The sequence below is a fragment of the Lactuca virosa genome, chromosome 3 (assembly GCF_052849685.1).
Source record: "Lactuca virosa cultivar CGN04683 chromosome 3, Lactuca_virosa_CGN04683_v6, whole genome shotgun sequence".
NCBI classification, from domain to species: Eukaryota; Viridiplantae; Streptophyta; class Magnoliopsida; order Asterales; family Asteraceae; genus Lactuca; species Lactuca virosa.
This window is the reverse complement of record NC_136428.1, coordinates 369,229,984-369,518,341: the sequence shown is the minus strand read 5'-3', so window position 1 is coordinate 369,518,341 and position 288,358 is coordinate 369,229,984. Positions and strand designations below refer to the sequence as shown.

The 288,358-nt window shown below is 38.6% G+C and overlaps 1 protein-coding gene, 1 long non-coding RNA gene and 1 pseudogene across 2 annotated transcripts; all 3 read left to right on the top strand.

Moving 5' to 3' along the window:
- Nucleotides 1-79,642: 79,642 nt before the first annotated feature.
- On the top strand, nucleotides 79,643-80,715 carry LOC145164929 (pentatricopeptide repeat-containing protein At5g50390, chloroplastic pseudogene; annotated as a pseudogene).
- Nucleotides 80,716-81,013: 298 nt separating this feature from the next.
- On the top strand, nucleotides 81,014-82,330 carry LOC145164928 (protein ALWAYS EARLY 3-like). The gene is made up of 5 exons (XM_079083585.1): nucleotides 81,014-81,118; nucleotides 81,223-81,348; nucleotides 81,430-81,700; nucleotides 81,780-81,854; nucleotides 81,934-82,330. Exons 1-5 carry the CDS (start codon nucleotides 81,014-81,016, stop codon nucleotides 82,050-82,052), a joined length of 696 nt encoding a protein of 231 aa, XP_078939711.1. The 3' UTR covers nucleotides 82,053-82,330.
- Nucleotides 82,331-258,717: 176,387 nt separating this feature from the next.
- On the top strand, nucleotides 258,718-262,794 carry LOC145167638 (uncharacterized). Its single transcript, XR_013741306.1, has 8 exons — nucleotides 258,718-258,869; nucleotides 259,517-259,620; nucleotides 259,697-259,841; nucleotides 259,938-260,079; nucleotides 260,624-260,768; nucleotides 260,854-260,983; nucleotides 261,548-261,659; nucleotides 262,301-262,794. It is a non-coding gene; the product is annotated as an uncharacterized LOC145167638 (long non-coding RNA).
- Nucleotides 262,795-288,358: the final 25,564 nt, after the last annotated feature.

The following is a 288,358-nucleotide window of genomic DNA, read 5'->3' as shown; positions in this document are numbered from 1 at the left end:
AAAGGAAAGAACCTATCTTAAGTTAAGTCTGTCAAGAAGGACCAGGAGTCTCCAATAAGGATCTAATTTGTAACTCGAAGGTTACGATTGAAAGTCCAACATAGTATGAAGAGTAGGTGCAAGATTGAGCACCATCAACAGTCAAGAAGTCCAATAGTTCGATACTCATTCGAAGGAACATAGAAGTTACGATTATTACCTAGGATGATGAGATAACATATGCAGTCATTATACAAGCCCTGTATCGTTGATGATTCCGGGACATAATCATCCTAAGGGGGAGATAATTGTAACGCCCGCAGATTCGGGCTAGTCAATTTAGAGACAATAACCGTCAAAAAATGAGTTTTTGATGGAAGATTATTTAGAATTAATAATCTTAACCAAGTTATATTATATGTCACAAGGGTTCCGTACATACAAAGAACATCGAAATCCGAGTTATAACGAAAAAGTTATGGCTCGTCGAAGCTTTACGGCAAAATCGACACGGCACCGTGTAACGTAAAAAGTGAATTTTTGATAAACTATTTTTTAGCCTTAGATATCTAGATGAAAGTCATAATATACGTTAAACTGAGAGTGTGCATAAAAAGAACGTCAAAATCTGACTTCGTATGAGGAAGTTATGATTTTTCTAAGATTTGACATAGCAGTGTGCAACCCGAAATTCGAATTTTAGATCGGTCGATTTTTGGCTGACGCAACCTAAACGAGAATCAAAGATCTCGTTAATAGTAGCGCAACAGTAAAAATACAGACGAAAATGGACGTCGGATGAAGAAGTTATGAATTTTTAACGGACTTTTCCTGTCCCAGCCTGTTAAAAATATAACTTTAAAAATAAAGTCAAAATTAGCAAACGGAGTCTAAACGAAAGTTGTAGGGTACGGTCCCGCCTAAGCGTGGATATAAAGAACATCAAAAATGGAGTTTGTATGAACGAGTTATAAATTATAATATCATATTTACGTATTAAAATAAAGTATAAATCATATATACGTATACATACATACATACATATATATATATATATATATATATATATATATATATATATACACACACACACACACACACACACACACACAAACACACACACACATAAATGTATATACCATTAGAAAGGTATCGACGATGTGGTCATTATAAGACTAGTGTTGAGTACTTTCGACATTAGTTTAGTATAAATATCGTTAAATCTATTTAAAATAGTATTATTGTCACACCCTCGAACTAGACGGCAGAAATGTCTGGGGGCTTGTGCGTGACTTCATCTTGAAATATCATTAAAATGAATATATATGAAACATAACATCATCATCATCATGCATAAAAGAATAAAACTGCCATTGTTTACATCAAGTATAATATTTTAAATTACGTATCCAAAACATTCAATGTATGATGTTTAACAGTACTATAAACTAAATCCCATATTCTTGTTGTTTCTTCCGCTTAACGAGTTCCTGAGAATACAAGTTATTTTGAAAATGGTCAACATAACAATGTTGGTGAGTTCATAAATGTATTTGAATATAAAGTTTTGTATCGTTAGTAAAACACCAGAAAATCCGATATTTTCTACAAAAGAGTTTGAAAGTGATGTATCAAATAAAGTATTAATGCATGTGTGTTTGTTGCTGTTGGAATGTACAGATAATAAAATTGTAATCCAGATAAAAATCTTGTGTTTTCTGTTGTAAGTAGAAGGTAATGTATAATTGTATTTATCCCAGAAAATCCGATATTTTCTGCTTATAAAAGTAGTCTGGTCTTAAAACCCTAAGACCATGTATGAATGTATGTATGTTTTGTATCGTGACGAGTGTATTAGTATGCCGTAATATTCTAATAGTATTGATCTCTACGTGAGTCATTACAACCATGCTTGATAGTGACTAATTCGCCTGTCTTGGCATCTATCGGAAGCCGGTTTATCGAAGGTAAGGTTTGTCGCGCTAGACTGGCCTAGTCTAGCTGTAGTGAACTGCTGAGGCATGGGGTGTCACCCCGTATAGATCTATACACAAACTTCTGCTCTCCCTCCAGGAGACTCTGGTTATAACTAGGGTGTCAACCGACACGTCTACAGGCTACGATCATTCACTTTAAGGTGTCAACCGACACGTCTCACTAGATCATTAACGAGTATTGTATTGCGTTGAGTATAATATTTTCGTGTACGTTTAGTGTTTGTAAAACCAACAAGTATTTATATGAATGTATAAGGCCCAACAGACATGTAAATGGGCCACTAAGGCCCACTAAACATGTAAGTTATTTTACCGGCTCAATGAGCATGTGAATGGGCCACTAATGCCCAATAAACATGTAATGAATTTATTTGTCCCAATAAACATGTAAATGGACCACCAATGCCCAATAAACATGAACTGAATATACTAGGCCCAATAGACATGTAATCGATGTATTATTTTGTTTGTTCGTTATAACGTCGATCATTTTTATTTCTTACAAAAATAACGTAAGGAGGCCCACTTTTTTCATAATGACATTTTTAGCCCAAATATACATAGAATATTGTTTTTGGCCCATTTTTGTAGAAACTGACATTTTTGACCCATATATTTTCATATATTAGTATTTTCGGCCCATTTTCAAAAAGATTGACATTTTTGGCCCACTTTTGGAAAGAATGACATTTTCAGCCTAAGTTTTATAAAAATGGCATTTTAGGCCCAATTTCGAGTAAAGTGTAAATTTTAGCCCATAAAAACCGTAAGTTTTACATTTTAGCCTCAAACTTGTGTACAATAGCAATTTAATTCATAAAAATCGGAATTTTTACAACTTTGGCCCACTAAAACCGAAAAGCACATTTTTACGGCCCATTATGCAAAAATTTACGTTTTTGGCCCCTTAATCACCAAAAATATCGTAAAAACCCATTTCATTTATAAAAATGACTCCTTTAGTCCTTGTAAAACCGTAAATACCAAGAAAGTCTCATCTTTTTGGTTATTTGTCAAAAATGGCCCTTTTTCAAGATTTTGTTTAGTTTCTTATGAATGTTCACATGTTTAGCACATTTATCCTTATAGTAAGTTGTATAAAGTGTTGTAGTTTCCAAATATTGTCTAGATATATGAAGTTCTTTACACAATCACAACATACACTTAGAAAACACACATAAACATGCATCAATACGTAGATCTAACACATATAAACTTGTATTCTCCCCCCAAAACAAAGTAAAACTCGAAAAAAGGGGGGTATGAACTAACCTTGCTTTGAAGTTCTTGGTTTGATGAAGAGATGGAAAGAGATGATGTGATTCTCGGCCCTAGCAAGCTTCTTGAGATGATTTTTAAACCTAGATCATCCTAGTGAAGTATGATCCACGGTTTGGAGCAAATAAGTAACAAGTTTTAACAAAATTGTGAAGTTAATGCAAACTTCTTAGAAACACCCTCTAAAGGTCACGGAATTTTGAGGAGTAAAGAGGATTTCTTGAGAGAGTATTGAAAGTGTTTGAAAGAAAATGAGAGGGCGTGGGAGGGTGTGTTTCGGCTGAGAGGTAGAAGAAAGAGGGAGAAGAGATAAGGAGTTTTGCATGAAGGGTAATAATCTGCTTGAGGCATGTGATTATCTTGATACATGCTAGGTAATTATGTGTTCTCAAGGTTTAAACAAACCTTCCTCCATTTCATTATTTATATTATTTTTATTGTTTGTTTTGGGCCGAGAATTTGAGCTAGGAAGAGGGAAATGGAATAGTTTGGGCCCATTCTTGGTTTTGCTCGATTTTTATGAAGCTTAATAATATTTTTTGGCCCATTGGGCCCCTTATTAAGGTTCTCGGCCCAATGAAGTCCAATTAGAGAGTTTACGGCCCATTAGGGAAAATGAAATCATTTATGGCCCAACAAGCCCCCCCCCCCCCCCCCCCCCGTTAAAGGGAATTCCGTCCCGAAATTCTTTTGAAAGATAGGTTCACGAATGAGTTCATCTGGTCTTCGTGTTCCCATGTGAATTCCGGTCCACGCTTAGCGTTCCAACGAACCTTCACCATCAGAATGCGACTCTGCTTCGTACGCTTCACTTCCCTATCCAATATCTCGACTGGTTCTTCGATGAACAGGAGATTCTCGTTTATCTCGATCTCTTCCAAAGGAATGACAAGAGTTTCATCTGATAAGCACTTTTTCAAATTCGAGACGTGGAACACGGGGTGTACATTACTGAGCTCCGAAGGTAGCTGCAGCTTATAGGCTACCAGACCAATTCGGGCGAGAATCTCGAATGGTCCAATGTACCGCAGGTTCAATTTTCCCCGTTTCCCAAAGCGGATCATACCTTTCCAGGGAGAGACCTTTAATAACACCCGATCCCCAACATGGAATTCTAAAGGCTTTCATCGTTTGTCAGCATAACTCTTATGTCGGTCTCGTGATGCTCGAAGTCGAGCTTTGATTTGGATTATCTTTTCGGTCGTTTCACGAATGATTTCAGGTCCCGTAAGAATGCTGTCTGGTGATTACCCTTTTGCTAGTTGGGTGTCACCCACCTTAGCCCAACATAGAGGTGATATGCATTTGCGACCATACAGAGCCTCAAAAGGAGCAACCTTGATGCTCGTGTGATAACTGTTGTTGTATGAAAATTCAATCAAGGGAAATGGTATCCCATGACTTGCCAAAATCAATCACACAAGCTCGGATCATGTCTTCGAGTGTTTGAATGGTTCGCTCGCTTTGGCCATCAGTTTGAGGGTGGTAAGCAGTGCTCATATCAATATGCGTTCCCATTGCTTTCTGAAGAGATTGCCAAAATCTTGAAGTGAATCTACTATATCGTTCCGAGATAATAGACACTGGCACTCCATGGAGTCTCACGATCTCTTTTATATAGGTTTCGAGTTACTCTTTCCCTCTTGTATGATTCCTTTATTAGCAGGAAATGGGTAGATTTGGTTAACCTAATGGCGATCATCCTTTTAGTTTCTAATCCAACTTTTGTAATAATAAGCTTCGCCTTATTGACTTTGAGATTTTTATCCATTCCACTCAGTGCTTCCTTCGCGGTATTCTCTGACTTCGATGCCTCCCAAGCCGATTGTAGGTGTTAGCTATGTTTGTTCTTTTTTCGAGAGTAGACGGGTATGTTATCGATGAAAAAAATAATAATAAAAAAAGGTTGACTAGGAATGGGTGAAAAGCTCGGTTCGTCGGGTCCATGAATACCGCGGGGGCATTCATTTGACCGAAGAGCATCACAAAGAATTCGTAATGACCCCATCGAGTTTGGAAAGCAGTTTTTGGAATGCCCTCTTTCCGGACCCGGAGTTGATGATAACCAGATCTTAGATCTATTTTGGAGAAGTAACTAGCTCCTTGAAGCTGGTCAAATAGGTCGTCAATTCGAGGAAGTGGGTATCGATTTTGATAGTGAGCTTGTTCAACTTCCTATAATCGATGCACATTCTGAAGGATCCGTCTTTCTTCTTAACAAACAAGACTAGAGCTCCCAGGGTGAGAAGCTTGGTCTGATGAATCCTTTGTTCAGCAATTCGCTTAGTTAACTGGATAACTCCTACATTTCAGTAGGAGTTAACATGTAGGGTGAATTGAAAATTGTTGTGGCTCCTGGTATTAGGTTGATTCAGAATTTGATCTGCCTTTCTGGGGGTATTCCTGGAAGGTCTTTTGGATATACATCCGGGAAGTCACATGCCACTGGGATGTCTTTAATGACGATTTTTTCTTTGGCTTTATCTACAACATGAGCGAGGAACATATAGTTCTTGTTATGCAGGCACTTTTGTGCCTTGATGCACAAAATGAGACGAAGATTGGCACCAGGTTTATCACCATAGATTATTAGGGTTTCGTGATTGGCGAGGTGAAGGTGAACGAACTTCTCTCGACACATAATATCAGCATGGTGGGGGTTTAACCAATCCATGCCGATTATCATATCAAGACTCTTAATATTTACTGGCATCAAATCTATTTGAAATGAATGGTTGTTTAGCGTTAAGGTCCACCTTACGTAAATATCTTTGGTTGATTTGGTTTTCCCATTAACCATCTCTACCGTGAAGGCTTCGTTTAGCTTCTGGGGTTCTTGTTTTAGTAAGTGTTTGAATTTGTTACTAACGAAGCTTCGCTCAGCTCTACTTTCGAATAAGATGCAAGCGGAAGTGTTGTTAAGTGGGAACGCACTAGCAACAACCGCCGGGTCTTGAACTGTCTCACCTTAACTTAAGGTCAAGATCCTTCCTGATTCCTCCTGCTCCCTGTTTGATAGATTTGGGGCAATTGCGTCTGAAATGGCCGGTTCCTCCACATCTGTAACAAGTGTGATTAACCCCATCATTATTGTTGTTGTTATTGTTGTTGTTGTTGTTGTTGTTGTTGTAGTTTGGCTATTAGTTCTGTTGTGGTTGAGATCTGCAGTATCCGGTAGTGTGTCCTTTCTTGTTGCATCTATTACAATACGGCTTCTGGCAGGCTCCCTTATGATGGAAATTGCACTTGTTGCATTTTGGAAGGCTTCTAGCATATGGTCTCGCTGGTGTTGATGTAGTAGGTGTCATGGTCGTATGGACAACAACAACATGTTGTTTCTTCGAGGACCCTTGAGTTGGCTGTCCCTTTCTCTTACTCCCAGACCCTCGCTTCCTGCTCTTAAGCTTGGGTTTTAGAGTGCCTTGATAAGCTATCACTCGTTGGTTTTTGTGGTCGTTACTTCGGCTGGAGTTGTCGAAGTTATCTCTATCTCTGTTGGTGTTGTTTGCATTGAGTTGTGCCATAGCAGCGGTTACGGCAGCCGTTACAACAGCTTGGAATGTAGCAAAGTCCATCTGCAGGATTGGTGTCTCATGGGTGTGCTTGTTATTTATGTGGGATGACATTTTCTGCTGCATGATGATAAGCAAGACCGTAAGTAATGATGGTCATTTTCGGTTGTACTCTATAACTTCGCGTTTTGTCGTATGATTCACAATGTTTCAATCTACATCCCTATGATGTATTGATGGTAATAGGTAAACGTAGATTTGGCACGAATATTAAGTCTATCCATAAAGTATATAGGTTGTTTTGGTTTCGAGATCCTTGAGTATCTAGCGGTTTTGGTGGTTCGGTTGTATGTGTAAAAGAGTGCATATAATTAGCATGAAATAAAAATAATAGAACAAATAGAAAATAACAATATCAAGAATATATATATATATATATATATATATATATATATATATATATAATATATATATATATATATATATATATATATATATATATATATATATATATATATATATATATATATATATATATATAACTACTTTCACTAGTAATAATCTTTTTGATACATGAAAATTTGCCAATATACAATACATGAAAGAGGTAGAATCTGTCAGCGTGTCGACTCCATGAGTAGTGTAATCATGAAGTCGATAGGTATGTAGAGTAATACATAAAAGGAAATCCTAACAGTGGCGGTGATAGATGAAGTCGGTCCTACGTATAGTAGTACCTATAATAGCAAGCAAAAGAGCAAATCCTATCATTAGTGGTGACGTTGGCACTCAATCGTTGAACTGACGTATCATAAGTTCGGCCATTTTGTTCACTTCTTGGGTGATCACCTCTTCCCTTTTCTCGGCTCGAACGGCCCTAGCTTCGGCCATAAAGAGTTGGCGCTTGAGGTTGGCTATTTCTTCCTCAAGAGAGCGTATATGGTCTGTAGTAATCTTCTGTATTGGGTGTGGACTTGATAGGACTTCCGACGGGTGGGGTTTGCTAGGTGTTTCCTTAATGTCCTCTCCTTCATCTGACTCCTGGTCAAATTCGCCATCTTCGTAGTCCGTTACCACATACTCTTCCGGTCTTACCTCTGGGTTTCCTTCTGGATCTCCTTCTATTCCCTCCTTAATCTCTCCGTGGACTACTAGAGCCTGATGGTAAGGGTCGTATTGCTGCATTTCTGCCATGTTGCCTGTGCGAGAAGTGTGTAAGGAGAGTATATATAGATAGCTTTCCAAATACTCCTATAGTATATTTTTTTAATTGTTTATGCTTGGTTCTATAAGCTCTTTGGATAACTAGATGGTATGTTTTTGATTCATTAACCACGATGTTCAAATCCTCCAAAGACTTTTACTGTTTCTTATCGTTTCGTTAGGTATGTATTTTATTTGTTTTGTTTAGAGTAGTTTTAGTCCCATTGTATTTATAGTTGCATATTTTGTATGATTAGATATGCCAGTTCACTATAAACAATGTTCTGATACTAATCAGTCACACCCCCGAACCAGGCGGCAGAAACGTTGGGGGGCTTGTGCGTGACTTCATCTTGAAATATCATTACAATGAATATATATGAAACATAACACCATCATCATCATGCATAAAATAATTCAACTGCCATTGTTTACGTCAAGTACAATATTTTAAATTACATATCTAAAACATTTAATGTATGATGTTTAATAGTACAACAAAACAAAATCCCATATTCTTGTTGTTTCTTCCGCTTAACGAGTTCCTGAGAATACAAGTTATTTTGAAAATGGTCAACATAAAAATGTTGGTGAGTTCATAAGTGTATTTGAATAAAAAGTTTTGTATCGTTAGTAAAGCACCAAAAAATCCGATATTTTCTACAAAGAGTTTGAAAGTGATGTATCAAATTAAGTATTAATGCATGTGTGTTTGTTGCTGTTGGAATGTATAGATAATAAAATTGTAATCTAGATAAAAATCTTGTGTTTTCTGTTGTAAGTAGTGTTGGAACTTGAAAGTGAACCTCTTGCAATCGCAATCCTTGATACACATTCTGAAGTGTGTTTGGTTCCAAAGGGATAGGTGCTCCGGAAGCTGTCCGGAGCTGAAGAGAAGAGGAGTAGTAGAATGAAGAAAAGGAACACATTCCGGAGTGACCCTCACGTCCGGAATGCACGCTGATCCGGAAGAATGTTGTTTTGTCTTTAGTCATTTATTGTATTTGTATTGATGTAACGTTTCACAGGACTTAGCTTTTTGTGTACTTCTAGACAATCAGAATGTCAGAAATAGTTCTATTGTCCGGTCCTATGTAAGTTACTCGGTTAATTCACTGTAACACTCTCTCCTATATATAGGAGCATTCAATACAAGTAAAATACTGATATTTCACAAAAAAACTTTTGGCATTTACTTTTTTATCAAAATCCTTTTCAAACACTCTTCATCTTCTTCAATTATTAGCTTTACCTTGATCATTTACTTTTATTCTTCATTTAATGTCTTGATTGTTTGTTGAATATTATATCTAAGACTTGACTGGTCTCTCCAGTCTAGACTTGAACCTTTATTAGCAAGCAGACATTGATCTTAAGCATTCATTCAAGGTTTGTATTCTCAAACCTTGTCCCTGTGTAACTGATTAAATTATAGTTCTCACAATTGGTATCAGAGCTTGAGTGGTTGTCCTTTGAATCCACAAGAACAAATTATCGTTGGTTTGAACATACCTTGGCATCTCAACCAATTATGTGTTCAGGATAAAAGTTCTTCTATATACCACTTTTGCTCAATATATCTTAACTTCAATGGCTGCTTCTAATCCTCAACAAATGATTTCAATGCAAATCGCAAATAGTATGGGTGGCCCTACACGTGCCCCATTGCTAATTGTGGATGAATATGATCACTCGAAAGTTAGAATTGAAAGATTTCTTTTAGCCAAAGATAAAGGTGAAGAGATCTGGAGATCCGTGAAAGAAGGTCCTCATGTTCCTGTTAGAACCGTTGTAAGAAATGCTGATGCTCAGTTTATGGGTCAAGATGAAAATCGTCCAGCCCCTCTAACGGCTGATGACATTGAAAAGCTACATGTAGACCAAGTTCCTTTCTCTAAAATGGTGGTTGGTGTTCCTCCTTCACTCTTCGAGCATATCAAGTTATGCAAATCAGCTAAAGAGATTTGGGACACTCTTCAGGACCTAATTGAAGGTTCGGAAAACATGAAAGACAAGCGCCTCATTTCCGTTGTCAATGACTTTGACACCTTCACAACCACTCCTGGTGAATCGGTAGCCTCTGCCTCAAACCGTTACCGAATAGTGGTCAACAACATGACTGCTCATGGTATTGTACAAACTCCCCTGGAGTACAATCTCAAATTCATAAACAGTCTTGGCAAAGGATGGGGAAATGTAAAATCTTGTCTTCAAAGCAATGGTTCCTTGAAAAAGTTAAAGCTTTATTAACACTTTGATGAACTTCAAGGAAACAAGTCAAATGATGCTCAAACTATAAGGGAACTTTCCAGAGGTCCTCTTGCTCTTCTCAATTCCTTCGAATCAACTGTTCCAAACTCTTCTACTTCAGACCCTTTCAAAACCTCTGTTCCACTGATTAACTTAACCACACCCTCTCAAAACTATTCTATTGATGACTCCGAAGCCACGGATTCAAAATTTCGTTTCCAACAAGAGTTCGCTCTTCTTTAAATGAAATACAAAAGTCCTTTTAACCCTTCCTTCAATCCATACCAAAACAGATTCCAAGCTCCTCACCACAATAATCCTCAACCATACTCAACTCCGGAACCTAAACCGACTTCTGAAAATCCTCCTGCATACAAACCCAACCTCTCTAAGCCAAACTTTGTTACTGAATCCCCTCAGAATTCCAGTTCGGACAAACCAAAAATCACATGTCACAAGTGTGGGCATGCAAACCACTTTGCAAAAGATTGTCGAGCTGATGCTGAACCGAAACCAAAAATCTATGATCCTGCCTACTACGTCCGAAGAGCTCAAGAAATGGCTGAAAGTGAAAAAGCTTTTGTAACAACTATGTCAAGAGACGTTGAAGGTTACTGGTCATCCGGAGATGATGATGATGATACCGTGATGGGAAGAAATATGTGCTTAATGGCAAGACAAGATGTTGAATGTGATAATGGCTATTGATCATCTGGATCTGAGAAAGATGAAGAAGATGCTGAGCCCAACTACTGCTACATGGCTACAAATGACCCTCCACGAAGAAGTATCATTCAACAGGTAAAAAGCTTAATTACTGAAAATAATTTTGATTTGTCAATTTGTGAACCATATCTAACTCAGATTCAATCGGACATGAACATCATTTACAAAGCCTATGAGTAAGCCATAGAAGCTAGTGAGAAGAAAGATGTCGAATTGAGTCGTCTTAGATTACGTTTTGAGGATAAGAAGTTAAAAATTGAGTCTTTAGAACGAGAGCTTGTAATGTCAAAAGATGAATGTATCATTTTGAAAGACAAATGTGAAATCACCTACTCTGAAAGAAATGTTTTGATTTCTGATAATAAACGTCTATAAACGTCTCACTGCCAAAATAGATGCTTTACACAACTCTCTTGACGTAATTGAAGCAAATAAACGGATGACACATAATTTTCGTCATCGATGGTCCAAAGCACCTGGTCTCGGAAGCGAGTTTCCAAAGCTTGTTGCTAGTCCTCTGAAGGAATTGCAAAATCTGACTTTTTTGGGAGAGGTTCTGAACATCAAACATTCGGACACCCCTGTTTCTCCCTTGTCACCCCTTCCTGAGACAAATGACCACTTTGCATCCTTGATCCCTGAATTTCAACCTATTGTTGTTAAATGTCCTGATTCCATGCCTCTTCCGCCTCTGATAAACCTGGACCTGAATCGGACCACGGAATTTCATCATAGTGTCTCAAATAGAATAGATTACATTCCGAACAACAATCCTCCGAACAACTGTGTAATTGAGGAAATCACTTCCAATATTACTGAAACCACTTCATCTGAGTGTGTATGGGAATCCTTGGATGATAAGGACGAAACCTCAAGCAATGTCTCCTCTGATTCATATGAATCTGAATCACTTGTTGTGTCGAAAACAACATTGGTTCCCATTGATCCCAAGTTTAGCAATCCATCAATAGGTTAAACCTCAAAGTCAGTATCTCAAACAAAGCAAAAACCAATGCTCAATAGAAAGGATGTCGTAGATCCTACAGTAGAAGCAAGAAATGCTCATAAGAAAGAAGTTAGGTCCAGACAAAACTCTTGATTCCTTCAAAACTCCAAAAAGAGTGTATCTCGGAACCCTAGCTCTTCTACTCCAAGACAAAAATCCTTTGTTCCCACTGAGATACTAAAACAACCATCAAATTCTCCCAGTACTGCACAACGCAAGACATAAGTCAGTGCCACATCACCCAAAGTTCGTGAACATGCTTCACCTGTCCGAAACACTCCCTCTCTGAATGTTTCCTCGGTTTTCATTGCTAAAACTGATGGCACTATTTTCACTTCTTCAAAAACCAGTGTGCCATCTAACAAACCAAAAAGAACAAGCTCTTTAAAATCTCCTAAACAAAATCTTGTGTGGAAAGTCAAAGAAAAAATTACTCCGAAAAAATCAGTAAATACCACCTCTCCGAGAGATCATGTTCCGAGGCAAAATGTTCCGGAAGTTCATGACATTGAGTATGTCTATTGGATTGATGAAAGAACGCTGTCTTACTATATATTTTCTAAAGTATTTCGGAACACTCCCTTTAAACCTTCTGTTTCTCATAAGTCCCTTGATAGGCTATAATTTTGTGCTTTGGGCTAGGCATTCTCATGTATAGGTCTTGGTAGGATGTTAGAGTGTGTTGTGGTGGTTGTAGTATGTTAGTGGATGTGTGCGTCCATACACGTGTGTGCGGCTGTACACGTGTGTGCGGCTGCACATTGGTGTACTGCTTCGTGTGGTATAAATAGGCTGTGTCTGTGTGTCAGAAAAGGTGACGGATGTGTGCGTGTTTTTCAAGGTGTACCTGACATTTATACGATATAGATGTGTGCATGCTTGGTTTAATTCTACTTTTACTCCTTCTACACTCTGCTTGATTGTTTGCAATACATTGATTACTGATTTGGATCTGTAGATCAGGGACTTACAATTGGTATCAGAGCCAATTCAGTGTCAATTTGAAGAATCATAGAGTGTGCGGTTGAAGATAGTTGTAGCTTTTGAAGTGCATTCATACTCTTTGATTGAGAAACTGCTACTAATCATCGTTTTTACTAGTTTGGAATCAAAATTCATTCAAAAATCTAGTATTTTTGGGTGTGCGGTTGAACTTTGAAGGTGTGCGGTTGAACTTTGAAGGTGTACGGTTAGAACTTTGAAGGTGTGCGGTTAGGACTTTGAAGGTTTGCGGTTAGGTCTTTGAAGGTGTGCGGTTGGAGTGTGCGGCCGCACTTATCTTAATTAACGAAATTTTTGTTGTTCAAAAATGGAATCTTAAAGCATGTCTGCTCATCATGAATTGGATGCTATTATGGGTACCACTTCTCGCATTACCCGGTTGTTGTCAGCAGAAGGATTTCCTGAATGGAAATATCGGATTGAGAAATACATCAAAATGAAGGATTTTAAAATTTGGAGAAGTATTCTAAGAGGTCCACTCTGTATCAAAACAACATTGGAAGATGGCACTATAATTGATAAGCAAGTTGAGAACTACACCGATGATGATTTCGAGAGATTCGAGGAATAAGAAAAAGCTCTTGCCACACTCACTATGGCATTATCCACAGAAATTGCTCAAGGTTTCCGTGAGTACACTTCAGCAAAGGCATTATGGGAAGCATTGATCGAAGTATACGAAGGAAATGAACACATGAAACAAAGTTGCCAAGACATGTTGTGACAAAAGTTCAACATGTTTAACTATGTCTTGGGGGAGACTCTTGAGAATCAATTGCAAAGGTTTATCACACTCACAACCGAGATGAGTTCTACTGGTGTTATGGTTACAAAATTTGAGATCAACAAGAAGGTTTTGAATTCTTTACCGAAATCTTGGGATATGAATGTCTCAGTGATAAAGAAGACAAAAGATTTGAACCGTTTGAGTTTGGTTGAAACAATGGCGATCATTAAGGCTTGCGATCTCGATGTTAAGCAAAGAGAGATTAATCATGTTAATTCATACTCCTCTGCAAATCTTGGAATCCAAACCACCAACAACACTGCTTTCTTAAGTTTCTCTACTCCTCAAGTTTCACAAGTATCTCATGTTCCTAAAATTCAACCCTATGTGACTAATCAGCCCACTTCATACGTTTTCCCATTAATGCAAAGCATTCAAGTTTCTCAACCTCAATCTTCACTTCAACAAGCTGTTTCTGTTGTTGGTTCATCCTCAAATGCACCCATTCAGGCTCATGGAAATAATCCTCAATCTTCATCACTGAAAGAAAATGAAGAACATTTGGTCCTCGCCACTGGTCTAGTGAACTGTTACAATGCCTTTGTGGCCGGAGAACTTTCCCCACAATTATCATTTGCTGACCTAGATCAAATCCATCCAGAGGATGTGGAGGAGATGGACGTCACATGGCAAATGGCTATGGCTGTTTTTAGGGCAAAATAATTCTCCAAGAAAACTGGGAAGAAGAACTGGAGTGTGAACTCTGACAAGAAAGTAGAGTTCAACAAAGGAAAGCTGAGGTGTTATAATTGCCATGAACCTGGACACTTTGCCCGAGAATGTACAAAACCAGACCGAAGAGAGGATTCTGAGCGAGCTATGGTTCCGGTGAACAACAACAAGGGGTCCTTTGCAAACAATCAGCCTGCGAACTTGGCTATGGTGGCTCAATCCTTTGATTGGGAAGACCAGATTCAGGCTATGAATATTTCAGGACCTCAAAATGCACATCTTGCCCAGATCAAGGATGGTGTGGAAGTAGAAGCAGAGAAGGATCCTGAAAAGGAAATAATGAATCTTCAATTTGCATTTATGGTGCAAACCACTCCAGAGCCTGCCAAACCCGAGGTCAGTGAAATTGGTTGCTCTCAATCTTGTATGAAAACTGTTAAATTCTTACGTGACCAAATTGAACTAATCAAGAGAGAGAATGAGGACCTTAAGTATGAAGGCTATACACTTAGGAAAAATCAAAAGCCTTTGAGAACTTAATTAGAAAACAAAACAAAAGATTTTAAGAAATTGCAAGAGGATTATAGCAACAAGTGTGAGAATTATGATCATCTCAAAAGAAAACTTGCTGCTGTAACCGCTGAACTTGACGCATTGAAAAACCTATTTGAAAATGCTGAATTAATTTTAAAAAATTCGATGGGTCAAGTGAAGTAGTTGCAAAAATGACCGCAGAACAATTGCAGTGGAAGGACATTACTTGTGGTAACTAGATAAAAGTAGGATTAGGATTTGAGAGTGTCCCTCCTCCTTTCAGTCATAATTACACTGCTATTCCTCTATCTCAAGAAGAAATTGACAGAGAACCTTTCATGGTTTATGGGAAATCAGCTTCTGAACAAGCAACACGGTCTAATGATAAAATTTTGGATACTAACATTTCTACCTCATGTGCAGATATGTCAGTAGTTCAGGGGGAGCAAGAAGTTGAAAAGTCTGAGTCGAATAATTCTGTATCTAAATTTGGTGTTGAATTTTGTGATGAATCTATGTTAAACTCAAACACTAATGTTTTTGTTTTTGGCGGTGTGTTGTTTCAGACTGATAATTTTGAAAATAATGGTGTTGTTTCTGATAAAGTTGCTAAATCTGATTCGAGTGCTTCTACATCTTTTACGTTTGCTACACAATCTAGTACTTGTTCTGGCAAATGTGAAAGTGCTAAAAATGATAATAAAAGGCAGAAATCTGACAAAAGCAGTACCAAGTCCAATGATAATAAACAAATTTGCTTCAATTGTGGTACTGCTGGTCATATTGCCAGAAACTGTTTCAATCGGATGTTTGTGCATTACTTGTCACAAAGAGGAGAGTGTAACAGCCCGGATGTTTGTGCATGGCATGAACTCGCCGAGTTGTTCTTGAGACTCGGCGAGTAGGGTTGGGGTTTCACGTAAAGTGTTCAGCGTGTAGACTCGCCGGGTTGGGGGATGACCTAGTGAGTCAGGGAGAGTCAACAGGGGGATGAGTCAAGCCTGAACTCGCCGAGTTGTTCTTGAGACTCGGCGAGTTGAGTCGTGGTGGCCCCACGATTCATGCCAGGTGGAACTCGTCAAGTTAGGGAAGTACTCGACGTGTCAAGAGGGGATCCGAGGGAGTCAGTGAACACGTATAGACTCGGCGAGTCGCTTTGATGCACTCGCCGAGTCCGGTCAAAGTTGACCGTTAGCCGTTGACCAGAGTTGACCAGTGTTGGCTTGATAGGGTTAGTCAACCTTAGTTGTTAAAGTGTTAATTAGAGATATATTGTATTATAGGAGGATTTTAGCTCGGGGGATCGAGCACGAGTGATTTCAGGGATTTGCGAGTTATCGAGATACACGAGGTGAGTCCTCTCACTATACCTTACCTTGAGTAGGTAACTAGAGTTATGTGATACAGTGTTTGTATGCTATATATGTGTTATGTGTTGCACCGCATTATTCTATGTGATTTATGCTGTGCATGTTTACAGAGTTAGAACCTGAGGGTTCACAGAGCTTGGGTGCACGGACCCACAGAGTTATAGCCTCGAGTGGCTAGTATGTGTTATATGTGGTATTTTGGGGAACTCATTAAGCTTTGTGCTTACAGTGTTTGGTGTTATTTGTTTCAGGTACTAGTGACGACCGTGGGAAGGCGCCGGCTTGATCAGTACACATGCATGGGATTTTATTTTATGAGATCTTGGGATTTTTGTATGACATGGATTAAATTTCAAACATGGGTGTTTTTATTTTATGAATATTAAATGAATTATGTTTTTATAAAATGCGAAAAATTGTTTGAAATTTACGGTGTTACAAGTTGGTATCAGAGCCTTGGTTTGAGGGATTCGGGTACACCTTCGGGAGTATTTGAACTCAAACTGAGGATTTGGAAAATATTTTCAAAAGAGAACCAAATTTTCTAAAAGAAGTAAAAGATTTTTAGAGAAACTCAGAGCAGAAACGTGTGTACGATCAGTCAGCGCCCGAACGGTGATTTCCCAAAATACCCTTATATTATATGTTTATGAGATTGATATGATGTATTCTCTTGCTAGAGTGGGATAGGTATTCCTATTAGGACTAGAGTGCCCTAATTGGTGATGCCTTAGCCTAAGGAGAGGTGAGCTGCTATGAGATGCTTGAGAGTGAATAGGTAGCAGCGAGGAGCTTATGAGAGATTTGTTAGAAAGTGGATTATGCATAATAGAGTACTTGGAACTTGGGACCCGAGGAGGAGGATTTGGGGTGTATACTGAAACGGTGCGGACAGTAGTATTGGGCCCGTACTACTGAAAGCACCGGGGCGGTGTACAGTTCAAGTAAGAATCTTCGGAATACCAAGGATCAAGGAGGGAGGAGTTGTCGAGTGTGAGTATGCTCGAATGGATTCTAATGTATCGTATGATGTATTTCAGAGGTAGATCATGGTGAGGACACGTCTTATGCCAGAGAGCAATGGGGCTAGTGATGAGGAGATCCGCCGGATCATCCACGAGGAGGTGGCTGCGGCCATCAGGGCAGAGATACTAGAGATGTTCGGGTCTATTAAGACCACGCTGATTGAGACTTTCGACGAGCGTTATGCTGCTCTTTCTGAGGCTGCTGTTGCGGCGGCCACCGTAGCTGTTGCTGCTGCGAGGCCGCAAGGTGGTGATACGTTGCTGTTCCGAGAGTTCAGCAACACAAAACCGCCAGAGTTTGATGGGACCCAGGACCCGGTGGCGGCTATAAGATGGATTTCAGATATAGAGGGGTGTTTCTTCACTTGCTCATCTCCTGAGCATTTGAGAGTACGGTTCGTGCTGAACCAGCTTCGCTTGGGAGCGAAGGACTGGTGGAAGTTTGTAACAGCGCACTTTACGCCTACTGAGCTTGCGGCAGTGTCCTGGGAGAGGTTCACTGCCATGTTCCGAGATGAGTACGTTCCCCAGGTGGAGAGGGAGCGTTTGGCCTAGGAGTTTTTGACCCTCAAGCAGGGTACTGAGTCTGTGACGGTGATTACCAGGATGTTCCACGAGAGGGCGATGTTCTGTCCTGAGCACGTATCCACTGAGCAGGCACGTATGAGCCGGTATTTGAGTATCTTGAGGCGAGACATTTGGGAGTTCGTGGCGAACTCCTCGTACCGGACATTTGCCGAGCTTCAGGCAAATGCCCGGAAGAGGGAAATCGAGCTAGAGACTCAGGCTAGAGAGGAGGCTGAGTCTCAGGGGAGGGATCGACGACCGGCACAGTCCCAGCCGGCAGCCAAGCGGGCCAAGCCCGCTGATCCCAAATCTGGGAACCAGAAGGGCCGCACTTGTGGAAAGTGCGGCAAGGGTCATGATGGAGTTTGTAGAGCTGGATCTTGCTACAAGTGTGGCAAGGAGGGGCATATGGCCAAGGACTGCCCCAAGGGGTTTGCAGTATGTTTTCACTGCAACCAGACCGGACACCGGAAGGCGGAGTGTCCGCAGTTGCGGGGATCAGCTCAGGGAGCACCTCAGGGATCTGCCCCTGCCGCCATCAGAGCTACCGAGATTCGGCCAGTGAAGGCCGAGGCACCGAGGGCACGAGGGAGAGCTTTTCAGTTGACCGCGGAGGAGGTCCGTGCAGCGCCCAATGTCGTGGCTGGTATGTATTCTTTCGTGTATATTTTTATGTTGAGATATTATGCTTATATTATGTTATGCGTAGGTACTTTTCATGTGAATTCTGTACCTGCCTTGGTGTTATTTGACTCAGGTGCGAGTCGGTCTTTTGTATCTTTGGCTTTTAGTCAGCATGTCAGTGTTAGTCGTGAGGCGCTGAGTCGGCCTCTGAGAGTTTCCATAGCTGACGAGAGGGTGATATATGCCACGGAGGTGATCCGCGGGTGCGTATTCGAGATTTTCGGTGTTGAGTTCCCGATCGATTTGATTCCTATTGCGATGGGTGATGTATGTGTCATTGTGGGCATGGACTGGTTGAGCAGATTCGGTGCGGTTATCGACTGCGAGCGACAGCTGGTGACCATACGAGACCCTAGTGGGGGAGTTCTTACGGTGTACGGCGAGGGTACACGTTCTGAGTCAGCATTTTGTTCGGCCGCTAGAGCGAGGCAGTGTCTACAGCATGGCTGTAAGGGTTTTATGGCGTATGTGATGGATACGCGGGTTGATTCTGAGAGGCCGAGGACAGTTGAGGAGGTTCCGATAGTGCGTGAGTTCCCGGATGTATTCCCTAAGGAGTTGCCGGGTGTGCCTCCCGTGAGGCAAGTGGAGTTCAGTATCGATTTGGTTCCGGGGGCCGCGCCTATCGCCAAGGTGCCTTATCGCCTTGCACCTCCAGAGATGCAAGAGTTATCCTCGCAGCTTCAGGAGCTGCTGGGAAAGGGATTTATTCGGCCGAGCAGCTCGCCGTGGGGAGCGCCTATCCTTTTTGTCAAGAAGAAAGATGGTTCACACCGAATGTGCATTGATTACCGGGAGTTGAACAAGCTGACGGTCAAGAACCGTTACCCGTTGCCGAGGATCGACGATTTGTTCGATCAGTTGCAGGGAGCATCTTGGTTCTCCAAGATCGATTTGAGGTCTGGATACCATCAGGTGAGGGTGCGAGATGAGGACATCCAGAAGACAGCGTTTAGGACGCGTTATGGGCATTATGAGTTCGTGGTGATGCCTTTCGGGCTCACCAATGCCCCGGCAGTGTTCATGGATCTCATGAACCGGGTGTGTAGGACGATGTTGGATCGGTCGGTGATTATATTCATCGACGACATTTTGGTATATTCGAGATCTAGAGAGCAGCATGAGGAGCATTTGAGGGAGATCCTCGGAGTTCTGAGATCGGTGTACGATATACACGGACCATAAGAGCCTGAAGCATTTGATGGATCAGCCCAACCTAAATATGCGGCAGAGGAGGTGGTTGTACGTGGTTAAGGATTATGATTGTGAGATCCTGTACCATCCGGGCAAGGCTAATGCGGTGGCCGACGCCCTGAGTCGCAGGGCGGAGAGCGCCCCGTTGCGAGATGTATGTTTGCGATTGACCGTGATGGCTCCGGTGTTGGACACCATTCGGGGAGCACATGCTAAGGCAGTGAGATCGGAGAACCAGAAGAGAGAGCGAGTTGTTGGGTTGGTATCGGAGTTCGTTACCGATGGTCGGGGGCTTATGACATTTCAGGGGCGTATTTGGGTACCGTTTGTGGGAGGGACGCATACCATTTTGATGGAAGAGGCTCATCGGTCGAAATTCTCGATCCATCCTGGGGCCACTAAGATGTATTTGGATCTGAGGAGGGAGTATTGGTGGCCCTGTATGAAGAGGGATGTTGTGTGGTTTGTTGAGAGGTGCTTAACCTGCCGTAGGGTTAAGGCCGAGCACCAGAGACCGCATGGTAAGTTGCAGCCGTTGGAGGTTCCCGAATGGAAGTGGGAACAGATTACCATGGATTTTATCACCAAATTGCCAAGGACTGCTAGGGGAGTCGATGCAATTTGGGTGATTGTGGACAGGTTGACGAAGAGCGCCCACTTCCTTGCTATTAGTGAGAGCTCCTCCGCAGAGAAGTTAGTAGAGATATACGTGAGGGAAGTGGTATCTCGGCATGGGGTGCCGATCTCGATTGTCTTAGACCGGGATGTACGTTTCACTTCCAGATTCTGGAAGAAGTTTCATGAGGAGCTGGGTACTAGGCTGCATTTTAGTACCGCATATCACCCCCAGACAGACGGACAGAGTGAGCGGACGATTCAGACGCTCGAGGACATGCTCCGGGCATGTGTGTTGGATTTCGGGGGGAGTTGGGATATGTACTTGCCCTTGGCAGAGTTTTCTTACAACAACAGCCATCATTCGAGCATTGGTATGCCACCCTTTGAGCTGTTGTATGGGAGGAGGTGTCGGACCCCCATTTGCTGGGGAGAAGTCGGACAGCGTGTTATGGGCAGTATTGAGATCGTACTTCAGACGACAGAGCAGATCCAGCAGGTCAGACAGAGGTTGTTGACCGCTCAGAGTCGTCAGAAGAGTTATGCGGACAGACGCCGGTCCGAGCTTGAGTTTCAGGTCGGCGACTTTGTGCTCCTGAAGGTCTCTCCTTGGAAAGGAGTGATTCGATTCAGGAAGAGGGGCAAGTTGGGGCACCGATATATTGGTCCATTTCGGGTGGTCGCGAGGGTAGGCAGGGTAGCCTATCGTTTGGATTTGCCAGCAGAGTTGGGGCAGATTCACGACACTTTCCATGTGTCGCAATTGCGGAAGTGTATAGCCGATGAGTCGGCAGTGTTTCCATTAGAGGATATTCAGGTGGATGCGAGCCTGAATTATGCGGAGAGACCAGTGGCAATCAGAGATCGGAAAATCAAGGTTCTGAGGAACAAGGAGGTACCCTTGGTTTTGGTTCAGTGGCAGCATCGGAAGGGGTCCGAGATGACTTGGGAGACGGAGCGTGAGATGCGCGAGCAGCATCCGGAGTTATTTGCAGAGCGAGACTTTGAGGGCGAAGTCTAGTTCTAGTGGGGGAGAATTGTAACAGCCCGGATTCCCAGGTATTATTCATTCTTATATTTTTGGTATTTTGAGAGGAGACTCGGCGAGTTGGAGCTCAAACTCGCCGAGTAGGATCGCGGTTTTGGACGCGGGTTCACGTCTGGACTCGGCGAGTCCAAGGAGTGGACTCGGCGAGTCCACGCTGTTTAATGAAACCCTAATTCCCCGGGTTTGGAGCCTATTTAAGGGCACTTATAGCCTCCCATTGCGGCTACCAGTCCCTTGAGAGAACCCTAAGAGAGCTAATTCGTTTTGGGAGAGAGGAAGTCACTTTTGGGCCTTTGTATTCCTTGTTTAGCAAGAAGAAGGTGGCAAGAGCAAGGAGGAGGTGAGATTCCAGCAGATCCAGAGTCCAGAAGCTTCATTTTGAGATAATGGTTCGAATCTCCTTCAGTTTTAGGGTTGATCTTTAGAATTAGGGTTTTATAACCCCTTTGGAGAGTGATTATGTGAAGCAAATGGTCCCTCTTCGAGTTTGTGCCTTGGATCTGGACTCAAAGAGGTCCAGAGACCTTAACCCTTGGAGCTTTTTGGGTTATTAGGGAGTTATTGGACCTAGGTGGTCATTTTTGGGACCAAATCACCTTTTGATGCCTTGTGGGGGTTATACAAGCATCAAGTTTCAAACTTTACGTGACATTCATGCTTGGGAAGGCCAGATCTATGGTTTGGGAAAGCAGATCTGACCTCAGAAGGTCTATAGAGTTTGTACATGGCATGAACTCGCCGAGTTGTTCTTGAGACTCGGCGAGTAGGGTTGGGGTTTCACGTAAAGTGTTCAGCGTGTAGGCTTGCCAGGTTGGGGGATGACCCAGTGAGTCAGGGAGAGTCAACAGGGGGATGAGTCAAGCCTGAACTCGCCGAGTTGTTCTTGAGACTCGGCGAGTTGAGTCGTGGTGGCCCCACGATTCATGCCAGGTGGAACTCGTCGAGTTAGGGAAGTACTCAACGTGTCAAGAGGGGATCCGAGGGAGTCAGTGAACACGTATAGACTCGCCGAGTCGCTTTGATGCACTCGCCGAGTCCGGTCAAAGTTGACCGTTGGCCGTTGACCAGAGTTGACCAGTGTTGGCTTGATAGGGTTAGTCAACCTTAGTTGTGAAAGTGTTAATTAGAGATATATTGTATTATAGGTGGATTTTAGCTCGGGGGATCGAGCACGAGTGATTTCAGGGATTTGCGAGTTATCGAGATACACGAGGTGAGTCCTCTCACTATACCTTACCTTGAGTAGGTAACTAGAGTTATGTGATACAGTGTTTGTATGCTATATATGTGTTATGTGTTGCACTGCATTATTCTATGTGATTTATGCTGTGCATGTTTACAGAGTTAGAACCTGAGGGTTCACAGAGCTTGGGTGCACGGACCCACAGAGTTATAGCCTCGAGTGGCTAGTATGTGTTATATGTGGTATTTTGGGGAACTCACTAAGCTTTGTGCTTACAGTGTTTGGTGTTATTTGTTTCAGGTACTAGTGACGACCGTGGGAAGGCGCCGGGTTGATCAGTACACACGCATGGGATTTTATTTTATGAGATCTTGGGATTTTTGTATGACATGGATTAAATTTCAAACATGGGTGTTTTTATTTTACGAATATTAAATGAATTATGTTTTTATAAAATGCGAAAAATTGTTTGAAATTTACGGTGTTACAGAGAGAATGAGTCTAGAGGACGGTCTTTAATTAGAAAGTCCTCAAGAACTCACTCTCGAAAGGATGACTGGAAAGCAAATCAAAAAAAGAAAATGGCAGTTCTTCATAAGAACAAACAGGTTTTTAATAAAAATCCAAACAGTTTGCCAAAATTGATCAAAGCTAAGCCAAAGTCGATTTCGTCAAAATGCAGGCCTGGGTCTTCAACTTCTTCTAGTAGAAAATCCACCTGCTCAAAGTAAACTGAAAAGAAATTTGTTTCAAAACCTAAATTTCAATGGATGCCAAAATTAAAGTCTAATCAGTCATCGTCATCCTCTGTATCTGCTGTAAATGAGAATTCAAATTTAAGAAAATCAAAAGATAAATCAGTGAACGTTAAGGGTCAACCCAGGATTGTAATGACCTGGGTCCCCAAATCTAAATGATTCCGCTCATCGTGCAGGGACAGTTGCGGAGGAATGTCGTCAGACCCTGGTATGTTGACAGCGGCTTCTCCCGACACATGACAGGAGACATCTCCCAATTGAGCAACATTCAATCTTTTAATAGGGGCTATGTTTCCTTTGCAGGCGGAGACGGTGGAAAGATCACTCAGAAAGGAACCGTTTCCAATGGAGTGCTAAGTTTTGAGAACGTTAACTATGCTCCCGAGTTAAAGCATAGCTTGTTGAGTGTTTCTCAAATCTGCGACAAGGGTTATTCGACACACTTCACCAATAAATAATGTCTAATCTTAAAGCCTGACATTGTCATCCCAGAGGAGTGGATTCTCTTCAAATCAAAGCGGGATAGGAATGCCTACATTATTGACATGAATAGCAACATACCCGATGAAGTCACTTGTCTCTTTTCAAAGGTTTCAGAACAAAACGCTATGATGTGGCATCGTCGACTTGGCCATGCAAATGCAAAGAATCTGAACCGTCTTGCCAAAAACGAAATGGTCCGTGGTCTACCCGTTAGAGACTTCATCACTTTTGAAAAATGTGTGTCATGTGATCAAGGAAAACATCATCGAAAGCCACATCTGCCAAAGCAGGTCAACTCCATTAGCCAGGTGCTCCAATTGTTGCACATGGATTTCTTTGGTCCGATCAACGTCCTCAGCATCAACCGAAATTCATACCGTCTCATTGTGATAGATGATTTCTCTCGCTTCACGTGGGTTTTCTTTCTATCCAACAAAGCTGGGATCGCTGACCTTATAAAGAAGTTCATTGTAATGATCGAGAACCAAACCAACCACTGAGTGAAAATGCTACGCACAGATAATGGAACAGAATTCAAGAATGCTGTTCTTGATCATTTTTGCGCTGAGAAGGGTATTGTGCGTCAGTATAAATCTGTTCAGACAGCACAACAAAAATGGTGTTGCTGAGCGGAGGAATCGAACGTTACAAGACGCAGCGAGGACGATGCTATGTGATTCTAAACTTCCAGTTTTCTTTTGGGCAGAGGCGATCAACACTCCTTGCTACGTTCAAAATCGTATCCTGATCAACAAAGCCCAGATGAAAACTCCGTATGAGATTCTATATGGACACAAGACATCTGTCAGCTATTTCAGAGTATTTGGTTGCCCTTGCACCCTTCTTCAATTGGAGTCCAACACAAAATTCAATGAAAAAGCTGATGACTACTATTTCGTCGGATATGCTGCTTGTGCTGCTTACAGGGTATACAATAAGAAGACGAAGCAAATAGTGGAATCTTTTGATGTACGCTGGCTGGAAGAGAATGAAACGGACGCTAGAGTGGGTCCTGATTGGCTGTTTGACTATACATCACTATTCGAATCCTTTAGTGTGTCGTCTGATGACCAAGCTGGGTCTACTTCTGGCTTGAAGAATATCATTGAAGACGATGAGGAAGAGGTTGTTTACAGACCGCCTTTGGTTTCTGCTTCTGATCCCCCGGTGGAGTCATCTATTCCAACCGCTTCTTCAGAGTCCCCAACACAAAAATCTGCTCCAGATGCTGATGATACTCCTCTAACTCCAGTTGAAAGAGAGTTCATGAACCATGATGCTTCTGCTGTCACTCAAAATCTGATGGATCTTCTCTTTCCCGAACAAATCACTGATGAGTTTGTAGCAAACCCACCAATCAACATTATTACATCTACAGTGGATTCTTCAGCAAATGACGGAGCTATTAATATTCATACACTTCCTGTTTCACTCAATGACATCAGTCAATATATACCCTCTCGTATACATCGCGATCATCCGATCGAGAATGTCATTCGCTAGCTGGGCGATGGTGTTAGAACTAGAAGCCAGAGTGGAGACATCAACATATATCTCTATTCTTGCTTTATCTCTCAAATAGAGCCCAAGAATGTAGAAATGGATTTGAATGAGCCCAGCTGGGTGGATGCAATGCATGACGAGCTAAATCAGTTCGAAAAGCTTGGAGTTTGGACGTTGGTGGAATTGCCTAAAGGCAAGAAGTCTCTCGACACAAGATGGGTATTTCGGAATAAGCAGGACGATTTGGGTGTAATTGTAAGAAATAAGGCGAGATTGGTTGTCCGTGGATTCAGACATGTAAAGGGTCTTGATTATACAGAAGTATATGCTCCGGTGGCTCGCTTGGAGGCTATTCGTATGTTCCTAGCTTATGCCTCCTACATGAACTTCACTGTCTATCAAATGGACGTCAAGACGGCTTTCTTGTACGGCAAGGTGAAGGAAGAGATCTATGTTGATCAACCTCCTGGGTTTGTCAGCCTGAAAATTCCCAACCATGTCTACAAGTAAGACAAGGCACTATATGGGATGCATTAAGCTCCTAGAGCATGGTATGCTACTCTCACAGAGCACTTGCTCAATCATGGCTACTCATGCGGCACTATCGATGTTGGGTCAAAATATGGTTTATACTTTACTTTTCTGGGCAATTGTATTTTTTTGTAATATTTATGAGTTTATGGTCATGTTTACGGCTGAGTTTACGGCCGTAAACACCTTACGGCCGTAAACTCATTTACGGCCCATTTGTTTCCGGACCATGTTCCCCTAGTATAAATATAGGTATTAGGGTGTGAGGAATAGATTGATGAACACGTAGAGAGTTTACGGCCAGAGAGAAAGGAACGTTTGTGTGGGTGAATCTTGTGCAAATTAGGGACTTACAATTGGTATCAGAGCCTGGTTGTATCAGTCAAAAGGATTTATTGTTTCATCCAAAAATCGAAGATTCTGTGTTCTCGGTCCAAGCTTACGGACGTAAACACTGAGTTCACGGCCGCAAACCAGTCAAATTCATCAACCGTGAAGTCTAGATTCTTGGGCCGTAAACCCTATTTTGGTGCAAGTTTGTTAATTTGAAGACCGTATTCTAAATCGCTTTGAACCCTGGACCGTGAATTAAATTAATCTCGGGAATTTTTGTTAACAATTGAACTGAAAAATATTAATCGAAAAATTGAAGTTTACGGCCGCAAACTCCTTCCGGCAGTAAACTATATTTTCGGCAGTAAACTATATTTTCCGGCAGTAAACTATATTCAGCAGAAAATCTTGTTTTCAACAGTTAATTTTATTTTATTTTTGAATCATAATTAATTTTAATTAACTCTCAACCGGAAATTTGAGGTTTACGGCCGCAAACTCCGAGTTTACGGCCGCAAACCCCTTTTGGCAGTGAATTCTTTATACGGCAGTAAATCAGATTTTAACTAAATCAGTTTATATTTTAATTTTTTTGTAACTTTTGACCTTAAATTTTAACTTTGACTTCCAAGTTTGACCTTTGATCTTAAACTTTGACTTTTTAGTTTAACTTTTAAATTTTCAAATTTAGTTTTTTGGTTTGACTTTTAAATTTGACTTTTAAGGTCTATAATCAAAGGGTTTGACTTTTAAGTTTGATTTTGGGTCTTATTGTGCCTTTTAATTGATTTTAAGGTCTACGAGGGAGTTGAAAACATGAAAGAGAGTCGTCAGGATATGTTAAGACAAAATTTCAACATTTTCGATTATATCCCTGGAGAAACCCTTGAAACTCAGTTGCAGCGATTTACTACATTCACTACTGAGATGAATATAGTCGGGATCTTCTTGACTAAGTCCGAGATCAACAAAAAGCTGCTAAATTCACTTCCGAAATCGTGGGATATGAACGTGGCTATCATCAAGAAGACAAAAGATCTCAATCATCTTAGTCTTGCTGATGTAATTCAAGAACTTGATGCTTTGAAGTGTAGAGAAACAATGAGTTCTGAAAACATTCCGGTCACTGAAGTTACATGTACTCCAGCATGTGAAGCTACGATTAAATTTCTTCGGGAACAAATTGATTTATTTAAAAGAGAAGTTGAGGACCTGAGATATGAAGGATATCAACTCAGGAAAGGACAGAAACCCCTGAAGGCTGAGTTAGAAGCAAAAACCAAGGACTTTAGGAAGCTTCAGGAAGAGTATAGCAACAAGTGTGAAAATTATGATTATATTAAGAGACAACTTGTTGCTGTAACTGAAGAACTTGACGCTTTAAAAATTAAGTGTGGAAAAACATATGTTAGTTTCAAAAATTATACTGCATCAAGTCAGACAGTCGAGTCCTTATATGAAACCCAATTAAAATTCAAAGAAAATCAAAACAAGGGTCTAGGGTATGATAGTGTTCCTCCTACTTATAATAATAACTACACATCCATCCCTATGACACAGGACGAAACTGACAGGGAGCCACATCTTCAATATGGCAAACGAGCTGGATTTGTGTCAGGAGGAGTTATTAATATTGAAGATACTAATGTTGCTACTTCTTGTGCAGGCAAAGTAACAGAGGATGAGAACAAGGAGAGTTCTTCTGAAAAAACAAACGACCCCTTGAACTCTGAATCTGTTGCTTCTAATCAACCTGCCGTTGAGAAATACAGGCCACCAATTCCAGTGAAACAGAGTGCCTGTTGCAAGTGTGCATGTGGGAACTTGACTTGTTTTCACTGTGGAACACTTGGACACATTGCCAGAAACTGTCCAAATCGCGTATATGTTTATGCACAAGGCTGGCAGAACGCACCAAGAGGGAGATACTCCAAAAGAAACCCCTCAAGGTCACGTTCAGACCATGATGACTGGAATGCGCACAAGGCCAAGCATCCAACTCCCAAGGCCAAGCATCCAACTCCCAAGGCCAAGCATCCAACTCCCAAGAACAAGAAGGGAATGCTGGCCCAGAAGTCTAGTTCAAGAGATGCTCTTGTGAAACCAAGACCGGTTAGGTCAAAGTCATCTAGGCAGACGGCTTCAAGTTCTAAAGTAAGTGCCGAGGCACCCATCGGATCGAATAAGAAATGGGTTAAACCCGAATATAGATGGGTACCAAAGGTGAAAACTCCCAAATCTTTAATGACTCTAATATTTCATTGTCTTCTGTTTGTGATAAGCAGGATATGTCATGGGAGAAAGTATTGTGTGTTGATGACAAAGGTCGACCCAGTTTCAAAATGGACTAGGTTCCAAAGACCAACTGATCCCGCTCTGTGCTGGAGCAGCTACGGAGGCATATCATTAGACTTCGGTTTGTTGGTAGTGGCTGCTCCTGGCATATGATTGGGGACATCTCTCAGCTGTACAACACTCAGAACATTATTTGAGAGTATGTGTCCTTTGCGCGAAGGGAAGAAAGGAAGGGATCACTCATGGGGTTAGTGCTTAATGATATGAAGAATTTTCGGATCTGTTCTGAGATTATGCTTGCTGTTCTCAGACCTTCTGGATGCAAATTCAATCGGTGACTTACGGTTTGCGTTTTCTTCTCTATACTCCTGAGTTTTTCTTAAGCTGATTCGCTTTAAAGACTAATTCTTGTTTTAGGATAGTTTAAATTTGCGCATTTACTTTCATTTCTCACATATGCACAAATTTAGGGGGAGAAATATAAAAAAATATGTTGGTTATGAAATGTACTTGAGGGAGATGTTTTGGGAAGTGATATTATCAAGTGATAACAGGCAACCTGAGTCTGCGTAACGTACCCGAAGTTGAAGGGTCTATGCTCTGGTTTGATGCGTCGGTAGGCATGAAAGATTCTAAATGGACTTGACTAGGGAGAGTTGAATTTAGGAAATTTATAGACTTGACAAATCTTGACCTAGTTAGATCCGTTCAGCCTAACAATACGACGCTCGGATAGGTTGAGTAGGGAGATATATATGGGAATCTACCCGTCACATTAATTGAACCCGTACTTGGAACCGTGGCTTAATTTTTCCTCGATGTGCGGATTCTGTCCTTAATTCTGGTTGGATGGGGCGACTGGTAAATTCCGATAAATTAGGTCTGTAGAAAATTGTTTTCTTTCTTTCTATCTGTTAGTCATATGTTGTCTCCTTTGCGTGACCTCAAATCCGACCTGGTACACAACATATGCAACTTTATTTCTCTGCAAGTTATATATATGAAATTCCTCTTATCTGTTAGCCACATGCTGTCTCCTTTGCGCGACTTCTAATCCGACCTGGTACACAGCATATGCAACCTTCTTCTTCTCAACCCCTCTGAAGTAATAAGTAATAGAATTTTGAATCTATCCTCTCTCTGAATGGTTGTCTGCTCACCCGGTGTAAGGAGTACTCTGGAAGTTCTTGATTGCTGGGGCATATCAGGAAGCGGGAAACACGTTCCAGTACACTTAAAATTGAACTCATACAGATTGTCTATAGATCTCGCTGGTCGATTTAGGTGGACAACAATATCCCTGGTCGTCGTCAGATGAATGGTCCTTAAGATATAGTATTTAAGGAATTATGATCAGATATAAATTTTAGGATTTTAAGTTCACCCTGTCTTGTAACAAATAGTATGTCCTAAATCTGTCATAATTTTTCGTGTTTAAGTGGACCACAATACCGACGATCGACCAGACAAAGATGTGAATATAGAAGGTACCGACAAGTGGACAAAGGTTGTCTAAAAACTTTGATCCCAAATCATTCTTAAAGTTAGATATCATTTTATTTTTGTTAAACTTGTCATAGTTTCTTCTAATTTAAATATTATGGGAGAATTAAAAATTAAAAAAAAATCAGAAAAAATTCAAAAAATCAAAGAAAAATCAGAAAAATTAAAAATCCAAAAATAGTGTTATTTCTGTTTTATTTCTTGTTCAGAAAAATCAAAAATCCAAAAATATTTTTGTTTCTGTTTTAATTTGTGTGCTAAGTTTTCTTTTAGTTTTATTTTGTCTTGAAAAGTGATTTCAGGTATAGATAAGACTCATGGAGTTTGTGTTGAAGATTTCTGAGCCAAAGGCTTCGTCCGTGAGCATCGAAGAATTCTCATTCGAAGGAGCAAGAAATGAAGATTATTTTTTCAAATTCAATCTTTCAACCCCAGAAGCAAGGTGAAGCTGAAATTGAAGAATATGTGACGGATTGCATTGAAGCCTCCTCAATCAGTCTGCTGCTACCGTTGTACCTGTTGAAGTGATCCAAAATATTTGTTCTCTCTGAAGATTCTCAAGCTGAAAGCGCCATCTTTCAAGAATCAGTACGTCAAGCCTCCTCACCCAATGTGCGTTCAATGCCAAATTCTGAAGAAAACCTCAAGTGCTCAAGATGAAGTCATTCATTGAAGATTCATATGTTCATCCTGATGCTGTGAAGAAATCGAAAGTTAAAGCTGAAGCCAAGCTCTCATTGAAGATTGACAAGAAGAGCCAGCTACTTTTTAGGGGGAGCTTGTTGGGTCATTAAGAAAAGAAAGCTATAAACCAAGGGGGAGATTGTTGGGTCAAAATATGGTTTATACTTTACTTTTCTGGGCAATTGTATTTTTCTGTAATATTTATGAGTTTATGGTCATGTTTACGGCTGAGGTTACGGCCGTAAACACCTTACGGCCGTAAACTCATTTACGGCCCATTTGTTTCCGGCCCATGTTCCCCTAGTATAAATATAGGTATTAGGGTGTGAGGAATAGATTGATGAACACGAAGAGAGTTTACGGCCAGAGAGAAAGGAACGTTTGTGTGGGTGAATCTTGTGCAAATTAGGGACTTACAATCGATCAGACCCTATTCATAAAGCATGTCGGCGCAGATCAGATTCTTGTACAAATCTATGTAGACGAAATCATTTTCGGGTCAACGAGTCCACAATTATGCAAGGAATTCAAGAACGTTATGAAAAAGAGATTCAAGATGAGTTCGTTGGGCGAAATGACCATGTTTTTGGGGCTTCAGGTCCAACAACGTTTAGCCGGAATCCTACTCCATCAAGCCAAATACGTGGAGGATATGCTTGAGAAGTTCAGGTTCAGAGACGCCAAACCTGCCTTGACACCCATGGTGGAGAGACCCCTGCCGACCCATGATATTGAAGGCGAATCCGTAGATCAAACATACTACAGATCAATGATCGGTTCGTTGATGTATCTAACTGCAAGTCGCCCAAACATTATGTTTGCGGTCTGTCAATGCGCGCGTTATCAGGCTAAGTCTAAACTTTCTCATCTTACTGCTGTCAAAAGAATTTTTCGGTACCTTAAAGGCAGCCCAAAACTGGGTCTTTGGTACCTAAAAAATTCTGAATTTGATCTGTATGCTTTTGCTGATAGCAATTATGGAGGCTGCAAGCTTGACAGAAAATCGACTTCAGGCGGATGTCAGTTTCTAGGTGATCGGCTGGTGTCCTGGCAGTGCAAGAAACAAATCACTGTCTCAACCTCAACTGTAGAAGCGGAATACGTAGCTGCGTCTGCTTGTTGCTCTCAAGTCATATGGATCCAACATCAGCTGTTGGATTACGGTTTGAATTTTCAAGAAACCCCTATCTTCTATGATAATGAGGTTGCGATCCAAATTGCTAAAAATTTGGTCCAACACTCAAAAACCAAGCACATCGACATCAAAATTCATTTTATCAGAGATTGTTATGAGCGCTCGCTCATTCGGCTAGAACAGGTCCCACTGCTAATAATGTGGCGGATTTGTTCACAAAGCCGTTTAACAAAGCTCGATTCGATGTGCTGGTAAACTTTTTGAAAATGATTTGTTTTGAGGATTAATTTTTGTTTAGGTTAGTTTAAATTTGCGCATTTATATTTCATTCTCACCCATGCAAAAATTTAGAGGGAGAAATAAACAAAAACCGAACAAAAATTAGAAAATTAGAAAAGCCAAAAAAAAAATTTTCTGAGATATTTCTTTTGTGTAAGAAATATATGGGAAGTGATATCAATAAGTGATAACAGGCAATCTGAATCTGTGTAAGGTACCAAAGCTGAATTGTCTAGGCTCTGTGTTTGAAGCGCTAGTAGGTACGAAAAGTTTAATGTACTTGACTAGGTACAAATGAACTTAAGGAATCTAGAGACTTGATCAATCTTGACCTAGATCGTTCCGTTTAGCCTGACAATATGACTCTTGGGTAGGTTGAGCAGGGAGATATACATGAGAATCCTCCAATCACAATAAAGAAACCAATATCTAGAATTGTGGATTATCTTTTCCTCGGTGTACGGATTCTGTCCTTAATTCCTGTATTGATGGAGCGACTGGGGAATTCCGATAAATTAGGTCTGTAGAAAGTTATTTTCTTTCTTTCCTATTGTTAGTCATATGTTTCCTCCTTTGTGTGATTGAAAGATCCGACCTAGACTGTAACGCCCGTGTTTCTAGGCTAGGCATTAATATTGACATAATGGTCTAGGTTAACCATTATAACTCATTTAGAAGAAATGAAAAGGAATTATGTGAATTATGTGTTTCATGCTTAATTATTAGGATTTAATTAATTAAGAATAAAAATGAGCGTCAAAAATTAAATTTTAAATAAAGTCCATATCTATTAAGAAACTTGTAGTGGGTGTGACAAGGATTACGGATATATAAAGAATGCCGAAATCCAAGTTATAACGAAAAAGTTATAACCTGTCGAAGTTTCACGATAAACCGGCACGGTGCCGAATGTCATAAAAAGTGAGTTTTTGATAAACTACTTTTAAGCCTTAGGGATCTAAACGAAACTCGTAGTGTTCGTTAAACCGAGGAGTTCGATAAAAAGAACACCAAAATCTGACTTCTTATGAGGAAGTTATGATTTTTCGAAGTTCCAACTTAGTAGTAGACAACTAAAAACTCGAATTTTAGATCGAGTGAATTTTAGCCGACACAACCTAAACGAGAATCGAAGGTCTTGTCATTTATAACACAATGGTAAAAAGTCTGACGAAAACGGACGTCGGATGAAGAAGTTATGAATTTTTAACGGATTTCCTGTCCCGCTCTGTTAAAAATAATAATATAAAAATTAAATTTAAAACTAGCCGACGAAGTCTAAACGAAAGTTATAGAGCGTAATTTTACCTACGCGTGCATATAAAGAACGTCAAAAACGGAGCCCGTATGAGAAAGTTATGGATTTTACAAGAATGGGCACAATTTTCGAGAAAATTCGCAAGGAATGGTGCTGGCCACGTGATCCTCGCATGCATAGCCCGTGCGCAATACATGTGTCGCTTGCTGATTTGACCGAGGGTGCGGTCCAATGATCTTCCAATGCCTCGCTTCTGACTCATCATCCGAGCCTTGGTGGCCCAATCCGAAGGCGTCGCGTGCCCTTCGTGTGTCCGAACCTCACACCCGCCACCCGTCCTCGCTCCGCGGATGCCACCTGCCTTCGCTGACTCCTCCTTCTCGGCCAAACCCTCGCAGCTCTCCCCTATAAATAGTGGCTTTGCGAGACTTCCCTGGTAATTTTGGTAAATTGCCCATTTTACCCTTTTTTCAATACTTTGGTTATTTTGACCTCCCCCAATGCCCCGAGATCATTTCCAACGCCCGGAACACATCCCAGAGTGCTCGAAGGCCCGTAAAATTTATCTTTTTGGTTTTGAAGCCCGACCTTTCGCAGAAGCCGGTTTCTCAATAAAACTCTTGGTTTTATTAGAAACGATCGTTTTAGGAAACGAATTGCTGCCTGATTTTCATTAAATCAGCTGAGTGTATAGTCACTTTCACCTTACACATAGATATGAAGTATTTACCTTAAAATACGTGTTATGTGTAAATATATTGATTGTTTATTTGAAGTGACTGTTGAACTGATGTTTTATACAAGTTTTAAACTGTATATATATATATATATATATATATATATATATATATATATATATATATATATATATATATATATATATATATATATATATATATATATATTTATCTACAAATATGTTGGGTAAAACATGGGTAGATGAATTAGATGATGTGTGATGAAATAAAAGTGATGAGAGGTATCGATGTTTAAGATGATCAAGTCATCTAGCAGAGTATAGACAACGGCCACAGACTATTTTAGATAGCTCAGTGGAACGTTAGTAGACTTCTAATCTTTATGTATGTTTGAACTATATGTTCATTAAGTATTTTTGAACTATGTGTTCATCCATTAGTTCTTCCTTTTTTACATTATTACGTGTCGGGGTACGGGAGCGTACGGGAGTAATTTATGAGTATTTTCCCTATACTTTTATTTGGTAGAGCTTTGGAGTCCTTGTTATTTTATGAAGTGATCGGACTAGCTTCATGAGTTAGTGATATAGATCATGAGTTGAGCGTGAGTGGTGAAATATGGGAAGAGCTTTTACCCAGATGTTGGTGTGATTGGTGCAATATGAGAAAAGCCCTTACCCAACGTTGACCCCCGTCATTCAGCAGAGTAGGGATGACAACCATGGACTGTTCTAGACGGTCTGCGGAACACTAGCAAGCTCGCAACCTGTAGGTGTTAATGGACTTGAGTGTTCATTCGCTGTACTCTAAGACCCCCGTCATTCAGCAGAGTATGGATGACAACCATGGACTGTTTGACGGTCTGTGGAACACTAGGAGGCTCATAACCTGTAGGTGTTAATGGACTTAAGTGTTCATTCGCTGTACTCTATTACCCTCATGAGTGCCTTTAGGGCAAGTAAGGCTGGGGAAAACCCCTTAGTATGTTTAACAGTTGTACGGAAAAACCCATTGACATGTATTGCGGGGGGGGGGGGGGGGGGGGGAACTCCTGTGGGAAATACCGTCAAGGAATAAGAGCTATGGATTAGCACATGGCGACGATGTGACGTCGTGCCCATTTGACATAAATTGCTAAAGGAAAGCAATGTTGTCACGTTGTTGGTTGTTTTATGTTACGATGTCTTGTTTGACATAACTTGCTGGGGGAAAGCAATGTTGTCACCCTGATGTTTGTTTTATTTGACATAACTTGCTGAGGAACCCCTAAAGCAATGTTGTCACCCCTAGTGATAATCCTTAGGCTAGGTCCCTTGTGATAGTTGTTTTAGGGACGTAAAGTGAGGATAATGGGAATGGGTAATTAGGGTTATTTTGGTTGATGAAATTAATAAATTTATTGATTGAGAACTTAATAAGTATATTGTTTATTGTGGGTTGAAAATCCTATAAGCTCACCAGGCTCCCAAGCCTAACCCACTCAGTTTATTTATATGACAGGTATCGATACGAAGTTGGTTTACACTGAGAGATTAAAAGAGAAGTAGATCACTAGTGTAAATGAATGTAAGTTTTGTTTATGCTTATGTTTTTGTATTGACAATGACATCCCAATGGTTTAAGTGATTAAAATACATTTCTTCATAAATGATTTGATAACATATTTATTATGTTTTTCTGGGAATAAATTCCGCAACACTTTTAATCAAATGATTACTCTGAAATTATTTCAAAAGCATAAATTAAACCGGTCTTTTCTAGCCGTGAATTTGGGGATGTCACAGTTGGTATCAGAGCATTAGTTTAAGCGAACTAAGAAATTGTAGGATTTCTAGACTTAAACTTAGAATGCTAAGTGATGATTGTGAGTTGAGTGTGTCTATTATATTTTAGGTAGTACACCTAAATTGACACGAGCACTAGTTTATTTTAGGAAGGATGCCTAAAATGTTTTTATGTGCTAAATGTTTTGTGTTATAGCTATAATGATGCTATTATTTGTTCGGATCTATGGTCTGTTGCTGACCGGATCTGGAAACCTTATGTGTGTAGGATTCTAAGCGTATGATTACGATATTAGAACTAACATGTAAAAGTTTTGAAGTGATAAGGAGATTTATACGTTTATCGTAAATAAAGCTTTCCTATCTTAAATTCTCGCCTGGTACACCGAACGTTTGCTTGGGTGTACAAAATGTTATGGTGAAGACTCGTAGAGAATTAAGTAGATGGAGGAAATGAAAAGCTTATGATAGTGAATGATACCTATCAGAAGATATCATAAGAATGGTATCTTGTCTTAGAATATGTTTGATAAAATAATGAAACGTTTAGAGGAGTATGGTACGTTTGAAGTACACCTTCGATTGGCAGGATGATGGAACGATTGGTGTAATTCCTGAAGTAGTCCCATCATTTGGAATTTCCATCACCAACCAAGTTGAAGTAGAATTGATGACTGAAGATACGCATGGAAGAAGTCCTTGTAGAGTCTAGGAAAAAAATTCTATGATTAATGTGACACATTCGTATGTGTTAAATTGTTTTGTGATTTTAGGACTTGGGGACTGCGAGACAGTACTTAGGACGAGTATGAGTAGGTGTGAATAGTAGTAGAGATCTATACTACTGGAAGCATAGGACTCACACTTGGATCGGGGAAAGTCACAAGGTTACCAAGGAACTCGTAATTGATCCCGTCTTATTCTAGTCTGTCGTTACCATCGTTTCGGTAATGACTAAGAAGATGATTGTTATTCTGACCCTAGTGGTCATATCAAATTGAGTCCGACTACGATGAGTTTGTTACGTGGTTCAGAGAACCAAGTTTGATGTAGTAGTTGACTTAAGTCAAATCGAAGTAAAGGATGATCAAAGCGATCAATAGAAGTATCGCGTTCATTGTTAAAGAAGTTGGGTTAGGTTGTATTCTAACCCAAAGGGATGAAGTGATAGCGTATGCATTGAGGAAATTAAAGGAGCATGAAAAGAACTACCCCACTCATGATCGGGAGTTGGCAGTGGTAGTATTCGCCCTAAAGATAGGGAAGCACTATCTTTATTGTACTAAATGCAAACTTTTCACTGATTATAAGAGTCTTCAATATCTCTTTAATCAAAAGAAATTGAACATGAGGCAACGACGCTGGCTAGAATTACTCAAGGACTATGACTGTGAGATACTTTACCACCCTGGTAAAGCAAACGTTGTTGCTGATGCTCTCAGTCGGAAGGTAAGTGTTGAAAAGAAAAGGGCCAAGAACGTTGAGAATTAAAGTTGTCTTGACAATTGTGAAAAGTATAAAGAAAGCTCAAGAGGAAGCTTTAGAGAAAAATGACCGAAAGAAAGAACGTTTGGGATAACACGTTGGTGTTTGATACAAACGGTCAAGGACTGAAGGTATTCAAAGATAGGATTTGGGTACCTAGGATGGGAGGAGTAAGAGGTCTTCTGATGGAAGAAGCTCACAAGACCATGTACTCGATTCATCCCGGCAGTACGAAAATGTATAGGGATCTAAAACCCTATTACTGGTAGCCGACGATGAAGCTCGAAGTTGCTAAATTATGTGGCTGAGTGTGTAACTTATGCTAGGGTTAAGGCACAAAATAAGAAACCATATGGGAGTTTAGATCCTTTACCTGTACCCATGGATAAATGGGAAGGTATCACTATGGATTCTGTGACTAAACTGCCCAGAACAAGGAACGGTCACGACATGATTTGAGTGGCCATTGATCGTTTCACTAAGAGTGTGCATTTCATAGTAGCCAACGAGAAATGGACTATGGATAAACTTACGAATTCTTATGTGAAGGAAAGTGTGAGGCTTCACGGTGTTTCGTTAACGATTGTATCCAATCGTGACAGCCGTTTTACCTCAAGGTTTTGGAGGAGTCTATAAGAGGAATTGGGTACCAAGTTGTGTTTGAATACAACTTACCATCCACAAACCGATGGTAAGAGCAAACGAACAATTCAAACATTGGAGGATGTGTTGAGAGCATGTACCCTGGAATTCCAAGGTAACAGGGGTAAACACTTAACTCTAGTAGAATTTTCCTATAATGATAGTTTCCACTCGAACATCTAGATGGCACCTTATCATGCTTTGTATGGAGAAAAGTGTCGAACGCCGTCATGTTGGCTGGAAACTGGGGAAAAGTAGTTTATGGGCCCCGAGATAGTCCATGAGACTGCTGAGAAGTTGAAAGTGATTAGGGAAAAGATGTTAGCTGCTCAAGATCGACAAAAGAGCTATGCTGACAAGAAAAGACGACCGATGACCTTCGAAGTTGGGGATTCGGTTTTACTTAAAGTCTTGTCGTGGAAGGGACTTATAAGGTTTGGTAGAAGGGGAAAGTTGAGTCCAAGGTTTATTGGACCATTTAAAAGTTCTTCAGAGGATCGGGAATCAAGCTTATAAGCTAGAATTACCGGAAGAACTAGAGGTTATTAACAATACCTTTCATGTGTGTTATTTTTGTTAGTTCATGGGAGGTGTGCCCGACATAATTCCCATTTCTAAATTAAGGTTGGATGAGAGCAAGAGGTTAATTGGAGAACCTGAGGCAATTGTTGACCGTAAGACTAAGAAGTTGTAACGTAAGATAGTTGATTTAGTGCTTGTGCATTGGAAACATCTAAATGGGCCAAATCCCACCTGGTAAACGAAGAGTGACATGGTGAGTCGCTACCCGTAGTTGTTTGTCGCTGTGTGATTCCGGGGACAGAATCATCCTAAGGGGGAGAGAGTTGTAACGCCCGTGTTTCTAGGCTAGGCATTAATATTGACATAATGGTCTAGGTTAACCATTGTAACTCATTTAGAAGAAATGAAAAGGAATTATGTGAATTTTATGTGAATTATGTGTTTCATGCTTAATTATTAGGATTTAATTAATTAAGAATAAAAATGAGCGTCAAAAATTAGATTTTAAATAAAGCCTATATCTATTAAGAAACTTGTAGTGGGTGTGACAAGGATTACAGATATATAAAGAATGCCGAAATCCGAGTTATAACGAAAAAGTTATAACCTGTCGAAGTTTCACGATAAACCGGCACGGTGCCGAATGTCGTAAAAAGTGAGTTTTTGATAAACTACTTTTAAGCCTTATGAGGAAGTTATGATTTTTCGAAGTTTCAACTTAGTAGTAGACAACTAAAAACTCGAATTTTAGATCGAGTGAATTTTACCCGACACAACCTAAACGAGAATCGAAGGTCTCGTCATTTATAGCACAATCGTAAAAAGTCTGACGAAAACGGACGTCGGATGAAGAAGTTATGAATTTTTAACGGATTTCCTGTCCCGCTCTGTTAAAAATAATAATATAAAAATTAAAGTCAAAATTAGCCGACGAAGTCTAAACGAAAGTTATAGAGCGTAATTTTACCTACGCGTGCATATAAAGAACGTCAAAAACGGAGCCCGTATGAGAAAGTTATGGATTTTACAAGAATGGGCACAATTTTCGAGAAAATTCGCAACGAATGGTGCTGGCCACGTGATCCTCACATGCATAGCCCGTGCGCAATACACGTGTCGCTTGCTGATTTGACCGAGGGTGCGGTCCAATGATCTTCCGATGCCTCGCTTCTGACTCATCATCCGAGCCTCGCTGGCCCAATCCGAAGGCGACGCGTGCCCTTCGTGTGTCCGAACCTTGCACCCGCCACCTGTCCTCGCTCCACGGATGCCACCTGCCTTCGCTGACTCCTCCTTCTTGGCCAAACCCTCGCAGCTCTCCCCTATAAATAGTGGCTTTGCGAGACTTCCCGGGTAATTTTGGTAAATTGCCCATTTTTACCCCTTTTCAATACTTTGGTTATTTTGACCTCCCCCGATGCCCCGAGATCATTTCCAACGCCCGGAACACTTCCCGGAGTACTCGAAGGCCCGGAAAATTTATCTTTTTGGTTTTGAAGCCCGACCTTTCGCAGAAGCCGGTTTCTCAATAAAACTCCCGATTTTATTAGAAACGATCGTTTTAGGAAACGAATTGCTGCCCGATTTTCATTAAATCAGGTGAGTGTATAGTCACTTTCACCTTACACATAGATATGAAGTATTTACCTTAAAATACGTGCTATGTGTAAATATATTGATTGTTTATTTGAAGTGACTGTTGAACTGATGTTTTATACAAGTTTTAAACTGTATATATATATATATATATATATATATATATATATATATATATATATATATATATATATATATATATATATATATATATATATATATATATATATATATATATTTATCTACAAATATGTTGGGTAAAACATGGGTAGATGAATTAGATGATGTGTGATGAAATAAAAGTGATGAGAGGTATCAATGTTTAAGATGATCTAGTCATCTAGCAGAGTATATACAACGGCCACAGACTATTTTAGATAGCTCGGTGGAACGTTAGTAGACTTGTAATCGGTATGTATGTTTGAACTATATGTTCATTAGGTATTTTTGAACTATGTGTTCATCCATTAGTTCTTCCTATTTGACACTATTACGTGTCGGGGTACGGGAGCGTACGGAAGTACTTTATCAGTATTTTCCCTATACCTTTATTTGGAAGAGCTTTGGAGTCCTTGTTATTTTATGAAGTGATCGGACTAGCTTCATGAGTTAGTGATATAGATCATGAGTTGAGAGTGAGTGGTGAAATATGGGAAGAGCTTTTACCCAGATGTTGGCGTGAGTGGTGCAATATGAGAAAAGCCCTTACCCAACGTTGACCTCCGTCATTCAGTAATGTAGGGATGACAACCATGGACTGTCTAGACGGTCTGTGGAACACTAGCAGTTTCGCAACCTGTAGGTGTTAATGGACTTGAGTGTTCATTCGTTGTACTCTAAGACCCCCGTCATTCAGCAGAGTATGGATGAAAACCATGGACTGTTTTGACGGTCTGTGGAACACTAGCAGGCTCGTAACCTGTAGGTGACAATGGACTTAAGTGTTCATTCGTTGTACTCTATTCCCCTCATGAGTGCCTTTAGGGCAAGTAAGGCTGGGGAAAACCCCTTAGCATGTTCATCAGCTATATGGAAAAACCCATTGACATGTATTGCGGGGGGGGGGGGGAACTCCTGTGGGAAATATCGTCGAGGAATAAGAGCTAGGGATTAGCACATGGCGACGATGTGACTTCGTGCCTATTTGACATAAATTGCTGAAGGAAAGCAATGTTGTTACCTTGTTGGTTGTTTTATGTTAGGATGTCTTGTGCTGGGGGAAAGCAATGTTGTCACCCCGATGTTTGTTTTATTTGACATAACTTGCTGAGGAACCCCCAAAGCAATGTTGTCACCCCTAGTGATATTCCTTAGGCTAGGTCCCTTGTGATAGTTGTTTTAGGGATGTAAAGTGAGGATAATGGGAATGGGTAATTAGGGTTATTTTGGTTGATGAAATTAATAAATTTATTGATTGAGAACTTAATAACTTTATTATTTATTGTGGGTTGAAAACCCTATATGCTCACCAGGCTCCCAAGCCTGACCCATTCAGTTTATTTGTATCACAGGTATCGATACGAAGTTGCTTTACACTGAGAGATTAAAAGAGAAGTAGATCACTAGTGTAAATGAATGTAAGTTTTGTTTATGCTTATGTTTTTGTATTGACAATGACATCCCAATGGTTTAAGTGATGAAAATACATTTCTTCAGAAATGATTTGATAACATATTTATTATGTTTTTCTGGGAATAAATTCCGCAACACTTTTAATCCAATGATTACTCTGAAATTATTTCAAAAGTATAAATTAAACCGGTCTTTTCTGGCCGTGAATTTGGGGATGTCACATGGACTGCCACATATGCAACTCTGTCTCCCTGCATCTTCTATCTATGCTATTCTGTCTGTCTGTTAGTCATATGTTGTCTCCTTTGCGTGATTGATAATCCGACCTGGTACACAACATATGCAACCTTCTACTTCTCAATCCCTCTAAAAACTCTAGTTAGTCATATGTTTCACCCTCTACATGATTGGAAGAGATCCGACCTGGGTGTACAACATATGCATTCTAAATCAATTGTCTCTCTTAATAATTGTCTGCTCACCTAAAGTAAGGAGTATCTCGGAAGTTCTTGATTATTGGGGTATATCAGGAAGCGGGAAACACATTCTAGTACAACTAAAATTGAATAATAGATTGTCTGTAGATCTCGCTGCTCAATTTAGGTGGATAACTATATTCTTGGTCGTCTTCAAATAAATGGTCCTTAGAAATTTTATCTAGTAACTCAGGATCAATCTGTCTTGTCACTGATAGCATACCTAAAATTTGTCACAATTTTTCGTGCTTATGCGGACCACAATACCGGCGATCGACCATATCTATTCATGAAAGGAGAGGTACTGAAAATGGAGAATGATTGTCCAACAACTTTGATCCCACATCTCAAAAGGTTATTAATTTCAGATAAAGGCGAAATTTATGTTAAATTCAAATTTTAGTATCATTTTATTTTATTTTTATTTTTAGTTTTTTATTTTTTATTTTCATTTTAGGGTTGGTAAATCTTAGAAAATATTTTATTTTTATTTTAAATTTTAATTTTATTTTTATTTGTAATTAATCCTCAAAAGGTTTTATTTTTAAATATTTTTGGTTATTGGGCTTTTGTTTTTAAGAGTGGTGAATGGCAGCCCTTTATTAGATTAAGGAAGGTATAAAAAGGGGGGTGTGCGGTCAAACCGTCACTTTTTCCTCCTCTTGAGATCGGCCGCACACTGCTCCCATCTCTCTCTCTCTAAAAACTTCAAGAAAACCCTCATTTTTCGTGAAATTGAAACCTTGTAATCGTAAGATCCATGAAATCGACTGCCATAATGCAGTTTTTAAGCAAAAACGATCTTGAATCGATGGTCAATAGAAGGTTTCGGTATAGACTGTGCGTGTGCGGCCGCACACCCCGTGTGCGGCTGGACTCGTGTGCGGCTGGCACTATGTGCAGTTGGAACCTGTGTACAGTTTTACACTGTGTGTAGTTGCACACATTGTGTGTGGCTGGATCTAGGTGTATGGCTGTACACCTAAAATTGACATAACTTTTGTTTAAAAATCTCTTAACTTTTCTAATGCTTTATTTTATGCTTGTGTTTTTCAGAATATCATGGGAGATCTTGAGTTCGCAAAAGTGCACAATTCAGCCATTTTTCTAGAGGATCCTCCGGCGGCCCACAACGATCTCAAATTCATTGTCGACGGTCTAAGGAAATGTTGCTTGGTCTCTGCTTTCACCACTGGTCCAGTGATTTATCAAAGATTAAATAATTTTGGAGAAGCTCATTTGTGGAAAGAAATGACAACGAAGAGAAATATCTTGAGGCCACTGTGCAAGGAAAGAAAGTCCTGATTACTGAGCAAATCATTCGAGAATCGTTGCAGGTTAATGACAGGCCTGAATTTTCAATGGAGATTGATCTGGAGCAAACCCAAGAAATACTGGATCATATGGGTTATGAAGGAACATTTCCTCCTACTATCAAGAATTTGTTACCTCCTTGCTGGAAGTATCGAGCTCATGTGTTTGTGAGCTGTATTTCCGGGAGGAGATCAGGACCTAATGAGATGTCCCTCTTCAACACTGGAGCGATTGCAGCTTTAGCATCGGGAATTGAGTTCAACTTTTCGAAGTTCATTCTGCATGAATTGATTCTAAAAATTGAGGGAAACAAGCGGGACAAGTTCTTAATGTACCCTAGGTTTCTGCAAATCATCTTTAATGTTATGCACCCCGAGATTGAGAAAGGAAATGAAACTTTGGATCTCAAGTCTATCGGTCCCAGCGCCTTCGGTTTAATGAAACAAAATCGATCTGGAAAATTTGTCTTTGAAGGGAAATTCCCTTTGATAAAATTTGGGATCTTTGCTGATGATAGTGATCAATCAGGATCTGACAATCTCTCTAATCCCACAGAAACCGAGGATGTCGTAATCTCGGTTTCAGAGCATGAGAATGAAGAAGGTCATATTTCTCCAGTGGCAATTTTGGCTGAGGAAGATGACCAACTACATAATGTGGAGGTTGAGGGACATTTTGATCAAGAGGGAGGTGATGAGGATTTCTTAAAAGATTTGGATTTTATTGGTATCAACAACGACGACATTCCTTCGAGTCTTGAACTTAATCTAGATGATGACGATTTTGGTCCATTACCGGGATTCGATGACAGGCACTTTAGAAAGGTCAATGAAGTTGCTCAACCAGCAACTAAGACCGGGGATGATATTAACGCTCTCAAGATTTTGCTTTCTTCTTGAAAACCAATGGAAGATCCTTCAAGACTAAGAGATGTGGTTTCAAGGATTCCTCCCCTTGATGTTAATGTCTCTACTTCTGTTCCATCTCTGAGTGAACCAACACAACCTCAAACCTCCCTGTCTTCTCCAAAAGAAAGGCGATTGAATCCAAGGCAGGGAGTGTTCATTCAAAGCCAAGCACCACCAGTTTCATCTATTGTCAACACCATAACTTTCTCTAAACCACCACTTCCAACTGAAGAAGGTCCAAGCACCGTGTATGAAGCAGGCGGATCGTCTACTATTCCGAAATATTCCCCCACAAGGCCTTCGCTAAATGAAGCTTCTATCAGGCTAGCTAGGCACTTGGCTTAGAACAGTCCAGATTCTTCCTCCCAAGGAAAAGGCATATCTTTTGAGGAAGAACGTTCAGGGGATGATAAGACCTTAGTGTCTAAGCTTCAAGAAGAAATTGGAATTCTGAGACAAGAAGTCATTGAAAAGAACATCTTGCTTGATCAACATGATACCTATATCATTGAGCTTCGAGCAAGAGATGAACTAAAGACAAAACATATTTCTGATCTACAAACCGATCTTGTTTCTTTAACTGTCTTTTATTGTGGATTAAAGAACAAGTTGTTTGAAGTGTTTGGCGATAAGTTCCAGTCTCTTTTTCAACAACCTCATGGGATTGAAGATCCTCCCATGGCTCCCACCCAGTCCTCAGAAGGCGACCTTCCCGTTAATCAACCTCCTCCAAGGACAGATATCATTGTTGATCGTTTTGACAAAGAGCCTGATAATGCCAGATCTCGGATCACGATCAAGCATGGAAAAAGGACCGTCACTGCCAATAAAACTGAAGGATTACTTTTCATGAAGAACTTGAACGAAAATCGCAAAGCAAAAGATCTTGTATTGACAGTGACGGATCATAAAAAGAGAAAGTTTGGTGACGAATATGGTGATCGCTCAAGGATCAAAATGTGGGCCTTTGATCATGAGGTAAACATGTGGGTTGTAAAGAGAAATTCTGGAATTCCTGAATACTACCAGAGCATCCATGACTTCAACTCAGGGACAAAAGTTGATCTTGCCGAACTCTCAAGGGCCCCATTTCACAATCCTTCACAGGATCCCAGTGCACCCAACTTCAAATGATTTCTAGACAGACAGGTCAAGGAAAACTTCTCAAAGATGAAAACTGCAAAAGCCCTGTACAGAAAAGATGCGGATGTTATTGATCCTGAATCTGGTGAGCCAATGAAGATCATACTATGGCCAGCAACAAAACAACTGAAAGAAATTCCTATTCCTCAACACTTTCATGAAAGAGACATTCATACCTTGGCTCGTCACCAAATCATTTGCAGAAAAGAGGTCATGGAGGCTGCTGCCAAGGGATTCACTGGAATGGTCGCCACAAGCATCAATGGAAAGCTATGGTTGGGATCCATGGGAAAATCCGACCTGAAGCTGTTCGAAAATCCTGGAGAATGAAGACCAAGTCTATTCTAGCTTCAAACCAAGGGGGAGATTGATAGGCTATACTTTTGTGGTTTGGGCTAGGCATTCTCATGTATAGGTCTTGGTAGGATGTTAGAGTGTGTTGTGGTGGTTGTAGTATGTTAGTGGATGTGTGCGGCGGCACACGCTGTGTGCGGCTGTACACGTGTGTGCGGCTGCACACTGGTGTGCTGCTTCGTGTGGTATAAATAGGCTGTGTTTGTGTGTTAGAAAAGGTGACGGACGTGTGCGTGTTTTTCAAGGTGTACCTGACATTTATACGATATAGATGTGTGCATGCTTGGTTTAATTCTACTTCTACTCCTTCTACACTCTGCTTGATTGTTTGCAATACATTGATTACTGATTTGGATCTATAGATCAGGGACTTACGTCCCTTTTGAAGGCTAAGACTCGTGTCTTTGTCCCAAAACCTAACTCGGAGCCTAAAAACTCCATCACTTACTAATTTTTGCAGGCACTATGTGCTTCGGAGGAAGAAACAATATGGTATATTGATAGTGCTTGCTCCATGCTGTAACAAACCGTTATTTCAAACTTATGTAATAGTGTAGGTCAAATTGTACTTCTTTTTAATTAAATAAAGAGAAATTTTGGCATACTATGTGTATTTACATAATTGACACTCAAAAATAAATTATTAAATAATCTCAATTGGGTTGAACCAAGTGATAGAGATTGTAACAAGGTTTCCAAAAATATAAAGAACACTAAAATCCGAGTTATAACGAAGAAGTTATGACCAATGGAAAATCCGCGACAAAACCGGCAAAACACTGTTCAGTGTAAAAAATGAATTTTTAATAAAAGGCTTTCTAGCCTTAACAATCTAAATGAAAGTTATAGTTTATGTTAAACCGAGAACTTTCATAAAAAGAACGCCAAAATCTGACTTTGTATGAGAAAGTTATGATTTTTCTAAGTTTCAGTATAGCAGTGTACAGCTAAAAACTCGAAATAAGGATCGAGTGGTTTTTAGCCGACACAACCTAAACGAGAATTGAAGGTCTCGTCATTAGTAGTACAACGGTAAAAAGACAGACAAAAACGAACGTCATATGAAGAAGTTATGAATTTATAACGGATTCACGTCCCGGTCTGTTTAAAATAATAATATTAAAAATAAAGTCAAAATTAGCCGACGAAGTCTAAACGAAAGTCGTAGAGTATAATTTTACCTACGCGTGCATATAAAGAACGTCAAAAACGGAGTTCGTATGCAAAAGTTATGAATTTTACAAGTTTTGGCAAAAAAATAAAGAAAAATACCAAAAACCGGGAATATTCGCATGAACAGTAACTGCCACGTCACCCTCGCATGCGAGCCTCCATGTGGCATCTTCTGATTGGACCGCAGCCTCGTGTGTCACCTCCTGATTCGACCAAGTCTGAGGTCCATTTAGAACCGGACAGCCTCGCATGAGACACACCGGAGACACCCCTCGCACGCCCCTCGCACGCTCCTCGGACACCCCCTTCGCACGTGTCGTCTTTCCATTAGACCGAGGGTTGGTCCAATCCGAGCCAGCCAGCAACGAGCCTCCGGTCCGAAGAACTGCCCTCGCCTCGCCATCTGTCAAACGCGTGTCACCCTTGCATAGCTTCGGGTCCGAGCCTTCGGGCTATATATAGCATGCGAGGGATTCCGAATAATTTCACTTTTTTACCCTAAATTTCACCCTCTTTCACATTTTCCACTCCCTTAAGCTCATATACAACCCCTAAAGCCCCGGTATCAAGACTTGAGCCCGAAGTAAGCCGTGAAGCCCCGAAATTCTCGAGAATTCATCCTCTCTCCTGTCAAAACTCTGCCCGATTTGAGCCGGTTTCTCGACAAATAAACTCCTTTTCGTGAAACGAAACTCTGTCCGAATTACCACCTATCAAGTGAGTTCATACCCCCGTATTTTCATAATTTCTACTGTTTTAAGGGGAGAAATACAAGTATAACACAACAACTTTGTGTTATAAATAAATGATTTCAAATCATGATAAAATGATTTTAAAGCATCAAAAATACTTTAAATATTGAACTCTTTTATAAACTTATATTTTTCCCAAATATACATATTTGTATATATAATTTAATATAAATAAGATTTAAAAGGCTTAGGACTAATAATTCATTCTAGGTCCTTTTCCTTGTTTGGATGTGGACTTATAGTACCAGTTATTTGTCCGAAGGTCGTTCAAATTTTACTTATATATAAAATTGTATATGTATATAAAAATAAAAGTTATTTCATCAGTTTAATCACCCTTGGTAACATGTTGAGCAAAGGATTACATGTAAGAATAGTTATTTACCAATTCATAAAGTACATATAAATTATAATAGGTATAATTTATGATACATAGAGCAATAATTCATATGAATACACTGTTTTACATGCAACAAGGGTTTTAATTCAAAACAAATCAAGGGTTTACACTTATCAAATACATGTTCGGGATACTAAGTCAAGAACATACTGTCAATCATTTATTTCAGAATGATTGGGTTTTCATAACTAATATACATGTAACGTTTATATGCTTTTTATGAGACATTCAATTCATGTTGTTTAATTCATTTTAGACAACCAAGGTAAAGCCCTGGCATTATAACCAGAATCTCCAGTCCGGGGATCGAAACAAGTTGTGTGTAGATCTATATCGGGATTGACAACCCCGCACTCAGGCTGCTAGCTACAGTCAGGCATACACGCCAATGAGTGGCAATTGTTAACAGTTTAAGCGATCATCAGGCGTTTGTTTCAGGCGTTCATGTCTTAGTATGGTTATAATAACTCACTAAAAAGATATTAACAACACGTTAGTGTATAAACAACTAAACGTAAGTATATCTTCAATGTACCAGTTTACAAAATGCAAAGTACAATGGTATACTATAGTTTTCAATAACAGCTGGTGAAGCCAGACACACTCTCAAATACAAGTTTTACAAATACATTGGTTTACAAATAGGACGGTTTTATGGGAATAAAACTACTTTTCACATACCACAGAAAATATGAGATTTTCTAGAAGTGTTTTCATATTCAAAATACAAAGACACCCATTCAAACATAAAGACTTATGTACTCACTCAACTTATTGTTGATACTCTCTTTTCAAATTACTTGTATTATCAGGGAAATAATAACAGGTACTCCCCAAGCTTTTTGAGAAGATGGAGCCATTAGGAGTCTTATCTTCTTCTTTTGTATAACTATTTTGGTTTCAATATAGAATGATTGAACACATGTAAATATTATACTTTTAAATACAATGGTTGTTTGTGCTTTGATTACTATGATACATGTGTTGTGATACTACAAATGAAGTCCTCCACCCCCGGACGTTTCCGCCGTCTGGTTTGGGGGTGTGACAGATTGGTATCATAGCATTGTTTATAGTGAACTCAGTATATCAATCCATAAAAGATATACAAACTATAAATACATTGGGGCTGAGAGCTTTGACTACAAGTATACTTTTAAGAATTCTAAGTATTTTTACAAGAAGTATACTAACCTTCATACCTACAAGTACATAGTCATAAGAAATTAAAAGTATTTGGATGTGGAACATTACAGTTAAACCCGGGCAGTTATGTAATCATATCTAGAATTAATATAGCCTGATCAACTATATTGATTTCAGACATGACCAACATGTGTTTGTGAGTGATCGTAGTGTTGTGACATGTCTAAAACTTACCAACTACCGAAGAAACTCTAAGAACAGAACATAAAATACTATAAGAATATTATAAACATCGATATGCTTTAGTTTTCTTTTCAGGAATTTCTCATAACCTTATTCTCGTACAGACAGAATGGCAGGACATCATCTACCAGGGGACCCTTATTTTCCAAATCAGGTCAATCAAGGATGGATAGTGGAAGATCCGGAGGAAGATCCGGAGGAGGATCCAGAAGAAGACTCAGATGAAGAACCATTTGAGGACAGCGAATCAAACGGTACAGATACAGAGCCACAAGTCTGCAACCCGGGGATACGTCCCCCGAGATAAGAGGAAGCAATACCCATACCCGAGTGGGGCCAATACATAAACCATTGGAGTCGACAAGACGGCCAACGCCCTCCCTACGGAATGGCACGGGGTTTTTATAACGTCTCAGAAGGAGGAACAGCCGACAGAGCTCTTCCAGTTATAGTGAACCAAATTGCCCGACAATTCGATCAATCAAGGATGTCAATCAATCGTATCCTAGAAGTGAATGCGGCTGTGCAGGCTAACGCTGCTGATATCCTTCGTCTTGACGAGATGCAAGATGATACCCAACACCATACTGAAGCCCTTCAAAGGCAACTTAATGCTGCCGAATCAGAAATCAGAGGACTGAGGGAGCATCAAGCTGCGCAAGAAAGGCGCTGGAAATCGCAAGACGAAGCGGAACCCAGTAACCGTCGTAGCAACCGCCGCAAGTAGTGTTACACTACTTTATAGTTTAATATACTTAATGTATAGACTACTTTCAGGATATGTATAAATCAAGTATCAATAAAATAATAAGCACTTTACTTCAACAAGAGTTATTACAATTTACATAAACATTCCATTCCAAAGTTTTGGGATTTTGGATATGTTCCAGTGTTATTTTTCATACTTTTCAAATACGACCGCGAAAATTTTTATTTTCGGTAGGCCGGTTTGATGTCGATACTTTTGCAATATTGTGGTTTATTAAAGACCTACTTTAGGGTTAAGTATCCAAATTACATATACTTAATATACCAATACAATCGACATGTACTTTCATACTCTTTGAAAAATAACCACTTCATTATAATCTATCCAGTTCAAGTTGTACTTACAATGGACATCCATTTTCAATTCCTTACAAGATTCTTGTTGAATTAAGTGTTTAAGTTCAGAGATATCAAATTCATATTCATTCTTGATATCTCACTATCTTTTTATCTATTGACTTTTATAGAAAAAGATGCCTCCTCGTAGGAATCCAAGACGTAACAATGAAACGGAAGCACCGACGCCACCTCCACCACCACCCCCTCAATTCGATGCTGCCATGTTCCAAGCGGCAGTCACGGCAGCTGTAGCGGCTGCCTTATCTCATATCAATACTCCTGGTGCTAGTGGGTCGGGAGCTGGTCCACGTTCTTCTAACCTTGCCGAGGGTCATGAGCACTCGAGAGAGTGCACTTATAAAGACTTCTCGAATGCCAAACCCAGGACCTTTAATGGAACTGGAGGAGTGATGGTTTTAAGGCAGTGGATTGAGAAGATAGAAGCAGTCTTTGAAATCTGCTCCTGTCCAGAGGGTAGCAAAGTTAAATTCGCTGCCTTTACTTTCTTAGATAGGGCCCTAACATGGTGGAATGGCCATGTTAAGTCACTAACTTTGGTAGTGGCTAATACTATATGCTGGGAGAACCTAAAAACCATGTTGATGCGGGAATACTGCCCGCGAGGGGAAATTCAGAAACTGGAACAAGAACTCTGGGGTATTACTATGGCCGGTGCCGACATAACGACTTACACGAATCGATTCTGTGACTTGGCGATTCTGTGTCCGGAGATGGTTGCTCCAGAGAGCAAAAAGATTGAAAGGTATATTTGGGGACTGTTGCCCCAGATACAAGCAAGTGTCATTGCATCTAAACCTGTCACTTTTGACAGTGCCAAGGAACTGGCACAGTCACTTATTGACCACGGAAACCGTCAAAACTCTGTGGTTACTGCCCCAGAACAACCTAGGGAGAACAACAACAACAACAAGAAGAAGGGTTGGAACAAAAGGAAGGGAAAATCTCCTCTAGGACCTTCAAAGAAGCAACAAATAGTGGCAGTCCATGCTACTACTGTGCCTGCTACCATACCTACTACTGCACCTGCTGTTGCCCCTAACTACTCAGCACCAACTAAGCCCTATACCGGTAGCCTCCCTAAATGCAACAAGTGCAATTTTCACCACACCGGAAATTGCCCTGAAATGCAGTGCCGTAACTGCAACAGGAAAGGGCATACTGCCCGATTCTGTAGAACACCACCTCAACCCCTTAACCAAGTACCTGCCGCTGGAGTAAGTCGATCATGCTACCAATGCGGTGATGTGGGGCATTTCAAGAAAGATTGTCCAAAAGCTGGAAATGCCGGTGGGGTTGGGAGAATTCTAGCACTAGGTCACGAAGAAGCGGTGGCAGACCCTTCTGTGGTCACGGGTACGTTCCTTCTCAACAATACTTATGCATGCATTCTTTTTGATTGTGGTGCCGAGAGGAGCTTCGTGAGCCATAACTTTAAACATCTACTAAATCAGAACTCCCAACCACTAAATAAAACCTTCACAGTAGAAATGGCTAACGGGAAATCCGAATCCACCAATGATATATACATAGGATGTACCCTTACCTTAAATGACTTGTCTTTCCCAATAGACCTTATGCAGGTCTCTATCAAAAGTTTTGACATCATAATAGGTATGGATTGGTTGTGCCCCAACCATGCCGACATCCTATGCTATGAAAGAGCTATTCGTTTGAACTTGCCAACTAACGAAACTCTTATTATCTATGGCGACACACCCGGAACGAACCTTCAGATCATTTCATGCATCAAGGCACATAAATACCTTCGCAAGGAGTATTGTGCATTCCTAGCTCATGTGGTAGACAAAAAGCAAGAAGTGAAAGACATCGCAAGCATTCCTGAGGTCTGCAACTTTCCCGATGTATTTCCCGATGATCTTCTAGGGGTGCCTCCCGAGCGACAAGTCGAATTCCGAATCGACTTAATCCCTGGAGCTACCCATGTAGCCAAATCCCCCTATCGTCTTGCACCTTCTGAAATGCAGGAATTATCCAGCCAACTTAACGAACTCCTAAGCAAAGGTTTCATAAGACCAAGCTTCTCACCTTGGGGAGCACCGGTTTTGTTCGTAAAGAAGAAGGATGGATCATTCCGCATGTGTATAGACTACCGCGAGCTGAATAAACTTACCATCAAGAATCGATACCCTCTGCCTCGCATTGACGATCTGTTCGACCAACTTCAAGGGGCGAACTACTTCTCGAAGATAGACTTAAGATCCGGGTATCACCAGTTACGAATTTTGGAGGAAGACGTTCCCAAAACCGCGTTCAGAACTCGTTATGGTCATTACGAGTTTATAGTGATGCCATTCGGATTGACGAATGCACCTGCAGTGTTCATGGACCTAATGAACAGAGTGTGTCGTCCATTCTTGGACAAATTTGTTATAGTCTTCATTGACGATATCCTTATCTACTCAAAGAGCAAAGAGGAACATGGGCAACATCTTTGTCAAATATTACAAACTCTTAGATCGGAGAAGCTCTATGCGAAGTTTTCAAAGTGTGAATTTTGGATCAGGAAGGTAGATTTCCTAGGTTACGTGGCCAGTTCAGAAGGAATACACGTCGACCCTTCCAAAATAAAGGCAATTGAAAACTGGTCAGCACCTAAAACACCTACAGAAATCCGTCAATTCTTTGGTCTTGCTGGCTATTATCGCAGATTCATTCAAAATTTCTCTCGAATAGCTAAGCCTCTTACTACTCTGACCCAAAAGGGTGTAACTTTTAGTTGGGGAGAAAAGCAAGAAACAGCGTTTCAAATGCTGAAGCGAGCCTTATGTAGTGCACCGATCCCGTCTCTCCCTGAAGGGACAGAGGATTTCGTAGTGTACTGTGATGCTTCTAATCAAGGGGTTGGATGTGTTGTTATGCAAAGAGGAAAGGTTATATCCTATGCCTCAAGACAGCTAAAGATACATGAAGTCAACTATACAACACATGACCTTGAACTAGGAGCAGTGGTGTTTGCTCTGAAGATCTGGAGACATTACTTATATGGCACGAAATGCACAATATTCACAGACCATAAAAGTCTCCAACACATCTTCGATCAGAAAGAGCTGAATATGAGACAACGACAATGGGTGGAGCTACTGAACGATTACGAGTGTGAAATTCTTTATCACCCTGGTAAAGCAAACGTAGTAGCTGACGCCCTTAGTAGAAAAGAATACTCGGGATGCCGGGTAAAGTCGTTGACCATGACAATCCATTCGCATGTGTCCACGTAGATCAAGGAAGCTCAACTTGAAGCCTTGAAACCCGAAAACGTAGCAGGTGAAACTCTGAGAGGAAAGGATAAGAACTTTGAAGTCAGGGATGATGGAGTCTATTATTTCATGAACCGGATCTGGACACCAAAGTACGGTGGTTATAGAGATGTGGTTATGAATGAAGCACACAAAATCCGATACTCCATCCACCCAGGTTCAGACAAGATGTATCTGGACCTTAAGAAGCTATATTGGTGGCCTAACATGAAGGCCGAAATCGCTACCTTTGTGGGCAAGGGCCTTACTTGCGCCAAAATTAAGGTAGAGTACCATAAACCTTCAGGCTTATTACAACAACCTGAAATCCCTGAATGGAAGTGGGAGCGGATTACAATGGATTTCATAACCAAGTTACCCAAGACATCAAGTGGTTATGATACTATTTGGGTAATGGTCGATAGATTAACCAAATCCACACACTTCTTACCAATCAAAGAGACTGACAAGATGGAAAAGCTAACCATAACATACCTCAAGGAGATTGTTAGACTACATGGTGTACCAATATCTATTATTTCAGACCGAGATAGTAGATTCACCTCTCATTTTTGGCAGTCTTTACAAAACTCTCTGGGAACTAGGCTAGACATGAGTACAGCCTACCATCCGCAAACCGATGGACAAAGTGAGAGGACGATTTAAACGTTAGAAGATATGTTACGAGCTTGCGTGATAGACTTTGGAAAGGCATGGGATATTCATTTTACCCCTTGTTGAGTTCTCTTATAAAAACAACTATCACACTAGCATAAAAGCTGCTCCATTCGAAGCCCTCTATGGCCGCAAGTGCAGATCCCCTCTGTGCTGGGCTGAAGTGGGTGACACGCAACTAGCTAGAGGTCAAACTCCTGACAGTGCTCTCATTGGTCCATAAATTATTCGAGAAACTACCGAAAAGATCGTACAAATTCGGGAACGACTTAAAGCTTCCAGAGATAGAGAGAAAAGCTACGCAGACAAAAGGAGAAAACCCTTGGAATTCCAGGTTGGCGACCGAGTTTTGCTAAAGGTCTCACCCTGGAAAGGCATGATACGCTTTGGAAAGCGTGACAAACTGAACCCAAGGTATATAGGACCATTCGAGATTCTTGCCCGAATCGGCCCTGTAGCTTACAAACTTCGATTACCCCAAGAACTAAGTAACATTCATCCTACCTTCCACGTTTCGAACTTAAAAAAGTGTCTTTCCGACGAGACTCTTGTGATACCACTCGAGGAAATCGAGTTAAACGAGAGCCTCAATTTTGTGGAAGAACCCGTAGAGATACTAGACAGGGAAGTTAAGAAAACCAAACAAAGTCGTATCCCGATAGTGAAGGTTCGCTGGAATGCAAGGCGGGACCTGAATTCACATGGGAGCGGGAGGATCAAATGCAACAACAATACCCACATCTTTTTCCCTAGTCTATCTGTAAAGTAAATTTCGGGACGAAATTCTCTCTAACGGGGGGATAACGAAATTCTCTCAATTTTGGCATACTATGTATATTTACATAATTTACCCTCAAAAATAAATTATCAAATAATCTCAGTTGGGTTGAACCAAGTGAAAGAGATTGTAACAAGGTTTCCAAAAATATAAAGAACACTAAAATCCGAGTTATAACGAAAAAGTTATGACCAATCGAAAATCCGCGACAAAACCTGCAAAACATTGTTCAGTGTAAAAACTGAATTTTTAATAAAAGGCTTTCTAGCCTTAACAATCTAAATGAAAGTTATAGTTTATGTTAAACCGAGAACTTTCATAAAAAGAACGCCAAAATCTGACTTCGTATGAGGAAGTTATGATTTTTCTAAGTTTCAGTATAGCAGTGTACAGCTAAAAACTCGAAATAAAGATCGAGTGGTTTTTAGCCGACACAACCTAAACGAGAATTGAAGGTCTCGTCATTAGTAGTACAACGGTAAAAAGACAGACAAAAACGGACGTCGTATGACGAAGTTATGAATTTATAACGGATTCACGTCCCGGTCTGTTTAAAATAATAATATTAAAAATAAAAGTCAAAATTAGCCAACGAAGTCTAAATGAAAGTCGTAGAGTATAATTTTACCTACGCGTGCATATAAAGAACGTCAAAAACGGAGTTCGTATGCAAAAGTTATGAATTTTACAAGTTTAGGCAAAAAAATAAAGAAAAATACCAAAAACCGGGAATATTCGCATGAACAGTAACTGCCACGTCACCCTCGCATGCGAGCCTCCACGTGGCATCTTCTGATTGGACCGCAGCCTCGCGTGTCACCTCCTGATTCGACCAAGTCCGAGGTCCACTTAGAACCGGACAGCCTCGCATGAGACACACCGGAGACACCCCTCGCACGTCCCTCGCACGCTCCTCGGACACCCCCTTCGCACGTGTCGTCTTTCCATTGGACCGAGGGTTGGTCCAATCCGAGCCAGCCAGCAGCGAGCCTCCGGTCCGAAGAACTGCCCTCGCCTCGCCATCTGTCAAACGCGTGTCACCCTCGCATAGCTTCGGGTCCGAGCCTTCGGGCTATATATAGCATGCGAGGGCTTCCAAATAATTTCACTTTTTTACGCTAAATTTCACCCTCTTTCACATTTTCCACTCCCTTAAGCTCATATACAACCCCTAAAGCCCCGGTATCAAGACTCGAGCCCGAAGTAAGCCGTGAAGCCCCGAAATTCTCGAGAATTCATCCTCTCTCCTGTCAACACTCTGCCCGATTTGAGCCGGTTTCTCGACAAATAAACTCCTTTTCGTGAAACGAAACTCTGTCCGAATTACCACCTATCAAGTGAGTTCATACCCCCGTATTTTCATAATTTCTACTGTTTTAAGGGGGGAAATACAAGTATAACACAACAACTTTGTGTTATAAATAAATGATTTCAAATCATGATAAAATGATTTTAAAGCATCAAAAATACTTTAAATATTGAACTCTTTTATAAACTTATATTTTTCCCAAATATACATATTTGTATATATAATTTAATATAAATAAGATTTAAAAGGCTTAGGACTAATAATTCATTCTAGGTCCTTTTCCTTGTTTGGATGTGGACTTATAGTACCAGTTATTTGTCCGAAGGTCGTTCAAATTTTACTTATATATAAAATTGTATATGTATATAAAAATAAAAGTTATTTCATCAGTTTAATCACCCTTTGTAACATGTTGAGCAAATGATTACATGCAAAAATAGTTATTTACCAATTCATAAAGTACATATAAATTATAATAGGTATAATTTATGATACATAGAGCAATAATCCATATGAATACACTGTTTTACATGCAACAAGGGTTTTAATTCAAAACAAATCAAGGGTTTACACTTATCAAATACATGTTCGGGGTACTAAGTCAAGAACATACTGACAATCATTTATTTCAGAATGATTGGGTTTTCATAACTAATATACATGTAACGTTTATATGCTTTTTATGAGACATTCAATTCAGGTTGTTTAATTCATTTTAGACAACCAAGGTAAAGCCCTGACATTATAACCAGAATCTCCAGTCCGGGGATCGAAACAAGTTGTGTGTAGATCTATATCGGGATTGACAACCCCGCACTCAGGCTGCTAGCTACAGTCAGGCATACACGCCAATGAGTGGCAATTGTTATAAACAGTTTAAGCGCTCATCAGGCGTTTGTTTCAGGCGTTCATGTCTTAGTATGGTTATAATAACTCATTAAAAAGATATTAACAACACGTTAGTGTATAAACAACTAAACGTAAGTATATCTTCAAAGTACCAGTTTACAAAATGCAAAGTACAATGGTATACTATAGTTTTCAGTAACAGCTGGTGAAGCCAGGCACACTCTAAAATACAAGTTTTACAAATACATTGGTTTACAAATAGGACAGTTTTATGGGAATAAAACTACTTTTCACATACGACAGAAAATATGGGATTTTCTAGAAGTGTTTTCATATTCAAAATACAAAGACACCCATTCAAACATAAAGACTTATGTACTCACTCAACTTATTGTTGATACTCTCTTTTCAAATTACTTGTATTATCAGGGAAATAATAACAGGTACTCCCCAAGCTTTTTGAGAAGATGGAGCCATTAGGAGTCTTATCTTCTTCTTTTGTATAACTATTTTGGTTTCAATATACAATGATTGAACACATGTAAATATTATACTTTTAAATACAATGGTTGTTTGTGCTTTGATTACTATGATACATGTGTTGTGATACTACAAATGAAGTTCTCCACCCCCTGACGTTTCCGCCGTCTGGTTTAGGGGTGTGACACATGCACGTGATGGGGCAGAAGAACTTTCTGCGAGATCTAAAGCTTTCATCAAATGCTGGATATGTAACATAAGGCAACAATTCAAACTCTCAAATCCGAGGTTATGGCATTCTTACCAATGGCAACTTCTCAATCTCAAATATGGCATATGTAGCTGACCTTAAGCACAACTTGATAAGTGTGGCTCAACTCACTGATGCAAATCATCGAGTTGAAGTTTTTTAAGAAACACAGCTTTATAATGACCGAAGACCGAAGCAAATGTGTAATCAAGTCCAATCGCAACAAGAACATGTACCCTCTCGATACCAACATGATCATTGGCAAGCCCCAACTGTGCTTACTCTCCAAAGCCGTTCTTGATGTTAGCTAGTTATGGCATCGATGGCTTGCACACTTAAACTTTAGATACATGAATGATCTTGTATCAGGAGAAATGGTCTGAGGTCTGACACTCCTCAAATTTGAAAATGATCATCTATGTGCTGCGTGCGAATGTGGAAAACGGTTAAAGAGAGGTCATCCTGTCATCATTGAAAAATCAATTTCGGAACCTCTAGAACTTCTACATATTGACTTATGTGGGCCATCAACAGTGGAAAGTCTGCACCACAAAAAGTACATTCTTGTGGTTGTAGATGATTTCACGAGGTTCACTTGGGTCTTCTTCCTCAGGCTAAAGGCAAAAACAGCCTCCGAACTCATCAATTTCATCAAAGGAATAGAAGTTCTCATCAAGCTCCCAGTCAGACGTATCCGAAGTGACAATGGTTCGGAATTCACAAATTCCTCCATTGAAAACTTCCTTTCCGAAAAGGGTATTTACCACAATTTCTCTGCTCCATACACTCCTCAACAAAAAGGTGTTGTTGAACGAAGAAATAGAACTCTTGTTGAAGCTGCTCGATCAATGCTCAATTTCGCAAATCTTCCACTTTATCTCTGGGCTAAAGCCGTATCGACTGCATGTTTCACTCAGAACAGAAGCATCATAAATCATCACCTCAATAAAACACCATACGAAGCTATGAACGGTCGGAAGCCTACAATCTCATTTCTGCATGTCTTTGGATGCAGATGCTTTATCAAGAACAATCATGATCAACTTACTAAGTTTCAACCCAAAGCTGATGAAACAATTTTCCTTGGGTACTCCTCCAAATCAAAGGCCTATCGTGTCCTCAACCGACGTACTCGAGTTATTGAAGAAAGTTTTGATGTTACCTTTGATGACAACTTCGTTCGGAATTCCAGTCCTACTCACGTTACAACTCACATCATGGAGTCTGATGCTCCTTCTTCTGAATGTCCAAACATCCAAGTAATTCATGAATTTGATTTTGATACTCTCTTTGGAAAGACCGAAACAGCTCTTGATTCGGAATCTCGCGCAATACAAAGCTCGATTTCGACTCCCGAAGCTCCAATCTCTCAAAATGTCTCCGGTCCAATTCCAAGCCTTCCTCCATTTGATTCCGAACCGTTTCAATATTCTCAGGTTGATGGGGAGAATGGTCACTCCTCTCTTGAATCAAATGTAGACGGATTTCAAGATGCAGCTGCTGAATTCGATGACTCCAATCCAATCAACATTGATGACAACGAAAAATTCTTTGAGTTCCCTTCCAATGATGATGTTAATCTCTCTGGTTTAGAAGTTCAGGGGGAGCATCATCCTCAAGTTCAAAACATTTAGGGGGAGCAACTCAATCCTATTGTTGATATTGGATCGAACGCTACTCAAGAACTTCCCACATTGCACGTTTGGACCAAGGATCATCCTCCAAACCAGGTGATTGGAAACCTCAATGCTGGTGTACAAACTCGCTCTGCCTCAAGTATCCAAAACGAATGTCATTTCTCAGCCTTCATTTCTATGATCGAACCCAAATCCATTAAGGAAGCATTGGAGCATGCTGATTGGATCACAACCATGGAAGAAGAATTGGCTGAATTTGACCGAAATGAAGTATGAACTCTTGTTCCTCCTCCCCCAAACCACCCTATTGTCGGCATAAGATGGGTATTTCGCAACAAGCTTGATGATGCCAGAGTCATAATCCGAAATAAATCAAGATTGGTAGCCAAAGGCTTTACCCAGATTGAAGGACTCGATTATGATGAGACCTTTGCTCCGGTTGCACGATTTGAAGCTATTAAAATTTTCCTTGCCTATGTTGCTCACAAAAGATTCAAAGTTTACCAAATGGATGTTAAAAGCGCTTTTCTAAATGGTGAACTTGATACTGAAGTATATCTGCAACAGCCCCCCCGGTTTTATCAATCTCTCATTTCCGAACTATTGCTACAAGCTCCGAAAGGCTGTCTATGGCCTCAAGCAAGCTCCTCGCGCATGGTACGAGACCCTCACCGACTTTCTCAAGCGCTCTGGATTTCAAAGAGTAATTCTAGATCCGACTCTATTCCGAAGATCAAATGGAAGACATCTCAGGCTGGTTCAAATTTATGTGGACGACATTATTTTTGGGGCCACATACTCATCCATGGTCGAATACTTTGCTAACTTAATGATCAAACGATTCCAGACGAGCATGAACAGGGAATTAAGTTTCTTTCTTGGTCTTCAAGTCAAACAGACCAACCGAGGGATCTTTATTCATCAAGAGAAGTACATCTCTAGGCTTCTCAAAAAGTACTCTATGGGCACTTGTGCCTCTGCCAAGGTATTAATGGGCTTTGGTCACAAGATCTTTGCTGATCCTTCAGGTGTTGCAGTTGATGAAAACAAGTATAGAGGAATGATTGGATCCCTGCTTTATCTTACAATAAGTCGTCCGGATATCATGTTTTCCACATGCTTATGTGCCCGATTTCAAGTCAATCCCAACATGTCTCATCTTTTGGCTGTTAAGCATATTTTCCGATACCTTAAAGGCACTAAAAGTTTCAGAATCTGGTACCCAGAAAATGAAAGTTTCCTTCTCCAAGCCTACTCAGATTAAAACTACGGTGGACTTCAATTTGATAGGAAAAGTACATCGGGAGGATGTCAATTCCTAGGAGGTCGTTTGGTCAGCTGGTCATCTAAGAAACAGAACTGCATTGCTCTCTCTACAGCCGAAGCTGAATACATTGCTGCTGCCAGCTGTACCTCTCAAGTTCTTTGGATGAAATCTCAACACTTGGATTATGGTTACATATTTTAACGCATTCCTATCTACTGTGATTCTCAAAGTGCTATTGCCATCTCTCACAACCCAATTCAACACTCCATGACGAATCACATTGATATCAGGTACCATTTTATTAAAGATCATATTCTAAATGGCAACATTGAACTTATTTTTGTTCCATCTAACGATGAGATTGCTGATGTCTTTACTAAGGAATTAGACGAAACCAAATTCAACGGTTTTCTGAACAAAATGGGTATGATGATGCCAGATCCTTCGTTCTTTCAAGAGACCTGTTCCCTTTGATTAAAATATTCGGTAGAAAAATCTGTTCCGATGTCAAATTTTCTTTTCGGAACTATTTTTCTTATGAATACAAAGGATCATTTTACTTGTCTTTATTTCTAATTATCTCCTGAGTGTTGAGTCGATCAGTCCACCCTAAGAATTCACTGTGTCAAGTCCATATAGTCCTCCGGATTTCCATTTCGGAACTTACTCCATAATAACATCCCAAAATTCAAATCCAGAAAGGTATCATATTCTGAACTTTGGATTTTCATCACAATTGATTCCGAAAGTTTTCTAAAACTTCTTCTCCGGAATGCTTCCTAAATTCTTTTTCTGAAAACTTCATAAAATTTTGTTCCAAAAGTTTCGCTCCAGATCATTATCTCAGGAACTTCAAAAATTTGGTCCGGAACATAAACTTTTCATCTCCTAAATTTTCGTAATGTCAGCTCCAGAACATTTTAAAATTTTGCTTCGGAATTTCAAAAAGTTCTCTGCTCCGGAATTTTCTAAGGTGTCTACTCCGGAATCTCAATTTTATCTGGACTTTACTTTGCTCCAGAACCACAAACTTGGTCCGAAATATTTCACACTCCGGAACTGCCTCAAAAGAATAAATTCAGAACTCACCATTGAACCTACCGGATCATAGCCATCCCAGATTCACTCATCCGGAAGACCAAAAGGTTTTATGATGAACCGTCAGCAACGACTACTTTTGGGAATCCTTATCCATTCCACCTTGATCCCCTAGCCACAATTTCACTATTCCTAAAAGCAAACGTCGAATCGCCGGTTGCTATTCCCATTCTCCACTTAGATCCATTCAACCTTTCACCTTCCTGTTACCTCAACCCCCAAAAAGCGTAAACTCATTTAATGCGACCCGTTTACGCTCGGATACTCATCATTATCTTTTTCAACCCGACCCATCTTCCCTTACCTATAAATACCTTTTCAAATCCCCTTTTACCTCTTTACGCTCTTTCAACTGCCAATTTCTCAAAAATCTCTCACTGTTCTTCGTGTTCATCAAGCATTCATCACTCTTCAACAATGGAGTCTTCACAAAACCCAACTCAGAGTGCTTCAACTCCGAAGAAATCAATTGCAAGGAAGAAATCATCAAAAGGGTCTAAGGGTTCATCCTCTTCTGCAGATCAAGAACCCTTTCTCAGAGATACAACCCAACTGTTCTCCCTAAACCCTCTAGACTATGATGAATCGATCAAGGTAATGATCGAGTACATTGCTAATCACCCTATCTCCATTCCACTTAGCAAAATCCCTGATCCACCACTACCACTTCATCATCTTCATCGTGCATTCACAAGTATCAAATTTGAAGACGGAGTTCTGGAAACCACCATTATTGGAGATCGCACCATTCCTATCTACAAATCGACCTTTCTCAAGGCGATTGGTGTCAAAACTAATTCCAAAGGTTTCAAAGCAGTTGAACCAACGACTGAAGAGTTCCAGACGTTTCTAAAATACTTTGGCTAAACACATGACTACAAGGCCAAGGATTTCAAGAAAAGCGCTGTTTTTGGGCTCTGGATTATTCTTATGCATCTCATCATCCGTGGGTTATCTGGAAAGCACGGAGGAACTGACACCTTGAGCAAAGACTGGCTGAATGTCGTCTTCAGTATCTACTCCGGACGCGAGAACGCCGTCGATCTTTCGGAAGTATTATGCCAAGACTTCTGCAGGTTCTCCACCAAGGAAAATCCGACCGAAATTTGAAGCCCCGGATTCTGGGCTCAGACGCTTCAACGACTCCTTGCGGAGCTTTCCGAACCAAATCCGGTGAGCGCAATTCCTCCGGAGGTATGTATCTCCTTTAAAACAGTTAAGGCTTATAGGATTCCATACCAATCTTCCTTTGGTCTGGTCAGACGACTTCCGGACTACATGTTGGCCATCATTCCTTCCGACTCTCCTTATTTGAAACAACATCTAGAGACTTCGGTTGTGTTCGACCCAACACAACCTGCCCCGGTCTCTGTTGAACCCACTTCGGAAGAGGCCAACCCTGCCATGTCCGGACCTAAACTCAAAAAATCAGCCAAGAGAAAGGCTTCTCCCACAAAGCCCAAAACCAAAAAGAAAACCAAAGTCAGTGCCCCCTCTGAACAGGTTGGCACTCATGACATTCCGACTGATTCTGGCCTTCTGCACACCCCTCCTGTCCACTCATCTGAGGTACCCCTCAATGTTTCAACATCACAAGCACACACTCATGGGGAGTCTCAACATAATCCACCCTCACCCTCCCAAAAGGGTGATGACAGTGTTGAACAAAGTTCCTTGCCTCCCCCTGGAACACATTCACGTGTCAAAGTTGATATTCCCATTATTTCTTCTACATGCACACACTCAAGAACCGTTGTTCCGGACCCCAAGCATCCGGAAGAAGGAGCAGTCCCTCCAACTTCCGATGCCTCAACTGGTCTGATACCCGGAAGGAGTAAAGGATGACCAGGGGTTAATGATCCTGATTGGGAAGATTATGTTAACAGGGCAGCATCAATACGTCCGGACCTCACTAGAGTTCAAGTGGAATCCACTCTCATTTCCATGAGGAATAGGGCCATTCAGAGCAGCTTGCCCTATGTTCCTCCCACTAACGCGGATGAGGATGTTGAGCTTACCTCCAAGCAACCATGTAACGACGTGAAAATTTAAAACAAAATTTTCATTCTTGAAATGCATACATTTCATAACACTTGTAAAACAATATCAACTGTTCAATTTTTATAACTCTCTATATATAAATAATAATAATAATAATAATAATAATATTAATAATAATAATAATAATAATAATAATAATCCAGGATCCTCAAACATAACTCTTCCTCTAGTGTGTACAATCAAGCTGGTGCCGTCCCGCTAACCTGAAAACCTAAAACACATAACACATAACACTGTAAGCACGAAGCTTAGTGAGTTCCCCAAAATACCACATATAACACATATTAGCCACTCAAGGCTATAACTCTGTGGACCTTCCGGTCCTAACTCTGTGGACCCTCTGGTCCTAACTCTGTAAACCTTCCGGTTCTAACTCTATAAACTCTAGAACATACACGACATGAATCACATAGAAATAATGCAGTGTATCACAATCACATAAATAGCATACAAGATACTCTGTCATATAACTCTAATTACCACTCTAGGTAAAGTATAGTGAGAAGACTCACCTCGGAAGATGAACAGCTCCTATAGACACTGCTGCTACGCATTGGCCTCTAACCCTGTGCCAACCCAACAATTATTTCAATTAGGAGCTAAGTCTAACTTCTCACTTATTAGGTCTAAAGATAGACCACCGACCAGCCCATCACTTCCCTAAACCCATTAGGCCCGCCAAGGCCCAATAATAAATGGGTTTCCCTGATGCCCAAACCTTAATCTGCAAGATGCCTAACACAAGGGTCCAAGGCTTAATTATAATATTCTCTACTCATAGTCTGATCAATTAGACAACCCAAAGATTCTGGCCCAACATCTAAGGCCCACAACAAAGTCTAGCCCAAAAGCCCACAGAAGGGTTACGCGGGGCGTACCCCTTTGGTACGCTTAGCGTACTCCAGCGTGCATGATTCTGATCGGGGACCTCAACCCGGTACGTAGGAAGTACTAAAATTACGCGGGGCTTAGTCTCAGTTTGCTAGATCTGTTTACCCTGGTCTTAACCCGTTAAGACCTTAGCCCATCCCTTGGATCTAGGCTCCCTAACAGTCCTTATTCCATAAAGTCAGAGACTTTTAGCCTTTGCATGGCTGATGTGAACACAACACACCAAAGTACTCCTTCTCTTTACTCATTAAGCTCTCCACTCATGAATGACTTGATCTTAACCTTTAAGATCTCATTTTTATGAAACTACTCCATCAAAAACACTCAAAAGGACGGATAATGGGCTCTGGAGTTTAACAACTCACAAAGCTTCAAGCTTTGGGACCAAAAACCCTATAATGGACCATACTAAGCATAAATCAAAAGGAGTATGAAAGCTCTGAACTTTATACCTTCATTTGATGCTCCAACCCCATAAAAGCTCAGATCCAAAGTTTGAACTCCAACTCTTTTCCCTTCTATGCTCCTTCTTCACTTCAAGGACTTCACAAAGTCATCCTCAAGGGCCCCCATGCACTCATAAACACTCATGGACGAGGATTAATTATTTTGGAAGGTTTATTCTCTGGGTGGGTGGCTAGGAATGAGTCCATCTCATTCTTTATATAGGGTCACTCAAAATATTAGGGTTCCCACTCTGCGCCTAGTACTCCCAGCGTACTAGGTTGCTCTTGCTTAAGGATCACGCGCACATGTACGCTAAGTGTACACATACGTACGCCCATCATACTCCGCTGCAACATTTCTCAACTTAGGGGCTCTTATTGCCAAAACCCCAAACTTCCTTAGCTCCATTGATGCAACCATGATCCCAAAGATTCGCATTCCTATGGAAAGGTAACGAGATGCGCTACGTTTCTAGCAACTCGCCTCAACCCGAGACCTCCTAGGCCCCGACTCGTGGCCCATGAACCTTAATCATGGATAATCCGAAACCGGATGTTACAAACCACCTATCACCACTCATCAAAGTGCATTCCACATTGATCCGGAAGAAGAAATCTCCGAAGAAGTATTGTTGGACGATGAATCCAGGCACATTCCGGAATTCACCTTCAAAGCCTCTGCTCACTTCCAATCCAAGCCATCCGGTTCTAAGTCTCCATATGGCTTCGGATCCTCATCCTCCATCACTCCGGACGGTAGCTCTCACTCAAAACATCAAGAAGATGATGCAACCACCAAAACAGGTCCTTCAACTCATCCTCTCTCTCACAAGTCTCCTCTGCAACACTCCGACTCTGATTCAGAATCCTCTGCTGGTGATTATGTTGATCCCTTTGCTCTCCTGGAGATCCACACTAATGTCTCTGACACTATGGCGAAAGTGTCATCAGTTGAAAACTCTGTCACACAACTGAACTCCAAACTGGATCAAAAAGTCTCCGGACTCGATGCAAAACTTGATGCTATTCTCCAATCTCTCTCCAAATCGTCCGGACCATCCATTGCGGAAAGAAAAGTTCATCTGGATCAATTAATCTCTCTCCGACTAAAGCACACAATGGAAGAAGTCGACTCCAAATACGACGTTCTGGTTGATAACTACCTCAACACCATCACTTCCATGCTCAAAGTCCATGATGACTTGGTGACTGCTACAAATGAACTAATCAAGCAGACTCACATTCACCATGCGAAGCAAATTCAAAGAATGGAGAAGGAGATTAAGCAAAAGGATGAAATGAACATGGTTATTCAACAAGTCCTCATCAAACTTCTTCGTTTAACTTGGAACATCGCTGATGTTCCGAACCAGAAATTTGATGAGATGATTTCTATCCTTCCCACCAAATTCAAGCACCTTTCTGAGAAAGCTCCCACTACTGAAGCCTATGATACTCTCTCTCTTCAACTTACTACAGGTCTTCAGAAGGTCTTCTCAAAGTTTGATGATTTCAAGGACTCTCTGTTGCTTGCACTGGTCCGTAGGATTACCGATGCAAGTGGGGGAGAAGGATCCAGTAAACCATGGAAACCTCCTACTCAGTTCTCTCTCCGAGATGAAGAAGAGTCAGACGACGAATAACTTCAGATTCTCTCTGGTTCTCCTCCCAAAAGTGACAAAGTTGAAGGAAGTGAAGATGAAGGCGAATATGTTCCTGATGACGCTCCTAAGAGCATCCTCGCTCTTCAAGCTCCCAAACTGTCCATTCCGAAGGTCATTTATGAAGAACAAAAGAGGATATGGTCCGCAGTTTCTTGGCCATCCTCTCTTCCGGAAGTTTTTGAGCAAGCTGTTAAAATGGCTAAGGCCAAATCTCTTCTAACCGTCCAAGCTTTCCGGGCTACTTCTTCATTACAACTTCCTATTCCGGAACCCAAAATTGCTCCAATTGATCAGGGCTCTCCACTCCAGACCCCTGATGATATTCTGGAAGAACCACTCCCAAATCCTACTCCGGAATTTACAATTGATGAGAATCTAAAGATGGTTATTTCTGATCTTCATAAAGACAAAGGCAAGACACCAATGACAACTGAACAACCAGCTTTGCACTCCGGACGTCCTATCAAACACAAACATGGATGGTCTCAGGAGGAAATAAATCAAGCCCTTGAAGAAAGCATCCGGATCCAAGCTCTGAAAGATAATGCTGACCCATTATGTGGGATATCTCCTCTTTGCCGTGAAGGCATCCTCCAAGATCACAAAATCATTCCAGTCATATCCTATGACATTCCCACAAGTGACTTTGTGCAACTGGATCTTCCTCTCTCTCCCTACAGCAAATATTACACCAAGTTCGCTCCACTCCATCCCACAGATCCTCCGGAAGTAATCATCCGAACAGAAAGAGAAAGAATTGATACGTTCTACTCTAAGAATGCATTGCCATTCAAGGACGCATGGTCGAAGAAGAGGATCACTCAGGTCACGTGCTTCGGAAGAAAAATCCTGGTGAAGTTTGAACTAAATTGTTCGTTGTTCTGGTTTCACATTCTCCGGAACAGACCTATTACTCGGACACTTACCGTTGCGGATTTCCCCTCCATGAATCCGAACGATATTCTTACACTGGCAGCATACTTCAGAGAAAATCAAAGGGATGACTCAGTATGGGAGCCTATCATGTTGCACTAAGCTTCTTGAAAGATTATGTTGCAGAGTTCAGCCGAAGAGATTATGAACTTGATCACCTCTACGAAATTGAGCAATTTGTTCCTAAAATCGATTTCAACCTTCCGGAAGTTGAACTCCTCGCTGATGGTCCCATTGAAGAGCCTGTTCTAGGGTTTGTCTACACTACAAGAAAAACAAAAAAGAAGGACTGCTTCCAAGTCTTGGACAAACACCTGATCCCTACCAAAGCTCTAAAAAAGTTTATTTGGTGTGCATCCAAGACTGATGCTCCGGAACATGTTAAGGCAAAGTTTGTGAGTCAGTTGGCATGGTACATTGAGGTCCGTGAATGGCTGTTTCGGGCCTACACCTTCATCAAGGAAGAAAAGATCTAAGCTTGTTGGATTGCTGATTTCACTTAGGGGGAGATTGTTGGAACCTGAAAGTGAACCTCTAGCAATGCTTGATACACATTCCGAAGTGTGTTTGGTTCCGAAGGGATATGTGCTCTGGAAGCTGTCCGGAGCTGAAGAGAAGAAGAGGAGTAGAATGAAGAAAAGGAACACATTCCGGAGTGACCCTCACGTCCGGAATGCATGCTGATCCAGAAGAATGTTGTTTTGTCTTTAGTCATTTATTGTATTTGTATTGATGTGACATTTCATAGGACTTAGCTTTTTGTGTACTTCTAGACAATCAGAATGTCAGAAATATTTCTATTGTCCGGTCCTATGTAAGTTACTCGGTTAATTCACTGTAACACTCTCTCCTATATATAGGAGCATTCAATACAAGTCAAATACGGATCTTTCACAAAAAAACTTTTGGCATTTACTTTGTTATCAAAATCCTTTTCAAACACTCTTCCTGTTCTTCAATTACTAGCTTTACCTTGATCATTTACTTTTATTCTTCATTTAATGTCTTGAATATTTGTTGAATATTATATTTAAGACTTGATTGGTCTCTCCAGTCTAGACTTGGACCTTTATTAGCAAGTAGACATTGATCTTAAGCATTCATTCAAGGTTTGTATTCTCAAACCTTGTCCCTGCGCAACTGATTAAATTCTAGTTCTCACAAGCAGAAGGTAATGTATAATTGTATTTAACCCAGCAAATAAGATATTTTATGCTTAAAAAAGTAGTGTGGTCCTAAAACCCTAAGACCATGTATGAGTGAATGTATGTTTTGTATCGTCACGACTGTATTAGTATGCCGTAATGTTCTGATAGTATTGATCTCTATGTGAGTCGGTACAACCATGCTTGATAGTGACTAATTCGCCTGTCTTGGCATCTATCGGAAGCCGGTTTATTAAAGGTAAGGTTTGTCGCCCTAGACTGGCCTAGTCTATCAGTAGCGAATAGCTGAGGCGTGGGGTGTCACCCCGTATGGATCTATACACAAACTCCCGCTCTCCCTCTAGGAGACTCTGGTTATAACTACAGGTTACGATCATAAACTCTAAGGTGTCAACCGACACGTCTCACTAGATCATTAACGAGTATTGTATTGCGTTGAGTATAATATTTTCGTGTACGTTTAGTGTTTTCAAGACCAACAAGTATGTATATGAATGTATAAGGCCCAACAGACATGTAAAAGGGCCACTAAGGCCCACTAAACATGTAAGTTATTTTACCGGCTCAATGAGCATGTGAATGGGCCACTAAGGCCCAATAAACATGTATATGGACCACCAATGCCCAATAAACATGAATTGAATATACTAGGCCCAATAGACATGTAATCGATGTATTATTTTGTTTGTTCGTTATAACATCGATCATTTTTATTTCTTACAAAAATGACGTAAGGAGGCCCACTTTTTTATAATGATATTTTTGGCTCAAATATACATAAAATATTGTTTTTGGCCCATTTTTGTAGAAATTGACATTTTTTACCCATATAGTTTCATATATTTTCGGCCCGTTTTCAAAAAGATTGACATTTTTGGCCCACTTTTGGAATGAATGACATTTTCGGCCCAAGTTTTATAAAAATGGCATTTTAGGCCTAATTTCGAGTAAAGTGTAAAATTTAGCCCATAAAAACCGTAAGTTTTACATTTTAGCCTCAAACTTGTGTAAAATAGCAATTTAATTCAACAAAATCGGAATTTTTACAACTTTGGGCCACTAAAAACTGAAAAGCCCATTTTTAAGGCCCATTATGCAAAAATTTATGTTTTTGGCCCCTTGATCACCAAAAATATCATAAAAACCCATTTCATTTATAAAAATGACTCCTTTAGTCCTTGTAAAACCGTAAATACCAAGAAAGTCTCATCTTTTTGGTTATTTGTCAAAAATGGCCCTTTTTCAAGATTTTGTTTAGTTTCTTATGAATGTTCACATGTTTAGCACATTTATCCTTATAGTAAGTTGTATAAAGTGTTGTAGTTTTCAAATATTGTCTAGATCTATGAAGTTCTTTACATAATCACAACATAGACTTAGAAAACACACATAAACATGCATCAATACGTAGATCTAACACATATCAACTTGTATTCTCCCTCCAAACAAAGTAAAACTCGAAAATATGGGGGGTATGAACTAACCTTGCTTTGAAATTCTTGGTTTGATGAAGAGATGGAAAGAGATGATGTGATTCTCGGCCCTAGCAAGCTTCTTGAGATGATTTTTGAACCTAGATGTTCCTAGTGAAGTATGATCCACACATTAGAGCAAATGAGTAACAAGTTTTAACAAAGTTGTGAGTTTAAACTTGCTTGAGTAAGAGTAGATTACCAATTATGGATGAGAACTTGATGCAAACTTCTTAGAAACACCCTCCAAAGGTCACATAATTTTGAGGAGTAGAGATGAGTTCTTGAGAGAGTATTGAAAATGTTTGAATGAAAACGAGAGGGGGTGGGAGGGTGTGTTTCGGCCGAGAGGTAGAAGAAGAGAGGGAGAAGAGATAAGGAGTTTTGCATGAAGGGTAATAATCTCCTTGAGGCATGTGATTATCTAGATACATGCTAGGTAATTATGTGTTGTCAAGGTTTAAAAAAACCTTCCTCCATTTCATTATTTATATTATTTTTTTCTGTTTGTTTTGGGCCGAGAATTTGGGCTATGAAGAGGGAAATGGAATAGTTTGGGCCCATTCTTGATTTTGCTCGATTTTTATGAAGCTTAATAATATTTTTCGGCCCATTGGGCCCCTTATTAAGGTTCTCGGCCCAATGAAGTTCAATTAGAGAGTTTACGACCCATTAGGGAAAATAAAATCATTTATGGCCCAACAAGGCCCATTAAATATAAGATGTATTATTATAGGTTCACATGGTCCGAAATGCTAAAGTTTCATAAATGTCGGTCCAATTAGATCCCAATTAGGGTTCTTAGGCCTAAAACAGTCAAGTTGAAGGGTTATTGGTCCGTTAGGCCCAATAAGAGAATCCTAGTTCATATTAAATTGGAACCCGAATTTCAAGGGTTTTCAACCCTTAATTGAACATATGAGATGTATTTGAATGAGCTTAGAGTATGATATTCACTTAGAGTACAAGTTATTACAATAAATGAATGTTTACATGAGAATAGAATTTCCTAGCTAAAATGCTAGTTGTGACAATTATGAAGGGGTGTTTAGTCGTTTTTATAACTATAAGGTCATTGAGTAATTATGGAGGGTAGTTTTTGTAAATTCAATTACTATAAATGAGAGCCTCTAGCTCTCATATTTCTTGCACCATTCTCTTGGTTCAAGAGTCTTTCTCTTCTTATCCCCCGAGCATCTCGGTCCCTCATGATTCGACTTCTCATTCTGTAGTTTTAATATAGTTAGGTGAGCGCTGAAGCGCTGCATGAATATTTCTTAGAAAGATTCAACGACGAAGTTCTGCCCCTGCAGAGCTCGGCTCCTAGCTAAAACTCCCTTGTAAGTAAGTTATGCTTAACCTATTTTAAATATAGTTTATATTTAAAATTAGTATTGTTATTATGAACTTATAATAAATATTTGAGCTATTATTATGAATTATATAAGTGTCGTTATAATATATTTTTAACTACTCACGGTATGGGGAATCTGGTTTAAAGGGTCGCATAGGGTTGTTGGATTTCAGATGTGCTATATGCCAAAAAGCCTGATGCCGGGAAGGGCCCGAGGTCGGGCGGGGGCCCAAAATATGTGATTATGTGTATGGTATGTGGTAGCTTGGGGAAATCACTAAGCTTCATGCTTACGACTTTTAGTTTTGGTTTCAGGTATTTCCATTAGCAAAGGGAAGAGCTTGGGATGATTGCATTGCACACACCATGATGTTTAGCATAGGATGTTTACTCTGATGTTTTGATATCGATACTTTGATTTATGAATATGATTGGATATTTGACAAATGTTGTTTATTTAATGATTTAAAAACAAAATTTTTGGGACCATATTTTATAAGTGTTAGAAGTTGGTATCAGAACCTTGGTTTGAGGGATTCTAGCACATTCTCGGGTGTGTCTGAACTCAAACTGAGGACTTGGTATGAAAATTTTCAAAAGAAGATCATTTTTATAAAATGGATTTTAAAAATAGAAAAGGGTGTGGTGCATGCAATCAACCGAGCTCAAGTAAGTTCTCCCAAATTACCCATACATGTCTATATTATGATATGAATTGTGAATATGTGAACTTCATGATAGATTAGGGCTAAGGATCTAGGAATAATGCCTTTTATGCCTACTGTATGAGCTTGTTGAATTGCATGCTAATATTAATTAGTCAGTGATATGATGGCCTGATTAGGATATTCTTGCTTTTGGTTACTCAATGCTCGAATGCTGCTTGCTTTGTGATTTTAGGAGTTATAGTTATCTTTAACTAAATAGTAAACAAATACGCTAAGTTACATATTACGAGGACTAAATAATTTCAGAAGGTTAGGTTTATCCCTATTTCACAGCTCTCGTTTGAGTCTAACCGTTGTAGGGAGAGACCTCTCATTCGAAGAATTATCTGGTCTTAGTAATATGTAATGGTATTCACGAGCTAGTTAGGGAGAGGTAGCAGGGACTTCTTATGTAACTGATGGCAGAGTGTGGATTGGAGATTACCCTAAGGTAAGCCTAGGATCAGATTTGTGCTGGGAGTGGTATTAGTGAAAGGGACTTTGTGGAGTCAAGGAAATTCTTGAGGAAAAGTATGGATAGATGTGGAAGGTAGCCAGAAATCCAATAACTTAATACAATAAGCTGTTTCCATCGAATCTAGGAACTCCAAATCTCAGATCTCCTTCAAAATGATGCCTAGAAGGGTAAAGTTTCCAACTTTACCCTTAGGAACCACCACAATGAGCCCAAACCCGAACCCTAGACTCATTAGAGTGAGGCTTAACCCATTAAGCCCTTAAACTCCAAAGGCATAGAACCAAAAAGCAGATACGGCATCCTAAGGCTAGGAAATCACGTAAAGTTTTCAGCTTTACATCCATGCATGCTAGAAAGAAACTCTAGGGTTCAAGATGGGCTAATCAAGGAATTATTTCGTGAATGGGACCTAGGAATTAGAAAAGCTTGCAACTTTAAGCCAAATGAGGTCATGAAAGGGTCATATCTAACATAATAACCCTTGGAACCCTCAAATTCTTGCACAACCCAACCATGAGAGCCAAATCAATCTAAAACCCCAAATAAAGAGATCTAGAAGATAACAAAGCAAGGATCCTTCCAAAGAATACCAAAAATGAACTCTCAAAGCTCACCACAAGCTCACACACTCAACCTTGGAAGATGATGCACACAATTAGGGTTTCTGGACAGAGGCGGCTGGTAAGGAGGCTAGCCAAGGGACACTCTAACTCGTCGAGTTGGGACACTCTAACTCGCCGAGTTATTCCATTAATATCCGCAGCCAAAACCCTCTTGACATGGGGATTTGAAGCTTCGAACTCGTCGAGTCCCAAAGGAAATTATAAACAATTAGATAAATAAACTTATATCGGAACCAAGGGTTACAAATCTTCCCCACTTGAATCAGACTTCATCCTCGAAGTTAGCTGCCTTGAACAATCCTGGGTAATGCTCCCTCATCTCCTCCTCGTTCTGCCAAGTCCACCCTGAGCCCTTCTGGTGCTGCCACCGCACCTTTACTAGCTTCACTTCTTTGTTCCGTAGGGCTTTTGTATTTTTTTGTCCAGAACCGCAATGGGCTTCTCTACATAATTCAGGCTCCCATCAACCTGAATATCATCCAAAGAAAATGACTACGGCGTCATCAGCAACACACTTCCGAAGTTGGGACACATTGAAGGTGTTATGGATCCGACTCAGGTCATCCAGAAGATCCAATCGATAAGTGACCCTGCCGACTCGAGTAAAAATCCTAAACGGTCCAATAAATCGGGGCCCCAACTTGCTCCTCTTCCAAAACCGAATGACAACCTTCCAAGGTGACACCTTTAGCAAAGCAAAATCTCCCATCTGAAACTCAAGATCCGAACGGTGCTGGTCATCATAACTTTTCTGACGACTCTACGCGACCCGCAGTCTATCAAACACTTGCCGAATCAACTCGGTGGTCTTAGGAACCACCACGGTGCTTCCCACAACTCGATGCCCAACCTCCCCCAACAAACTGGAGTCCTACATCTCCGACCACACAACATCTCAAACGGGGGTCGGTCAATACTAGCATGATAACTATTATTAAAAGAAAACTATGCTAGAGGAAGGTAAGTATCCCAACTCCCTCCGAAATCCAATACCCATGCCCGTAGCATATCCTCAAGCGTTTGGATCATCCGCTCGCTATGACCATCGGTCTAGGGTGGAAAGTAGTGGTGAAATGCAATTGAGTTCCCAACTCCTCATGGAACTTCCTTTAGAACCTGGAGGTGAAACGAACATCACGGTCTGAAACCACAGATACCGGCACTCCGTGCCTAACCACTATCTCCCGCACATAAATATCTGCTAATTTCTCGGTGGAGATACTCTGAGAGATCGAAATAAAATGCTCACTCTTAGTCAACTTTTCCACAATAACTCAAATAGAATCCACTCCGCGCGCGGTCCTGGGAAGCTTCATAATAAAATCCATCATGATGTATTCCCATTTCCAAATAAGAATATCCAACAACTGCATCTTGTTATGATGTCGCTGATGCTCGGCCTTGCCTTTCCTACCAGTCAAGCATCATTCCACAAACCACATAACCTCCCGCTTCATGTAGGGCCACCAATAGCTCAATTTCAGGTCTCGGTACATCTTTGTGGCCCTAGGATGAATTGAAAACTTGGACTTATGCACCTCCTCTAAGATCTTTTGCCTCACACCACTGAATGTCGGAACCCAAACTTTGCCAGACTGTGTCAATAAACCCCGATTATCTTGAACAAGCAACGAAATCTGACCCCTAATCCGCTCAATCTTCCAGTTTTCCCTTTCTAAATCCTCCACCTGAGCCTCCTTGATTATATCCAAAAAAGGTGAAATCACCGTCATCCTCTTGCAGGCATCTCGGATCGGAGCACTTGCCGTCTTACGGCCCAAAGCATCGGCCACCACATTGGCCTTTTCGGGATGATAAAAAATCTTGCAATCATAATATTTTACGACAACCGGCCATCTCCTCTGTCGCATATTCAAATTCTGTGGATTCATCAAATATTTCAAGCTCTTATGGTTGATTCATCACAATCGGTACCCTGCTCATATCAGGCGTGGCCTCCACCCTTGTATCTGAAACATAATCCAAAAACCCAAAGCAACCCTGTTGAAGTAATTTCCTAGCTCTCGCAGCCGAACAGAGAGTTGGCCCATGCGAGGCTCTCTCTCCATGAATAACTAGTTCTCCCCCACTTGGGGTTCAAAATCTCACCAGTTGACGCTCGCAATCTATCATAGCCCCATTGGGCCACAACCAATCCATCCCGATGATCACCTTCAAACCACACAAAGGAATCAGAACCAAGTTGATAGGAAACCTCTCCCCGAACATATTCAGAACACTCTTCCGAAACACCCTCGCAACCCTCACGGTGCGGTCATCCGCAATCTGCACCTCGAGTGGAGAATTCAAAAGTTCTCGGAGCATCTCAGAACTTCTTGCTAAACATAAGAGATACAAATGATCGGGTAGCCCCCGAATCAAACAGAATATGAGCCGACAGACCATTGACCAAAAAGGTCCCTATACAAAATCATAACCATATAAGCATAATCAATAACATAAATAAGACAGGAATAGATTGCAGAACAGTCACAACATTTGGAGCTGCTCGGGTCTCCTCTGAAGTCATCTAAAATGCGCGACTCTTCACCGTAGGAGCTTCCGCCTTGATCGGGCGACCATCAGTAATCCTAATCGTGGCGAGCGCAGGCGCCGCCACCGCTCCTCCTCCTCTATCCAAACTCATATAATCATCCCTTTTATGACCGATCTGGTTGTAGTGGAGACAAATCAAGCCCTTCTTGGGGCAATCCTGACTCATGTGACCTGGCTGCCCACATGCATAACATACCGAGCCTGCTGCTCAACGGGCTCCAATATGCGACTTACCGCACATGGCACACCGGCCACAACCCTGATGGCCCCTAATGGGATGATCGGAGGTCTTAGGCTTCTTGGCCTAACCTACGACTGCCTGAACTTGCTTCGACTTCCACTTAGTCCGGAGCTCCAACTCAATTTCCCGCTCTCGGGCCTTCTCCACTATGTCATTCAGGGTCTTGCACCCTGAAAAGCTCACAAACTCCTGAATGTCATCTCTTAACATGGAATAATACCTCATCTTCTCCATCTCCTCATCCGCAGCGTACCGTAGAACCAATAATTCTCTCTGAAACGTCCCGAAAATACGGTCCAAAAATTTCGTTTTAAATCATTACTAAAAACCATAATTATCATTCATCATATAAAAATCATAAGTCGTAAATCTCAAAAATAACATAACATCTGTCAATGTATCAAAATCACATGTCAATTATCATAGTGAATCATCCTACGCTAAAAGCTATGGTGTGTGCAATGCATTCATGCCGAGCTCTTCCTCTTGCTAGTGGAAATACCTGAAACCAAAACTGAAATTGTAAGCACGAAGCTTAGTGAGTCTCCCCAACTACCACATACCATACATATAATCACATAATAACATACATTGGGCCTTTCCCACTACATTGGGCTCCGCCCAGCATCAGACGAATCCGGCATCGGGCCCCGCCTGGAATCGGACCGAAGTTTGGCATCGGGCCCCGCCCGACATCATACCGAAGTCCATTATACATATAGCATATCAACAAACATATAACATAACACATAACATAAACATATAAACCCTCCTCGGGCTTTCCCATACATCGAAATGAAGCCCGGAACATATAAACATAACTTATAGGTTAAACATTCCTCGGGCTTGCCCCGACATCGAACCGAAGTTTGGAACACATAAAGAAACACATGCAACACGAAGACATCAAGCATACAAACATTCCTCGGGCTTGCCCTGGTATCAGACCGATGTCCAGAAACATATCATCTACATCAGGCTATCCCTGGCACACACTAACATATATAAATGGGCCGACATTGGTACCTTAGACTCGTTCCTACTTTAGGAAAACTCACCTCGTAAGCTAACTCTGAAATCTCGTGTAAGGAATCTCTGATGACTGCTCCAAAGACTCCTCGGCTATTAATTTCACAATAACACTTAGTGAAAACCTGATAATCCTTCTTAGGGTAAAATGACGCTTTTACCCCTGGTCAAAGTCAACATCCTGGTCAAAGTCAAATTCAAAGTCATGGTCAACCCCCAGTTGACTCAACTCGTCGAGTTATCTCCTAACTCATCGAGTTCCTATGCTACTCAGACACGTACTAACCCGAGTCAACTCATCGAGTTCTGTACTCTACAAAATCGGGACAACTCGTCTCATCTCGTCGAGTTCCTCTATAGACTCAGCGAGTTCCCCTGTCTGTTTTGCCATCTTAACGGATTAATCCCTTACACTTCAGATCTAAGCTTCATACTTATCACATATCATGAAAATGTCCTTTTAAGGTTAAAGTTTCCAACTTTACCGGTTAATACCTCTTCTTAATGAGTTTAGCTCAAACCCTAACTCCTTGGGACCTAATTCTTGGTCCCCAAGTCATCTATACTCCAAACTAAAGCTTACAAATAGAGATCTAGACCCTAAACACTACATGGACTCTTAAAGCTTCCACCTTGCACTCGATTCATGGCCTTTTGGAGCTAAAAAGCCAAAAAGACAACTTATAGCTTGCATGGGGCCTCCGTGGACATAAGGTTTGCACCTTTATGCACTACAAGAAAAAGACCCTTTTACAACGCGCAAACAACGACACTCGGAGATTTATGTTACGCAAAAGAGAGTGACGTTAAAAAAGTGTCATCTCTTCAAAAAATATAAGGATTTAGGTCGCGCATTATTGCGTGCCCTTAAATTAGTGTCTCATGTAAAAAAATAGAAAACACGGAGGGCACTTTAGCTAAAAGGTGCGTCGTCTATGAATGTCATTTTATATTTTTTTTTAAGAAACGCGCTTCTCCTTAGAGGGAAAATGAAATCCCCAAATTTTTTAAACCCCCGCCTTCTTCTCCCTTGTTTCCACCCCCAAATCGAAGCTACTAGTTGAACAACCCCTAATTGACACCACCACCTTCTATTCTCTCCTTCTCCACCAGGTTTTCTCTCATCTCTATCCTCCACCTTCTGGATTGTAAAGGCGTCGTTGTATAATTCTTTTACCAAACGCACATCCATTATCCTCAATTACAAAAGGTGTCCAAATCTAGGGCTTTTTTTCCATAATATCTCATTCCACCTTACCTCATACTCACCTTTACACAATCGACCGTCACCACCATTCCTACCATCCGCCGCCGCCCTACCATCTCTTCCATCACCACCACTTTCCGACGTGAGAAAAGGTAGCATCACAGCGAAACCTTAGGCACCAAAACAACTCCGATGTGCAATACAGGTTCAGAAACATTCTGTTGTACGTTGTTAATCCTTATTTTTTTAGATTAAAAAGTTTGAAACTTTGATTAAAACACCCATTGGGTGATTGAAGGTGATACAGCAACAGAAAGACGGAGACTGGAATGGGAGAAAGAGAAATAGAAATCGGGAAATCGACTTTAGGTAGCCACAACTACTTAGTCTTGATCTTAATTTTTCGTAAACCAATTTTTTGTTCAAGTAAGGTTGTCGTTCTTCAAATTACAGTACCTTCTGGTAAGTCTTCTTCTCACTTACTTTTGCCACCCTGATGCGTGCATCTACAGGACTGGAATTGATTTCTCCAGGACAACAATTACACGCTTGTGCTATAAAAATGGGTGTAAGTCAATATATCTTCGTATCATGTGCACTAATCGATATGTACAACAAGATTCTGGATATAGTGAAGAAGCTTTAGATCTCTACTATGAGATGCAAGATTCTGGTGTTAAAATGGAACACTTCACTTTCTCAATGATAGTAAGAGTGTGTACACGATTAGCTTCATTAGAACACGCCAAACAAGCACACACAGGCCTCATCTGCCATGGTTTTGGTCTAGACATAGTTGCCAACACTGCACTTGTTGACTTCCACAGTAAATGGGGAAGAATCGATGATGCACGCAAAGTGTTTGATAAAATGCCTCACAAGAACTTTATATCATGGAACGCGTTAATTATTGGATATGGTAATAAGGGGAGAGGAATTGAAGCGTTAGAGTAATTCAAAAAAATGATTACTGAAAACATGATCCCAAATCATGTTACTTTTCTTGCTGTTCTATCTGCTTGTAGCTATTCAAGTTTATTGGATCAAGGGTGGGACATATTTGAATCAATGGGAACAGATTTCAAGGTAAAACCTAGAGCTATGCATTATGCATGTATGATTGAGTTATTAAGTCGTGAAGGGTTATTAGATGAAGCTTTTTCTTTGATCCAAAATGCTCCATTTAATCCAACAGTAAACATGTGGGCTGCTTTGCTTACAGCTTGTAGGGTCCACAAGAATCTAGAACTTGGAAAGCTTGCAGCTGAAAAAATATACGGTATGGAGCTAGAAAAGCTTAGTAATTATGTTGTTCTTCTAAATATTTACAACAGATGTGGAAAACAAAAATAAGCTGCTTCTATTTTTCAAACTTCAAAAAAGAAAGGTTTGAGGATGTTGCCTGTGTGTAGTTGGATAGATGTGAAGAAACAGCAGCATATGTTTGTTTCAGGTGATAAAAAATCAAAATCCCATGTTCAAATTGTGAATTTTAAGAAATTAATGTTGGAAATTGGAAAATACGGTTATGTTCCAAAGAAAAACTCAGAAAACTAGTTTTCTTTTATTTATTTATTTTTTTTTATCTTCTATAATCTTTATTCGCATCTTTAATTTTTCTGTTTCTGTTTACTTGCGAGTTATAAATTGTAACTTGTAATCACAAAAGTTCAGATTTTGAAATAAATAAATTTGTATTTTGTTATTGTTTACTGGTATTGGTATATCCTAATATAAATGATTGTTTGTTGGAATTTAATATATATATATATATATATATATATATATATATATATATATATATATATGGTTTGGTTAAAGTAATGGTGATTTGTTTTATAAATAAGCAGGCAATATGTTCACTGAAGAACATAATAAACTGGTTGTGTCAGCAGCTGAGATGCTGTATGGCCTGATTCATGTGCGCTACATATTGACCACCCGTGGAATGTCTTCAATGGTACAAATCTGTTCTCTTTTTCTTTTTTGATAAATTTAAAATTTTTATAAAATATATATATGTATATTGAGATTTGTAGTGTTTAAAACATTGTATATATATAGTTGGAAAAGTACAAAAATTACGACTTTGGAAGGTGCCCAAGAGTTTACTGTTTTGGAGGCTCTCCACATGTTTCTCAATCCCCATACCACATGAAGTCCACTCCATTGAAGGGCAGACAAAAAATTGTATGTTTTTTTTTTTTTTTTAATTTTTATTTCTTTGTTAGATGCTTTCTTTAATCTTTACATGTTAAATTCCATTTACAGTTGGATACAGTGAGAACAAAGCGTCATGGTAATTTGATTGATGAAGAAATATTTGAGGGTAGTTCGGGAAGTGGAGGAGCTGAAAATGAAGGGTACCAGAAAGGGAGAAAGTTTTATCGGCAAAAAGACGATAATGACCTTGATGATGGTGGGGAAGCGTGTAGTGGCATAGGAGAAGGACTTGCTGTTGGTGTGGGTGGGAAATTTGATGAAAATATTGAGCACTCATCACAGGGTAAAAGAAAAAAGAACAAGAAACTTCTATTCAGAGGTATTCTTGTTAATGTAATCATGTGAAACAATCTTAAATGTTTAATAGAATCACTAATTCTTTCACCTAATTTGTTCAGATGAAACTTCTGCATTGGATGCACTACAAACATTGGTTGACTTGTCATTAATGATACAATCATCAAAAGGCGATGGTAAACTTGAACATGATAATAGAATGGAATGACCTATTCCATTCCTTTGTGATGATTCTGATTCAAATTCTGTGTGCAGATTCACCTGTATTAAAAGATGATAAGCCAGCAACAGGTACAAATGACAACAATGCCCCTGGAAGACCTGGTTCTACAAGTAACAGGAGACACAAAACCAAAGTGTCAGTTGAGAAATAGAAAGTAGGAAATGAGTTCCCTAGAGGTGAATCTTCTAAATCAGGAAAGTCTAAATCAGGAAGGGAAGTAAAAGTTGATTACAAGGCTTTATCTGAAGGAAAACAGAAAAGAAAAAACAAGTCAACATCTTTTGAGGTTTTCATTGAAGAAGAAAAACCTACAGATAAACTCTTACATTCCATACAGTGCTACACCTGATGAGTATTCGGCTTCAAGCTCCACAAACCATGACTTATCACAAATCTCACATGCAATGCTTAAGTGGGTGGGTTCAGGTTCTAACCTTACACAGGTATGTATGTCCTGAAAATTAATGTGAAAAGTTTATCATGGTCTTAAGATTATTATATCAAAAGAAAGAAAAAAAATTATATTAGTAGATGTTTCAATGTGGCTTTCGTTTCTGTGTTTTTTTTAATTAAATTTTATGAGGTCTAAGAAGTTATATGGAAAATGGTTTATCTTTCTATATGTTACACTTGGTAGTAGAATTAATGTAATGTGATGCTCTGGTCTGGTCTGTACAAGCCAAGGTACTTTCATTGTATTCCTATTTGTTTTGTTTTGAATTTTGATTGTCGTATATTTGTTTTGTCTCCTGCACATAGATGCTTGCTTTATTTTAGTTTATACAAGTTGCATTGCAGCAACACAGTTTGTCTGTGCGTGCTCAAACTCATAATAGTGCATTACAGTTATCTTTTAATTTTTATATTTTTTTAGTAACTAACTCTTCATAAGTCATTGCAGAAAGCATGAAGAATTTGCTCCTAAATTTCCTGGGAGATGAATCCCCAAGGTCACAAAAACTTGTTTCACCAATCACACAGTTTGTGTGTCCTTTTTTAGTGTTGAACAACATGCATTTAATGTTAAAAAAGTGTTGCATGTATCCCAAATATGTATTGAGCTGCCAACTCTCGCTGATAAAGATAAGGAGGTGAAGTTTCACTTTTGTGATTCCATTAGATGTTTCTTATCATATACTCATTTAAGTTGTAAGATTTATGGAAAATTGTAGGTTATTAGCACATGGGGAGTGCGTACCAAGATTTTTGCAAAGATAGAAAATTTTGAGGTCGGATGCCCACATTTTTCAAGCTGTATGTAATCAAATTGTCTCTTGTGTCACATTGGGGAGATTACTTTAATGTCACATTGAAATTTCATCGAATAGTATAGTGATAAATAGAAGAAATAGCAGTGTACTTTCATCTATTATTTGTATGATATTAAATTTTATGTAATGGATTTTATTTTTTTTATATGGTATTTTATTTTCTATTATGAGACATTAAATGCAAATTTAATTTGAAAATTAGTAAAGCCATAAACAATATTTTTTTTAAACATTTAAAATTACGATACGCAAAAATATATGTCATCTTCATTTATGACATGACCTTTCTTGACAGGGGTTTTAATGATACGCATTGCGTGTCATTAACACACGCGTCGTAAGGGTACGACACGCGAATGCGTGTCGTCTTCCTTTATGACAGGGCCTTCCTTGATACGCATTGCGTGTCGTAAACGCGCGTCGTAATTGCGCGTCGTAAATGAGCGTTGTAAAAGCGCGTCGTCTATAGACGACGTGCAAAAGCGCGTCGTCTCTCTTTATGACAGGGCCTTCCTTGACGCGCATTTGCTCGTCGTATGAGCCTTTTACGACGCGCAATGAGCGTCGTAAAAGGCTGTTTTTCTAGTAGTGATGTCATGAGAGACCTTTAAGGTCCTAGATCTAGATGATGGGTTTTGAGCATTCTAACACTTCCTAAGTGTACATGCAACCCTAATAACCTTGAATCTATGTTTTCTCTATATACATGCAAATTTCTTTTTCAAGGTTATTTCCTAACTAGCATGACATGGGGAATAAATAAAATATAAAACTAGTAGAATACATACCTTGTTGTTGCTTGGATTCCTTCAAGACTTTGTGAGCCTAGCACCCCAAATGTTGTACCTCAAATGCTTCACACAACACCATAAAACTTGGAATAACTTGAGAGAATACTTCTTACACTCAAAAATCGGTTATGCCCTCTCTAGTAACACTAGGTACCGATTTTGCTAGCCAAAGGGTCCCTTTTATAGTGGTGTCACAATTAGGGTTTCATTAAGAAGACCCATAATTGTCATGACTCTTCATATCTCATGACCCATGTGTTTGTAACTCCCATGGACTATCCATGGATCTCCAAATGGTTACATCCATAACCCATAAACCATGGATCATTAATCCACCATAAAAGAATTGATGATTGTCATAATCAACCCTATATATTTAATTAGTCTCACTTTGATTACCAAATTAATACTAGATTAATACTTGATCAATACTAATTAAATAATACTATTATTAATATATTAGAACTTATAATATATTAATAATCATAAGTGCCTTATTCTCTCATTTAGTCTATTCAAGTATTGCAATGCCATGCAACCCAAATGGACCATGCCGGGTCGGGTCAAGTACATACCAAATAAAGTTATGGACTTAGACACTATATCCAACAATCTCCCACTTGGATAAGTCTAATAACTATATTTGCAAATATGACTTCAAAATCCGACTAGCAATCGTAGCTCTTTCAAAGTCTCTCGCAACTGAGATGATGATGATACGCCATTTAAGATAAGTGATCATATAATCCTCTGCTCTCATGATATCAGCCGGACAAACACATGGAACATGGTCTTACTTATTGTCCAGCATTTGTTTCTCGATCTCCGATTTGTTTCGACATAGAACTAAATTCAACACATCAATTAGGTTCTGACCGGGCCCGGTACATAGGTCAAAACCAAATCATCGAGGGGCCCAGATATCGCTTCTATTTCTAGAAGGAATAGATAAACTTCGACTGATATGCTTGTACTAACTACTTGTTGAATTATCCACAAAGGCACGTTTTATAACATCGAGTTACCAATGCGTTTTCGTACAATCAATGAATAACCAACTCATAGTCAACAACTCATATCTCTAGGTTTGAAGATTTATATGATATTACCGTCTCACGATCACTCGAGATAAATTCCATGAAGTGATGCAAGTGAGCGTGGGTTGAATCCAATACTCAGCCCTTATGAGTACTCATGAATGTTGTAGCAACCATTGCATTGTCTAAAGCACTTTAGACAAATCATACAAGCCAAATTCATGACAGTCTTAAATCAATACTTACTTCCAAAGTTTGACTGACTGTGGATGGTTTGAATAATAACATGATTATTCTGGAAGTAAAAACATGCAAAATTGAAGCATAGTAAACAATCAACATAAGATAGTAACACCTTACTCATAAATAAATAACAACTTTTATTTATCATCAAATGTCAATTACATTTTACAAGTTTCAGGAATCTAATTATTGAAACTAATATCATCCTTCAGCCCAATGCGCCTCGCATGCTGTAAATGCTTAACCATGCTCAGTCCCTTCGTGAGGGGATCTGCCGGGTTCTCATCTGATGATACCCTCTTTGCCACGAGGAGTCCTTCTTCTATTCTATGTCTGATGAAATGGTATTTTCTGTCAATGTGCCTAGATCTCCCGTGATCTCTTGGTTCTTTAGCCAAAGCAACCGCACTTTCACTGTCACAGAAAATTTCCATTGGCTCCTTTATAGTTGGTACAACTCCAAGGTCTCCGATGAAGTTCTTTAGCCATATCCCCTCTTTTGCTGCCTCGCTTGCTGCTATGTGCTCTGATTCACAAGTTGAATCAGCTACTGTCTCCTGCTTGGAACTTTTTCCAAGTAATCGCTCCTCCATTTAGGATAAAGACCCAGCCTGTCTGAGAGCGGAAATTATCCCTATCAGTTTGAAAGCTAGCATCACTATATCCTTCCACTCTCAAGTCATCACTGCCTCCGAGGGTAAGGACCCAGTCCTTAGTCCTCCGCAAATACTTGAGAATGTTCTTTACCGCTGTCGAGTGTGCCTTGCCAGGGTTCCCTTGATATCTACTGACCATGCTCAAAGCAAAGGCCACATCAGGGTGAGTACAAGTCATAGCATACATGATCGAGCCCACAGCGGAAGCATATGGTATCCGACTCATCTCAGCTATCTCAGCCTCTGTACTCGGACTCTGAGTCTTACTTGGCTTGGCATTACTCTGGATTGGTAATTCTCCTTTCTTGGAATCTTGCATACTGAACCTCTTCAGTACCTTATCCACATAAGTACTTTGACTAAGTCCAATTAGTCTCTTACTCCTATCTCTCAATATCCTTATCCCTAGGATATAGGCAGCTTCCCCAAGGTCCTTCATAGCAAAACACTTCCCAAGCCAGGCCTTAACCTCCTGCAAAGTTGGAAAGTCGTTTCCTATGAGGAGTATGTCATCCACATACAACACCAAGAAGCTAACTATGCTCCCACTAGCCCTGACATACACACAAGACTCATCCTCACTCCTAGAAAAGCCAAACTCTTTGACTTTCTCATCAAAGCAAAGATTCCACCTGCGAGATGCTTGTTTCAATCCATAAATGGATTTTTCAAGCTTACACACTCTATTAGGGTATTTTGGATCGACAAAACCCTCTGGCTGAGCCATGTAAACATCCTCAGCCAACTTCCCATTAAGGAAAGCGGTTTTGACATCCATTTGCCATATTTCATAATCATGAAATGCAGCTATGGCTAACAACACTCTAATAGACTTAATCTTAGCTACTGGTGAGAAGGTCTCATCATAGTCAACTCCCGGAGTTTGAGTAAAGCCCTTCGCAACCAGTCGCGCTTTATAAGTGTGTACTTTCCCATCCATGTCGGTCTTCTTCTTGAAGATCCATTTGCACCCAACTGTCTTACAACCTGGTACATTGTCAACCAAGTTCCAAACTTGATTGTCATACATGGACTGAATCTCGCTGTCCATAGCCTCCTTCCATTTCGCAGACTCAGGGCCTGCCATGGCTTCCTTATAATTATTAGGTTCATCCAAATCAATCAGTGTACTATCACTGATAAATGTATCACCTTCAGTGGTGATATGATAACCATAATAAAAATCAGGTGTGTTCCTCACCCTAGTGGAACGTCTTGGAGGCATAGACTCATCTATCGGCTCAACAGGAGTTTCCTCCTCAGGTTGGCTGACAGCATTTGAGGTTCCTTCACCACTTGACTCTTGAAGTTCTTCAAGGTCAATTTGCCTCCCACTGTCCCCTTGGCTTATGAATTCTCTCTCACGAAAGACTCCTCTTCTTGCTACAAAGACCACATTATCACTGGGTCTGTAGAAGAGGTAACCAAAGGATCTCTGTGGGTAGCCGATGAAAATACACCTCTCGCTTCGGGGTTCAAGCTTGTCATGAGTCTCACGCCTCACAAAAGCTTCACAACCCTAAATCTTGATGTGGTCCAAATTGGGCACTTTCCCAGTCCACATCTCGTGAGGTGTTTTGGCAACCTTTTTAGTAGGGACTAGATTAAGGATATGGGCGGCATTCTCTAAGGCATACCCCCAGAAGGAGATTGGTAACGAAGCTTGACTCATCATGGAACGAACCATATACAACAGGGTTCGATTGCGCCTCTCAGCTACACCATTCAACTGTGGTGTCCTGGGAGGTGTCAGTTGTGAGACAATCCCACATTCCTTAAGATAGTCAAGGAACTCAATGCTAAGATACTCTCCTCCCCGATCGGATCGGAGCATCTTGATGTTCCTGCCCAATTGATTCTCAACTTTCTGCTTAAACTCTTTGAACTTTTCAAAGGTTTCTGACTTATGCTTGATTAAGTAAATATATCCATATCTACTGTAATCATCAGTAAAAGTCACATAATAACGATTAGCATCCCTTGTAGCAACTCTGAAGGGCCCACACACATCCGTGTGTACAAGGTCCAACAAACCTTCACCCCTATCACAAGTACCTGTGAAGGGTGACTTTGTCATTTTTCCAAGTAAACAAGACTCGCAACTATCATCTGACTTGAGGTCAAATGATTCCAAGACTCCAACCTTTTGGAGTTGGCCTATGCGCTTCTTGTTAACATGTTCTAGACGACAATGCCACAAGGATGCTTTGTCCAAGCTATCAGAAGAATCAATATACAACACATTATTTCCTAAATTGTCTACAACATTCACAGCTTCATATACACCATCACAAGGTAATGCTTTAAAGTAAAATACATCATTGTAATAAACATTAATAGCACCATTTTTATTATCAAATGAAAATGTAAAACCTTGTTTGTACAAGCCATGAAAAGAAATAATATTTCTCGCCATTTCGGGCGAGTAACAACACTTATTCAAATCTAACATTAACCTATTATTAAGAAATAAAGAATAAACTCCTATCTTGGTAACAGGTGATGCTTTCCTGTTTCCCATGACTAAGTTTATCTTCCCGTGCTCCACTTGCTCACTTCTTCTTAGTGCCTACAAATCAGTACAAATGTGAATACCACACCCTGTATCAAGCACCTAAGAATTAGCATTAGATGAGTTGTTAGACAATATTGTGTAAATACCTGCATGGGTGGGTTTAACCTTCCCATCCTTTACATCTTGCAGATATTTGGCGCAGCTTCGCTTGAAGTGTCCCTTATCCTGGCAATAGAAGCATTGTGCTTCCTTTGGGTTTGAAGAAGGAGTAATGGGACCTTTCTTTGTCCCACTTGAAGAGGAACCATCAAGAGTCTTACCCTTGGTACCATTCGAAGGGTTTTTCCTCTTCTTACCCTTTCCCTGCCAATAGCCAGAACAAGGGTTGTTAAAGGAGTATAAGTAGCAACCACTTTACCCTTAAGGCAATTTTCAGCTGTCCTTAAGAGTCCTTGACGTTTGCTAAGTGTGACTTCCTCCTTGTTCATATGATAAGTCATACGAAACTGATCATAACTTGGAGGTAAGGAATGGAGAATGATGTCAATCGCCAATTCCTCAGGGAAGTCAACATTGAGCTTTAGCAACCGGTCAACGAACCTCTGCATCTTCTGCAAGTGACCGGTGATGGGTTCACCATCCTTCATCTTTGCGGTTATCATGGAGGAAATGATTTCATACCTCTCTTGACGCGTGCTCTGATGGTACCTTTCCATCAGATCTAGGTGCATCTCATATGGGTAGAAATCTTCATAAGATTTTTGGATTTCCGGAGTCATTGTGGCTATCATGATGCAGGACACCTTGGTGGCATCCTTCTCATGTGAAATGAACTCCGCAAGCTCTTCTGGAGTAGCACTGGCTTCATTAACAACCTTAAGCTCCCTGTCAAGGACATATTCTTTGTCCTCATAGCGGGTAATCATCCTGATGTTTCTGATCCACTCATTAAAGTTGGATCCATCAAAGATGACCTTACCATACAAGTTCATTAGGGAAAAGGAGCCTGTAGGGTTTGAGCCAGCAACGTTATTGGAAGACATCTGGAATAAAAAGAAGATAAGTTTCATTAGATTAAGAGTCCTTAATAAGTCATCCAAATGAAATATTAAGGCTAGGATCCAACAAACTATTTATAGGTGGAAGAGGGATGCCGTAATCCACACTATAAAATATTTGAAGTTAGGTAAATGACGATTTACCAATTTCCACCATAAGAACGAAATATTTTATTATTAGGTTTTATTGGTTTTGAAACTCCTAGATCTTTTGAGATACATTGAACTTTTCAATGGCATGTTTGAATCTCGAATGTGCCCTCTCAAGTTTGTGACTAGGATGCCGAGGATCACAAACAAGGTGTGAATAACCATACAAATTGACTTGGTACCCTTAACAATATTACCTAATCGATGTGCCGGTTAACCACACACACTCCACCAATCTATAATAAAGTCAAGTTACCCTTTGCCACTCTTACTAGTCCATGTTAGTGTGTCGGTTAACCACACACGCTCCACTAACGACTTGGTAAGGTACAAAGTGTAATTTTATGGGCTAGCACCAATTTCACATTTTCCTAAAGTAACTAAGATTGAGAATTTATAATGTATAGTTACTTTATAATTCATTATACTTTTAATGAGAATTTAAAGTCGTATCCTACCCGTTCGGCTAACGACCCTCCACCGATCAAGGAAGCGGTGGGTGAGAGTGGACACCCATTAAGTCACCATTTTATAGGCAAGAACCTTATACCCCCCTTATAGACCGGCTTCGTGAATGAGGCCTACTAACGGTAAGAATGACATATTCTTATACATATCTATATAATAAAATTATAATAGTAGTATAAGTGTTGATTTTTAAACTTTTTAAAAATCTAAGGTTTAATTTGGAATTAAAGTATTAGAGTGTAAGACTTTTCAAATTCCAAAACTTGAGGGCAAGAATTGAAACTATTCCAAGTCTCTTCAATTTGTAACTTATGAGTTTTAATGATTCATAAAAATGAAGACTCTTCATTTTATGAAACCTCTTTAGTTCTTTAATCACAATTTAAAGAAGTGACTTTTGGTTATCCATAACTTGAGGACAAGTTATGGACACCATCATTGCCATTAAGATCATGAATTAAACATACATGGAGGTTACACATAATTCCTATGATCTTCTAAAAACTCATAAGAACACAAATTCATGTCAAGCAATTTCAAGAATCATATAAACATATACAATACTTGAAAATTGATAAAAGTCATGCAAAAATGGGTTAACATAATCATTATCATTTTGAAAAACAGATTTTACAAGTCCAAAACAGATTGGGATAATGATTTTAATCCATTTCTAGCAACAAAACACGAAAAACTGCCCAACACGCTCCTACTCGTCGAGTGCATTATCCTACTCGACGAGTAGGATGAATTTGTTCATGGACTCGGTGAGTCCTCCCCATGAACTCAGCGAGTCCAGTCGTCAGTGAGCAGATTTTTCGTTTTTCAAGCAGTTTTGCATCAAGTATACAGAAAACAATCCTAGGCTCTGATACCACTGATGGGTTTTGAGCATTCTAACACTTCCTAAGTGTACATGCAACCCTAATAACCTTGAATCTATGTTTTCTCTATATACATGCAAATTTCTTTTTCAAGGTTATTTCCTAACTAGCATGGCATGGGGAATAAATAAAATATAAAACTAGTAGAAATACATACCTTGTTGTTGCTTGGATTCCTTCAAGACTTTGTGAGCCTAGCACCCCAAATGTTGTGCCTCAAATGCTTCACACAACACCACAAAACTTGGAATAACTTGAGAGAATACTTCTTACACTCAAAAATCGGTTATGCCCTCTCTAGTAACACTAGGTACCGATTTTGCTAGCCAAAGGGTCCCTTTTATAGTGGTGTCACAATTAGGGTTTCATTAAGAGGACCCATAATTGTCATGACTCTTCGTATCTCATGACCCATGGGTTTGTAACTCCCATGGACTATCCACGGAGCTCCAAATGGTTACATCCATAACCCATAAACCATGGATCATTAATCCACCATAAAAGAATTGATGATTGTCATAATCAACCCTATATATTTAATTAGTCTCACTTTAATCACCAAATTAATACTAGATTAATACTTGATCAATACTAATTAAATAATACTATTATTAATATATTAGAACTTATAATATATTAATAATCATAAGTGCCTTATTCTCTCATTTAGTCTATCCAAGTATTGCAATGCCATGCAACCCAAATGGACCATGCCGGGTCGGGTCAAGTACATACCAAATAAAGTTATGGACTTGGACACTATATCCAACACTAGAGGTATAACCATTTGGGACGTCCATATCCCAAATATCAAGCTTGTTGGACCAAAACTCGGAAAATTTGACCATAAAGAGATCTTAGAAGTTACTAAGCAAGTTAGAGGCTTGATTACCAGAAAATGATGAGAAGGAAAGGAAGTCTCTAGATCTACTATCTTCTTCTTAAATCTTCTAGTTTCTTCTTCTTCCACTAGCTTCAATAACACCCAAAGATCACTCAAAAATGGCTCACAAGCTCACAAATGCATTAGGGTTTCTGAAACTAGGGTTTGGGACTTGGAGGCTGGGAATGAGGCCAGCAAGTGGGGATTAGGATGCTTAAATAAGGTGCAAAACCCCGAAGTTAGGGTTTCATCCTGGCAGCCCTACTCGCCGACTCAAGGATCTCAGCTCGTCAAGTAGTATACTTAAATCCCGCGTCAAATCTGGTTCCTACTCGATGAGTTTGGGGCTCCCAACTCATTGAGTTTCCCTACAAAAGTGCGTAAATTATAATTAAATCCGTACCAGGAACTAGGCATTATAATTCTCCCCCACTTGTCTTAGACTTCGTCCTTGAAGTCTGCTGTGTTGGGAAACAACTTCGGGTAATGTTCCATCATCTCCTCCTCGGGCTCCCAAGTCCACTCTGAACCCTTTTGGTGCTTCCAATGCACCTTCACTAAGTGTACCACCTTGTTCCTCATGGTCTTCGTCTTCTGGTCTAGAATCGCAATGGGTCTCTTGATGTAATTCAAGCGGTCGTCCACTTGAATGTCCTCCAAAGGCACCATTGCGAAATCATCTACCAATCACTTCCGCAGCTGAGAGACATGAAATGTGCTTTGGATCTGACTGAGCTCGGCTTGTAGGTCCAGTCGATACGCAACCCAGGCCACAACCCTAAACGGACCGATGTACCTGGGGCCCAACTTGCCGCGCTGTAACACCTGTTCCAGGTATCATTCAAATTCTCTTAATTTTTAGGGTTTTATGCTAGGACTCGACGAGTTGGGGAGCTCCAACTCGTCGAGTAGAGGTCAATTATGAGGATGTAGGATTTAGATCCTACTCGACGAGGCATAAGGCCCCGACTCGACGAGTAGGCGCTGTAAAGGAAAACCCTAATTTTTAGGGTTTGCACCCTATATAAAGGACTTAATCCGCCTCTTGTGGCCTCCCTTACCAGTTCACTACCTAGAGAAGAGACCATAAACCGTTCATTGTTGTTCCTTGTGCTTGAGAGGCTAATAGAGGGTTTTTGGTGCATTTTGTTGAAGGAGTTTGAAGGTTGAAAATCTTGGAACGGAAAAGAGATTGCAAATCCAACATCTACAACGTTTGGACCCTCATTTGAAGGTAACAAGTTGTTACCTTGATCATTCTAGCATGAGATCCTCTTCTTCTTGGGTTTTAGGCCATTTTTAGTACATTTATGAAGTATTTAGGGTGTTGGGTAAGATCTGGAGTTGCAACTTAAGATCTCGACTCCTCTGAGTCCTTAGTGGCATAAAGTCACTGAATTTTTCAAGCATTGGCCTTTTCTTTGGCTAAAACCCCTCCCTTAGATTGGTTTTGGTACTGAAGAGCTTGCATGCATGTAAACTTTGCAACTTTACGTGGAAACCATGCCTTTGGAGGCTAGATCTGCATTCTGGAGCCTTGGATGGCTTAAAAAGGTTCGAACAAAAAAAGGACAGAAGGAACTCGTCGAGTCCCTTAGCCAACTCGACGAGTAGGGCAGGGTTTACCCCTTTTCGAGATTCAGAATGATTACTGTGAAGAATTGGGGTTTTCGGTTTTCATGAGTTTTCGGTCTTCTGGACATTGAGGAACTCGGCGAGTTAGACATGTAATTCGACGAGTTGGCAACTTACGCAGGTAACTCAACGAGTTGCTGGATGTACTCGACGAGTTGAGGTCAACATGGACTGTTGACGTTGAATTCGACCAGGGTTGACTTTGAGGGCATTTATTTTATTTCGGGATTGTGACAAGTTAATCACATGATGATTATAGGCAGTTGAGTTGGAGCAGTGTGTGGGACCATCTGATCTTATCTTGTCAGTTCAGCATTTACGAGAGGTGAGTCTCCTCACTATACCAATGGGTCTACAGCACCAAGTGTTAGGTTATGAGCATAACATCAATCCTATGGTGTACATGTAACCCTAATGCTTTGGATTTAAGTTTTTCTCTATTGAACATGAAAATACAAACTCCAAAGCATAAACCCTAAGACTAGCATACACAATTCCGAAATTGAGATGAATTAGGGTTAGAAACATTACCTTTTCTTGTTGTTGATTTGATCTTGATCTTGAAGATCTTAGTGCCTCAAATGTTGCACCTCTAATGGAGTCACAAACATCACTAGCAACAAGGAAGAAGAAGAAGAAGAAGAAGAAGAGAGAGAGAGAGAGAGAGAGAGAGAGAGAGAGAGAGAGAGAGAGGGGGAAGCCTCAGAATCGGGCAGGGTTCTCATAAGACTCATAGGGGCAATTTTAGGTACCTTGGGGTTCATTATATAGTTGAACATTAGGGTTTTCAAGTGGAAACCCTAATTCCCCTTGCATAGGCCCTAAGTATCACATGGACCCCCATATGGTAAGCCTTGAACAAAATTCTATGGGCTCCCCATAGATATTCGTCCATCCTATACTAATAGGATCCATTAGCCCAAGCTATAACTATTACTGATTTACATAATCAGTCCCCGTTAATCTAATCAGTCTCTTTTGATCACTAAATTAATTCCAAATTAATTTCTCATCAATACTAATTAAATAATATGATTTCTCAATTAATATATTATTCTTATAATATATTAATAAACCCGTTACCAACCTCTTTCTCTATAATTCATCATATCAGTTGGTATGGTGAAGGCAACCCAAAAGGACCATGCTACCATTGGGTCAAGTACATTTCAATTATAGTTATGGACTTAGACACCTAATCCAACAATCTCCCAGTTAGAGAAGTCTAATAACTATAACTACCAATTCAACTTTATAACTCGATTAGCAATTGTAGCTTTCAAAAGTCGTTGTTGAACTCTAATCATATCAGAAAAGCATCCTTTAGATAAGGGATCATATATTCCCCCATTCTACAAGATATAGTATGGACATGAGACATAGATTATAATCATTCTCTCTGTCTATGTGTTGTTTCCCGATTTTCGATTGATGACGACTGACTACTAACTACAATTGAACACAATAACTATTAGGTTTTGAGCACTATAACACTCCTATGGTGCACATGAACCCTAAATGCTTTGGATCTATGTTTTCTCTAATTATACATGCATTTTGGTTTTCGAAAGCAATCACCCTAGCTAGCATACAACTGAAGCTACATAATATAAAACTTAGTTTGGATGCTTACCTCTTGAGTTTGGTAGAGTTCTTGACCTTTGAAAGCTTGAGCACCTCAAGTGTGATGCCTCTAATGGTTCACAAACACCAAAATGCAAGAGGAGGCTTTAAAAGAATAAGTTACTTATCTCAAAAGATGGTGTCACCGATTTGGGGTCATGAGGGTTCTATTTATATTGTAGCAGATGCTAGGGTTACACTTTGTAAGCCCTAATGCTCCATGACTTTTCACATTCTTATTCTTATGCTCCATGGGTTTAACCTCCATGGACTATCCATGAATTATCTTTTTGGTTTAGCCTATCTAAATAATCATGGATCATTGGCCCACACTATAAGAATCATTGATTTACATAAATCAATCCACATATATTTAATTAGTCTCTTTTGACCATAAAATTAATTCCAAACTAATTCATGATCAATACTAATTAAATATTCTGATTTCATATTAATATATTATACTTGTAATATATTAATAAATCATAAATAACCTTATTCTCAAAAGTCTATCCTATCAAATTGCACTGGTGAAGGCAACCCAATAGGACCATGCTACAATCAGGTCAAGTACATCCCAGTTATAGTTATGGGCTTAGATGTTAAATCCAACAGTATACCACTTGGATAATTCTAATAACTATAACTTTTAATGTACCTCTAGGATCCGACTTAGCAATCGTAAGCTTTCAAAATCCGCTGTCGAACTCTGACCTATTCAGTGACTCGTCCTTTAGATAAGGGATCAAATAATCCTCCGTTCTCAAGATATCAGCTGGACAAATACATGGAACACTGTCATAATTATTTTCCAGCAGGTTGTTTCCCGATTTCCAATTTTTTGGACATAGAACATAACTGAACACATCAATTTAGTTCTGACTGGGCCCGACACATAAGTCAAAACAGAAACATCGAGGGCCGAAGATATCGCTTTTAATCCTCTTAGGATAAAAGGAACAGATAAACTTTGACATTATATGTTTGTACTAACTACTCATGAAATCATGCACAACGATATGTTTTATAAGATCAAGTTACTATTGGATCATTGGCCCACACTATAAGAATCATTGATTTACATAAATCAATCCCCATATATTTAATTAGTCTCTTTTGACCACAAAATTAATTCCAAACTAATTCGTGATCAATACTAATTAAATAATATGATTTCATATTAATATATTATACTTGTAATATATTAATAAATCATAAATAACCTTATTCTCAAAAGTCCATCCTATCAAATTGCACTGGTGAAGGCAACCCAATAGGACCATGCTACAATCAGGTCAAGTACATCCCAGTTTTAGTTATGGGCTTAGACATTAAATCCAACAGTCTCCAACTTGGATCATTCTAATAACTATAACTGCCAATGTACCTCTAGGATCCGACTTAGCAATCGTAAGCTTTCAAAAGCCGCTATCGAACTCTAACTTATTCAGTGACTCGTCCTTTAGATAAGGGATTATATAATCCTATGTTCTCAAGATATCAGGTGGACAAATAGATGGAACACAGTCATACTTATTTTCCAACAGTTTGTTTCCCGATTTCCAATTTGTTTGAAACAGAACATAACTGAAGACATCAATTTATTTCTGACTGGGCCCGACACATAAGTCAAAACAGAATCATCGAGGGGCCCAAGATATCTCTTTTAATCCTCTATGGATAAAGGAACAGATAAAATTTGACATTATATGCTTGTACTAACTACTCATTAAATCATGCACAACGATATGTTTTATAACATTAAGTTACTGATGCGTTTTCGTATCATCAATGCACAACCAACTCGTAGTCAACAACTTATATATCTTGGTTTGAAGACTATATGGTATTATCGTCTCACGATCACTCATGACAAATTCCATGTAGTGATTCAAGGGAGCACGGGTTGAATCCAATGCTCAAATCTTATTTCAGGAGCACTCATGAATGGTGTAGCAAACTTTGCTATGTCTAACACCTTAGACAATCTACAAGCCAACTCATGACAGTCTTCTTTCGTACTTACTTCCAACGTATGATTGACTGTGGATAGTTTGAATAATCTTATTATTCGGGAAGTCAAAACATGCAAAGTGAAACACAAGAATAATACTAATCCTATATGGCCCCAAAACTTTTGAGCGTAAATAAAACACCTTTTATTTAATCACCATATTGATTACTCATTATTTGTTGTATAATGTTTCAAATAATCAACTTGATACTTGAATTAAAACAATAATTATCCCATGCTCTAAGCACGCAAACTATGTTTACATATGGTCCTTACTTTGTGAAATAAATCAATTTAATAACATTTCTAATTAAACTCATTTCACAATTCCAAATCTTTAAGTGTAAGAAAGCCAAATTCATGCCACTATTAGAATGTGTTAGTTCTAAACTATTATGCAAAGATTCCTTTTGTAATGTATAGGTATAAAAAGTCATAGAGACTTGACCAACAATATTACAAAGTATTCCTTTAGAGATTGTTACAATACAATTCCATGAAGCCTCAAATTCAAAGTACATTCCTTTGAACATCCTTCTTTGCAAAAAAGCTTCTAACTTACTCATATATTTTTGATATCCAACTCCCAATATGGAAGTTATTCCATAATTGCCATATAACTATCGATTCTTAACAGAATCCTATCTATTCAGAATTATATCAATATGGTCCATTCATTACTATACTTCCAACTATCTATAAGCAATCAATCCTTAGTGAACCTTAGATTGTCCTTGATCACTTTAGTTATATCTGGTTCTAGTCCTTTTTCCCTCATAATGCCCTAGGCATTTGGAAAATTAGAACACGTGAATATTATAGCATATGCAATTGATCCTATATCCAAAGCATATGGGACACGATTCATAATGTCTTACATAAAGACATGATAGTTGACCAGTCTTTTGCTATAATATTTCCATACATAGAATTTCCTTATGTCAAATCTTTTCAACGTAATATTCATATATATATATATATATATATATATATATATATATATATATATATATATATATATATATATATATCCTTGAATAAATTTGATTAAAATCTCATAATCTAAGCTTTTAGATTTGAAACGAAGTACAAGTTCATCTCCCTTAATTATAGCAAAACAGCTTTTCAAACCTTGCAACTTTGCGAATTGAAACCATTGTTTTCGATAATTAACATTGCTAACTTGCAACACTTGCCATAATTAATTATGCTCCCACTAGCATAACAATTATTTTTGTTACCAACATAACACTTATGCTCCCACTAGCTTTGGCACGTACCTAGAAATCAGATGGATTTCTAGAAATCAGTACTTTATTGAGTTTCTTTACCAAGGGTCAAATTTCTGATACGAGATGATTCGATAAGACTTTATCTAGGCTTCTCAATGTCATACACCTTTCCTTAGATAACTCACATGTGTGTCTTAATAATTTTAGAATTTACAACAATAAGTTCTGAATGTTTAGACCTTTTGCCATTTCTCACAATCCAAACTATGAAGAGGGATGCTGTAATCATAATCGAATTTTGAGAATGCAAATATCACAACTGCTATCTCCATAAACTCTACTTAGTGAAGGCGTTTCCTCACAATCATTTTCATGAATTGGAGAGAAACCTTAAGACACTTAGATTTTATGGTGTATGTGTTCCTATCCATGTGAATTTTTCATAACCATAATCACAAGATAAGGTTAGTGACAAAATCTACCTCATATGGACTGAACTTACTCAATCCTAATTTCTTGACACGTGGTAGCATAAGGGCCAACCATGTCTTCCAAGTTGTTCAGCAGATCACTCTTACTGATCAACGAACTTTCATTGACCAAGGTGCTTTGCCCTATGCAATCAATTGAGAACTCATAGAACTCACATGCATAGTTAACTTTAACTGAAATGGCATAGAAATAACAACATGCCAACACAATAGGTTACAAACCTCAAGTTGTGTGCTAGTGAGTAACAATAGGTTTATTCTTGTTCTTGAAACTTGTCAAGATCTTTAAGAATCCCACTGACCTCTTGACATATAAGATTCTCTTATCAAGATACATTCTTGACAAAAAAAATATTCAAGAGTTAGTGCGGATTCTCATCAAGAATAACACTTCACTCAATTGGTCTTTAGTTGGTCTTTATCCTTACCAAGACATCACAACTTACCAATTTCAAATGTACAATAGTAAGAAAACTTTTACTCTACATTTGATGAGTGTTATGAACTTTCTCAAGATATGTCACTCAAGTCACAATCTCTATGATTTGATTTTGGAACGAAGTATGATTCACCTTAATTGATTTAGCCATTTCAACAATTTCCTGATTCCTCTTCTTATCCATACAAATGTACTAAGGTGTCCTTAGAGAATCAATTGTGATATGGTTTTCATAATCATTAAGATGATCATAAAACACGATACTCAAGTACTCTCCCATCCTTTCAGGTTGGAGAAACTTTTATCTTTCTGCTAATTTGATTTTTTGTTATTCGTTCTGCTATACATTGAAACCTTTCCAATGATTCAAAATTATACTTAAACTTGTAAGCATAACCATATTTACTAAACTTTAGTAAATCATGACGAATAGTCTTATCGTTCTTTGTGGTGGACCTGGACCAGTGCACAATCAAGTGTACGTGATTCCCTTATCCTTCACTTCACTCACATATACATGTGAACAAGGTATTAGTCTTAATTTTTGAAAGATGAAAATTCTCATTCATCATACAATACAAGTTGCATGATTCCAAGTTTCTGTCCAATTGAAACTTGGGTGATGAGAATATTTCCTTATTTGGTAAATTTTGATACTACCACAATCGAAAGAATCAAATCCATTTTCAACATTGCTAACAATACAAACATCGATTTTCACAAATGCCATTGCAAGAAAATATAAAATAAGATAAAATAAAAAAATTTCTTTATTTATAAAACGCGGAAAAACTTTTCCTTACAATACAATTACAAAAGAAAAACTATGTTATTACAAATTACTGAGCAATCTATCATAAGTCTTAAGCAGCAACTCAAAAACCCGATCATCGAACCATGCGATCAAAATCCATCTCTTCGCGATCAGATTCATCATGCTTTTCATTTAAGCTTCCTTTGATCCTACAAAACACCAAAATGTAATCTTATCACATCATATATTAAGAATCTACAAATAGGAACTCAATAGTGTTAGATTGTGAACTTTACCTGAAGCAGAGTCAAATTTTTTTGACTTTACCATCTCTTAGATCTATCTGGTAGTCAGGGCAGCTTCGTTTCAATTGTCCCTTCAAATGACAGTAGAAGCATGTTGACTCTTTAGCATTTGCACATTGAACTATCTCAGAACTAGCTTTTCTGTTATGATCAAAACTTTTGACCATGGCCAATTCCTTTCCTTTAGGAGAATGAATCATTTCTAGGATATCCATGTCATTGCCTATGTCCATGGCAACTTAGGAAGAAGATCTTCTAATCAAATTTTCTTGACCATTGTGCCAAATCATTGTTGATTCAGCAACAATTAGCATATAGGTAAGATCAATTAGGGTCATGTCGTGATCCGTCACATAGTAGTCTTTAACGAACTCACTATATGACTCGGGAAGTGACTGAAGAACCAAGTCAATAGCCAACTTACTTAGGAACACGACACCCAACATTCCCAGCTTGTCAATATGTAGCTTCATGTCCAAGAAATGAACACATATAGACTTTCCATCTTCATGTTTGCTTGCCAATAGGGCTTGGGTGACCTTGAACTTTTCAAGTCTTCGAACATGTAGGTCAGGGAGAATAATTGGAGGGGGTGGAGGAAGTGAAGTGTGATATCGTGGAATATCATCTTCATGTGGAAAGTTTTTTTTCAACAGATTCGGGAAGACCATAGTTGTCTGAACTAAACATCTATAAGGGAGAAATTCAAGTTACTTGATTTAATTCCGTAATATAAGACCCAAAATGAAATATTAAGGCTAGGACCCAACACAATATTCTACAATTGCAAAGAGGGATGCCGTAATCCATTTGTAAAATCTTTGAAGGTAGGTAAATGACGATTTACCAATTTGCACCATGAAAAAGAAATAGATTATTAAGTTTTAATTGGATTGAAATTCCTAGATCCTTTCAGATTCATTTAACTTTTCAATGGCATGTTGAAATCTTGATTGTGCCCTTCAAGTTTGTGACTGGGATGCCGAAGGTCACAAACAAGGTGTGAATAACCATGAAAATTTGCTTGGTACACACGATGTTACAAATTACATAATCAATGTGTTAGTTAACCACACACGCTGTATCGATCTATGATTCACATCAAGCTACCCTTTGACACACATTGTTAGTACCAGATTAGTGTGCCGGTTAACCACACACACTGCACTAATGACTTAACAAGGTGCAAAGTGCAATTTCATGGATTAAGACCATTTTCACATTTTCCTAAAGTAACTAAGATTGGGAATTTAATAAAAGTTTAGTTACTTTATATTTATCATTATACTTTTAATGAAAGGAGAATTAATGTCCTATCCTACCCGTTCGGCTAACGACCCTCCACCAGTCAAGGAAGCGGTGGGTGAGAGTGGACACCAATTAAACTGCCATTTTATAGGCAGTAACCTTATACCCCTTATAGACCGGCTTCGTGAACGAGTCCTAGTAACGGTAAGACTGACTTCTCTAATACATATGTATATATATATATATATATATATATATATATATATATATATATATTAAACTTTTAATATAATAATAGTATAAGGGTTGAATTTGAACTTTTAAAACTCTAGGGTTTGGAATTAAAGTTTCATTAGTGAGACTCTACAAATTACAAAACTTGAGGGCAAGTTTTGAAAGTTTTCAAAACTCTTCACATTCATAACTTATGAGTTAATGTTGGGATTTATGAAAAGACTCTTGATATTCCATAACTTGAGGACAAGTTATGGAGTTCTTTAAGACATTTATGAAAAAGACTTTTCATGTTCCATAACTTGAAGACAAGTTATGGAACTCATCAAAAACATTTAGATCAATTCTAACAAGGAAAAATTATCATATAATATTCTATTGATCTAATCTAACTCATATAGCAAGGCAATTCATATAAAAAATAAAAATAATTAACCATTTATCTTAATAGTTGACAATTGTCCTTTCATTTCCATAACATATGAGTTTAATGTCATTTTAATGTATTAGACTTTTCATTTTCCATAACTTGAGGACAAGTTATGGAGTCCATTAAAGGCATTTAGATCATTATTGTTAATTAACAGAATAATCAAAAAATTCATCCATAATCTGGTTAAACTCATAAGAACAACATAATTCATATAAACAATCTTCAAGAAATTTGCCTAATCATATAAACTAATACAAATCTTGGAATTATGGCAAGTAACTTTAAATTGGATAAGCAAGATCATTACCTTATCAAAAACAGATTTCATGGTTCAAAAAACAGTTTGGGGGTAATGATCTGAATCCAAATCTGGCCATGAACTCAAAATTCTACACATAGGAGCACCAACTCGGCGAGTACATGAACTTGACTCGTCGAGTTGGCCTATTACTGGGTGGACTCATCGAGTTAGCCAGTGGACCCGACGACTTCACGAGTCAGAAGGCAGAAAATCGACTTTTTCAGCTTTGAAAGATTAGCGAGCATTAAATATAGAAAACAATCGTAAGCTCTGATACAACTGTTGGGTTTTGAGCACTATAACACTCCAATGGTGCACAAACAACCCTAAATTCTTTGGATCTATGTTTTCTCTAATTATACATGCATTTTGGTTTTCTAAAGCATTCACCCTATCTAGCATACAATTGAAGCTATATAATATAAAACTTAGTTTGGATGCAATCTCTTGATTAGGGTAGAGTTCTTGACCTTTGAAAGCTTGATCACCTCAAGTGTGATGCCTCTAATGGTTCACTGTTGGATTAATGTCTAAGTCCATAACTATATTTGGTATGTACTTGACTCGACCCGGCATGGTCCATTTGGGTTGCACTTCACCGACACAATTTATATGGATAATCTTTTGAGAATAGTATATTTATGATTAATATTAATATATTATAAGTTCTAATATATTAATATGGAATCATATTATTTAATTAGTATTGATCAAGAATTGATTTAGAATTAATTAAGTGATCAAAATGAACTAATTAAATATGGACTCTTATATATATGGAATGGGCCAAGTTCATTTAGGTTGGGCTAAGCTTTCATGGATAGTCCATGGAGTGTTTAACCCATGGATCATATGAAATGAAAGGTCATGGGTTTAACCCTAGTTTCCATACTATATAAAGATGTCCTTGGTTGGTGAAATCGGCACTAGTGTGGTACACTAAGAAGGGCTAGCCGATTTCACTAGAGAGAACCAAGTATTCATATTCTCTAAAGTCTTCCAAGGTGTTTTGGTGATTTGTGATTCCATTTGAGGCTTCCACACTATTGGGGCTAAGCTCTTAAAGCTTGAAGACATCAAGCTACATCATAAGGTATGTCATCTAACTAGTACTTTGTAGTATAAGAACTTCATAATATGCTAGTTAGGATTAAAGCCTTGGAAAGTTCTTATTTGCATGTATAATAGAGAAAACATAGATCCAAGGTTTATAGGGTTGCATGTACACCATAGGAGTGTTAGAATGCTCAAAACCCATCAGTGGTATCAGAGCCTAGGCTTGTTTTCTTGTTATACTTGCAATAGAAGCTGAAAAATCGAGTTTTGATGCTGTCTGCCCAGCAGACTCGCCGAGTCCATGAATGGACTCGCCGAGTCCAAGGCAAAATGCATCCAACTCGCCGAGTTGGTTCGTGCACTCGACGAGTTGGACCCCCAGACAGCATAAAATCGACTTTTTTGGCTGGAATTGGACTAGGAACATTACCCTAAGATGTTTTTGGACTTATAAACGTGTTGTTGATGTGGTAATGTTCATGCTAATCCAATTTCAAAGATAATTGTCAATAGATTCATGTTTTGTATTAGTTCAAGGTTTAGACTAATTACATGAAAAAGTTTGATTTGAATTATCTTGTTCTTATGAGTTGCTTAGATTAATATAAAAGTTAATTGATTATGTGTTTTCAATCCAAATTAATCTAAGAGTTGATTCTAAAATGTGTTTTGTAACTTGTCCTCAAGTTATATGAAAAGTCATATTTAAGTTTCATAAAACTCATAAAAGTTGGCAAAGGTTACAAAAATGAAGAGTCTTGTCTCATTGAATAGTTTTATGACTCCATAACTTGTCCTCAAATTATGGAAGTTCAAGAGTCACTTCATTAAGTAATAAAATATGTAACCTTAATTAATTCCATAAGTTATAAAATAAAGAAAAGTTAATTCTTTTATTAGTTTAAAGTCTTCCATAACTTGTCCTCAAGTTATGGAACTTGAAGAGTTTTTTAATTAAAACTACTTTAAACACATAAGTTATGGAATAGAAAAGTTTTGAAAGTTACAAAACTTGCCCTCAAGTTTTGGAATTTGAAAAGTTTTCACTAATGAATACTTTAATTCCAAGTTAGCCCTTAGAATTTTAAAAGTTAAAATTCAACCCTTATACTTTATAATATTATAAGTTAATAATATTTATATATATGTATAAGAGCAAGTCAGTCTTACCGTTAGTAGGCCTCATTCACGAAGCCGGTCTATAAGGGGGGTATAAGGTTACTGCCTATAAAATGGCAGTTTAATGGGTGTCCACTCTCACCCACCGCTTCCTTGACCGGTGGAGGGTCGTTAGCCGAACGGGTTTGACAGGACTATAATTCTCCCTTCATTAAAAGTATTAATGATAAATACTAAGTAACTAAACTCTTAATAATACCCAATCTTAGTTACTTAGGAAAATGTGAATAAGGTGCTAATACATGAAATTACACTTTGCACTTTTTTTAAGTTGGTTAGTGGAGCGTGTGTGGTTAACCGGCACACTAACTCGTATTTAACAAGGTAGGCAAAGGGTAACTTAATGTTTATCATAGTATCGATGGAGCGTGTGTGGTTAACCGGCACATCGATTGAGGGGTAAACACTTAAGGGTACCAAGTAATTTGCATGGTTATTCACACCTTGTTTTGTGATCCTCGGCATCCCAGTCACAAAACCTGAAGGGCACACTCGAGATTTAAACATGCCTTTGAACAGTTCAATGAATCTCAAAGATCTAGGAGTTTCAAATCCAATTAAAACCTAATAATACATTTCGTTTATCTTGGTGGAAATTGGTGAATCGTCATTCACCTACCTTCAAATATTTTATAGCTTGGATTACGGCATCCCTCTTCTAAGTTATAAAATAGTTTGTTGGGTCCTAGCCTTAATATTTCATATTGGGTGTCATATTAAGGACTTTAGATCAACTATCTTGAATATCTCCCAAAAGATGTCTGGTTTAGACATTTATGATCTTCCCAAATCTCTTGAAACAAGCTTTCCTAAATGAAGATGATGTCCCATGGAACTCATACTTCTTTCACCTCCTCTAATTATTCTCCCTAACCCACAAGTTCTTGAAAAGTTTAAGGTCACTCAAGCCCTATTGGCAAGGCAAGGTCTAGGTGTGATCACATCTTGGAGATGAAGTCACATGCTCACAAGCCGGGAGAGTTGGGTGTCAAAGTCTTGAGAAAGTTAGCGGTTCAATCACTTTCTAAGTCACATAGTGAATTCCTTTGGGACTCCTATGAAATAGACTATGACAAGACCCTTAATGATCTTATCTATTTGCTTGGTGCTGCTAAATCAGAAATGATTTAGTGTACTAGTAAAGCAAATTTGATTAGGAGATCAACTTCCCAAAACTTTATAGACAAGCACAATAGTGACACAGGAAATCCAGAAATGCATTCTCTTCCCAATGGAAAGGGATTGGCCATAGTCAACTTGGTTGACCAAATGGTAAAGAGAAAGGCTGAGTCTGAGATAGTCCCATGTACTATTACCTAAGGGTCCATATGTTTCTATTGCCAAAGGAAGGGGCTTTGGTTATGAAGCTGCCAAACTTACCTAAGGATGATAAAGTCAATAAGTTTGACTTTATTTCAGGTAAAGTCCATTGTATAACTCTATTAAGTTCCTACTTGGAGATTCTTATTACATGATGTGGCTGGGTCACATGTTGATGTTTTAAGAATAAAAGAAAAGTAAAGAAACTTAAAGGAAGTATATGCTGATTCTGATCGCGAAGATGGATTTCAATCGCATGGTTCGGTGATTAGAATTTTGAGCACGTGCTTAAGAGTTATGATAGATTGCTTAGGAATAGATGACACCAAGTTTTCTTATACATCTGCATTGTAAGGATTAGTTTTTCCGCAAAGTTTTAAAATAAAAGAAAAAATTTTAATTTTATTTATTTTAAATTATCCTTACAATGGCATTTAGGAAAAAAAAGATGTTGTTTATATGATTCCATTGATAGCAATATTGGAAATATGAATTTGATTCTTTCATTTGTGGTAGTGTCTAAATTTACCAAATAAGGAAAGATTCTCATCACCCAAGTTTTCAGTTGGATAGAAACTTGGAATCATGCAAGTTGTATAGTATGATAAATGAGAACTTTCGAGCATTGGAAAATTAAGACTAACTTCTTGTTCACATGGATGTGTGAGTCAAGAGAAGGACTAAGGGATCAAGTACACATTCTTGTGCACTGGTCAAGTCCACCACAAAAGATCGATAAGATTATTCGTCATAATTTACTAAAGCTTAGTAAATATGGTTATACTTACAGGCTAAAGTATAATTCTGAAACATTGGAAAAGTTTCAATGTAAGGTAGAGCGAATAAGAAGAATCAAATTAGGCAGAAGGATAAAAGTTTCTCAAATCTGAAAAGATGGGAGAGTACTTAAGTATCAGTTTTGTGATCATCTTAATGATTAAGAAACCATAGCACAATTAGTTCTCTAAGGAAATCTTAGTGCATTCTTATGACTAAGAAGAGGGATCTTGAATTGTTGAAATGGTTAAATCAAGAAGATGAGTCATACTTCGTTCCAATACAAGTCTTAGAGTCATACTCCAAGATTGTAACTTGAGTGACATGTCTTAAAGAAGGTTTAAAACACTTGTCAAATGTAAGAGTAAAAGTTTTCTACTCTTGTACATTTGAAATTGGTAAGTTGTGATGTTTTGGATAAAACAAAGACCAACTTAGGTCAATTGTGTGAAGTGTTTGTCTTGATTAGAATCCACACTATCTCTTGGATGTTTGACAAGGGAGTCTTATAGGTCAAGAGGACAGTGGGAGTCTTAAAGGTCTTGAAAGTCTCAAGAACTAATCAAGAATAGAACCTGAAGTTCTTCACTAGCACACGACTTTAGGTTTATAACCTATCGTGTTGACATATTCTGTGCCCATTCAGTTAAAGTTGGCTTTGCATATGAGTTCTTAGAGTTCTCAATTTGTTGCACAACAACTTGGAAGCAATGGCAGGCCCTTGAGCTGCCAGGTGGCAAGAAAATTAAGATTAAGTTCGATCCATATGAGTTTGGATTTGTCATTATCCTTGTCTTATGACTATGGTTATGACAATTAACATGGATAAGAACACATACACCATTAAATCTAAGTGTCATAAGGTTTCTCTCCGATTCATGAAAATGATGGTGAGGAAACACTTTCACTAAGTAGATTTTAGCTAAGATAGTAATTGTGATATTTGCATTCTCAAAGTCGTTAGTGGAGCGTGTGTGGTTTACCGGCACACTAACCTGGACTTGTGAGAAGTGGCAAAAAGGTCTAACCATTATGATTACGGCATCCCTCTTCATAATTGTTTAGACACACAAGTGTGCTATCTAAGGGAAGGTGTATGATTTTGATAAAGTTTTATCAAAACAATCTAGTATCAGAAATCTGAACTTTGGTAAGAAAGTCAGCTGATTTCTGAGTACATGTCAAAGCTAGTGGGAGCATAAGTATTATGCTAATAATCATCATGTTAGTGGGAGCATGATAATTATGATAAGTATTGCAAGTTAGCAATGTTAATTATAGAAAACAAAAGGTTTCAATTGGAAAAAAAATTGTTTTGCTATAATTAAGGGAGAGGAAATTATACTTCATCTCAAATCTATAAGCTTAGATCGTGAGGTCTTAATCATTTAGTCAAGGATATATATATGAATTTCATGTTGGAATGGCTCAACATAAGGAAATTCTATATGGGTCCATTATTTGCGTTCTTAAATTCGATTATGATTACGACATCCCTTTTCATAATCTGAATTATGAGAACTTGGCAAATAGAAATGGAAATGTTATAGCAAAAGACTGGTTTAGTCTTTATGTGAGACATCATGGATCGTGTCCCATATGCTTCGGATATAGGATCGATTACATGTGCTATATTCATCCTTTCTAAAAATTTTCCAAATGCCTGGGGCATTAAGAAGGGAAAAGGTCTAGAATTGGATATGACTAAAATGATTAAGCAATTGTTGAGGACAATCTAAGGTTACCAAGGATTGGTTGCTCAAGGACAGTTGGAAGTATAGTGTTGACTTTGGAAGGACCATATTGACATAGTCTGAAAAGAGGCAACTCTTGTTCGGAAGTGATAGTCAAAATGGAATATGGAAATGTTTCAAAGTTAGAAAGTATTCAATCTGTAAGATTAGGCAACTTAATGCAAGAAGGATGGTTCCAAGGAGTTGATCTCCTTTGGAATGCTCTGTAATGGTTGTTGTCAAGTTTTTCTGACTTTGTGCATAATCATTACAAGAGGATCAATGCATATAAGTTTAGAATCTAACAGATTTTAGTAAATGGCACGAATTTGGAATTCTTGCATTTGCAGTAAGAATTTGGGACTGTGAAAGATGATCATTGGAGTTATGTTCAATAGATCTATTTCACAAAGTAAAGATCATAGACAAACATAGTATGCATACTTGGTGTGTGGCATGACTAGTGTTTAGAAAACATAGTGTACATGCTTGGAGCATGGGACAACTATTGTTTTAAATTCAAGAATAAAGTTGATAGCTGAAATAGTATACAATGAATAATGTGTAATCATATGGTGATAAATAAAATGTGTTTTATTTATATTCATAAGTTCTGAGACCATATTGGATTCGATTATTATTGTGTTTCATTTTGCATGTTTTGACTTCCAGAATAAACTAGGTCATTGTTCTGGATGACTAAGTTATTCAAACCATCCACAGTCGGTCATATGTTGGAAGTAGATATGAATTAAGATTGTCATGGGTTAGCTTGTAGAGGTCTAAGGTGTTGGACAAAGGGCTACAACACTCATGAGTGCTCATAAGTTCTGAGTATTGGATTCAACCCGCGCTCATTGGAATCACTTCATGGATTTTATCACGAGTGATCATGAGACGATAATATCTTATATTCTTCAAACCTAGAGATATGAGTTGTTACTATGAGTTGGTTGTACATTGATTGCACGAAAACGCATTCGGTAACTCGGTGTTATAAAACGTGCCTTTGTGTATGATTCAACAAGTAGTAGAACAAGCCATATGAGTCGAAGTTTATCCATTCCTTTTACCTTCGGGATAAAAGCGATATCTGTGGGCCCCTCGATGATTTAATGATGACACATGTGAGTGCTTGGCCAAGCCAGGACTGATTTGATTTGTTCAATCAGTCAGTCGTCATGAATCGGAAATCGGGAAACAACAAATGGACAGAGAGAATGATTATAATCCATGTCTCAGTCCATATGATATCTAGAATGGAGGAATATATGATCCCTTATCTAATGGACAAGTTCGTTGACAAGATCAGAGTTCGACAGCGGCTTTAAGAGCTACGATTGCCAGTTAGGTTTTGAAGTCATACTCAATAATATTTTTAGACTTATCCAAGTGGGAGACTGTTGGATTAATGTCTAAGTCCATAACTATATTTGGTATGTACTTGACCCGACCCGGCATGGTCCATTAGGGTTGCACTTCACCGACACAATTTATATGGATAATCTTTTGAGAATAGTATATTTATGATTAATATTAATATATTATAAGTTCTAATATATTAATATGGAATCATATTATTTAATTAGTATTGATCAATAATTAATTTAGAATTAATTAAGTGATCAAAATGAACTAATTAAATATGGACTCTTATATATATGGAATGGGCCAAGTTCATTTAGGTTGGGCTAAGCTTTCATGGATAGTCCATGGAGTGTTTAACCCATGGATCATATGAAATGAAAGGTCATGGGTTTAACCCTAGTTTCCATACTATATAAAGATGTCCTTGGTTGGTGAAATCGACACTAGTGTGGTACACTAAGAAGGGCTAGCCGATTTCAGTTGAGAGAACCAAGTATTCATATTCTCTAAAGTCTTCCAAGGTGTTTTGGTGATTTGTGATTCCATTTGAGGCTTCCACACTATTGGGGCTAAGCTCTTAAAGCTTGAAGACATCAAGCTACATCATAAGGTATGTCATCTAACTAGTACTTTGTAGTATAAGAACTTCATAATATGCTAGTTAGGATTAAAGCCTTGGAAAGTTCTTATTTGCATGTATAATAGAGAAAACATAGATCCAAGGTTTATAGGGTTGCATGTACACCATAGGAGTGTTAGAATGCTCAAAACCCATCATTCACAAACACCAATATGAAAGAGGAGGCTTTAAGAGAATAGGTTACTTATCTCAAAAGATGGTGTCACCGATTTTGGTTCATGATGGTTCTATTTTTAGTATGGCAAATGCTAGGGTTACACTTTGTAAACCCTAATGTTCCATGACTTTTCACATTCTTATGCTCCATGGGTTTAACCTCCATGGACTATCTTATTGGTTTAGCCCAACTGAATAATCATGGCTCATTGGCTCACACTATAAGAATTGTTGATTTACATAATCAATCCCCATATATTTAATTAGTCTCTTTTGACCACAAAATTAATTCCAAACTAATTCTTGACCACAAAAATAATTCCAAACTAATTCTCAAAAGTCCATCCTATCAACTTGCACTGGTGAAGGAAACCCAAAAGGACCATGCTACAATCGGGTCAAGTACATCCTAGTTATAGTTATGGGCTTAGACATTAAATCCAACATCAACTTAGTCCAGGCTTGGCCAAGCGCTTAGAGTGTCATCACTAAATCATCGAAGGGCGCACATATATCGCTTTTATCCCATTAGGGTAAAAGGAACGGATAAACTTCGAATCATATGCTTGTACTATTTGCTCGTCAAATCATACACAATAATATGTTTTATAACATCAACTTACTGATGTGTTTACGCATTATCAATGTGCAACCAACTCGTAAACAACAACTATATGTGTCCGTTTCAAGAATATAAGATATTATCGTCTCACAATCAGTTGTGATAAAATCAATGAAGTGATTTATATGAGCATGGGTTTAATCCAATACTCAAATCTTATTAGAATAGTACTCATGAATATTGCAGCAAACTTGTGCTATGTCTAAACACTTAGACAATCTATAGACGGATTCATGACAATCTTACCTCATTACTTACTTCCAAAGTATGATTGATTGTGGATATTTGAATGGCCTAGTTATTCGGGAAGTAAAACATATGAAGTGAAACACAATAATAATCTAATCCAATATGGTCTCAAAACTTTTGAATATAAATAAAACACTTACTATTTAATCACCATATTGATTACACATTATTCATTGTATAATGTTTCGACTAATCAACTCAATACCTGAATTAAAAAAATAGTCATCCCATGCTCCAAGAATGCACACTATGTTTATCTATGGTCGTTACTTTGTGAAATATATCAATTGAACACATTTTCATTGATGCTCATTTCACAATTCCTAATCCTTATTATAATGTGTTAGATTCTAAATTATCATGCAATGATCTTTTTGTAATATCAAGGCACCAAAGTCATAAAGACATTGCCAATTATATTACAAAGCATTCAATTGGAGATTGTTACAAGACAATTCCATGGAGATGAAGTCTCACATTTAAAGTACATTCCTTTAAACATCCTTATTGCATAAAGGTTTCTAATCTTACACATTGATTCTTAATATCCATCTCCCTTTATGGAAATATTTCCATAAATACCATATAACAATACATTCTTAATAGATTCCTATATATTCATAATTATGTCAATATGGTCCATCCATTACTATACTTCCAACTGTCCACTAGCAACCAATCCTTAGCGAACCTTGGATTGTCCTTGACTGTTGTTTAACTACTTAATTCACATCCGGTTGTGGTCCTATTTTCCCTCTTAATACCCTAGGCATCTGGAAAATCAGAACAGGCGAATATTATAGCATATGCAATCGATCCTATACCCGAAGCGTATGTGATATGATTCATAATGTCTTACGTAAAGACATGACCCTTGATTAGTCTCTCGCTATATTATTTCCATATATAGAATTTCTAGTGTCGAAACATTCAGCATTATATTCATAGATATCCATGACTAGGTCCTATTAAAATTACAATCTAAAGTTTTAGATTCGAAATGAAGTATGAGTTCCTTTCCCTTAAATACCACTATAGCGAAACAACTTTTCAAACTCTGCAACTTTGCAAATCTAGACTTTGTTTCCTATAAATAGCATTGGTAACTTGCAACATTGTAACACCCAATTCCTAGTACGCATTTAATTCAAAAACTTCATGTTTACTCAGGGACTCGACGATTTGGAGGCCCAACTCGTCGAGTAGACTCTCCATCCTTCGGTAGTTTTAGTGACCTACTCGACGAGTCGGGAGACCGACTCGGCGAGTAGGTGCTGTCTGAGTGAAACCCTAAATTTGAGGGTTTGCACCCTATTTAAACAACTTATCTCCTCACATATCCGCCTCCATCGTCCTTTACACTTCCAGAAGACCTTAAACTGAAACCCTAGCCTTGTTTGAGTGCTCTTAAGCCATTTTTGTGCATTTTTGGTGGTTATGAAGCTTGAGAAGAAGAAAGGAGCTTGGGAGTTCAAGTTGAAGCTAGAAGATCCAGAGGCTTTGTTCCATTTCCAGCTCATTTAAGGTAAAAAGCTTCAATCTTTACTTTCCATGTGTTTAATGAACTTTAGGGCTTGGATTTTGGTATCTTTAGGGCATTTATAAGCCATTTTCGGGTTGTGGGTCTAATATGGAGATATGGCTTCAGATCTTGGACTTTGGAGGGTTCTCATGGCATAAAGGTGCCAACTTTATGGCCATGAGAGCCCCATGCATCTTGTAGATCTCATTTTTGGTCCTTTTGAGTTTGAATACCCATGCACGGACGTAAAGCTCATGACTTTACGTGTTATATCGACCCAAACAGGTTAGATCTACCCTTTGCATGAGATGAGCTCAACAGAAATCGAGTATATGGACAAGGACTTAGTGGAATCGGCGAGTCGGGTAATGGTTCCCCGACCTTTGCTGTATTTGAGGAATCTGGTTGAATCTAGAAGAGGACTCAACAAAGATGGACGTGATTATAGACCTAGAAATCATGGGACTCGACGAGTGTATGAGCACACTTGGCGAGTCCAAGGCAATCTCCCAACCCATGAAGATGGACTCAACGAGTTGTTCATACAAATCGGCGAGTCATAGACTGAACACATTCATATGATGAAGATGAACTCGACGAGTTCGAAGGCGAACTTGGCGAGTCGTTTGAAGATAGGCAGAAGTGTTGTTGAAGGTGAAATCGTCGAGCTCTTTCTAGAATCGACGAGTAGAGACGGTTTTGTACTAATCTATGGTCGTGGGGAGTCGACGAGCTGGTAGACCAACTCGGTGAGTCTGGTCAACCAAAGAGTTGACTTGACCAGGGTTTGACTTGGACTTTGACCGGGACATGAGTGACCCTTGGGAGGGTTATGAGTACGAATTGATAACTTAGAAGAGTTTTCGTGTAGGGATTGAGGATTCAAGGAGAGTTGATTTTCACACCGAGGACAGTATAGACACTACGCGACATTGAGGTGAGTTACCTTCAACTAGAAGTGGGTTTAAGGAAACAAGGACGACCCACAAGTAGATGTTTAGTGAGATGATTGTCTTTGTGATAATTGTCTAGTTTGTTATTGCCTTATATGTTTATATGCTAGAATGATGTGTTATATGTGATAGTATTGGTAGGAGGGGACTAGTCCCCCGATTCGGTCTCTAGGACCGAAAGGTAGGTCAGACACCCCAGCTATGTCTGACAGCATGATTATGATATGATATTATATGCTAGTGGTAGGGGTGAAATAGTTCCTATGTCCGGTTAGGACAGACCGGAGGGTAGGTCGCACCCCAGAATGGCCTGACATAGGTAGGTCAGCACCCTAGAATGGCTTGACATGGGTAGGTCAGCACCCCATAATGGCTTGACACGGGTATGTCGGGCACCCCAGAACTGCCCAACAATATGTTTGTTGTTTAGTATGTGGTATGATGGGGGAACTCACTAAGCTTTGTGCTTACAGTTTCAGTTTTGGAACGCAACCTCTTTCTTACCCCCAGGTGAAGGTTACTCCTTTTTGAGTCAAGGTGGTGAGGGGTTTTGCGATTTTGGAGAAGTTTTGGATGAATCTTCGGTAGTAACCGACGAGTCCCAAAAATTGATGGATTTCTGTGGGTGTTCTTGGCGCTGCCCAGCTTTCGATTGCCTTGGTCTTTGAAGGGTCCACATGTATTCCTTCCTTGATGACTACATGTCTGAGGAAATCCACTTCTCGAATCCAGAACTCGCACTTTGAGAACTTTGTGTACAAATTTTCCGCCCTCAGTGTCTCCAGGACTTGACGTAAATGTTGGTTGTGTTCTTCCTCACTTCGAGAGTAGACTAGTATGTGATCGATGAAAACAATCACGAACTTGTCTAAGTAAGGTCGACACACCTGATTCATCATGTCCATAAACACTGCAGGTGCATTTGTTAAGCCAAAAGGCATCACTACAAACTCGTAGTGACCATAGCGCGTTCTGAAGGCTATCTTGGGAATATTCCCCTCTTGAACTCGTAGTTGATGGTACCCTGATCTAAGGTCAATCTTTGAGAAGAAACTTGCTCCTTGTAACTGGTCGAAGAGGTCATCGATTCGAGGCAAAGGGTATCATTTTTTAATGGTGAGTTTGTTTAATTCACGGTAGTCGATGCACATGCGGAACATCCCATCCTTCTTTTTGACGAACAAGACCGATGCTCCCCAAGGCGAGAAGCTTGGCCTTATGAAGCCTTTGCTTAGCAGTTCGTTCAATTGACTAGACAATTCCTGCATTTCGGCTGGGGCTAGACGATATGGAGATTTGGCTACAGGAGTAGCTCCAGGAATTAGGTCGATTCAGAATTTGACTTGTCTAGTAGGGAGCACTCCTGGAAGGTCTTCCGGGAATACATCAGGGAAGTTACAGACCTCCAGAATGTCTTTTATGTTTTTAGCTTCTTGTTTCTTGTCTACGACGTTGGCTAGGAAGGTGAACGACCTTTTCGTGACATATGATTTCAGCATGGTGAGGGCACAGCCAATCCATGCCAATGATGACATCGAAACTTTTTATGGTGACCGGCATAAGGATGATTTGGAAAGAGTGATTGTTTAAGGTAAGGGTACACCCGGTATAAATGTCGTTAGTGTTCTCTGTTTTTCCGTTGGCCATTTCTACGGTGAATGTGTCTTTTAGTGTTTGTGGTTTTTGTTTAAGCAAGCGTTTAAATTGATGGCTCATGGAGCTTTTCTCTGCGCCACTATAAAAAAGAATGCATGCGTATGTATTGTTGAGGAGAAACGTACCAGTGACCACCATTGGGTCTGCAACTGCTTCCTCATGGCCTATCGCCAGAACTCTGCCCACTTCACCCGGGTTAGGGTTTCTTGCTTTCGGGCAGTTGCATTTGAAGTGCCCTGCCTCACCACAATCATAGCAGGTTCGACTTGCTCCGACATTGGCAGCTTGTGCATTTTGTTGGACTTGAGCTCTACAAAATCGAGCGGTGTGCCCCTTTTTGTTACATTTGGTGCAATGCATTTCACGGCAGGCGCCATTATGGTGAAAGTTGCACTTGTTGCACTTTGGTAGGTTCTGATGGGTTTTGAGCATTCTAACACCCCTAAGTGTACATGCAACCCTAGAAAACCTTGGATCTATGTTTGTCTAAAATACAAGAAAAATATGATTTCCAAGGTTCTTAATCCTATCTAGCATACATGGGGTACATTTAACTTAAATGTAAGATATAATAACATACCTTGTTGTTGCTTTTGATTCCTTGAAACCTTGTGAGCCTAGCACCCCAGGTGTGATGGCTCAAATGCTTCAGACAACACCAAATGCATTTGGAATAACTTTTGAAAGAATGCACACACTTGTAAAATCGGCCTAGCCCTCTTATGTTCTTGTGTAGCCGATTTTGGTAGATAACATGTTCCTTATATAGTGTGACACATCTAGGGTTACACCATGTAAACCCTAATGTGTCATGAATCTTCATTTCCATGACCCATGGGTTTGTAACTCCCATGGAGCATCCTATGGGTTTAACCCAACTTGATAATCCATGGAGCCTTTTACCCCACTATACAAGTTATGGATGATTTACATAATCAACCCATATATTTAATTAGTCGTCTTTTGATCACTTAATTAATTCCAAATTAATTCTTGATCAATACTAATTAAATAATACTGTTAATATATTAGAACTTATAATATATTAATAAACCACAAGTGTTATATCTCTCATTTAGTCTATCCAAATGCATGATGCCATGCAACCCAAATGGACCATGTCGGGTCGGGTCAAGTACATACCAGATGGACTTACACACCTTATCCAACAGTCTCCCACTTGGATAAGTCTAATAACTATAACTGCAAGTATGACTTCAGGAACCGAACAGCAATCGTAGCTCTTTCAAGGTCTCTCAGAACTGAGAAGATGATGATACACCATTTACGATAAGTGATCATATAATCCTCTGTTATAGATATTAGCTGGACAAATACATGGAACAATGTCTTACTTATTGTCCGGCAGTTTGTTTCCTGATTTCTAATTTGTTTGACATACAACTAAAATTGAACACATCAATTCGGTTCTGACCGGGCCCGGTACATAGGTCAAAACAAAATCATCGAGGGGCCCAGATATCAGCTTCTAATCCAAGAAGGAACAGATAAACTTCGACTCGTATGTTTGCTCTACTACTTGTTGAATTATACACAAAAGCACGTTTTATAACATCGAGTTACCAATGCATTTTCGTACAATCAATGCATAACCAACTCATAGGCAACAAATCATATCTCTAGGTTTGAAGACTTATATAATGTTACCGTCTCACGATCACTCGAGATAAATTTCATGAAGTGATTCCAGTGAGCGTGGGTTGATTCCAATGCTCAGAACTTATGAACAATCATGAGTGTTGTAGCTATGTCCAACAACTTAGACCTCTGCAACCAACTCATGACAGTCTTGATTCATACCTACTTCCAACATATGACCGACTGTGTAAATTCGAATAATATGATATACCAAACATAATTATTCTAGAAGTGAAAACATGCAAATGAAATATAGTAAACGATTGACAAGAGATAGCAACACTTTACTCATAAATAAAAACAACTTTTTTTCATCATCAAATGTCAATTACACTTTAAAAATTTCAAATTATCTAACTACTAAAAACTAATATCATCCTTCAGCCCTATGCTCCGAGCATGTTGGAGATGCTTAACCCGAGTCAGTCCCTTTGTGAGGGGATCTGCTGGATTCTCATCTGATGATACCCTCTTTGCCACGAGGAGTCCTTCTTCTATTCGATGTCTGCTGAAATGGTATTTTTTGTCGATGTGTCTGGATCTCCCGTGATCCCTTGGTTCCTTGGCTACGGCAACTGCACTTTCACTATCACAGAAAATTTCCATTGGCTCCTTTATAGATTGTACAACTCCAAGGTCTCCAATGAAGTTCTTCATCCATATCGAATCCTTTTCTGCCTCGCTTGCTGCTATATACTCTGATTCGCAAATTGAATCAACTACTATTTCTTGCTTGGAACACTTCCAAGAAATTGCTCCTCCGTTTAAGGTAAAGTCCCAGCCTGACTGAGAGCGGAAATTATCCCTATCAGTCTGAAAGCTAGCATCACTATACCCTACAACTCTCAAGTCATCACTCCCACCGAGGGTAAGGACCCAGTCCTTAGTCCTCCGTAGGTACTTGAGGATACTCTTTACCGCAGTCTAGTGTGCCTTGCCAGGGTTCCTCTAATATCTACTAACCATGCTTAAAGCAAAGGCTACATCAGGTCTAGTATAAGCCATAGCATAAGGTATTTGACTCATTTATGCTATCTCAGCCTCAGTACTCGGGCTTTGAGTCTTACTCAATCTGGTGTTACTCTGGATGGGTAACTCTCCTTCTTGGAGTCCTGCATGCTGAACCTCTTCAGCACCTTATCCAAGTAGGTACTCTGACTAAGTCTAATTAGTCTTTTACTCCGGTCTCTCAAGATCCTTATCCCTAGAATATATGCAGCTTCTCGTAGGTCCTTCATAGAGAAACACTTCCCAAGCTAGGACTTAACTTCTTGCAGAGTTGGGATGTCAATTCCTATGAGTAGTATGTCATCCACATACAATACCAAAAAGCTAACTATACTCCCACTAGCTTTGACATATACACAAGATTCATCTTCACTCCTAGAAAAGCCAAACTCTTTGACTTTCTCATCAAAGCAAAGATTCCATCTGCGAGGTGCTTACATTAATCCATAAATGGATTTCTCAAGCCTACACACTCTATTAGGGTACTCTGTATTGACAAAACCCTCTGGATGACTCATGTAAACATCCTCACCCAACTTTCCATTAAGGAAAGCGGTTTTGACATCCATTTGCCATATTTCATAGTCATGAAATGCAGCTATGGCTAACATAACCCTAATAGACTTAATCTTGGCTACTGGGGAAAAGGTCTCATCATAATCAACTCCCAGAGTTTGAGAGAAGCCCTTTGCAACCAGTCGTGCCTTATAAGTGTGTAAATTACCATCCATGTCGGTCTTCTTCTTGAAGATCCACTTGCACCCAACTGTCTTACGACCTGGTACATTGTCAACCAAGTTCCAAACTTGATTGTCATACATGGACTGTATCTCGCTGTCTATTGCCTCTTTCCACTTGGTTGACTCAGGGCCTGCCATGGCTTCCACATAAATGTTAGGTTCATCCAGACCTATCAGTGTTTCATCACTAATAAGTGTATCACGTTATGCAGTAATATGGAATCCATAGTAAAGCTCAGGTCCATTCCTAACTCTCGTGGAACACCTCAGAGGTATAGACTTGTCAATTGGCTCAACATGAGTGTCCTCCTCAGATTGAGTGCTAGGGTTTGAAGTTCCTTCACCACTTGACTCTTGAATTTCTTCAAATTCAACTTGCCTCGCACTGTTTCCTAGGTTTATAAACTCTCTCTCTCTCTCTCTCTCTCTCTCTCTCTCTCTCTCTCTCGAAAGACAGCCCTCCTAGCTACAAAGACCACATTTTCACTAGGTCTGTAGAAGAGGTAACCAAAGGATTTCTGTGGATAGACGATGAAAATACACCTCTCACTTCGAGGTTCGAGCTTATCATGAGTCTCGCATCTCACGAAAGCCTCGCGACCCCAAATCTTGATGTGGTCTAGTTTGGGTACTTTACCAGTCCACATCACATGAGGAGATTTTGCAACTTTCTTTGTATCGACAAGATTAAGGATATGTGCGCTAGTCTCTAAGCCATACCCCCAAAATGAGATTGGTAGAGAAGCTCGACTCATCATGGAACGAACCATATCCAACAAGGTTCGATTACGCCTCTCAGCCACAACATTCAACTACGGTGTCAATTGGGAGGTGTCAATTGTGAGAGAATCCCACATTCCCTAAGATAGTCGAGGAACTCTGAACTAAGATACTCACCACCTCGATCGGATCGAAGCATGTTAATGTTCCTTCCCAATTAATTCTCAACTTCTTGTTTAAACTCTTTAAACCTTTCAAAAGTCTCTGACTTATGCTTGATTAAGTAGACATATCCATATCTACTATAATCATCAGTGAAATTCAAATAATAACGATTAGCATCCCTGGTGGCATGTTTGAAGGGTCCAAACACATCCATGTGTACAAGATCCAACAAACCTTCACCCCTTTCACAAGAACCTGCGAAGGGTGACTTTGTCATTTTTCCAAGTAAGCATGATTCGCAACTATCATCTGACTTTAGGTCAAATAATTCCAAGACTCCATCCTTTTGGAGTTGGCCTATGCATTTCTGGCTTATATATCCAAGACGACAATGCCATAATGATGCTTTATCCAAGTTATTATCATTAACAGAATAAATACACAATACATTATTTCCTAAGTTATCAACCACAGATACAGTTTCATACACACCATCACAAGGTAATGCTTTAAAATAAAGAACATTATTAAAGAAAGCATTAATCGAACCAACTTCAGTATCAAATGAAAAGGTAAAACCTTGTTTATACAATGCATGAAAGGAAATAATATTTATTGCCATTTCTGGCAAGTAACAACATTTATTCAAATCTAAACTAAACCCACTACTTAGCGATAAAGTATAAATTCCAATCTTGGTGACAGGTAAAGCTTTCCTATTCCCAATGATTAAGTTTATTCTTCCATGCTCCACATTTTTACTTCTTCTTAGTCCCTACAAATCAGAACAGATATGAATACCGCAACCGGTATCAAGAACCCAAGAGTTAGAATAGGGTGAGTTATTCGATAAGATAGTGTAAATACCTGCATGGTTGGGTTTAACTTTCCCATCCTTCACATCTTGCTGGTACTTTGGGCAGTTCCGCTTCTAGTGCGACTTTTCATGGCAATAGAAGCATTCAGCCTCTTTTGGGTCAGAAAAAGGAGTGATGAAACCTTTCTTGGTTACTCTTGGAGAAGAGCCATCAAGGGTCCTAGCCTTGGTACCCTTCGAAGAGCTCTTCCTCTTCTTCCCTCTTCCTTTCCCGATTGCCAAGACAGGGGCGGAGTTTGGAGTAGGAGTAGGTGTGTTAACAAATGACTTACCTTTAAGACCTGTTTTTGCGGTGTTTAGGAGTCCCTGAAGTTTGCTGAGTGTGACTTCTTCCTTATTCATGTGGTATGTCATGCAGAATTGATCATAGCACGAGGGTAAGGAGTGCAAAATGATATCTATTGCAAGCTCCTCAGGGAAGTTCACATTAAGCTTCAGCAGACTATCCACATATCTTTGCATTTTCTACATGTGGCTCGTGACGGAGTCTCCGTCCTTCATCCTGGTTGTTATCATGGAGCAGATTATTTCATATCGCTGTTGACGGGCACTCTGATGGTATCTTTCCATCATATCTTGGTGCATTTCAAAAGGGTAGAAGTCGTCATAGGACTTTTGGAGTTCTGTTGTCATGGTGGCCATCATGATGCATGCCACTTTGGTGGCATCTCTTTCATGTGTCCGAAATTCAGCAATCTCCTGTGGAGTAGCAGTGGTCTCATCGATCACCTTCAGCTACTTTTCGAGGATATATTCCTTGTCCTCGTAACAAGTCACCATCCTGATGTTCCGGAGCTAATCCATAAAGTTGGAACCATCGAAGATGACCCTCCCACATAGGTTCATGAGGGAAAAGGAGCCGACAGGGTTTGAGACAGAAGCAGTGTTGTTGGAAGACATCTGAAAGAAGAGAACAAGATTAGCTTAGATATTAAGAGAATCCGTAATAAAACACCCAAATGTAATATTAAGGCTAGCATCCCATCACAATATATTATAACTTAGAAGAGGTATGCCGTAATCCAAGGTATAACATATTTGAAAGGTAGGTGAATGACGATTCATCAATTTCCACCATGAAAAACGAAATATAAATATTAGGTTTTTAATTGGTTCTTAGAAATTCTTAGATTCTTTTGAGATTCAATGAACTTTTCAGAGGCATGTTTCAATCTCGAGTGTTCCCTCCAAGTTTTGTGACTGGGATACCGATGATCACAAAACGAGGTGTGAAGTAACTATGCAAATCACTTGGTACGCTTAAAGTTCATCACTCAATCGATGTGCCGTTTAACCACACACGCTCCACCGATACTATGATAAACCTTAAGTCACCCTTTACCTACCTTGTTAAGTCCAAGTTAGTGTGCCGTTTAACCACATACGCTCCACCAACGACTTAAACAAAGTGTAAAGTGTAATTTCATGGATTAGCACCTTATTCAAATTTTTCCTAAAGTAACTAAGATTGGTAATTTAATAAAACATTTAGTTACTTTATAATATTCATCATACTTTTAATGAGAATTTAAAAGTCCTTGTCCTACCTGTTTGGCTAATGACCCTCCACCGATCAAGGAAGCGGTGGGTGAGAGTGGACACCCATTAAGCTGTCATTTTATTGGCAACAACCTTATACCCCCTTGTAGACCGGCTTCGTGAATGAGGCGTACTAGCAGTAAGACGACTTGATCTTATACATACATACATATATATATATATATATATATATATATATATATATATATTATTGACTTATAATATTATAAAGTATAAGGGTTGAATTTTAACTTTTAAAATTCTAAGGGTTGGAACTAAAGTTTATTAAGTGACTTTACATGTTCCAAAACTTGAGGGCAAGTTTTGTAACTTAACAAAACCTTTCACATTCATAACTTATGAGTCATTAAAATGAAGACTCTTCATTTTATAACTTATGAGTTCTTTTAATGGCTTTTAACACAAAGAGACTTTTGGTTATCCATAACTTGAGGACAAGTTATGGACTTCATTAAAACACATAAAGATCATGAATTAATCATATAAACAAGTAACTCCTATGATCAATCAAGAACTCATAAGAACATGAACATTCATATCAAAATTTCAAGAACATATGAACACATATAATCATGAAAAATTGATATTAGCCATTGTAAATGGATTAGAACAACCATTACACCATCTAAAACAAGTTTTATAACACCAAAACAGTTTAGAATAATGTTTCTAGTCCATTTCCAGCAACACAAATCGAATTTCTGCATTCTGCATGGCCAACTCGTCGAGTACATGAACTGACTCGCTGAGTTGGTTGCATTTTCACTTCGGCTCGTCGAGTCCTCCCCATGGACTCGTTGAGTCCCCTGTGCAGACAACAAAAAAAATCGATTTTCAACACTATTTTGCATCAAGTATTCACAAACAAGCCTAGGATCTGATACCACTGATGGATTTTGAGCATTCTAACACCCCTAAGTGTACATGCAATCCTAGAAAACCTTGGATCTATGTTTGTCTAAAATACATGCAAAATATGATTTCCAAGGTTCTTAATCCTATCTAGCATACATGGGGAACATTTAACTAAAATATAAGATAGAATAACATACCTTGTTGTTGCTTTTGATTCCTTGAAACCTTGTGAGCCTAGCACCCCAGGTGTGATGCCTCAAATGCTTCACACAACACCAAATGCTTTTTGGAATGACTTTTGAGAGAATGCACACACTTGTCAAATCGGCCTAGCCCTCTTATGTTTTTTTGTAGCCGATTTTGGTAGATAACATGTTCCTTATATAGTGTGACACATCTAGGGTTACACCATGTAAACCCTAATGTGTCATGACTCTTCATTTCCATGACCCATGGGTTTGTAACTCCCATAGAGCATCCATGGAGCATCCTATGGGTTTAACCCAACTTGATAATCCATGGAGCCTTTTACCCCACTATACAAATTATGGATGATTTACATAATCAACCCATATATTTAATTAGTCATCTTTTGATCACTTAATTAATTCTTGATCAATACTAATTACATAATACTATTAATATATTAGAACTTATAATATATTAATAAACCACAAGTATTATTTCTCTCATTTAGTCTATCCAAATACATGATGCCATGCAACCCAAATGGACCATGCCGGGTCGGGTCAAGTACATACCAGAAATAGTTATGGACTTAGACACCTTATCCAACAGGTTCCCGACGTATTGCCTTATCGGGGTTGGGTTAGCAGTAGTTGTGGCGGCGTTCACAGCAACCACTTGTTGTTTCTTGGCAGGGTATTGAGCAGGTTGACCCTTCTTCTTGTTCAAGAACTTCCTTTTGTTGTTTCCCCCTTTAGCTTGCTCGAAGGTGGTTGTCACAGTGCCATGACTAGCTTTATGGTCAATGAGTTGATGTGTCAGTTCTTTGGCACTGTAAAAGTTAGTTGGCTTTGAGGCCAATAGGTTTCCTTGAAGTTGGGAAGATAGTCCCCAAATGTATCTTTCCACCTTCTTGCTTTCCGACGGACCATCCCTGGACACAGTATAGCTAGATCACTAAACCTTGAGGTATAAGACATGATGTCGGAGCCTGTCATCTTGAGACCCCAAAGTTCATCTTCCAACTTTTGTATCTCGCTCCTTGGGTAGTACTCCTTCATCAACATGGTTTTCAGGTCTTCCCATGTTATCGAGTTAGCCACCGGAAGTGTCAATGTCTTGACTTGGCCATTCCACCAGGTGAGTGCCCTTTCAGAGAATGTGCATGCTGAAAACTTGACCTTGTTTGCTTCAGGGCATGCACATATTTCAAAGACGGATTCGTTCTTCTCGAACCATTGAAGCAATGCTATGACACCTCCGCTCCCATTGAAAGTTTTGGGTTTGGCATTAGTAAATTCTTTGTAAGTACAGTCTCTCGAGCGTCCCTGGCTGTCCCTGTTGTTAGAATTTGTGGCACCATTACTCACACCACCCGCATTGTTGGTGCTTATTTGGGATTTGGCAGCTGCTACTGCGGCTGTTACGACCGCCTGGAACATTACCGGGTCGAACTGAGGAGGTGGTGGCGGTGGTGGCACTGCAGTTCCTGTGGTACCGCCGCGTCTAGGATTTCTACGAGGTGGCATTTTCTGCCATATCAAGAATGAAAAGACAATAAGTCTTTGACAACACTCACAAGTCGAGAGTTAAAAACTAAACATTATTAGTTCTTTAATTGCATCAGGATTTCGAATTGAAGTGTATGAATCCATCCATACTAGAGGTCTATAGATAACGGAATATAGACTTTATGAATTTTGATAGTTTTGATTCTCATGAGATGTTTGTGATGGAATCTATACCGGGCCCGTCGAATAATCATTTGATGTATAATATTTACATATAATTAAGATTAAGTAGACTTTTGAATTCAATGGTTCTGCCCTGGGCCTACAACCAAACAAGGAACAGGATCCAAGACGGAACCAACATTTTCTATGTCGACATGGTCTAAATTATATTTAACCTGGATTCATACATCAAACAATCATAAATCGGACACCAGTAAAATTTTAATCTGAAAATAACCCTTGTTATGAACTTGATGTAATGTTCCCAATAAAACAAATAGCATGTCAATTTCATTGATATAACTTGGTATACAATATTTTGGAAAATTTGACCCTATAAGGGACTTGGCTACATCAATGCATGGAAAAATTTTGACCGCCTAATAGACCCCGGAAGTGTAAACACTTAAATCGCGCGATCAGACATAGAATACTAGAAAATAATAGAAATATTTATCCATAAAACTAGATTAAACTGAAGCGAGCAGTGCAGGCACTACTTGCGGCGGTTGAAGCTCTGAGGATCACGAAGTGAAGACACGAAGTTCCTGGTTTCCCTCATTTTAACTCTAGATTCTACCGCTTGGCACTCTGCTTCTGTCAGACGTTCTTCATAGGTTGCTCGGTGTTCCCGGAGTTCTTGTACTTCGGTTCGGGTCGCGGCCATTTCCCTTCGAAGAACTTCGGTTTGGTCTCGAGTTCGATCATGTTCTTCATCAATCCGGCGGATGCGAATGGTGTTGACTTGGCTGGTTCCACCAATTTCCATGAGGTGGCGGATGTTTATCCAAGTTTGTTCTTCATGGCGTGCGACACAGTGAACCATGATAGGGAGGGCGCTATCGGATGATCCTCCTCTGCTGAGGTCGTAGAAACCTCGTTGCATGCCATAGGGAGGTCGTTGACCTTGCTCTCGACTCCATCTATGTATAGTCTTGGCCCATTGGGGCGTCGGGCCTTGGAAGTGCTGTGGAGGGATAGGGGCAGGGTGTGGATTGTAAACTTTGGGTTCGGAGTCGGTTCCATCTGAGTCTTCTTCCTCTTCACCGTCTACTGACTCTTCCTCTTTTATGGGATCTTCTTTCTCCATGGGTTCCTCATCTTCCATGGGTTCTTCTTCAGAGATTTCCTCTGGGTCTTCCACAATCCAACCGACATTCCCTTGGTTGGGGAAATAGAGGTCACCCGGCAAGTGAAATCTTGCCATTGCACCTGTACGAGAATAGGGATAAGAAGGATGTCGCGACAACTTTGGCATAAGAAGTTATTTATTGCAATTTATAATGTGCTTATTACGGTTTTTGTGTTAAAATACTCCTATAGTATTTTTACGTTTGATTCTCGAGGTTTTTGGTATGTTGAAGACTTGTTGCTCATCATGATCCTTCTTCGGCATACATTGGTCACACCTTGACAAAATATAGTTGATCAGGCTATATTCGTCCAAGATCTGAGTACATACCCCGAAGCTGGATCATGGTTTCCATCTTGTCTCAATACTTTTATGTTATTGCCATTGTGATACTGAACTAGTGAGTGCGATTATACGAATACTTTTAGAAAAATACGATCTTTTATTCTTAAAAGTATTTTTGAAAAGCTACGTCAGAGAATTTTGTCCCATTGTATTTATAGTTTGTATATCTTACGTAGTTCGATCTACTTAGTTCACTGTAAACAAAGCTCTTATACCAATCTGTCACACCCCCAAACGGGAACGGCAGAAACGTTCGGGGGCGGAGGACGTCATGCTCAGTATCATAACCATAGTGAAGAAAGTAAACACAACCATCATGAATGTAATTTAAAAGGTTACATCGTTGCAAAAATACATGTTTCCAAATAAATTACATATGATGTTCAAAATAGTTCAAAAGAAATGTGCACCTTAGCTTCTTTTCTTCAAAATCTTGTGGTTACCTGTATTACTGAATACCTGAGAATACAAGTTGTTTTTGAAAGAGTATCAGCATTAAAGCTAGTGAGTTCATAAGCAATTTATGAATGAAAAATGAATGTTGTTCCTTAAAGTTTGTTTCCAGAAAATCCAATATTTTCTAAAAGGTTTATTGTAGTCTTAACTGAAACAAGACTTAGTATATGTAGGTAAATCATTATCTATAAAGTTATGTTTGTGGGTGCAGTATTATTTGTAGGGTATGTCTTACGATATAAATTCAAGTGTGTACAATTTTATTTGTAGGGTTATTATGCTTTAGGGGTGTGTAATTCCTAATCTTTGTTTATTATGACATGTTTAAATTCTAAAAGGTTGCCAATCTATTTTAATTGTAATATTGAAATCATGATCGGATTATTTTGGTCGGTTAAAACCCATGAAGCTCACAAGTATTTTTGATTTATGTGTTATTTTTAAATGTTTTATTTTCACAAGTTGGACAAGATATACAATCGTGAGGTGGTAGCACGACACGGGGTGCCAGTTTCAGTGATTTCAGATCGAGATGTTCGTTTCAACTCCAAACTTTGAAGAAAATCTATGAGGAGTTGGGTACTCAGTTGCATTTTAGTACAACTTACCATCCCCATAATGACAGACAGAGCGAGTAGACGATTCAAACGCTTAAGGATATGCTTCGAGCATGTGTTTTGTATTTTAGCGAGAATTGGGATTCTTATCTTCCTTTGGCCGAGTTCTCCTACTATAACAGTTACCACACCAGCATTGATCATCCCCTATTTGAGATGATTTATGGGAGGAAATGTAAGACCCTGATTTGTTGGGGCGAGGTCGGGCAACGAGTTATGGGACGTACCGGGGTGGTACTCAAGACTACTTAGCTGATTCAGTAGGTGATTGGTAGGCTTCAGACCGTGCATATCTGTCATAAGAGCTATGCCAACTGACGTCGTTCGGACCTTGACTATCAGGTCAGGGATTTCATACTCCTGAAGGTGTCACCTTGGAAAGGAGTCATCCGGTTCAAGAAGCGGGTAAAGTTGGGCCCCAAGTTCATCGGTCATTCCAGGATCATTGTTGGTTCAAAAATATGGTTTATACTTTGCTTTTCTAGGAAATTGTATTTTATGTAATATCTTATGTGTTTACTGCCGTAAATAGGTTTACGGCCGTAAACCCATTTACGGCCCATGTTTCTCATTTATATATATAGGGGTGAGGGGTCTGAGGAATGATTGATGAACAACCAAGGAGCTTAAGTGTGTGCATTCTAAGGTGTGAGAGAAACTAGAGAGAAGAGTGTGTGTAAACTATGTGTATGGAGCTTCAATCATTTCATTGAATACATCATAGCTTCATCATCTTCTTCTTCTCCTTCTCTTCTATTTGATCTGACATCATCCGTTTGATTGGGATTCCGCACCATCAAACGGATTTGATTGATACACAAGCAGATTAGGGACTTACAATTGGTATCAGAGCTTGGTTTGTATCACTCATCTTTGTCAGATCTGGAGCCGATTTGATCTTATTTGGAAAGATTCTTGCGTTTTTGGATAGATCTCGGAAAATTAGGGGGGGTTTGTTCTTCGCGTTTTTCATAAAAACGAGTTTTTGATCGAGTTTTGGAGCAAAAATGGTGACAAACGTCGTTTTTTTCGCGATCTGAAGCTGTGTTTACGGTCTTTGAAGGGTTTACGGTGCAAAGTTTACGGCCGGAAACGTGTTTACGGTCGCCGGAGTTTACGGCCGGAAACGTGTTCACGGTCGCCGGAGTTTACGGCCCGAAACGTGTTCACGGTCGCCGGAGTTTGCGGTCGCCGTAGTTTGCGGCCTCGGCTCGGTCAGCAGCAGTTTCCGGTTCGGAAGCCTTCTTGGTCAGCAGCATCCACGCACCAGGTCCTCACCTTCGCACTTCGGACTAGCATCTCGCATCGGGTCGTGCCTCGGATCCTCGGCCTCGCTTCATCCTTGCATCGCAGCAGCCTCGCATCAGCGCTTCGCATTAAAAAATATCCACGCGATTTGAGGTTGCCGGGGATCGAACCCAGGACCTCAAAGTGTTCAACCAAGCGCCTAACCATCTCGGCTAGCCAAGCCCTTGTGCATTCCTTTCGAAATTTTAAACTTAACGACTCACTGCCGCTTCCAACTTTCGCATTTTTGTGAATTTCAGCCCAAAAATTGATTTTCCTTTAATTTTAAATTCCTTTTTCAACCAAAAAGTATAGTTTTTAAATTTTGACTTTTATTTTTGACTTTTTACTCAAATTTTTGACTTTGACTTTTAAAATTTGACCTTTGACCTTAAGCTTTGACTTTCTCATTTGACTTTTGAGTATGACTTTTTAAATTTAACTTTTCGGTTTGACTTTTCAAATTTGACTTTTGAGTATGACTTTTTAAATTTAACTTTTAAGTTTGACTTTTCATGTTTGAATTTTGAGTTTGACTTTTTAAATTTGACTTTTCAAGTTTGACTTTTGAGTTTGACTTTTTTAATTTGTCTTTTAAGGTTGACTTTTGAGGTTTATAGTCAAAGGGCTTTTTTTTTCTAGTTGTGCTTTTAATAGTTTTTGAAGTTTTCGAGGGAATTGAAGAGATGAAAGAGAGTCGTCAGGAGATGTTAAGACAAAATTTCAACATGTTCGATTATATCCCTGGAGAAACCCTGGAAGCTCAGTTGCAGCGATTTACCACACTCACTACTGAGATGAATATAGCTAGGATCTTCTTGACCAAATCTGAGATAAACAAAAAGATGCTGAATGCACTTCCGAAATCGTGGGACATGAAGGTGGCTGACATCAAGAAGACAAAAGATATTAATCGTCTTAGTCTTGCTGATATAATTGAAGAAATTGACACTTTGAAGTGTGGAAAAACAATGAGTTCCGCAAACCTTCCGATCAATGAAGTTTCATATTCTCAATCATGTGAAGTTTCATGTTCTCAATCATGTGAAGCTACGATTAAACTTCTTCGTGAACATAATGATTTATTACGTTGGGAAGTTGAGGACCTGAGATATGAAGGATATCAACTCAGGAAAGGAAAAAAACCCCCTGAAGGCCCAGTTAGAAACAAAAATAAAGGATTTTAAGAGAATTCAGACAGAATACAGTGAAAATGCGAACTTTATGACTATACTAAGAGACAACTTGATGTTGTAACCGAAAAACTTGACGCTTTGAAAATTAAGTGTGGAAAAATAGATGGTAGTTTCAAAAATTATACTGCGTCAAGTAAGACAATCGAGTCCTTATTTGAAACTCAATTAAAATTCAAAGATAATCAAAACAAGGGTCTTGGGTATGATAGTGTTCCTCCATGTTTCAATCATAACTACACATCCATCCCTACAACACAGGAAGAAATTGACAGGGAGGCACATCTTCAATATGGCAAACCAGTTGGATTTGTGTCAGGATGTATTCAGGTTGAAAATACTAATGTTTTTGCTTCATGTGAAGGTAAAGTAGCAGAGGCTAAGAACAAGGAGAAAACCATTGAACAAACCAACATCTCCTTGAGCTCTGAATCTGTTGCTTCGAACTCAACTGCTTCTGATCAACCTGCTGTTGAGAAATACAGGCCACTAATTCCAGTGAAACAGAATGCCTCCTGCAATTGTGCTTGTGGGAACAATAAGAAACAAGGCAAAGATACGCCACCAGGGGCAGAAAGAAACAACTTCACAGTGAAGAAAAAGACATGTTTTCACTGTGGAACACCTGGTCATATTGCCCGAAACTGTCCAAATCGCACATACATTCCCTATTACGCACAAGGCTGGCAGAACGCGCCAAGAGGGAGATACTCCAAAAGATACCCCTCGAGATCATAATCAGACATTAACGACGGGAATGCCAAGAAGGCAAAGAATTCAACTCAGAAGGCCAAAACTCAAACCCAAAAGGCCAAGAATCCGAATCCCAAGGGCAAGAAGGGAATGTCGGCCAAGAAGTCCAATCCAAGAGATGCTCCCGTGAAGCCAAAATCAAAGTCATCTCAACGGCCGACATCAATTTCCAAAGCAAGTACTGAGCCACCCATCAGATCGAAAAAGAAATGGGTTAAACCCAACTACAAATGGGTTCCAAAGGCTCACTCTCCTAAATCAACTAATGACTCTAATATTTCTTCATCTTTTGTTTGTGATAAACAGGATATGTCATGGGAGAGTGTACCGTGCAAGGATGACAAAGGTCGACCCAGTTTCAAAATGGACTGGGTTCCAAAGACCAACTGATCCCACTCTGTGTCGGAGTAGCTATGGAGGCATATCATCAGACTTCGGTTTGTTGGTAGTGGTTGTTCCTGGCACTTGATAGGAGACATCTCTCAACTGTACAACACTCAGAACATTGTTTGGGAGAATGTGTCCTTTGCGGGGAGGAAGAAAGGAAGTGATCACTCGTGGGGTTTGTGCTTAATGACATGAAGAATTTTCAGATCTGTTCTGAGTTTACGCATGCTGTTCTCAGATCTTTTGGATGCAAATTCAATCTGTGACTTACAATTTGAGTTTTCTTCTGTATTGTCACACCCCAAAACCGGAACGGCGGAAACGTTCTGGGGTGGATGACGTCGTGTCAAGTATCACAACATATGCAGTATATAAATCAAAGTACAACAACCATTGCATTAATAGTAATAATTTTACATGGTTTACATTTCATAGAGACATTACAGTAATACAAGTAATAATATAGGTGCAGCTTGGTGTTGGATTAATGTCTATGTCCATAACTATAATTGGTAAGACTTGACCCGACCCGGCATGGTCCATTTGGGTTGCATGGCATCATGCATTTGGATAGAATAAAATGAGAGAAATAACACTTAAGGTTTGTTAATATATTATAATTTCTAATATATTAATAAGGTTATTTAATTAGTCTTGATCAAGAATTAATTTGGAATTAATTAAGTGATCAAAAGGAGACTAATTAAATATATGGGTTGATTGTGTAAATCATTCATTCTTATATATGTGGGCTTGTGATCCAAGATTCCTTATGTTGGACTAAGTCCATGGGGTGACCCATGGATGCTCCATGGAGGTTAAAATCCATGGAGCATAAGGAATGGGTAAAGTCATGAGTTACATGGTGTAACCCTAATATCCACCATATAAAAGAATCCCATGGCTCAAAAAATCGAGCACTATGTGTGAGTATGAGGGCTAGACGATTTCAAGGAGTGTTCAAGTTTCTCTCAAGTTATTCCAAGTGTATTTGGTGTTGTGTGAACCATTTGAGGTGTCACACTTGGGGCACTAGGCACTCAAGCTTCATGAAGACTTTCTACATCAAAGAGGTATGTATTCTATCTTGTTATATTCATTGTTTTGTATGCTAGATTAGGATAATACCTTGGAAGTTCATATTTGCATGTATAATAGAGAAAACATAGATCCAAGGTATTTAGGGTTGCATGTACACTTAGGAGTGTTAGAATGCTCAAAACCCAACACTTGGTACTAACTGTCTTCACCAAAAGCTCTTGGGATGTACCTATCTATTGCTGACCTGAGAATACAAGTTATTTTGAAAGCGAGTATCAGCATTTTTGTCACACCCCAAAACCGAGAACGGCGGAAACGTTCAGGGGCGGAGGACGTCATGTAATGTATCACAACAATGCAAAGTAGTAAACAAGCAACAACATCGTCCATTGCATTAATAGTAATAGTTTAATACATCTGAGTTCTTTCATAGTAATAAGACATTACAACAAGTAATCAAAATAAAAGACGAGTCTTGACTGCTCCGTCTTCGCAAAACCTGGCCATCATACCTGTTTACTGGTGACCTGAGAATACAAGTTATTTTGAAAGTATAGGTCAGCATTTAAGCTGGTGAGTTCATAAGTATTTAATGTCATTGTTCGTATAAGTATGATTATAACATTTGAAATCGTTCAATGTAATTGTTTGTATATGTTTTGAAAAAATCCTAGAAAATCCCATATTTTCTACTAGTATAAAAAGTCGTCTTCTACCAAGACCTGAATGTTTTGCTGTAACAAAGATGGTTTTCCCCTTTATGACTACTATTAACAATATATGTAGTCTACTTCATCGTTTACGTGAACGTATCACAAAATAAAAGTAATAGGGAAAATATAGCCATATAAGTATTATCCTTCTTTGCACTAGGATAACCACGACATCGCGACTGCCGAAACGTAATCACCTTGAATATCTGTAGATGTTCATTTTCCTCTGTAGCTAACAGCAGGTGGAAGGAATGGTTAGTCCCGTAAATGTCTCCCTAGTATAAGTATTAACCGTAGACATCCGTAGATGTCCATTTACCTCTGTTGCTAACAGCCGGGTTTAGGAATGGTTAGTCCCTTATTGTTTCTTACCACATAGTATCTATGTAAAAGTATCCCTATAAGTGTATCCATGTAAGAGGAATATCTGTAAGAGTATCCATATAAGTGTATCCATGTAAGAGGAATCTCTGTAAGAGTATCCCTACATATAGCATGTAGTTTAGACTCATGAATGAACTGACTTTGGTGTAATTTCTTGTAATAGGGATAATGTTTTGTATCCCCTAAACTATTCCTATAATAGTTTACTAGAATGTAATTGATGAGTGTCCAAGTAGGTTTGTACACCCTTGCTACCCAAGAGTGTCGGAACTGAATTAACTGATGGATCATTTATGACTATATATGTACACATGATATATAACTAATATTTAAACGACCTTCGGAAGAGTACCCGATATCCCACCAGACCACATCCAAATCGAGGAAAAGGAAACAGGGTGGATAGCCTTCCTAAGTATTTTAAACATTTCTTATATACCTATACATATAGAGGCATGCAATTTATAATATAAAAGCATAAAAGAAGTTTTGTAAAACCTTTGAAAAGTTTAGTAAATAAGAATTTATGACTTGATGTCAGTTTATAAATCGGTTCGAGAGACTGTTTGACAAGACAGTTTAAGTGTGAGAAAACCTTTGTTTGAAGCACAACTATAATAGATTTAAAAAGGAAACTTACAGTTTGTAAGATAGTTTCTAAGAGTGTTTTCAACATGTAAAAAGGTTTGTGAAAACTATTTGAAGTACATATGAAAATGTTCGTTTGTTCTTGTTTATGAATGTATCTCCTTGAAATAGTATTTCTAGTATGTAAAAGTTCATGATGTTCTCGTAAAACTATACCTATTATAGTTTTCTAAAAGTGTGTCTCGTTTGTATAGTAATCCCTAGTGAAACGCTCACTTGTTATGAAAAGTATAATTTTTGTAGTGCCTAAGATGGACACATATACATACAGTATAAGCAGAGTGTTTGATTTATACATATATAACAACACTTTTCATTTCAAAAGATATGATGTTATCGTGATACATTTTGCATATGAAAGTTTCCTTATAATAGTTATAAATCACATATGATTCCGTTCATAAAAAGTGTATAATGAAACTTTATATAACACACGATAGTTATTGTGTGTTTTACTTGTATTCCCCCCCTTAAAAGCATATAAAAACATTTATAAAACATTTAAAAGTGTGGATTATAGGGGTATGAACTCACTTGATAGATTGAAGAAAGCGGGACGAAAACCGAGCAGAACTTCTACTTAAGCAAGCGGATTTCTCGGGATTCTCGGGAATCTCGGGAGTCTCGGGAGTCTCGGGAGTGTAAAACTTCCTTCCCAACTTGGATATGAAAACCGGGCCTTTGGGATGACTCCGAGGGTTGAAACGCAGAGCTTCGGCGCGAGAAAGGGAGGAATTGAGCAAAAATGGTCGGCATCCTCGCATCCGTTTTATAGGGGCTGAAAGCCTCGCGTACGCGGGGCGTACTAACGAGGGTACGTTGGGCGTACGCAACGTCATGGCTTACCGCATCCTCGGACAAAGCATCGAAGCGACGTGGACGGATAAGGCCGAGCATCCGAGTACGCTGGGCCTACGAGGGTACGCTGGGCGTAACTTGGATTGGTCCGATGACTCCTCCTTCGGATAATACCGGATTTTTAATTTAATTTATATTTTAATTATTTAGTAAACTTAAAAAATTCATATCTTCCTCATACGAACTCCGTTTTTGACGTTCTTTATATCCACGCGTAGGTGAGACTACGATCTACAACTTTCGTTTAGACTTCGTCGGAAAATCTTGACTTTACTTTTAATATAATATATTAATAGGTCGGGACAGGAAAAGTCCGTGAAAATTCCATAACTCGTTCATCCGTTGTCTGTTTTCGCCAGACTTTTTTTACCGTTGTAATAACATCGATGAGATGTTCGATTCTCGTTTAGGTCATGTTGGCAAAAATCCGCTCGATCTCGATTTCGAGTTTTTAGCTGTCTACTGCTATGTCTGAAACTTCGAAAAATCATAACTTCCTCATATGAAGTCAGATTTGGGCATTCTTTTTATATATGCTTACGGTTTTGGGATATCTAAAACTTTCATTTAAATACCTAAGGCTAAAAATTATTGTATTGAAACTTCGCGTTTTACGTCTATCAGTGTTGCCGGTTTTGCCGAGAATCTTCGGTTGGACATAACTTCTTTGTTATAACTCGGATTCTAGGGTTCTTTATATGTACGAAAACCTTGATATGATTCCTACTACTTTATTTAACCCAAATAAGATTTTAGGAAAGTTAAATTTTGACGTAAATTTGACTTGTGATCCATCATATTGTCTCGAAATATCGGGTTGTCACATCATCCCCTCGATAGAGGGAATTTCGTCCCGAAATTAGAGTTTAAACAGAATTGATAACCATGCTACGGTTAGAAGGTTTATTTGCTTCTAGTGTTCTTAAGTGAACTCGGTTGCTCGCTTGGCATTCCAGCGAACCTTTCATTATCGGGATACGACTTTGCTTCTTTCGTTTGACTTCACTCGCATGATAACTCTTCTTGGTCGAACGTATGTTGAATGTTTTTGTGGACTGTGAGAATAGTACATCTTGTACCCTACAACTAATGTCTCCAGATCTTCGAAGCAATTACCGCTGCTCCTGACTCAAGATCATGTGTTGTATAGTTAACTTCCTGTGTTTTAAGCTGTCTTGAGGTATAGGCAGTGACCTTTCCTCTTGCATAAGAACACAACCAATTCATACTGATTATCACGTCAGAACCTTGTGGGTGATTAGATGTCGTGAAGATCTAAAAGAAAGTATGATTACTCATGAATTAGGGAAAGGATAGGTATTTCTAAGTTTATTCTCATGGAAGCATGATCACTCGCAGTCTTGGGCAGTCTCCGTCCTGAAGTTCATAGTAGAACCCATATCAGGTTCCTCAATCACAGTCTCGGGTATACGAGCCGTATATAATTAAGATTGAAACTGTGGGTCTTTGGATTGAACTTGACGTACTGCACGAGTGGTACTTCGGAGTTCTGAAGTGATAGCTTCGTTAGAAAGCTGATTTCGGAGAAAGAGATTTACACACGAAACTGGTATTGTGAGGATCAAATAGACTCTGATCGTATGATAAAATCGGAATCACTTGGAAATAAAGGCACTAGATTCGATCATAAAGGCGTTACAGACAAAACATAACAGTGCAACTTTTTAACAAAGTTACAGTACTTTAGAGTAACTACAGGAATACTGCTGCAAACAAAGTATACTACAAAAGGGCAAGTATACGCAGCACGAGGGTCCCTTACCTGGCGGGATCTCGCAAAAGATAAGACTCAAGTTGCACTAGTTTTAAACATGTTTTAAAAAGACATACATAATACTGACGATTGGAAGTGAACCTATACTATAGTAGGGTCCTTCGTTGTCTCTTTCCATTATGAGGTCAAACTCCTCCGGATTCACCGTCGTTCTCCTCTGTTGGACAGTCTCTCTTGAAGTGTCCCATTACGCCACATAGATGGCATTTTTGAGAGATTTCGACATTGGTGGTTGAAGTAATGTGTTGGATCCGAGTCTTGCAGTAACGGCCGGTGTGCCCCTTTTTATTGCAGTTTAAGCATTGCAATTTCCGACAAGGTCCATGATGGTGGTAGTTGCATTTGTTGCACTTTGGGAGATTGCCAGCATACTGTTTGGCCGAGTTAGGGATAATTGGGATACTAGAAGGGATGGTAGTAGGAGGTACAGAAGTCGTGGCTGCGAAGGTTGCCACAGGTTGTTGTCTTTTGCCCGCCCCGTTGGGTGATTTGCCTTTAGCCTTAGCCCAGAACTTTCGTTTGTTATTCTTGGGCTTGGGATTCGGGGTGTCGTGGTAGTTTGTTTCTCGTTGAGGTACTTGACTATTACTTGGATTGGAATTATTGTTAACAATCCCACTAACATTCGCGTTGATAGCGTTAAGGTGGTTCAGAACAGCTGACACGGCAGCCGAGACTGCAGCTTGAAAGGTAGCTGCATCAATCTGAAGAGTTGGTGTTTGGTTGATGGGTTGATCGTTTTTCTTCGGCGACATGATTCTGTTACACGGAAAGAAAAATGAATTTGTGAGCGAGTATGGTTGTACCTAGACGTAGTTCTATTGTTCATGTAAAGAATAGAAGTATGTTCTCGAAGGTCTGACCTACATCCCTATGATGTAGTCCTAGTACGGATTGGATGTATGTTCATGATGGTTTGACCTGCATCCCTATGATGCAGTCCTAGTACAGAGTAGAAGTATGTTTGTAGAATGGTTTTAAGACGTTTGTCGTTCAAACCGAGGTATCGTTGGTTGGTGAATAACATGATCCAACCACTAAAAAGAGGCTTGGAAATGTCTCTGGAGTTAATTTACTATAGTCCAATGACTTGACTAAAGCATGTTTCAGATAGACTCTAATGAAAGTATGATGAGAGTATTTGAACAAGGAGTGACATGAAAGTTAGCTGACTGTCGATATCATTGGTGTCTAAGATTTAATAGGTTTGGGGAAATTGACCTTGTTATAGGTCTTACATCATATTCGGAGTAGAAAAGTCTTCGACATCATAAAGACTTAAATAAAAGTACTTACAGTACAAGGTAATTACATAGAAAGTACTACATAGAACATAGACAGGAACACGGTTCTTTAAAACAAAGAAGGAAGTAAGGTATCTCCTACCGGCGACGGTCACCCCTATGGTGAACCCTTAGTTCGGTTAGTTGACGTTCCATATCAAGCAAGTATCTCTCGTACCCCTGTGGCGTACTTGGAGCTCTATGACTTCGGCTCCGGTTTCAGCTAGTGCTTGAAGCAGGGTCTCATGGTTTCTCTCAGATCTCTCACTTGTTTTCAAGGCGATTGGTGCGAATGGTATGCATTCTTGGATTGGTATTAACCTCTTCGATACGTTGGAGAGCCGTCCTGCCCTGAATTTCGTTTCGGGCAACTCTACGGATTAGGATTGGTAGAACTCTGTCTGATGAGCTCCTTTCGTTTACGTTGTAGAAGCTTCGGTCTCCATTAAACGGCATAGGTTGATCTTGCTCTTGGCTCCATGTTTCCAAGCATTCTACCCAAGGAGGCGTCGGGCCATGAAAAGCCGGACGAGGGTTAGGATTTGGAATGGGAGTTATCGGGGGTAGGTTCACAACCTCGGGTTCGGAGTTATCACCATCCGAAAGGTCTTCAGCATGGTGATCATGCAAAGGGATTGGATGATCATTCTTGGGTTCTTCTATAAACCATCCAGCATTGCCTTCGTTCGGAAGGTACGGGTTGCTGTGGGGATGGAGTCCAGTCATGTTATCTATGCGAGAATTGGGGTAAAGAAATAATTATTAGACGTACTATCTAGATAATTATTAGAAAATCTTCATTAGTTACATCGCTATTTGTAAAGTGCATACCAGTCATATGTAATCAACACAGGATAGGCTTTCGAATAAGTGACCTTAACTCCAATTTCACAAGGAATAGGGGTAAAGCAAAAATTTCACTGATTCTAAGTGTATAACATCCTAGTTACATATAGCCTTAGTGTATCCACTTAGCAACTATCAACTTAGTAAATGAAGATCCTTTTTAGTTCTCAAGTAAGAAATTATGGTAACCAAAAACACCCCTATGGTATTTTAGACTTAGGTTCTATTATAATGTTCTCATTGTGGTAATGTTGGTAAGTTTATAGAATTGTTGCTACATCACAACCATTCTTGGGCATATGCTAATCACTCCTCGGACCAGCATAGTTGATCAGGCTATGCCACTCCCAAGACTGACTATACATCCCCAAGCTTAGTTGTGATATTAAACAATTGTAATACTTTTGTTCTAGTCGTTGTGACACCAATTTTAGTATGAATGCACGCACGTATACTTACTTAAATATTTTATTATTTAGAAGTATAAACTCTAAGCCAGAGTATTTTAATCCCATTGTATTTATAGTTAGTATATCTTTTATGGATTGATATACTCAATTCACTATAAACAATGCTCTGATACCAATCTGTCACACCCCAAAACCGAGAACGGCGGAACGTTCTGGGGCGGAGGACGTCATGTAATGTATCACAACAATGCAAAGTAGTAAACAAGCAACAACATCGTCCATTGCATTAATAGTAATAGTTTAATACATGTGAGTTCTTTCATAGTAATAAGACATTACAACAAGCAATCAAAATAAAAGACGAGTCTTGACTGCTCCGTCTTCGCAAAACCTAGCCATCGTACCTGTTTACTGGTGACCTGAAAATACAAGTTATTTTGAAAGTATAGGTCAGCATTTAAGCTGGTGAGTTCATAAGTATTTAATGTCATTGTTCGTATAAGTTTGATTATAACATTTGAAATCGTTCAATGTAATTGTTTGTATATGTTTTGAAAAAATCCTAGAAAATCCCATATTTTCTACTAGTATAAAAAGTCGTCTTCTACCAAGACCTGAATGTTTTGCTGTAACAAAGATGGTTTTCCCCTTTATGACTACTATTAACAATATATATAGTCTACTTCATCGTTTACGTGAACGTATCACAAAATAAAAGTAATAGGGAAAATATAGCCATATAAGTATTATCCTTCTTCGCACTAGGATAACCACGACATCGCGACTGCCGAAATGTAATCACCTTCAATATCCGTAGATGTTCATTTTCCTCTGTAGCTAACAGCAGGTGGAAGGAATGGTTAGTCCCGTAAATGTCTCCCTAGTATAAGTATTAACCGTAGACATCCGTAGATGTCCATTTACCTCTGTTGCTAACAGCCGGGTTTAGGAATGGTTAGTCCCTTATTGTTTCTTACCACATAGTATCTATGTAAAAGTATCCCTATAAGTGTATCCATGTAAGAGGAATCTCTGTAAGAGTATCCATATAAGTGTATCCATGTAAGAGGAATCTCTGTAAGAGTATCCGTACATATAGCACGTAGTTTAGACTCATGAATGAACTGACTTTGGTGTAATTTCTTGTAATAGGGATAATGTTTTGTATCCCCTAAACTATTCCTATAATAGTTTACTAGAATGTAATTGATGAGTGTCCAAGTAGGTTTGTACACCCTTGCTACCCAAGAGTGTCGGAACTGAATTAACTGATGGATCATTTATGACTATATATGTACACATGATATATAACTAATATTTAAACGACCTTCGGAAGAGTACCCGATATCCCACCAGACCACATCCAAATCGAGGGAAAGGAAACAGGGTGGATAGCCTTCCTAAGTATTTTAAACATTTCTTATATACCTATACATATAGAGGCATGCAATTTATAATATAAAAGCATAAAAGAAGTTTTGTAAAACCTTTGAAAAGTTTAGTAAATAAGAATTTATGACTTGATGTCAGTTTATAAATCGGTTCGAGAGACTGTTTGACAAGACAGTTTAAGTGTGAGAAAACCTTTGTTTGAAGCACAACTATAATAGATTTAAAAAGGAAACTTACAGTTTGTAAGATAGTTTCTAAGAGTGTTTTCAACATGTAAAAAGGTTTGTGAAAACTATTTGAAGTACATATGAAAATGTTCGTTTGTTCTTGTTTATGAATGTATCTCCTTGAAATAGTATTTCTAGTATGTAAAAGTTCATGATGTTCTCGTAAAACTATACCTATTATAGTTTTCTAAAAGTGTGTCTCGTTTGTATAGTAATCCCTAGTGAAATGCTCACTTGTTATGAAAAGTATAATTTTTGTAGTGCCTAAGATGGACACATATACATACAGTATAAGCAGAGTGTTTGATTTATACATATATAACAACACTTTTCATTTCAAAAGATATGATGTTATCGTGATAAATTTTGCATATGAAAGTTTCCTTATAATAGTTATAAATCACATATGATTCCGTTCATAAAAAGTGTATAATGAAACTTTATATAACACACGATAGTTATTGTGTGTTTTACTTGTATTCCCCCCCTTAAAAGCATATAAAAACATTTATAAAACATTTAAAAGTGTGGATTATAGGGGTATGAACTCACTTGATAGATTGAAGAAAGCGGGACGAAAACCGAGCAGAACTTCTACTTAAGCAAGCGGATTTCTCGGGATTCTCGGGAATCTCGGGAGTCTCGGGAGTCTCGGGAGTGTAAAACTTCCTTCCCAACTTGGATATGAAAACCGGGCCTTTGGGATGACTCCGAGGGTTGAAACGCAAAGCTTCGGCGCGAGAAAGGGAGGAATTGAGCAAAAATGGCCGGCATCCTCGCATCCCTTTTATAGGGGCTGAAAGCCTCGCGTACGCGGGGCGTACTAACGAGGGTACGCTGGGCGTACGCAACGTCATGGCTTACCGCATCCTCGGACAAAGCATCGAAGCGACATGGACGGATAAGGCCGAGCATCCGAGTACGCTGGGCGTACGAGGGTACACTGGGCGTAACTTGGATTGGTCCGATGACTCCTCCTTCGGATAATACCGGATTTTTAATTTAATTTATATTTTAATTATTTAGTAAACTTCAAAAATTCATATCTCCCTCATACGAACTCCGTTTTTGACGTTCTTTATATCCATGCGTAGGTGAGACTACGATCTACAACTTTCATTTAGACTTCGTCGGCAAATCTTGATTTTACTTTTAATATAATATATTAATAGGTCGGGACAGGAAAAGTCCGTGAAAATTCCATAACTCCTTCATCCGTTGTCTGTTTTCGCCAGACTTTTTTTACCGTTGTAATACCATCGATGAGATGTTCGATTCTCGCTTAGGTCATGTTGGAAAAAATCCGCTCGATCTCGATTTCGAGTTTTAGCTGTCTACTGCTATGTTTGAAACTTCGAAAAATCATAACTTCCTCATATGAAGTCAGATTTGGGCATTCTTTTTATGTATGCTTACGGTTTTGGGATATCTAAAACTTTCATTTATATACCTAAGGATAAAAATTATTGTGTTGAAACTTCGCGTTTTACGTCTATCAGTGTTTCCGGTTTTGCCGAGAATCTTCGGTTGGTCATAACTACTTCGTTATAACTCGGATTCTAGGGTTCTTTATATGTACGAAAACCTTGATATGATTCCTACTACTTTATTTAACCCAAATAAGATTTTAGGAAAGTTAAATTTTGACGTAAATTTGACTTGTGATCCATTATATTGTCTCGAAATATCGGGTTGTCACAATTTTTATAGATGCTGGTGAGTTCATAAGTATTCAGTGTCATTTGTGTAAGTAAGCATTTTATTCAAAATAACTTTATAAAAGTAGTAGTTTAGAGTCTACAGTGTATTAGAGTCCTTTCCAGAAAATCCTATATTTTCTAATTAAAAGCAGTCTTCTACCCAGACTCGACAGTGTTATGTTTTAAAGAGGAATTTTCCCTGATATACTATCATTACCCAAAATACGGTATTTGACTTTAAAGAAAGTAGGAGAATATCACTCGTAAAATACAAGGAAAATAACATATGCCTCAGCAGAAGATACTGCTGACTAAGGCAATGAAATCATAGACTCCAGGAGAGTATCGAGTGAACGACACGCCTGGCTCAGTCTAACAAAAGGAGACACAGACCCCAGATGGTATCAAATGAAAGATACAGCTAGCAAGGTCTAAAACAAAGAGTAATTCTAAGAGTGTGTTTCCAGCATACAGTGTTAATTATCATTACCTTAAGGCCATGAATTATAAGGTAACATGGAGATACTCGTAACCATACTAATCGACACTAGAGTACTTGACGCCCTGTAAGCGTCGGTGTAAATATGACATTTGTCACCCCTTGGATTGGTAGGCCGTGGACTGTAGCTAGCAGTCAGGGTGCGGGGGTGTCAGTCCCGTATAGATCTATACACACAATGCCCGCTATCCCTACAAGAGACTCTGGTTACCAACTCGACAACGGGGAGATCCGTGTCTTGAGGATGCATCTCGGATTCTGAATTCTATTAGAGGCGCTGGAGAAATGATATAAACTCGCATGTGAACTAACTTTTGTGGAATTCTCGTGCTAGAAAGAGTGAATAAAACTTCCTAACTATTCCTATAATAGTCACTAGTGTCTCTGATCTATGAGTGACGAGTAGGAGGGCGTCCTTGCTACCCAAGGAACATGTATTGACCGATGTAAACCTTTATGTCTATACATGTATACATAATATATAATTAATGATTAAACGACCTTCGGACGGATATCCGATCCCACCAGACCACATCCAAACGAGGAAAAGGAAATAGGGCGAACTAGCCTTCCTAAGTCCTTTAAACATTATTTATATAACTATACAAGCACAGGCATACATTTAACTAAGTAGAAACATTTAATGAAGTAGAAGCGTTAACAAGTCGAAATGTTTCACGAAGTAGAAGCGTTTAACATAGTAGAAGTGTTAACAAGTAGAAGCGTTTAACTAAGTAGGAGCATTAACTAAGTAAAAGCATAACGAAGTAGTTGTATCTAACGAAGTAGGAGTATAAAAACATGGGAGAAAACTTTGATGAAAACTTTGGAAAACCTTTACACTTAAGAAAATCATGACTTGGTATTCTTTTGTAAAATAAGTTTGAAAACCTTTAGAAACCCTTGAAAATCTTTCATAAACAAGTTTTGATCATAACTTTGATAAAACAATATACGTAAAGAAAACCTTTGTTCAAAATACTGCTGTAACTGAATTTGAAGTAAAACATACAGCGCGAGAGATAATTTGAGAAAAGATTTGAACGAGTAAAGACGTTTTGGAAAACCATTTACAGTATCATACTTGGTAAAACAGTTGACAGTGTAATAAATTCTTGTGCATGCGGGTTATCAATCACATGTGATTGATATGATAACTGGCATGTTTTAACTTGTATTCACCCCCATAAAAGCATGTAAGAACATTTAAAAGGTTAATTCAGGGGTATGAACTCACCTGTTGTAAGCGGATCGAACGAAAGTGCCGGTTGGGTGCTCGGTGTCAAGTAAAGACTTGGACACACTTAGTAACCTATTAACATATGATGACATATGTTTACATACAATTAGTAAATATAATACTAATTAAACACGTATACGCATCCTAAAATGTGGAAAACACTTTGGTCAAGTGCTAGGAGTGTCCCGGGTAAATCCTAGGGTGTGTATGGCCTAGATAGGGAGTTTACTCTTCAAGAGTAAACTCTTCATAGAGTTTACGGACCTAAGACCTTATCCCCATGAGTTTACGGCCGTAAACTCATGGATGGTGTGTTCTTTGATGCATTAAGGTCTTATAACACTTGTGGAACTAGGCTAGGTTAAATTCTAGGGCTTATGAAGGGTTTAAGGCTTCAAAATGGATCATTTAAGGAGTTTACGGCCCATGACTACTCCTTGAGGAGTTTACGACCGTAAACACATGAGTTTACGGTAGTAAACTCATGTTGGTCCATTTATTTTGTTGTTTGGTGGTTCTAACTCATGCATGTAAGGTTCTAGTCACTTTTACGAGCTTAGGAAGGTGTTTAGGGCACTTAAACACCTTGGAAAGGTGTTTACGGTCTAAGAAGATGTTCTTGGGGAGTTTACTACCTTAAACACATGAGTTTACGATAGTAAACTCATTTTGTCCATGAATCCTATGTTTTGGTGTATCAAACGAAGGATTACAAGGCTCTAGGCACTCGTGGAAGCTTTTGGAGGTGTTTGAGGGGTAGTTTAACACCTTAAAAGGTGTTTATGGTCCATGAATATGGGTTTACGGTCTAAGGATGTTCTTAGACTGTAAACTCATGTTTACTCCCCATTTGGTCCGATTTTGGTGTTCTAAGTCCTTCGTGTAAGCCTCTAAGTCATTGCTAAGCATTAGAAGTGGTTTGGAAGGGTTTTTGAGCATTAAAACCCTCTTCAAAGGGGTTTACGGTTTTGAGAGGCTCCCAAGACCGTAAACTCATGTTCTTGGGGTTTTAAGATGATTAAGCCACGAATTTGCAAGCTAGATAAGATAAACAACGAGCTAGGAAGGTTAACTTACCAATTTGAAGCTCGAAGGGGCGATTTTTGACCAAAACCCGTTTTGTAGAGAGAGAAAGTAGAGAGAGAGTGTCTAAGGTGGGAAAAAGGTGGGAGTGAAACCCACTCCACCTTTATATAGGGTGGAGTTTATGGCCTGGCTGGTGTTCACCTGACACCAACCGTGAACGGGTTTTTTTTTTCACAACTATTATTAATCACGGCAAATTTTAAAATTATACTGCCTTAATTTTGGTTCGCTAGACGAATATTATTTAAAATATTCTAACGGGTTTAAACCCGGTCAGAAATATTTTCGGGATAAATTTGGCTAATTTTTGACGTTAAAACTAACGGAAATTTTTGGGTTGTCACATCATCCCCCCGTTAGAGGAAATTTCGTCCCAAAATTCAGGTTTAGGCAAGGAAGTAGGTATTGATGACCGAGTAATGAGATGAGGGTACTTCCTATTAGGCTGGTCCTCGCACTCCCAAGTGAACTCTGGTCTTTGCTTGGCATTCAAACAAAACTTCACTTACGGGATGCGGATTCCGTCTCGTGCCGTTAGCGATTCCTACACGTTCGTCTACGAAGTTAGGGTTCCCAATGGTTTCTATCAAGATGAGTGGGATACAAAGAGTGACGTCGGGCAAACACTTATCAAGTCTAAGAAGTGGATTGATCTGGGGTGAAACTTGTGGAATATCCGAAAGTAGTAGTGGTCTGACGAGGGTTGGACCTGTTGGATTAGTGTCTAAGTCCATAACTATTTTGGTATGTACTTGACCCGATGGTGCATGGTCCTTGTGGGTTGCCTTCATCAAAGCAACTTGATAGGATGAATTATGGAGAGAAAGGATTAATTATGATTTATTAATATATTATGAGAATAATATATTAAAGGAGAAATCATATTGTTTAATTAATATTAGTCAAGAATTAATAAGAATTAAGTTTGTGACTAAAAGAGATTAACTAAATTTAAGGGACTGGAATTGTAATTATAAGATAATTGCAATTGGGCTATGGATTACCTTATAATATAAGGTTGGACGGATTCTATGGGGGAAACCCATTAGAAATCGTCCAAGCCTTGTTAATGAAGGGTTCATGGGTTGCTTAGGGCCTAAGCATCCAAATTAGGGTTTCCTAGTTGAAAACCCTAATAGCCTACATGTATAAATAGTACCCTTAAGCCTCAAAAACGTGGTGAACTGGTTCTCTAGGGTTTCCACACGTTTTTGGGCAGCTCCTTCTCTTCTCTTCTTCATCCTCTTGCTCTTGGTGTTTGTGAGCCATTAGAGGAGTGATATTTGTGACTCTAAGCTTTCTAAAGTCAATACAAGAAGGAATTGAGATTGTTATTACTATATAACAATCAAGGTATGATCTAAACTCTTTATTCATATGTTATATTGATTAGATCTAGGGTTTTAAGTCTTGGATTAAAAGCATGTACAATAGAGAAACCTAGATCCAAGCTTTAGGGTTTGCATGAGCACATAGGATGTCTTTTGGCTAAAACCCATCAGTGGTATTAGAGCCTAGATTGGTTTCTATTGTATTGATGCATATTTGATCGAAATCAGCACTGAAAATCGAAATTTTTGGGTTCTGAGTGTTTGACTCGCCGAGTCACTTGGTGCACTCGCCGAGTCAGGTGTACTCGACGAGTCCAAGTCCAGACTCGACGAGTCGAAACGTCTGACAACTAGTTTTCACGATTTTCTTCCTGTTTTGGGTTTGGATAATTACCTTAAATATGTTTTTGTTATAAAATCCGAATTTTATCCATATTTGGTGATTATCCTTACCTAAATAGAAGATAATTGTCAAAATTTAGATAATCACTTGTTTTATTAGATAAAATTTGATTATTTGTAATTTAGATTTGAATTATCTTGTGAAAAGTTTCAATTTTTCCCTTTTAGGTTTTATAGTTTAAATTTGAACTTAATAGTTTTGTTTTGAAATTTAAATAGTTAAAACCCTAATGTTTTGAATAGTTTCAAAACTTGCCCTCAAGTTTTGGAATTTAAATTTTTATTAAAAAGTTTGATTTTGAAATATTTAAATTCTAAACCCTAATGTTTTGAAATGTTTCAAAACTTGCCCTCAAGTTTTGGAATTTAAAAGTTGATTAAAAGTTTAATTTAGAAATGTTAAATTCTAAAACCCTAGTATTGTTTTGAAAAGTTCAAATCACACCCTTATGTTTTATTAATTAATTAAGGTGTATAATTAAAAGAGATTTAATAAATCCATAAGTTTTGGTGTACAATTAAATTAAAAGTATAATTATTAAACTAGACCACCTAGTATTTTAAAGGTATAAAATACACCCTATACTATATATAACATTAAAAGTCTAACATTATATATATGTATGAGTAAAAGTCAGTCTTACCGTTAGTAGGCCTCATTCACGAAGCTAGTCTATAAGGGGTGTTTAAGGAAATTGCCTATAAAATGGCGATTGAATGGGTATCCACTCTTACCCACCGCACTCTTGACTAGTGGAGGGTCGTTAGCCGAATGGGTAGGATAGGACAGAAACCTTCCATTATAAGTATAATGAAGTATAAAAGTTACTAAATGCTTTCATAAAATTCCCAATCTTAGTTACTTTAGGCAAAAGTGAATTGATGCAATTCCATGAAATTACACTTTGTGCCCTTGCTAAGACGTTAGTGGAGCGTGTGTGGTTAACCGGCACACTAAATGGTTCTAAGCAAAGGTAACAAAGGGTGACTCAATGTTTGTCATAGTTCGGTGGAGCGTGTGTGGTTTACCGGCACATCGAATAGGTGAATGTAACATGTGGGGGCACCATGTAAGTTTGCATGGTTATTCACACCCGCTTTGTGATCCTCGGCATCCCAGTCACAAACTAGAGGGGCATATCGAGATTTAAACATGCCATTGAAAAGTTCAATGAATCTCATAGGATCTAGGAGTTTTTCAATACATTTAAAACTTAAGATTTTTTTCCGTTTTTAATAGTGGAAAATTAGTGAATCGTCATTCACTTACCTTCAAATGTTCTGCAATTAGGGTTACGACATCCCTCTCCCGAGTTGTAGAATATTGTGTTGGGTCCTAGCTTTAGTATATCATTTGGGTGATTTACTAAGGACTCAATCAATCAACTAACTTGAATTTGTTTTCTCCCGTTTTGTAGATGTCAAAGTACGACAACTATGGTCTTCCCAAATCCCGTGGAACAAGCATTCCACATGAAGATGATATTCCACGATTCGATCGAGGAACAAGAAATCATGCTTCACTTCCTCCTCCTCCTCCCGTTGTTCTCCCTAACCCACAAGATCGAAGAATTGAAAGGTTCAATGTCACTAAAGCCCTATTGGATATGAAACATGAAGATGGTATACCCATGTGTGCCCACGTTCTAGGAATGAAATCACACATCGATAGGTTGATAATGTTGGGTGCATCTTTCGCTGATCAGTTGGCTATAGGCTGGGTTCTGCAGTCACTCCCTGAATCATATAATGAGTTCAAAAGAAAGTATTATATGATGGATCATGATGCAAACCTCATTGACCTAACTTACATGCTCATTGCTGTTGAATCAGAAATGATTTGGCAAAGCAATGGAGCGTATTTGTTGGGAAAGTCAACCAGCCATGCTTCCGAGGACGTTCTAGGAGAACCGACCTGCGTTTGCTGCCAAGTGAAAGGGCGTTGGATACAAGTCTGCCCTAAGAGCCTGAAGAGTCCAGAAGATGGGAGAGTCAAAGAGTATGGTTGTGCTTCAGGTAAAATCCACTATCTAACTCCATTAAGTTCCTATTCATTGATTCTTAATGCATAATGTGATAAGATTGCATTTGAATGTTTTGCAGGATCAGTGAAAAGAGAGGAAGCTTGATGAAAGAGCAAAGTGAGTCTAATCACAAAGAAATGGATCTCGATCGCATGGATTCGAAGATTAGATTTTGAGCTTAGAAAGTTATGATAGAGTTGTTAGGGATATTTATTACATAGTTTTTCAGTTGATTTTGCATTGTAAGGACAAATGTTTTCCGCTGCTGTTATGAATAAAAATAAATTTTGTTTGGCTCATTTCCTTGCAATGAAATCGTTATGAAAAATTGATGTTCGCATATTTCTACAACGAATGGATGTGATTCTTAATTATGTTAATTGTGGAAAGGTCAAGAATTTACCAAATAGGGAAAGTTTCTCATCGCCCAAGTTTCAATTGGATAGAGACTTGGAATCATACAACAAGTGTTGCATGATGAATGAGAAGTTTCATATTTGGAAATTAGACTAATTCGTTGACAAAGTGTCAAGTGAAGGAATAGGAGATCAAGTACACAAGGTTGTGTGTTGATCAAGTCCACCGCAAGAGTAACAAAGATATTCGTCATGATTTACTAAGGTTAAGTAAATATGATTACACTTATGAGATTAAGTGCAATTCTTAGTTGATTAAAAAAGGTTTAAATCAATAGCAGAACGAATAAGAAGAATCAAGTAGGCAGAAAGATAAAAGTTTCTCCATTCTATGAAGAAGGGAGAGTACCTTTTATTATGTTTTATGATAGGTCTTAATGATTAAGAACCATATCTAAATTGATCCTCTAAGTGAGTCTTAGTGCAATTGTATGTCTAAGAAGAGGAATCGAGAATTGAAGAAATGGTTAAATCAAGAAGCCAATCATACTTCGTTCCAAAACAAGTCTTAGAGTTAAGATTGTGACATTGAGTGACAAATATTAGGAAGGTTTATAGCATTCATCAAATATGGAAAGTTGTGGTGTCTTGATAAGACAAAGACCAACTAGGACCAAATTTTATGAAGTGTTTTGATAAAAGCTACACTAACTCTTGAATATTCGTTTGTCAAGAAATGTTTATTGACAAGAGAATCTTATATGTCAAGGAGTCAGTGGGAGTCTTAATGATCTTGAAAGGTTTCAAGAACTAATCAAGAATAAACCTTATCGATCATCACTAGCACACGACTTGAGGTTTACAACCTATCGTGTTGACATTATCTTGTTTCTATGCAATTCCAATTGAGTTAATTATGCATGTGAGTTCTATGAGTTCTCATTTGAATGCATAAATGGCAAGGACCTTGATCAATGTAAAGTACATTGATAAGAAAAGGGTGAGCTGCTTAACTACTTGGAAGACATGGTGGGCAGCCGTGTTACCATAAGGCAAGAAATCAAGATTAAGAAAGTTCGGTCCATATGAGTTTGAATTTGTCGTAAACTTTGTTTTTGACAAATTCACATGGATAGGAACACATACACCATTAAAATCTAAGTGTCATAAGATTTTCTCCTTCATGAAAATGACTGTGAGAAAATGCTTTCACTAAGAGAGATTTTAAGAAGATAGCAATTGTAAAATTGCATTCTCAAATTTGATTATGGTTACGGTATCCCTCTCCATGATTCGAATTGTGAGATTTGGCAATTAGTCTTAATTGTTTAAGACACATATGAGCTATCTTGGATAAAGGTGTATGAGATTAAGAAGCCTTGATAAAGGATTATCAAAGTATTAAGTATTAGAAACATGAACTTAAGAAATTCAATAGGTATTGTTTTTCTGTAAGTTAAGCTGTTTTCTGAATACATGTCAAAGCTAGTGGGAGCATAAGTGTTATGTTTATAATAATCATCATGATAGTGGGAGCATAAATGTTATGATTGTATGATTATTAAGGCAAGTATTGCAAGTTAGCAATATTAATTATAGAAAACAAGAGTTATACTTTGCAAAGTAGTAAGGATGTAAAGTTGTTTTGCTATAATTAAGGGAGAGAATATTGTACTTCGTTTCAAAATCTAAAGCTAAGATTAAGAAATTTTAATAAATTTAGTCAAAGGATACATAGTGCGTTCTTAAATTTCGATTATGATTACGGCATCCCTCTTCATATTTCGAATTATGAGAACGTAGCACATAAAATATTATGGCAGAAGATTGATAAAGTATTAAATCTTCATGTAAGACATTATGCATCGTGTCCAATACGCTTCGGGTATAGGATCGATTGCAAATGCTATAATATTTGACCATTCTAAAATTTTCCAAATGTCTAACGCATTTAGAGGGAAAAAAGGAAAAGAATCGGTTTTGGCTAAGATAATTAAACAACTATCAAAGGACAATCCAAAGTTCGCCGAGGATTGGTCGCTTGTGAGTAGTTGGAAGTATGATATTGGATGGAGCATATCGACATTGTTATGAATAGATAAGATTCTATTGAGAATGAGTTGTCATATGGTAAGTATGGAAAGGTTTCCATATTGGGAGTTAGAAAATGAGAATCTATGTCTAGATTAGAAACTTTTATGAAAAAGGATGTTCAAAGGAATGTACTTTGAGTAAGAGACATCACACCTATGGAATTGTCTTGTAACAATTTCCGATAGAGAGTTCTGTAATTCATTGGCAAAAGGCATTGTGACGTTAGTGCAGTGACATTACAAAAGGATCATTGCATAAAATGTTAGAATCTAACATATTCTATAAGTGGCAAGAATTTGATATTCTTACACTTGTGATAGGAATTAGGAGTTGTGAAATGAGTATGATTGGTAATGTGTTCATTTGATCTATTTCACAAAGTAAGAACCATAGGTAAACATTGTGTGCATGCTAAGAGCATGGGACAAGTATGGTAATAATTCAAGTAAGAAGTTGATTACCCGAAACAACAAATAATGAGTAATCGATATGGTGATAAATAAAAGGTGTTTTATTTATACTCAAAGGTTTGAGATCATATGGGATTAGTATTATTCTTGTGTTTCACTTTGCATGTTTTGACTTCCTGAATAATTTAATTGGTTCTGAACAGTTAAATTATTCGAACGGACCACAGTCGTTCATATGTTGGAAGTAGGTATGAATGAAGACTGTCATGAATTGGTGTGTGGATTGTCTTAAGTGTATTAGACATAAGCAAATGTTTGCTGCAACGTTCATGAGTGCTTATGAATATGATTTGAGCATTGGATTAAACCCACGCTCACTTGGATCACTTCATGGATTTTATCACGAGTGATTGGTGAGACGATAACATCTTATATTCTTGAAACCAAGATGTGTGAGTTGTATCTTGCGAGTCGGTTGCACATTGATAATATGTAAACGCACCAGTAACTTGGTGTTATAAAACATATTGTTGTGTGTGATTTGGTGAGTAAGTGCAAGCGAGCATTGAGTCAAAGTTTATCCGTTCCTTTTATCCAAAGTAGGATAAAAGCAATATCTGTGGGCCCCTCGATGATTTAGTGATGGCACCTAAGCGCTTGGCCAAGCCGGGACTAAATTGATGTGTTCAATTGTAGTCTGTTGTCAGTCATCATAAATCTGAATTCGGGAAACAGCACATAGACAGAGAGAATGATTTAGATCCATGTCTCAGTCTATACGACAATATCTAGAATGGAGGAATATATGATCCCTTATCTAAAGGACACGCGTATCTGATAAGATCAGAGTTGACAGCGGCTTTAGAAAGCTATGATTGCAGATCAGGATCTGAAGTCATATGCAGAATAGTTATTAGACTTATCCAAGTGGGAGACTGTTGGATTAGTGTCTAAGTCCATAACTATTTTGGTATGTACTTGACCCGATGGTGCATGGTCCTTTTGGGTTGCCTTCATCAAAGCAACTTGATAGGATGAATTATGGAGAGAAAGGATTGATTATGATTTATTAATATATTATGAGAATAACTTATTAAAGGAGAAATCATATTGTTTAATTAATATTAGTCAAGAATTAATAAGAATTAAGTTTGTGACCAAAAGAGATTAATTAAATTTAAGGGACTGGAATTGTAATTATAAGATAATTGCAATTGGGCTATGGATTACCTTATAATATAAGGTTGGACGGATTCTATGGGGGAAACCCATTAGAAATCGTCCAAGGCTTGTTAATGAAGGGTTCATGGGTTGCTTAGGGCCTAAGCATCCAAATTAGGGTTTCCTAGTTGAAAACCCTAATAGCCTACAGGTATAAATAGTACCCTTAAGCCTCAAAAACGTGGTGAACTGGTTCTCTAGGGTTTCCACACATTTTTGGGCAACTCCTTCTCTTCTCTTCTTCATCCTCTTGCTCTTGGTGTTTGTGAGCCATTAGAGGAGTGACATTTGTGACTCTAAGATTTCTAAAGTCAATACAAGAAGGAATTGAGATTGTTATTACTATATAACAATCAAGGTATGATCTAAACCCTTTATTCATATGTTATATTGATTAGATCTAGGGTTTTAAGTCTTGGATTAAAAGCATGTACAATAGAGAAACCTAGATCCAAGCTTTAGGGTTTGCATGAGCACATAGGATGTCTTTTGGCTAAAACCCATTAGAACCAACCTCCATAAAGAATCTCGGATGGTCCTAAGCTCTCGGAAGGGTAGAGCTTTTCAGTACTTAGAACATAGTGTACTTCTATGGCGAGATCATCACTGGCGTGATCGCCATCCCGAAGTTCCAACCGTTCTCTCATACTGGGAGTGTAGTCCTTCAGGTTGGTTCTTAGAAAGCTCGGGTTGTCCTTGGATTTGTGTTTCTACTGCTTGTCTTTCAGAGGTTTTCTGGATCATCGGATGGATTGCATGTCTACGGGTATCTGTTTGCTGCAGAGTGTCTATCTCAATCCTGTGCAAAGTGAACCTGCACTTCTGATTCTTGAGATATTTCTAACAGAAACCCTTAGGGTCGGGGAGATAGGGTTTCACCAGACGTGTGTTGGACTATCTCGGGAGATGGTTCTGCTATTTCTGTGCGAGATAGTATTCGTGGAACACCTAGCAGTCCAATGAATCTCTAAGGCATGCCCTATTCTCTAAGGCGTTGGTTTATTTTAGTTGCAAAAAGCGTGTGCTCTTGTATAATCCCATCGACTAACACCTAGATTGGTGTCAAGTCTATAATCTCTTCGGGATCTGGGTTATAAGGCTTAACACAACCTACTTTCGCACTTTATTCAAGTATTCTTGGCTGCGGAGGTTATCCTGTGGTTCTTGGTATTCTAGTATTCACTTTGGAGAATGTAGTCTATCGTCTACAGGGCGACGGTGACTTCTTCCACGTAAGGGGGCGAAGTGTCCTAGGCACTACTTGTCGGTAACGGGGTGGACGAAGTGCCTGAGTAGTGTGAACATCTTCTGCAACTACTCTTTCTAAGGTTATGAGTTTTCTCGATCTAGGTCAAATCTAGTGAGTATAGGGTTCCATCACTCGGAACTTTAATCTCCTCATCCACTCTTCTCAGAGTTTAACTTATCGTAGCTTCCAGGGTTCCGGGATATTCGCTGAGATGCTTAATTCGTGGGATTAAGCGTGAGTGGATGGTCGTACTCAATGTCCTTGACTCTTACGACTCAGATTTCCTTACCCACCGAGGGTGTTAGCTACTATGTTGGCTTAACCGGGATGACAACAAATTTTGGATTTGTGGTCATTATAGTAGCCCAACCCACCATGGTTCTCTTGACTCTAGCTCCCATTCCGTGGGATAGGATGAAGGGTTTTACTATGAGGTTCATGGTAGAGCTCATACTTGGCTTAACCACTAATACTTGGTGTATGCAAGCCGTATATAATTGAGTTCGGCAGGATGTTCAGTTGTGCGAGTCCACCCCAGACCCACAACCCAACGAGGAACAGGGAGTAGGGAGGAAGCACACATCTTAAATCTTTTTGATCTCAATTATATACCACTCTTATGCATATACTCAGTTATAGTGGTCAGTCCCATGAGTTCTATCCTCTTGATTCACAAACCTGATTGCGAGGTGCGAAGGGTCTTTCTGGGGGATCTACGGAGTATGCTTCGGGTGGTTATCGTCTTCTGGAATACCTGCAGTGTCTTTCGCTTCGGTTTCTATCTGTCTAAGAAGGGTTGGTTAATAGCGCGCGGTACCCTTCTCCTGGGTACTTCGGAAGGTTTGAAATAAGAGTGATGACTGACGGATCGCATTAGTCTTTATTATTTTTATTTTGTTTAGGTTCGGAAGAACCTTTATCTGCCGAAATGGCTACGGTGAAAGTTCTTTTTACACAGCACTAAGGATTTACACATGGTTGCACGAAGTCGAACCATGATTGATAGAGGCGTCGAAGTTGGCATACTTCGACATGATATAGAATGAGGATCGATAGGGTCATGTGCTGAACGGGCACACAAGTTCTAGGTGTCTCGGGTTTCGTCCTGTGTATCACTGTCGCGGATACTTGGACCGATAGAGTTGACGCGAAACTATAGAGGGTCCTAAGTGTTCCTGAGTAGAGTACCTTTCATGAATGGATTCTCACGAGGCCTTTCTATAATCGCCTAACATATACTAGTCATGTATAATTAAGGTGGGGAGGACTGTTGACTGAGCGACTCCGCCCTAAATCCACAACCAAACGAGGAACAGGAAAGGAGGCGGCATTCACTCACTCTAGGTCTATCCATCTCAATTATACATGGCCGTAACGTATATATCTAGCCATTATAGTTTTACCTGATGAAATTTTTAAGTTTTATAACAGTGCTGCGACTTTCGCCTTAATGGGAGAGTAATTACATTTAGAATTAGCCTTTTAATGTTTTCGGTTAGTTATCTGAGATTAAGAGACGTACCAAAATTTACCGGTTTCCTTGATGCTTCTCCTTAGGCATTAGAGTCAGACTCCTCCTGTGTCCTTGTCTTTTCTTTCAGTTGGGCAATCTCACTTTAGGTGCCCAATCTCACCACATAGGCGGCAGACTGTACTGGTCGCCACATTGGTGGTTGATGTAATAAACTCAACCGGGGTTTTGCAGACGCGAGCAGTATGCCCCTTCATGTTGCACCTAGCACAAAAGAGTTCCTTACATATGCCATGATGATGGTAGCTACACTTGCTGCAGTGGGGAAGGTTTCCTAGGTATGGTCTTCTTGAAGTTAGGATGGAAAGGCTGGCAGGGGTATTGACTGTCTCAGCTCGTTGCCCTTCGGAAGGTCCTTGAGCCGAGGTACTTCCCTCCTCGATCTTGAACTTTCTCTTCAGTGGATTTGGTTGAGGTTCTTGGGTGGCTGGGTATGCAGGTGTTGGTTGCTACTGTCCATTGCTAGGATCGGAACTTCCGATATGGCTCTTGCTAACATTAGCGTTGTTAGCATTCAGTTGAGCCATGACAGCTGCTACGACTGCCGAGACTGCAGCTTGGAACGTAGCTTCATCGAATAGGAGAGTCGGTTTCTTGCCATCGGATGGGTTACGCTTCTTCGGAGGCATGGTTTTTCCCTACACGGAAAGGAACACAAGCTGATGAGAGACGATGGTTAACCCTGGACGTATCAATCCTTACTATATTAGGCATCAATTTTTCCCATGCTTCGGATATTGGTTGTCTGAGTGTCGACCTACATCCCTCATGAAGGCTTATGGCTAAACACCCTCAACAGAGGTGTGGGGATCCGCTCTAATCGTATTACTTGCAACGGGAAAAAGGCGATTTACCTAACACATAGCGTGAGTAGTGTAATCACTAACTCGCTAAATTGTATTATTTTATGGGTGTATTAGCATGACGAACACGAGGAATAGGCACTTCTCGGGTTCCATGTACTGGCTCCCTCTGTCTACCTCGTATCTTTGACCGGGACCGGCATTGGTTTCCTTCGGGTAGTTACCTAGTGTTCTGTTCTCCTATAGACATATTGAATTTCTACTCCGCCTTACTTCCGAATCCGACTCTGGGTGTCATCACTTCATGATGGATGACTGGAAATCTCGGAAGTTTAGGCGAATTTCTCACCGATGTCCCTAAAAAGATATAAGCACTTGGTGATTTCAATAGCCTAGACCTAGTTCATTTATTTCCGACTGGAAATCTTCTCAATGAACTTCTTATGGGTCTGAATCACTTCTTCTGCCGAGTATTGAAGTGGATAGGGTTTTCTACAAGTTTCGTGCGAGAATAGAAATGTCTAAAGAATCCTAAGAGATTTTTAACATTTCACTGGGTGATCCATATCGAGTCCTGCTACGATTACGTAGGGTACACAAATCATATATAGCTTAGATCCGATAGGCCTTCGAATATGTGATACTACTCTATATCCACATCCCAACGAGGAAAAGGAAGTAGAGCGAAACCACACATTCTTAGCCTATGAGATCCTTATTATATATAACCTTGGGAGTATACCCTCTGTAATTGTAGGTATATCAATAAGGATCTTTTTAGTTCTTCACACAAGGTTATCTATGGATCCTAAAATACCCCTATGGTATTTTAAATTCTTGTTTGTTTCTTATCTTCTGAATATGATTCTGGGATTAATGTGAGTCTTTTAGTATTCCAAAATACTCCCATAGTATTTTAAACTTTATGTTTGGCTCTAGCATTCCTAGTTGGTAAGTTTCAGACCTGTTGCAACACCACTATCACTCCCAAGCACACGTTCATCGCATCTCGAATAAATGTAGTTGATCAGGTTACATTTATTCCAGCTTACGATTACATAACTGCCCAGATTTGACGGTAAGGCTCAACATCCGAAGACTTTTATTCTTGTTCTTCTTGTGATACTTGTGTTCGAGTGTTTAGATTCTAGATGTTCTTATACTTTGGTAAAATATGGTTATATTTTAAAGTATAATTCTTGGTCAGAGTGCTTTATCCCTATGTATTTATAGGCTGTATATCTTTTATGAATTGATATACTTAGCTCACTATAAACAATGCTCTGATACCAATCTGTCACACCCCAAAACCGGAACGGCGGAAACGTTCTGGGGTGGATGACGTCATGTCAAGTATCACAACATATGCAGTATAGAAATCAAAGTACAACAACCATTGCATTAATAGTAATAATTTTACATGGTTTACATTTCATAGAGACATTACAGTAATACAAGTAATAATATAGGTGCAGCTTGGTACTAACTGTCTTCACCAAAAGCTCCTGGGATGTACATGTCTATTGCTAACCTGAGAATACAAGTTATTTTGAAAGCGAGTATCAGCATTTTTATAAATGCTGGTGAGTTCATAAGTATTCAGTGTCATTTGTGTAAGTAAGCATTTTATTCAAAATAACTTTATAAAAGTAGTAGTTTAGAGTCTACAGTGTATTAGAGTCCTTTCCAGAAAATCCTATATTTTCTAATTAAAAGCAGTCTTCTACAAGACTCGACAGTGTTATGTTTTAAAGAGGAATTTTCCCTGATATACTATCATTACCCAAAATAAGGTATTTGACTTTAAAGAAAGTAGGAGAATATCACTAGTAAAATACAAGGAAAATAACATATGCCTCAGCAGAACATACTGCTGACTAAGGCAAAGAAATCATAGACTCCAGGAGAGTATCGAGTGAACGACACGCCTGGCTCAGTCTAACAAAAGGAGACACATACCCCAGATGGTATCAAATGAAAGATACAGCTAGCAAGGTCTAAAACAAAGAGTAATTCTAAGAGTGTGTTTCCAGCATACAGTGTTAATTATCATTACCTTAAGGCCATGAATTATAAGGTAACATGGAGATACTCGTAACCATACTAATCGACACTAGAGTACTTGACGCCCTGCAAGCGTCGGTGTAAATATGACATTTGTCACCCCTTGGATTGGTAGGCCGTGGACTGTAGCTAGCAGTCAGGGTGCGGGGGTGTCAGTCCCGTATAGATCTATACACACAATGCCCGCTCTCCCTACAGGAGACTTTGGTTACCAACTCGACAACGGGGAGATCCGTGTCTTGAGGATGCATCTCGGATTCTGAATTCTATTAGAGGGGCTGGACAAATGATATAAACTCGCGTGTGAACTGACTTTTGTGGAATTCTCGTGCTAGAAAGAGTGAATAAAACTTCCTAACTATTCCTATAATAGTCACTAGTGTCTCTGATCTATGAGTGACGAGTAGGAGGGCGTCCTTGCTACCCAAGGAACATGTATTGACCGATGTAAACCTTTATGTCTATACATGTATACATAATATATAATTAATGATTAAAGAACCTTCGGACGGATATCCGATCCCACCAGACCACATCCAAACGAGGAAAAGGAAATAGGGCGAACTAGCCTTCCTAAGTCCTTTAAACATTATTTATATAACTATACAAGCACAGGCATACATTTAACTAAGTAGAAACATTTAATGAAGTAGAAGTGTTGACAAAGTAGAAGTGTTAACATGTCGAAGCATTTCACGAAGTAGAAGCGTTTAACAAAGTAGAAGCGTTAACAAGTAGAAGCGTTTAACTAAGTAGGAGCATTAACTAAGTAGAAGCATAACGAAGTAGAAGTATCTAATGAAGTAGGAGTATAAAAACATGGGAGAAAAATTTGATGAAAACTTTGGAAAACCTTTACACTTAAGAAAATCATGACTTGGTATTCTTTTGTAAAATAAGTTTGAAAACCTTTAGAAACCCTTGAAAATCTTTCATAAACAAGTTTTGATCATAACTTTGATAAAACAATATACGTAAAGAAAACCTTTGTTCAAAATACTGCTTTAACTGAATTTGAAGTAAAACATACAGTACGAGAGACAATTTGAGAAAAGATTTGAACGAGTAAATACGTTTTGGAAAACCATTTACAGTATCATACTTGGTAAAAAAGTTGACAGTGTAATAAATTCTTGTGCATGCGGGTTATCAATCACATGTGATTGATATGATAACTGGCATGTTTTAACTTGTATTCCCCCCCCCCCCATAAAAGCATGTAAGAACATTTAAAAGGTTAATTCAGGGGTATAAACTCACCTGTTGTAAGCGGATCGAACGAAAGTGCCGGTTGGGTGCTCGGTGTCAAGTAAAGACTTGGACACACTTAGTGACCTATTAACATATGATGACATATGTTTACATACAATTAGTAAATATAATACTAATTAAACACGTATACGCATCCTAAAATGCGGAAAACACTTTGGTCAAGTGCTAGGAGTGTCCCGGGTAAATCCTAGGGTGTGTATGGCCTAGATAGGGAGTTTACTCTTCAAGAGTAAACTCTTCATAGATTTTACGGCCCTAAGACCTTATCCCCATGAGTTTACGGCCGTAAACTCATGGATGGTGTGTTCTTTGATGCATTAAGGTCTTATAACGCTTGTGGAACTAGGCTAGGTTAAATTCTAGGGCTTATGAAGGGTTTAAGGCTTCAAAATGGATCATTTAAGGAGTTTACGGCCCATGACTACTCCTTGAGGAGTTTACGACCGTAAACACATGAGTTTACGGTAGTAAACTCATGTTGGTCCATTTCTTTTGTTGTTTGGTGGTTCTAACTCATGCATGTAAGGTTCTAGTCACTTTTAGGAGCTTAGGAAGGTGTTTAGGGCACTTAAACACCTTGGAAAGGTGTTTACGGTCTAAGAAGATGTTCATGGGGAGTTTACTACCTTAAACACATGAGTTTATGGTAGTAAACTCATTTTGTCCATGAATCCTATGTTTTGGTGTATCAAACGAAGGATTACAAGGCTCTAGGCACTCGTGGAAGCTTTTGGAGGTGTTTGAGGGGTAGTTTAACACCTTAAAAGGTGTTTATGGTCCATGAATATGGGTTTACGGTCTAAGGATGTTCTTAGACCGTAAACTCATGTTTACTCCCCATTTGGTCCGATTTTGGTGTTCTAAGTCCTTCGTGTAAGCCTCTAAGTCATTGCTAAGCATTAGAAGTGGTTTGGAAGGGTTTTTGAGCATTAAAACCCTCTTCAAAGGGGTTTACGGTTTTGAGAGGCTCCCATGACCGTAAACTCATGTTCTTGGGGTTTTTGGATGATTAAGCCACGAATTTGCAAGCTAGATAAGATAAAACAACGAGCTAGGAAGGTTAACTTACCGATTTGAAGCTCGAAGGGGCGATTTTTGACCAAAACCCGTTTTGTAGAGAGAGAAAGTAGAGAGAGAGTGTCTAAGGTGGGAAAAAGGTGGGAGTGAAACCCACTCCACCTTTATATAGGGTGGAGTTTATGGCCTGGCTGGGGTTCACCTGACACCAACCGCGAACAGGGTTTTTTTTTCACAACTATTATTAATCACGGCAAATTTTAAAATTATACCGCCTTAATTTTGGTTCGCTAGACGAATATTATTTAAAATATTCTAACGGGTTTAAATCCGGTCAAAAATATTTTCGGGATAAATTTGGCTAATTTTTGACGTAATTAATTTCGACGTTAAAACTAATGGAAATTTTTGGGTTGTCACATGTATACTCCTGAGTTTTTCTTAAGCTGATTCGCTTTAAAGACTAATTTTTCTTTTAGGATCGGTTAAATTTGCGCATTTACTTTCGTCTCTGTCATATGCACAAATTTAGGGGGAGAAATAAAAACAAAACACAAATTAGAAAATTTTAAAAAATCCAAAAACATTACAAAATCATAAATCAAAAAAAAAAATATGTTGGTTATGAAATGTGCTTGAGGGAGATGTTTTGGGAAGTGATATTATCAATTGATAACAGGCAATCTAAGTCAGCGTAACGTACCCAAAGTTGAAGGGTCTATACTCTGGGTTTGATGCGTCGGTAGACACGAAAGATTCTAAATGGACATGACTTGGCAGAGTTGAACTTAAGGAATTCATAGACTTGAGAAATCTTAACCTAGTTAGATCCGTTTAGTCTGACAATACGACGTTTGGATAGATTGAGCAGGGAGATATATATATATATATATATATATATATATATATATATATATATATATATATATATATATATATATATATATATATATATATATGGGAATCTACTCGTCACATTAAATGAACCCGTATCTGGATCCATGGTTTAACTTTTCCTCGATGTGCGGATTCTGTCCTTAATTCTGGTATTGATGGGGCGACTGGTAAATTCCGATGAATTAGGTCTGTAGAAAAATTGTTTTCTCTTTCTATCTGTCTATTAGTCATATGTTACCTCCTCTGCGTGACTCAAAATCTGACCTGGACTGTAACATATGGAACTCTATTTCTCTGGATATTATATCTATGAAATTCTTCTTATCTGTTAGACATATGTTGTGTCCTTTGCGTGATTAACAATCCGACCTGGTACACAACATATGCAACCTTCTACTTCTCAATCCCTCTAAAAACTATAATTAATAATAATCTAAATTTATCTTCTCTCTTAATAATTGTCTGCTCACCCGATGTAAGGAGTACTCTAGAAGTCCTTGATTACTGGAGCATATCAGGAAGCGGGAAACATGTTCCAGTACAATTAAAATTAAACACTCAAAGATTGTCTATAGATCTTGCTGCTCAATTTAGGTGGACAACAATATCCCTGGTCGTCGTCAGCTGAATGGTCCTTAAGATATAGTATCTAGGAACTTAGGTTCAGATATTGCATCTAGGAACTTAGGATCACTTTGTCTTATAACTAATAATATGTCCTAATTTTGTCAAATTTTTTAGTTTTTAAGTGGACAACAATACCGGCGATCGACCAGACAAAGACGTGAAGATAGAAGGTACCGACAAGTGGATTAAGGCTGTCTAAAAACTTTGATCCCAAATCATTCTTAAAGTTAGATATCATTTTATTTTTGTTAAGTTTGTTCATAGTGTTCTTCTAATTTAATTATTAGGGGAGAATTAAAAAAAAAAATTCGAAAAACCAAACAAAAATAAAAAAAATTATTAAAAAATATTTATATTTTATTTATTTTTCAGGAAATATGAAAAATAAAAAAATAAAAAAAAATATTGTGTGCTAAAATTTTCTTTTAGTTTTTGTTTTGTCTTGAAAAGTGAATTCAGGTGTAGATGAGACTCACGGAGTTTGTGTCGAAACTTTCTGAGCCAAGGCTTCATCCGTGAGCATCGAAGAATTCGCATTCGAAGGAGCAAGAAATGAAGATTATTCTTTCGACATTCAATCCTTCAACCCCAGAAGCAAGGTGAAGCTGAAATTGAAGAATATGTGACGGATTGCATTGAAGCCTCCTCAATCAGTCTGCTACTATCTTAAACCTACTGAAGTGATCCAGAAGATTTGTTCTCTCTGAAGATTCTGAAGCTGAAAGCGCTATCTTTCAAGAATCAGTACATCAAGCCTCCTCACCCAATGTGCGTTCAATGCCAAAATTTTGAAGAAAAGCCCAACTTCTCAAGATGAAGTCATTCATTGAAGGTAATTGCTGAAGCCAAGCTCTCGATGAAGATTAACAAGAAAAGCCAGCTACTTTTTAGGGGGAGCTTGTTGGGTCAAATAAGAAAAGGAAGTTATAAACCAAGGGGGAAATTGTTGGGTCAAAAATATGGTCTATACTTTGCTTTTCTAGGAAATTGTATTTTATGTAATATCTTATGTGTTTACTGCCGTAAACAGGTTTACGGCCGTAAACCTATTTACGGCCCATGTTTCTCATGTATATATATAGGGGTGAGGGGTGTGAGGAATGATTGATGAACAACCAAGGAGTTTAAGTGTGTGCATTCTAAGGTATGAGAGAAACTAGAGAGAAGAGTGTGTGTGAACTATGTGTATGGAGCTTCAATCATTTCATTGAAAACATCATAGTTTCATCTTCATCTTCTTCTCCTTCTCTTCTATTTGATTTGACATCATCCGTTTGATTGGGATTCCGCACCATCAAACGGATCTGATTGATACACAAGAAGATTAGGGACTTACAATCATCGCCCGGGTATGCGGTTGGATCTACCAGCCAAGCTTAGCCAGATTTCTAGTCGTTATTGATCGAATGTATGAAGTAAAATCAGAGTATGAATCAAACAAGAACACAGAATCATAAATAATATTTGTTTGGCTCAATATTTCTTCTGAAAAGATACAGAGAAATTTTATGGAGTAAGAAATGTAAAACCCCAAACATTACTCTAACTCTAGTACCTATCCCTATTTATAGGAATACAGGAGCATACAAAAAAAATACACAAGGGATTATACAATTACACTTCAAAATTAAGATGTGCTCTTATGCAAAACATATAAGACAGACTTTGATAATTAACAAAGACTAGGGCGCTTCGACACCTCACAACTGATTTTGACCTCAACATTCTCCCCCTTTGTGAGCAAAGTCGGATCCTAAGTCATCAGCATCTTGGCAGCTTGATGTATAACTTTCCTTATCTCCATATACCATACAATAGTCTTCCTTATATCAGCTTTATCTCCATCATTATTCCTTTTGCAGTTGTTCATATGAACCGGAAGTTTCGTATACTGAGAGTTGGTATATCGTTCGACATCACTCACTTGAAACAAGAATTTTGTATTATTCCCTTTCTTGTTCTTCCCAATAAACGCTATCCCCAACGGCTTCACACAAATCTCACCATAAAAAAAATTTAAGACCCCCCTTCTCCTTTTAACACTAACTGAGGCACAGAGACTTGTCGACACATTGCAAGTGCAAGTTCCACATCTGTCATTGCAAGAAAATCAAAGTAATTATCGATGAATAACTTTATGTGTGCAAACCCAAGCAAGAAATCTTCTTTGTTGGTCAGCTGAAGCTTTGAAACATCAGTGCTCTTCATGATCTTTGCAACACTTATGAGATCAGTGTTGTTCATCAAAGGGAAATCAACTACAAAAAAATCGAATGCAACACTGTTGGCTCGAACAGCATGAAATCGGAAATTTTGCAAAACACCTTCGAACAAAACATCCTTTGAGATATTCAAAACTCACTATTTTGACGAAAGACCATATTTCTTCTTCTCTTTTTCCAAGAACAGCATGGAATATGATATTCAACCTCTTAAATTCTTCCTTATCTTCAAACTTATCAGCAATTTGATATTGAGAATAAATGAACGTCATCTCATTGATAGGGAAGTCCAGCTGATTGAAATCTGTGTTTTCGATATCAAAGCTCTTTTTAGGAACTTTATCGAATTTTTGCATTATTCCACTAAAAACAGATGCTTCAATTATTCATAGTAGTAATGTTTTGATGGATCGTCCTTATCAAGACTAGGAGAATCATTCTGTCTATGTCGAAGAATACTCTGAATTTTTCTTTGTTTTTCCATTTCTTGTTCCACAACCAACTTCTTCTTTTCTATAGTTGGTTCAGTCAGGATACCCTTTCCTTTTCCCTTTAATTCTTCTGTTGATGGAGGTGGCTTCGAACTTGATCCACTAGCAGATGAACCAAATACAACACCTTTAGTTAAAGGCATCGAAGTCATTGTTGTTGAAGTAGTTGTTGTAGACATGGGAATTGTGGTATTAATGTGTGTGCTTATGACTTTTCCAACCAATTTGCCTTGATCAGAACTCTTTCATGCACCAGCACCCTTTTCTCCCCCTTGCACCCCTGTGGAATTAGGTGGGGCAGCCATAGGCATCAAATTCACAAGTTTAGAAGAAGATTAAGATCAACCTTCATATGAGATTCCAATGACGAAAACACTTAGGATAAGGATTCTGGAGATATAGAATATGAAGAAGGAACATTAATCTTCGAAACTAATTCTTTCAATCATGCTAATAAACCTTATAGATGAACTAACTCCTTCAAATTAGTCTCAGATTTTGAATCAATCTTAGCAAGAAGAGAATTGTGGTACTCAACAAGTTTCATAACATCCTCATCAACAATATCAACCTTTGTATGGAGATTATAATAGTTCTGATCCACTTTGGCAACCTCCTTCCGTCCTTTGTCATCTCTTGTCTAAGCTCTTCAATTTTAAAATTCACATCCTCCTCGATTTTCTTCACAAATTCAAAAAACAAAAGATGTCGTTCTTCGTCAACTGCTCAAAATTCTTTAACTTCATGATTAAATGTATCAGACTAAGACATCAAATGTAGTTCCATATTCTTGTCAAGTCGATCCATCGTTTCCTGCAACCGAAGTTCCTGAGTTTTCAACATTACATCAACTTCAATTCCAGATATGTTGTTGCAATTACCAGTATCAGTGTGAAGTTGTAACAATTAATTGAGTTTCTAATTCTAAAGCTTGAAAAGTTTTCCAGAAATTAGCGTATGATCTGGAATGTTTTCTTCTTCTAGATCAAATTGTATGTTCGCAAAAGAAACACATACATCATCATCTTTGATAGTATCATCTGGAATAGATGTTGGTCCTTTAGTAGATTGAGAAGGAAATTACGAAGTGACTGGTTGATCCATGATGTTGGCAAAGGTAGGAGAAATTGTAGAAACTGGTAAAGATGTACGAGTGGGAGAAACAAACGGTGGTAGCGAAGTGGATGTATCCATATGTGTGGTTTCGAAGGTAAAGGAAATAATAATCGAAACAGGAACAGTTGTAATAGAAACAATCGAAACATCATGGGGTTCGGAAGTCGACACCCCATCACCCATGTTGACATTTTTGTCCATATTAAATATGTACACAATAATGCCTAAAGTTCGAACCTCCTCCAAATTGGATTTGGCAATCAAAACTTCGGGTGGTATGACCGAAGTCTGCTCTGGGATGGATAAAACAAAATGTTCACCTTGAGTAGTGGTTATGTCCACATGAGATGTTTCTACATTGCCACTAAAACTACCAGTCGCCTCGAAAGTCGACTTGGCTGGTGAGTCCCTCGGAGGTAAATCGATGCCAAAATCACTTTGTAAAATTGGAGAAGCATTACCTTCAAGATCTGTCTTGACTACGACCTCATCCAAATGATCATCTACTTGCTTTCGCTTTGTCTTAATTTTATTCACCGTTGCATGAGCTCTTTTCTTCTTGTAATATGGAGAAATATGAGCATGAATTTCTCTAATAATCACCCCTTTTCAATTGATCTAGGGTTTGTGGATTTTCTTGACCTTAGATGCAAGAATTTCTTTTGGTGAGGAAAGTGATGGCTCTGGTAGGCTGTCTTTCAGGAGAATGACGAGGCCTATGTGCCATCTTCTTTAACCGCTTGAGAACCCCAGACTTCGAAGGCACAACTTCCTTCACAGGTTTTTTAGGAACTTGTACAGAAACAAGAATAGGCTTTGTAGCCATCTTTGGAGTAGGAACTGGATCAGGATTCGATGGACTAGCCATTGTGGCCTTCTTCGAACCCTTACCATGTTTCGAAGGACCGCCTATCCCTTTTGGCAAAAGAACCCCAGTTTCAATAGAACGGGTGATGGTTTTAAGATAAACCACCGGAACTGGATTGGATGGATCAACTTTACGAAGCATTGCATCAGGGATCCATGCAATAATGGGAAATATCTCCGAATCATTTTCCACTGTCTTGGGATGTTGATACAAGACAAAATCTGCATTAGGAACATCATTAGGAACCAGAATACCCTCATTCTCGTAAACCTACCTCAGAATTAAACTCCGGTAACGAGCATAAGAAACTCCATTCATAACACTTGTGTGGCCTATACTATTCCCAAACTCTTGCCATAGTTAAGTGGCATAGTCCACTTGAAGATCATAGTAGATACCAGCAACCATTGCATAAACCTCCTACTTAGATTTATCCAAACCTACACTTCGACCTGTCAAGCATCGAAGGAAAATACCAAAGAGAAAATTCCAAATGCAGGGTAAAGAAGATTTCTTGAAATCACTAATCTTGGTAAGAGGAGGTTGATGTCCCATCTTGTTGAACATATGAACAATTTGTTCATTCGTAACCTCATAGAACGGTTCAGTATTGGGAATTTTCAAGATCTAAGAAAAGTGTTTCTTTGTACTTGTTTTCGTTTGTAAGTTGAAACGTAACCACTTTGGTAGTCTCGTTAAAAACAACAGTTGAACCGGGAAGAGTTAACCAATCCATTGGAACAGAAAAAGAAGATAACATCACAGTAGATAAAACCGAGTGATTCAATGCAACAATAAGTATCTTCAGTTCTTCAGAATACTTGCTAACATCAGGTTGAATGTAACATCCCAAATTTCAAGTCCAAAAATTTCATTTTTGATATAACAATTCATAAAACTATTTATCGAAAACATCATCAAGTTATTTCATTTCATAAAAACCATAGATCGTATGTCTTAAAATGAAGTCATAAGATAGTAAAACTGTCAGAGTACAATCCCAAGAATCTCATAATGCGGAAATCATGTGTTTGATGCGCTGCTACCGTGCCGACTCCTTTCCCTTCGAGTAAGGACCTGAAACGAAAACTGAAAATCGTAAGCACAAAGCTTAGTGATTTCCCCCATCATACCACATACCATATAACAAACATACTGCCAGACAATTCAGGGGTGCCCGACCTACCCTGCCAGGTTTTTCTAGGGTGCCTGAGCTACCCATGTCAAGCATATCTGGGGTGCTCGACCTACCTTGCCAGGCAATTCTTGATGGGTTTTGAGCATTCTAACACTCCTAAGGTGTACATGCAACCCTAGAAACCTTTGATCTATGTTTGACTAAGATACATGCAAACTTGTTTTTCCAAGGTTCATAACCTATCTAGCATACATGGGGAACTTTTAAACAAAAAAGTTAGTAAGAAAACATAGCTTGTAGTACTTTGGATTCCTTGAGAACCTTGTGAGCCTAACACCCCAAGTGTGATGCCTCAAATGTCTCACACAACACCAAATGCACTTGGAATAAACTTGAGAGAATTGTCACACTCTTGAAATCGGCTAGGCCCTCTTGTTTCTTACTAGTGTCTGATTTTGGTGAGCATAAGGATCCTTATATAGTGTGTTACAATTAGGGTTACACCATGTAAACCCTAATGTAACATGGCTCTTCATTTCAATGACCCATGGGTTTAAACCTCCATGGAGCATCCATGGAGCATCCAATGGGTTTTTATCCCAACTTGATAATCCATGAAGCATTTAGCCTACTATACAAGTATGGATGATTTACACCATCAACCCATATATTTAATTACTCATCCTTTAATCACTTAATTAATTACAAATTAATTCTAGATCAATACTAATTAAATACTATTATTAATATATTAGAACTTATAATATATTAATAAACCATAAGTGTTAATTCTCTCATTTTAGTTTATCCAAATGCATGATGCCATGCAACCCAAATGGACCATGCCAAACCGGGTCAAGTACATACCAGAAATAGTTATGGACTTAGACACCTTATCCAACAGTCTCCCACTTGGATAAGTCTAATAACTATAACTGCAAGTATGACTTTAGGAATCGATCAGCAATCGTAGCTCTTTCAAGGTCTCTCGGAACTGAGAAGATGATGATACGCCATTTAAGATAAGTGATCATATAATCGTCTGTTCTAGATATCAGCCGGAAAAATACATGGAACAATGTCTTATTTATTGTCGAGCAGTTTGTTTCCCGATTTCTGATTTGTTTGACAAAGAACTTAATCGAACACATCAATTTAGTTCTGGCCAGGCCCGGTACATAGGTAAAAAAAATCATCGAGGGCCCATATATCGCTTCTAATCCAAGAAGGAACAGATAAACTTCGACTCATATGCTTGTTCTACTACTTGCTGAATCATACACAAAGGCACGTTTTATAACATCGAGTTACCAATGCGTTTTCGTACAATCAATGCATAACCAACTCATAGGCAACAATTCATATCTCTAGGTTTGAAGAATTATATGATATTACCATCTCACGATCACTCGAGATAAATTCCATGAAGTGATTCCAGTGAGCGTGGGTTGAGTCTAATACTCAGAACTTATGAGTACTCATGAAGTGTTGTAACAACACTTTGCAATGTCCAACAACTTAGACATCTACAAGCTAGCCTCATGACAGTCTTGATTCATATCTACTTCCGACATATGACCGACTGGAGAATTTGAATAATATGTAATACATAACATAAATATTCTGTAAGTCAAAACATGCAAAAGAAATAACAGTAGACATGAGACAAAAGATATCAACACTTTACTCATAAATAAACACAACTTTTATTCATCATCAAATGTCAATTACACTTTACAAATTTCAAAGCTATCTAACTACTAAAACTAATATCATCCTTCAGCCCTATGTGCCTCGCATGCTGGACATGCTTAACCCTACTCAGTCCCTTCGTGAGGGGATCTGCTGGGTTCTCATCCGATGATACCCTCTTTGCCACGAGGAGTCCTTCTTTTATCCGATGTCTGATGAAATTGTATTTTCTGTCGATGCGTCTGGATCTCCTGTGATCCCTTGGTTCCTTGGCTAAGGCAACTGCACTTTCACTATCACAGAAAATTTCCATAGGCTCCTTTATAGCTGATACTACGCCAAGGTCTCTAATGAAGTTCTCCAACCATATCGCCTGCTTTGCTGCCTCGCTTGCTGCTATATACTCTCATTCGCAAGTTGAATCAACCACTGTCTCCTGCTTGGAACTTTTCCAAGTAATTGCTCCTCCGTTTAAGGTAAAGACCCAGCCCGAATGAGAGTGGAAATTATCCCAATCAGTCTGGAAGCTAGCATCACTATACCCTACAACTATCAAGTCATTACTCCTACCGAGGGTAAGGACCCATTCCTTAGTCCTCCGCAGGTACTTGAGGATATCCTTTACCGCAGTCCAGTGAGCCTTGCTAGGGTTCCCCTGATATCAGCTAACCATGCTCAAGGCAAAGGCCACATCAGAACGAGTACAAGTCATAGCATACATGATCGAGCCAACAACGGAAGAAAAAGGTACTCAACTCATTTCTGCTATCTCAGCTTCTCTACTCGGGCTTTGAGTCTTACTCAATCTGGCGTTACTCTGGATATGTAACTCTCTTTTCTTGGAATTCTGCTTGTTGAACCTATTCATCACCTTATCCAAGTAGGTACTCTGACTAAGTCCAATTAGTCTTTTACTCCGGTCTCTCAAAATCCTTATCCCTAGAATATAGGCAGCTTCTCCAAGGTCCTTCATAGCGAAACACTTCCCAAGCTAGGACTTCACTTCCTGCAAAGTTGGGATGTCATTTCCTATGAGTAGTATGTCATCCACATACAATACCAAAAACCTAAATATACTCCCACTAGCGTTGATATATAAACAAGATTCATCTTCGCTCCTCGAAAAGCCAAACTCTTTGAGTTTCTCATCGAAACAAAGATTCCATATGTGAGGTGCTTGTTTCAATCCATAGATGGATTTCTCAAGCTTGCACACTCTATTAGGGTATTCTGTACTGACAAAACCCTTTGGCTGATTCATGTAAACATCCTCAGCCAACTTTTCGTTAAGGAAAGTGGTTTTGACATCCATTTGCCATATTTCATAGTCATGAAATGCAGCAATTGCTAACATAACTGTAATAGACTTAATCTTTGCTACTGGTGAAAAGGCTTTTGGGTTTTGAGCATTCTAACACTCCTATGGTGTACATGCAACCCTATAAACCTTGGATCAATGTTTTCTCTATTATACATGCTAACAAGAACTTTCCAAGGCTTTAATCCGAACTAGCATACTATGAGGCAACTATACTACAAAGACTAGTTAGATGACATACCTTTTGGTGTAGCTTGATGTCTTCAAGCTTTAAGAGCTTAGCCCCAATAGTGTGGAAGCGTCAAGTGGAATCACAAATCACCAAAACACCTTGGAAGACTTTGAGAATAAGAATACTTTTTGGTTCTCTCTAGTGAAATCGGCTAGCCCTCTTAGTGTAGCCACACTAGTACCAATTTCACCAACCAAGGACATCTTTATATAGTGTGTCGACTAGGGTTAAACCCATGACCTTTCATTTCATATGATCCATGGGTTAAACACTCCATGCACTATCCATGAAAGCTTAGCCCAACCTAAATGAACTTGGCCCACTACACATATATATCTAAGAGTCCATATTTAATTAGTTCCTTTTGATCACTTAATTAATTATAAATTAATTCTTGATCAATACTAATTAAATAATATGATTCCATATTAATATATTAGAACTTTTAATATATTAATATACTATTCTCAAAAGATTATAGATATAAATTGTGCCGGTGAAGTGCAACCCAAATGGACCATGCCGGGTCGGGTCAAGTACATACCAAATATAGTTATGGACTTAGACATTAATCCAACAGTCTCCCACTTGGATAAGTCTAAAACTATTATTAAGTATTACTTCGAAACCTAACTGGCAATCGTAGCTCTTGAAGCCGCTTTCGAACTCTGAACTTATAAATGATTTGTCCATTAGATAAGGGATCATATATTCCACCATTCTAGATATCATATAGACTGAGAAATTGATTATAATCATTGTCTATGTCCATTTGTTGTTTCCCGATTTCCGATTCATGACGACTGACTGATTGAACAAATCAAATCAGTCCTGGCTTGGCCAAGCACTCACATGTGTCATCATTAAATCATCGAGGGGCCCACAGATATCGCTTTTATCCCGAAGGTAAAAGGAATGGATAAACTTCGACTCATATGGCTTGTTCTGCTACTTGTTGAATCATACACAAAGGCACGTTTTATAACATCGAGTTACCAATGCGTTTTCGTGCAATCAATGTACTATCAACTCATAGTAACAACTCATATCTCTAGGTTTGATGAATATAAGATATTATCGTCTCATGATCACTCGTGCTAAAATCCATGAAGTGATTCAAATGAGCGCGGGTGGAATCCAATACTCAGAACTTATGAGCACTCATGAGTGTTGTAGCACAACTTTGTCCACCAACTTGGACCTCTACAAGCCAACCCATAACAGTCTTGATTCATATCTACTTCCAATATATGACCGACTGTGGATGGTTTGAATAACTTAGTCATTCCGGAAGAATAACCTAGTTATTATGGAAGTCAAAACATGCAAAGTGAAACACAAGAATAAATGAATCTAATATGGTATAAAAACCTATGAATATAAATAAAACACTTACTGTTTATCACCATATTGATTACTCATTATTCATTGTTTCGGTTTTATCAACTTTATACTTGAATTAAAACACTAGGTGTCCCATGCTCCAAGCATGTACACTATGTTTTCTAAACGATAACTTTTCCATACACCAAGTATGAACTCTATGTTTGTCTATTATCCTTTTTCTTTGTGAATTAGATCAATTGAACATAATTTCAATGATTCTCTTTTCACACTCCCAATTCCGTGTCTTAAATGTAAGAATTCCAAATTCCTATCATTTATCGAAATCTGTTTAGATTTTAAACTTATATGCACTATTCCTCTTGTAATGATTATGCACAAAGCCACAAAGGCTTGGCAACAATCATTACAAAGTATCCCAATGGAGAGCAATTCCATGGAAACGATGTCTCAGATTCAATAAGTTTCTTTAACCTTACACAGATTGCTTCCACCTATGAAGACAACTCTATATTCCCATTTTGACTACCACTTCTGAACAAGAGTTGCCTCTTTTCAGACTATGTCAATATGTTGGCCTTATAGTGTTGCGTCATGGGCTCGGTCCTTAGCCAAGTTTTGGTTGCCGGTTAGGGCCTGTCCAACCGTGCATATTTTTATTCTAGGGTTTAGTATTTAAGCTGCATGCATGCAGTCTTTGTAGTTAACGCTTTTCATTTATTTTCTTGTTGAGTTTTTGAAAACCCTAGCTTGCCTCTACAGTGGAAGTTCTTCATCGAGCTCTGCTGAGGCGTGACTACATTTGAATCATAAGCATAAAGTTGATTCTATTATGTGTTCATAATATTATTGTGTTTGTCTTCTTTGATCTTCATCTTTTACCTGTGAAAGATCTAATCGATCTGAGATTTGTTCTCATCAATTGGTATCAGAGCAGGAGACTGTGTAATTCATACACATCTCTTCTGTCGAAGAAGTTATTAGGGTTTTATTCCACATTGAGTGATATTAATTGAGCCGGCATTCAATATTGACGTATCTCATTAATCGTCGATCTTACTCTAATTGATAAAATTACAAGTCTGGTCTTTAAATAGGTAATCGATCAAACGCTATCACAATGTCCATGGATGATTCTCAAACCAATCCAATCAATATCTCTAACAACATTGTTTCAACAACAAGGATTCCAATCTTGTATACTCAGGATTACGAAGTTTGGACGCATCACTTTGAAGATTATGTGATTGGATCGGAAGATAATGGGTACTTGATCTGGGAAGCGATCACCATTGGCCCATTCGCTCACTTAAGCACCTCAAAGATTGTTAAAACTCAGAAGGAGTACAATCAGCTAGTGAATGATGTAAAAGATATTCCTCAAGACAAGAAGGAAAAGTTTCAATGCAACATCAAGGCCTTGAGGATGATTATATTTGCTTTGCAGACAGATACGTTCCATTTAGTGAGTTCTTGCGCTACTGCTAAAGAGATATGGGACAGGCTAAAAGAATTGTATTCCACTGATGAAGATCTGGAACATTCAATTCAAACTCTTTTACTCTCTGAATTTGGTGATTTCAAACAGAATCCAGAAGAGAAATTGGTTCAAGCTTTTGATCGCTTTAATCATCTCTTAAGTAAGATGATAAAGCATGGGATCGAAAGGAAGGTCATTGAACAGAAGGTTACATTTATGAATGGTCTAAGACCTGAATGGATGGCTGTCGTATGCACTGTTAAAGCACATGCACAGTTTAAATCGTATTCTATGGCAAAACTGGTGGGAATTTTAAAATCCCATGAAAGTGACCTGTCTAAGGAAACGAACGTGGTTTCTAGTTTGGGTTCGTTAGCCCTTGTTTCTAAACTGAAAAGTTCTATTGAAGAAGAAGAGGAATTGGATCTTGTCGACTACGATCTAACCGGTGAAGAGTATGCCCTAATGGTGTCCAATCCTAGAAAGTTCATTAAAAGAAAGTTCCCAGCCAACAAGAACCGAAACTCGCAGGGAAGTTACAGCGCCGAAAGGTTAAGGAGGAACCAAAGATAGGGTTGAAGTAAAAAGAGTCCAAGAAAGAAGTGAAAATTGGTGGAGACTCAGGATTTGATTGCCATTACTGTGGAGGCAAGAATCACTTCGCCAAAGCTGTATGCTGAAAAAGAGGGCAGAAAAGACAGATGAAGATGATAAGGAAGCGAGCCTCCTGAGACGACTGGAGGAAATCAAGAAAAGAAAGTTAGCTGCTAACAATAAAACTATGAATGCTTTGATTGTACAGGATACAGGAAAATGTGATGAATTCGGTGGCGTGGAAGTATGGTCCACCGATTCAGAGGATGAAGAAGTAAGAAAACCCACTCATGGCAAGGCGATGCTGGTGAAAGAAGAACCTGCTACAGGAAGGTGTTTGATGGTGACCGAAGGTGTATCTCATATGAGAGGATATACAACCGATGGAGGGATAGAAGGCGAGAAGGAGCAACAGAACAAGTGTTTCGCTGCGAAACCTGTTAGTGCACAGATCAACGAATGTGATGAGTTGATCAAGAAGGTACAAAATATTCTTGCTTCTCTAAATATACCAGTTACTAACTATGAAAAGGAATTGAATAGCTTAAAATCTAAATTTTCAAGTATAAGTAGCAGTCTCACCCAAACCCGTGTCACAAATTCTAACCTGACTGATCAAATTAGCAGGATATCGTCGAAGAGTGAGGAAAGGAGGATGTGGATTCAGCAGAAAGAGAAAGAGTTGATTAGGTCTAAGGATGAATCGATTTATTTGCAACGAGCCAATCTTAAACTTTTAAAACAACGAAATGTGTTTTGTTTGATTGCTAAAAGACTTTATTTAAATATCACTCAGTTGCATCTCGATTGTGAAATAGGAAAGAAGATACATCGCATGATTTTACCCTTCCTTGAGTTAAAGGAGGATGAAATTGATGCTGAAGCTTACAACTGTGAAAGCGTTGTATCTTCTGATGAGGTCTCACCAGCATATAAAATTAGTCTTGACAAAATTCAGTCCTACATAAAGTCCAAAGACCATAAGGACATGCTCAAAAATCTGTTAGATGAAAATGATAGATTGAAGTTAAGAACCGAAACCGTGCAGAAATTTGACTCATTGAATGCCACATTGAGTTCAGAAAATAAGATTGATGTTGAAAATGCATCTGAACTTAATGAGGATGATGATCTGAGTGAAATCTCTGTACAGGATTTGGTTGACTGTTCTGAATTTGTCAAAAGCGAACCTGAAACACGCAAAAATCTGATATCTGAAAATTTTGTTGAGTTCGCTCGCTCATCAACAGACAAGACCAAAATTCTCAAAACAAAAGATGTTGTGTATCAAAAGGTACAAACCACTCCAAATCAAGTCTACACAGTTCCAGGAGTCACTCCACAACAAGCCGCAGAACTGACAGCTATGGTGGAAGAAGATAATGTAGCTGGATGTGATGAGTTCTTTTGGTCAGCACCAATAGACAACGCTGATGAGACGAAAGGCCTATCTCAAAAAACTTCGTGGAGAGTGAAAGGTAGATATGTTCCAGAACCACCAAATGAGCCTAAAAGATATGATGTGCCAAGCACAAGTGGAACCAAAACATCATTGGGCGAATCTGTGCAAACTACCAGTGACACATCTTCAAAAAAGAGCGACAACCATGCTTGTGCCTCAAAGAAAAAGGCTAACATTCACAAAAATCCAATACAGGTGACAGATCGAAAACACCAACGAAATTTGAGATACAAGAAGAATCTCTCAGAAAGAAAACTGTTTTGGAGATCACAAAATCCTAACTATGTCAGGAACGAAAGGAAGCATAAGTCATGAAAGGATAGTTTCGGTCCCTCGACTGAAAGGAACCGAAAGGGTATTTTCGGTCCCTCGACTGAAAGGAACCGAAAGGGTAGTTTCGGTCCCACGACTGAAAGGAACCGAAAGGAGAGTATCGGTCCTCAACCCAATATCAACCGAAAAAGAGGTTTCGGTCCTTAACTCAATATCAACCGAAAGAGCGGTTTCGGTCCTCAACCCTACAAGCTCAATCAGACGAACAGAAGATCCAATGTCACTTCTAAACCCAATTCTTCTTACCCTAATTCTTATCCTTCAAAAGATCTAAGGAGAAAAGGAAAGATCTATCCAGAAGATGACAGACGTCCAAAAGAGATCCAAAAGAATGCTGACGTCAAAACCCCAAAACCCACATCTAATGAACCTAAACCAACCAAAATTAAAGTGTTCACTATAAAAAGAAAAGATGAAACAACTTTGATTAAACGTACTTATATGGTTGACATCTCTCTTACAATTCCCTGTCATGTAAAAGGCTCACAAGGACCCAAGAAACTTTGGGTTCCTAAATCTGCTTAATATTTTGCAGGTTATTCGTGACGAGCAGTTTGACGAAGAATGGTACATTGATAGTGGCTGCTCGCGTCACATGACAGGAAGGAAGGATGAACTGAGGTAGTTTCGGTCTCTTAAGGATGGTGGTATTGTGAAGTATGGCAACAACTCATATGGGACTATCAAAGGCTATGGAATGATTACGAATGGTGATTTCTCGATAAGAAAGGTAGCATATGTTGAAGGACTCCAACACAATTTTATCAGCGTATCACAGCTGGTAGTTGGAACTGGTTTGAAGGTATCGTTTGATGATGAAGGCTTAGAAATAATAGAGAAGAAGTCCAATAACATTCTGCTGAAATCGAAGCGAAAGGGGGAAATGTACCCTTTAAACCTCAACCCAATTCGACGTAAACCAGTAGTTTGCTTACTCACGAAGGCTCACTCAGATGAAAGCTGGTTATGGCATCAAAGATTCTCTCATCCTAATTTCAAGGATATCAACAAGCTGGTTTTAGGAGATCATCTTCGAGGTCTTCCTGTTCTAAAATTCGACAAAGAACATCTATGCGCAGCCTGTGAAATGGGAAAGCAGAGTAGACAAAGTCATCCCTCAATTATCAATACAAATGTGATAAAACCATTAGAGCTATTGCACATCGATCTGTGTGGTCCCTCTTCCATTGAAAGCATTGGAGGAAACAAGTACATTCTGGTCATTGTGGATGATTTCTCTCGATTCACATGGGTGTTCTTCTTGAAGCAAAAATCTGAGGCTACTCCAAAGCTCAAGCTCTTCATAAAACAGGTAGAAATTCAACTGGGGAAAGTTGTTCGTAATGTAAGAAGCGACAACGGTTTGGAGTTCAAGAACAAAGATTTCGAAGATTTTCTTGCTGAGAAGGGAATGACTCGTAATTTCTCAGCCCCGTATACTCCAAAGCAGAATGGTATCATAGAAAAGCGAAACTGATCTCTGTGTGAAGCAGCCAGAACGATGTTATGCTTCGCATCCTTGCCTCTGTATTTCTGGGCTGATGCAATTGCTGCTGCTTGTTATACTCAGAACAGATCATATCTCAACAAGCGATTCTCTATCACTCCTTACGAGATCTTGAACAATCGCAAACCGAATGTGAAATTCTTCCATGTGTTCGGTTCAAGATGCTTCGTCTTCAATTCTAAAGAGAATCGGAACAAGTTTGATTCTAAGGCTGATGAAGGAATATTCTTAGGTTACTCACTGAATTCTAAGGCATATAGAGTTCTAAACAAGCGCTCTAAGAGGATTGAAGAAACATACTATGTCACTTTTGACGATAGCTATGTTAAGAAGATGAAGACAGCCGAAGGTGCTATGCAGGAAATCTTTCCAAAGACTAGTCAGGTTACAACCTCTATTTCAAATCTTTTCAAGCAATATATGCTTCTTTTTGATGAGCCTCAAAAGGCAATTGATTCTGAATCAACGTTGAAAGACAACAAGGTTGATAGTCTAAAGCAAATCATCGATGATGCTGCTCAAAAGATGGCTGCTAATCAACCTAAAGCAACCGAGAGGCCAGACGTAAGAGATCCTTCGAATGATCATCCTAATGTCCAGGGGGAGGGTCCGGCTCTACAACATGATTAAGGCTCTTCATTCTAGGGGGAGAACTTATCGTCACAATCATCAAGCCCTATTGAAAGTCCAAACGAAGGAGAAGATACAAATCCAGATTCTGAACAGGCATCATCCTTCGAGGAGGGAACACCAATGTCAATGACGATGACACTCTATCAGATTTGGAAGAAGAAATCAACGCAGAATTGGATCCCTCTTGTGATCCAAATTACCCACCGCTTATTAAATGGACCAAAGATCACCCACAGAGTCAAATTATTGGGGAATCTTCAGAAAAAGTGTTAACTCGCTCACAGATCAAAGCGAAACAAGCTGCACTCTTTTCTCAAGTAGAGTTTTGCATGTTCAACTCCTTTGTTTCCAAAGTTAAACCGAAGACTGTAAATTCAGCACTTGATCATTCTGACTGGGTTCAAGCCATGCAAGATGAGTCGAATGAGTTTGAAAGAAACAAAGTATGGCGCCTTATTCCAACTCCAAAGGATGCTTCGGTTGTCGGTCTCAAATGGGTATTCAAAAACAAGATGGATAAGGAGGGGAACGTTATTCATAACAAAGCTCGGTTGGTGGTGAAAGGCTACTGTCAGGAAGAAGGTATCGATTATGAAGAGACCTTCGCTCCAGTTGCAAGATTATAGTCTATTCGTATCTTTCTTGCCTATGTTGCACACAAAAACTTTGAAGTCTATCAGATGGACGTCAAGTGTGCCTTTCTCAATGGTGAACTTGAAGAAACTGTGTACATTGAGCAACCGCCAGGTTTCGTGAACAAGAAGTATCCACATCACTGCTACATTCTTGACAAAGCGGTATATGGCCTAAAGCAGGCTCCCAGAGCATGGTATGAAAATCTAACTCGATTCTTAAAAATGTCTAAATTCAAACAAGGTTCGGTTGACCCAACCTTCTTTCGAAAGAGAGAGGATAACCACCTTATGATAGTCCAAATTTATGTTGATGACATCATCTTCGGCTCCACGAATCCTAGCTTAACAGCTTAATTAAGGAAGTTGATTGAAACTAAATTTGAGATGAGCTCAATGGGTCCAATTAACTTTTTCCTTGGCTTAAACATTAGACAGGGACCTGAAGGCATTTTTATCAATCAGGAGGCATACACCAAGACACTGCTAGCTAAGTTTGGTATGATGGGAAACTCCAAAGTTAATGTTCCAATGGCTTTTCGCACAAAGCTTACACCATCATTGGAGAAACCAACCGCTGACATGACGCCCTATCGTCAAATGATTGGGTCTCTATTGTATCTCACAGCTAGAAGACCTGACATCAAATTTTCAGTTTGTTACTGTGCTAGATTCCAAGCTAACCCACGCGAACCTCATTTGCAATATGTGAAAAACATCTTTCGCTATCTGAAGCGAACATCCTCTCTCGGTCTGTGGTATCCAGCCAACTCAGGATTCTTTGTCCAAGCGTTCTAAAACGCTGACTTAGGTGGCTGTGGAATAGATCGTAAAAGCACCACTGGAGGATGCCAATTTCTCGACGGTAAATTGGTTAGCTGGCAATCAAAGAAACAAACTTGTGTTTCTCTCTCCACTACAGAAGCTGAATACATCGCTGCAGCATCATGTACATCTCAAGATGTTTGGATACAAAGTCAGCTTAGAGATTACGGGCTGAACATGAAGAAAATCCCACTATATTGCGACTCTGAAAGTGCAATTAGGATTTGTCACAACCCAGTGCAACACTCGAAGACTAAACATATAGCACTGAGGTATCACTTTATCAAGGACCACGTGGAGGATGGCAACGTGGAAATTCATTTCGTAAGGACGACTGATCAACTCGCAGATATATTCACTAAGGCTTTACCTGAAGCAAGCTTCAACAAGATTTTGCAAGGCCTACGAATGATGGAAGCAGAATCAGTACCAAAATCGCCTTCGCTTCAATAAAGGTAAGAAGCGAAATAAAGCGAACCGAAATGAACCGAACGTTTGGTCTATTTCGGGTTCGGTCTATTTCGGGTGAAGCTCGACCATGAACCGAAATGAACCGAACGTTCGGTCTATTTCGGGTTCGGTTCTTCTGAACTTCTTTGCTTCTTTTTTATCAAGGCATTTTGATTGTACGTACACTCTTTTAAATACTTCCTTTTACATTTATAAAACCCAAAAATATTTTCCTTTTTCGTTCAATTGAACAAGTTTCACAAAATACAAAAATATTTTTCGTTTTTGATCTAATGATTTCTTTTATATAAGTGTTACGCTTGGTTATGAAGATCCAGAAGGTATAATCTCTTTTCTATACACTTTCTACGTGTCCCTAGAAGCATGCTGCTGCATGTTGACTAAAGCCTCGACAGATTTTGAGTGAAGCCTTAATAACATGATACATACAAATCATGTTTTCCCCAGCTAGGCTGCAATATTCACTCTAATCATGAGCTACCTTACTCTACTCACCTTGAGATTAGAGTTTTCTACTTAGCCCTTCTTTTATAGCAGAGGTAGATTTGTTTCTTATACCACCCCCATCATTTTTCTCCATTATATTTCATCTCACCAATATAACCCTTGAGACTCTCGGCATTTACCACTGAGGTTTATGGTTATACAAAAATCTATGTTAATGATCTTAGTTTCGTGTCACTATGTACTAAGTGAAACCCACCATTCAACACCATTAATGAATTGAAGGTACATGAACCATATGTTACAAATGAAATCTCTTTTTATTTTGAGTGATTCTTCTGAAAATTTCTATTACCAAGAATTTTTCTTCCCCAAGGATCCAGTTAATTTTTTTTCGGATTTCTCACCTATCCAACAGTCAATAGATATTTTCCCTACCTACTTGTTCAACAGATCACATTGATCTCACAAGTACTTCGTTCAGTTTTAGTCTTATATCAAGTATCGAAATCATGAATTGAAGTGAAAGCCACCCTTTATAAGCTTTAATTAAAAAGATGCCTTTCAATACTTCTTAACAAGTACTTGATCGTTATTTAATGGGAAGCCACACAAGCACTTTAAAGTCTGTCTTGACTTTGAAGGAAGAGATTCGTGCCCAGAATTAGTTGCTTTATGTCTTTTTAAGACATCACATATTTTCGCAAAAAGTTTGCTTTATTTCTTTATCTTTTACACTCTATGCACGAAATTTTTTGATTTTCCAAAATCTGGTTCTGTTAATGATGCTCTATTTGTTCTAGCTTCGTTTCTTTAAAGTCTTACAGGGTCGATAAAGTTAAAAGGCCATGACGTTTCATGAGAATTATGGGGTGACGATTGGGATAAAGTTAATGTTGACTCAGCAGTTATCCAATCGTCTAGACGATTTGAAAAAGCACTTTTTATGGGATGGCGTGTAAAAAGGAAACGTCCTTTCTCTATCCTGCGTTATCATAGTGTATGACAACTGTTCATCCGTCAAATCAGGTGCAGTTTTCAAATAAATCCAAGATATTAACCATATTTTTCTCTCTCCTACTAGTATGTATAAAAGGATCAGACACGCTTCACTTTACCCTTTTATCACTTACAAAACTCTCTCAAAGAACAAAGGCGATTCATCTTACTGTTCATCTTCTTCTCCAAGCTTCAACAATGGCAGACTCTTATTCAGTTCATGATACCTCTGTTCACCAAACCCTCCTCACCATCAAACCTCAACAAAACCTGATCATCGATCTCACTCCCTTCATCTATGAACCCTACATGATGTATGTTGTCGAGTGTCTCAAATACTCGCCTCTTGTTGACGCTTTATCCAAGTTCGAAGTCGTACAAATGTCCTGCCTCTCACTCATCTACTCCACTGCTTACTATGACAAAGTTGTAGAGAGGATTCACTTTGAAATCCACAACGAGAAGACTTCCATCTCCAAGAACCGCTTCTGTGCCCTAATTGGTTTCTCTCAAGAACCCACTTTGGTAAACCCTGAATCGATCACTACTGGTCAACTATTATCAATGTTTTATCAAATGGGCTACACTGAAACCCTAACCACCATCACCAAATTCAAGGAGTCCTTCCTTCCTCCTCAATGGAATGGCCTATTCACTCTTCTATTCAAAGGACTCTCTGAGCGAAGCGCTGGCTCAGATGGAGCAAGCAAGTCATTCATGACTGTGCTTTATGGGCTCAATCATGGGATCACTTTGGATTATGGATCGATCCTTTGGCAACAACTGGTCCAAAGTTTATACTCTTCCTCAAGACACTCAGAAATTTCGTGTGGCAGGTACTGGTCCATCATCACCAAGTGGGCAATGGATCGTCTTCACGTTCCAATAATGGCGGACTCTCTTCTCTCCTCTATCGCTACTTTTCACTCCACGAAGATAATCGTCACGGATCCCACCAAGTACTCCTTCATTGGATCCATTCCTGACACCATGCTTGCCTGTGTGTTTGTAACAAGCAATATTCTTCAACAATACAGGAAGCTTCCTTCTTCGGGTCCAAGGGAGCTCACGCCAGCCATGGTTCGCTCCATTGAAGAGGATGACAAGCCAGCAAAGGGGGGAAAGAAAGCTGAGACTCAGAAGGAGATGAAGGGTACTAAACCATCTTTGAGCGATTCAGACCTCAACCAGAAGGAGACTCAGAAGGAGATGAAGGGGAAAATCCCTAAGAAGCGCAAGTCTGACAAGGCTGCTCCGTCACAACCTCAACCAAAGAAGCCGAAGAAGCCCGCTAGGAGACTCATACTCCAATCTTCGAGCGATACAGACTCAGAGTATGTTCCTCCGAAACACAAATATGCTCCTTCTTCAGAATCTGAAAGCAAAAGCTCTGAAGATGAGGCTTCAGGTCGTGGTGAATACCCCGCCTCTCTCGCCTACCCCAGAAGTACCAGTTCGCTCTCAACCACCTTCACCTCCACCTGTTTCTGTACCAATATCCATCCCTCTAGTTTTTCCCATCCCCACCTCCTTACCATCAACCTCTATTCCCATCCCTACTCCAATCTTCACAGACACAACCACTACTGCCACTACTACAGGGGCTCATTCTATAGCTCCCACCCCACCTGTTACAACCGAACCACCTGTTACAACCGAACCACCAGTAACAACCGAACCCCCTACCACTACCAAACCCTTATCACCTACCCCATCTACTGACACCACTCCAGTTCTAGGCGGTGAGGACTTGGAATTTGATTCCACTTATTTCAATCCTTACCGTGTGCAAAGTGATGAAGACGACGATGAACCTGTCACCAAGTGTCATCTCAAAGTAGTCAATGATAAACTCGATCAACTGCTTTCCTCCTCTTCATCTGGGGCTTATTCTGATGCTTCTTTAAAGGCTCTGTTCTCCTCGGTAGTACAAGAACACAATGCCTCCCTTACTGCTGCAGCTAAGGCTATAGACGCCTCTACTTCCCAATGCCAGAAAGCCTCCCTTGCTGTTGAGGCTTCCACCAAGGAGTGCAAAGATGTGACCGCAAAAGTCGATAAACTAATTTCTGAAGCTCACTTATTTTTGGATTATTTGCAGGCGGCAGCTCAGAAAAATTCTCAAACAGTGAATGCTTCGGTTGATAACCTTCAGCGTTCTCTTCAAGCTGAACGGTCCAACCTTGAAGCTGCTCGTCAAGCAATCGAAGCAGCCAATGTTACTCTGCACGACAATGTCAATGATCGATTGACTCAATTGAAGGCAGAGTTAGTTGTTGAGAATTGCATCATGGATTAACTCGACAAAAGAACTTCTTAGCTGAAGATGCAGAATATCAAACTTCGTACTGCAAAAGCTGAACTCAATGACTTAAAGTCTGAGAGGGAGGTTATACGAAGCTCTGCTGCCGAAGTTCACTCCATTCTACTTCATCTCCTTGAAGCCCATGATCCCATCATCACCATCACCATCACCATCCGCAGGCATTTGGCTGATAAACTTCGGCCCGCACTGGACATCCTTAGTCGTGTCGAGGGTGTTCCGGTGACTGGTGTCCAACCGAAACAAGGGGGAGAGAAGGTAGCGAAGACTCAACCTACGAAGACTCAACCTCCTCCTGAACCGACACCATCTGCTGAACCGAAGGATAATGAAGCTTCGGTCAGTAAAAGAGATAAGAAGAAAAAGAAGATCGGTGAAGATGACACTGATGAAGAAGGAGATGTTTTTGAAGATAATCCTGAAAAGCCTTTTCAGAAGACAAAATCTTCTGATAAAGGGCTTGAGGAAAGGTTTAAGAAACAAAAGGTTGAGCTGGAGCAGAACCAAAAGGAAAAGGAGCTCCTAGAAAAGAAGAAGTCTATTTTTCCTGAGTGGACTCTTGATTCGCTCCAAAGATGTGCCATCGATGAACCTAGTATGCTTTGCCTTGAGCCTGTGATGTCATTCGCGCTTGAGAACTCCAAGGATGCATAGTTTGACATGCCGATCACGCGAAAGGAATTCATCTTTCAATGCTTCAACTCGACTGCTGCCATCCCATCTCCAGACCCGAAGGTGGATCGGGATCTACTAGAATTCTATCTGGAGTTCGCTAAACCTCAGTACTTGACATGGAGTTCGTAAAAAATCACAACTGTCAAGGTACTGAAGCCCTACTCAGCAGGGAAATTTGTTAACGTAAAGTTCAAAGTCACTCGTGGATCTGAAGGCTTGGTTCATAACTTCACTCTTGCTGATCTACCGAACATCAATCCCCACGATTGGATACTCCTCAACAACATCTTACTGTCAAATCCTTAGGAGTATTAGCCAATCATTGACCATGTCAAGCATATGCTTGTCTGCTACATTCATGAAGTGGCAAAAATGGATCAAGAGATCGCCTCTGCCATAAACAAGGGAACCACGATCAAACTATGGACAGAGCAGGCGATGTAAATACAATGGTCAAGGGCAAGATTGATTCGAAGTCCCACACTGTGATGTTCATCAGAGGAGAAGGTCAGAAATGCTTGTTCGCTCTTGTTGACAAACACCTCTTCTCAACTGCTTGCTTGGAGCACATTTTGGAGATTATTCAGAGGTGTAATCAGAATACAGCATCCGAACAGAAGTTGTTTATTGATATGCTGAGATGGTATATTCAATTTAGGCAGACACTTCTTGCTATCATCCCTCGGTTGTTCAAGGTGGTAAACAATGTGAAACCAACTCAAAGGAAATGATCTCTCACCTCATTTGACGCAAACGGGGAGATTGTTGGGCTTATAGTGTTGCGTCATGGGCTCGGTCCTTAGCCCAGTTTTGGTTTCCGGTTTGCACCTGTCCAACCGTGCATATTTTTATTCTAAGGTTTAGTATTTAAGCTGCATGCATGCAGTCTTTGTAGTTAACGCTTTTCATTAATTTTCTTGTTGAGTTTTTGAAAACCCTAGCTCGCCTCTGCAGGGGAAGCTCTTCATCGAGCTCTGCTGACGCGTGACTACATTTGAATCATAAGCATAAAGTTGATTCTATTCTATGTTCATAATATTATTGTGTTTGTCTTGTTTGATCTTCATCTTTTATCTGTGAAAGATCTAATCGATATGAGATTTTTTCTCATCACAATATGGTCCTTCCAATATTAACAGTATACTTCCCACTATCCTTGAGCAACCAATCTTTGGTAAACCTTAGATTGTACTCGACAATTGCTTAATCACTTTAGTCATATCCAATTCTAGACACTTTCCTCCTTAATGCCCCAAGGCATTTGGAAAATTCAGAAAGGATAAATATTATAGCACATGTAATCGATCTTGTACCCAAAGTAAATGGGACACGATTCATGATGTTTCACATAAAGACATGGTTCTAGACCAGTCTTTTGCCATAATAATTTTTTGTTTGCCATATTCTCAAAATTTGACTATGAAAAGGGATGCCGTATTCATACTCGAATTTTGACAACGTAATATATAGAATTTTCTTAAGTTGAACCAATCCAACATGAAATTCATATATATATATATATATATATATATATATATATATATATATATATATATATATGTTCTTGACTAAAGGTGATTAAAATCTCAATCTAAGCCTTTTAGAATTGAAATAAAGTATAATTTCCTCTCCCTTAATTATAGCAAAACAACTTTTTCAACCCCTGCAACCTCACGAATTGAAACTTTTGTTTTCTATAATTAACATTGCTAACTTGCAATACTTACCATAATTATCATGCTCCCACTAACATGATGATTATTAGCATAACACTTATGCTCCCACTAGCTTTGACATGTACCTAGCAATCAACTGGACTTCTAGAAATCAAAACTTTATTGACTTTCTTACCAAAGTTCAGATTTCCGATACTAGATTGCCTTGATAAGACTTTATCGGCATCATACACCTCTCTTAGATAGCTCACATGTGTGTCTAAACAATTTCAGAACTATGAAAAGGGATGCCGTAATCATATTCTCAGTTGTTTAGACTTTTTGTCATTTCTCATAAGTCAATGTTAGTGTGCCGGTTAACCACGCACGCTCCACTAACGACATTGAGAACTGCAAATATCACAATTGCTATCTACTTAAAATCTACTTAGTGAAAGAATTTCCTCACCATCATTTTCATGAATCAGAGAGAACCCTTATGACACTTAGATTTTTATGGTGTATGTGTTCTTATCAACGTGAATTTTTCAAAACCATAATCACAAGACTAGGTTAGTGACGAATCCTAACTCATATGGATTGAACTTGTGCAATCTTAACTTCTTGCCACCTGGCCGCTCAAAGGTCTGCCATTGCTTCCAAGTAGCTATGCAAACAATTGAGACCATGTAGAACTCAAATGTATAGCCAACTTAACTGGAATGGGCACAGAAATGTCAACACGATAGGTTATAAACCTCTAGTTGTGTGCTAGTGATGAAATACAGGTTTTATTCTTGATTACACCTTGAAACCCTTTCAGGATCTTTTAGACTCCCACTATATCCTGGACCTATAAGACTTTCTTGCCAAATATTCAAGAGATACTGTGGATTCTAATCCAGACAAACACTTAACACAATTGGCCTTAGTTGGTCTTTGTATTATCCAAAACATCACAACTTACCAATTTCAAATGTACAAGAGTAGAAAACTTTTACTCTTACATTTGACAAGTGTTTTAAACCTTCTTTAAGACATGTCACTCAAGTTACAATCTTAGAGTATAACTCTATAAATTATTTTTGGAACAAAGTATGAATCATCTTCTTGATTTAACCACTTCAACAATTCATAACTCCTCTTCTTAACTATCATAATGCACTTAGAGGATGAATTGTGATAAGGTCTCAAAATCATTAAGATGATCTTAAAACATGATACTAAAGTACTCTCCCATCTTTTTAGATTTGAGAAAATTTTATCCTTCTGCCTAATTTGATTCTTCTTATTCGTTCTGTCATACACTGAAAAATTTTCAATGTCTCAGAATTATACTTAAGCTTGTAAGTATAATCCATATACTAAACCTTAGTAAATCATGACGAATAGTCTTATCCATCTTTTGTGGTGGACTTTGACAAGTGCACAAGAAAGTTTACTTGATCCCTTAGTCCATCTCTTGACTCACATATACATGTGAACAAGGAACTAGTCTTAATTTTCCAAAGTTGAAAGTTCTCATTCATCATACTGTACAACTTGTATGATTCCAAGTTTCTATCCAACAGAAAACTTGGGTGATGAGAAGCTTTCCTTATTTGGTAAATTAAGACACTACCACAAATAAAAGAATCAAATTCATATTTCCACTCTTGCTATTAATGGAATCTTATAAGCAACACAATTTTTTCACAAATGCCATTGTAAGGATATTTTAAAATAAATAAAATCAAAATTTTTTCCTTTTATTTTAAAAGCTTTGCAGAAAAACTATCCTTACAGTGCAAAAGCACATGAAAAATTTTTTGTTATCTATTCCTAAGCAATATTACATAACTCCTAAGTAATAGCTCAAAATTCTGATCACCGAACCATGCGATCGAAATCCATCTTCGCGATCAGAATCAACATTTACTTCCTTCTTCACTTTTCCTTTGATTATTAAAACATCAATATGTGACCCAGTCACATCATGTAATAAGAATCTCAGAATAGAAACTTAATAGAGTTTGACAGTGGACTTTACCTGAAGTAGAGTCAAACTTATTGACTTTACCAGCCTTATGATCTTTCAGGTAAATTTGGCAGCTTCGCAACGAATGCCCTTTCCTTTTGGCACTTTAACATATGAACCCTTTCGTAATGGTACATGGGACTATCACAGACTTAATCTTTCTCTTTACCATTTGGTCAACCGAGTTGACTATGGCTGACCCCTTTCCATTGGGAAGAGAATGCTTTTTCTAGCTTTCCAGTGTCACCATTGTCAATGTCCATAAAGTTTTGGGAAGTCGATCTTCTAATCAAATTTGCTTTACTAGCCTTCCAAATCATTGTTGATTCAGCAGCACCAAGCAAATAGATAAGATCATTAAGGGTCTTGTCATAGTCTGTTTCATAGGAGTCCCAAAGGAACTCACTATGTGACATAGAAAGTGATTGAACCACCAACTTTCTCAAGACTTTGACACCCAACTCTCCCGGCTTGTCAATATGTGACTTCATCTCCAAGATGCGACCACACATAGAGCTTTCTTGCCAATAGGGATAGAGTGACCTTGAACTTGTGGGATAGGGAGAATAATTGGAGGAGGTGGAGGAAGTGAAGTTCCAAGAGATTTGGGTAGATCATAGATGTCTGAACTAGACATCTTTTTGGGAGATATTCAAGATAGTTGATTTAAAGTCCTTAATATAACACCCAATATGAAATATTAAGGCTAGGACCCAACACAATATTTTATAACTTGGAAGAGGGATGTCGTAATCCAATCTATAGAATATTTGAAGGTAGGTGAATGACGATTCACCAATTTCCACCATGAAAACGAAATAATTTACTTAGGTTTTACTTGGATTTGAAACTCCTAGATCTTTTGAGATTCATTGAACTGTTCAATGGCATGTTTCAATCTAGAGTGTGCCCTTCAGGTTTTGTGACTGGGATGCCGAGGATCACAAAACAAGGTGTGAAGTAACCATGCAAATTACATGGTACCCTTAAGTGTTTACCCCTCAATCGATGTGCCGGTTAACCACACACGCTCCATCGATACTATGATAAACATTAAGTTACCCTTTGCCTACCTTGTTAAATACGAGTTAGTGTGCCGGTTAACCACACACGCTCCACTAACCGACTTAAACAAAGTGCAAAGTGTAATTTCATGTATTAGCACCTTATTCACATTTTCCTAAGTAACTAAGACTGGGTATTTATAAAAGGTTTAGTTACTTAGTATTTATCATTAATACTTTTAATGATGGGATAATTTATAGTCTTTGTCCTACCCGTTCGGCTAACGACCCTCCACCAGTCAAGGAAGCGGTGGGTGAGAGTGGACACCCGTTAAACTGCCATTTTATAGGCAATAACCTTATACCCCCCCTATAGACCGGCTTCGTGAATGAGGCCTACTAACAGTAAGACTGACTTGCTTTTATACATATATATTATTATTAACTTATAATATTATAAAGTATAAAGGTTTAATTTTAACTTTAAAAATTCTAAGGACTAACTTGGAATTAAAGTATTAATAAGAAAAAACTTTTCAAATTCCAAAACTTATGGGCAAGTTTTGAAACTATTCATAACTATTTAATTCCATAACTTATGTGTTTAAAGTAGTTTTAATTAAAAACTCTTCAAGTTCCATAACTTGAGGACAAGTTATGGAAGACTTTAAACTAATTAAGAAAGAGACTCTTCATAATTCATAACTTATGGAAGCTTTATGAGTTTAACTAAGGTTATACATATTTTATATAATGAAGAGACTATTGAACCTCCACAACTTGAGGACAAGTTATGGAGTCATAAAACCATTTAATGAGAACAAGACTCTTCATTTTTGTAACCTGTGACAATTTTTATGAGTTTTAAGAAACTTAAATATGACTTTTCATGTAACTTGAGGACAAGTTACACAAACACATTTTAGAATCAACTTTTAGATTAAAATGGATTGAAAACAACTATTCAATTAACTTTTCTATTAATCTAAGCAACTCATATGAACAAAGATAATTCACATCATACTTTTCCATGTAATTAGCATTACTCTTTTGAAATTGGATTAGCATGAACATTACCACATCAAAAATAGCTTTATAAGTTCAAAAACAACTTAGGGTAATGTTCCTAGTCCATTTCTAGACAAAACAGTCGAATATATGTTGTCTGGGGTCCGAATCGTCGAGTGCACGAACCAACTCGGCGAGTTGGATGCTTTTTGCCTTGGACTTGGCGAGTCCATCAGTGGACTCGGCGAGTCTGCTGTGCAGACAGCACATAAATTCGATTTATAAGCAGTTTAAGCAAGTATAACAAGAAAACAAGCCTAACACTCCTATGGTGTACATGCAACCCTATAAACCTTGGATCTATGTTTTCTCTATTATACATGCAAATAAGAACTTTCCAAGGCTTTAATTCTGACTAGCATACTATGAGGCAAATATACTACAAAGACTAGTTAGATGACATACCTTTTGGTGTAGCTTGATGTCTTCAAGCTTTAAGAGCTTAGCCCCAATAGTGTGGAAGCCTCAAGTGGAATCACAAATCACCAAAACACCTTGGAAGACTTTGAGAATAAGAATACTTTTTGGTTCTCTCTAGTGAAATCGGCTAGCCCTCTTAGTGTACCCACACTAGTGCCAATTTCACCAACCAAGGACATCTTTATATAGTGTGTCGACTAGGGTTAAACCCATGACCTTTCATTTCATATGATCCATGGGATAAACACTACATGGACTATCCATGAAAGCTTAGCCCAACCTAAATGAACTTGGCCCACTACAAATATATATATCTAAGAGTCCATATTTAATTAGTTCCTTTTGATCACTTAATTAATAATAAATTAATTCTTGATCAATACTAATTAAATAATATGATTCCATCTTAATATATTAGAACTTATAATATATTAATATATTAATATACTATTCTTAAAAGATTATCCATATAAATTGTGTCGGTGAAGTGTAACCCAAATGGACCATGTCGGGTCGGGTCAAGTACATACCAAATATACTTATGGACTTAGATATTAATCCAACAAAGGCCTCATCATAATCAACTCTCAGAGTTTGAGAAAAGCGCTTTGCAACCAACCGAGCCTTATAAGTGTGTACATTACCATCCATGTCAGTCTTCTTCTTGAAGATCCATTTGCACCCAACTATCTTACGACCTGGTACATTGTCAACCAAGTTCCAAACTTGATTGTCATACATGGACTGTATCTCGCTGTCCATTACCTCTTTCCATTTAGCAGACTCAGGGCCTGCCATGGCTTCCGTGTAGCTATTAGGTTCATCCAGACTTACAAGTGTCTCATCACTGACAAGTGTATCACCTTCCGCAGTAATATGGAAACCATAGTAATGCTCAAGTACATTCCTAACTCTCATGGAACGCCTCAGAGATACAGACTCGTCAACTGGATCAACAGGAGTTTCCTCATCAGGTTTACTGCTAGGTTTTGATGTTCCTTCGCCACTTGACTCTCGAATTTCTTCAAGGTCAATCTACCTCCCACTGTTTCCTTGGCTTATGAAATCTCTTTCTCTAAAGACACCCATCCTTGCTAAAAATACCACATTCACACTGGATCTATAGAAGATGTAACCAAAGGATGTATGTGCGTAGCCGATTAAAATACACCTCTCACTTCGAGTTTCGAGCTTATCATGAGTCTCGCATCTCACAAAAGCCTCGCAACCCCAAATCTTGATGTGGCCTAGATTAGGAACTTTTCCAGTCCACATCGCGTGAGGTGTTTTGGCAACCTTATGTGTAGGGACTAGATTAAGGATATGGGCGGCAGTCTCTAAGGCATACCCCCAGAATGAGATTGGTAGCGAAGCTCGACTCATCATGGAATGAACCACATCCAACAAGGTTCGATTACGCCTCTCAGCCACACCATTCAACTGTGGTGTCATGGGAGGTATCAATTGTGAGACAATCCCACATTCCTTAAGATAGTCGAGGAATTCTATACTAAGATACTCACCACCTCGATCTGATCGAAGCATCTTAATGTTCGTGCCCAATTGATTCTCGACTTCCTTTTTAAAATCTTTAAAACCTTTCAAAAGTCTCTAACATATGCTTGATTAAGTAGACATAACCATATCTACTAAAATCACCAGTAAAAGTCAAATAATAATGATTAGTATCCCTTGTGGCAAATTTGAAGGGTCCACAGACATCCGTGTGTACCAGATCTAGCAAACCTTCACCCCTTCACAAGAACCAGTAAAGGGTGACTTTTTCATTTTTCCAAGTAAGCATGATTCACAACTATCATCTGACTTTAGGTCAAATGACTCCAAGACTCCATCCTTTTGGAGTTGGCCTATTATAAGACCCTAATCTGCCTGTGTATCAGTCAGATCCGTTTGATGGTGCGGAATCCCAATCAAACGGATTATGTCAAATAAAATAGAAGAGAAGAAGAAGAGGAATAAGATGAATCTCAATGTATTAATGAATAGAATGATGATCCGGATACAAGAGATTCACACACACACTAACACACAATAGTTCTTCTGTCTCTCTGGCCGTAAACTCTCTAGGGTTCATCATTCAGTTCCTCACACCCTAACACCTATATTTATACAAAGGGAACATGGGCTTGGTGGACATGGGCCGTAAATGGGTTTACGGCTGTAAACCTGTTTACGGCCGTAAACACAGCCGTAAACACCTTACGGCCGTAAACACCAAGTTGTTTACGGTCCAAGATACAAAAATACATTTTTCTAGAAAAGTAAAGTATAAACCATATTTTTGACCCAACAATCTCCCCCTTGGTTTATAGCTTTCTTTTCTTAAATGACCCAACAAGCTCCCCCTAAAAAGTAGTTGGCTTTTCTTGTTAATCTTCAATGGGAGCTTTGGCTTCAGCTTTAATCTTCGATGACTTCACAGCTTCAAGATGAACTTGATGAATCTTCAATGAATCACTTCATCTTGAGCACTTGAGCTTTTCTTCAAGATTTGACTCTGAACGCACATTGGGTGAGGAGGCTTCTTGTACTGATTCTTGAAAGGTGGCGCTTTCAACTTGAGAATCTTCAGAGAGAACATCAGAGAGAAATAAATCTTCTGGATCACTTCAGCAGGTTTAAGATAGTAGCAGACTGATTGAGGAGGTTTCAATGCAATCCGTCACATATTCTTCAATTTTAGCTTCACCTTGCTTCTGGGGTTGAAAGATTGAATTTGAAAGAATAATCTTCATTTCTTGCTCCTTCGAATGAGAATTCTTCGATGCTCACGGACGAAGCTTTTGGCTCAGAAATCTTCGACACAAACTCCATGAGTTTCATCTCCACCTGAAATCACTTTTCAAGACAAAACAAAACTAAAAGAAAACTTAGCACACAAATTAAAACTAAAACAAAAATATTTTTGGATTTTTCATATTTTCTGAAAAAGAAATAAAACATAAATAACACCTTTTTTTTTAATTTTTAATTTTCTGAATTTTTTTATTATTATTTCTCGTCTAATATTTAAATTAGAAGAACACTATGAACAAACTTAACAAAAACCAAATGATATCTAACTTTAAGAGTGATTTGGGATCAAAGTTGGTGGACAGCCTTATTCCACTTGTCGGTACCCTTATCTTCACATCTTTGTCTGATCGATTGCCAGTATTGTGGTCCACTTAAACACGAAAGATTTGTGACAGTTTTGGACATTTTACCAATGACATGATTCAGGCACATATCTAATTGTAAATTTCTGTCATTATGATAACTCCTAAATCTTAAATAAATTTACCTTATGACCGTTTAACTGACTACAACCAGGGATATTGTTGTCCACCTAAATCGAGCAGCGAGATCTACAGACAATCTGTATGAGTTCAATTTTAAGTGTACTGGAACGTGTTTCCCGCTTCCTGATATGCCCCAGCCATCAAGAACTTCCAGAGTACTCCTTACATCCGGTGAGCAGACAACCATTCAGAGAGAAGATAGATTTAGAATTCTATTACTTATTACTTCAGAGGGATTAAGAAGAAGAAGGTTGCATATGTTGTGTACCAGGTCGGATTAGAAGTCACGCAAAAGAGACAACATATGGCTAACAGATGAGAGGAATTTCATATATATATAGCCTGCAGAGAAACAGAGTTGCATATGTTGTGTACCAGGTCGGATTGGAAGTCACGCAAAGGAGACAACATATGGCTAACAGACGGAAAGAAAGAAAATGATATTCTACAGACCTAATTTATCCGAATTTACCAGTCGCCCTATCCAACCGGAATTAAGGACAGAATCCGCAGATCGAGGAAAAGTGAATCCACAGTTCTAGATACGAGTTATTTAATGTGACCGGTAGATTCCCATGTATATCTCCCTGCTCAACCTATCCGAGCGTCGTGAAATCAGGTTAAACGGGTCTAACTAGGTCAAAGTTGTCAAGTCCTTAAATTCATTAGGTTCAACTTTCCCTAGTTAAGTCCATTTAAAATCTTTCATGCCTACCAGCGCATCGAGCACAGAGCGTAGACGATTCAACTTAGGTACGTTATGCCGATTCAGATTGCCCGTTATCACTTGCTAATGTTATTTCCCAAAACATCTCCTTCAAGCACATTCTATTAACACCACATTTTTGATTTTCTGATTTTCTAATGTTTTTGGATTTTTTTTTTTAATTTTCTAATTTTTGTTTTGTTTTTATTTCTCCCCCTAAATTTGTGCATAGGAGAGAAACGAAAGTAAATGCGCAAATTTAAACTATCCTAAAACAAAAATTAGTCTTTAAAGCGAATCAGCTTAAGAAAAACTCAGGTGTATAGAGAAGAAAACGCAAACCGTAATTCACCGATTGAATTTGCATCCAAAAGGTCTGAGAACAGCACGTGTAATCTCAGAACAAATCCGAAAATTCTTCATGTCATTAAGCACTAACCCCATTTGTGATCTCTTCCTTTCTTCCTTTCCCGCAAAAGGACACATACTCTCAAATAATGTTCTGAGTGTTGTACAGTTGAAAGATGTCCCCTATCATGTGCCTGGAACAGCCACTACCAACAAACCGAAGTCTGATGATATGCCTCCATAGCTGCTCCGACACAGAGCAGGATCAGTTGGTCTTTGGAACCCAGTCCATTTTGAAACTGGTTCGACCTTTTTCATCCTTGCACGGTACTTTCTCCCATGACATGTCATGTTTATCACAAACAGAAGATGTAGAAATATTAGAGTTGTTAGTTGATTTGGGAGATTGAACCTTTGGTACCCATTTGTAGTTGGGTTTAACCCATTTCTTTTTCGATCCGATGGGTGCCTCGGCACTTGCTTTGGAACTTGAAGCCGTCTGCCTAGATGACTTTGACCTAACCGGTCTTGGCTTCACAGGAGCATCTCTTGAACTAGACTTCTGGGCCAGCATTCCCTTCTTGTTCTTGGGAGTTGGATGCTTGGCCTTGGGAGTTGAATTCTTCGCCTTCATGGCATTCCAGTCGGCGTTGTCTGAACGTGACCTTGAGGGGTTTCTTTTGAAGTATCTCCCTCTCGGCGCGTTCTGCCAGCCTTGTGCATAGTAGGGAACGTATGCGCGATTAGGACAATTTCTGGCAATGTGTCCAGGTGTTCCATAGTGAAAGCATGTCTTTTTCTTCACTGTAAAGTTATTTCTTCCTGCCCCTGGAGGCGTATCCTTGCCTTGTCTCTTGCTTTTCCCACACGCACACTTGCCACAAGAACTCTGTTGCGTTGGAATTGGTGGCCTGTATTTCACAACGGCAGGTTGTTCAGCAGCAGTTGAGTTCGAAGCAACAGATTCAGAGCTCAAGGAGATGTTGGTTTGTTCAGTGGTGTTCTCCTTGTTCTCTTCTTCTGCTACTTTACCTGCACATGAAGTAGCAACATTAGTATCTTCAATATTAATAACTCCTCCTGACACAAATTCAGCTCGTTTGTCATATCGAAGATGTGGCTCCCTATCAGTTTCGTCCTGTGTCATAGGGATGGATGTGTAGTTATGATTATAAGAAGGAGGTACACTATCATACCCTAGACCCTTGTTTTGATTTTCTTTGAATTTTAATTGGGTTTCATATAAGGACTCGACTGTCTGACTTGACGCAGTATAATTTTTGAAACTGACATCAGTTTTTCCACACTTAATTTTTAAAGTGTCAAGTTCTTCAGTTACAGCAGCAAGTTTTCTCTTAACATAATCATAATTTTCACACTTGTTGCTATACTCTTCCTGAAGTTTCCTAAAGTCCTTGATTTTTGCTTCTAACTCAGCCTTCAGGGGTTTCTGTCCTTTCCTGAGTTGATATCCTTCATATCTCAGGTCCTCAACTTCTCTTTTAAATAAATCAATTTGTTCCCGAAGAAATTTAATTGTAGCTTCACAAGCTGGAGTACATGTAACTTCAGTGACCGGAATGTTTTCAGAACTCATTGTTTTTCTACACTTCAAAGCATCAAGTTCTACAATTACATCAGCAAGACTAAGATGATTGAGATCTTTTGTCTTCTTGATGATAGCCACGTTCATATCCCACGATTTCGGAAGTGAATTCAGTAGCTTTTTGTTTATCTCAGATTTGGTCAAGAAGATCCCAGCTACATTCATCTCAATAGTAAGTGTAGTAAATCGCTGCAACTGAGCTTCCAGGGTTTCTCCAGGGACATAATCGAACATGTTGAAATTTTGTCTTAACATCTCCTGAAGACTCTCTTTCATGTTTTTAATTCCCTCGTAAAGTTCAAAAACTATTAAAAGCACAACTAGAACTTAAAAGTCAAACTTAAATTCAAAAATGCCCTTTGATTATAAACCTCAAAAATCAACCTTAAAAGTCAAATTAAAAAAGTAAAACTCAAAAGTCAAGCTTGAAAAGTCAAACCGAAAAACTAAATTTGAAAATTTAAAAGTTAAACGAAAAAGTCAAAGTTTAAAATCAAAGATCAAACTTGGAAGTCAAAGTCAAAATAAAAAATCAAAAATAAAAGTCAAAAAAAAAAATTATTGTATTATTATTATTATTATTATTTATTTTAATTTTGGATGAAAAAGGAGTTTAAAAATAAAAGAAATTGAGTTTTTGGGTTAAAAGTGTCAAAATTCGAAATTTGGTGCGAAAACTACTCTTTATGAATTAAATTCGGAAGGGAAGTAACAAGGGATCATGTAGCCGAGTTGGATAAGGCGCGAGGTTCTTGATCTGGAGGTCGCGAGTTCGAACCTGGGCACCTGCACCTTCGCTTCATTTTTATTTGACGCTGCTGAGTGCGAGGCTGCTGAACGAGCTGCTGAGTGCGAGGCTGCTGAAGTGCGAGGATGCTGAGCAGTAAACTCCGAGCCGCAAGCTCGGGCCGTAAACGTGCGAGGCCTCGGACGGTAACCTCTGACCGCGAACTCCCCGGACCGCAAACACCTGCCGCAAACACTTCGGAAACCCTAGCTGCTGGCCGCCACCCCCTCGCTGATTATGACCAAAAACACCGATTTTTCGACTTTGAAGCTCCAAAACTCGATCAAAGACCCTTTTTTATGAAAAACACGAAGAACAAACCCCCCTTATTTTTGCGAGATCTATCCAAAAACGCAAAAATATTTCAAAAATAAGATCAAATAATGCTCCAAATCTGACAAAATTGACTTATACAACTAAGCTCTGATACCAATTGTAAGACCCTAATCTGCCTGTGTATCAGTCAGATCCGTTTGATGGTGCGGAATCCCAATCAAACTGATGATGTCAGATAAAATAGAAGAGAAGAAGAAGAGGAATAAGATGAATCTCAATGTATTAATGAATAGAATGATGATCCGGATACAAGAGATTCACACACACACACTAACACACAATAGTTCTTCTGTCTCTCTGGCCGTAAACTCTCTAGGGTTCATCATTCAGTTCCTCACACCCTAACACCTATATTTATACAAAGGGAACATGGGCTTGGTGGACATGGGCCGTAAATGGGTTTACGGCCGTAAACCTGTTTACGGCCGTAAACACAGCCGTAAACACCTTACGGCCGTAAACACCAAGTTGTTTACGGTCCAAGATACAAAAATACATTTTTCTAGAAAAGTTAAGTATAAACCATATTTTTGACCCAACACCTATGCGTTTCTTGCTTATATGTCCAAGACTACAATGCTATAATGATGCTTTATCTAAGTTATTATTATTATAAGAATCAATACACAACATATTATTTCCTAGGTTATCGACAACAGACACAGCTTCATACACACCATCACAAGGTAATGCTTTAAAATAATGAACATTATTAAAAAAACATTTATTCCACCAACTTCATTATCAAAAGAAAAGGTAAACCCTTGTTTGTACAAAGCATGAAACGAAATAATATTTCTTGCCATTTCAGGAGAGTAACAACATTTATTCAAATCTAATATAAACCTACTACTTAGCAACAAAGAATAAACTCCAATCTAGGTGACATGTGAAGCTTTCCTATTCCCCATGATCAAGTTTATCTTTCCATGCTCCACATTCTCACTTCTTCTTAGTCCCTGCAAATCATAACATATATGAATACCACAAATGGTATCAAGGACCTAAGAGTTAGAATAGGGTGAGTTATTAGACAATATAGTGTAAATACCTGCATGGTTGGGTTTCACTTTCCCATCCTTAATATCTTGCTGGTACTTTGGTCAGCTCCGCTTCCAATGCGACTTTTCATGGTAATAGAAGCATTCAGCCTCTTTTAGGTTAGAAGGAGTAACAAAACCTTTCTTGGTTCCACTTGAATAGGAGCCATCAAGGGTCTTACCCTTGGTTCCCTTCGAAGGGGTCTTCCTCTTCTTTCCTTTTCCTTTCCCGATTGCCAAGACAGGGGCGGAGTTTGGAGTAAGAGTAGAAGTGGTAACAACTGACTTACCTTTAAGACCACTTTCGACGGTCTTCAGAAGTCCTTAAAGCTTGCTGAGGGTAACTTCCTCCTCGTTCATGTGGTATGTCATGCGAAATTGATCATAACACGATGTTAAGGAGTGCAAAATGATATCTATTACCTACTCCTCGGGGAAGTTCACATTAATTTTCAGCAAACGGTCCACATACCTTTGCATTTTCTGCATGTGGCCTGTGATGGGTTCTCCATCCTTCATCCTGGTTGTTATCATGGAGGAGATTATCTCATACCGCTCTTGACAAGCACTCTGATGGTATCTTTCCATCAAGTCTTGGTGCATCTCAAAAGTGTAAAAGTCCTCATAGGACTTTTGGAGTTCATCTGTCATAGTAGCCATCAAGATACATGCCACTTTGGTGGCATCTCTTTCATGAGCCCGGACATTAGTGATCTCCTGAGGAGTAGCAGTGGACTCATCAATTTCCTTCAGCTCCTTATCGAGGACATATTCCTTGTCATCGTAGCGAGTGACCATCCTGATGTTCCGGATCCAATCCATAAAGTTTGAACCATCAAATATGACTCTCCCACAAAGGTTCATGAGAGAGAAGGAGCCGGTAGGGTTCGATCCAGAAGCAGCATTGTTGGAAGACATCTGAAAAAGAAGAAAAGACAAGTTTAGATTAGATATAAATATAGTCCTTAATAAAACACCCAAATGTAATATTAAGGCTAGGACATAATCACAATATATTACAACTTAGAAGAGGGATGTTGTCATCTAAGCTATAACATATTTGAAAGGTAGGTGAATGAAGATTCACCAATTTCCACCATGAAAAACGTAATAAATTATTAGGTTTTAATTGGTTTTAGAAACTCCAAGATTCTTTTGAGATTCATTGAATTTTTCAATGGCATGTTTCAATCTCAAGTGTGCGCTTCAGGTTTTGTGACTGGGATACCGAGGATCACAAAACAAGGTGTGAAGTAACCATGCAAATTACTTGGTACCCTTACTGTTTTTCACTCAATCGATGTGCCGGTTAACCACAGGCGCTCCACCGACCTGTGAAAAAAACCTTAAGTCACCCTTTGGCTACCTTGTTAAGTCCAAGTTAGTGTGCCGGTTAACCACACACGCTCCACTAACGAATTAATCAATGTGCAAAGAGTAATTTTGTGGGTTAGCACCTTATCCACATTTTCCTAAAGTAACTAAGATTGGAAATTTATAAAAACATTTATAATAATCATTATACTTTTAATGAGAATTTTAAGTCATTGTCCTACCCGTTCGGCTAACGACCCTCCACCAATCAAGGAGGCGGTGGGTGAGAGTGGACACCCATTAAGCTTCCATTTTATACGCAACAACCTTCTACACCCCTTATAGACCGGCTTCGTGAATGAGGCCTACTAACAGTAAAACGACTTGATCTTATATACATACACATATATATATATATATATATATATATATATATATATATATATATATATATATATATATATATATATTATTAACTTATAATATTATAAAGTATAAGGGTTGAATTTTAACTTTCAAAATTCTATGGGTTGGAACTATAGATTAGTAGATGACTTTACATGTTCCAAAACTTGAGGGCAAGTTTCGTAAGTTTACTAAACTTTTCAATTCATAACTTATGAGTTAAATGGTTCGTTAAAATGAGTGACTTTTCATTTTATGTAACCAATGTGTTTAATAATGGACTTTAAAAGAAAAAACTTTTGGTAATCCATAACTTGAGGACAAATTATGGATTCCATTAACACACATAATAATCAAGAATTAAGTATTAAACAATTTAACAAATAATTCCTATGATCTATCAAGAACTCATAAGAATATGAATATTCATATCAAAATTTCAAGAACATATGAACACCTATAAACATGGAATTTTGATATTAACCAATGTAAAAGGATTAGAACAACCATTACACCACCTAAAACAAGTTTTAAAACACCAAAACAGTTTAGGGTAATGGTTCTAGTCCATTTCCAGCAGCAAAAGTCGAAAATATGCACTCTGCCTGGCCAACTGGTCGAGTGCATGAGCTGACTCGCCGAGTTGGTTGAAGATACGCTTGGACTCATCGAGTCCCCATTGGACTCCGCGAGTCCACTATGTAGATAGTAAGAATTTTGATTTTTTCAGCTATTTTGCATCAAGTATCATACAAACAAGCCTAGTCTCTGGTACCACTGATGGGTTTTGAGCATTCTAACATTCATAAGGTGTACATGCAACCCTAGAAACCTTGGATCTATGTTTGACTAAGATACATGTAAAATTGTTTTTCCAAGGTTTATAACCTATCTAGCCTACATGGGGACCTTTTAAACAAAAAAGTTAGTAAGAAAACATACCTTGTAGTACTTTGGATTCCTTGAGAACCTTGTGAGCCTAGCACCCCAAGTGTGATGCCTCAAATGTCTCACACAACATCAAATGCACTTGGAATAAACTTGAGAGAATTGTCACACTCTTGAAATCGGCTATGCCCTCTTGTTTCTTACTAGTGTCCGATTTTGGTGAGCATAAGGATCCTTATATATTGTATTATAATTAGGGTTACACCATGTAAACCCTAATGTAACATGGATCTTTGTGACAACCCGAAATTTTCATTCGGTCAAACCCTAAAAGTCAATCACTTCATATTATAAGTCAAGTTCACTTTTTCTTGTTTTTGGGAAAAATTAAGTTTGTTTGATTATTTTAATATTATTTTTAAACCAACGGGTGAAAGAAAGTGTCGTCTCGGGTTTTGAATTTTAAAAACCGCAAACACCTCGCGTCTTCGAAGTTCCCGGCCAAACTATTTTGTTTGAGTCGAAAAATCATCCCAAAAATCCGTAAACTCTTGCTTATCCATGAGTTTACTCCCCAAGACTAGCCATTTGTGTTTACTCCTCAAATACCCAAAAGAGTAAACTCCAAAATATCCTTTCAAGTATCATCCTAGATTTTGTTCTACATCTTCAAACTAGTAAGTGTTCTAACCATTTCAAGTTGGTTTAATACTTAATCTAGTGTTTGTGCATCTATTCATCCATTCATTTATGTGTTTTGATTAGATTTCCAAAAACACCAAGAACACACACTAAGTGTTCTTGGACTTTTAGCTAAATCCAAGCTTCCTTATAGTAAGTACTTTCATCCTTGAGTCTTCTTAAGCTTGTATTACATATTAACATCAAATAAAAGTCCCAAGAACACCAATATCAAGGTGTTCACGGTTTTGGGAGGCTCCCAAAACCGTAAACACCATTTATGGTGCAAAATGGTGCCTTAAGGTGCCTAGATGCTTCACCATGCCTGAGGGACTTGTCTAGCTTCATCCTTGATGAGTTTATCACACAAAAAGCACCAAATACTTACATTTTTATGTGTTTACGGTTTGGGGATCTCCTAAAACCGTAAACACCCCAAAAAGTGCATAAAAGACCCATAAAAGTCCAATGGTTATTCCTTATGTCTAAATCTAACCTAGACTATTTCCATGATTGAGCTAAGGACTTGAAAACCCCCAAATACCAAACTTATGGGTTTAAGGTAGTAAACTCATGAGTTTAAGGTAGTAAACCCAAAGACAAATGACCATGAGGCCGTAAACTCCTCAAAGGAGTGTAATGATGCCCTAATCTCTTCCAAAGGCCAAACCACCAAGTAGAAATGCTTCAAAGGACTTGCAAAACCTCAAAACAACTTACGGTCAAAAAGAGAGGAGTTTACGACCTTAAAATCTTGAGTTTACGACCGTAAACTCATTAGGTCAAAGTCATGAAAACCGTAAACTCCAAGGGAGTTTACCCTTGAACCCCAAACACTATAGCAAGGTCCTCTAGCACTTAGATGCAATCCTTATGACTTGTAGCACTTAAATAAGGTGTTTTACATGCCTTAGGATGTCTTAACTTTGTCAATTAGTGGTTTAAAGTCTAATTGGATACATATATGTGTGATTATATGTTAACTAGGATCATTGAGTGTGAACAAGTCTTCACTTATCACCTAGCTATCCTACATCATTCAGTTCATCCAAATCACCATCTACAGGTGAGTTCATACCCCTTAATCAATGTTTTAAATGATTTTAAATGCTTTAAATGGGGGGGAATACAGGTAGAAGACAACATGTTATTAAATCAATCATATGTATTTATAACTGTGTTTTCATTCAGCAGATTTCACATACTACAAAATGTGATGCATGAAATGGTTTTATATCTTAAAAATACCTTGATAGCAAAAGTATTACGTTTGAAATGTTTATTAAAATGACATCAAGTCATTGTTAATTATTGTTCAAAACTATTAGATGTCTTACAAAACCATTTTTACCTTCTTGAACAAAACTATATCTATACACTTATGTTCTTTTATATGTATTGATGTTATAGTTTTCATCCTTCATTCAGTTTCCGACACTCTTGTGTAGCAAGGGTGTATAAACCTATTTGGACAATCAATTACCTTCCAGTTAACTATTATAGGGATAGTTAGGAGATACATAACATTATTCCTATTACAAGGAATTACATCAGAGTCAGTTTATTCATGAGTCTACACTATACATTACATGTTACATGAATACGCTTACATGAATACGCTTACATAGATATGCTTACATGGATACGCTTACATGAATACGCTTACATGAATACACTTACATGAATACCATACATGAGTACCTTTACGTAGATACATTTTCCTGTATACATTTACATGGATACTTGTACCTCGATTCATTAGGATGATTTATTAGTACCTTCTGTGTAAATTGTCCTGCCTATCCCAGTTCAATGGGATATCTAGACGGGACTAACCATTCCGAAACCCAGCTGTTAGCACCAGTGGTTGATGAACATCTACGGATGCCTACGGTTATTACTTATATTAGGAGTACTTTTACGGGACTAACCATTCCTTGGGCCTACTGTTCGCTACAGAGGTTGATGAACATCTACGGATGCCTACGGTTAATACTTATATTAGGAATACTTTTACGGGACTAACCCTTCCTCCCACCTGCTGTAGCTACAGAGGACAATTGAACAATGTACGGATGTTCAAAGGTTATACATTTCGCAAATCGCGATGTCGTGTTAATCCTAATACAAAAGGATAACACTTACATGATTATATTTTTCCTATTACTTTATTTTGTGAAACATTCACATAAACGATGAGTTAGACTAAGTACTGTTTGTAATAGTCAAAAAGAAGGAAAAACTATCATTATCATAGCAAAACATTCGGGTCTTAGTAGAAGACTACATTTCATACTAGTAGGAAATATGGGATTTTCTAGGATTTTTCATACTTATATCAACTGCTTCATTTAAAAGATTTACATGGCATTCATAACAGCTTTCCAAAACAAGACAATGACACTTAAATACTTATGAATTCACCAGCTTTAGACTGATACTCGCTTTCAAAATAACTTGTATTCTCAGGTCACCAGTTAGACAGGTACGATGGCCAGGCTTTGAGAAGACGGAGCACAGACAAGACTCGTCTTATTTTGATTATTCATTTTAGTGTTATACATTATGAAAGAACACACATGTATTAAAACTTTACTTTTAATGCAATGGATGATGTTGTTGCTTGTTTACTACTTTACACTGTTATGATACTTCACATGACGTCCTCCACCCTAGAACGTTTCCGCCGTTCTTGGTTTTGGGGTGTGACAGATTGGTATCAGAGCACTGTTTATAGTGAATTAAGTATATCAACCCATAAAAGATATACTAACTATAAATACATTGGGATTAAAACACTCTGTCTAAGAGTTATACTTTTAAATAATAAATTATTTAAGTAAGTATACGTGCCTGTATTCATACTAAAATCAGTGTCACAATGACAAGAACAAAAGTATTACGATTGTTGAATATCACAAGTAAGCCTGGGGATATATGGTCAGTCTTGGGAATGGCATAGCCTGATCAACTATGCTGGTCCGAGGAGTGATTAGAATATGCCCAAGAATGGTTGTGATATGGCAACAAGTCTAAAAACTTACCAACATTACCACAATGAGAACATTATAATAGAACCTAAGTCTAAAATACCACAGGGGTGTTTTGTGTTACCATAATTACTTACTTGAGAACTAAAAAGGATCTTCATTACTAAGTTGATAATTGCTAAGTGGATACACTAAGGCTATATGTAACTAGGATGTTATAGACTTAGAATCGGTGAAATTTTGCTTTACCCCTATTCCTTGTGAATTTGGAGTTAAGGTCACTTATTCGAAGGCCTATCCTGTGTTGATTACATATAACTGGTATGCACTTTACAAATAGCGATATAACTAATGAAGATTTTTCTAATAATTATCTAGATAGTTCGTCTAATAATTATTTCCTTACCCAAATTCTCGCGTAGATAACATGGCTGGACTCCATCCCCACGGCAACCAGTACCTTCCGAATGAGGTCATTGCTGGATGGTTTGAAGAAGAGCCAGAGAATGATCATCCTATCCCTGTGAATGACCACCATGATGAAGACCTCTCGGACGGTGCTAACTCCGAACCCGAGGTTGAGAATCTATCCCAGGCAGCTCCCTTTCCAGTTCCTAACCCTCGTCCGACTTTTCATGGCCCGACGCCTAAGTGGGTGGAATGTTTGGAAGCATGGAGCCAAGGAAAAGATCAACCCATGCCATTTAATGGTGACCGAAGCTTCTATGACCTGAGCAATGGGAGCTCAGCAGACAGAATCTTGCCAATCTTGGTCCGCAGAGTGGCCCAAAATGAGATTCAAGGCAGGACAGCCCTACATCAGATCACTAAAGTAGTCGCTGATGCGAGAATGCATACCCTCCGTACCATTCGTCTAGAAGATGCTTGTGAGAGATCTGAGAGAAACCATGAAACCCTGCTGCAAGCACTGGCTGAATCACGAGCCGAAGTCATAGAACTTCGAGTACGCCAGAGGGTGTATGAAAGACACCTACTTGATGTGGAACGCCAACTGGCTGAACTGAGAGTTCACCAGAGGGATGACCGTCGCCAATAGTAGATGTTTTACTTTATTTTTCCTTGTTAGAAAGGAATCGTTTTCTGTCTATGCCCGATGTGGCATTTTCTATGAAACTATCTTGTACTGTAAGTACTTTAGTTAGGTCTTTATGCTGTCAAGAACTATCTTCTCTGGATATGATGTAAGACCTTTTTACAAGGTCATTTTCCCGAACTTGTACGTCATGAATATCAAAGATATTGACAGTCGGCTAACTTCTGTGTCATTCTTTATTCAAATACTCTTATCATACTTTCATTAGAGTCTATCTGAAACATGCTTTAGTCAAGTCATTGGACTATAGCAATTTAACTCCGGAGACATCTCCAAGTCTCTTTTAATGGTTAGATCATGTTATTCACCAACCAACGATACCTCGGCTAGAACGACAAACGTCTTGAGACCACTGTATGAGCTTACTTCCACTTTTTCTAGGACTGCATCATAGGGATATAGGTCGAACCTTCGAGAACATGCTTCTATTCTTAAATGAGCGATCGAACTACGTCTAGGTTCAACCATTCTCGCTCACAAATTCATTTTTTCTTTCCGTGTAACAGAATCATGTCGCCAAAGAAAAACAATCAACCCCTCAACCAAACACCAACTCTTCATATTGATGCAGCTACCTTTCAAGCTGCAGTCTCGGCTGCCGTGTCAGCTATTCTGACCCACCTTAACGCTAACAACGCAAATGTTAGCGGGATTGTTAACACAAATTCCAATCCGAGTAACAACCAAGCACCTCAATGAGCAGCAAACTATCACGACACCCTGAGTCCCAAGACCAAGTGTAACAAACGGAAGACTTGGGCTAAATCAAAGGACAAATCACTTCGAAAGGCGAACAGGAAACAACCACCAGTAACAACCTTCACAGGCACGACATCGGTACCTCCTACTACCATCCCTTCGGGTATCCCAATTGTCCCTAACCCAGCCAGACAATATGCTGGAAATATCCCAAAATGCACCCAATGCAGTTATCACCACCATGGACCTTGTGGGGAGATTCAGTGCTCAAACTGCAACAGAAAGGGGCACACCAGGCGTTACTGCAAGAGCCTAACAAGGCCAAACAACCAAGTGCCCAGCACCAGTGTAAACCAGGCTTGCTACGGTTGTGGCAAGGTAGGTCACTACAGAAGGAACTGCCCAGAGGCAGCAAATGCTGGCACAGACGGAAGTATTCTACCGACCACCGCCGAAAGAGAGACTACTCCGGACCCACGTTAATGTAATTAAGGGGTTTCGTTGTAACAGACTTATAAACTATCCAAAACTAGTGCAACCAGAGTCTTATCTTTAGCGAGATCCCGTCCGTTTAGGGATGCTCGTGGTGCGTATACTTGTCTTTTGTAGTATACCTTGTTCGCAGCAATAGTCTTGTAGTAAATCTAAAAGTACAGTAACTCTGTTAGAGATTGCACTGTTGTGTTTTGTCTGTAACACCATATGTTCAAATCTAATGTCTTTAGTTTCCATATGATTCCGACTTTATCATACGACTCGAGTAAATTCGATCCTCGCAATACCAGCTTCATACGTACATCTCTTTCTCAGTAAACGTCTTTTAGCAAAGTCGTCATATCAGAACACCGAAGTACTCATGCATGGAGTACCTTATAGTTCTTTTCCTTTCCGAAGGAATCCCCGCAGCGTCACTCGTACAGTACGTCAAGTTCAATCCAAAGATTCATACGGTTGATCTATCACTGAAGAATGTATACATAGGAGTGATATATAATCAATGTTCTATAGGTTTAGAATTGATGATTCCACTTTAACTTCTTTTCCCTCGATGGGATGTGAGCTTAAGGAAGAATCAGTTATTCGACTACCTTTTCAATCTTAATTATATACGACTCGTATACACGAGATTATGATCGTTGAACCATGTGTGAATTCTAATATGAACTTCAGGACGGAGACTGCCCAAGACATCGAGTAATTGCATTGGCATGTGAACAAACTTAGAACCTAGTATGACTCTTATAACTAGATCGCCTCACAGTCAAAACACCTACGGAGATACAAGAATAGCCCGGACAACACAGCGAACTACTCAACAATAGAATTGGAAGACCAGGCTTCTCACCCTTGAGAGCTCCGGTCTTATTCTTTCAGAAGTCAAGGGACTGCATCATATGTACCCCGACGATCAGGGACTCCGTTAAGATTTCCTTTAGAAATTGTTATCTCTGCCTCGCATAGATGAGTTGATTTAGCAAACGCAGGGAAAGAATTACTTTCAGAAATGGACCTGAGATCCGAATATCACCAGTTCGAGTGTTAGGGAAGGATGTCCTGAAGACTACCCTCCGAACTCGATGCGGACACTTCGAGTCCATAGTGATACCCCTCGGATAGGACAAATACGCCCATAGTATTCATGAGCTAAATGAGTAGAGTACGTCTTTCTTACTGGGATCAGTTCGTCATTCTCCTTGTAATGACTTACTTATCTACCCTCGTAGTAAGAAAGAACCCATAGAAACATTACCTTCATAGGAACTTTCGCGAAGTTCTCTAAGCACGAGTTTTGAAATTGAAGAGTCAGATTCCTAAGACACACTGTTAGTGATGTGGGAATTTTTTAGTACTCTTTCAATTTGTCAAGACCGTTGAGAATTTGTCAACACCAGAGACGCCGACAGAAATTCGCCAAAATTCTAGTTCGTGCAGACCTACTATCGTAGTCCATTCAGAACTCCTCGCAAATTACAGAAACCCTTTTCGACTTTGACCCAGCAGGGGGTGGCCCTTGACTGGGAAGTTAAGCGAGAGAAAGAACCTTTGGAATTCCAAGTGAGAGACCAAATTCTTTAGGAAGTCTCACTCTGGGAATGGCTTAATACGCTTCGTAAAGCGTGGAAAGCCAAATCTAATATAGTTAGGACCTCCGAGATTCTTACCAGAATCGGTCCTGTATCGCACAAACTAGACCTACTCCGCGAACTCAGTAACGTACATTTTTACTCTTCGCGTCTCGATCTTGAAAACGTACCTTTCCGTTAGGACTCTCGTAAGCCCACTCGAAGAGATCGAGATTAACGAGATCCTCGCCTTCGTATTAGAACCGTAGTGACCCTCGACCGAGAGGTCAAGCGGATGAAGCAACGCCGTCGCCCGTTAGTGAAGGTTTGTTGGAATACCAACTGAGGACCCGGATTCACTTATGAGCGCGAGAACCAATCGATTAGGAAGTTTCCACCTCATGACTCGATCATTCATGCCTACCTCCTTACCTAAATTCTAATTTCAGGACGAAATTCCCTTTAACAGGGGGATGATGTGACAACCCGGAATTTTCATTCGGTCAAACCCTAAAAGTCAATCACTTCATATTATAAGTCAAGTTCAATTTTTCTTGTTTTTGGGAAAAATAAAGTTCGTTTGATTATTTTAATATTATTTTTAAACGAACGGGTGAAAGAAAGTGTCGTCTCGGGTTTTGAATTTTAAAAACCGCAAACACCTCGCCTCTTAGAAGTTCCCGGCCAAACTATTTTGTTTGAGTCAAAAAATCATCCCAAAAATCCGTAAACTCATGCTTATCCATGAGTTTACTCCCCAAGACTAGCCATTTGTGTTTACTCCCCAAATACCCAAAAGAGTAAACTCCAAAATATCCTTTCAAGTATCATCCTAGATTTTGTTCTACATCTTCAAACTAGTAAGTGTTCTAACCATTTCAAGTTGGTTTAATACTTAATCTAGTGTTTGTGCATCTATTCATCCATTCATTTATGTGTTTTGATTAGATTTCCAAAAACACCAAGAACACCAAGAACACACACTAAGTGTTCTTGGACTTTTAGCTAAATCCAAGCTTCCTTATAGTAAGTACTTCCATCCTTGAGTCTTCTTAAGCTTGTATTACATATTAACATCAAAGAAAAGTCCCAAGAACACCAAGATCAAGGTGTTCACGGTTTTGGGAGGCTCCCAAAACCGTAAACACCATTTATGGCGCAAAAAGGTGCCTTAAGGTGCCTAGATGCTTCACCATGCCTTAGGGACTTGTCTAGCTTCATCCTTGATGAGTTTATTACACAAAAAGCACCAAATACTTACATTTTTATGTTTTTACGGTTTGGGGATCTCCCAAAACCGTAAACACCCCAAAAAGTGCATAAAAGTCCCCATAAAAGTCCAATGGTTATTCCTTATGTCTAAATCTAACCTTGACTATTGCCATGATTGAGCTAAGGACTTGAAAACCCCCAAATACCAAACTTATGGGTTTAAGGTAGTAAACTCATGAGTTTAAGGTAGTAAACTCATGAGTTTAAGGTAGTAAACCCAAAGAGAAATGACCATGAGGCCGTAAACTCCTCAAAGGAGTGTAATGATGCCCTAATCTCTTCCAAAGGCCAAACCACCAAGTAGAAATGCTTCAAAGGACTTGCAAAACCTCAAAACAACTTATGGTCAAAAAGAGAGGAGTTTATGACTGTAAAATCTTGAGTTTACGATCGTAAAGTCATTAGGTCAAAGTCATGAAAACTGTAAACTCCAAGGGAGTTTTCCCTTGAACCCCAAACACTATAGAAAGGTCCTCTAGCACTTAGATGCAATCCTTATGACTTGTAGCACTTAAATAAGGTGTTTTACAGGCCTTAGGATGTCTTAACTTTGTCAATTAGTGGTTTAAAGTCTAATTGGATACGTATATGTGTGATTATATGTTAACTAGGATCATTGAGTGTGAACAAGTCTTCACTTATCACCTAGTTATCCTACATCATTCAGTTCATCCAAATCACCATCTACAGGTGAGTTCATACCCCTTAATCAACGTTTTAAATGATTTTAAATGCTTTAAATGGGGGGGGGGGGGAAATACAGGTAGAAAAAAACATGTTATTAAATCAATCATATGTATTTATAACTGTGTTTTCATTCAGCAGATTTCACATACTACAAAATGTGATGCATGAAATGGTTTTATATCTTAAAAATACCTTGATAGCAAAAGTATTACGTTTGAAATGTTTATTAAAATGACATAAAGTCATTGTTAATTATTGTTCAAAACTCTTAGATGTCTTACAAAACCATTTTTACCTTCTTGAACAAAACTATATCTATACACTTATGTTCTTTTACATGTATTGATGTTATAGTTTTCATCCTTCATTCAGTTTCCCACACTCTTGTGTAGCAAGGGTGTATAAACCTGTTTGGACAATCAATTACCTTCCAGTTAACTATTATAGGGATAGTTAGGAGATACATAACATTATTCCTATTACAAGGAATTACATCAGAGTCATTTCGTTCATGAGTCTACACTATACATTACATGTTACATGAATACGCTTACATGAATACGCTTACATGAATACGCTTACATGAATACGATTACATGAATACCATACATGAGTACCTTTACGTAGATACATTTTCCTGTATACATTTACATGGATACTTGTACCTCGATTCATTAGGATGATTTATTAGTACCTTCTGTGTAAATTGTCCTGCCTATCCCAGTTCAACGGGATATCTAGACGGGACTAACCATTCCGAAACCCAGCTGTTAGCACCAGTGGTTGATGAACATCTACGGATGCCTATGGTTGTTACTTATATTAGGAGTACTTTTACGGGACTAACCATTCCTTGGGCCTACTATTCGCTACAGAGGTTGATGAACATCTACGGATGTCTACGGTTAATACTTATATTAGGAATACTTTTACGAGACTAACCCTTCCTCTTACCTGCTGTAGCTACAGAGGACAATTGAACAATCTACGGATCAAAGGTTATACATTTCGCAAATCACGATGTCGTGTTAATCCTAATACAAAAGGATAACACTTACATGATTATATTTTTCCTATTACTTTATTTTGTGAAACATTCACATAAACGATGAGTTAGACTAAGTATTGTTTGTAATAGTCAAAAAGAAGGAAAAACTATCATTATCATAGCAAAACATTCGGGTCTTAGTAGAAGACTACATTTCATACTAGTAGGAAATATGGGATTTTCTAGGATTTTTCATGCTTATATCAACTGCTTCATTTAAAAGATTTACATGGCATTCATAACAGCTTTCCAAAACAAGACAATGACACTTAAATACTTATGAATTCACCAGCTTTAGGCTGATACTCGCTTTCAAAATAACTTGTATTCTCAGGTCACCAGTTAGACAGGTACGATGGCCAGGCTTTGAGAAGACGGAGCACAGACAAGACTCGTCTTATTTTGATTATTCATTTTAGTGTTGTACATTATGAAAGAACACACATGTATTAAAACTTTACTTTTAATGCAATGGATGATGTTGTTGCTTGTTTACTACTTTACATTGTTATGATACTTCACATGACGTCCTCCACCCCGGAACGTTTCCGCCGTTCTTGGTTTTGGGGTGTGACAATCTTCATTTCCATGACTTTGACAACCCAGAAATTTTTATCTTGAAAAGCCATTCAATTTAATCAAAGTCAGACTCACTCCTGCTATCTTTTACCACTGTTTAGAGTCCGTTTGAGTGTTCTAAGCCCAATACATCCAAGGAATTAGTTTAAGGAAGTATCTGTTAGAACCACAGTATAAGAATCAAGCCTTAAACACCACCAAAAGGAGTTCACGGACACAACACTTGAGTTTACGACCGTAAACTCAAGGTTGGCCGTAAACTCCTCCCTTAAGTCTCATTTCCTTCATCTTTCTTTCATTCTTACACTTTCAACTCAAGAAACTTCAATTCTCTCTCAAGTATCATCAAGCCATGCACCTTGATCTTCATATTTGTAAGTGATTTCATCCTTTGATTAGTTGATATCCTTCTTTATCTAGTATCACTCTATGATTTCATCCATGAAATCATTCCCATTGGTTAGATCTTCAAGATCATCAACTTTCACCAAGAACACACACTTGTTCTTAGTGGCCAAAATTTCCTATTTTAGCTTCCAAATCGTAAGTGTCCTTTCCATATACTTGATCTCTTTTAGAAGCAGTATATTAAAACATTGAAACAACCACTTTACCATAAACATCATGAGTTTACTGCCATGGAACCTCCCTTGGCCGTAAACCCATATCTTCGCACCTTTTGGCTGCAAACACTTCTTAAGTCCAAGCTTTAGACCTTGAACCCTTAATGGATGTTAGTAGGACCTTAAACCACTCTCTTTTGCATAATGTTCATGAGTTTACGGTCGTAAACACCTTGCTTGGCCGTAAACTCATGTATCTTGGCAGTAAACACACCCTTGTGTGGCCATACACTCCCTTTGATCAATCAAATGTGATTGACCACTTCATTTCAATGTTCTTTAGTCCCTTATGTTGTTTCCCTTCATGATTAGTGGTATTATACACTAATTATATACATATATGTACCAATATATGTCATTTAGGACTCATTTGTGTATCAGGACTTCACTCGTGGAACTTCTCATCCTTACTAAAATCATCATTTGGATCACCAACATAAGGTGAGTTCATACCCCTATATTTTATCACTTTTAACTGTTTTAAGGGGGGGATACAAGTCTAAACACAAGAAATTGTGTTTACTATAAAGGAAAATCTTTAAATATTTTAAATGAGATCAAGTCATCAAAATGCTTTTAAATGTAAATAAACTCTTTTAATATTAGGAAATGCTTTTAAATGTAAATAAACTCTTTTAATATTAGGAAATGCTTTTAAATGAAAATAAACTCTTCTAACTTATATTGTGTATAAATGATGTCTATATAGATATAGTTATATAAGTAATGTTTAAAGGGCTTAGGACTGACTCCTCGCTTTATTTCCTTTTCCTTTTTTGGATGTGGTCTTAGAGTATCGGTTGTTTTTCCGAATGTCGTTTAAATATTAGTTATATATTATGTATATGTATGTAGATATAAAAGTTCTATCAGTCCGTTCAATACTTTTGGGTAGCAAAGGTACTCATTCAGGATCAGTCAATCAATTACATAGAACTTACTAGTAAACTTTTATAGGTATAGTTCAGGGAGGAACACTAATACTATGACAAACAAGATAACTTTGAATGTGAGTCTGTTGGGTTTTGAGCATTCTAACACTCCTAAGTGTACATGCAACCCTAAATACCTTGGATCTATGTTTTCCCTATTATACATGCAATTATGAACATCCAAGGTATTATCCTAATGTAGCATACAAAATAATGAATATAACAAGATAGAATATATACATATTTGATGCAGAATGTCTCATGAAGCTTGAGTGCCTAGTGCCTCAAGTGTGACACCTCAAATGGTTCACACAACACCAAATACACTTGGAATAACTTGAGAGAAACTTGAACACTCCTAAAATCGGCTACCCTTTTCTTATTATTCATAATGGCCAATTTTTCCCAAAGAATATGATCTTATATAGTTGATACAATTAGGGTAAACCCTAATTGTCATGGCCTTCAATTTCCTTGGATCCATGGGTTCAAATACACCATGGAGCATCCATGGACCATCTTATGGGTTTTAGCCCAACTTGATTATCCATGGAGCATTAGCTCACTATACAAGTATGGATGATTTACACAATCAACGCATATATTTAATTAGTCTTTTTTTGATCACTTAATTAATTCTAGATTAATTCTTGATCAATACTAATTAAATAATCCTATTAATATATTAGAACTTATAATATATTAATTAACCTTAAGTGTTATTTCTCTCATATAGTCTATCCAAGTGCATGATGCCATGCAACCCAAATGGACCATGCCGGGTCGGGTCAAGTCTTACCAATTATAGTTATGGACTTAGACATTAATCCAACAGTCTCCCACTTGGATAAGTCTAAAATTATTATTGCAAGTATGACTTCAAGAACCGACTGGCAATCGTAGCTCTCAAAAGCTTCCGTCGAACTCTGACCTTGCCGATGAACTCTGACCTTTGTCAATGACTTGTCCATTAGATAAGTGATCATATATTCCTCCATTCTGGATATCGTATGGACTGAGACATGGATTATCAATCATTCTCCCTATCCATTTGTTGTTTCCCGATTTCTGATTCATGGTGACTGACTGATTGAACAAATCACATCAGTCCTGGCTTGGCCAAGCACTCATATGTGTCATCATTAAATCATCGAGGGGCCCACATATATCGCTTTTATCCCGAAGGTAAAAGGAATGGATAAACTTCGACTCATATGGCTTGTTCTGCTACTTGTTGAATCATACACAAAGGCACGTTTTATAACATCGAGTTACCAATGCGTTTTCATGCAATCAATGTACTATCAACTCATAGTAACAACTCATATCTCTAGGTTTGAAGAATATAAGATATTATCGTCTCATGATCACTCGTGATAAAATCTATGAAGTGATTCAAATGAGCGCGGGTTGAATCCAATACTCAGAACTTATGAGCACTCATGAGTATTGTAGCACAACTTTTTCCACCAACTTGGACCTCTACAAGCCAACCCATGACAGTCTTGATTCATATCTACTTCCAACATATGACCGACCGTGGATGGTTTGATAACTTAGTCATTCCGGAGGAATAACCTAGTTATTATGGAAGTCAAAACATGCAAAGTGAAACACGAGAATAAATGAATCTAATATCATCTCAGAACTTATGAATATAAATAAAACACCTTTTATTTATCACCATATGATTGCATATTATTCATTGTATTCTGTTTCAGCTATCAACTTTATTCTTGAATTTAAAACAATAGTTGTCCCATGCTCCAAGCATGTACACTATGTTTTCTAAACACTAGTCATGCCATACACCAAGTATGCATACTATGTTTGTCTATGACCCTTACTTTGTGAAATAGACCAATTGACCAAACTTTCAATGATTCTAATTTCACATTCAAGAATTCTTATGGCAAATGCAGGAATTCCAAATTCATGTCATTTTACCGAAATCTGTTAGATTCTAAATTTATATGCAATGATTCTCTTGTAATGATTATGCACAAAGTCACAAAGACTTGACAACAAACATTACAGAGCATTCCAAAGGAGATCAACTCCTTGGAAACATCCTTCTTGCATTAAGTTTCCTTATCTTACACAGATTTATTGAACAACTTCCACCAATGGGATCATTTCCACATTCCCTTTTTGACTATCACTTCTGAACAAGAGTTGCCTCTTTTTCAGAATATGTCAATATGGTCCTTCCAACAATTAACACTATACTTCAAACTGTCCCTGAGCAACCAATCTTTGGTAAACCTTAGATTGTCCTCGACAATTGTTTAATTGTTTTAGTCATATCCAGTTCTAGACCTTTTTCCTTCTTAATGCCCCAGGCATCTGGAAAATTTAGACAGGATGAATATAGCACATGTAATCGATCCTATATCCGAAGCATATGGGACACGATTCATGATGTCTCACATAAAGACTAAACCAGTCTTTTACTATAATATTTTCATTTCTAATTGTCAAGTTCTCATAATTCAGATTATGAAAAGGGATGTCGTAATCATAATCGAATTTTAGAACGCAAATAATGAACCCATATATAGAATTTCCTTATGTTGAGCCATTCCAACATGAAATTCATATATATTCTTGTGAAATTTGATTAAAATCTCAATCTATGCTTTTAGAATTGAAATGAAGTATAATTTCCTCTCCCTTAATTATAGCAAAAGAATTTTTTCAACCACAGCAGCCTCACGAATTGAAACTTTTGTTTTCTATAACTAACATTGCTAACTTGCAACCTTTATCATAATTATCATGCTCCCACTAACATGATGATTATTAGAATAACACTTATACTCCCACTAGCTTTGACATGTACTCAGAAATCAGTTGGACTTCTAGAAATCAATACTTTATTGACTTTCTTACCAAAGTTCAGATTTCTGATACTAGATTGCTTTGATAAAACTTTATCAAAATCATACACCTTGCCTTAGATAGCTCACAGGTGTGTCTAAACAATTATGAAAAGGGATGTTGTAATCATAATGTTTAGACCTTTTGTCATTCCCACAATTGCTATCTACTCAAAATCTACTTAGTGAAAGAGTTTCCTTACCATCATTTTCATGAATCGAAGATAAACCTTATGACACTTAGATTTCATGGTATAAGTGTTCCTATCCATGTGAATTTGTCAAAACCATAATCACAAGACTAGGTTAGTGACATATCCTAACTCATATGGATTGAACTTGTGCAATCATTACTTCTTGCCACCTTGCAGCTCAAGGGCCTGCCATTGCTTCCAAGTAGCTATGGAAACAATTGAGAACATGTAGAACTCAAATATATAGCCAACTTACCTGGAATGGGCACAGAAATGTCAACACGATAGGTTATAAACCTCACGTCGTGTGTTAGTGTTAAACTACAGGTTTTTTTATTCTTGATTAGATCTTGAACTTCTTTTCAGGATCTTTAAGACTCCCACTGTCCTCTTGACATATAAGACTATCTTGCCAAATATTCAAGAGATAGTGTGGATTCTAATCAAGACACACACTTAACACAATTAGCCTTAGTTGGTCTTTGTTTTATCCAAAACATCACAACTTACCAATTTAAAATGTACAAGAGTAGAAAACTTTTACTCTTACATTTGACAAGTGTTTTTTTAAACCTTCTTTAAGACATGTCACTCAAGTTACAATCTTGGAGTATGACTCTAAGAATTGTTATGGAATGAAATATGACTCATCTTCTTGATTTAACCACTTCAACAATTCATAGCTCCTCTTCTTAGCTATCAGAATGCACTTAGAGAATGAATTGCGATAAGGTCTCTTAATCATTAAGATGATCATATACATGATTACTAAAGTACTCTCCCATCTTTTCAGATTTGAGAAACTTTTATCCTTTTGCCTAATTTGACTCTTCTTATTCGTTCCGTCATACATTGAAAATTTTCCAATGTTTCAGAATTATACTTAAGCTTGTAAGTATAATCATATTTACTAAACCTTAGTAAATCATGATGAATAGTCTTATCCATATATTTGTGGTGGACTTTGACAAGTGCACAAGAAAGTGTACTTGATCCCTTAGTCCTTCACTTGACTCACACATCCATGTGAACAAGTAGTTAGTCTTAATTTTCAAATGCATGAAAGTTCTCATTCATCATGCTATACAACTTGCATGATTCCAAGTTTCTATCCAACTGAAACTTGGGTGATGAGTATCTTTCCTTATTTGGTAAATTTAGACACTACCAAAAATGAAAGAATCAAATTCATATTTCCAATATTGCTATCAATGGAATCATATAAGCAACACTTCATTTCCACAAATGCCATTGTAAGGATATTTTAAAATAAATAAAATTAAAAATTTTCCTTTTATTTTAAAACTTTGCGGAAAAACTATCCTTACAATGCAAAAGAGCATGAAAACTATGTTGTTATCTGTTCCTATGCAATATATCATAACTCCTAAGAAGTAGCTCAAGAATACGATCTTCAAACTATGCGATAGAAATCCATCTACGCGGTCAGATTCAGCATATTCTTTCTTTAAGTTTCTTCATTTTTCTTTGATTCTTAAAACATCAACATGTGACCCAGTCACATCATGTATCAAGAATCTCATAATAGAAACTTAGCAGAGTCAGATAGTGGACTTTACCTGAAGTAGAGTAGAACTTGTTGACTTTAACATCCATAGGTAAAATTTGGCAGCTTCACAACTAATGCCCCTTCCTTTGGCAATATAAACATATGGAGCCTTTGGTAATGGTACCGGTACTATCACAGACTTAGCTTTTCTCTTTACCATTTGATCAACCGAGTTGACTATGGTCGATCCCTTTCCATTGGGAGAGAATGCTTTTTCTGGATTTCCAATGTCATCATTGTCAATGTCCATAAAGTTTTAGGAAGTTGATCTTAGCAAATAGATAAGATCATTAAGGGTCTTGTCATAGTCTGTTTCATAGGGGTCCCAAAGGAACTCACTATGTGACTTAGAAAGTGATTGAACATCCAACTTTCTAAAGACTTTGACACCCAACTATCCCGGCTTGTTAATATGTGACTTCATCTCCAAGATGTGATCACACCTAGACCTTGCCTTACCAATAGGGCTTGAGTGACCTTGAACTTGTGGGTTAGGGAGAATAATTGGAGGAGGTGGAGAAAGTGAAGTTTCAAGATATTTGGGAAGATCATAGATGTCTGAACTAGACATCTTTTGGGAGATATTCAAGATAGTTGATCTAAAGTCCTTAATATAACACCCAATATTAAATATTAAGGCTAGGTACCAACACAATATTTTATATCTTGGAAGAGGGATGCCGTAATCCAAGCTATAAAATATTTGAAGGTAGGTGAATGACGATTCACCAATTTCCACCATGAAAAACGAAATAATTATTAGGTTTTTAATTGGATTTGAAACTCCTAGATCTTTTGAGATTCATTGAACTATTGAATGGCATGTTTCAGTCTCGAGTATGCCCTTCAGGTTTTGTGACTGGGATGCCGAGGATCACAAAACAAGGTGTGAATAACCATGCAAATATACTTGGTACCCTTAAGTGTTTACCCCTCAATCGATGTGCCGGTTAACCACACACGCTCCATCGATACTATGATAAACATTAAGTTACCCTTTGCCTACCTTCTTAAATACGAGTTAGTGTGCTGGTTAACCACACACGCTCCACTAACCGACTTAAACAAAGTGCAAAGTGTAATTTCATGGATTAGCACCTTATTCACATTTTCCTAAGTAACTAAAATTGGGTATTTATAAATGGTTTAGTTACTTATTATTTATCTTTAATACTTTTAATGAAGGGATAATTCTAGTCCTTGTCCTACCCGTTCGGCTAACGACCCTCCACCGGTCAAGGAAGCGGTGGGTGAGAGTGGACACCCATTAAAGTGCCATTTTATAGGCAGTAACCTTATACCCCCCTTATAGATCGGCTTCGTGAATGAGGCCTACTAATGGTAAGACGACTTGCTCTTATACATATATATATATATATATATATATATATATATATATATATATATATATATATATATATATATATATATATATAAATATTATTAACTTATAATATTATAAAGTATAAGGGTTGAATTTTAACTTTTAAAATTTTAAGGGCTTAACTTGGAATTAAAGTATTCATAAGAGAAAACTTTTTCAAATTCCAAAACTTGAGGGCAAGTTTTGAAAGTATTCAAAACTAATTAATTCCATAACTTATGAGTTTAAAGTAGTTTTAATTAAAAACTCTTCAAGTTCCATAACTTGAGGACAAGTTATGGAAGACTTTAAACTAATTAATAAAAAAATAACCTTTTTTTATTGTAACTTATGGAACTAATTAAGGTTACAATTTTTTTTTATTATTTAATGAAGAGACTCTTGAACCTCCATAACTTGAGGACAAGTTATGGAGTCATAAAACCATTTAATTAGAACTAGACTCTTCATTTTGTAACCTTTGCCAACTTTTATGAGTTTTATGATTGTTAAATGTGACTTTTCATATAACTTGAGGACATGTTAAAAAAACACACTTTGGAATCAACTCTTAGATTAAAATGGATTGAAATCAACTATTTCACACAACTTTTCTATTAATCTAAGATCAAGATAATTCAAATCATCAATCTTCAAGAAATTAGTATGAACATACAAACTAATACAAATCTTGAAATTATGACAATTATCTTAGAAATTGGATTAGCATGAACATTACCACATCAAAAACAAGTTTATAAGTCCAAAAACATCTTAGGGTAATGTTCCTAGTCCAATTCATGCCAAAACAATCGAATATATGCTGTCAGGGGGTCCAACTCGTTGAGTGCACGAACCAACTCGGCGAGTTGGATTCATTCTGCCTTGGACTCGGAGAGTCCATTCATGGACTCGGCGAGTCTGTTGTGCATACAGCATCTAAACTCGATTTTTTCAGCTACTTTTGCAAGTATAAGAAGAAAACAAGCCTAGGCTTTGATACCACAGTTGGGTTTTGAGCATTCTAACACTCCTAAGTGTACATGCAACCCTAAATACCTTGGATCTATGTTTTCTCTATTATACATGCAATTATGAACATCCAAGGTATTATCCTAATCTAGCATACAGAATAATGAATATAACAAGATAGAATACATACCTCTTTGATGTAAAATGTCTTCATGAAGCTTGATTGCCTAGTGCCTCAAGTGTGACACCTCAAATGGTTCACACAACACCAAATACACTTGGAATAACTTGAGAGAAACTTGAACACTCCTAAAATCGGCTAGCCCTTTTCTTATTATTCATAGTGGCCAATTTTTCCCAAAGAATATGATCTTATATAGTTGATACAATTAGGGTAAACCCTAATTGTCATGGCCTTCCATTTCCTTGGATCCGTGGGTTCAAATACACCATGGAGCATCCATGGACCATCCTATGGGTTTTAGCCCAACTTGATTGTCCATGGCGCATTAGCCCACTATACAAGTATGAATGATTTACACAATCAACCCATATATTTAATTAGTCTTCTTTTGATCACTTAATTAATTCTAGATTAATTCTTGATCAATACTAATTAAATAATCCTATTAATATATTAGAACTTATAATATATTAATTAACATTAAGTGTTATTTCTCTCATTATAGTCTATCCAAGTGCATGATGCCATGCAACCCAAATGGACCATGCCGGGTCGGGTCAAGTCTTACCAATTATAGTTATGGACTTAGACTTTAATCCAACAGAGTCTACTTCACGGCTTAGTAATTCGTTTGATGAAGTTGCATTTTCTAACCACAGTCTCTTGCAGAGAGAGAGCGTATAGTATGGTTACAACCACATCACATCCAAACCTTAATAAATGGGGTACACGACCACAGTACCGCACCTTAAATGTATTAATGGGTACATGACCATAGTACCAGACTCAAATATAATGAGAACATAACTAATCGTTCAGTCTTAAGTAGGAGCTTCTATGATTAATTAGCATATACACCAATGTTATATTCGATGAGAAACTGGTAGACAGTTGAATGTGTGAACTCTATTTTACTTTCCTTTTCCTTGTTTGGATGTGGGGTTATGACAGCATCACACAATCAATTGTCCGTCCATTTTTGATTATATATAATAAGTATGTACTAGGTGAATCACAAGATAATCTTAGCATAGGGTATTCAGAGTACTATTCAGAGTACAATTCAAAAAAACATAACAAGCATATTGTAGTCTTTTCATTGTATATTTATTATATTATAAACTGAGACTAATTATACTATTACATAGTATATTAATACATTCATATGACGGTTTCATGAAGAGTTAAAACTAACTATTGAATAATACAGTACGTCAACATTCAGTAGAACGGTTTAGGAGATAAAACTACATTTCAATAACAATTATAGAATATAGGATTCTCTGGGATCAATGGTAACACTTTCTAGGTAAACTAGTAAATTTTAAAGGATTCTTAAGAAGGTTAATGTTATTATCTCCTCGCTTATGCATTCCCGAGTTATATATAACGAAGTTCTGGTAGACAATAGAAGGTGAGATCTCTAACTTAGTTTCTTTTCCTTGTTTGGATGTGAAACTAAGGTAGAATCCCATAATTTATTATCCGCCCAATGTTAATTATAAAAATAACGTCTATAAGCTAAGTAATCATGGATATTAACTCATCACTTGTTAGAATCGGTATAACTTAGATAACTATTTGTTCGGGCTATAATCATTAGGTTTATACATTAGAGTTATACATGATGAAGACCTGCTAGATTGGAGAATGTGTGAACTCGGTTTTACTTTCCTTTTCCTTGTTTGGATGTGGGGGTACGATCGAATTACACAATCGACTGTCCCTCTCGTATTGATTATATGTAACTAGTATGAACTAAGCGATTAGAAGGAATTGGTTCAATAACGCTTTACATTAAGAAAATATAGGATTTTCTTGTAGATCATTAAAACTTATTCAATTAACAAAGAAGATACTTTCTCTAAACAAAATCTTATGCACTCACCAGCTTTATAGCTGATACTCGCTTTCAAAATACTTGTATTCTCAGGGATCTATTAAGACAGGAATCCATACCGGAGTTCGTGAAGACGGAGCAGTAGTTTCTCGTTTTATATTTTGATACAATTATAATATTAAACATGTAATGTTTTCAAAACGATGTAAACACTTTAGCATCTATACTATGAATGTTGTTGCTTTAATTACTATTATGCATTTGTGTGATACTACATATGACGTCCTCCGCCCCCGAACATTTCGACCGTTCCAGTTTTGGGGTGTGACATAATAGTATTAGAGCATTGTTTATAATGAACTAACTATATCAACCTATAAAAGATATACAACTATAAATACAGTGGGGCCGAAGTGCTCTGACTAAAAGTATACTTATAAATATAACAATATTACAAAGAAGTATACATGCTTATATATATATATATATATATATATATATATATATATATATATATATATATATGTATGTATATATATATATATATATATATGTGTGTGTGTGTGTATATATATATATATATATATATATATATATATATATATATATATATATATATACTGGAACAAGTATCAGAAGTAGAACAGAACAAAAGTATTTAATTGTTGTACCCAACAGTCAAACATGGGCAGTTATGTAATCATATCTCGGATAAATGTAGCATGATCAACTATATTTATTTGAGATACGGTGAACGTATGTTCGAGGGTGATAAAGGAGTTGCGATAAACCTGAAACTTACCAAACTCTATATCCAAGGAGTTCTATAGAACAAAACATAGAGTAAAATACTATAGGAGTATTTTAGGATGCTATTCAATAACAAGACTAAAAGTGTACAATAACAAGAAACTTAAGAATCAAACACAAAACATAGATACTATAGGAGTATCTTGGATAACTATAAATAATTATGTAAGAATTAAAAGACCCTTAATAATTGCGGAGTGTATACATCTAAAGGTTATATATAATAAAGATCTCATAGACTTAGAATGTGTGGTTTCGCTTTACTTCCTTTTCCTTGTTTGGATGTGGATTTAGAGTAGTATCACATATTCGAATGTCTATTAGATCCGAGTTATATATAATTTGTATACAGTATGTGATTATAGAAGGACTCAGTAAGGATCGCAAGTTAAAAGTTAGTAACAGAAATAGTTTTATTATTCTCATAGATTCTTTAGACATTCCCATTCTCGCACCGACAACTTAGCGAGAGACACCACCTCACTAGGATAGTCAACAAAGGAGTCAAGGATGAACAAGGTGTTGGATTAGTGTCGAATTCCATAACTATTTTGGTATGTACTTCACCCGATTGTGAGCATGGTCCTTTTTGGTTGCCTTCACCAAAGAAACTTGATAGGACGATTTATGGAGAGAGAGGATAATTATGATTTATTAATAGATTATGTGAATAATATATTAAAAGATAAATCATATTGTTTAATTAATATTAGTCAAGAATTAATAATAATTATTTTTGTGACTAAAAGACTTCAATTAACCTTGGGGGGGGCTGATATTGTAATTATAAGATAGTTGCAATTGGGCTATGGATCACCTTGGAACATAGGTTGGATGAATTCTATGGGAAGCCCATAAGGAATTCATCCAAGGGGTGTTCTAAAGGGAGTCCATAGGCTGCTTAGCGCCTAAGCAGTTAGATTAGGTTTTCCTAGTTCAAAACCCTAAAAGCCTCACATATTTAAGGACCCATAGGGCACCAAAAACGTGGCTAACTGATTCCTTAGGGTTTCTAAACGAATTTTGGTGCCTCCTTCTCTTCTCCTAAGTCATCCTCTTGCTCTTGGTGTTTGTGAGCCATTAGAGGTGTGACATTTGTGACACTAAGCTTTCAGAAGTCAATTACAAGGAGGAATTGAGATTTTTATTGCTACATAACAATCAAAGTAAGATATAAACCCTAATTCATATGTTAATTCCATTATTGTATGCTAGATCTAGGGCTTATGGCTTTGGAAGATTATTGCATCTTCAATAGAAAAACTAGATCCAAAGCTTTAGGGTTTGCATGTACACCATATGAATGATGTAGTGCTCAATTCCAATCAGTGGTATCAGAGCCTAGGGTTGTTTGTTAATGAATTTGATGCATATTTGATCATTTATTGCCTGAAAATCAAATTTTTTTCTCTCTGCCTAACCGACTCGGCGAGTCAGTGGATGAACTCGGCGAGTCAGGACGACTCGGCGAGTCCAGTCCTTGACTCAGCGAGTCCCGGGGTCAGACACAGGGAAAATCGGGATTTTGTGCTCTTTTTGCTATGGGATAATTACCAAAACGATTTTTATTGATAAGATTCAGATTTTTATGATATTGGGTGATTATCCTTGCCAAAATAAAAGATAATTTCAGTTTAATTGAATAATTATTTCCTTCTATGATAAAAAAAATTGATTATTTGAATTAATTGATGAATTATCTTGCATGAAATAAGATTAGGATATTGGGTGATTATCCTTGCTATGGGTATCCACTCTTACCCACCGCACTCTTGACTAGTAGATTGTCGTTAGCCTAACTGGTAGGATAGGGAAAACCATCTCCTCATTAAAAGTATAATGAATAATAGAGTAGCTACATGTTTTACAAAATTCCCATTCTTAGTTACTTTAGGCAAAAGTGAATTGATGCAATCCCATGAAATTACACTTTATACCCTTGCTAAGACATTAGTGGAGTGTGTGTGGTTAATCGGCACACTAATTGGATGTTAAGCAAAAGTAGCAAAGGGTGACTCGATGTTTGTAATAGTTCGATGGAGCGTGTGTGGTTAACCGGCACATCAAATAGGTGAGTGTAACATTGCGGGCACCATGTATATTTCCATGGTTATTCACACCCTGTTTTGTGATCCTCAGCATCCCAGTCACAAATCGAGGGGCATATCGAGATTTAAACATGCCATTGAAAAGTTCAATGAATCTCTAAAGATCTAAGAGTTTCAATTCATTTAAAACTTAAACCTTCGTTTTTACTTTCTCATGGTGGAAATTGGTAAATCGTCATTTACCTACCTTCAAATGTTCTGCAAGTTGGATCACGACATCCCTCTTCAAATTTGTAGGACATTGTGTTGGGCCTTATCCTTAATATCTCATTTGCATATTTTATTAAAGACTCAATCAACTAACTTGAATTTTCTCCCATTTTGTAGATGTCAAAATCTAACAACTATGGTCTTCCTAAATCCATTGGAAAAAGATTTCCAAATGAAGATGCTATTCCACGATTCGATCAAGGAACAAGAAATCATTCTTCACTTCCTCCACCTCCTCCTATTGTTCTCCCTAACCCACGAGTTCGAAGACTTGAAAAGTTAAAGCTCACTCAAGCCCTTTTGGCAAGTAAACACGAAGAAGGAAAGTCAGTGTGTGCACACATCCTAGGGATGAAGTCGCACATTGATAAGTTAAGAATGTTGGGATTCGTTTTCTGTGAGAAGCTGGCTATTAACTGGGTTCTTCAATCGCTTCCTGATTCATATAGTGAGTTTGTAAGAGTGTACTATATGATGGACCACGACGGGACCCTCATCAATCTCACCTATATGCTTATTGCTGCTGAATTAGAAATGATTTGGCGCACTGGAGAAGCAAAGTTAATTGGTAGATCTACCTTCCAAACTTCCATGGACATAGGCAATGACAACGAAAGGCATGCCATGCTTAAAGAGTTTGACCACAAGAGGAAGGAAAAGTCTAAGGTAGTTGCATGTGCTGTTCCAAAAGAGTCAATTTGCTTTCATTGCCAAGAGAGGGGGCATTGGAGACGAAGTTGCCCCATATACCTGAGAGATCCAAGAGATGGGAGAGTCAAGACGTGTGGCTCTGCTTCAGGTATTATCCATCATCTAACTCTGTTAAATTCTTATTCATTGATTCTAAATACATGATGTGATAAGATTACATTTTGTGTTTGTAGGATTGAAGAAAAGAAAGGAAGAAGCACGCTGAGTCTGATCATGGAGAAATGGCTTTCGATCGCATGATTCAATGATCGGGTTTTTAGAGCTGCTACTTAGAGAGTTATGATAGACTGCTTAGGAATATGTAATAGCATAGTTTTCACTTGAATTGCGTTGTAAGGACAAGTTTTTCCGCAATAAAAATAAAATTTTGATTTTGTCTTATTTACGTTTCCTTGCAATGTTATTATTGAAAATTGATGTTTGTTTCTATTATAATCATTGTTGAACTGGATGTGATTCTTAGATTATGTTATTCATGGAAATGTCAAAATTTACCAAATAAGGAAAGTTTATTGTCTCCCAAGTCTCAGTTGGATAGAAACTTGGAATCATACAACTAGTATTGTATGATGAATGAGAAACTTCATATTTAGGAAATTTGAGACTAATTCCTTGAGTAAGAGTCAAGTAAAGGACTAGGAGATCGAGTTCACATTGTTGTGCACTAGTCAAGTCCACCACAAATAACAATAAGACTATTCGTCATGATTTACTAAAAAGTCTAGTAAATATGGTTATCTTACAAGATTAAGTAAAATTCTGAATTATTGTAAAGTCTCAATAATAGCAGAACGAATAAGAAGAATCAATTAAGGAAGAAAGATAAGAAGTCTCTCCAATCTAAGAAGAAGGGAGAGTGCTTATTAACCAGGTTTTATGATCGTCTTAATAATTGTAAGAACCATATCACAATCCATCCTCGAAGGGCAACTTAGTGCACCAGTTTGGCTAAGAAGAAGAATTGGAAATTGTTGTAGTGGTTAACTCATTAGGATAAATCATACTTCGTTCCAATATTGAATCTAAGATTTGAGATTGTGACTTTTGTGACACAACTTAAGTAGGTTTGTTACACTTATCAAAAGTGGAATTGAAAAAGTTTTCTTATTCCCATGCATTTGAAATCGGTAAGTTGTGATGTCTTGAAGAAGACAAAGACCAACTAGAACTAGTTGAGTGAAGTGTTAGTCTTGATAAGATTTCGCACTAACTCTTGAATATTTTGTTTTGTCAAGGAATGTTTCTTGACAAGAGAATCATATATATCAAGAGGTCAGTGGGAGTCTAAATGATCTTGAAATGTTTTCAAGAACTAATCCAGAATAAACCTAATCAATAATCACTAGCCCATGACTTGAGGTTCGTAACCTATCGTGTTAACATATACTTGTTTATGTGCCATTCCAGTTTAGTCAACTATGCATATGAGTTCTACGAGTTCTCAATGGGATGTATAGGAGCAAGGCACCTTCATCAATGGAAAGTACATTGAAAAGTAGGGGTGAGCTGCTCAATAACATGGAAGCAATAGTGGGACCGTTGGTGGCAAGAAATCAAGAATGAACAGGTTCAGTCCATAAGAGTTTGGATTTGTCACAAATATTATCTTATGATTATGGTTATGACAAATTCACATGGATAGGAACACATACACCATAGAATCTAAGTGTCATAAGGTTTCTCTCCTTCATGAAAATGATTGTGAGGAAACACTTTCACTAAGAAAGATTTTGAAGATAGCAGTATGTAATTTGCATTTCTCAAATTCGATTATGACTACGTCATCCCTCTTCATAGTTCGAATTGTGAGATTTGGCAAATTAGTTTGAACATTCGAGACTTATTGCTATAAGTTCTAGATTTGTTTAGACACACATATGGGTTATCTAAGGAAAGGTGTATGAGTTTGAAAAACTTAGATAAAGTCTTATCGAAGCATCTAGTATTAGAAATATGAACTTAAGAAATTCAATAAGCATTGTTTTCTAGAAGTTCAGCAGATTTCTAAATACATGTCAAAGCTAGTGGGAGCATAAATGTTATGCTGGTATGGATATAATCATCATGTTAGTGGGACCATGATAATTATGGTAATTTGCAAGTTAGCAATTTTAATTATAGAAAGCATAAGTTTCAATTTACAAAGTTGCAATGTTGAAAAGTTGTTTTGCTATAATTAAGGGAGAGAATATTATACTTCGTTTCAAAATCTAAGAGCTTATATCGAGAAATTTTAATCATATTTAGTCAAATATATGAAATGCATTCTCAAAAATTCGATTATGATTACGACATCCCTTTTCATAGTTCGAGTTTTGAGAACATGGCAAATAAAATTATTATGGCAAAAGACTGGTAAAGTATCACGCCTTTTTGTAAGACATTATGCATTGTGTTCCATACACTTCGGGTATAGGATCAATCACATATGCTATAATAATTGACCGTTCTAAAATTTTCCAGATGCCTAGGGCATTAAAAAAAAGGACTCAAACCAGTCATTACTAAATTTATTAAACAACTGTCAAAGGACAATCTAAGGTTCGCCAAGGATTGGTTGCTTGTGGTCAGTTGGAATTATGGTAATGGATGGACCATATCGACATTATTATAAATAGATAGGGTTCTATTTAGAATGAGTTGTCATATGGCAAATATGGAAATGTTTCCATACGTGGGAGATGGATATTAAGAATCTATGTCTAGATTAGAAAACTTTTATGCAAGAAGGATGTTCAAAGGATTGTACTTTGAATGTGAGATTTCATGTCTATGGAATTGTCTTGCAACAATTTCCAATAGAGGACTTTGTAATTTCATTGTCAATAGTCTTTGTGACTTTGGCGCTAAGACATTACGAAAGGATCGTTGCATAAGATGTTAGAATCTAATATATTCTATGTGTGGTAAGAATTTGGTATTCTTACACTTATGTTAAGGATTGGGAATTGTGAAATGAGTGTGATTGAAAATGTTATTCAATTATACTATTTCACAAAGTAAGGGCCATAGGTAAACATAGTGTACATGCTAAGAGCATGGGACAATTGTTGTTATAATTCAAGTAATAAGTTGATTACCCGAAACATTATACAATGAATAGTGTGTAATAAATATGGTGATTAAATAAAAGGAGTTTTAGTTATACTCAAAAGTTTGGGACCATATTGGATTTGATTATTGTTGTGTTTCACATTGCATGTTTTGACTTCCTGAATAATTGAGTTATTTGACAAAAATCGAATTATTCGAATGTTCCACAGTCGCTCATACTTTGGGAGTAGGTATGAAAGAAGATTTTCATGAATTGCTTTGTAGATTGTCTACAGCGTATTAGACATAGCAATGGTGTGCTGCAACGTTCATGAGCGCTTACGAACATGATTTGAGCATTGGATTAAACCAACGCTCACTTGGATCCCTTCATGGATTATATCACGAGTGATTGGTGAGACGATAATATCTTATATTCTTGAAACCGAGATGTGTGAGTTGTATCTTGCGAGTCGGTTACACATTGATAATGTGTAAATGCACCAGTAACTTGGTGTTATAAAATGTATTGTTGTGTTTGATTTGGTGAGTGAGTACAAGCGAGCATTGAGTCAAAGTTTATCCGTTCCTTTTACCCAAAGTGGGATTAAAGCGATATCTGTGGGCCCCTCGATGATTTAGTGATGACAAACGTAAATGCTCGGCCTGGCTAAGACTAATTTGATTTGTTCAGTGAGTCAATCGTCGTAAATCAAAAATCAGGAAACAACACATAGACTGAGAGAATGATTTCAATCCATGTCTCATGTCTATACAATATCTAGAATGGAGGAATATATGATCCCTTATCTAAAGGACGCTAATCTGATAAGATCAGAGTTGACAACAGCTTTTGAAAGCTATGATTGCTAATCAGGATCTGAAGTCATACGCAGAATAGTTATTCGACTAATCCAAGTGGGAGACTGTTGGATTAGTGTCTAAGTCCATAACTATTTGGGTATGTACTTGACCCGATTGCAAGCATGGTCATACTGTTTAATTAATTTTAGTTAAGAATTAATAATAATTAATTTTGTGGCTAAAAGACTTTAACTAAACTTGGGTGGCTGATATTGTAATTATAAGATAGTTGCAATTGGGTTGTGGATCACCTTGGAACATAGGTTGGACGAATTCTATGGGAAGCCCATAAGGAATTCGTCCAAGGGGTGTTCTAAAGGGAGTCCATGGGCTGCTTAGGGCCTAAGCAGTCAGATTTGGGTTTCCTAGTTCAAAACCCTAATAGCCTCACATATTTAAGGACCCCTAGAGCACCAAAAATGTGGCTAACTGATTCCTTAGGGTTTCTAGACGAATTTTGGTGCCTCCTTCTCTTCTCCTAAGTCATCCTCTTGCTCTTGGTGTTTGTGAGCCATTAGAGGTGTGACATTTGTGACAGTAAGCTTTCAGAAGTCAATTACAACGAGGAATTGAGATTGTTATTGCTACATAACAATGAAGGTAAGATATAAACCCTAATTCGTATGCTAATTCCATTATTGGATGCTAGATCTAGGGTTTATGGCTTTGGATGATGATTGCATGTTCATTAGACAAACTAGATCCAAAGCTTTAGCGTTTGCATGTACACGATAGGAATGGTGTAGTGCTCAATTCCCATCACAAGGAGGAATCCATAGATAGGACTTCGAGAAGGGATCAGACAAGGAGTACGAAGCTAGAGAAATGCAAGAAGATATCACAAGAACTTATGAGGACAACATATTACTTTCTACAGGAGTAGGACAAATAACACAGGAAACCACTCGCGAGTCATGTGAGGTGGCAGAATACCTTATGCGTCGCCCAAATAGCTAAAGGACCAATACAACCTAGTGAGTCGGTGAATACACCACTCACACTATGTGTTAGGCTTAATAGCCTTTATAAATACAATTAGGTGGTAGCAGTAGATCGGATCACAAGATTTCAGTTAGGGATAACCACAACCATAAATTCATAAGTCTGTCGACCTCTGTTATGAAGTGTTTACAGAACCACTTTGAAAACCTGAAACACTCAGTTCGGATAACATTTGAATTGACTTCATTGCTGAAAACTTATCCCTATATTATCTTTTCATCTATTTAGATAAAAGATGCCTCCCAGAAGAAATCCTAGACGCTTCAACACCCAAATAATAGGAATTCCACCACCGCCACCACCTCCACAATTCAATGCTACAATATTACATGCAACAATCACTGCTGCAGTATTCGCAGCCATGGAACGCTTCAACACGACAGTTACCAACGAGTCGGGTGACGGTATTATCACCCATAACCATGTGCATCTGAAAGAATGTTCCTATAAGGAATTCAGAAATTGCAAACCCAAAGCTTTCGATGGAACTGGAGGAGTCCTTACCATGATGCAATGGTTTGAGAAGACAGAATCAGTCTTCGAGATCTGCGAGTGTCCAGAAAGAAGCAGAGTAAAATTCATTGCTTGCACTTTCACGGAAAGAGCCCTCACATGGTGGAATGGCCATGTGAAGTCACTGGGTCTTATAGTGGCAAATTCGATGGGTTGGGAGAACATGAAAGAGCTGATGTGGGAAGAATATTGCCCCAGAGGCGAGATACAAAAGCTAGAGGAAGAGCTTTGGTATCTCACAATGGTTGGGTCTGATATAGTTACCTACACTAATAGATTTAGTGATCTAGCGGCACTATGCCTAGAGATGGTTACTCCTGAGAGCAAGAAGATAGAGAGATATATTTAGGGGTTATCTCCTCCGATGCAAGGAGATGTTTTATCATCCAATCCAATCACTTTCGATAGTGCCAAACGCTTGGCAGAGAGACTGGTTGACCATGAATCCGGTCAAGGCATGATTACCCCTATCTCTGAGTCGTCGAAACAGGATGCCTACAAGAGAAAGTTTGGGGTGAGAAGAAGGAGAAGTCAACACAAGAAACAACGAAGAGAGAACAATTGGTTACGATAAATGCTGCTACAACTCCTGTTATTCCAGCAACTGTCAATCGATATGCTGGAACACTTCCGAAGTGTGACAGGTGTACATTTCATCACACCGGAGCGTGGCGTGAGATGCATTGTAAAAATTGCAACAGAAAGGGGCACACTGCCCGTTTCTGTAGAACGTCGGCACAACCTATCTCCTAAGTCCCTAGCATCGGATTCAGCCAGGCTTGCTATGGGTGTGGCGAAACGGGGCACATGAAGAGGGATTACCCAATAACAAAGAACTCTTGTTAAGATGGAAGGATACTAATGATCACCACCACAGGGGAGACTATTCCGAAACCACATTGAGATTTTGGTACGTTCCGTAGCGATATTGTTAGACTTATAAACTTTAAAAAAAACTAGTACAACTGAAATCATATCATTCTGCGGGATCCCATCAGTTCTAGGGACTCTCGTGTTGCTTGTACTTGCTTTTTGTAGTATACCTTGTTCGCAGCAGTAGTAACATAGATAAAACTAAAGTACTAAAACTCTTTCATAGGTTGCACCATTGTGTTTTTGGACCACCATTCTAAACTAGTCTAACGCCAGTTAATCTGAGTAGTCCGACATTGTCATTTGACTTGAGTCGATTCGATCCTCACAGTGCCAGTTTCGTGCGAAATTTCTTTTCCCCGGAATCGACTTTCTTGTGAAGCCGTCGTTATAAAACTCCTAGGTACTCATGCGTAGAGTGCCTTATGTTTCGTAGCTTTCCCGAAGTATCCTCTGCAAACCTTCCAGGAATACCACCCGTATAGTACATCAAGTTCAATACCAAGGACCCATACGGTTAATCTATCGCCGAGGAATGTATATGCAAGGGTGGTACATAATCAACGTTCTACATGCTTAGAATTGATGATTCCGCTTTAACTTCTTTTCCTTGTTTGGATGTGAGCTTAGAGATGAATCATTTATTCGACTGCCTTATCAACTTTAATTATATACGACTCCTATACTGGAGACTGTGATTGATGAACCTAGTATGAGTTCTATCATGAACTTCAGGACGGAGACTGCTCAAGACTACGAGTGAGCGTGCTACCATACGAATAAACTTAGAAGCCAAACTAATACCTCTCCCACCGATCAGGACAAGAGATGTAGATGGAACACAAGTACCTATCCATTGTTCTTAATTCATGAGTAATCACTTTAGACTCTGAATTTCAGGACGAAATTCCCTTAACAGGGGGATGATGTGACAACCCGAAATTTTTTATCTTGAAAAGCTATTCAATTCAATCAAAGTCAGACTCGCTCATGCTATCTTTTAGCACTCTTTAGAGTCTGTTTGAGTGTTCTAAGCCCAATACATTCAAGGAATGAGTGTAAGGAATTATCTACTAGAACCACAATATAACATTCAAGCCTTAAACACCACCAAAAGGAGTTCACGGCCACAACACTTGAGTTTACGGACGTAAACTCAAGGTTGGCCGTAAACTCCTCCCTTAATTCTCATTTCCTTCATCTTTCTTTCATTCTTACACTTTCAACTCAAGAAACTTGAATTCTCTCTCAAGTATCATCAAGCCTTGCACCTTGATCTTCATATTTGTATGTGATTTCATCCTTTGATTAGGTGATATCCTTCTCTATCTCTTATCACTCTATGATTTCATCCATGAAATCATTCCTTTTGGTTAGACCTTCAAGATCATCAACTTTCACCAAGAACACACACTTGTTCTTAGTGGCCGAAATCACCTCCTTTAGCTTCCAAATCGTAAGTATCCTTTCCATATACTTGATTTCTATTAGAATCACTTGATTACAACATTGAAACAACCACTTTACCATAAACATCATGAGTTTACAGCCATGGAACCTCCCTTGGTCGTAAACCCATATCTTGGCACCTTTTGGCCGCAGACACTTCTTAAGCCCAAGCTTTAGACCTTGAACCCTTAATGGATGTTAGTAGGACCTTAAATTACTCTCTTTTGCATAATGTTCATGAGTTTAGAGCCGTAAACTCATGTATCTTGGCCGTAAACACACCCCCGTGTTGCCATACACTCCCTTTGATCAATCACATGTGATTCTAAACTTCATTTCAACGTTCCTTAGTCCCTTTGTTCCCTTCATGATTAGTGGTATTATACACTAACTATATGCATATATGTACCAATATATGTCATTTAGGACTTATTTGTGTATCGGGACTTCATTCGTGGAACTTCGCATCCTTACTTAAATCATCATTTGGATCACCAACATAAGGTGAGTTCATACCCATATATTTTATCACTTTTCACTATTTTAAGGGGGGTAATACAAGTCTAAACACAAGAAATTGTGTTTACTATAAAGGAAAATCTTTAAATATTTTAAATGACATCAAGTCATCAAAACGCTTTTAAATGTAAATAAACTCTTTGAATATTAGGAAATGCTTTTAAATGTAAATCAACTCTTTTAACTTATATTGTGTATAAATGATGTCTATATAGATATAGTTATATAAGTAATGTTTAAAGGGCTTACGACTGACTCCTCGCTTTATTTTCTTTTCCTTGTTTGGATGTGTACTTAGAGTATCAGTAGTTGTTTGTCTGAATGTCGTTTAAATATTAGTTATATCTTATGTGTGTGTATATATATATATATATATATATATATGTAGAAATAAATGTTCTATCAGTCTGTTCAATACTTTTGGGTAGTAAAGGTATTCATTTAGGATCAGCCAATCAATTACAAAGAACTTACTAGTAAACTATAATAGGTATAGTTCAGGTATGAACACTAATACTATGACAAACAAGATAACTTTGAATGTGAGTCTACTTTACGGCTTAGTCATTTGTTTGTTGAAGTCTCGTTTTCTAACCGGAGTCTCTTGCCGACAGAGAGAGAGAGAGAGAGAGAGAGCGTATAGTATGGTTACAACCACATCACATCCAAACCTTAATAAAAGGCGTACACGACTACAGTACCGAACCTTAAATATATTAATGGGTACACGACCACAGTACCAGACTCAGATATAAAGAGAACATAACTAATCGTTCAGTCTTAAGTAGGAGTTTATGTGATTACTTACATATACACCAATGTTATATACGATGAGAAGCTGGTAGACAGTTGAATGTGTGAACTCTGTTTTACTTTCCTTTTCCTTTTTTGGATGTGGGGGTATGACAGGATCGCACAATCAATTTTCCATTCATTTCTGATTATATATAATAAGTATGTACTAGGTGACTCACACGATAGTCTTAGCATAGGGTATTCAGAGTACTATTCAGAGCACTATTCAGAGTACAGTTCAGAGAAACATTGTAACATCCTAAAATACGACCCAAAAATTTTTGTTTAATCATTACTAAAATCATTAGATCAATACCATAAAATAAAACCCATACGTCAATGTATCCAAAACCGTAACAAAGTATCACAAGAAAACTGTATCAAAACTATACCAAATCATGGCAATGAAAACCTAAATCAATTCCCAGGACAGAAACTGAAGCTGTGGTGTGTGCGATGCCATCATCCTGAGCTCTTCCCTTTACTTGCAGAAGTACCTGAAACCAAAACTGAAACTGTAAGCACGAAGCTTAATTAGCTCCCCAAACTACCACATACCATACAATAACATATAAACACCTACTGGGCCTTGCCCACTGCATCGGACCGAAGTCCGGAAACTGCATCGGATCGAAGTCCGGAACTAACCAGGGCCTTGCCCACTACATCATACCGAAGCCCAGAAACTGCATCGGACCGAAGTCCGGCACTAACTGGGACCTTAACCCCTGCATCGGACTGAAGTCCGGAACTAACTGCATCGGACCGAAATCCGGAACTGACTGGGACCTTGTCCCCTGCATCGGACCGAAGTCCGGAAACTGACTGAGCATAACATGGCATAGCATAAACATATCAACTAGCATAAACACATACACTGCATACTGCATCTGACCGAAGTCCGGAACACATAATACAAAACATAATTGAATCACAAAGACATCAAGCAATCTAACTACTGCATCGGACCGAGGTCCGGAACTACTGCTAATTAAACGGGCCTGCATTGTGGCCGTAGACCCGTTCCTACTGGAAGGAAGACTCACCTTATAGTCTAACCGCTGAATGAACCGCTCTGGAATCTGTCTGTTGCTGCTCCGATTTCACCCCGACTATAAATTCCATAAGTACACTCAATCAAACACTGATAACTATATTGAGGGTAAAATGACTATTTTACCCCTGGTCAAAGTCAACCTCTTGGTCAAAGTCAATATACAGTTGACCTGACTCTTCGAGTTGGTCCACCAACTCGTCGAGTACCTACTCTCATTTCTCAATTCTGCTCGCTACTACTCGTCGAGTTTGGCGTAGACTTGACGAGTTCCTCTTTGATACAAACACTTAGTCAATCTGCATCCGACTCGCCGAGTTGTATGAACAAATCGTCGAGTTCTCCTTCATCATATGAACACTCCAACTGAGACTCGCCGAGTTGTATGAACAACTCGCCGAGTCTGTTCTTGAGATATGAAGATTGCCTTGGACTCGCCGAGTCAGGGCATTGACTAGCCGAGTCCCTCCATGAATGAGTCCGATCTCCGACTCACTGAGTCCACCTAAAACTCACTGGTTCCACTCGGCATAAAACATTGAAGGGGGAATCTCGAGGACTCGCGACCCGACTCGCCGAGTCTGAAGAACGACTCGCCGAGTCGGTTGCATTCAACTTCTATACAATCGATTCTGCTCAAAACCACTACATAACATTTATAGATCTGGGTTTCTAAGGCTTGTTTACCACGTAAAGTTTCCAACTTTACATGTACATACGCATGAAAAGGGATTTAAAGGCTCAAAAGACACTTAAAAGTGTAGATCTAGGGTTTTCATCCAAAATGGCTCCATAAAGGTGGTAGATCTGAGCTTTTGAAGCTCAAACCCAGCTAGATCCACTGGCTATTCAACTCAATATGATTTCTCCACTACAATCAAGCTAGGAAGTGGATAAAAATGGCCTAAATGGGATTTCTAATGGAAGATCAACATAGAAACCGAATAGATTCGGATTATACCTCAACAAACTCTGGATTGGCCTCTAGATCTTTGCTTCTCACCTTCCCTTTTAGTCCTTCATTCTTTCTTTTCTCCAAACTTCAAAAGATACACAAGATATGCTCAAAATGCCCAAATAATGGCTAGGGTTTGCTAAATGACGTTCTGAGGGTGAAGGAGGCGAGTTTGGGGCTCATAACATGGTTTAAATAGGATGCAAAACCCGTGGATCTAGGGTTTCTTCCAGACTGGCGGACTCGCCGAGTCCAGGATATGGACTCGCCGAGTTGCCAACTTAAACGTGCTCAATATCTCGACTCTACTCGGCGAGTCGGGCCTACAACTCGCCGAGTCCCAACTAAAAATGCAAAAATACTTAGATAAAAATGCATACCAGGAACCAGGTGTTACAACTCTCCCCCACTTATTGTAGACTTCGTCCTCGAAGTCTGTCGCTGCAGCATCTGGAAACAACTCTAGGTGGTGCCCCCTCATCTCCTCCTTAGCCTCCCATGTCCACTCAGACCCCTTTCGATGCTGCCACTGCACCTTTACCAGCTGAACCACCTTGTTCCTTAAGGTCTTCGTCTTTCGATCCAAAATCGCAACCGGTCTCTCAATATAATTCAGGCTGCTATAAACCTGAATATCCTCCAAGGGTACAGCTGCCGACTCATCTACCAAACACTTCCTCAACTGGGAAACATGGAAAGTGTTGTGGATCTGGCTAAGCTCTGCCGGAAGATCCAACCGATACGCAACCCGACCCACCCGGGCCAAAACTCTGAAAGAACCGATTAACCTGGGGCCCAGCTTGCCCCTCTTCCGAAACCTGATGACACCCTTCCAGGGTGATACCTTAAGGAGGACCATGTCTTCTACCTAAAACTCCAAGTCTGATCGCCTCCTGTTGGCGTAACTCTTCTGCCGACTCTGCGCAATCTGCAGTCTACTACGAACCTGTTGGATCAACTCTATCATTTTGAGCACCACTTCAGTGCTCCCAATGACACGCTGACCGACCTCGCCCCAACAAATCGGGGTCCTGCACTTCCTCTCGTAGAGCATCTCGAAGGGAGGGCGGTCAGTACTCGCATGATAACTGTTGTTATACGAAAATTCCGCTAACGGAAGATACGTATCCCAACTGCCACCGAAATCTAGGACACATGCCCGAAGCATGTCCTCAAGAGTCTGAATCGTCCTCTCGCTCTGCCCGTCCGTCTGAGGGTGGAAAGCGGTGCTAAAATGGAGACGAGTACCCATCTCGTCATGAAACCGCTTCCAGAATCTGGAAGTAAAACGGACATCTCGATCTGACACCACTGAAACAGGCACTCCATGCCGTACCAGAACCTCTCGCACATAAATATCAGCTAGCATCTCAGCCGATATGCTCTCCTGGATCGGTATAAAATGAGCACTCTTCGTCAACCGATCCACTATAACCCAAATCGAATCCACTCCACGTGAGGTCCTGCGGAGCTTAATGACAAAATCCATGGTGATGTCTTCCCATTTCCACACTGGAATGTCTAATGGTTGCACCTTGCCGTGAGGCCTCTGGTGTTCCGCCTTAACCTTCCTTCAGGTCAGGCACCTCTCCACATACCAGGCAAGATCCCGCTTCATGCAGGGCCACCAATAGTCGGGTCGAAGATCCCTATACATCTTCGTTGCCCCTGGATGGATGGAAAATCAAGACTTATGAGCCTCGTCCATTAGCACTTGCCGTGCTCCGCCCCAGTACGGTACCAAAACTCTCCCATGAAGGGTCAACAATCCTCGACTATCATAGTCGAAGGAAGCTACTCGGCCCACAATCCTCTCACACTTCTGCCTCTCCTCCTTGAGGCCCTCGACCTGAGCCTCTCTGATCTGCTCTAACAATGGAGTAATTACTATCATCCTCAAACATATGTCCCTGATCGGGGCCGCTGCCGCCTTGCAGCTCAGGGAATCGGCCACTACGTTGGCCTTCCCTAGGTGATAAAGGATCTCACAATCATAATCCTTTACCACGTCTAACCACCGCCGCTGCCTCATGTTAAGATTCGGCTGATCCATGAGATACCTCAGACTCTTATGATCCGTGTAGATGGTACAACCGACCCCATAAAGGTAATGTCTCCAAATCTTGAGAGCAAACACCACTGCCCCTAGCTCTAAATCATGCGTAGGATAGTTAGCCTCGTGAGGCTTCAACTGTCTCGAGGCGTAAGCTATCACACGGCCTCGCTGCATCAATACTGCTCCCATACCTGTGATCGAAGCATCACAGTAGACTACAAAATCGTCTACTCCCTCTGGCAGGGTAAGGATCGGTGCCTCGCACAATCTCTGCCTGAGGGTCTCAAATGTTGCCTGCTGCTTAGGCCCCCAGCGAAACACCACCGACTTCTTAGTCAGTCGGGTGAGTGTTACATCTATCTTGGAGAAATCCTAGATGAATCTCCTGTAGTACCCTACCAACCCTAGGAAGCTTCGAATCTCAGATGGAGATCTCGGGACCTCCCACTGCGTCACGGCCTCTATCTTGGCCAGATCTACCAAAATACCCTTCTGATTGACGAGGTGCCCAAGGAACTGCACCTCGCGCAACCAGAACTCGCACTTAGAGAACTTTGCGAAAAGTCTCTCCCTCCTCAGAATCTCTAGCACCTCCCTCACGTGCTCCTCATGATGCTCCTGAGTCTTGGAATAAACCAAGATGTCATCAATGAATACTATCACCGACCGATCCAACAACGGCCGACAAACGCGGTTCATGAGATCCATGAACGCGGATAGAGCGTTGGTGAGCCCAAACGGCATCACCACGAACTCATAATGACCAAACCGGGTCCTGAAAGTAGTCTTCTGCACATCCTCATCCCTGACTCGCATCTGATGATACCCGAAGCGTAAATCGATCTTGGAAAACCAAGACGCTCCCTGCAGCTGATAAAACAAATCATCTATCCTCGGGAGTGCGTAATGGTTCTTCATCGTTACCTTATTCAACTCCCGATAATCTATACACATACGGTGTGACCCGTCCTTCTTATTCACGAACAAAATCGGTGCTCCCCAGGTCGAACTGCTCGGCCTGATAAAACCCTTGTCTAGCAGCTCATCCAGCTGCATAGACAACTCCTGCATCTCTGGGGGAGCCAACCGATATGGTGCCTTGGCTATCGGAGCCGCACCAGGGACCAGGTCAATCCTGAACTCGACCTGTCTCTCGGGAGGTATTCCAGGCAAATCCTCTGGAAATACATTCGGGTAGTCTTGCACTACCGGAACATCGTCAACCGTCGTCTTGCCCTTCTCCCCGGCATCTAAAACATAGGCAATATAACCAGCACAACCCTGCTGAAAATAAGGCCTCGCTCTCACTGCTGAACACAGAACGGGTCCGCGCTCTGGCCTCTCGCCCTGAATCACTAACTCTCCCCCACTGGGAGTGCGAAACCTCACTAACTGTAGCTCACAGTCTATCACCTCCCCATTGGGGCTCAGCCAATCCATGCCTACTATGACCTTATTCCCTCGCAGGGGAATATGGACCAAGTCCACCGGAAACTGTTCATCGAATAACTGTAGAGAACATCCTCTGTGTACTCTCGCCACCCTAATGGTCCTGTTAGCTACTATCTCAACCTCAAGTGGGCAATCTAGCTCCACAAGAGCTCTGCTAAACCTCTTGCTAAGCATAAGAGAGACGAATGATCGGGCAGCCCCCGAATCAAACAATATTGTGGCTGAAATGTCGTTCACTGAGAACGACCCTATACAAAACATATAACCATAAGAAACAATCAATAATAAAAGCAGAGATAAAGGAATAATACATACCCATCACCACGTCAGGAGTCGCTCGCGCCTCTTCTGCTGTCAGCTGAAAAGCCCTACTCTTTGCCACCGGCGTCTCAACTCGGCCCTGACGGCCATCTATAATCCTCAAAGTAGCAGGAGCAGGTGCTGACACCTTTCCTGCAGCAGTTAAACTCGGACACTGGGACTTTTTATGTCCCCTCTGATTGCACTAGAAGCAAATCAGATCTGTTGCCGTAATGGCGGTAGTAGTGGCTGTACAATCTCTGCTCATATGCCCAGTCCGACCGCACTTGTAGCAGCCGGAACTCCCTGCCTTGCACGCCCCGTCGTGCAATCTCCCACACTTGCCACACCGACCATGGCTCTGCTGACTCCTGGATCTGTGATCTGAAACCTTAGGCTTTTTGCCCGAACTCGCTGAACCCGAAGCCGCCTCCGGCTTCCTTTTTCCATCCATCTCAAGGTCAATCTCTCTCTCTCGAGCCCTAACAATCATGTCTTCCAGCGTTTTACAGCTGGACCGGCTCACAAACTGGCAGATGTCACTCCGCAACATCTCATGATAATGGGCCTTCTTCATTTCTTCATCAGTTGTGTACTGAGGAACGAGAAGCGCCCTTTCCCTGAACATGGCGGTAATCTCCGCCACTGTCTCTGTAGTCTGGGTGAGATCCTGAAACTCCCTAGCTAACTGTTGCACCTCAATAACCGGTGCGAACTCGGCTTTGAACCTGGTAGTAAAGTCAGCCCAGGTCATAGCATTCAAAGTTGCGTCATCTCCAATGACATGTCCTACCTCCTCCCACCAATCACGTGCCCTATCCTTCAGAAGACAGGACGCCAATCTGACCTTGTCCCCCTCGGGGCATCTGCTCGTGCGGAAAGCGTTGGCCACATCTGCCAACCATCTAGTACTCGCTATGGGGTCCCGCGCCCCATGATAATCTGGAGCTCCACATGCCCGGAACTCCCTGAACGTAAGCGTGCGCGACCCCATCATGGCCGCCACCTCAGCACGAAATGTGCCTAGTCTCTCCTCCATCAACTCTAGTATACCCTCCTTGATCGAACCAAAGATCACTGCATTCTGCTCAAGAATGATACAGGTCACCTCTGAAGTGAAGAACTCTCTAGGCTGCTCATCTAGATGCTCGGCTCCCGAGCCTGATCCTGATCCCTCTCCGGCAACTGAACTGTCGGCAGCTGGCCTAGGTCGCAAAACCACCATTCTGAAAACATATCATGGCAAACGTCAGTAGACTAAAATATCTCAAGGGATCGCTGCTACTACAAGCTTCCCGGTCTCATCTCAGCCTTCCTTGATTCGAGTACGGATCCTATGTTTTTAGTAGTACGGGCCCATACTACCTTCCACATCTATCCGTACTTTCCTTAAGAACTGCCTCGACTCCACCAAGTCACTCTACTACTAGTGACTTCTGCTACTCACATCCTAGGCTTGCCCTAGGGAAACCTTTGACTCCACCCAAACCATTCCTCAGCTGCTGAAGGCCTCCTTGCAATGCCAATTAGCCACCACCCGAATACCATCACATGAAATGAGGCTCGGATAATCCTTCGAGCAAAAGACTCATCCCTACAACGGTTAGACTCAAACGAGAGCTGCGTAATAGGGTCAAATCTGGCACTCTGAGATTATCCAACCCTGACCACATGTGACGTGATGTATTCACGTAATGGCTAACTCACATCACTCAGAGTCCCACTAAGCACAAAGCAAGCAGCATTCGGATAAAGGAAACATACTCATGCAAACTATTCTCATAACCAAGAAACTGTACTAGCATACAATGCTAAGCTCATAATATCAGGCATAACCTACACAGGTCATCCTACTACTGTCTACTCACTACTAGCATGCAATTCTCATCAAGCTGAAACACATAAAGCAGGCAGATAAGGCATCCTCCTAGATCCTTAGTCCTATACTAGCATGCTGTTCTACTGAAACTGGAATGGATAATATAAACTTGTAAGGGTAATTTGGGAGTACTTACTTGAGCTCGGCTGATCGCACGCACCACACCCTTTTCTCTTTATCAAAACTCTTTTTCTTTCTAAGTTCTTTTTCAAAAATCTTTTTCGAAAATGTTTTTCCTTTGAAAATCTTTTACCGTTTCCTTAGTTTGAGTTCAGACACACCCGAAAGTGTATCCGAATCCCACAAACCAAGGCTCTGATACCAACTTCTAACATCCCAAAATACGACCCAAAAATTTTTGTTTAATCATTACTAAAATCATTATATCAATACCACAAAATAAAACCCTTACGTCAATGTATCCAAAACCGTAACAAAGTATCACAAGAAAATTGTATCAAAACTATATCAAATCAAGTCAATGAAAAGCTAAATCAACTCCCAGGACAGAAACTGAAGCTGTGGTGTGTGCGATGCCATCATCCCGAACTCTTCCCTTTACTTGCGGAAGTACCTGAAACCAAAACTGAAACTGTAAGCACGAAGCTTAGTAAGCTCCCCCAAACTACCACATACCATACAATAACATATAAACACCTACTGGGCCTTGCCCACTGCATCTAACCGAAGTCCGAAAACTGCATCGGACCGAAGTCCGGAACTAACCAGGGCCTTGCCCACTACATCGGACTGAAGCCCGGAAACTGCATCGGACCGAAGTCCGGAACTAACTGGGACCTTGTCCCCTGCATCGGACCAAAGTTCGGAACTAACTCCATCAGACCGAAATCTGGAACTGACTGGGACCTTGTCCCCTGCATCCGACCGAAGTCCGGAAACTGACTGAGCATAACATGGCATAGCATAAACATATCAACTAACATAAGCACATATATTGCATACTGCATCCGACCGAAGTCCGGAACACATAATACAAAACATACTTGAATCACAAAGACATCAAGCAATCTAACTACTGCATCGGACCGAGGTCTGGAACTACTGCTAATTAAACGGGCCGACATTGTGGCCGTAGACCTGTTCCTACTGTAAGGAAGACTCACCTCGTAGTCTAGTCGTTGAATGAACCGCTCTGGAATCTGTCTGCTGCTGCTCCGGTTTCACCCCGGCTACAAATTCCATAAGTATACTCAATCAAATACTGATAACTATACTGAGGGTAAAATGACTATTTTACCCCTGGTCAAAGTCAATATACAGTTGACCTGGCTCGTCGAGTTGGTCCACCAACTCGTCGAGTCCCTACTCTCATTTCTCAATTCTGCTCGCTACTACTCCTCGAGTTTGGCATAGACTCGACGAGTTCCTCCTTGATACAAACACTTAGTCAATTTACATCCGACTCGCCGAGTTGTATGAACAACTCGTCGAGTTCTACTTCATCATATGAACACTCCAACTGGGACTCGCCGAGTTGTATGAACAAATCGCCGAGTCTGTTCTTGAGATATGAAGATTGCCTTGGACTCGCCGAGTCAGGGCATTGACTCGCCGAGTCCCTCCATGAATGAGTCTGATCTCCGACTCACTGAGTCCACCTAAAACTCACTAGTTCCACTCAACATAAAACACAGAAGGGGGAAACTCGAGGACTCGCGACCCGACTCGCCGAGTCTGAAGAACGACTCGCCAAGTTGGTTGCATGCAACTTCTATACAATCGATTCTGCTCAAAACCACTGCATACCATTTATAGATCTGGGTTTCTAAGGCTTGTTTACCACGTAAAGTTTCCAACTTTACATGTATATATTCATGAAAAGGGATTTAAAGGCTCAAAAGACACTTAAAAGAGTAGATCTAGCGTTTTCATGCAAAATGGCTCCATAAAGGTGGTAGATCTGAGCTTTTGAAGCTCAAACCCTGCTAGATCCACTGGCTATTCAACTCAATATGATTTCTCCACTACAATCAAGCTAGGAAGTGGATAAAAATGGCCTAAATGGGATTTCTAATGGAAGATCAACATAGAAACAGAAGAGATTCGGATTATACCTCAACAAACTCTGGATTGGACTCTAGATCTTTGCTTCTCACCTTCCCTTTTAGTCCTTCCTTCTTTCTTTTCTCCAAACTTCAAAAGTTACACAAGATATGCTCAAAATGCCCAAATAATGGCTAGGGTTTGCTAAATGACGTTCTGAGGGTGAAGGAGGCGAGTTTGGGGCTCATAACATGGTTTAAATAGGATGCAAAACCCGTGGATCTAGGGTTTCTTCCAGACTGGCGGACTCGCCGAGTCCAGGATATGGACTCGCCGAGTCGCCAACTTAAACGTGCTCAATATCTCGACTCTACTCGCCGAGTCGGGCCTACAACTCGCCCAGTCCCAGCTAAAAATGCAAAAATACTTAGATTAAAATACATACCAAGAACCAGGCGTTACAAACATAATGAGCATATTGTAGTCTATTCATTGTATATTTATTTTACTATAAACTAAGACTAATTATACTACTACATAGTATATTAATACATTCACATGACGACTTCATGAAGAGTTAAACCTAACTATTCAATAATACAGTACGTCAACATTCAGTAGAACGGTTTTAGGGGATAAAACTACATTTCAATAACAATCAGAGAATATAGGATTCTCTGGGATCAATGGTAACACTTTCTAGGTAAACTAGTACATTTTAAAGGATTCTTAAGAAGGTTAATGTTATGATCTCCTCTCTTATACATTCCCGAGTTATATATAACGAAGATCTAGTAGACAATAGAAGGTGAGATTTATAACTTAGTTTCTTTTCCTTATTTGGATGTGAAACTAAGGTAGAATCCCACAATTTATTATCCGCCCAATCTTGATTATATAATAATGTGTATAAGCTAAGTAATCATGGATATTAACTCATCACTTGTTAGAATCGGTATAACTTAGATAACTATTTGTTCGAGCTATAATCATTTGGTTTATACATTACAGTTATACATGATGAAGACCTGCTAGATTGGAGAATGTGTAAACTCATTTTTACTTTCCTTTTCCTTGTTTAGATGTGGGTATACGATCGAATTATGCAATCAACTGTCCGTCTCGTATTGATTATATGTAACTAGTATAAACTAAGCAATCATAGAAGGAATTGGTTCAGTAACGCTTTACATTAAGAAAATATAGGATGTTCTTGTAGATCATTCAAACTTAATCAATTAACAAAGAAGATACTTTCTCTAAACAAAATCTTATGCACTCACCAGCTTTATAGCTGATACTCACTTTCAAAATACTTGTATTCTCAGGGATCTATTAAGACAGGTATCCACACTGGAGTTCGTGAAGACGGAGCAGTAGTTTATCATCTTATCTTTCAAAATACATGTAATGTTTTCAAAACAATGTAATCACTTTAACATCTATACTATGAATGTTGTTGCTTTAATTAGTATTATGCATTTGTTGTGTTACTGCATATGACATACTCCGACCCCGAACGTTTCCGCCGTTCCGATTTTGGGGTGTGACAATGACCCATGGGTCTAAACCTCCATGGAATATCCATGGAGCATCCTATGGGTTTTAGCCAAAATTGATAATCGATGAAGCATTTAGCCCACTATACAAGTATGGATGATTTACAACATCAACCCATATATTTAATTAGTCATCTTTTGATCACTTAATTAGTTCCAAATTAATTCTAGATCAATACTAATTAAATACTATTATTAATATATTAGAACATATAATATCTTAATAAACCATAAGTGTTAATTCTCTCATTTTAGTTTATCCAAATGCATGATGCCATGCAACCCAAATGGGTCATGCCAAACTGGGTCAAGTACATACCAGAAATAGTTATGGACTTAGACACCTTATCCAACAATTCGGGGGTGCTTGACCTACCCTACGATTTATCTCTACCGGCTACAGGGACTATTTCACCCCTACCACTACCACATAATAACATAACCTAAGCATACTGTCAGGCATATCTAGGGTGCCCGACCTACCCTCCGGTTTGTCTCAACCGACTGCGAGATCTAACCACCCCTCCTACCACTATCACATAATAATATAGCATACTAGCAAATAAAGCATAACAGCTAGTGGCGTACCAAACAATTATCACAAAGACAATCATCTAATCAAACAATTCCTACTAATGGGCCGGCATTATGGCCTAAGACCCACTTTTACTGGAAGGCAACTCACCTCAATGTCGTGAAGTAGCTGAACTGTCCTCGGTGTTGGGATCAACTCCTCTCAAACTCCTACATGTAACATATCTTTTAATTACCCTTGCATACTCATAACCCTTTTAAGGGTCAACTCTGGTCAATGGTCAAGGTCAAAGATAAACTCTCTGGTCGAAGTCAAACTTCTAGTTGACTCAACTCGCCGAGTTGGTCCATCAACTCATCGAGTTCCCCGGTCCACAAGACTCTGAGGTCTCGATCCTACTCGTTGAGTTCTTCCTTGAACTCGTCGAGTTCCCCCTCATACAAGTCGAGGCATTTCACTCACAACTCGCTGAGTTCATCCTTGAACTCGTTGAGTACTTATTCATATCAGTTGGGACATTTGCTCTCAACTCGATGAGTTCATCCTTGAACTCGTCGAGTTGTTTGATCTTCAAGTCCATAAACACGTCCAACTCGTTGTGTCCTCTTCTAGATTCAACCAGATCACTCAATAACTAAAAAGGTTGGGGAACCACGACCCGACTCACCAATTCGTATGAACAACTCGTCGTGTCCCCCAAAGTCCACGTCTATCTAGTCGATTTTAGTCGGGCTTAACGCATCCAAAACATAGTTCTAGCCTCCTAGGGTCGATATAACATGTAAAGTTACAAACTTTACGTTCATGCATGCGCTATTTAGCTCAAATAGCCCAAAAAAGTGGTTCATATGATGCATGGGACTTCCATGATCATAAAGTTGGCACCTTTATGCCATGGAGTCCCTCCAAGACTCTGGATCTGAAGTTATTACCCCAAAACATGCTTGTATCCATGAGTAGTGCCATATTATACTCCAAAAGGCCCTAAACTACCCCATAAAGAGATCTAATGAATGAATGAATAGGGTATACACTTTATACCTCAATTCAGCTGGAAATGAAGCACAAACTCTGGATCTACTTAATTCCTCTAGAACCCCCAAGCTTCCTCTTCCTTCTCAAGCTTCAAAATCACCAAGAACACACAATAATGGCTCAAGAACACTCACAATGGGCTAGGGTTTCGTGACTGAGGTTTGGAGGTGATGGAGGTTGTAGTTGAGGCCAGTTAAAGTGTTTAAATAGGGTGCACACCGTGAAAATTAAGGTTTCACTATGGTAGATCTACTTGTCAAGTCGAGGCTCTCGACTTGTCGAGTAGGTAACTTAAATCCCGCGTTCAATTCCACTTTTACTCGACGAGTTAAGGCCTCCAACTTGTCAAGTCCCCTTGAAAAAATAAATAATTCAATATTTAAAATAAGTACCAGGAACTAGGCGTTACATTAAGCAACATAGTTTGTACTCTGAATCTTCAACAGAGTTTGAGATGTAGCATCATCAGTGGTTTGAGAAGGATCAACATTCATGTTTGGGTCCGCCATTGTTAGGGTTTGAAGCTTTGATAATAGAAGGAAAGTGAATTGGGGAAAACTTGAGTCTAATTGCGTAAAAAGTGTATGAAACGTCCCCAAAACCCTTTTCTACATAAAACCCAAGTTTGAATTTGAAGTGGTTATTCATTAAAATCGTGCCACGTGTATCCTTGAACATAGGGCCAGTTACCATAGCATACGCCACGCCTGAAAGTGATGTGCACATTTTCCTTGAATACCATGTACCAACCAAATCGTCAAATCAATCAGTCGTTCCGCTCGCCCCAAGAGGATGAGAACCGTCAATAACCTTCGGCATGGAGGCTAGGCTCTTTCGCTTTTGGGTTTAGAAGCGAAGTCATGTGCCAAATGTTTCAAAATTATCAGCCTGAGTTGGTATTACTTAGAACCTCAAGGATTTCGGTGTGTGCAAAAGTGGGCCAAAGAATAAGATAAGAAAACTAAAAAAATTTGGTTTTTTGATGTCAATTGAAAATCGACATTAAAAGCAGTAAGACCTCGGACAAAGATCGCTTCGTTCTACATCAAGAAAGATGTCGAACAGCTTGTGTAGTTTCCTGTGAGTTATAGTCAAATACTCATAGACAAGTAGCAAAGGGATTTTTTGTAAGGTATCGTGGGTAGGTTGAATTTTGTTACAAATCACAACTTAATATAAGTGTGAGAAAGTGTAAACAAGAGTACTTGTTTGACCAGTGTAGTCAGTGACAAGTGGAATTTGGAAAATTTTGCAAGTAACTAGAATTCTAATAGATATTCAGACTGAAATCATATTCCAAGAAAAATAAATTGTTGGATCTTATTGTGCAAAAAGGTCTTGGGTTTAGATCATTTTATCAAGACCATTCATAACGAAGGAACAAGATTTTGAATATCGAACTGTGGTACTGAAAAAAGTGTTTCGTGAAAATCTTTAATGTAAAGTTCACCGTCAATTCCTTATTCAGTTGGAAATAATGGTTTTCACCATCATCACGGTCTCATGAATCAGGATCATGAACATGGATTTTAACATACCTAAATCCTAGTTGGTTTCGACCAGAAATCTCTTGGGTATATATCATTGTGTGTGATCGTTAAGAATATTAAGATAAAAAGATTGGGTTAAGAAACAAATTGTACCTCTACTATTTGTGGACCAAGCAGAAAACTCTTAACTCGATATGAGAAGAGTAAGGTAGCTCATTGACTAATGTGAATATATCCTAATTAGGAAGGAGTCCTCATGATGAGAATTCCATTAAGGCTTCGAAACACATTAAGTCTTGGAGGCTTGGGACAACATGTTGCAGCATGCTTCTAGGGACACCTAACTTATGCAAAGTAGCAAAGTAATACCTCTCCCTAAATCTGCAATACATGTTCCACCGGTACACTTCGATAGTAGGCTACAAAAACTCATTAACCATCCAAAAGAAACGTGAACAGTATTTTTGGATTTTAGATGATAAAATAAACAACAAAATTAATAAAATCTTTTTGGTACTTTTGTTTTTGAAATGAAAAAACAAAAATAAGAAAAGCTTTTTGGTATTTTTGTTTTTGAAATGAAAGAACAAAAATAAGAAAATCTTTTTGGTATTTTAGTTTTTGAATGAAATGTCTAAGGAAAATAAGAAAATTCTACCAAATAAACGAAATGTAAAGTACCGACACAGAGATTTGATTCATCGACATAACGGTTGTGCTTAAAAAACGAAGCATAGTCTGAATCGATCGGAGGAAAACGAAGCATGTCGAACGCTGAATATTGAACAATAACATCTGGGTCATTCAACGATATGTCGACATGACTTGGCTTCATAATGAAATCAGACCAGTAACAGCGTTCCCAACAATCATGCCTAAGCCCGACAAAATCCTAAAAAAAGTATTTTCATCCAAAGGTTTAGTAAAGATATCAGCAAGTTGATATGTTGTCTTTCCAAAGTGAATTTCAATGTTGCCATCCTCAACGTGATCTTTGATAAAGTGATATCAAAGGGCGATGTATTTGGTTTTCAATGTTGCACTGGATTATGACATATGCGAATAGCACTTTGTGAATCACAATACATTGGTATTTTCTACATGTTTATTGCATAATCACGTAGTTGACTTTGTATCCAAATGATTTGAGAAGTACAAGCTGTAGAAACAACATATTATGCTTCTGCCGTGGAAATCGAAACACAAGTTTGTTTCTTTGATTTCCAGCTCACAAGCATCCCATCCAAAATTTGACATCCATCACTTGTGCTTTTTCGATCAAGTTGAAAACCACGCAGGCCTGCATCTGATTACGCTTGAATGAAAAACCCTGTCTCCAAAGGTACCACAAATCCAATAAAATTGTGCCTTTGAGATAACGAAAGATATTTTTATACAACAGTTAGATAAGGTTCCCTGGGATTTGACTGATACCTAGCACAACTGCAAACAGAAACCATAATATCAGGTCGACTAGCAGTTATATATAGTAACAAGGCAATCATTCTCCTGTACAATGTGAGATCAACAGCAGGCTTATCCAACGAAGGACCAAGTCTTGTGCCAACTGCCATAGGTACTCTTAATTTTGAACTATTCGTCATTCCAAACTTTTCGAGCAGATTTGGAGTATACTTCTCTTGATCGATAAAGATTCCTTCTCTGCTTTGATGAATGCTTAATCCCAAAAAATTGTTGATCTTCCCCATCATGCTTTTCTCAAACTGACTCTTCATCATATTTTAAACTCACTTAAAAATGCAGGATCAATAGAGCCAAAAATAGTATCATCGACATAAATTTGAACAAGCATCAGATGATTGCCAACTTTCTTTCGAAATAGAGTGGGATCAGCTGATCCTTGTTCAAATTACGATTGCTTTAAAAAATTGGTAAGAGTTCCATACCAGGCTCGTGGTGTCTGTTTTAACCCATAAACTGCCTTATCAAGAATACAACAATGATCAGGGAATTTTTCATTAACAAAAACTGGTGGTTGTTAACATATATTGTCTCTTCCAGTACTTCATTTAGAAACACACACTTGACATCCATTTGATATAAATCGAAGTCCTTGTGTGCTGAGTAGGCTAAAAATATTCGAAGAACCTCGTGTCTTGCAACAGGGGCAAACATTTCTTCATAATCTATACCTTCTTGTTGCGAATACCCTTTAAAAACAAGCCTAGCTTTGTTTATAACTTTATTTCCTTCTTTATCCGTTTTATTTTTAAAGATCTATTTTAAACCAATTATTGACACATTATTTCGTTTTGGAACAACACACCAAACTTTGTTTCATTCGAATTCAGCAAATTTGGATTGCATTACAATAATCCAGTCAGGATAATCTAATGCAACCTTAACTATTTTTGGTTCTAATTTGGAAATGAAAACATTGAACATACAAAATTCTTGATGAGCATTAAGTACCTCATTTTTAGCACGAAGTTGAGCTCTTGTCAATACTCCAGCTTGAGGATCATCAAGAACTTGTTCCGTGGGATGATTTCTTGTCTATTTATCCAATGGTAGATATGTAGGATCAAAATCTAAAGGTGAATCTTCAAACATTTCATCAATTTCAGAACCTTCACCTACATTCGACACATTGTCATTTGTATCATGAAAAACATCACCTTGTGTATTAGATGGTATTGAGTCATATTGCTCCCCCTCGACAAAAGAATTATTATTATGATTGCCCCCTTGACATTTGCATCCATTTGGCCATGATCCCCCTCAAATGTATGCTCCCCCACAACTATATGTATCGAATTCAAGTGCTCCCCCTCCACCTGATCATCTGGCAATACCAGATGTATTTCGACAATTATTAGAGAGTTCGTAGATAATTGAGAACTACCAACATCCTAAGTTAATGTCGAATCATCAGAGTGCTTTAAAATCTCAGGAATTTAATTATCATCAACATGTACTTCTGCATCGATTGCCCAATCAGAAAACCATAAATTAAGTCATAATCAAAATTGACAGAATTGGAAATAGATGACTCATAAGAATATTCGTTAAGAATAGGCTTTTGTTCGAAAGTCTTGTCAACACGTTTTGTCACACCCCCAAACCGGAACTGCGGAAACGTTCGAGGGTGGAGGATGTCGTTCATAGTATCACAACAATTGCATCATAGTAATCAAAGTAAACACAACCATTACATTGATTAGATAGAACATTTACATCTATTTGTTCCATAGTTAGGTACATAAAAAGTATAGCGAAATAAAGACGAGACTCTATATGCTCCGGTTTCTCCAAAAGTCTGCCTAGGTACCTGTCTATAGATTTCCTGAGAATACAAGCGATTTTGAAAACGTATCAGCATAAAGCTACTGAGTTCATAAGCATGTTTTTGTAATTAAACTTTTCAATGGATTTGTATAAAATGTTTGTTTTCATGTCCTTGGTAGTATAAGAAACGTGATAGTTTGTATGTTTGTTTACAGCTAGTACGCATAATATAATCAATTGAGAAATTTGGCTATCGCCAGTCTATAGAGCGTATTCTATCTGATTGGTGTAAAAACTCTTGTATGAAATCCTTGGTTATCACTAATAATGTAAACAATGTATCGAATGTAACTTTTATTATGTGAAATGTACTGAAGTTAGCTGGGAAAATCCTATAATTTCCCTTGTATGTATGTATTGAGGTTGCTTTAACAATTCTGAATGGTAAGGCATATGTATTTCCTACACTTATGTTATTAAAGCAATTGTTTGTGAAAAGTATATTATTATGTAAATATATCGTTACTACTGGCGAGTTTTGTGAAAAGGCATATGTATTTCCTACACTTATGTTATTAAAGCAATTGTTTGTGAAAAGTATATTATTATGTAAATATATCGTTACTACTGGCGAGTTTTATGACCATACTAAACTTGATACGACGTGAATCTGACGCCAATATCCTTTATGACATTGTCACCCGTAGACCTGTCGGTCCGATTGTAGCTAGCAGCAAGGTGCAGGGTAGTCAATCCCGTATAGATCTATACACAAAAACCACGTTCTCCCGCGAGGAGACTCTGGTTCATAAGGGTAGTCCTCCACTTAGTTAATGTTGTAAGCGCCCAAGGACTTTCTCCCAATTAGGTTATCGACTTTACAAGTAATAATATATAGAATGTAATGTTCTTTCATATGTGAATTCGATATATGTTTTGTAGAGTAAAAATAATTATAAATAAATAATTATTAACTGATCTACTCTTGTAATAATGTATATCATAAACTAAATTTGTCATAGTTTATAAGGTTGATCATGTAAGTACTTTATATCTATAAAATTGGTAAAGAATTCCCCAAACTATACCTATTATAGTTTAATTGAAATGTTATGTTTGTGAACTGATCTGAAAGTCATGCAATTAAGTTTAGAAAAACGTCCCTCATGCTCCGCATATTACAAAAGGGATACATTATCTAATTGCTTTATGAAAACTGTTGATTTGTAATAGTTGCATAAGTTTTTAACTCATTGAAAACCTCTAGGTTTGGCTTGTATTCCCCCCTGAAAACGTTTAAAAAACATAAAACCGTAGAGTTATGAACTCACAGTTTGACGTGGGATTCAAAAGTATGTCGGTAAGAATGCTGAGTGTCAAATGAAGCCTCGGACACAAACGGATCCTATTTAACATATAGTAGTACATACATGTATTAGTTGAGGGTATAACACTATTAGTTATGGAAGGAAATCACCTTAGGGATTTGGAAACACTTGAAACTAAGTGTTAGAATCACATGTGATTGAAAGAGGGAAATTTGCGGCCACATAAATGGGTTTACGGTCATAGGTTTGCGGTCTAATGGGGTTTTCGGCCCTAGAGTTTGCGGCCCAAGAGTGTACGATCCATGGGTTTACGTCCCATGGGTTTATGGCCTAATGGGTTTACGGTCCATGGATTTACGGCCGTACACTCTCGGTGAATGGTGCGATTTGAGGTGTTTCAAGGTCTTTTCTAGCCTCCCGGATGTGTTCTAAGTCCCATACATAGTTTAAAGGAGAGTTTAAGGCTAATATTTGACCAAAAACTAGGGTTTGCGGCCAATGAGGGGTGTACGGCCGTATACAGGGGTTTACGGCCGTAAACCCTTCATGTTCATGTCTTTTGGGTCGATTTTAAGGCGAAAAATAAGCATTTCTAGTAGATAACAAGCATAGGAAGCAATTACTTACTATTAGGAAGCTTTGAAAGGGGTTTTTAGCAACCAAGAACTAGTGTGTGTTCTTGCTGTTCTTGCTGTTCTTAGTGAGAGATGAAGATCTAAACAAAGATGAGATTAATGAGATACGAACATGGATTCATCATTAGGTAGAGGAATGAAACACAAATCAAGATGGATAACCACTTACATCTTGAAGGTCTTGAAGGAAATTTCGATGAAGGTAAAGAGAGAGAGAGAGAGAGAGAGAGAGGAAGTTCTAGACTTGAAGAGTGTAAACTGATGAATGAAGGCCAAGTACCCTATATATAGGGTGAAGTTTTCGGCCAAAGGGGGTGGGTGGGGGTGTACGGCCATAAACTCATGTTTGCGGCCGTACACTCCTCTTGAAGGGGTGTTTGGCCCGGATGTTGTGTTATGATTTAGAAAAACTCATTCTTGGACCCAAACCTTGATTTTACTAAGCTTAGAATACCCAAATAGACCCAAAATAATGCTAACCGATGGCAGAAATAAACTTGGCTTGATTGATTTTGAACGGTTGAACGAATAGAAATTTCGGGTTGTCACATCGTCCCCCCGTTAGAGGGAATTTCGTCCCGAAATTCCAACATAGAGTTCAAGTCATGGACTCGAAAAGAGAGGCGGATATTTTTTTTCCTCTGATCTTCGCGCTCCTAATTGAAACTGGGCCCTCGCTTGGCGTTCTAGCGAACTTTCACTATCGGGATACGACTTTGTTTCGTTTGCTTAACTTCCCCGTCCATGATTTCAATGGGTTCCTCTACGAAGTGTAAGTTCTCGTCTAGCTCGATCTCTTTGGGGGTAATAACACGTGTCTCGTCGCACAAACACTTCTTTAAGATTTGACACGTGGAAGACAGGATGTATACTGCTAAGTTCTTGGGGTAAACGGAGTTTGTATGCAACGGGACCAATCCTAGTAAGGATCTCAAATGGTCCTATGTATCTCGGATTTAGCTTTCCACGTTTTCCAAAGCATTTCATGTCTTTCCAGGGTGAGATCTTCAATAGAACGTGGTCTCCGACATGGAACTTCAAGGGTTTTTGTCTCTTATCTGCTTAACTTTTTTGTCTATCTCTTGAAGCCTCTAGTCGTTCTCGGATTTGTATGATTATTTATGTGGTTTCACGGATGATCTTTGGGCTTGTGAGAGTACTCTCAGGGACTTGTCCCTTAGCTAGCTGCATGTCGCCCACCTCAACCCAGTACAGATGGGATCTGTACTTACGACCATAAAGGGCTTTAAAAGGGCACAACCTTGATACTGGTATGAATACTGTTGTTGTAGGAGAACTCAACCCATTAGACGAGTTACTAGTTCCATATGGTTTGTTGGGTATACTTCGGAAAGGTTTCGGAGGGGACGGTACTCATTGCATGAGTACTTCTGGGTCTAAAATATGGGAGAGGCGATTCAGAGATCTCTGTTGGGTTGTCATTATGAGTGGTAAGGGTCTCGATAATTGGTCGGTTAAGGTGGTGAATTTTCGTAACACACGACCTTGGTATGGTGAGGACCACACAAATCCTTGTCGGATGATGATGTCGGATTCTATATAAAAATAAGTGTTAGGTCGATTTGAAAGGTACATCTATTATAATAATGGTGTATCTTGAGTGTGCTCTACAGTGTTTTAAGTGCATGCTTTCTAGTGTTTTCTCAATAAAACCACTACCACAAATCGTACTTGTGAGAAGCGAGTACTAGCAGTGAAAGTGCTTGATGACTAGTGACGATACTTTACATTATCATTCTTCTCGGTACCTCTATGATCGTTTGACATGTATAAGTTATTTATAATTAAGATGAATAAGACGGCCGGCTGGGTGACTCTGCCCTAATTTCTAAATATTATTAAAAGAGAAACTTAAATTCTAATCTTAAGAGATCAGGACCTTTTATTACATTTCAATCCTTAATTTTTGACCTTTAGATTGATTGTTAGATTGATTGCTGACATCATCCAAGGTTATTGAATCACCGTTACATGATTCTCTCTTCTTTCCTTCGTCATCTACCCTCTCTCTCTATCTCTCTCTCTCTCGCGCTCTCTCTCTCTCTCTCTCAATTGTAACCTAAAGAAACATAAAAAACCATTCCTTTTAACTTCAATCGTGCCAGAAAACATATCCCTAATTCGCATCGCCTCTTCAAACACCTCCAGGAATATGGTTAGTTCATCTTGATTTTACTCCCAAATTCAAAATTTCTTATCTTTCAATAGTGCATTTGTGTAATCGATTTATGTTCTTCATTGTTTTGTTTTTCCATTTTTTTCTTTTGACATATTATTTTCAATATCAATTTCATTATTAGAATTCTTCATCCGATAGGGTTTCTTTTTTTAGAATTAAAAGGAAGAGACTTTATCATAGATTCCATTCGATATCATTATTCCATACTACCAAGCTGTTTTTAATTTGTAACGAAACTTGAATAGTAGCTGAGAGTTGGGATCTCTGGTAATTTGTTTGATCCACAATCATCGATCAATTTTGTGATTTATGGCTTTAGTCCAGTCCTCTGCTCTCTGCTTTAGTGTTATTCCTTCAGAATTTCGACCGTCTTCTTGGTCAAATCAGTTGACAAGTTCATTAGATTCAAGATCGTGTAGTTCTGTGAAAGCCTACAGCTTAACATCAACGCCATCAACTCCTCCATCGTTCTGATTTTCTTCTTTATCTTATGACCATTCATGTACTGTTGATCTTACACTACTAAGCCGATTGCCTTTTCATATTACTAATTTTTTTTAGGATTGTTCTTTTCTCTATATAATCTCAAAAAAATTCTATTGCTTTTCATTTGATGGTAACAGGTTGGACAGTTATATGTTGAACGTAATCTGTCATCATGTTATAAATTCATAGAACAATCATGCTAGCTCATTTTAAATTATCGCTCAGCCATGGCTAAATAGAGGTAAAAGATTTACTTTTTTAGACCTTCAAAGTTTCATTTGATATTTTAATTTACATCAATTCTCAATCACCTATAGGGAATGCCCTGAGGAGTGCCACGAAGCTATCTCCACTTTGATGTTTTCTGCAACAAGCTTTCCTGATCTGCCAGAAATGCGCGAACTAAGAAGTTTATTTGCTGACAGATATGGAAATCATCTTGAACCTTATGTCAACAAAGAGGTGCTTCTAAATCTGCCTTGTCAAAATCTATAATAAACATTCTTTTAGTAGCTTTTAATCAAGAAAAAACTAAACGGGAAGCAATCATGTTCTTAGTTTGTCAAGAAATTGAAGGCAGACCCTCCCACTAATGATATGAAGCTTGAAATGATGCAAGAGATTGCACATGAATGTGGTATGGAGTGGGATTACAAGGCTTTTGAACAAAAATTGGAAAAAACAACCTCCATTTGAACAGGTAAACCATCTTCTCAATCTCTCATTCTCTTTTAACTCTTAGCATCTCTAAATATTATTAAAAGACAAACTTAAATTCTAATCTTAAGAGATTGGATATTTTACCCATTTAATTTTCTTTTTACCACAGGTAGCTGTTAATGTCAAAGATAAAACAGATGTGTTAATTTTCTCTTTTATCTTTCTAATCAACATGTTAAATATTCATCGTACATCATACATCATACAATGCATATATTTAATTATATAATGATGATAACCATGTTTTGCTTTAATTATCTAGATTCATATTAAATAATATATTGATTCAATTATTATATTTACAATCAATGATGACTTAAATTTAGCAGTAGAACAACAAAATATCGACTTTTTTATATTTTATCAATTAAAATTGGCTTATTTAATTTTTTAACTTTCATGAGGATTCATTAGTAGATTTATATATAATCTTCTTCTCATAGACATTGCAGGTTATGCATATTTTATATTTGATCTAAACTTATAAAAATTTTGAATTCGGAAAAAAATAATTATATTTTTAGGTATGATATGAAGGAAAAGAAGGAAGAAGAAAAAAACACATTGAATGAAGGTGAAACTGAGATTGCTATAGGACATGCAAGAAGGTTGATTCAAGTTGGTGTACATGCTTCTGATATTGGAATTATTACCCCTTACTAAGCACAAGTAAAGTAGAATTCCGTTTTGGTGTAATAGAATTAAGGAATGGAATGGAATAGTTGATTCCATTGTAATGGAAATAACTTTGTAGGTTGTGTTGCTAAGAGTGTTGATAACAAAGGATGACAAGTTAAAAGAATTGGAAATCTTATCTGTGGCTGGCTTCCAAGGGAGGGAAAAAGAAGCAATTATTAATGGTCAAGTTAAATTCAAAGAAAGAGGTATTTTTTGTATTGTTGTGGCGTTTTATAATTGATTTAAAGTTCAATGAAAATGTTGACATTGGTTTTAAAATTGAATTAACTCTTCTGTTTTTGCAAAAAAACCGAAATACCCTTATCATCTATTTTTAAATAAAAAATTTCAAACATTATTTTTTTGACAGATTTTGCTAGGTCAAATTTCAATTATTTTGATAGATCTAATTCCTTAAAAAACATTCTATAAACAAATGCTACATAATAGTTTATCAATAAAAATTAGAGAAATTAAAATTTCTTATACTTTTTCTTCCTACCACTTTTAGATGATGACAACCGTAATAAAAGTTCATTAGTTTTTTATATATTAATGTGTTTTATATTTTCATATTTATTGAAATCTTATATGTTCATTATATTTTTTCTTATCCGACTTTTTTTTTTCAAATTTACTGATATATATGTTAATTATTAGCTTAAATTAGGTATGATTTTATCTATTTTTGTAATTATATTTTAAAAAACCACATTAAACTTCCTTTTATTTAGAAATCTTGAAGTTAATTTATGTTTTTTTTTTTTCAGGAAAGTAAGATAAAGTGGAGGAGGTACCACAAAGGTAAAGTGGAGAGGGAGGTACCACAGGAGGAGGTGCTTCTGGTGGCAGCATCAACCTCAAGGCTTATGACTAGAAGTGGTAACAAAAGTTAATTTATGTTTCTTTTTATTATTTCTTATTGAAAAAATGGCTTATTTTAACATCTATTGACCAAACTGCCCCCTTTTTTATTGAAATAAAATACTAATTTTAACAGCCAAAGTGTTATTGATTGTGACTAATTTTAACAGTAAATAAAATACATATTTTTTTGATTTGTATACAACTCTTGCTTTTAGTTAATATTGACTAATTTTGAATGCAATGTTTTATATTCATATTTCATTCGAACCATATTTTAAAGTATGTTGCTATTTCTTGATGCATCCCTTTACATCAAATTGCCACAACGACGGTTTTATCAAGATTGAAAGTACATTGCTATTTCTTGATGCATGCATTCATTCTATTTTACACCAATTACAACAATCTACCTTCATAACCTGTTATAAATCAACCATTTTTATCAAAAAAAAAGCGTTTTTATGTATTTTTTGCCCATTAACCATTTTTCCCCTAACGTTGTTGAATGTTATTTAGAAATATACATTTTTTATGCTTGTGGACCATTTTTCCCCTGTATTATTGCTCAATGAGGTTGCCTTGAATATGTATAATCATTTCAGATAAAACTTGCCCAAATAAAAAAAAAATGTATCTTTATTCTATCTTATAAGCAGGGAATCGATCTACTAGCAGGAGTGGAAGCCATTATAAGCCATTTAGTGGTGAAGAATTTCAGGATCCCATGTGCACATGCTCCTGTCTGCCCTATTACTTTCTTCACTCACCAAGTCTATATGTCCAAAATATGTTGCTGAAGAATTGAGTTGATATTTAGATATACACATTCATATAATAATTAGGTTTTAGTATGATTTTTGAAACAGTTGGGATATACGTTCGTGCCATGTGTTGAATGATTTTGGAAAATTTTGAGCTTGAGTTAGAGTTGAACGGTTTACATGGAGAAGCCATGAAAGTTGAAGAAGGCAATCGATCTAGAGAATCGTATGCATTTGTTCCCTAAATCGTTTTATTAGGGTGTTATGTCTCATGTGCCTATTTGTGTGGTGTGTGTATGTGTTAGTGAGTCTGTTTGTGTGTGTATGTTTTTAAATATAATATTGGTTAAATTCAAGAAATAGCAATTAGTTTTGTTTCTATTTTTTAATTTAGCCTTATATACTCTTATTAAAGCATTGTACTTTGAAAGTACAATGTTATAATTCAATATATTTTCAAAAGGCTAACCAGTTATAACATGTAGTTATTTGAAGGAAAATGTTATTTTTGTCAACCATGGCTACATCTTCAATAAAATCTATAAGTTCATTATTTTCATTAATCTTTTTGTTTTTTTAGCACTTTCATGGGTTTTGATGGGTAGAGTTTAGATTACTCTGTAGTGGCGCAACAGAATGTAAAAAGAGTGGGAAACAACCACTAATCCATTATTTCCACTTAGCCTATCAAGACAATCTGAATGTTAAGGTAAAGGAACAAGTAAAAAAGGAAACCACTAAGGTGTTTTTTTGATATAAAGTCTTTTATGTTATCTTTATATCAAATAAAGAACAAACGAACACAATAAATTTCTTATAACCATAGCACTTAAGTTGAAGTTCAAATTATTTGTCATTATTGTATTATACAAATGTTACCGTGGTGAATTGTTTATGATAAATTTAATCTTCATTGTTAAGGCATTTTTATCTTATGCTATTTGAAATTGGTATTTTTAAATTATTTTATGTTAATTTGAAGTATAGTATTATGTGATTTCGAAAACAACTAAAATATAGTCATATTTTTGGAAGTCTTGAAAATGGAAAAAGTATTTCCTTTTATATAGGAGAAAATATATGTTTTAATTTAATAAACGAGGAAAGGATATAATTTATAACCAACGACTTTTACAATACATGTACGGTTTGTAGGGGTGAGCATGGTGCGGTTTTAGAGCCAAACCGAACCGCAAACCGCAAGGTGCGATTTTTGAATTCTAGAAATCGTTGGGTGCGGTTTTAAGGCCAAACCGAACCGCAAACCGCAAGGTGCGATTTTTGAATTCTAGAAATCATTGGGTGCGGTTTTAGGGCCAAACCGAACCGCAAACCGCAAAGTGCGATTTTTGAATTCTAGAAATCGTTGGGTGCGGTTTTAAGGCCAAACCGAACCGCAAACCGCAAGGTGCGATTTTTGAATTCTAGAAATCATTGGGTGCGGTTTTAGGGCCAAACCGAACTGCAAACCGCATGGTGTAGTTTTTGAATTCTAGAAACCGTTAGGTGCGGTTTTTCAATGGTTCGGTTTTGCAGTTTTTGATTCGGTTTGTACCGGTTCGGTGTTGGTTTTAAACTGGGTCAAACATATGGTGCAATTTTTTATGTTCACTGTTACGATTTTTTTACCGTGGTGTTCATGTTAAGATTTATGATTGTATGACATGGTGTCATTTCGTTTCCTCACATTTAGAAGCTGTAATTTTGAGTTTTTTATGTTGTTTTACTTGATCACTTCATTTGCAACCCATATTCCCAAGCTCATTTTTTATTCAGTTTATGCTTAGAAGTTACAAGCTTACAAGTTGTAGCCCACATAGTGTGTACACTTTACACATAGTCATTAAGTCACAAACACAAAGTGACAAACTCACATATTTAACCTAATACCTAATTACTAATTACCGTCAAATTCAATATATAATATATGTATAAATTAGAATTTATTAGCTTTTTAAATAATATGTATAATTGTATAATATAAATCAATGGGCGTCTCTATGCTTATACAAGGTAGGTCCTAGGACCTACTTTTTTTTTTAATGTAACAAATATATATATATATATATATATATATATATATATATATATATATATATATAGAAAAAATGTTATTTTTGTTAAAAAAAATCTACTTATTTTTGGTAAAAGACCTACCTATTTCAGTTTTATTTACACAAGGAACCACATGGTTTTTGGTTCTAGATTCGCCACTGATATAAATTAGTGATTTATTTTATTGTTAATAAGCTTGCGGTGCGGTTCGGCTTTGGTGGTCCGGTTTCTAGATAAAAACCGCACTGCACCAATAAATTCGATTTCTTAAAAAAATAAAATCCGCACCATCGGTTTTTGGATGGGTTTCGGTTTTTCGTTGGCGGTTTATTGCGGTTTTAGCGGTTCTTCTTTTATCGGTTCGGGTTTTGCTCACCCATAACGGTTTGTATATGAATGAAATGAACATGTCATGCAATTTTGTTTATAAAGTGGATCATATATCTATAACATAATTATAACTTTTTAATATAAGTGAATAAAACACTATGACTACCAATGAAAAAACATTAACATGGCTTGTAATTAATATTTATCATGAACTATTTATCACAGGAATGAAAAAAATCACACCGTTGCTAAAAATTAACTATTCGTACAAGACTTTACCGGTTTGGTGTCACATAAGTTATTTAATCATGACACAAGATACTTCTTGGAAAAACTGCACAAGAGTTGCTTCAAATTTTTAATAAGGTTATTGATATTAACTTCATTTACATAAAACTAATTTTCACTTTTTGTCGATCTATTACCGTTTATCTTTTTAAGAGGGTAATATGGAGATTTATCCATCTGCTTTGAATGTGTTTCTGGATAAAAAGTTGGCGTTCAAAAATTCGAATTTCAAATGATAATTTGAAGAACAAAGTTGATGGTTATGAAATCTCAAAGTTCACTGATGATAATACAATCACTGCTCAATTGGAAGAAAAAATTAACATCAAACACGTAACATATGAATTTATTTCTACATTAATGATGCTCTTTTTGCTTATTGGTTTTTTAGGATAAAATCGAACGTACCATCTTACCACCACCGAGTCAATTGAGATTGTTACCGGCAACAACTACTTCAGTCAAGCAGCCTATTGAGATTGATACCACCACCGAATCATTTGAATGGTCTTCTTCGGAATATGGTGCTGCTGCTCCTTCCATGAAGATCCCAAAAATGGAAAAGCTCTAATAAATTGAAGTCATTCATCATTATTTGACATTTTAGTTTGAAGATTCATTTAATTAGTTTTTATTGTTTGCTTGTGGATTTGTTTGGCAAGTAATTTGTTTTTATTTTGATGTTTATGTTTATTTTCATTGGTTTCTCATAATTTTTTTTAATTATTATGCAATATTTATAGATGTTTCTATGTTTTTATGTGTTTCCCCGCGTTTAACGCGGGTTATAATCCAATATTAATACTAATATAGATTAATTCTTTAGAGAAATTTTAATTAAAAGACGCACCTAATTTTCAAAAGGGTAAGGGATTTTCCTCGTTCGTTCGATATGTCATGATGTTACACTCCACCTTCTCCTCCGTCATTTCTCTTGATCGAACGGTCTCTCTTGAAATGTCCCATTTCACCACTAGTACGGCATACCGGAATTATACTAGTATCGGTAGTTGAAGTGATGTGTTGGGTCGGGGTCCTATGGAAACGAGCTTCTTCGCCATTTTTAATCCTTGGAAAATCTCTTTTGAAGTGTGTGGATTCGCCACATCTATAACAAACCTGACTCACTTTCGTGCCAAGAATTTGGGGAATCGATCGTGCCGATGTCCTGCAGAAACGAGTGGTGTGTTCGCATATATTGCAGTTCTTACATCGTAAATTGCGACATTTTCCTAAGTGGTGGAAATTGCATTTCTTGCATTCTGGCAGATTCCCAGCATAACGCCATACAGGCATAGGTACTGGAGTGGAATACTACGTGGCTGTAGAAGTTGCCACAGGTTGTTGTCTCTTGGCATGTTTTTGCGGTAACTTGCGCTCCTTTTTGTTCCAAAATTTTCGTTTATTATTCTTAAGTTTAGGAGCTTAACTATCATCATGGCTAGTCTCTTTTTGGTCTCCTTGTGTGTTACTTCGGTTTGAAGTGTTGAAACTGTTTCCATTCTCATTCGGGTTGTTGGCATTGAATTGTGTTATGACAGCTGTCACGGCGGCTGTGACCGTGTCTGGAATGTAGCGAAGCCTATCTGCAGAATTGGTGTCTCGCCAGTTGGTGGGTTACCTCCTTGCGAAGACATGGTTCTGTGGCATGACGAGAAACAATTTTTGTAATTGGCGATGGACATCGGTAGTTGTGTTTCACAAATTTATATACTTTATATTTTTTATGTCCTGCAGGGCGATCTTGAATGGTTCTGATAAAATTTCTGAGGGGTACTCTACGGGAGTGAATATTGTACGAGTGATGAATGGGTTAAGTTATACTGGTTTCCGAGAGGATGCTAATCCGACTCCTATAGGGTCCTGATAACCATCCACAAAGGAAGTCTATACGAAATAAAATTGTGGATTCGAAGTGGCTATTCTTGAATGAATTTCTGATGAGACGTTTGTGAGGTGGTATTTCTTAGTTTTAAATTTCAAAGATGAAGTGGTATGATTTGGACAAAGTTGCTTAGTTTGTTCGTTACTGGTCTAGATTATATTTTGATAATAATGATCTTTAACTGAAATATGATTGCCATCACTATAGCTGATATTGAGACTACACAGAGTTCGGAAAATTTGACCTAAGAGTAGGTCTACAACATACCAACAAAGGGAAAATTTGACAACATGAAGAACTAGTAAAACAGTACTTGAAATGTAGGGATGTTTACGGGGAAATGTGCTACTTAGAGCATAGATAGGAAGGCTATTCCTTAACCAAAAGAAAGGATGAGTAGAGTATTTCCTATTGGCGACGGGCACTCCTCTGACGGATCCTTAAGTTAGCCAGCTTAAGCAGGTGTCTTTCATACACTGACAGACAGGCTCGATTCGCGATGACATCAGCTCGAGTTGCAGCTAGCTCTTGCTGCAGGGCATCGTTGTCTCTCATAGCCCGCATATAAGCAACCTCGAGATTTCGAATGCGGTTTGTGTTGGCATCCGAGTCTGCCTCAAGTTCTACAGTTCGCTGCATGGCTGCCACGCTTAGCTCAATATTGCGGGCCACTCGGCGGACTATGATTGGAAGAGCTCTGTCTGCGGAACCTCTCGCGTTCACATTGTAGAAGCGGCGATCTCCATTGTACGGGCGGGGTTAGCCTTGCTCGTGACTCCACCTATCTAGGCTTCCGACCCACATGGTTGTTGGGCCATCGAAAACAAGTTGGGGGTTAGGATTTGGTATCGGGGCTACTTGAGGTAGGTTCTCAACTTCAGGCTCTGAATCGGCCTCTTCGGGGAACTGTTCTGCGAAGTCATCGTCCAAGGGAATTTCATGATTTTCTTCTGGCTCTGCCTCTAGCCATCCATTATTTCCTTGGTTGGGAAAGTACGGGTCGCCAGGGAGATGGAATCCAGCAATGATATCTACATGAGAATGGGGGTAAAGAGATGGTTAGTAGACGTCTAGTCTAATACTACTTCTATAGTATTGTAATTATATGCTCGATACGTTGTTGTTATCTTTTAGTAACTAAAATACTCCTATAGTATTTTAATGTTGTATGTCCTGTTCTATCGATCTCTTGTTTGGTATATTTTGGTAAGTTTTAGGCTTGCTGGAACACCACAGCCACTCCCAAACATATGTTGATCATGTCTCGAATAAATATAGTTGATCAGGATATATTGACCCTAGAGATGATTACATAACTACCCAGTTTTAGCCGAAGTGTCCAACATCCAAGTGCTTTTGTTTTGTTCTACTTATGATACTGTTTCTGGTACGTATGTTTACTTGTATACTTCTTATAAAATATTTATATTTTTAAAAGCATACTTTTAGTCAGAGCACTTCTGCCCCTTAGTTTTTATAGTTGTATACCTTGTAAGGTTCGGTATACTAAGTTCACTATAAACAATAACTCTGATACCAATCTTTCACACCCCCAAAGCGGAACTGCGGAAACATTCGAGGGTGGAGGACGTCATTCGTACTATCAGAACAATTGCATCATAGTAATCAAAGTAAACACAACCATAAAATTGCTTAGATAGAACATTTACATCTGTTGTTGCATATTCAAATACATCAAAAGTATACCAAAACAAAGACGAGACTCTATATGCTCCGTCTTCTCCAAAAGTCTGCCGAAGTACTTGTCTATAGATTTCCTGAGAATACAAGCGATTTTGAAAACGTATCAACATAAATCTGGTGAGGTCATAAGCATGTTTTTGTAATAAAACTTGTCATTGGATTTGTATAAAATGTTTGTTGTTATGTCCTTGGTAGTATAAGAAACGTGATAGTTTGTATGTTTGTTTACTACTACTATGCATAATATAATCTGTTGAAAACTTTGGCTATCGCCAGTCTGTATAGCATATTCTATTTGGTTGGTATAAAAACTCTTGTATGAAATCCTTGGTTATCACTAATAATGTAAACAATGTATCGAACGTTACTTTGGTTATGCAAAATGTACTGAAGTTAGCTGGGAAAATGCTATATTTTCCTTTGTATGTATGTATTGAGGTTGCTTTAACAGTTCTGAATGGTAAGGCATAAGTATTTCCTACACTTATGTTATTAAAGCAATTGTTTGTGAAAGGTATATTATTATGTAAATATTTGTTACTACTGGCGAGTTTTATGACCATACTAAATTTGATACGACGTGAATCTGATGCCAATATCCTTGATGACTTTGTCACCCGTAGACCTGCCGGTCCGACTATAGCTAGCAGCAAGGTGCGGGGTAGTCAATCTTGTATAAATCTATACACAAAAGCCACGTTCTCCCGCGAGGAGACACTGGTTCATAAGGGTAGTCCTCCACTTAGTTAATGTTGTAAGCTCCCAAGGACTTGTTTCCCAATTAGGTTAACGACTTTACAAGTAATAATATATAAAGTGTAATGTTCTTTCATATGTGAATTTGATGTATGTTTTGTAGAGTAAAAATAATTATACTTAAATAATTATTAACTGATGTACTCTTGTAATAATGTGTTTCATAAAGTAAATATGTCATAGTTTATAAGGTTGATCATGTAAGTAGTTTGTATCGGTAAAATTGTTAAAGAATTCCCCAAACTATACCTATTATAGTTTAATTGAAATGGTATGTTTGTGAACCGATCTGAAAGTCAAGCAATTAAGTTTAGAAAAACGTCCCTCATGCTCCGCATATTACAAAAGGGATACATTATCTAATTGCTTTATGAAAATGTTGATTTGTATTAGTTGCATAAGTTTTTTAACTCATTGAGAACCTCTATGTTTGGCTTGAAACCCCCCTGAAAACGTTTAAAAAAATAAAAGCGTAGGGGTATGAACTCACAGTTTGACGTGGGATTCGAAAGTAAGTCGGTAGGAATGCTGACAGTCAAGTGAAGCCTTAGACACAAACGGATCCTACTAACATATAGTAGTACATACATGTATTAGATGAGGGTATAACACTATTAGTTATGGAAGGAAATCACCTTAGGGATTAGGTAACACTTGAAACTAAGTGTTAGAATCACATGTGATTGAAAGAGGGAAGTTTGCGGCCACATAAATGGGTTTACGGTCTAATGGGGTTTTCGGCCCTAGGGTTTGCGGCCCAAGAGTGTACGATCCATGGGTTTACGGCCCACGGGTTTACGGCCTAATGGTTTTACGGTCCATGGGTTTACGGCTGTACCCTCTCGGTGAATGGTGCGATTTGAGGTGTTTCAAGGTCTTTTCTAGCCTCCCGGATGTGTTCTAAGTCCCATGCATAGTTTAAAGGAGAGTTTAAGGCCAATCTTTGACCAAAAACTAGGGTTTGCGGCCGATGTGGGGTGTACGGCCGTACACAGGGGTTTACGGCCGTAAACCCTTCATGTTCATGTCTTTTGGGTCGATTTTAAGGCGAAAAATAAGCATTTCTAGTAGATAACAAGCATAGGAAGCAATTACTTACTATTAGGAAGCTTTGAAAGGGGTGTTTAGCAACCAAGAACTAGTGTGTGTTCTTGGTGTTCTTGGTGAGAGATGAAGATCTAAACAAATATGAGATTAATGAGATAGGAACATGGATACATCATTAGATAGAGGAATGAAACACAAATCAAGATGGATAAGCACTTACATCTTGAAGATCTTGAAGGAAATTTCGATGAAGGTAGAGAGAGAGAGTAGACAGAGAGAGAGAGAGGAAGTTCTAGACTTGAAGAGTGTAAAGTGATGAATGAAGGCCAAGTACCCTATATATAGGGTGGAGTTTTCGGCCAAAGGGGGTGGGTGGGGGTGTACTGCCATAAACTCATGTTTGCGGCCGTACACACCTCTTGAAGGGGTGTTTCGCCCGGATGTTGTGTTATGATTTAGAAAAACACATTCTTGGACCCAAACCTTGATTTTACTGAGCTTAGAATACCCGAATAGACCCAAAATAATGCTAACCGATGGTAGAAATAAATTTGGCTTGATTGATTTTGAACGGTTGAACGAATAGAAATTTTGGGTTGTCACATCGTCCCCCCGTTAGAGGGAATTTCGTCCCGAAATTCCAACATAGAGTTCAAGTCATGGACTCGAAAGGAGAGGTAGATATTTTGTTTCCTCTGATCTTCGCACTCCTAATTGAAACTAGGCCCTCGCTTGGCGTTCCAGCGAACTTTCACTATCGGGATACAACTTTGTTTCGTTTGCTTAACTTCCCGGTCCATGATTTCAATGGGTTCCTCTACAAAGTGTAAGTTCTCGTCTAGCTGTATCTCTTTGGGGGTAATAACAAGTGTCTCATCGGACAAACACTTCTTTAACATTTGACACGTGGAAGACGGGATGTATGCCGCTAATTTCTTGGGGTAAACGGAGTTTGTATGCAACGGGACCAATCCTAGTAAGGATCTCAAATGGTCCTATGTATCTCGGATTTAGCTTTCCACGTTTTCCAAAGCGTTTCATGCCTTTCCAGGGTGAGATCTTCAATAGAACGTGGTCTTCGACATGGAACTTCAAGGGTTTTTGTCTCTTATCCGCGTAACTATTTTGTCTATCTCTTGAAGCCTTTAGTCGTTCTCGGATTTGTATGATTATTTATGTGGTTTCATGGATGATCTTTGGGTTTGTGAGAGTACTGTCAGGGACTTGTCCCTTAGCTAGCTGCATGTCGCCCACCTCAACCCAGTACATAGGGGATTTGTACTTACGACCATAAAGGGATTTAAAAGGGCACAGCCTTGATACTGGTATGAAAACTGTTGTTGTAGGAGAACTCAACCCATTAGACGATTTGGTAGTTCCAGATGGTTTGTTGGGTATACTTCGGAAAGGTTTCGGAGGGGACGGTACTCATTGCATGAGTACTTCTGGGTCTAGAATATGGGAGAGGCGATTTAGAGATCTATGTCGGGTTGTCGTTATCAGTGGCAAGGGTCTCGATAATTGGTCGGTTAAGGTGGTGCATTTTCATAACACACGGACTTGGTATGGTGATGACCACACAAATCCTTGTCGGATGACGATGCCGGATTGTTTATAAAAATAAGTGTTAGGTAGATTTGAAAGGTACATCTGTTATAATAATGGTGTATCTTGAGTGTGCTCTACAGTGTAATAAGTGCAGGCTTTCTAGTGTTTTCTCAATAAAACCACTGCCACAAATCGTACTTGTGAGAAGCGAGTACTAGCAGTGAAAGTGCTTGATGACTAGTGACGATACTTTACATTATCATTCTTCTCGGTACCTCTATGATCGTTTGACATGTACAAGTTATTTATAATTAAGATGAATAAGACGGCCGGCTGGGTGACTCTGCCCTAATATTAATACTAATATAGATTAATTCTTAAGAGAGATTTTAATTAAAAGACGCACCTAATTTTCAAAAGGGTAAGGGATTTTCCTCGTTGCTTCGATATGTCATGATGTTACACTCCTCCTTCTCCTCCATCATTTCTCTCGATTGGACGGTCTCTCTTGAAATGTCCCATTTCACAACTAGTATGGCATACCCGAATTATACTAGTATCGGTAGTTGAAGTGATGTGTTGGGTCGGGGTCCTATGGAAACGAGTTTCTTCGCCATTTTTAGTCCGTGGAAAATCTCTTTTGAAGTGTGTGGATTCGCCACATATATAACAAACCTGACTCACTTCCGTGCAAAGAATTTGGGGAATCGATCGTGCCGGTGTCCTGCAGAAACGAGTGGTGTGTTCGCGTATATTGCAGTTCTTACATTGTAAATTGCTACATTTTCCTAAGTGGTGGAAATTGCATTTCTTGCATTCTGGAAGATTCCCAGCATAATGCCATACAGGCATAGGTACTGGAGTGGAAGACTACGTGGTTGTAGAAGTTGCCACAGGTTGTTGTCTCTTGGCATGTTTTTGAGGTAACTTGCGCTCCTTTTTGTTCCAAAATTTTCGTTTATTATTCTTAAGTTTAGGAGCTTAAGTATCATCATGGCTAGTCTCTTGTCGGTCTCCTTGTGTGTTACCACGGTTTGAAGTGTTGAAACTGTTTACATTCTCATTCGGGTTGTTGGCATTGAATTGTGTTATGACAGTTGTCACGGCGGCTGTGACCGTGGCCTGGAATGTAGCGAAGTCTATCTGCAGAATTGGTGTCTCGCCAGTTGGTGGGTTACCTCCTTGCGAAGACATGGTTCTGTGGCATGACGAGAAACAATTTTTGTGAGTGGCGATGGACATCGGTAGTTGTGATTCACAAATTTATATACTTTATAATTATTATGTCCTGCAGGGCGATCCTGAATGGTTCTGATAAAATTTTTGAGGGCTACTCTACGGGAGTGAATATTGTACGAGTGATAAATGGGTTAAGTTATACTGGTTTCCGAGAGGATGCTAAGCCGACTCCTATATGGTCCTGATAACCATTCACAAAGGAAGTCTATACGAAATAAAATTGTTGATTCGAAGTGGCTATTCTTGAATGAATTTCTGATGAGACGTTTGTGAGGTGGTATTTCTTAGTTATAAATTTCAACGATGAAGTGGTATGATTTGGACAAAGTTGCTTAGTTTGTTCGTTACTGGTATAGATTATATTTTGATAATAATGATCTTTAACTGAAATATGATTGCCATCACTATAGCTAATATTGATACTACACAGAGTTCGAAAAATTTGACCTAAGAGTAGGTCTACAACATACCAACAAAGGGAAAATTTGACAGCATGAAGAACTAGTAAAACAATACTTGAAATGCAGGGATGTTTATGAGGAAATGTGCTACTTAGAGCATAGATATGAAGGCTATTCCCTAACCTAAAGAAAGGATGCGTAGAGTATTTCCTACTGGCGACGGGCACTCCTCGGACGGATCCTTAAGTTAGCCAGCTGGCACTCCATGTTAAGCAGGTGTCTTTCATACACTGACAGACAGGCTCGATTCTCGATGACATCAGCTCGAGTTGCAGCTAGCTCTTGCTGTAGGGCTTCGTTGTCTCTCATATCCCTCATATAAGCAACCTCGAGATTTCGAATGCATTTTGTGTTGGCATCCGAGTCTGCCTCAAAGTTCTACAGTTCGCTGCACGGCTGCCACTCTTAGCTCAATATTGCGGGCCACTCAGCGGACTATGATTGGAAGAGCTATGTCTGCGGAACCTCTCGCGTTCACATTCTAGAAATGGCGATCTCCATTGTACGAGCGGGGTTAGCCTTGCTCGTGACTCCACCTATCCAGGCTTCCGACCCACATAGTTGTTGGGCCATCGAAAACAATTTGGGGGTTAGGATTTGATATCGGGGCTACTTGAGGTAGGTTCTCAACTTCAGGCTCTGAATCGGCCTCTTCGGGGAACTGTTCTGCGAAGTCATCGTCCAAGGGAATTTTGTGACAACCCGGAATTTTCATTCGGTCAAACCCTAAAAGGCAATCACTTCATATTATAAGTCAAGTTCACTTTTACTTGTTTTTGGGAAAAATAAAGTTCGTTTGATTATTTTAATATTATTTTTAAACGAACAGGTGAAAGAAAGTGCCGTCTCGGGTTTTGAATTTTAAAAACCGCAAACACCTCGTGTCTTAGATGTTCCCGGCCAAACTATTTTGTTTGGGTCGAAAAATCATCCCAAAAATCCGTAAACTCATGCTTATCCATGAGTTTACTCCCCAAGACTAGTCATTCTTGAGTTTACTCCCCAAACACCAAAAGAGTAAACTCCAAAATATCCTCTCAAGTATCATCCTAGATTTTGTTCTAGATCTTCAAACTAGTAAGTGTTCTAACCATTTCAAGTTGGTTTAATACTTAATCTAGTGTTTGTGCATCCTTTAATCCATCCATTTTTGTGTTTTGATTAGTTTTCCAAAAACACCAAGAACACAAAGAACACACACTAGTGTTCTTGGACTATAAGTTCATTTCAAGCTTCCACAATGTAAGTACTTCTATCCTAGAGTCATTTAAAGCTAGCTATACATGCTTATACCAAGGAAAAGTCCCAAGAACACCAAGATAAAGGTGTTCACGGTTTTGGGAGGTCCCAAAACCGTAAACACCAAGAATAGGGCCAAAGTGGTGTGTTAGGGTGCCTAGATGCTTCACCATGCCTTAGGGACTTGTCTAGATTCATCCTTGATGAGTTTATCACACAAAAAGCACCAAAATCTTCCATTTTTATGTGTTTACGGTTTGGGGATCTACCAAAGCCGTAAACACCCCAAATGATGTGTAAAAGTCCCATAAATGTCCCACGGTGGTTCCTTATGTCTAAATCTAACATAGACTATTGCCATGTTTGAGCTAGGGACTTGAAAACCGCCAAATACAAAACTTATGGGTTTAAGGTAGTAAACTCAAGAGTTTAAGGTAGTAAACTCATGGAGAAATGGTCCTTAGACCGTAAACTCCATTTAGGAGTGTTTTGATGCCACACAACACTTCCTAAGGCTAAATCATGAAGTAGGAATGCTTGGAATAGCTTAGAAGACTTCAAAATAGCAAATGGTCAAAAGGTTAGGAGTTTACGACCATAAACTCAAGAGTTTACGACCGTAAACTCATGGGGTGTTGGTCTTTAGGGAGTAAACTCATTTCAGAAGTGTTCCTTGAACCCCGATCACACTAGCCTTTCCCTACAACACTTAGATGCACTCCTTAGCACTTATAACACTTATACAAAGTGTTTGTCATGTCCTAGAGTGTTTTGACTTGTTTATTAGTTGTTTAAAGACTAATTGTTTATATAAATATGTCCTCATATGTAATTATGATCTTTGTGCGTGTCTAAGTCTTCACTTGACACCAAGCACTTATCCGACACTTCCATCCGATCCACTCGCAACAGGTGAGTTCGTACCCCTTAATCAATGTTTTAAATGTTTTTAAATGTTTTATGGGGGGGATACAAGTAGAATCATGCTAGTTATTATATCAATCACATGTGATTAATAAGCAGCATTCAAATGATTTACTACACATTAGCTGTTTTACCAAACAATTGTGATTCAAAGGATTTTCATATACGTTTTATATGTTTAAAACTCCTGATTTAATTGTTCATTATACACTGTATGTTCATTTCAAACTCATTTACAATTGTGTTTCAAACAAATGTTTCTTTGTATTTAAAACTGTTTTGTTAGATAAATACTTCCAACCCGTTTTATAGATTGACATCAAGTCGATCTTTTCTTAGATAGTAATCCTGTTCAAAAGGTTTTACAAAACTTATTTTATGCTTTTATATTGTCAATTGCATGCCTATATATGTATGGTTATATAAGAAATGTTTAAAGAACTTAGGAAGGCTATTCACCCTATTTCCTTTTCGCGCTTGAGATGTGGTCTGGTGGGATATCGGGTATCCGTCCGAAGGTGGTTTAAATATTAGTTATATATCATGTGTACATATATAGTCATAAAGGTTCTTCCAGTTCAGTTCAATACCCTTGGGTAGCAAGGGTACACACCCATGTTCATACGTACCAGTTACATTACTAGTAAGCTACCATATGGGTAGTTTAGGAAGATACTAGGACTATTACTAGATCGCGATATCATACAATGAGTCAGTTCATTCATGAGTCAATACTTGCTAGATAGAGAGAACATACATTACAGCTAGTACACACAGTACATTACTATACATGCTAGATAGAGAGAGAACACACGTTACAGCTAGTACACACAGTACATTACTATACATGCTAGATAGAGAGAGAACACACGTTACAGCTAGCACACGCAGAACATTACAGTACATTACTATACTATTGCATAGATATGTTTTACAAGATTACGCTTACATGAGTACGTTTACATATATACGTTTACATGAGTGCGGTTACATATACTTTGATAGGACAGACGTCACTAGGTGCAATAGCATAGAACAAGTTCAGGATCTAACTATACCGATGAATCACAACACATTGTGATAGTTATATCGGGTATACATGATCATAGTAATGTGGATGTTCACGGCTTGCCTACAGGCAGGGGTCGTGTAAAGGTCCCAAAATCCCTTTGACAGGGGAGCGTTTAGCCTGGGATCTAGCCATCACATTAGGCCTTATCCCTCAAATAAGGCAATAGGAGTACAGAGGTAGTCACTTATTACAAATACTACAGTACTTACGAGATTACCCTAGACTTAAGGTAATTAGTACGGTGGTAGTTCGACACTACACCATAGTACTATTTCATTTTCCCTTTACATTCACTTCGTGAACATTCACACGACGCACGATAATGTAGAAACTATATTTTTGGTTAATGATAGTCAGATTTGGGAAAATACACACTCTTACAAGAGACACACACACAGACACTAGATGCCTTGGTAGAAGGATACGAGTAGTAGGAAACATAGGGCTTCCTAGGATCATACAAAACATTTTCATACTTACAGTTCATATACATACAAATACTTCATACAAATTAAGACACTAAAATACTTATGATCTCACCAGCTTTAAAGCTGATACTCGCTTTCAAAATAACTTGTATCCTCAGGTCAACCATAGACAGGTACCGATGCAAGGTTCAGGGAAGATGGTGCTCGTTCAAGACGCATCTTTCATTTTGATTTATGCTTTAGTGTTTATCATAATTTGACAGAACACACTTGTATTAAAATTATATTATTAATGCAATGGATGATATTGTTTCTTGTTTACTACCTTTCATTGTTGTGATACTGTACATGACGTCCTCCGCCCCAGAACGTTTCCGGCATTCATGGTTTTGGGGTGTGACAGATTGGTATCAGAGGATTGTTAATAGTGAATTAAGTAATTCAACCCATAAAAGATATACTAACTATAAATACATAGGGATTAAAAATACTCTGACCAAGAGTTTATACTTTAAATTATAAAATATTTAAGTAAGTATACGTGCCTGCATTCATACTAAAATCAGTGTCACTAGGACAGTACAAAAGAATTACGATTGTTGGGCAACACAGGTGAACTTAGAGACATATAGTCAAAACTGGGAAGATATAGCCTGATCAACTATATTATCCGTGGGTTGACTAGCATGTGCCTAAGTGTAGTTGTGTGGTTGCAACAAGTAAAAAATCTTACCAACCCTACCACAATGAGAACAGTAGAACATAACATTAAACTTAAAATACTATAGGGGTATTTGGTGTTACTATAAGTACTTTATACTTGAGAACTAAAGCGGGATCTTCATTACTAAGTTGATAATTGCTAAGTGGATACACTAAGGATATATGTAATTAGGATGTTATAGAGTTAGAATCTATGAAAATTTTACTTTACCCCTATTCTGTGTGAATTTGGAGTTAAGGTCACTTATTCGAAGGCCTATCCTGTTTAGATTACATATAACTGGTATGCACTTCACAAATAGCGATGTAACTAATGAAAATTTTCTAAATAATTATCTAGATAGTCCGTCTAATGATTATTTTCTTACCCCAATTCTCGCGTAGATAACATGGTTGGACTCCATCCCCACGGAAACTAGTATGTTTCGAACGAAGTCATTGCTGGTTGGTTTGAAGAAGAACCAGAGAATGATCATCCTATCCCTTTGAATGATCACCATGATGAAGACCTCTCGGACGATGCTAACTCCGAACCCGAGGTTGAGAACCTACCCCAAGTAGCTCCCTTTCCAATTCCTAACCCTCATCCGACTTTTCACGGCCTGACGCCTGAGTGGGTGGAATGCTTGGAAACATGGAGCCAAGGACAAGATCAGCCCATGCCATTTAATGGTGACTGAAGCTTTTACGACTTGAGCAATGGGGGCTCAGCAGACAGAATCTTGCCAATCTTGGTCCGCAGAGTGGCCCGAAATGAGATTCAAGGCAGGACAGCCCTACATCAGATCACCGAGGTTGTCGTCGATACGAGAATGCATACCCTCCGCACCATTTGTCTAGAAAATGCTCACGAGAGATCTGAGAGAAACCATGAAACCCTGCTGCAAGCACTAGCTGAATCACGAGCCGAAGTCATAGAGCTCCGAGTACGCCAGAGGGTGTACGAAAGACACCTACTTGATGTGGAACGTCAACTGGCTGAACTGAGAGTTCACCAGAGGGATGACCGTCGCCAGTAGTAGCTGTTGTACTTTATTTTCCTTGTTAAAAGGAATATTTTTTCTGTCTATGCCCGATGTGGCATTTTCTATGAAATTATCTTGTACCGTAAGTACTTTTGGTTAGGTCTTTATGTTGTCAAGGACTATCTCCTCTCGATATGATGTAAGATCTTTTTACAAGGTCATTTTCCCGAACTTTTACGTCATGAATATCAAAGATATTGACAGTCAGCTAACTTCTGTGTCATTCTTTATTCAAGTACTCTTATCGTGCTTTCATTAGAGTCTATCTGAAACATGCTTTAGTTAAGTCATTGGACTATAGTAATTTAGCTCCGGAGACATTTCCAAGTCTCTTTCAGTGGTTGGATCATGTTCTTCACCAACCAACGATACCTCTGCTTGAACGACAAACGTCATGAGACCATTCTACGAACTCACTTCCACCCAGTACTAGGACTGCATCATAGTGATGTAGGTCAAACCTTCGCGAACACACTTCCATTCTGTGCTAGGACTGCATCATAGGGATGTAGGTCAAACTTTCGAGAACATAGTCTTGCTCTTTACTTGAACAATCTAAGTACATCTAGGGTCAACTAGAATCGCTCACAAAATCCTTATCTTTCGTGTTACAGAATCATGTCGTCATCCGGAAACAATCAGCCGAGCAACAAAACCTCTACTTTTCCTATGGACGCCGCTACTTTTCAAGCCGCTGTTACAGCTGCCGTGATGGCTGTCGTGACAGCTGTCCTTGCAAATCGCAGCACTGTCAACGCAACCAAGACTGAAAAAGGAGTTGAAAATCCCGATTGTGTTAACGATCTGAGAAATCAACAAATAGTAACAGTCGCCACCGCTCAAAACAACAACTCAGAGTTCAAGAAACGAAAACGTCAAGCCCAAGTAGAACGCAAGCGATTTCAGAGAATTACCATGCAACAACCCCAAGTGGAAACCTCTGCCATCCCAGTACCGAGCAGACCATATAAAGGGACACTCCCAAAGTGGGACCGGTGCAACTACCACCATAAGGGAATTTGCCGAGCCTGGCAATGCAATAATTGCAACAAGATGGGCACATTGCTCGTTTTTGTAGAACTACCTCCACCACTGGAGCAAGCCTTGTTTGCTATAGTTGTGGTGAGGCAGGGCACTATTACAGAAATTGTCCAAAAGAGAAGATCAACGAAAGCAACCGTGTCCCCATAACTCCTACTCGACACTTCACTTCCACCACAGATGTTGGTACCGTCCAGATATGTCATCAATGCGGTGAAATTGGACACCTCAAGAAGGATTGCCCGATAGTGCAGAACTCTGGCGTAGACGGGAAGATTCTCAGGATCACAGCTACAGGAGAGCCTACTCAGGACTCACGTTAATGTAATTTAGGCGTTTTGTTGTAACAGACTTATAAACCATCCAAAGCTAGTACAACCAGAGTCTTATCTTTCGCGGTATCCTGTCAGTATAGGGATGCTCGTGCTGCGTATACTTATCATTTGTAGTATACCTTATTTGCAGCCATAGTCTTGTAGTAAGTCTAAAGTACTGTAACTCTGTTGATGGTTGCACAGTTGTGTTCCGTCTGTAACGCCTTATGTGCAAATCTAATGTCTTTAATTTTCCTTATGATTCCGACATTATAATACGACTAGAATCAATTTGATCCGCACCATACCAGCTTCATACGTACATCTCTTTCTCAGTAAACGTCTTTTTAGCGAAACCGTCGTATCAGAACACCGAAGTACTCAAGCATGGAGTACCTCAGACTTCCTTTCTTTCCGAAGAAATCCCCGAAGTACCACTCGTATAGTACGTCAAGCTCAATCCAAGGATCCATACGGTTGATCTGTCGCTGAAGAATGTATACATAAGAGTGATATATAATCAAGGTTCTACAGGTTTAGAATTGATGATTCCACTTTAACTTCTTTTTCCTCAATGGGAAGTGAGCTTAAAGAAGAATCATTTATTCGACTACCTTTTCAATCTTAATTATAAACAACTCATATACACGATATTGTGATCGTTGAACCAAGTATGAATTCTAATATGAACTTCAGGACGGAGACTACCCAAAACTACGAGTAATCGCATTGGCATGTGAACAAACTTAGAACCCAGTATGACTCCTGTAAACAGATCGCCCTACAGTCTAAAAACCTACGGAGATACAAGAACAGCCCGGACAACTTAGCGAACTACACAGAAATAGAATTAGAAGACTAGGCTTCTCACCCTGGAGAACTGCGGTCTTATTCTTCTAGAGATCGACGGATTGCATCGTATGTACCTCAGATAACGAGGACTCCGTCAAGATTTTCCATTAGAAATCGTTGTCTCTTCCTCACATAGATGAAGCAGTTGAGCAAACACAAGGAAAGAATTACTTTCAGAAATGGACCTGAGATCCGAATATCACCAGTTTGAGTGTGAGGGAAGGATGTCCGGGAGACTACCTTCCGAACTCGATGCGGACACTTCGAGTCTGTAGTGATACCCTTCGGATAGGACCAATACGCCCGAAGCATTCACGAGTTTAATGAATAGAGTCCGTCTTTCTTACTTGGATCAGTTCGTCATTCTCCATGTAACGACTTACTTATCTGCCCTCGTAGTAAGAAGGAAGCCGCGGAAACATTACCCTCGGAGATACTTTTCGTAAAGTTCTCTGAACACGAGTTTTGGAATTGAAGAGTCAAAATTTCCTAAGACACACTATTAGTGATGTGGAAATTCTTGAGTACTCTGTCAATTTATCAAAACCGTTGAGAATTGGTCGACACCAGAGACGCCGACAGGAATTCGCCAAATTCTAGGTCGTACGGACCTACTGTCATAGTACATCCAGAACTCCTCGCAAGTCACAGAAACCCTTACGACTTTGACCCAGCAGGGGGTGGCCCTTGACTGGGAAGTTAAGCAAGAGAAAGAAACCTTAGAGATTCCAAGTGAGAGACCAAATTCTTTAGGAAAACTCACTCTACGAATGCTTAATGCGCTTCGAAAAGCGTGGAAAGCTAAATCCAAGATAGTCAGGACCTCCGAGATTCTTACCAGAATCGGTCCTGTACCTCGCAAACTAGACCTACTCCGCGAACTCTGTAACGTACATTATACCCTTCGCGTCTCGATTTTGAAACCATACCTTTCCGTTAGGACTCTTGTAAGTCCACTCGTCGAGATCCTCGCCTTCGTATTAGAACCGTAGTGACCCTCGACAGAGAGGTCAAGTGGACGAAGCAACGCCATCGCCATTTAGTGAAGGTTCGTTGGGATACCAACCGAGGACCCGATTTCATTTCGGAGCGCAAGAACCAATCGATTAGGAAGTTTCCCACCTCTCGACTTGATCATTCATACCTACTTCCTTACCTAAATTCTAATTTCGGGACGAAATTCCCTTTAACAGGGGGATGATGTGACAACCTGGAATTTTCATTCGGTCAAACCCTAAAAGGCAATCACTTCATATTATAAGTCAAGTTCACTTTTACTTGTTTTTGGGAAAAATAAAGTTCGTTTGATTATTTTAATATTATTTTTAAACGAACGGGTGAAAGAAAGTGCCGTCTCGGGTTTTGAATTTTAAAAACCGCAAACACCTCGTGTCATAGATGTTCCCGGCCAAACTATTTTGTTTGGGTCGAAAAATCATCCCAAAAATCCGTAAACTCATGCTTATCTATGAGTTTACTCCCCAAGACTAGTCATTCTTGAGTTTACTCCCCAAACACCAAAAGAGTAAACTCCAAAATATCCTCTCAAGTATCATCCTAGATTTTGTTCTAGATCTTCAAACTAGTAAGTGTTCTAACCATTTCAAGTTGGTTTAATACTTAATCTAGTGTTTGTGCATCCTTTAATCCATCCATTTTTGTGTTTTGATTAGTTTTTCAAAAACACCAAGAACACAAAGAATACACACTAGTGTTCTTGGACTATAAGTTCATTTCAAGCTTCCACAATGTAAGTACTTCTATCCTAGAGTCATTTAAAGCTAGCTATACATGCTTATACCAAGGAAAAGTCCCAAGAACACCAAGATAAAGGTGTTCACCGTTTTGGGAGGTCCCAAAACCGTAAACACCAAGAATAGGGCCAAAGTGGTGTGTTAGGGTGCCTAGATGCTTCACCATGCCTTAGGGACTTGTCTAGATTCATCCTTGATGAGTTTATCACACAAAAAGCACCAAAATCTTCCATTTTTATGTGTTTACGGTTTGGGGATCTCCCAAAGCCGTAAACACCCCAAATGATGTGTAAAAGTCCCATAAATGTCCCACGGTGGTTCCTTATGTCTAAATCTAACCTAGACTATTGCCATGTTTGAGCTAGGGACTTGAAAACCGCCAAATACCAAACTTATGGGTTTAAGGTAGTAAACTCATGAGTTTAAGGTAGTAAACTCATGAGTTTAAGGTAGTAAACTCATGGAGAAATGGTCCTTAGACCGTAAACTCCATTTAGGAGTGTTTTGATGCCACACAACACTTCCTAAGGCTAAATCATGAAGTAGGAATGCTTGGAATAGCTTAGATGACTTCAAAACAGCAAATGGTCAAAAGGTTAGGAGTTTACGACCGTAAACTCAAGATTTTACGACCGTAAACTCATGGGGTGTTGGTCTTTAGGGAGTAAACTCATTTCAGAAGTGTTCCTTGAACCCCGATCACACTAGCCTTTCCCTACAACACTTAGATGCACTCCTTAGCACTTATAACACTTATACAAAGTGTTTGTCATGTCCTAGAGTGTCTTGACTTGTTTATTAGTTGTTTAAAGACTAATTGTTTATATACATATGTCCTCATATGTAATTATGATCTTTGTGCGTGTCTAAGTCTTCACTTGACACCAAGCACTTATCCGACCCTTCCATCCGATCCACTCGCAACAGGTCAGTTCGTACCCCTTAATCAATGTTTTAAATGTTTTTAAATGTTTTATGGGGGGGGGGGAATACAAGTAGAATCATGCTAGTTATTATATCAATCACATGTGATTAATAAGCAACATTCAAATAATTTACTACACATTAGCTGTTTTACCAAACAGTTGTTATTCAAAGGATTTTCATATACGTTTTATATGTTTAAAACTCCTGATTTAATTGTTCATTATAAACTGTATGTTCATTTCAAACTCATTTACAATTGTGTTTCAAACAAATGTTTCTTTGTATTTAAAACTGTTTTGTTAGATAAATACTTCCAACCCGTTTTATAGATTGACATCAAGTCGATCTTTTCTTAGATAGTAATCCTGTTCAAAAGGTTTTACAAAACTTATTTTATGCTTTTATATTGTCAATTGCATGCCTATATATGTATGGTTATATAAGAAATGTTTAAAGAACTTAGGAAGGCTATTCACCCTATTTCCTTTTCGCGCTTGAGATGTGGTCTGGTGGGATATCGGGTATCCGTCCGAAGGTGGTTTAAATATTAGTTATATATCATGTGTACATATATAGTCATAAAGGTTCTTCCAGTTCAGTTCAATACCCTTGGGTAGCAAGGGTACACACCCATGTTCATACGTACCAGTTACATTACTAGTAAGCTACCATATGGGTAGTTTAGGAAGATACTAGGACTATTACTAGATCGCGATATCATACAATGAGTCAGTTCATTCATGAGTCAATACTTGCTAGATAGAGAGAACATACATTACAGCTAGTACACACAGTACATTACTATACATGCTAGATAGAGAGAGAACACACGTTACAGCTAGTACACACAGTACATTACTATACATGCTAGATAGAGAGAGAACACACGTTACAGCTAGCACACGCAGAACATTACAGTACATTACTATACTATTGCATAGATATGTTTTAGAAGATTACGCTTACATGAGTACGTTTACATATATACGTTTACATGAGTGCGGTTACATATACTTTGATAGGACAGACGTCACTAGGTGCAATAGCATAGAACAAGTTCAGGATCTAACTATACCGATGAATCACAACGCATTGTGATAGTTATATCGGGTATACATGATCATAGTAATGTGGATGTTCACGGCTTGCCTACAGGCAGGGGTCGTGTAAAGGTCCCAAAATCCCTTTGACAGGGGAGCGTTTAGCCTGGGATCTAGCCATCACATTAGGCCTTATCCCTCAAATAAGGCAATAGGAGTACAGAGGTAGTCACTTATTACAAATACTACAGTACGTACGAGATTACCCTAGACTTAAGGTAATTAGTACGGTGGTAGTTCGACACTACACCATAGTACTATTTCATTTTCCCTTTACATTCACTTCGTGAACATTCACACGACGCACGGTAATGTAGAAACTATATTTTTGGTTAATGATAGTCAGATTTGGGAAAATACACACTCTTACAAGAGACACACACTCAGACACTAGATGCCTTGGTAGAAGGATACGATTAGTTGGAAACATAGGGCTTCCTAGGATCATACAAAACATTTTCATACTTACAGTTCATATACATTTTCAATACTTACAGTTCATATACATACAAATACTTCATACAAATTAAGACACTAAAATACTTATGATCTCACCAGCTTTAAAGCTGATACTCGCTTTCAAAATAACTTGTATCCTCAGGTCAACCATAGACAGGTACCGATGCAAGGTTCAGGGAAGATGGTGCTCGTTCAAGACGCATCATTCATTTTGATTTATGCTTTAGTGTTTATCATAATTTGACAGAACACACTTGTATTAAAATTATATTATTAATGCAATGGATGATGTTGTTGCTTGTTTACTACCTTTCATTGTTGTGATATTGTACATGACGCCCTCCGTCCCAGAACGTTTCCTCCGTTCATGGTTTTGGGGTGTGACAAATTTCATGATTTTCTTCTGGCTCTGCCTCTTTCCATCCATTATTTCCTTGGTTGGGAAAGTACGGGTCGCTAGGGAGATGGAATCCAGCCATGATATCTACATGAGAATGGGGGTAAAGAGATAGTTAGTAGACGTCTAGTCTAATACTACTTCTATAGTATTGTAATTGTATGCTCGATATGTTGTTGTTATCTTATAGTAACTAAAATACTCCTACAGTATTTTAATGTTGTATGTCCTGTTCTATAGATCTCTTGTTTGGTATATTTTGGTAAGTTTTAGGCTTGTTGGAACACCACAGCCACTCCCAAACACATGTCGATCATGTCTCGAATAAATATAGTTGATCAGGATATATTGACCCTAGACATGATTACATAACTACCCAGGTTTAGCCGAAGTGTCGAACATCCAAGTACTTTTGTTTTGTTCTACTTATGATACTGTTTCTGGTACGTATGTATACTTATATACTTCTTATAAAATATTTATATTTTTAAAAGCATACTTTTAGTTCAGAGCACTTCTGCCCCTTAGTGTTTATACTTGTATACCTTGTAAGGTTCGGTATACTAAGTTCACTATAAACAATAACTCTGATACCAATCTTTCACACCCCCAAACTGGAACTGCGGAAACGTTCGAGAGTGGACGACGTCATTCGTAGTATCAGAACAATTACATCATAGTAATCAAAGTAAACAACCCCATTACATTGCTTAGATAGAACATTTACATCTGTTGTTCCATATTTAAATACATCAAAAGTATACCAAAACAAAGACAAGACTCTATATGCTCCGTCTCATCCAAAAGTCTGCCGAGGTACTTTTCTATAGATTTCCTGAGAATACAAGCGATTTTTGAAAACGTGTCAGCATAAAGCTGGTGAGTTCATAAGCATGTTTTTGTAATAAAACTTGTCATTGGATTTGTATAAAATATTTGTTGTTATGTCCTTGGTAGCATAAGAAACGTGATAGTTTGTATGTTTGTTTACTACTAGTAAGCATAATATAATATGTTGAAAACTTTGGCTATCGCCAATCTATATAGCGTATTCTATTTGGTTGGTATAAAAACTCTTGTATGAAATCCTTGGTTATCACTAATAGTGTAAACAATGTATCGAACGTTACTCTGGTTATGCAAAATGTACTGAAGTTAGTTGGGAAAATCCTATATTTTCCCTTGTATGTATGTATTGAGGTTGCTTTAACAGTTCTGAATGGTAAGGCATATGTATTTCGTACACTTATGTTATTAAAGCAATTGTTTGTGAAAAGTATATTATTATGTAAACATATCGTTACTACTGGCGAGTTTTATGACCATACTAAACTTGATACAACGTGAATCTGACGCCAATATCCTTTATAACTTTGTCACCCGTAGACCTGCCGGTCTGACTATAGCTAGCAACAAGGTGCGGGGTAGTCAATCTTGTATACATCTATACACAAAAGCCACGTTCTCCCGCGAGGAGACTCTTGTTCATAAGGGTAGTCCTCCACTTAGTTAATGTTGTAAGCGCCTAAGGACTAGTTTCCCAATTAGGTTAATGACTTTACGAGTAGTAATATATAAAATGTAATGTTCTTTCATATGTGAATTTGATGTATGTTTTGTAGAGTAAAAATAATTATACTTAAATAATTATTAACTATTGTACTCTTGTAATAATGTATATCACAAACTAAATTTGTCATAGTTTATAAGGTTGATCATGTAAGTAGTTTGTATCGGTAAAATTGGTAAAGAATTCCCCAAACTATACCTATTATAGTTTAATTGAAATGGTATGCTTGTGAACCGATCTGAAAGTCATGCAATTAAGTTTAGAAAAACGTCCCTCAAGCTCCGCATATTACAAAAGGGATACATTATCTAGTTGCTTTATTAAAACTGTTGATTTGTATTAGTTACATAAGTTTCTAACTCATTGAAAACCTCTATGTTTGGCTTGTATCCCCCCTGAAACGTTTAAAAAAAATAAAAGTGTAAGGGGTATGAACTCACAGTTTGACGTGGGATTCGAAAGTAAGTCGGTAGGAATGCTGAGTGTCAAATGAAGCCTTAGACACAAATGGATCCTACTAACATATAGTAGTACATACATGTATTAGATGAGGGTATAACACTATTAGTTATGGAAGGAAATCACCTTAGGGACTAGGAAACACTTTCAACTAAGTGTTAGAATTACATGTGATTGAAAGAGGGAAGTTTGCGGCCACATAAATGGGTTTACGGTCATAGGTTTGCAGTGTAATGGGGTTTTAGGCACAAGAGTTTACGGCCCAAGAGTGTACGATCCATGGGTTTACGGCCCACGGGTTTACGGCCTAATGGGTTTACGGCCGTACACTATCGATGAAAGGTGCGATTTGTGGT

Bases quoted from the DNA above. Each gene is read 5' to 3' on its own strand.
- LOC145164928 (XM_079083585.1), top strand. From the start codon at position 81,014: ATGTTCACTGAAGAACATAATAAACTGGTTGTGTCAGCAGCTGAGATG. The intron at 81,349-81,429 runs GTATGTTTTTTT...TTCCATTTACAG, and splicing joins TGAAGGGCAGACAAAAAATT to TTGGATACAGTGAGAACAAA. The intron at 81,701-81,779 runs GTATTCTTGTTA...TAATTTGTTCAG, and splicing joins CAAGAAACTTCTATTCAGAG to ATGAAACTTCTGCATTGGAT.